Source organism: Mobula birostris, chromosome 17, assembly GCF_030028105.1.
Source record: "Mobula birostris isolate sMobBir1 chromosome 17, sMobBir1.hap1, whole genome shotgun sequence".
In the NCBI taxonomy this organism is placed as follows: Eukaryota; Metazoa; Chordata; class Chondrichthyes; order Myliobatiformes; family Myliobatidae; genus Mobula; species Mobula birostris.
In genome coordinates this window covers 16034749-16323106 of record NC_092386.1, presented here as the reverse complement: position 1 = coordinate 16323106, position 288358 = coordinate 16034749, and the positions used below count along the sequence as shown (strand labels likewise).

The 288358-nt window shown below is 41.5% G+C and overlaps 2 protein-coding genes and 2 long non-coding RNA genes across 8 annotated transcripts in view; 2 read left to right on the top strand and 2 right to left on the bottom strand.

Annotated features, from left to right (window-relative positions):
* The window catches only part of LOC140211530 (uncharacterized), a 29914-nt gene extending 29374 nt beyond the window's left edge, over positions 1-540 (top strand). Inside the window, exon 3 of the long non-coding RNA XR_011889504.1 lies at positions 413-540. This is a non-coding gene — a long non-coding RNA (uncharacterized lncRNA). The remainder of the gene's footprint in view (positions 1-412) is intronic.
* The window catches only part of LOC140211529 (leucyl-cystinyl aminopeptidase-like), a 109190-nt gene extending 19778 nt beyond the window's left edge, over positions 1-89412 (bottom strand). For 2 of the 4 annotated variants that reach the window (XM_072281316.1, XM_072281317.1), the window contains exons 1-11: positions 88875-89412; positions 71539-72370; positions 70715-70853; positions 51976-52110; positions 46877-46997; positions 38777-38931; positions 27673-27786; positions 17228-17359; positions 12461-12592; positions 10331-10500; positions 999-1096 (exon numbers count right to left, since the gene is read on the bottom strand). In XM_072281316.1, the coding sequence (XP_072137417.1) occupies positions 999-1096; positions 10331-10500; positions 12461-12592; positions 17228-17359; positions 27673-27786; positions 38777-38931; positions 46877-46997; positions 51976-52110; positions 70715-70853; positions 71539-72370; positions 88875-88896 (2050 nt within the window). In that variant the 5' untranslated portion in view covers positions 88897-89412. Of the gene's footprint in view, positions 1-998; positions 1097-10330; positions 10501-12460; positions 12593-17227; positions 17360-27672; positions 27787-38776; positions 38932-46876; positions 46998-51975; positions 52111-70714; positions 70854-71538; positions 72371-77573; positions 77662-88874 lie in introns of those variants that run through there. The other 2 variants (XM_072281320.1, XM_072281318.1) reach the window with 2 other exon arrangements.
* A 1911-nt stretch (positions 89413-91323) lies between these two features.
* Positions 91324-182137, top strand: LOC140211528 (uncharacterized). 2 transcript variants are annotated; one of them, XR_011889503.1, is made up of 5 exons: positions 91324-91404; positions 120236-120393; positions 122453-122587; positions 180764-180980; positions 181832-182137. It is a non-coding gene; the product is annotated as an uncharacterized lncRNA (long non-coding RNA). The 2 variants fall into 2 exon arrangements; XR_011889502.1 differs by lacking the exon at positions 91324-91404 and having other exon boundaries at positions 120103-120393.
* On the bottom strand, positions 122438-218230 carry LOC140211526 (leucyl-cystinyl aminopeptidase-like). The gene is made up of 17 exons (XM_072281315.1): positions 217422-218230; positions 216158-216296; positions 208473-208607; positions 204739-204859; positions 192051-192205; positions 176086-176199; positions 174895-175029; positions 164618-164749; positions 161446-161615; positions 156785-156882; positions 152057-152243; positions 150152-150308; positions 145205-145389; positions 139621-139782; positions 137879-138016; positions 135036-135117; positions 122438-122566 (listed from the first exon to the last, which is right to left on the bottom strand). Exons 1-17 carry the CDS (start codon positions 218213-218215, stop codon positions 122438-122440), a joined length of 3033 nt encoding a protein of 1010 aa, XP_072137416.1. The 5' UTR covers positions 218216-218230.
* Between the last annotated feature and the right edge of the window lie 70128 nt (positions 218231-288358).

Below are 288358 nucleotides of genomic sequence, written 5' to 3'. Positions count from 1 at the left end.
TACCAGAACTTTAAAAATTTAATCATAAATATAGAGGGCCACAGGGAACTGGCATTGAAGAGGAAATGAGGTCTTGGGTAGGTCAGCAACAATCATATTGAATGGTGGGATAGGCTAGAGGGGCTGAGTGGCAAATTCCTATCACTATTTTCTTTTTTTTTTTATGAACTTTAAGTATAGCTTAGCTTTCTTTAATGGTCTGGAAGAAACATCTTACTTCCTTAAAACCTAACAGCGATCTACTTGATGGCTGTACCAATTATACAAATGTACGAGGGGTGATTGATAAGTTTGTGGCCTTGGGTAGAAGGAGATGAGTTATACGGCTCTTGTTACATGCATGTGCAGTTCAACTCTTTTGAGTGATTATGTGGAAAGTTTGAAGTTAATAACTCATCTCCTTCTACCTTAGGACACAAACTTTTCAATCACCCCTGCTGTGGACCACCTGCTGGAAGTCCAAGATGCCGACTTCTACAAAGAAGGGATCCGTATGCTCCACGACCACTGGACTGAGTGTGTAAGTGTAGGAAAAATAAACGTGCTAAGTTTTCTAAAATTGACTCCGCCTACCTTAGGCCATGAACTTATCAATCACCCCTCATACTTATTTCTGTTGTTAAATTTAGCCAACTAGTTATTTGATCAGCATTAATAAATAGGGATAGAGTGACATTGTTTCAGAAAGTTAAATTTGACAAGTTATTAATATAAAGCAACAATCTAGGAATAAATAAAATGTACTTGTTAACAATTTAAAGGACACAATTTATCTTAAAATATAAATTGTTGAAGTCTAATAAAGATATCAGTCTTTATACAAAGATGCAGATTTGGAGCTAATTCAATGCTGGATCAATGAATAGTCCTGCAGTCCAAATCAACAACTGAGATAAAAACCAGAACCCATGTGAAATGTGCTTTCTTAATCACCAAAGTCCCAGTTAAAGCTACCAAGCAGAGGTTAACGTAAAAGAGGAAAAGTGAAAGAGAATTACCAGTTTTATTCTTAAGGAGCCACTTTTTGATGCACTTTGGCTGTTTATAGTCCGCACAACTGCTGGTTATATACGTCAGTGGAATGTGCCACAGGTGACTAAAAATAACATGAAAGCTTATAATTAATTTAACTTTGTTGCAATTACTAAAATGTTTAAAAAAAGGAGCAGACTTAATGGAAACAGAATGCTGAGAAAATATTGTTTATTTTTAATCTTGGGTTCACAAAACTATTATCTTTATAAAGAGCCAAACCTGTCATGCAAAAGGAGAACGTACAAAGTATTTCATATTTCCACTCATAATTAGAAGAATTCTACCCTGTTAAACCAATTATAACACATTGAATTACATTACGTAGTATGCCTTTTTTTGTAATTTATTTTTTATTGAATTTCAACAAACATTTCCATAAGGTGCATTTCAGGTACTGTACATATATATTATATAATCATATTTGTCACAAATCTCCACATAATATTTATCTGAGGTATGCACTTATAGAAAGGAGAGGAAAGAAAGAACAATCGAAAGAAGAAAACTATGTACAGAGTAGGAGTGATCTTTTTTTACAACATATTCATTGACTTGTGAGAATAAAATCAAGCCTATGAGGTGCTATGTAGTCAAACCATTTTTTCCAGTATGAATAAAATTGTTCCAACTTGTGATTAACAGATGCTGTTATCTTCTCCATTTTGTAAATGTCCATTGTAATTTCCATCCATGAATTAAAGTTGGGCTCTCCTGTGATAACCATTTCCTGGTTATCTTTTTACCAGCCACCAGCAGTACATTCATTAAATATTTATCTCTTTTCAACCATTCTTGAGATATACCCAAAATATATGGTCTTACTCTCCAAGGGTATTTCACATTTAAGATATCTTGTAGGGCATTACGTATTCCACTCCAATAGTCTTTGATAACGGGGCATTCCCAGAAAATATGATAATGATTTGCACTTTAATTTCCACAATTTCTCCAGCAAGGAGGGGAGTTATTATTATAACGGGATTTCTGAGAGGGTGTAACAAAATATCATCAGGTTTTTCCACCTGAACTCCCCCCATTTCTGTGAACTGGTACCTCCATATTATTGTCCAGTCTTCCTCAGATATTATTATCCCTCCTTCCCTCTCCCATTTTGTTTTAATATATGAAGTAGAATGTGTTTTAAGATTTGACAAACCCTTATAAATGCTTGAAATTATTCTACTACCAGTGTCTGAATTATAAGCTTTTCTAAATAGCTCTATCAGACATGTACTTACCTTGGTTACATTTTTAACCATCCTATTAACATACTGTTGCATCTGTAAATACCGGTAAAAGTCTTGTTTTTCTAATAGTGTTTCTCTTTCAGTATTTCAAAACTGAACAGTGTTCCTTCTTTCATTATATTGCAAATAGCTGTTATTCCTTTAGCTGTCCAGTCCTTAAATCTAGCATCCAGTTTAATCGGCGTAAAATCCGAGTCATATTTACACCATATAAGAATTGCAATGTCTCTCTCTAGTTTATATTCTCTTATAATAGTTTTCCATATTTTAAGAATCCATTTCACCCATGGGTTATCAATATTATTTATGTAACTTTGTAGGTTGTTATCAGCCAAAATTGTCTGTATGGGGATGGGCAATATCCTCTCCTCAATGTTTTTCCAGTGAGCATCCTATGATGGATTGCACTAGCACATCATGGCTCTCAACTGTGCTGAAAAATAATAATCTCTAAGAGAAGGTAGGCCCCATCCCCACCTTTCCTTGGCTAATTGCTAAGTTTTGAGACGAACCCCAGGCCTTTTACCTTGCCATATATATCTTGATAGCATCTTGTTCCATTCATTGAATTGATTTTGGTTAATCTCTATTGGTAGGGTCTGAAACAGATATAGTAGTCTGGGCAGTGTATTCATTTTAGTAGATTCAATCCTTGAACTGAGACCAAGAAAAGGAATTAGGTTCCATCTTTTTATATCTTCCTTAATTTTTTTTATATATAGGCTGATAATTGCATTCTGTTAATTTTGCCAAATCTTTTAGCATAATGATGCCCAAATATTTGACGGACTCTGTTTGCCATGCCCAAGGATATCTACTTTCAATTTCTCTTGGTGGGTTATAGTTATATGAAAGTACGCAAACACGAGGAAATCTGCAGATGCTGGAATTTCAAGCAACACACATAGAAGTTACTGGTGAACGCAGCAGGCCAGGCAGCATCTCTAGGAAGAGGTACAGTTGACATTTCGGGCCGAGACCCTTCGTCAGGACTAACTGGAAGAAGAGCTAGTAAGAGATTTGAAAGTGGGAGGGGGAGGGGGAAATCCAAAATGATAGGAGAAGACAGGAGGGGAAGGGATGGAGCCAAGAGCTGGACAGTTGATTGGCAAAAGGGATATGAGAGGATCATGGGACGGGAGGCCTAGGGAGAAAGAAAGGGGGAGGGGGGATGCCCAGAGGATGGGCAAGGAGTATAGTGAGAGGGACAGAGGGAGAAAAAGGAGAGAGAAATGGGAATGGGACGTGGAGACAGTAGAGGAGGCCGTGGATAGAATTCCACGTCCCATTCCCATTCTGATATGTCTATCCACGGCCTCCTCTACTGTCGATGAAGCCACACTCAGGTTGGAGGAACAGCACCTTATATTCCGTCTGGGTAGCCTCCAACCTGATGACATGAACATTGACTTCTCAAACTTCCGTTAATGCCCCACCTCCCCCTCGTACCCCATCTGTTTTATATATATACATATACACACACATACACACACACACACACACACACACACACACACACACACACATATAGACTTTCTCTCTCTCTGTCTCTCTCACTATACTCCTTGCCCATCCTCTGGGTTTTCCCCCTCCCCCTTCTTTCTCCCTAGGCCTCCCGTCCCATGATCCTCTCATATCCCTTTTGCCAATCTACTGTCCAGCTCTTGGCTCCATCCCTCCCCCTCCTGTCTTCTCCTATCATTTCAGATTTCCCCCTCCCATTTCAAATCTCTTACTAGCTCTTCTTTCAGTTAGTCCTGACGAAGGGTCTCGGCCCGAAACGTCGACTGTACCTCTTCCTAGAGATGCTGCCCGACCTGCTGCATTCACCAGCAACTTTTATGTGTGTTATATGAAAGTAATTGGGTTTTATCTATGTTGATCTTGTATCCTGATAATTGGCCATATTGTTCAAAGAACTGCATCAATTTAGGTAAAGAATACGTTGGCTGCCCTAGATAGATCAAAATGTCATCCACGTAACAGGCCAATTTATGCTGTCCCTTTAATAGTAATTCCCCTGATATCTTCATTTTGTCTGATGTATTGAGCTAATGGTTCCAGATATAATGAGAAGAGTAGCGGTGACCATGCACAACCCCATCTCGTGCCCCTTTCTAGGGTAAAACTATTAGATAAATATCCATTGATTTTAATCCTAGCAGTAGGGTTGTCACATAGTGCCTGTATAGTTTTAACAATTGTGTCATGTAAACCAAATCTATGTAAAACTCTGTAAAGAAAATTCTAATTAACCAAATCAAATGCCTTTTCAGCGCCCATGCTTATCACTATTGCTTCAATTTCATTTTTTTTATATGATCCATAATGTGAAGTGTCCTTCGTATATTGTCTTGTGTTTGGCGTTGTTGTATAAAACCTGACTGATCATTATGTATCAGTGTGGGTAGAAACTCTTCTAATCGTTTGGCCATGATGGAGGTAAATATTCTATAATCCACATTAAGAACAGATATTGGTCTATATGACCCACATTCCATTTTATCTTTGCCTTCTTTCGGTATAGCTGAGATTATCGCCTCCTTCCAACTGGGTGGCATTTGCGCCTTTCTTAGAGCCCAGTTCAGTGTGGGGAGTAAAACAGGAATTAACTCACTTCTAAACTCTTTGTACCACTCTGCTGTATAGCCATCTGATCCTGCTGACTTGCTTAATTTAAGCCTACTAATTGCAGTTTTCAGTTCAGCTTCAGTTATGTCAGCAGTCATCGTTCTATTTTGTTCTTTGCTTAAAGTGGGTAACTAAAGAATTCAGGAAGGTGTCACTTTGGGTTATGCTTCCCCCTGGAACTTCGGAATATAGAGTTTTGTAAAACATTTCAAAAGCTTCTTGAATTTCACTTCACTTATTTTTTTTTTAAATCACTTCTGTTCTTGGATCCCTTATTCTATGAATTGTATTTTCTACTATCTTTTTTTTCAGTTCTCACACCAGTATTTTCATAGATTTCGATCCACTTTCACAGTGTCTCTGTTTCAGAAACATTAAACTTTTTCTAATTTCTTGTGTAGCCAAACTATTAATTTCATTCCTAATTTTTAAAATTTCTTCCAGTGTATCCTGTGCCAAACTCAATTTGTGTTTTTTTCTAGTTCCTTCAGCTTATTTTGTAATTCCTCTAATGTTCTATTCCTTATTTTTTTCTTATATGAAGATATCACTATAATTTTCCCTCTTAAGACAGACTTCAGAGTATCCCATAGAATGGGAGGTGAAACCTCTCCATTATCATTGAATTCTAAGTAAAGACCATTTTCTTTTTTAACTTGTTCCTTAAAATAGGGATCATTGAGTAGGCTTGAATTTAGTTTCCAAATAGTATTCTTTGGTTGTAGGTCAAAATCAACAGATAAGTATTTAGGTGCATGGTCACTTACATCTATTATCCCAATTCCACAGGTGATTATTTTGTCTCTATCTTTTCCAAATGTTATGAAATAGTCTATTCTTGTATATACGGAATGGGGAGCAGAATAATGAGTGTAATCCCTTCTGTTGGGGAAAAGGTACCTCCATATATCAATTAGACCAACATCCTCAAAAAGAGTGTTAACTCTCTTACGTAAGGACTTTGTTTCATAAGTTTTTCTATTGGAAGAGTCTAACTTTGGTTGTAATTGTAAATTGTAAATCTCCCTCACATATCAAGAGACCTTCTGTTTCCGTTACCATAATATTAGTAATTTTCTGGAAAAAACTAATATCACTTCCTGGGGGTGCATATATATTTAATAAAGTAACTGGATTTCCATCTATATTTCCCCCTTACCAGAATATATCTGCCCTCCTTATCTCCCATTTCGAATACTTTTTCAAAATTTAGCTTACTTGAGATGAGAATAGCAACTCCTCTCCTATGTCCTGATTTATATGAGGAGAAAAACAAATTAGTAAAGCCCATTCTCTTTAATTTTCCATGCTCATTATCACTTGTGAGTTTCCTGTAAATATACTACATGGGCTTGTTCTTTTTTCATTTTTGATAGAATTTTACTGCGCTTGACTGGATTCAACAGCCCATTGACATTAAGAGAAATGAATTTTACTTTGTCCTTAGCCATGTGTATTTATCTGTTAGTATATCACTGAAATTTGCAGAATATAACTTAATCGATCTACTCCCTGAACAAATAAGAGCCAAGAAACGTGAATAATAAAAAAAAGCTAACGAAGGTGTGATTCCAAGGCTCTAGATGACCCTGGGTTGAGCTAGAAGAAACGTCTAGCCGTAGAGGATAGCCTCTCCTACCTGTGAGTTGAGGGCCCCTGCTGCAGTACCTATAAAGGTAAGTTAAAAAAAATCTATGTCCATTACACAGAAATGATTACCCTGTGTATTCCTTCCATGTATATATTCTCATTTAGGTGGGGAAAAAGGAATGAATAAATTAATTTTTAAAAATTGAGTAATATAAAATCCACATTATAACACGTATTTCTCGTGATAGGTATATCACCGTCTATTTTTGCTTCTGTTTAGTTTATCAGCACTTTTAAAGTTAGCCAAACCTTACGGCTCTTCTGGAGGAGGTGAGGGCTGCCCTCGGAGAACTGACAGTCTCATCCTGATATCCTTCTCTCGTCCTGCTCCTGTTCTCTGCTTTCTAGGTTCTCTTACTATTTCTCAAGCAGCTCGGGACAACTGCTGAGCCAGAGTTTCCCTTGGTTTGATCACGCTAATGGACAGTCCTCTGTTGTTCATGTCTGTAGTCGCCTCTTCCACCGTCTGGTACAGTCGCATCCCTTCTTGGTAAAATACCCTCAGTTTAGCAGGGTACGGGGTTTGGAATTTAATCTTTTCTTGCTTTAATATTCGTTTCACTTCGGAATATTCCTTCCGTATCTGTAGGACCGCCGGGGGGGTAATCATGATCGAAGTATATTAACTTCCCGTTCCAAAAAACCCTCTTCGTACCCCAGATCCTTCGTAAAATCTCCGCCTTGCTCTTGAATTGAAGGAATTTAAGTACTATTGAGACGGTTTACTTTGTCTCCCGGAGGCCGTGGGACGAGTGAACGACGTGCCCTTTCAATTTCAATCTCCATAGTCTGGGGAATCTCCAGCGCTTCCCGCAGCAGCTTTTCTACAAAGTCCACCATCGACAATCCCTCCGCTCCTTCGGGAACATTATAAATCCTGATATTTTTCCGTCGTGATCTTCCCTTCTGGCCAAGCAATTTACTTACGCAAACAACAGGAATTCTGCAGATGCTGGAAATTCAAGCAACACACATCAAAGTTGCTGGTGAACACAGCAGGCCAGGCAGCATCTCTAGGAAGAGGTACAGTCGACGTTCAAAGCCGGACGAAGGGTCTTGGCCCGAAACGTCGACTGTACCTCTTCCTAGAGATGCTGCCTGGCCTGCTGCATTCACCAGTAACTTTGCTGTGTGTTGCAAGCAATTTACTTTCCTGTTGATTTAATATTTCTATCGTCTTACTTAGTATCTGTTCCATGTTTTGCATGCGATCTTCCACCTTCTCAATTCGAGTCTCTGCCACCGCTATTTTCTGATTGACATTGGTGAGCTCTGACTTTATAACATTGAGTTACTGCTTTATATCTTTTTGGACTTCCCTTAGCTCTTCCAGAATCTTCATCATATTTGCCGCTTCGCCTGCACGAGGCCCTGCGTCAGCCTCGCCGCCACGTGCACGTGTAGGAGAGCCGCGCGCTGTACCTCTCCCTTCCATAGGCTCTGCAGTGGTGCTTTTTTTTATCTCCATTCTTTCTCCTCATTCTTGCCCCCCTTATCAATTCAGATATTTTTGAAAGATCTTATACTTTATGGATTATCGGGGCAAAATACACGTTTTTCCAGAGGAGCTGTTGACTTAAGTGGCCATTCTGAACGATGACATCACCGGAACCCCAGTATGCCATTTCTTAATACAGAAATTATAAAATACCCAATTTCCTACATCCACTCCTTCATACTACGTTGTTCATGCAGATCATTCATTGCCTTTGCTGTTTTAATTCCACATAAAACACAATAGATCAGTGGAATGCCAGTTATGCAAATTTGCATGCAGCATGTAGTGATTGCTAATGCCAGAGGCAGAATTGTGGGAAGATTGAATGTTAATTCTCAGTAGAGAACTACTGTAGTAACCCTGACTTCAGTAAGCAATTACGTCTTCATAAACATTGAACTTGTATATTTTCTAAAGGGCGAGCTACGTTCTTTTCAGAATCCAGAGGTGGCTAGTTGGTGTCGACATTGGATGCTGCGTCCCAGTTTTTCTCATGATACACAACCCAGGGCAGCACGATACAGAGAGCAAGCTGTGGCCCATGTAGCAGGTTCCTCCTCTCCATACAGCTGATGAATCCAAAGGAACTTCAGAGACTAATACAGTTTGATACCAGTAGTGTCGCAGAGCTTATCAGTCAACATTGAACTCAACGTAGGGCTGCCTTCGGGACACCAACTCGGGACTTTTCCCTCAGGATTTACTCCCGAAGCCATCCCCGTGAGTGGGTACAGCTGGAAGTGTGTGGAGGTTTGAGATTATTCTGCTAGATGGGCTGCCAACTATGGCTGATGATCACCATTTGTCCGAGGTTTAAGGTGTCAGTAACCTGCCCTTCTGTCAGTGGAAGAGGTTTGCCTGAGCTAAGCCACATGTTCAGGCCAGAAACTGAGCTTAGCTTTCAGGGACACACGCCATTTTGAGTATTTAATAGGTAGGGAGAGATTATCCCCACCACCATTCCCAGATGCAACAACCTGAAGGAGCCTGCTTTGTATTTATGACTGTGAGGCTAAGCACAGCTCCAATGCCATCTGGCTGAGAGATGCCACAACAACAATAACAACCTCTTTCACAATGCCAGCAAGACCAAAGAGCTGGTTATTGACTTCAGGAGAAGGAAACTTGAGGTCCATGAGCCAGTCCCCAGAAGGGGATCAGAGGAATTGAGGGTCCATGACCTTAAATTCTATGGTGTTATTATTTCAGAGCATCTGCCCTGGGCGTATTAGGGTTAGTATAGTTATGAAGAAAGCCTGGCAGCACATCTACCAGTTTGCGAAATCTTGTATGATCTCCAAAACTTCGACAAACTTCTATAGATGCGTAGTGCAGAGTATACTGACTGGCTGCATCTCGGCCTGGAATGGAAACACCAATCTCCTTGAATGAAAAATCCTACAAAAAGTAGTGTGCAGCCCAGTCCATCATGGATAATATCCTTCCCACCATTGAGCACATCTACACACAGCACTATCGCAGGAAAGCAGCATCCATCATAAATGACCCCCACCAGCTAGATCATGCTCTCTTCTCACCATCAGGAAGGTGGTACAGGAGCCTCAAGACTCACACTGCCAGGTTCAAGTACATTTATTACCCCCCAACCATCAGGTTCTTGAACCAGAATGGTTAACTTCATTTGCCTCATCACTAAACTGTTCCCACAACCTATGAACGCCCTTTCAAGGACTCTTCTTAAAATTCACCTAAAATTTTCACCTCACTTTCAGTTTTATCACGAGAATCAAGATTAAATCCTTGAAGATGTCTATGCTGATATATTTTTCCTAGCAAAATTGATTTAAAGATTCACTTTATTTGTCACATGTACATCGAAACATACAGTGGAATGCGCTGTTCGTGTCAAATCAAATCAGCAAGATTTATGTTGGTCAGCCCGCAGGTGTAGCTGTGTTTCTGACACACACATTGCATCCCCACCACACGCTTACTCTAACTATGTCTTTGGACTTCGGGAGGAAAACGGAGCACGAAACCTACGTGGTCCTGGGGAGAATGTACAAACTCCTTACAGACAATAACGAGAATCAATCGTACTGTTATAGCTGGTGCTGTAATAGATTAACTATTCAATGGGTAGGTCTGTATTGAAATACAATGCAAAGTCCCTAGATGACCAATTTAAAGCTCAGGTGGAATGGGAACAGCTCTGGGGGAAAAACAAATCGTGCAAATCCTTCATTAGACTATCTCTGGGAAGAATTTTAAATCATCAAAATTAGCTTCAGTAAGTGTGTAGTTGTACCTGTAATAGGAGGATGATGAATTCAGTGAATGAGAGGTCCTGAGGAAACGTGCTTGACTGAGGTGGATTTTATTGGCAGTGGTATCCAATTTGACAGTGACCACTGGGTATCCTGTCTGTCGTGTCCAGGTTTCCATGAGTTCTTTCACATTCAAATCTACATTTCCAACCTGTGAAATAAAATACAATGCACCAAGAGATTAGACCAAGATATACCTAGATTATACAGATGAAGATCAGCTTTTTTGGTTAATTATTTTTGTAGAGTTATTGTAAGATTATAATCAGAATCAGGTTTACTATCACTGACCTACAATACTGTGCAAAAGTCTTCATCACTCTAGCTATATACTGTATACGTTCCTAAGACTTTTCACAGCACTGTACTAATTTTAGGCATTGCACTGTACAGCAGCCTCAAAAAGAAAATAAATTGCATGACAAATCTGAGTGATGCTAAAACTGATTCTGGTATTGCGACTGAGAATGGGGAGGGGGCAGGAAGAGGGAATCATGGTTGGAAAAAGAGAAAGGGAAAGGAGAGGGAGCAGGAAGCACCAGACAGAGATTCTGTAATGATCAATAAACCAATTATTTGGAATCAAATTACCTAGCCTAGTGTCTGAGGGCTGGTTAGATATTAGTGTTGAGGAAGACTGAAACATTGAGGTGAGTACAGAAAGCGAGCGAGTGTTCACTACTGTTTACCAGCTTCTCGCTTGCTGCTTCCGGAGGAAGGCGTTTGCACATGATGGTCTCTCTCCCTCTCTTGATGCTCTCAGAGGATGGTGCCAAGGTTCTGGGTCTGCAATTTACGGATTGGACTGCAGTTCACTTGACTCTTTCAGTTTTATAGTTTCATATTCTGTTTTTGCCCATTGCTTCTTGTTGCTGTTTGCGCGATTTGTCCTTTTTTTTGTGCTTGTAGGGTTCAATATTCTTGTTGCCTTTCGCGCAATTTTTTTTGCACGTGGGGGTGGATTGCTTGATATTCTTATTGCCAATTGCACAATTTGTTTTTTTTAAATTTGCTGTTGATGTTTTTCTTTGAAAGGATTCCTTGGTTTTCTGTGTTTCAGGGCTGCCTGGAGAAGATGAATCTCACTTGTACCCCCCATACATACTTTGATTATAAATGTACCTTGAACCTTGGGTGTGTCTACACCTGTGCCACCCCATCCCGGCACTCCTTTTTGCTGCCTGTTACCTACCCCGCCCGCAGCCCTCCACCTTCAAAATTCTTTGCTCCTGCCAGATTTACACACTCTCTCTCTACTCCACATTGACAAATACAGTACTGCGGAAACGTTTTAGGCACCCTAACTATATGCATGTGCCCAAGACTTCTCCAGAGTACTGTATATTGTGAAATTTGTAGTTTTGCAACAGCAGTGCAATACATTAAACGATTACTACAAGTTATAGTAAGAAAGATATAAAAATAATTGAGTAGCGTGGAAAGAGCAAAATGGTGAGGTAGTGTTTATGCACTCATGGACTGTTCAGAAACCTGATGGTGGAAAGGAAGAAGTTGTTCCTAAAACATTGAAGAAATTTCACTGAAGCAATTTGGATGAAGAGTCAGTGACTTGAAGTGTAAACTTTGCCTCTCTCTGAGCAGATGCTGCCCATTCCAGCAGGAACTTTCAGACTTTTATTTCTATTTAATACGTCCAGCAAAGGCACTTTATTTTAAATGTTTAAAACACAGTGTATAGGACTGAGATGATGAAGAATGTCTTCACATGAATTGTTAAAAATCTTGGGAATTCTCTGTGGATGCCTACTTACTAAACAACACAAGGTTGGTTGGGGGGGGGCAGTAGGTTTTGAGACTAACAGAATGAGAGGTTAGGGGGGATGGGGCAGTCAGGCAGCATAAAGAATCATAGAGGAGATTCAGGGTACTCAAGACCTACTCCCATCTCATTGTTTTTCAATGGCATGTTTTGTAGGGCAAGTCACCATGTTCCCCAGAATAATAAGCACCTATTCACCACCTCAAACTGGACCACTAATAGTGAAATTATGCCACATCCCAATATTTTAGCAACTAATTTTTGTCCACTTTAATTACTCCTACCTCTGATATTTAATTGAAAACGCAATAATCATGAGAAAGATACATACTTTACTCATACTGTTCCAGAAGTCTTCAATTTTTGTGCTCTGATACATATGTTCCTTCAAGTACTGCCTGATTCCTTGCTGGAAAATAGTTTCATTCAGTAAATTCCTCAGCATCATCAGAACCAAAGCTCCCTGAAGAAAAGAGGGGGAAATAGTTGCTTTTTAAAATGTTTATCTTTAAATGCAATTTTTTATAATTCCAGGTTTTGAACACAGATTTTCCAGTTAGCTGCAAGAGCATGGAAACTTTAGGAAAAGTGCTAGCAAGGAGTTAGTGGGCACCATATTGTTGATTTCTCCAGTCTGACAGGAAAGGTGAAATTTCTTTTGGGGATCCATCTACCAACTGAAATAACATCAAATTGGATTAATATCCAAGCTATTTGAAGAATTGGCAGTCTCTAGAGTAAGCCGCATGGTCGGCACAACGTTGTGGGCAGAAGGGCCTGTAATGTGCTGTAAGCTTCGATGTTCTATGTTCTAATTCTTACAGATGGTTGGCCAGGAAGAAAAAACACTGAATTTTAAATTTATTTTTAAAGAATCTACAAAAATAGATCGGGAATGGAAATGTGCACATTAGATTGAGATGGAAGCTGAAACATCCTGAGCTTCATTAACACGAAAATAGTTTTACAATCAGAGGGGTTATGTTAGCTTCTTTTAATTCAAATCCTTACTTTAGTTCAAATCATCTGGACTCAAGTTTTACAGCGGAATCTTAACACATTGTAAGCTAGTGGTTTGACGTGGTGCTGGAACAAACACTGAGCAGAACTGATGTTCCTTTTATATCAGACACTGCTGTAAATAACGTCAACACTACATGGGTTGGGTCACGTACCCACATGAGGATTTGATTGACCTAAACTGCAGCTACTGTGATAGTGCAGCATGCACTCAATCTGTTCTGTTTGGTGTTTGCTGACAGCAACATCACTCACGAGCTACAGGGATACACACCTTCCATCGAATCTGATCAGAATTTTTTTTTAAATATACAAAATCAAAATTAATGGAGAAAAAAATCTTAGAAGATATCATGTCAGTGCTCTTTATTAAACAGATATACACTGCGATGTCAATCATCCAGTGAATTCTACTGTAAAGTTTATATGTGTGTGTTGCTATGTTATTCCTCTACAGATTTATAATTTTATAAATCTCCTTTCAAAGAAAATAATATCATCCCATGCAATATTTTCTTTATAGTTAAACTTCTTCAGTCCTGCAAATACCCTTAATAAACTTCCCTGTCATTTTTAAAAAATTGCTCCACAGAACGTGTATTCCCTGGCAATTCCAGCATTTAATCCTGAACCCCACCTGTGTTGAAATGAGTGACTTACCAGGCTATAACAGTCAACCACATTGTCATGTCACAAAAAAAAACAGCAGATTAATTCATTAATTTTAACAATTCTTTAAGGCTAATTGAGGAGGAATGCAGCCTCATAATACAATTTGGATGTTCTATCGCAATCATTACAAATATATTTTGTCCAGAATTTAATTAATGAATTATGTTACCATTTCTTGCATCCCTCATATAAGGTAATGACTAAAACTCTAATGACCCAAGCAGCACAACAGCTTGGCTTTATAAGCATTTTATACTTTACCCTGTTCTGCGGCCTAGGTACTGGCTAACAAAATTTCCCAAATGCATCCTCCTGAGGTCATAGAATCCAAGGTCCCTTTAATCCTCTGCATTTTTCAGTATTCCACTATTTGCGTAGCAAAGTTTAAAGTAAATTATCAAAGTGTTAATGTCACCATATGCAACCTTGAGATTCACTTTATTGCAGCTATAATCAATAAATCCAATAAGCATAATAGAGTCAATAAAAGATTGCACCAATAGACCATGAGATATAGGGGCAGAAATAGGACATTTGGCCCATTGAGTCTGCTCCGCCATTTAATCATGGGCTGATCCAATTCTTCCAGTCATCCCAACTCCTGCCTTCACCCCATACCCTTTAATGCCCTGGCTAATCAAGAACCTATCTATCTTTGCCTTAAATAAACTCAATGACTTGGCCTCCACAGCTGCTTGTGGCAACAAATTCCACAGATTTACCACCCTCTGATTAAAGTAATTTCTCCACATCTCAGTTCTAAAAGGACGTCCTTCAATCCTGAAGTCGTGCCCTCTTGTCCTAGAATCCCCTACCATGGGAAATAACTGCCATATCTAATCTGTTCAGGCCTTTTAACATTCGGAACGTTTTTATGAGACCTGCTCCTCCAGTTACCTTTGTATCATTGGCAAATTTAGCCACAAATCCATTAATACCGTAGTCCAAATTATTGACATACATTATAAAAAGCAGCAGTCCCAAATTATTGGAAACCACGACAATTGGAGCTGATGGATTTGTTGCAGCCTTCATCCACCTTCACAGCCGTTGGGTTCGAAGTAACTTCATCCGCCTGTTCCACCGTTGAGGTCTTAGTTGGATTGTTCTTTGTCAGGGACCTCACCCTCGACCTTACCGCCATGGGTGACCATACCAGGAGCATAGCTCCAGACAGCATCGCTCTCGGGATCTCAGGATCACACAAGTCTCTCCACCGCGACAAGGTGACAATCCAGAGAAGATTGAACTGCACAAGGAGGTATTGAGGCCAAGATCTAGGAGCTTATTGATTAGTTTTGAGGAGATAATGGTATTGAATGCCAACCTGTAGTCAATAAAGAGCACCCTAATGTACAAAGCTTTGCTGTCCTGCTGTTCCAAGGTTGAATGAAGAGCTAATGAAATGGCGTCTGATGTGCCATTTATGTAGGCAAAATAGAGTGAATCCAAGTTGTTTCTCAGTCAGGAATTGATATATTTCATCACCAACTTCTCAAAACACTTTATCACACTCAGTTGGTATAACACTTCAGGGGTTCAATTCGCACCGCTGTCTTAAGGAGTCTGCACTCTCCTCATGACCTCATGCGTTTCCTCTGGGTGCTCTGCTTTCCTCCTACATTCCAAAGACATATGGGGTAGTAAGCTGTATGCACAGTATGCCGGCATCGCAATCATAGTGACACTTGTGGGCTGCCCCCAGTACGTCCTTGGACTGTGTTGCTTTTTAACACAAATGACACACAGGTGCTGTCCCCCACCTTCTTTATAGGGCCTCTGCCCCTTCCCTCTTCAGTCCTGATGAAGCGTTCCGGCCCGAAACGTCGACTCATCGTTGCCACGGATGCTGCCCGACCTGCTGAGTTCTTCCAGCGTGTTGTGTTGCTCTGATTTGATGGAGACGGACGTGAGAGTACAGAGGAACATCTGGAAAACTTCTGAAATGCCCGCTTTGCTGCCCCTGCTACTGTGTGGTAACCGGAATCTCCAGAGCAGAAGGCTTTGCATGTTTCAGCGGCCGGGGTGAGGTCAAAGGCGCCCGGCAGAGGATGGCGCTTGGGAGGCTGTATCAGAGGGGCTGGTCGGAGGCTCGAAGTTTTCAGACAGATGGACTCAGTGTCGGCTGTGGTCGGCTGCTTTCAAGGCATCGGCAAGTTGACGGTGCCTGGAGGTTTATGGCAGGGAGTTTCTCCCTTTTGCCACCTGCTATCGGGGACTCGGGAGTCGTTCGACTCGGGGACTTCTGAGACTTTACTTACCATGCCCATGGTTTGTTCTTCATCAAATTATTACTTTGCACTGCTGTAACTATATGTTATAATTATGTGGTTCTGTCAGTGTTAGTCTTTGGTTTGTCCTGTTTTCTGTAATATCACTCCAGAGAAACATTGTATCATTTCTTAATGCATGTATGCATTTCTAAATGACAATAAAAGAGGACTGAGTGTTCTCATAATCTAGAATTATAGGTCTTTCTAGCTCTTTGAGCTGCGTTGCCCAGTAACCCCCAATTTAACCATAGCCTAATCATGGAACAATTTACACTGACCAGTTAACCTACAAATCAGTACGTCTTTGAACTGTGGGAGGAAGCCAGAGCACCCGGAGGAAACCCATGCAGTCATCGGGAGAATGTACAAACTTCTTACAGACAGCGGCAGGAATTGAACCCAGGTCACCAGTACTGTAAAGCAGTGGTCCCCAACCACTGGGCCACGAGGGAACGATATGATTTGGCGATATGAAACAATACCAGTCAGCTGCACCTTTCCTCATTCCCTGTCACGCCCACTGTTGAACACCTCCCCACCCTCCCACCCCCTGGTCCGCGGAGGCAAAAAAGGTTGGGGACCCCTGCTGTAAAGCGATGTGCTGACCACTACATTACTGTGCCACGTATACGATAAGCGCATTTTTAAATTATATCATTCTCACCCAATTGAGACAATTCACTTTAGACACAGGCTTCCTGTGTTAATTCGTACTGCTGTATGCTGTCAAATCAATTCTGATCACTTGTTCACTGGGCACTGGCTTCCATAGATATAAAGGATCAGATGAGAAGAATTCCCCTGGCAGTGACAGATTAATACCTCTAAAAATAAGTGTGGACCTCATCTCAGCATTTAAGTAGAATAAAATAATTAAATGTGAATCACCGTGAGCAGTGATCTGCATACATAGATGTGAAATTTCACAAACAAAACTGACAAATTAAAGGTTGATTATTAAATATACTGATTTGTATTCTCCATGGAGTAAACAGCTCATTGGCAATCCGAGTGTTCTGTTGTACAAGGATCTCCATGTGCAGAGGTATTCAATTTGACTTATTTGCTGTAACCTGGAAGTATGTCTACAACTTACGTAGGCCTTTTTTAAAATTATGGATTTATTTAAGTACCTTTTGATAGGAAATAAAATCAAACATTTCCTCAATTTGTTCAAAAGTTTCAACTGGATTGGAGAGGGGGTGGGATGAATTCATTGAATCTTCCATCAGTGTCACTAAGTGAAAGTATTGGAACTGATCAATCTATGGATAAAGCAAAGAAACAAAAACCATTTATTGTTACACAGCGTGTTATGATAAATAGTAGCACATTGACAGCAATTGTTCAAATCTAGCATGAAAATAGATCATTGCTTATCTATTCAATTTCAAGTGAAAGTGACCTCTTTAAAGCTACAACACAGGAGCACAATTAGGTCATTCAACCCATCAAGTAAACACTGCAATGTCAATGGCTGATTGATTATTCCTCTCAGCCTCATTCTTCTGCCTTCTCCCAGTAACACGTAACATCCTTACTCATCAAGAACCTATCAACCTCTAATCTAAATATACCAAAAGAAATGTCCTCCACAGCAGCTTGTGTTAATGAATTCCACAGATTCACCACCCTTTAGGACAAACTCTGGTATTACAATTTATCAAGCTGTCCAAGTTTGCAACAAGTATTTACAGCTCAGGTATACAAATACCCTGGGTGATGGGGTGGGGAGATATATCTCAACCAAAGGAGGTACAAGGCTTCCTTACCTCTGTTAGCCTGCAGATCACTCTTGGACAAGGTGTAGCACCTGCTTATCCCCCCCAGTCAGGGTCACATAAAGCCATGGGAGCAGGTAGTGGATGTTCGTATGAGCGGCTAGTGCTTATCACAAGTCCTGGTTATGCAAGCACTAAAGCAAGGCAGATAATCTCTGAGGATATTGATAATGGATAGGGTCGCCCTTCTTGTAAAGACACTGTGGCCATCCCGCTCAACAACAGGTATATCACTTTGGATACTGTTGGGGGAGATGAACTAACAGAGGAAAGTCACAGTGATCGGGTCTCCGGTACTGAGCCTGCCTCTGATTCTAAGGGGTGGGGGGGGAAGAGGCACGCTGAGGTGATACGGGATTTGTTAGTTAGGGGAATAGACAGGAGGTACTGTGGGCGAGAACAAGATTTCCGGATGGTACATTGCCTCGGAGGTGCCAGGGTCTGGGATACAAGAGAAGGACAAGAGACGAGGTTCTGCATTGGGAGTTCAGGAGTTAGGTGCTAAGTTAAAGGGCAGGACCACCAGGGTTGTGATCTCAGGATTGCTGCCCGTATCACATGCTAGTGAGGCCAGAACCAGGAAGATTATAGAGTTTAATACGTGGCTAAGGAATTGGTGTAGGAGGGAGGTCATAAGATTTTTGGATCATTGGGCTCTCTTCCAGGGAAGGTGGGACCTGTACAGAAGGTACATTTTGCACCTGAACCAGAGGACGACTAAAATCCTAGCATGATGGTTTGTTAACACTGCATGGTGGGGTTTAAACAAGAAGTGCACAGGGAAAGTGCCAAAACAATTAGTGGAGAGGTTGTGGAGGCAGATTTTGTTAAGACCTCAGGCAAAGTTAGGAATCAAAAGGTTGAGCATGGTGCATATACTTCAATGAAAGTACCATAGGAAAGGTGGATAATAGTGCTGAAGATGAGGTAGCTAGTTTACAAACAGAAGCAATGTGTAGTGAGGAGGGGCTGTTGAAAGGGCAAACCTGCAGACATCAGAATGAGTCGCAACATAAAGGCGGACAAAATCAAGAATGGCGAATACAGGAACGAAGGTGTTACATCTGAATGCACGTAGCATACAGAATAAGGCAGATGAACTTGCAGCACAGTTGCAGATTAGCAGGTATGATACTGTAGGCATCACTGAATCTTGGCTGAAAGGATATAGCTGGGGGCATAATGTACAATACACATTGTATCAAAAGATCAGGCAGGAAGGCAGAGGGAGTAGCGTTGCTCTGTTGATAAAAAATAAAATCAAGTCAGCAGAAAGAGTTGACATAGGTCAGAAGGTGTTGAATCATTGTGGATAGAGCTAATAAAATGCAAAGATAAAAAGATGTTGATGGAAGTTGTATACACAGGTGTAGTAAGGATGTGGCCAACAAACTAGAACGGGAGATAAAATGCATGCCAAAAGGGTAGTATTACAATAGTGATGGGGGACTTCAACATGGAGGTAGATTGGGAAAATCAGGTTGGTGCTGGATCCAGGAGGGGGAGTTTCTAGAATGCCTATGAGGTGGCTTTTTAGAGCAACTTCTGGTTGAGCCCACATGGGGATCAGCTATCCTGGATTGGTGGTGTGCAGTGAACTACAATTGATTAGATAGCTCAACTTAAAGAACTCTTTGGGGAAAGATTTGATCATAATATGATCAAATTCACCCTGAACTTTGAGAAGGAGTAGCTAAAGTCAGACGTCCTAGGGTTGAGGTTCTGAACTGGAAGAAGGCCAAATTTGAAGAAATGAGAAAGGATCTAAAAAGCGTGGATTGGGACAGGTTGTTCTCTGGCAAGGATGTGATCGGTAGGTAGAAAGCTTCCAAAGGAGAAATTTTGAGAGTGCAGAATTTGTATGTTCCTGTCAGGATTAAAGGCAAAGTGAATAGGAATAAGGAACCTTGGTTCTCAAGGGATATTGCAACTCTGATAAAGAAGAAGAGGGAGTTGTATGACATGTATAGGAAGCAGGGAGTAAATAAGGTGCTTGAGGAGTATAAGAAGTGCAAGAAAGTACTTAAGAAAGAAATCAGGAGTGCTAAAAGAAGACATGAGCTTGCATTGGCAGTCAAAGTGAAGGATAATCCAAAGAGCTTTTACAGGTATATTAAGAGCAAAAGGATTGTAAGGGATAAAATTGGTCCTCTTGAAGATCAGAGTGGTCGCCTATGTGCGGAACCAAAGGAAATAGGGGAGATCTTAAATAGGTTTTTTGCGTCTGTATTTACTAAGGAAACTGGCATGAAGTCTATGGAATTAGGGGAAACAAGTAGTGAAATCATGGAAACTGTACAGATAGAAAAGGAGGAGGTCCTTGCTGTCTTGAGGAAAATTAAAGTGGATAAATCCCTGGGACCTGACAGGGTGTTCCCTCGGACCTTGAAGGAGACTGGTGTTGAAATTGCACGGGCCCTGGCAGAAATATTTAAAATGTCGCTGTCTACAGGTGAGGTGCTGGAGGATTGGAGAGTGGCTCATGTTGTTCCGTTGTTTAAAAAAGGATCGAAAAGTAATCTGGGAAATTATAGGCCGGTAAATTTAACGTCGGTAGTAGGTAAGTTATTGGAGGGAGTACTAAGAGACAGAATCTACAAGCATTTGGAGATACAGAGGAGCAGATTGGGAGGCAGATTTTGGAAAGGTGCAAAAATAACAGGGTTGTTATCATGGGTGACTTTAACTTCCCTAATATTGATTGACACCTGATTAGTTCCAAGGGTTTAGATGGGGCAGAGTTTGTTAAGTGTGTCCAGGATGGATTCCTGTCACAGTATGTGGACAGGCCGACCAGGGGGAATGCCATACTAGATCTAGTACTAGGTAATGAACCGGCTCAGGTCACAGATCTCTCAGTGGGTGAGCATCTGGGGATAGTGACCACCGCTCCCTGGCCTTTATAATTATCATGGAAAAGGATAGAATCAGAGAGGACAGGAAAATTTTTAATTGGGGAAAGGCAAATTATGAGGCTATAAGGCTAGAACTTGCGGGTGTGAATTGGGCTGATGTTTTTGCAGGGAAATGTACTATGGACATGTGGTCGATGTTTAGAGATCTCTTGCAGGACGTTAGGGATAAATTTTTCCCAGTGAGGAAGATAAAGAATGATAAGGTGAAGGAACCGTGGGTGACAAGTGAGATGGAAAATCTAGTCAGGAGGAAGAAGGCAGCATACATGAGGTTTAGGAAGCTAGGATCAGATGGGTCTATTGAGGAATATAGGGAAGCAAGAAAGGAGCTTAAGAAGGGGCTGTGAAGAGCAAGAAGGGGGCATGAGAAGGCCTTGGCGAGTAGGGTAAAGGAAAACCCCAATGCATTCTTCAATTATGTGAAGAAAAAAAGGATGACAGGAGTGAAGGTAGGACCGATTAGAGATAAAGGTGGGAAGATGTGCCTGGAGGCTGTGGAAGTGAGCGAGGTCCTCAATGAATACTTCTCTTCGGTATTCACCAATGAGAGGGAACTTGATGATGGTGAGGACAATATGAGTGAGGTTAATGTTCTGGAGCATGCTGATATTAAGAGAAAGGAGGTGTTGGGAGTTGTTAAAATACATTAGGACCGATAAGTCCCCGGGGCCTGACGGAATATTCCCCAGGCTGCTCCACGGGGCGAGAGAAGAGATTGCTGAGCCTCTGGCTAGGATCTTTATGTCCTCGTTGTCCACGGGAATGGTACCGGAGGATTGGAGGGAGGCGAATGTTGTTCCCTTGTTCAAAAAAAGTAGTAGGGATAGTCCAGGTAATTATAGACCAGTGAGCCTTACATCTGTGGTGGGAAAGCTGTTGGAAAAGATTCTTAGAGATAGGATCTATAGGCATTTAGAGAATCATGGTCTGATCAGGGACAGTCAGCATGGCTTTGTGAAGGGCAGATCGTGTCTAACAAGCCTGATAGAGTTCTTTGAGGAGGTGACCAGGCTTATAGATGAGGGTAGTGCAGTGGATATGATCTACATGGATTTTAGTAAGGCATTTGACGAGGTTCCACACGGTAGGCTTATTCAGAAAGTTAGAAGGCATGGGATCCAGGGAAGTTTGGCCAGGTGGATTCAGAATTGGCTTGCCTGCAGAAGGCAGAGGGTGGTGGTGGAGGGAGTACATTCAGATTGGAGGATTGTGACTAGTGGTGTCCCACAAGGATCAGTTCTAGGACCTCTACTTTTCGTGATTTTTATTAACGACCTGGATGTGGGTGTAGAAGGGTGGGTTGGCAAGTTTGTAGACGACACAAAGGTTGGTGGTGTTGTAGATAGTGTAGAGGATTGTCAAAGATTGCAGAGAGACATTGATAGGGTGCAGAAGTGGTCTGAGAAGTGGCAGGTGGAGTTCAACCCGGAGAAGTGTGAGGTGGTACACTTTGGAAGAACAAACTCCAAGGCAGAGTACAAAGTAAATGGCAAGATACTTGGTAGTGTGGAGGAGCAGAGGGATCTCGGGGTACATGTCCACAGATCCCTGGAAGTTGCCTCACAGGTGGATAGGGTAGTTAAGAAAGCTTATGGGGTGTTAGCTTTCATAAGTCGAGGGATAGAGTTTAAGAGTCGCGATGTAATGATGCAGCTCTATAAAACTCTGGTTAGGCCACACTTGGAGTATTATGTCCAGTTCTGGTCACCTCACCATAGGAAGGACGTGGAAGCATTGGAAAGGGTACAGAGGAGATTTACCAGGATGCTGCCTGGTTTAGAAAGTATGCATTATGATCAGAGATTAAGGGAGCTAGGGCTTTACTCTTTGGAGAGAAGGAGGATGAGAGGAGACATGATAGAGGTGTACAAGATAATAAGAGGAATAGATAGAGTGGATAGCCAGCGCCTCTTCCCCAGGGCACCACTGCTCAATACAAGAGGACATGGCTTTAAGGTAAGGGGTGGGAAGTTCAAGGGGGATATTAGAGGAAGGTTTTTTACTCAGAGAGTGGTTGGTGCATGGAATGCACTGCCTGAGTCAGTGGTGGAGGCAGATACACTACTGAAGTTTAAGAGACTACTAGACAGGTATATGGAGGAATCTAAGGTGGGGGCTTATATGGGAGGCAGGGTTTGAGGGTCGGCACAACATTGTGGGCCGAAGGGCCTGTACTGTGCTGTACTATTCTATGTTCTATGTAGACAGGGACTTATTAGGGAGAGTCAACATGGCTTTGTGCGTGGCAGGTCATGTTTGACCAATCTATTGGGAGTTTTTCGAGGAGGTTACCAGGAAAGTGGATGAAGGAAAGGCAGTGGACATTGTCTACATGGACTTCAGTAAGGCCTTTGACAAGGTCCCGCATGGGAGGTTAGTTAGGAAAATTCAGTCGCTAGGTATACATGGAGAGGTGGTAAATTGGATCAGACATTGGCTCAATGGAAGAAGCCAAAGAGTGGTAGTAGAGAATTGCTTCTCCGAGTGGAGGCCTGTGACTAGTGGTGTGCCACAGGGATCAGTGCTGGGTCCATTGTTATTTGTCATCTATATCAATGATCTGGATGATAATGTGGTAAATTGGATCAGCAAATTTGCTGATGATACAAAGATTGGAGGTGTAGTAGACTGCGAGGAAGATTTTCAGAGCCTGCAGAGGGACTTGGACCAGCTAGAAAAATCGGCTGAAAAATGGCAGATGGAGTTTAATGCAGAGAAGTGTGAGGTATTGCACGTTGGAAAGACACACCAAGGTAGAACATACAGAGTTAATGGTAAGGCACTGAGGAGTGCAGTGGAACAGAGGGATCTGGGAATACAGATACAAAATTCGCTAAGAGTGGCGTCATAGGTAGATAGGGTCATAAAGAGAGCTTTTGGTACATTGGCCTTTATTAATCAAAGTATTGAGTATAAGAGCTGGAATGTTATGATGAGGCCGTATAAGGCATTGGTGAGGCCGAATCTGGAGTATTGTGTTCAGTTTTGGTCACCAAATTACAGGAAGGATATAAATAAGGTTGAAAGAGTGCAGAGAAGGTTTACAAAGTTGTTGCCGGGACTTGAGAAACTCAGTTACAGGGAAAGGTTGAAAAGGTTAGGACTTTATTCCCTGGAGCGTAGAAGAATGAGGGGAGATTTGATAGAGGTATATAAAATTATGATGGGTATAGATAGAGTGAATGCAAGCAGGCTTTTTCCACTGAGGCAAGGGGAGAAAAAAACCAGAGGACATGGGTTAAGGGTGAGGGGGGAAAAGTTTAAAGGGAACATTAGAGGGGGCTTCTTCACACAGAGAGTGGAGGGAGTGTGGAATGAGCTGCCAGACGAGGTGGTAAATGCGGGTTCTCTTTTAACATTTAAGAATAAATTGGACAGATACATGGATGGGAGGTGTATGGAGGGATATTGTCCGTTTGCAGGTCAGTGGGACTAGGCAGAAAATGATTCGGCACAGCCAAGAAGGGCCAAAAGTCCTGTTTCTGTGCGGTAGTTTCTATGGTTCTATGTATCAGTATTACAAATCACAAACAAGAGAAAATCTGCACATGCTGGAAATCCGAGCAACAAACACAAGATGCTGGAAGAACTTAGCAGGCCAGGCGGCATCTATGGAAAAAAGTACAGTCAACATTCTGAGCCAAAACCCTTCGGGAGGCCTGGAGGAAAAAAAGCTGAGGAGTAGATTTGAAAGGTGGGGGAGGGGAGAGAGAAACGCCAAGCGATAGGTGAAACTTAAGAGAGGCAGGGATGAAGCAAAGATCTAGGAAGTTGACTGGTGAAAGAGACAGAAGGCCGTGGAAGAAAGGAAAAAAGGGGGCACGGGGGAGGAGCACTAGAGGGAGGCGATGGGCGGGCAAGGAGATAACATGAGAGAAGGACAAGTGGATGGGAAATTGTGAAGGGGGGGAGGCATTACTGGAAGTTTGAGAAATCAATGTTTATGTCATCAGGTTGGGGGCCACCCAAATGGAATAAAAGGTGTTGTTCTTCCAACCCAAGTGTGGCCTTACCCAACAGTGGAGGAGGCCATGGATGAAGCTATTGGAATGGGAATGGGAAGTAGAATTAAAAATTGTTTGACAAATCTTATTGAATTTGTTTGATAAATCTTATTGAATTTTTTTGAAGAGGTTATTAGGAAAGTTGACGAGGGTAAAGCGGTGGATGTTGTCTATAAGGACTTCAGCAAGGCCTTTGACAATGTTCCACACGGAAGGTTAGTTAGGAAGGTTCAATCGTTAGGTATTAATATTGAAGTAGTAAAATGGATTCAGCAGTGGCTGGATGGGAGATGCCAGAGAGTAGTGGTGAATAACTGTTTGGCAGATTGGAGGCCGGTGATTAGTGGTGTGCCTCAGGGATCTGTACTGGGTCCAATGTTGTTTGCCATATACATTAATGATCTGGATGATGGGGTGGTAAATTGGATGAATAAATATGCAGATGATACTAAGATAGGTAGAGTTGTGGATAATGAAGTAGGTTTTCAAAGCTTGCAGAGAGATTTAGGCCAGTTAGAAGAGTGGGCTGAAAGATGGCAGATGGAGTTTAATGCTGATAAATGTGAGGTGCTACATTTTGGTAGGACTAATCAAAATAAAACATACACCGTAAATGGTAGGGCACTGAAGAATGCAGTAGAACAGAGGGATCTAGGAATAATGGTGCATAGTTCCCTGAAAGTGGAATCTCATGTGGATAGGGTGGTGAAGAAAGCTTTTGGTATGCTGGCCTTTATAAATTAGAGCACTGAGTATAGGAATTGGGATGTAATGTTGAAATTGTACAAGGCATTGCTGAGGCCAAATTTGGAGTATTGTGTACAGTTTTGGTCACTGAATTATAGGAAAGATGTCAACAAAATAGAGAGAGTACAGAGAAGATTTACTAGAATGTTACCTGGGTTTCATCACCTAAGTTACAGAGAAAGGTTGAACAAGTTGGGTCTTTATTCTTTGGAACGTAGAAGGTTGAGGAGGGGACTCGATAGAGGTATTTAAAATTATGAGGGGGATAGATTGAGTTGATGTGGATAGGCTTTTTCCATTGAGAGCGGGGGAGATTCAAACAACAGGACATGAGTGGAGAGTTAAAGGGCAGAAGTTTAGGGGTAACATGAGGGGGAAGTTCTTTACTCAGAGAGTGGAACGAGCTTCCAGAAGTGGTTGAGGCAGGTTCGATGTTGTCGTTTAAAGTTAAATTGGACAACTATATGGACAGGAGAGGAAAGGAGGGTTATGGGCTGAGTGCAGGTCGGTGGGACCAGGTGAGAGTAAGAGTTTGGCACGGACTAGAAGGGCCGAGATGGCCTGTTTCCGTGCTGTAATTGTTATATGGTTATATAAAATGGGTGGCCACTAGGAGATCCTGTTTGTTCTGATGGACAGAGTGCAGATGCTCGGCGAGGCGGTCTCCCAATCGACATCCAGTCCCACCGATATATAGGAGGAAACAGCCAGAGCACTGAACTCAGTATAGCAGGTGTGGCATTTGTTCCACTGCAAGGATAAGTGCCAGGAGGGAGATCAGTGAGGAGGGACGAATGGACAAGTGAGTCATGTAGGGAGCGATCCCTGTGGAAAGCAGAACATGGGGGGGCGGTGGGGGGAAGGATGTGTTTTGTGGTGGATCCAGCTGGAGGTGGCAGAGGTTTCAGAGAATTATGTGTTGGACGCAGAGGCTGGTGAGTGGTATGCGAAAACAAGAGGAACCCTATCCCTGGTAGCATGCCGGGAGGATGAGGTCAGAACAGATGCGTGTGAAATGGAAGAAATGCAGTTGAGGATGGCATTGATGGTGGAAGAAGAGAAGCCCCTTCCTTTGAAGAAGGAGGATATCTCCTTTCCAAGCCTAATCCTGAGAACAGATGCGGCGGAGACAGAGGAGTTGAGAGAAGGGAATGGCAGCTTTACAAGTAGCAGGGTTGGACGAGGTATAGGCCAGGTAGCTGTAGGAGTCTGTTGGTCTATAATAGCCAACGACGTCCACTATATAGCAATGTTAGCTTTCATTTCAAGAGGATTAGAATATAAAAGCAAGGACGTAATGTTGAGAATTTATAAAGCACTCACTTGGAGTACTGTGAGCAATTCTGGCCCCATATCTTAGAAAGGATGTGCTGAAAGTGAAGAGGGTTCAAAGAGGTACATGAAAATGATTCCAGGATTGAATGACTTGTCATATAAAGAGTGTTTGAGCTTATATTCACTAGAATTCAGAAGAATGATGGGTGACCCCATTGAAACCTATCAGATAATGAAAAGCCTTGATAATGTGGAGAGGATGTTTCCTATGGTGGGGCAATCTTAGACCAGAGGACACAGTTTCAGAACAGAGGTGTGTCTTTTTAGAATGGAGATGAGGAGAAATTTATTTAGCCAGAGAGTGGTGAATCTGTGGAATTCTTTGCCACAGGTAGCTGTGGAGACCTAGTCTTCATGCATATTTAAGGCAGAGGTTGACAGATTCTCGACTGATCAGGGTATGATGCTCTATGGGAATAATGCAGGACAGTGGGCTGAGAGGAAAATTGGATCAGCCACGATGAAATGGCAGAGCAGACTCAATGGGCCAAATGCCTAATTTGCTCCTATATCTTATGGTCCAAGTACATTTAAATAGCCATACTTTTTTTTAGTGATCACTTTGTCATAATAGAGTGGACTTCTTCAAATGTTGATGACATTGAAACATTACTAATAAGTGTTTAGTTGCTGATATAAACACTAAGAGGGAAATTATACTTTGTGCCCTTGTAACTTTTAATTCAGGTCACAGGTATCTCCATACAGAGGTCAGTTATAGTGAAGAACATACAGTTCTATTCCCGGTAATAACGACCTCTACCTATGATGGAAAATAAAATAAAATTTAACTTACTCTTTGAAGTTCAGGAAGTACTTTTTTCAGTGAAATTTTTTCCATCAAAGTGGCAAATCCTTCTTTTAACCAAAGGTTGTTCCACCATTCCAGAGTCACTAGGTTACCAAACCACTAAGAACAAAAATGATACAAGAAATATAGCAATATTACATTAATTTTTGAAGTAATCATATTATCAAAATATATACAGGTCACCATGAGATTCATTTTACATTGTATTCCATTAGTTGTAATGGAAAAAATACAAAATATGATGAATTTCCCACAGAATGGTTAATCACCTTAGTGCCAATTAAACCCTCAAACATTACGAACAAAAGCTACAGAGGTCTTCTAAATGAAAATAAGTGTAATGACCTGATCAAGATTTCTACTGCTCTGCTACAGGTAATTCATTTTAGCAGTTTTCTGCAAAAAGCTGGTAGAATATTTTGGCTTTGGCTAAAGGTGAAAAGCCATGTTGTTCAACTTTGGAATGTTGTGTCAGCCAATCAGAATACTGGGATTGGGAGAGGCAAGAAGAACGGAGGATTGTGACGGATGGTAGTCTGCTTTGGGGTCTTTTGGTGGCAGCTACAGAGAGTGACTAAAGGGAAGATGCCGCAGAATGCCATTGGAAGGAGAGTGCCTATTGGAAGACGTGGTTTGTGCAGAGGAATGGCTCCAAGGAGGAAGCGCCAATACTCCTGAGAGCCAGCTTGTTCAAGATGGTCTTTGAGGGGAGTTCACAATGTGGCGGAAGTTTTCACACCGACCGTCGGACCAGCCTGTGAGTAAGAGCTACACCCCTGAATACTGCAGCATGAGGTCCAACATTTATGTGCACATTGAGCTGGTTTAACTGAAATGTGTCCTTTCTGTTCTTTCTCCTATTAAACTGTTTGATAACGCCAAAATTGGCAAATTTACATTCTTTTTAATTTTATGCAGGGTACGATCTGTTACTTCTTGCCAAACGATAATGGTGTATGTGCAGTATTTGCACGGCATTCGCTCAAATCCAGATTTTTTTTTAAGTCGGAACATTACACCTTTCCTGTTTGGTTGAACCCCAAATCATGCCAGCCCTAGACATTTATTCTTTATGAAAGGTGGTCTTGCCACTGAGTCACGTGGCTGTTGGCAGACTTAGCTAATGAGCCAAGTTTGTATATGAGCCCCAGTGACAGGGTTACTTTTGTGAGGGCTAATCTGGAAATTTCAGATGCTGTGTACCTGTTGTTTTCAAATTGATTAAACAGCTTGTGTGTATAAGCCTATGTTTAAACTAGTGTCGTGGAAAGTCATTAAGGTACTTTATTACGGATACCGCAGGGATTAAGGGTTGGAGCGACTCAAAGAGATTATCTATAAATAGAGTTTGTGTTCTGAATGGGGTGGATCTTCAGAGTGCTGTTCTGTAGAGGTGCTGGGGAAAGTTATGCCGACTGAACGGCGTTTTGGCCCATCAGCTGGCAAGGATGCCGTGTTAGTCCAGACTAGCAGTGACGTGACTGAAGTCAAGCTGCCTGATACTTTAGGAGACTCTGGAGAGGTGGGGGCCATGAGCCGTCTATATTTTTTAGAGAAAGTAGGAAGGGAGCTGAGGGCAAAGACTTTAAAGACAAGCTGTTCTCATTTCTGTGAAGTGAAGGAAAGGAGTCTTCTGATGTGAAAGTTCCATGGGTCCTTCAGCGGTTGATTTAAATTCTGATCTGGTTTCAGCCATCACTTATCGATAAATGCCAAAGTGTATGTGCGGAAAGTCAAAGTTATCGTAGGCTGGGAGTGTTCTCTGGATTTAACACACCCGATGGGGAAGAAGAATGAGGTTTGGGCAGAGCAGACATCCCACTTACTGGGTGAATGGCAGTGCTCAGATAATATGAAAAATCAGAGACTGGTAGAGCGTTTAAAGGATCTGGCAGCTGATATAGTGAGGCTCCTAAAGGCAGAAAATCTATTAGCCATGTCAGCTAAATACTTGCAAGTTCTGGAAGATGCTTTTGGCATTGCTGAAAGTGCAGCCAATCTTAGGATGAAGTTTAGGCGCCCAATCCAGGGGGAAGGAGAGAAGTTGTCTGCCTGCCTTTTCAAACTGGAGAAACTGCTGCCTTGTTTGTTCAACTGTCTCTGAGAGAAATTGCTTGAGGATGGAGCAAGTTGTGAAGGGCGCACTGTCACATGATGTGGTCACTATCTATTTGAATGACCTGCAAGATGCACCCTCCTCCATCTTTTGCTGAGTTACTCAGAGAAGTTAGAGGAGGAAAACATTATTTCGAAGCGGAACATTTCCAAAAGCCGAGTCGTGTCTTCAGTGGTAGCCTCTGCTGCTAAAGTGCCACAGAGATAGAGTTTTTGAGGGATGAGGTGAAAAACCTTCAAGCTGAGTTGACTCAATGGAAACTGGACCCACCTGCAGGACTAATAGTGCAGAGGAATGCTGCTGAAAAGGGTTTCATAATCAAAGCAGAAAAGAGGCAAAGCTATGGAGGGACTCAGTTAAGGAACGGGCTGGTATCTTGGAGAGGCTACATTCCAATCACTGTATCAAGGGAAATATTAACGTGCAAAACACTATTCTTGAAGTTTCAGTGGGACCAGGCTCTGATGTGTCCATATGGATTGAAGATGCTCATGCTAGGGCCATACTTGACATAGATTCTCAAGTTACTTTGCTTTTGAAAACATTGTCCATTCGCCTCGTGTTCAGAGCTGCTTTTAAGAAGGTGCAAGTTCCTCCTAAGCAGAAACGAGGAACTGCATGGTCTACCCAGTCTAAACCTGTCATGTTGTGAGTAGAAAGAGTGATGGGAACCCTCAATTTTGCCAGAATGCCCAACATCTCGGCCATCCAGGTGAATACTCCTGATGATCAGGAAGAGGAGTCACGCCAACCTGTAGGAATGCTGGTGAGAGCTGAACTGCAGATATCTTTAGTTGTCTCTACAAACAGGATGACGGTGATTGTCCGGAACACCCCAGGGAGTGTTATTATCCTCAGACATGGGATGCCAATTGTCCCTCTTTTTCCCGTAACAGTAGTGTCTAGTTTTCCAGGGGAAAAGGAAGAGAAATAGTTTCCTGGATTGAGGAGGTCGACATCAAAGTCATTCAACTCTCGTGACGCACCGATACCCGAGGAATTGAAAAGGAGATAAACTGAGAGGATGTTAGAACACCAAGATGTCTTCTCTACTGACGAGTCTGACGTTGATCACTCCAAGAGTACTCGCCACACTTTTAGCGTGACTGAGGACACCCCTTTCCCAGAGAGGTCGTGCCTATTGGCACCAGCTGGGATTGAGGATGTTTGGCAGCACCTGCTTAAACTGAAGGAAGCCAAGTTCAGTCATGGGGCAAGGGAACCCGAGCCGCCAGAAGGTACATTTGATAGATGGGGAGGCATCCTCTAGTAGACAGAAAAGGTCACAGAGAGAAGCTGGAAGATGAGGTAAGGAGATCTCAGAGTCATGACACCTCTAGCTAGGTTGATGGAGGATACACCTGAAAAATGGAGTGTTACGTCCATTCCCATAGTGAGATATGCTACTTCCATTAACAAATGGATTGGGGGGTCCTTGGGAAATTCACTTGAATACTGTGTTACTAATAATGCTTTGATAAGTTCCAAGGTCATGAAGACATGACTATTTTTGGTGGGGTAGGGGGGAGGAGAAAGAGTGTAATGCCATGGTTAAGATTTCTACTGCTATGCTGTAGGTATTTCACTTTAGTAGCTTTCAGCAAAAGCAACGTGTCCTGCTAGTAGAATGTTTTGGTTTTGGCTAAAGATAAAAAACCATGCTGTTCAAGTTAGGAGTGGTATCAGCCAATCTGCATGTTGGGATTGGGAGAAGGTTCTAGACAGAGCAGGACTGAGAGAGATTTGTGACAGACAGTAGGCTGCTTTGGGGTCTCCTGGTGGGAGCTCTGGAGCGGGACAGAAGGGAAGACGCTGCAGAATGCTGTTGGAAGTGCTTTGTGCAGATGAATGGCTCCAAGGAGACAGAGGCCATACTCCAGAGAGGGAGTCAGTTCGTTCGAGATGCTCTTTGAGCAGAGCTTGAAATGTAGCGGGTACTTTCACACAGACTGTGGATCCAGAGTGTGATAAAGAGATACACACCGATTATTCCAGAATGAGCTCCAATGTTTATGTGCACATTGGACTGGTTTAACTGTAATGGGCCCTTTTTTCTTTCAATTAACTGCTTGATCAAGCTAAAATTGGTAAATATATACTGTCTTTATAATTTTATGAGGTGTATGATCTGTTATTTCTTGCTGACTGATAATTGTGTATGAGCAGTTATTTACACAGCATTGGCTCAAATCAAGGTTTCTTTAATCGCAACGTCACGACGTTCCTGTTTGGTTGAACCCCAAATCATACAAATTCTAAAAGTTTATCGTTTATGAAAGATGACCATCTCACGTGAGTCATGTGGCTGTTAGCAGAGATAGCTAACGAGCCAAGTTTGTATACGAGCCCCGGTGAGAGGTTTACATAAAAAATTAAACACTTCTTAAAATCAAAATCTGGTATGGCCGTAGTCTCTTGCTTTTCAGCTTGCTCATTAAAATCTAGGAGAGAAGCCACTGACTAACACATGCTGTAAAAATACATCAAAGCCAGACCAGGCAGCTTAGTGCATTTCATAATGTATTTTCACCGTCATCTCCAAAACCAAGAGTCAACATCACCAGTGGCATTAACAGCTGGTCACCAGTAGAGATATGTGCCCTTGAGAATTATAATCAATATATGAACATACAAAATGATATTTGCAGAGAACATACTTCAGAGATAAAGAGTAGGCAGCATGGGCAGAGCTAACAAAATGTCAATGAAATCGGCTTGTCCAAAGTATTGGGTTTCAACAAGGAAGCAACAAATAGAAAATTTAACCAATCACATTTTGCAAGTAAGAGTTTCTGAGAAAAATGTACAAAAAATCTACAAAATGGACAAGAGCAGACAACCTTCTTTGCTGTCTTCCTCTACAAATTCTAAGCCTCACGAAGAATTTTGATTCTTCAAGAAACATTTGACTCACAAAATGGTTCCACCACTAATCAATGACATTGCTATACACTGCGTATCTGAGGTGCATTCCCTGTGGTCAAGCACAGAGACTGACCAAGAGAAACTTTTGGACCCTAAAACCAATATTTCCAAGAGACACAAAAAACATAAAGCACTGCCAATCATCAAGAGGTTTCCTGCTGTTCACCGAGGTATTGTCATCTGCTCCATAAAGATTCCAACTACAAAATTACACAGTGCTTTCAGGAGGTTGGTTAACTGTTTCCCATTACACGTCAGAATATTATACTGGCATATAAAGTTGAGCGTCACGTACGTGCGCCATTGGAACCTTCTGAGATCCCTGAGCAATGGTATGACCATGTGAACATGGACCAGGTTGGTCCTCTTCCACCCCTCTCGTGGTTTCATGCACCGCCTTACCACGGTGAACCACAACACCAGGTGGTCAGAGGTCATTCGTCTAGCATTGCTGATGCCTGCAGATGTGGCTCAGGCATTCATCAGCACCTGGGTGACTCGGTTAGGCACCCCATCTAATACTTCCTGACCGTGATCCCCAATTCACATCAAACCTATGGGCTGCAATGGCACAGATCCTGGGTGTCAGGTTATACCACACCAGAGTATATTATTCATAGTCCAATGGCCTATGCAAATGGTTTCACCGCTTCTTAAAGGCTGCTCTGAGAGCTTCCCTTACGGATGAGTGTTTGCATGATCATCTCCTATGGGTCCAGCTGGGGCTTAAACAGCTCCAAAAAAAAAAAAAGGAAAAGACCCGTAGTTGGCCATGGCTGACTAGTATGAGTGCCAGGTGATTTTACTCCTGATGCCAAGACTGCCTGATTCGCCTCTCAACAGTATTCCTCCCTCCTTAAATTCAATTTCTTTGCAGCTATTCCTACCTCCCACCATGGCATACAGCACTCTTGGGTTCCTGTTGACCCACATTCTGCCTTGATTATGTTCAAACACCATGATGCACACCAACATTCTTTTAGGCCCCCTTAGGATGGCCTGTTCCACATTTAGAAATGGAGAGAAATGACTTTTATCACAGATAGAAGGGGTAAACCCGAATGTATTTTGATAGATAGCCTTAAACTGGCACTCCAAGAATTGCAGTGATGCCCCTGACATCACACCATGAGCATGTCAACATGCCTCTGGACGAGCTAGATGCACCTGCTGTTACTCCACGCATGGAATATAGGACCCAAGCCAGGAAGCTCGTCCGAATTCCGGACAGGTTCACATTGCCAGCTTTTGTGAATTCTGGGGAAGAGGCATGATTCACAACCACCGACACCGAGTTGAGTTTTCACTTTAAGAGGCTGTTCTAACGTGATGATATAGTTACGAGAATTTGCTTAAACCACGTTTTATTTCTGTGTTTGGAGGACAATAAAGGAGTTATGGTTTCTCTTAAACTTAAAATGCCTCTGCTGTTTCATTTATGAAAACCTACAAACATATTAGCAAAGTTCTCTTGAACTTCCAAACACGATTTGAATATTAATTTGACAGGTGTGAGAGGTATTGTACGAAAAGAGTGAAGTTTCATGTCTCATAGCTATACTGACTTTTCCTAGGTTACAGACATCACAGTCAATCCCAGAGCTTCCTCCTTTCAGACTGGGCAATAAACCGATGTCGATCCTGCCATTTCTTGTATCAACTTCAGCATCACTTCTGAATAAAGTTGATAACTGGTGGCTAATATGGGGCAGTTAAAAGGTGGCTAATTAGAAAACAGGAAATTTCTGTCTTGAAATTAAATTCTTATCGTGTCTGCGGACAGTTTATACATGGTCCAGCCAGAACTGGACACATTTTGCACCTTGTTGTTCAATTCGGCAAGATCTGCAACACTACAGGGTTCCTATAGCATTGGGCATTGCAGGAGATGTTGCATAGTTTGTGGCTCAGTTCCACATTCACAAGTTGTCGGGCTGGTTGTACATCCCCATTTGCTTAGTGACACCTTTGAACGACCTACACCAGTCCTAAGTCTGTTAAGGCACTTCCAGGTTGCCCAGTTGCAATCAGCTCCTGGGGGAAGGCTTTCATCCGGTGGAATTTCCATCGCTGGGGGTTGTTTGAGACTGGCGAGCCGGTCTTTCCACAAGGCGATGCGGGCTTCAGATGGGGTTGATTGTAATGGAACAACACTGTTCATGAAGCTCTTCCTTGACTTCAGGCGGCTGGGTGTAGGTGTATAACCATGTAGAGTAGTGATGCCGACCTTTTTAAGCCCAAGATCCCCTACCTCGGCCTTAGTGAAAGGCAAGATCTACTTACTAAATCATTTAGAGAAAAAACAACTCAGATTGTACTTCCAATTTGAGGCCTTTTATTTGGGCTAATTGTATTTGAATTACATAAAATGCTTTTGTCAAACTTTCAAATTAATTCAACCAAGAAAACACTGTAACTAGCATATCAAACAGGCCATAGCTGTCTTTCTTTAAGAATATTACAATACTTCATATCTTTTGTAGTAACTTCTACTTTGAAAAAGGACCACTTGACAACTTCATGTCCAAAGGAACAACTTTGTCTGGGACGGCAAAACCAATGCGGCAGAGGGGCTTATACACACATGCACAGAAAAGACCAGAAGTAAAACCCTGCAACCCCAGAAACAACCTCTGTTTACAAACAGCTTTCTGTAGCGCAAGTATTGCTACATTACCATTATCCTAATTGGTATTAACTTATCTTCACAATGCTCACATTACAACACTTCTCCCCCTTTAAATTCCAACATTCCCCAAATGTAAAGGAACTGGGAAACAAAAAACAGTGGTGTCATTAGCTTGCGTACCCCTGAAACTTATACTAGTGTCTCAGTAACAGTTTACCAATAAAACGTGGCAGATTCAACATTCAGTCTAACAAAGGAAACTGGCCATTTGAATATTCAGTCTGTCAGGAGGTTTGCGAGGGCGCTGTGCTGCAACGGTTTGTTGACTTTTTGCCTGAGATAAAGAAACGAGGAGCAGGAGGAACTGTCAGATGATGTGTGGCTACTGGATTTAGGGTTTCTGACAGAGCTAACGGCTAAATTAAACACACTTAACAACGAGCTCATGGGAAAAGACCGACACCTAACCCACATGATAAGCGTAGTAAATGCGTTTAAGGCCAAGCTCGGTGTTTGGATTTCAAATTTAAAGAACGGGAGGCTGACACACTTTCCCAACTCGAAGAAACTGTTATAGGCCATTAAGAAAAACAAATGCTTTTCATCCTGAGCAGTACTGTGCTTACCTAAACAAACTGGCAATAGAGTTAGATCGGCGTTTTGGGGAGTTAAACGTCATGAAAGATATTGCTGCATTTATTTCAAACCCATTTCTGCCGATCGCTATAGAACAGATAGCAGCCAAATTCCAGCAAGTATTCGGTGTGCCAAGTGATATTGAAATGGAAATTTCAATAATTTTTGCAAATCATTGATTTGCAAAATGACATCGAGCTTAATGCAAGATCAAGGGATGGTGACTTTTGGGGGCTTGTCAGCAAGGAGAAGTTTCCTCATCTCACCACATGTGCACTAAAAGTCAGTACCTACTACGGGTCAACTTATGTGTGAAATTGCACATTCACAGATGAAAATTATTAAATCTAAGTACGGGAGCTGTCTTACTGACAGACACCTCACAGACTGTCTCAGACTGGCTTATGTAGTTATGAGCCAAATTTCAGGGAACTAGCAGAAAGTATTCAGCCCCAGTCATCACACTGAGTGCAACAGTCAACTTTTATTCATTTATTTTTCGTGTTGAAATAAAATTAAATAACGTAACTTAGAATTAAAATGTTGTAATGTGAGCATTATAAAGATAAGTTAATACCAATTAGAATAATGGTAATATAGCAATACTCCCGCTACGGAAAGCTGTTTGCAAACAGAGATTGCTTCTGGGGTTGCGGGGCTTTACTTCCGGTCTTTTCTGCACGTGTGTATAAGTCCCTCCGCCGCATTGGTTTTGCCGTCCCAGGTAAAGTTGTTCCTTTGAACATGAAGTTGTCGAGTGGTCCTTTTTCAAAGTAGAAGTTATTACATATGACTCACATATGCACTCTAGGGGTAAAATTTGCTTTTGCATCAAAAGGTTTATCAGGCATAGTGTTATCTATTTATTTATTTATTTTTTCAGGATTTACTGGGAAAGTCTCAAAGATTGACCAGTTGGCAACCACTAATGTAGAGGGTGCCTCTCATCTGATGTTTAACGAAGTCGTTATTCCTTGCTGGCTACCGTTCTTCTTATATCAGAGGGAGCGATACCCGCCAGGGTATATAGGCTGTTGGTGTTTGTTGGTTTTAAACAACCTGTGATAAGTCAGCAGCTTGCATTCAGAACGGCATCCATCTTCTTAGCATGAGTAGATCTTTCCCATGCAGGGCAGGTGTGTTCGGCAGTGGAATAGCAAAGAGCAAGTGCACTGGCTTGCAATGTTTTTGAACTTGCTCCCCATTTTGTGTTAGTGAGCTTATTCAGGATGTTGTTTCGTGCGTTCAGTTTTGCCTTTGTTTTATTGATGTTCTTGAAAGTGAGGCATCTGTCAAGGGTAACTCCTAAGTAGATAGGGTGCTCGCAATGCCTCAGTGTTGCTCCACACCTGGTTACTTTAAGCTACCACTTGGCTTCACAGTTCCTGAGGTGGAATGCACAAACTTGCGTCTTTGATGGGTTTGCGTGGAGGTGGTCTTCTTCATAATAGGATGTTAGTCGCCCTAAGGCATTAGAAAGCATTTTCTCCACGGTGTTAAAATCAGTGCGTTGGGCAGTGATGCATAAGTCATCAGCATATATAAAACGGCGTGCGACATCATCTATACGTTGGTCACTTGTGTAGATGTTGTACAGCAGGGGTGCAAGGACACTTCCCAGAGGAAGACCATTCTTCTGAATACGCCACTTGCTGTGCTTCTCACTTAGTTCAACATAGCACCAGTGATTCTGAAGCATGCTTTCCAAGAGCTCTGTTAAGTGAATATCTTTTGTCATCTCCAGAATCTTGCAGAGGAGACGTCCATGGTTCACCGTATTGTAAGCTGCTGACAAGTCTACAAAAACAGCACCTGTTACCATCCCTTGCTCAAAACCATCTTCGATATACTGTATGAGGTTGAGCAGTTGGCTTGTTGTTGATTTGCCGGGGCAGAAACCTGCTTGCTCTGGAATGATCTTCTCATCTACAGTTGGTGCTATCCTACTGAGTATCAGGCGTTCAAACAGCTTATTGATGTGGCAAAGCAGTGAGATTGGCCGAAAACTTTTAGGATCTGAGGGATCTTTTCCGGGCTTTAATAGTGCTATAACATGTGACTTCTGCCAAATAGTAGGTAGCTTGTGTGTTGCCAGACAGTGGTTGAACAACTGTAGGAGCCAAACTTAAATTTAGACACAACAAAAATCTGGCTGAAAAGAAAATGATGCCAACTTGTTGAGTTCCAACATTTGTCCCAGGAATTAACTAAAGCATTTCAAAATCATCTACATCTGAGCAATTTCTCAAATCCCTTGATCATCCACTTCTTTAATTTAGAAACCAGGCCAACAGCCAACATTGATTTGCGCTCCCTTCTCTCCACTATCAACTCGTTATTCATCACTCCTAGAGAAAAAAAAATACAATGTGGGGTACACAGACTGTTAGAGTGACAACTCTTTTTCCATGTGGAAGAAATGCAGTTTTAGATGGGGGAAGCAGTGAAGTAGTGAAGAACTTCTCTTACCAGAATGAAAGTTAATCTATTACATGAACATTCCATTTCTGTTTACAAAATAGGAGAAACAAAAGATTGATTCAGATTCTGGAAGTGGAAAAATTAAAAAATTATGACCCACAAGAGATCTTTGTGAGCTTTCAGCAAGTACGTAGCAACAGGACATAAGAACATTGCATTAAAATTAAGACAAGCAGAAATTCAGTCTTAGGCTAAACAATGATTTGTGGAACATACTAATGAAATAAATCTGTTCAATAATGAACAGATTAACAGCTGCTTAACTAAAATCAAACCTATATTATTCAATAAACATTAAATACCTGATGAGCCAATTCATGAGCAATTAGGCGAGCAATTGTTTGTTTGTCTCTTACAGAAGCTGTCTCTTCCTTGCAAAGAAGTGCCATTTCTCGAAAATTGATCAGCCCCCAATTTTCCGTGGCCTCCTTTTCAAAGACAGGGAGAGCTACCAGATCTAGAAAATGGAAACACAATTATTCAATCCATATAAATGGCATAATAGACTGGGGAGGGAGGGTGGGGAAGTGGGTCTTAACCCTTATTGCAAGAGGATGAATACAAGACAACAGACATAAGAGATTCTGCAGATGGTGGAAATCCACAGTAACACACACAAAAAGCTGGAGGAACTCAGCAACATCTATGAAAAAGAATGAACAGTCCTTATGAAGGGTCTTGCCCAAAGCATCAGCTGTTTATTCTTTTCCATAGATGTTGCCAAACCTGTTGAGTTGCTTCAGCATTTTGTGTGTGTTACACAGGAAGGAGTATAACTTTCTAGAGCTGTGTAGGGAAAAGGGAAGATCTCATTTACAGTTATATGTACAATTTAGACTTCCTCTCTGGAATAAAGTTCTTGACATGGAGGGAATGTAACAAAGATTTACTAAAGTGATGCTTTGGTTACCTGAACTGGAAAACTAAGAAAGGTTGGGTTGGTTAGGCTGATATTCACTAGTTCGTAGAAGATCAGAGGACCGCCAAAAACAAAAAAAAACAGCGAGTAGATTTAACAAGATGTTTTCGCTCACAGAACAGCCACTCGCTGTTTTTTTTTGTTTTCGGCACCATTCTTTGTAACTCCAGAGTCTGCTGTGCATAAAAATCCCACGAGATCAGCAGTTTCTGAGATACTCAAATCACCCTGGGCGTCACCTAATTAATTAGCTTGTTTATTTCGGTTTTTTTCTTAAAGAGGCGCCGGACGCACTCCGGTTAGCACTGCACCCCGGTCCTGAGTAAAAGTCTTAGGCACCCTAGCTATATAAATGTGTCTATGATTTTTGCACAGTACTGTAGGACTCAGCAACTCCCACTGGACCATTGACTTTTTGACCAGCAGGTTGCAATCAATTTTAAAAAAACCAACATCTTCACAACAGTTATCCTCAACATTGGTGTCCCGCAAGTCTGCATCAGACTTTATTCCCTATACACTCATGACTGTGTGGCCAGATTTCAAATAATGACAAGACGGAGTACAGCAACATGGATTCATGGTTACAATCTCTCACTTAATGACATTAATGACAATAAAACAAAGGACCTGGTCATTGATTTCAGGAAGAGGGTGGAGCACACGCTATAAAAATATATCTACCGGGCTGAGGCAGAGAAGTTTGTTGGTCGGTGTAAATTTCACTAATAGTTTGTCTGGAAGGTATAAACATCACCAATAGCTTGTCCTGATCCCATCACATATAAAAAATAGCAAAGAAAGCACATCAGCACTTCTATTTCCTCCCAAGGATAGGGAAATATATAAACACGAAGAATTCTATAGATGCCGAAGATTCAAAGCAACACCTTAAGACCATAATATATAGGAGCAGAATTAGGCAATTTCTTTCATCATGGCTGATCCATTTTCCTTATCAGCTCCAACCTCTCGCCTTCTTTCCATATCCTTCCATGCCCAGAATAATCAAGAATCTGTCAACTCTGCCTTAAATATTCCTAAAGACTTGATCTCCACTGCCACCATCTGCAGCAACAAATTCCATAGATACACAACTCCCTGGCTGAAGAAATTCTTCCCCATCTCTTTTCTAAAAGGATGCCACGGAGGCCGAGTATTCTCTTAGCCTCTCCCACCATAGAAAATATCCTTTCCACATCCATTTTATCAAGGCCTTTCAGCATTCAAAAGGTTTTAATTAGGTCATCCCCCATTTTTTTTGCATTTCAGTGAGCCCAGGCCCAGAGCCATCAAAGGCACTTCATATGATAAGTCTTTCAATCCTGAAATCATTTTCATTAATCTTCTTTGAACCCTTTCCAATGTCAGCACATCCTTTCTCAGATAAGGGGCCCAAAACTGCTTGTAATACTCCAAATGAGGCCTCACCTGTGCTTCATAAAGCCTCAACATCACATCCTTGGTATGAAATTGTAGTCCTATCGAAACAAATGCCACATCGCATTTGCCTTCTCACCACCGACTCAGCCTGGAAATTAACCCTTCAGGGAATCCTGCACAAGGGCTCCCAAGGCCCTTTGCACCTCAAATTTTTGAGTTTTCTCTCCATTTTGAAAATAGTTTACCCTTTTATTTCTTCCATCAAAGTGCTTGGGGGTGGGCGCAGATATTTAGGAGGCGATTGGTGAAGCCAGGTGGGGAAGAAAGGTAAATGGCCAGAGAGGAAGGAATCTGATGGGTGAGGAGAGTGGCCCATAGGAGAAAGGGAAAGCGGGGACCCAGGAGGAGGTGATAGGCAGGTAAGATTTGGCAAGAGGCCAGAGAAGGAAATAGAAGAAGAGGGTAGAAGGAAGGAACTTTTTTTAAACCAGAAGGAGAAATCAATATTCATGCCATCCGGCTGTTTGCTACCCAAATGAAATAAAAGGTGTTGCTACTGCATCCTGAGGGTAGCCTCATCTTGGCCCTGTTGATCCCTAATGTATAGCAACTGCTTTCTCCAACACAACAAGAAACTGCAGAGTTGCACAACTCATTTCATCACAAAACTAGCCTCCACTTCCCGTTGCCTTGGGAATGCTGCTGCCTCTTACCCACTAATTTTCACCCCATCCTGGGTGCAGTCTTTCATTGATTCTATTATGGTTCTTGGATTTAGTGAGTATGCTTGCAATAAAACAAATCTCAGGGTTGTAAATGGTGACATACATGTACTTGGAACTTTGAAGTGCTTATTTAGTTATTTCCCAAATGTCATGAGAATCCCTGTCTCTACCAAGTTCAAGGTTATTGTCATCTAACTGTATATAAAAAACCAAACGAAACAACATACGTCCAGACCACGGTACACCCACAGAACATAATCACACACAACACATAAACCAAAATATTACTATAAGTTAATAAAATATAATTCAAAATGCATACAGTGTGTAGCATGGGTAAACAGTAAGCAGTACAGCTTCCAGATTTTCAATTCAAGTCAAGTTTAGTTGTCATTCAACCATACATGAAGACTCATGAATACAGCCAAACAAGATAGCATTACTCCAGGGCCAAAGTGCAAAACACAGTACCAACAGTCATACAAAACACACACAGCATGTACAAGATAGCAAGCACATCAAAGTATCAGTAAGATACAGCCAAGCAATAGAAAAGTCCAAACTCAAGCCATAGTAGAGCTTATCCCTTGCGAGCAAACTCTGGGGAGGTGGGCAGGATTGACTCTAGCCTAGAAGCTGCGCTGTGTCCCCCAGTGAAGTGCACCATCTTCAACGCTTCTCTCCTGGTGTCTGTAATCAAGTGACACAGCCCTTTAGTGTCCTTTATGATCAGGAGTGTTATTTGTTAAGGGAACTAGGGCTTTACTCTTTGGAGAGGAGGAGGATGACAGGAGACATGATAGAGGTGTACAAGATAATAAGAGGAATAGATAGAGTGGATAGCCAGCACCTCTTCCCCAGGGCACCACTGCTCAATACAAGAGGACATGGCTTTAAGGTAAGGTGTGGGAAGTTCAAGGGGGATACTAGAGGAAGGTTTTTTACTCAGAGTGTGGTTGGTGCGTGGAATGCACTGCCTGAGGTAGTGGTGGAGGCAGATACACTAGTGAAGTTTAAGAGACTACTAGACAGGTATATGGAGGAATTTAAGGTGGGGGCTTATATGGGAGGCAGGGTTTGAGGGTCGGCACAACATTGTGGGCCGAAAGGCCTGCACTGTGCTGTACTATTCTATGTTCTAAAAGAAGAACAGCACAAGAAATTTCACCGTTGATGGGAGCTGGAGAGGCCACTGCAAATATACACACCACCATCTTGTGACGTACCATTTGAGCATTCAGTGTATTTGAAATTTGAATCACCTTTACTGCTGATCTGCTGCAAACCTTCTACCTCAAACTTCCCAATTCTCCTACACTTTCTACATGCTTCAAGGGTCCCCACCCCTACTTCACAAGCATGTACCTACCACATAGAACAGTACAACACAGAATGGGTCCTCTGACCCACGATGTTGCACTAACCGATACAGACCAACTCCACGATAAATCTAACCTATCCCACTTACACACACCATAACAATCTATTTTTCTGACATCCATCTATCCAAGAGTCTTTTAAACATCCCTATTGTTTCAGCCTCTGCCATCACCCCTGGCAGTGCATCCCAGGCAGCCACTGTGTGTAAAAAAAAATAAATGAGACATCCCCTCCATTTAAAGACTCTCCCCCACTCACCTTACATGATTCCTTACATTTCTCCCCATCAATCTCTTGCTACCTCTTGTCATCCATGACCCCTTGTCCTTACCTTTCACCCTTTTAGAACTGATCAGCATTAAACTCACCGTTTCACTTGTGAATGAATCCTACAAATTAGATGTAGACTTAACTACAAGTAGCGGTTCCCAACCTACTTGCGTCAGGTCCTGTATCAAGATGTCAAAATAAGCCTTCCTCCAATGCACGACCTTAGTTTCTATCTATCCTTATTTTTATAACTACCTTGAAGCTAAAAGACAGAGCTGTACCCATGTTGCCTTTTTTCCAAGAAATCCTTTCCCGTTACTCTAGAAATGGACTACTTCATTAATGTCAATGCCCTAGAATGGAAAAGGGGCATCTGTTCCTTTGCTTGAGGATTCTAGACCTGGAGTGTTGACGTGCCATTCCTGCCCTTCTTTTGGCTATCTCTCTGTGACAGCAATATCCTATTGCCATGTGCTTATCAAAAGCATTGGTTCACCTGCCTTACTACTCAAGATTCCTTGCATTAAAGTAACATATACAAAATGTTGGAGGAATTCCGCAGTTCAGGCAGCATCTATGGAGGGGAATGAACAGTCAACATTTCAGACCCATTCCCTTCATTAGGGACTGGAAAGGAAGGGGGCTAGAAGCCAGAATAACTTGCTGGGTGAAAGGAAAGGAATATAAGCTAGAAGGTGATGGGTGCAGTCAGGTGGGTGGGGAATAGTTGCAACTTAGCTTCGCGTTTCTCCCATGTGCTTGCTCTGCTGACTGGACTGATTTAGCTTTTATTCCATATCCAATTGTAACCCCCCCCCCCCAACCAGTTGTACATCTACTTCACTCTCCATTCTCGTCAAGGCTCTTTAAACCCTCTCCAGTATCACAAATTCCTCCGCTCAATTTCCCTTATCTTGGCTCTACATACACTGCATCAACTAGCGTATGTGTTAATATTTTGTTGATTCTTTTAAATGAGATGAAAATATTTTCTGACATTTTGCTTAATTTCATTCCTGGCATTTGCCAGCCAAAGCACAGAACAACATTCAGCACAAGTAATGCATGCTAACAGACTGAAGGGTATAAAGGTTCAAACTCTTGATCAAAACAAGAACATGAATTTTGAAATGACCTGTAAATTGGCAAGTGGGGAGTGATAAACTTTACTGACAACTGCAAGGGCACAGATAAGGACTCCACACTGATGTGTCCTAGCTAATCAGACCAACATGATGCTGTTATGGTTATAGTTTATGAAATGAAATAAAATTATGCCACCTCTTTTTTTTCTGGAACATTTTTACCAAGTTTTTATGTTTTGTCATCTCTGGACCTTTACCAGACATGACTCCAGCCCTCAAGAACAACACAATACTGCTGGAAACCATTTTCTCTCTTCATTACCTAGAAACCAGGTGCCCATTCCGTGGTTTAAAAGCCCTTCCTCTTGTGAGAAGATATCACCATGTTGTTCTTAAGAGCAGTATGTCCACAGTTCAAATTATGTCTAATTATCACAAAACCACCCAAAATCAGCATCACATTTTAAGTAAAATGGACAAAAGTGGACACTTGATGCAATGGACCAAATCATAACAAGGCCTTAGTAACTTTCACATCTTTTAAAACAAAAACAACTTTTTAAATGCTGGTATGTAAAAAGGTACTGAGAAATTCTGTCAGTACAATCTTGTGGTTTCCAGATATATTAAATGTAACGCAGTGTGAACAAAGGCAAGGAAAAGTGTCAGGTGAGCTCTTACAGGACAACACAAGAACAACTAACTATCATGAACAAAGAACTTGGGATATGAGAGCACGAGAGCACCCCAAACATGTCTTAAGAAGGTGACATCTATCATGAAGGACACTCACTACTGAGGACTTAACCTCTTCTCAATACTACCATTGAAGACACACATTTGAGAGTGTGGAATGAGCTCCCAGCACAAGTGGTTCATATGAGCTCAACTTCAACTCTTAAGAGAAGTTTGGATAGGTAAATGGATAGCAGGAATATGGAGGACTATTGTCCCTGCGCAAGTCGATGGAAATAGGTCATTTAAATGGTTTCAGCATGGATTAGATGGGCCAAAGGGCCTGTTTCTGTACTGTATTTCTCTATGACTCAATGAACTAATGTTTATCAAACAGCTTCATCCCCTCTGCCAGATTTCTGAATAGTCCATGAATCCTACCTCACTATTTTGTTCTCATTTTGCACTACTTATCTTTTAAAGATATTTCTTATTGCAGTTAATAAAAATTTTTTATGTACTGAAGTGTACGGTGGCTGCAAAACAACAAACTTCATGATAAACCCGATTCTGATCTGGGTGGACATCGGTGTTGAGGACAAGTGCCTCAAGAAAATAGAGTAAATAAAAACAAACATAAGCTTATACTCTGTTAATCCCACCCCAGCAAGTCTGGCCTGTTGCAAAATACTCCCATCATTCTGTTTAAAGCTTAGCTTAAAATGATACATCAGTTCCAATGTTATCAATATTCTGTTCTAAGTTTTTCAGAAGATTGTGAATACTTGGGACCTTCCTGCCATGCCTAATGTAGTTTGCTTCTCTACAAAATATAATTTAATCAAATTGACCACCTCCCAAATTAAAAACAATGCATCTCAATACAGTAAAACAAGAAATCAAAATCCCCAACCTTTAGAAAATATTTCCCCCCCAAAAACCTACTTGTAGATAATTTAGCTATTTGGTTCTATATTGTACACTTCTTCTGTATTCTTTCCATTGTGAACACTTGCTTGTTAAGAAAGGGATCAATTTTAATTTGTGCTTCTTCAGCTATGAGAATGAAGACTTTCATCATACAGGCTTGCACTGAGCTCATGGGAATGAAAGAGCCACAATCTCACTTGCTGTACCACCCGTTTCCTTGGAACTCAATTTTTAGTTTCAGTACAAAATGGACAGAGTTCTATTTTGTCAACCATGTATAGCTCCAGCTACAAGTATGAAAGTTCGTAACTGATGTTAGGAGAAACTGGAGCAATGCTATGGAAGCAGCTTCCTTGTTGAGGTTAAAGCATTTTCAAGCACGCAGAAATTTAATCACGACGCCCAAATCATATTTACATTCAATGGTTAAAGGAGAGAACAGGCCGCTGATCTTTTGTCAGTAAGTTGTCCATTGCAGAGGTGAAACAATTGCTCTGGGACCAAGCTTTGTTGACAATCACTGTATGTACACATTCACACAAAAACAATCATAGAAAGCAAGAGCACTGGCCATTTTACAATACCTTGACTCATGAACTTAAATGATATTATTCAATGAATACAAAATATTCATTACTGTGATTTTGTCTATATTCTGCTGACTTACAATCCCTCTGGTCTGAATGTTGAGAAATTCAGATGTTCAGGCTCACTGGCTGCTGATTCCCATGCCTCCTTTAATACACTGGCCCTTTGTTTCTCATTGGTTTTTAATTACAATTAATTGGATGAACATCCAATAGTCCAGAGATTCTCAGTCCAGCAACAGACTCCTGAGTAAACCACGTTTAGAATTTTACTAAATTTTTTTGGCATGCAAACATAAAATACTTCTAAAAAAGGTGAAAGTCAACTGCAACCTGAACAAGATTGATAGGCTTTTCATCGGAGGCAGAATGTGCTACATTTCAAAACTCACACCATTACAGTCAACTTCAAGCATCTTAACAAGGCATTATCATAAAACATTCTTACCTAGCTTCTTTAAGGAGTAAGATATATTGAAGAAGCTCTCAGAAAAGTTGAGAAGTTTCACCGCTAGTTCCAATGGATACTTCATTTGATCTGTCTTTCCTGGAACAGCATACACCGACACCTAGCCAAATTCAATGTGATAAGAAGTACTGTCAAACCGTAAGTTATTACACTGAAAATAATCTCTTCAATATGAATCAATGGAGTTTCCCCGAGTTAGTACGTACCATAAGTAGTAACAACAGTGGAATAATTTAACATACTGTGGTGAGGAGGCACAGAGGATTGAAATAGATCAACTGGTTGAGGAGTGTTAGAATAACAACCTTGCACTCAAAGAACTGACTGCAGACTTCAGGAAGGGGAAGTCAGGTGAACACACGCCAACCGATACTCATTGAGGGGTTGGTGGTGAAAAAGGAGAGCAGTTTGTAGTCCTGAGTGTCAGCATCTCAGAGGCCCACCATATTGATGCAATCATGATGAAGGCACGCCAGTGGCTATACTTCATTAGGAATCTGAAGAGATTTGGTATGTTGCTAAACACTCAAGCAAATTTCTACTAGAATAAGTTTTCAAATATCACAAAAGTCAAGCACAGAGACCAATGTAGACGATCAACAAAATCAGATAAATTCTGCAGTTCTCCCACATTAAGCCAAGCAAGATGGAGGACAGCGAGACAGCTAACAGAAAAGAGTGTGAATGAATTCCACAGCCTCAAACTCAGAAAAGTCCAGCAAGAGAGCCTAACATTAAAGTGGAGAGTTTGTGTGGAGCCCTAATGAAAATACCAAGTGGATGGTCCTTCCCCCAAAATCCCCATAATCATGCATACTTGCATCCAGCTTGTATCACTCACTTTGTGTGAAACTGAGTAGTTTCTGAATACCTCATCAGCAAAAAAACTCTGAGGCATCAGTCCCATTTTAATCAGTGGAGTAGTGCAGGGAGCCAAAAGCACTTTCAAAGAATGCCTACCTGTCCAGTCTTCCCACTATTACCTTACTCAATTTCTGCCAACAACTTGGAGGAGCAAAAAGCCCTGAGCTTCTTAGCTTAATGGGCACAAGAACGTACAGTCTCTTATGCAAATTAGTAACCCCTGCAAAGCCAGCAAGCAAAATGCTCGATGAAATTGTTACATTTCCACAAAATCACTTGAGCCCTAAACCGCTGGTAATAGTTGAGAGAATTAGATTTTACAAAAGGAACCAGTCAAAAGATGAAAGCATATCTGAATATACTGCAGTGCTGTGACTTTAGAGATGGACTTTCTGTTGTATTAAGAGACAGACTTGTATGTGGCATGCATAGTCAAAGCACTCAAAAGAGCGTACGATCAGAATGAGATCCAACCTTAGAAAGGGCACTGACCATTGCAATATCGCTAGAGACAGCAGCAAAGGATGCAACAGAACTACAGAAAAAGGCTAGAACGTGAAGTGCACAAAATTTCCCTGAATGGTACAAGCAGCCAAAAAGGTTATCGACGTGGCAAATAGTATAACTGAAGCAGATCACAGAATTACATGGATCACAATAGATGTGTCTGGCGTAAAACTGAAAATGCAACTGGACACAGGGTCAGCTTTGTCTACAATTTCAGAGGTTGACTGCAACAGACTGTTTCCTTAGATAACATGAGAATACAGCAATGATGCTAAAAATCTACACAGATGAAAAAGTGTCTCCCAAAGGGAAACTGAAGGTAAATGTGATGTATGGACGCCAAACACAGCAGTTAGAGCTTTATGTATTGAAAAGTGGAGAGCCAGCGCTTTTCCGATGTGGATGATTGAGAAAAATCCAACTAGACTGGCACTGAATCAAAGCTCTCAGTGTGGCATCAACAGGCAACTACAGCCCAACTGGTCACACTAACCAGAAGCTGTCAAAGCTGCTTAACACTAATGGGGTGTTTGAGAAAGGAATAGATAAGCAGATTGAAAACTTGGCCAAAACCTGTTCTAGATGCCGAAAGGTTCAAACTGCACACCCACAGGCACCACTACACACACGGAAGTGGCCATTGACACCATGGCAAAGAGTACATATTGAATTTGCTGGGCCATTCATGGATTCTATCCTTCTGGTAGCTGTGGATGCTCATTCGAAGTGGCCGAAGGTCACACCAATGAAGTCAACCCTCTCCACGAACTGTTTGTTCTTCTGCCATCAGGCAAACATTACAGGAACATCAAAACTAAAACCACAAGGCTACTAAACAGCTTCCTCCCACAGGCAGTCAGACTGCTAAATAGCTGCTCTACCTGACTCTGCTTTGGACACTTTTAACTTGCACTGGACACTTATAACTTGATTTTAACTGACATGTGGCTGTTGTATTTTACTATTTATTGTTATGTTTATTATTTAGTGTTGCCTTTGTTATGTTATGATTGCACTGATCCTGAGAAACGCTGTCTCATTCTGCCCTGCAGAGCTGATATACGGTTAGAATGACAATGAAGTGTTTTGAATCTTGAATCTTTGAATCTCAGCAAAGACCATGTCCACTCTGAGGACTATCTTCGCCAGAAATGGCTTACCAGAACAAAATGTGAAGATAAGAACATAAGAAATAGGAGCAGGAGAAGGCCATCTGGCCTATTGAGCCTGCGTCGCCACTCAATAAGATCATGGCTGATCTGGTCATGGACTCATCTCCACCTACCTGCCTTTTCCCCATATTTCCCCTACTACGCAAAAATCTATTCAACCCTGTCTTAAATATATTTACTGAGGTAGCCTCCACTGCTTCCTTGTGCAGAGAATTCCAGATTCACCACTGTCTGGGAAAGGCAGTTCCTCCTCATCTCTGCCCCAAATCTACTCCCCTGAATCTTCAGGCAATGTCCCCTGGTTCTCGTCTCACCTACCAGTGGAAAGAACTTTCCTGCTTGTCTTATCTATCCCTTTCATAATTTTATATGTTTAGAAACATAGAAAACTTATAGCACAATACAGGCCCTTCAGTCCACAAATCTGTGCCAAACATGTCCCTACCTTAGAACTACCTAGGCTTACCCACAGCCCTCTATTTTTCTAAGCTCCGTGTATTTATCCAGGAGTCTCTTGAAAGGCACTGTTGTTTCCACCTCCACCACCACCGCCAGTGCCAGAAGACTATTCCATGCACTCACCAGTCTCTGCGTAAAAAAATTACCCCTGACATCTCCTCTGTACCTACTTCCAAGCACCTTAAAACTGTGACCTCTTGTGCTAGCCATTTCAGCCTTGGGAAAAAGCCTCTGACTATCCACACGATCAATGCCTCTCATCATCTTGTACACCTCTGTCAGGTCACCTCTCATCCTCCGTCACTCCAAGGAGAAAAGGCCGAGTTCACTCAACCTATTCTCATAAGGCATGCTTCCCAATCCAGGCAGCATCCTTGTAAATCCCCTCTGCACCATTTCTATGGTTTCCACATCCTTCCTGTAGTGAAGCAACCAGAATTGAGCACAGTACTTCAAGTGGGGTCTGACCAGGGTCCTACATAGCTGCAACATTACCTCTCGACTCTTAACCCCATAGTTTATGAAGGCAAATGCACTGTATGCCTTCTTAACCACAGAGTCAAGCTATACAGAGGGGTGATAAGAACATCATCTTTGACAAGACACCTGCCGAATCTGATGCCACTCCATAGGTCCAGAAGTGCTATCCTGAAAAAAAGAGCACCACCCAAAAGACTGAACCTTTAGAACTGCAAAGTTGTTATGGACTGTTATTGTGAAAGCACATTTATTTGGAATATGGGTTAATAAAAGGGAAATTGAATGTTTTGTACATACACAGTTTTATGTTGCATTAATCTAAAGGGGGAGGAAGTGTCGTGTGTGAATACATTTCTTTTAGAGCAATCACCCCTCATTAGCACTATGTATTGATCTGTTGTCTGCGCATGCGCTGTTGTTTACACATACACATTGTTCCTCTCTCTCTCTGCAATGTGAATCCAGCAATTAAAGCCATCTCCCGTGGGCTGGCTTTTATTTAATTCTGTCTTTGTCTTGTCCATATTGCACCAACCGCTGCCTCCGGGCTATAATTCACACGGCCGCTCTGAATTGATATCATATGTGAAGTAGGATGCTGTGCACAATCCTGATTTGATGGAGACAGACGTGAGAAGCACGGAGGAACAGCTGGAGAAAGGGGAGAAATTACCAGAAGCTATGTTCATGCCATCAGGTTAGAGGCTACCCTGACAGCTTCTCCAACCTGGGTGTGGCCTCATCATAGCAGTGGAGGAGGCCATGGACTGCAATGCCAAAGTGAGAAAGGGAAGTCTACTTGGTGGGTAGCCATGAAACCCCACCTCTTGTGGCAGATGGTACTCAATGCAGCCTTACTCCAATCTACATCATTCCCCTTTCTGGTTCACCTCTCACCCCTTCTCTTCTCCTCAAATGTCCATCACTTCCCGCTGGTTCCCTTCCTCCTTCCATTTCCTCCAAGGCCCACTATCCTCTACCAGGTAGCTACTTCTTCCACGTAGCACCTCCTAGCTTTTTACTTCATACCCCTCTCTACTAACCCACATTTCCCCTTATCTAGTTTTACCCATTACCGTCCAGGTTATACTCCTGCCCCTCATCCCAGTTTTTTTTATTCTGGCTTCTTCCCCCTTCCTTTCTAGTCCTCATGAAGGATCTTGGTTCAAAACATCAACTGTTTATTCCCCTCCATCGATGCTGCCCGAGTTGCCAAGCTGTTTCTGCATTTTACATGTGTTGCTTAAGATTTCCAGCATCTGCAGAATCTCTTGTGTGTTTAGGGTACCAAGTACTTCTAAATATCTTCCCTTTTGGGATCTCAGCCACCATGATAAACATGACCAGTACTATTTTTGTAATCAATTCAAATTATATATACTGTTGATTATGGTCAAGAGCATCTAATACTTTGCCATTGTTGGTTAGATTTTTGAAATTTCCAGCCAAAGTCAAGTTGGGAAGACAAGGAACACAACTTCAATGATTTCTACAAGAATCATTCCCTCCCATCTTCTCTGAAGAAATGGGGATAGATATTAAAAACAGCCTTACTTACATTAGCTGCAGGCTTTTTTTTTTAAAAATGGGACTTACCAGAGTTCCATCTGTTGTGCTGTAGTTGATGCTTCTCAAATCGGCAACAACAAAGGCCACTAAGTAAGTGCTCATTTTAAAGCTTTTCATAAATGTATCTTGATAAAGTCCATTCACAATTGTAGATGTGCTACCCTAGAACAGATTACAAACCAGTGTCATTAATGTCAAGCACAATACCATGTGTGTTTAACAGCACAGCTTTCAATGTTAGCAAAATTCTGTTTTACCAAAAGGAATGTATTCTGAATTCTGACTGACCATTTAAATACAGCGTTCAGGAACAAAACTAAAAATCACATTGTCGAAAAGTAGTGCTGAAACAGGGTAAAGGTACAAGGCTTGAATATGTTAAGCTCGTTACCTCGCTCTGCTAATGACCAAGTAACTCAGCGATGAGAAGGCCACCTTCCATATGCAACACATGTCTAGGGTCGGTATAATTTGGGTTTAATCAAACAGGAAAGTTAGGATGTTCCGGTTAAGAAACATTGATTGTAGTGAATACAGTGTAAATATTGCCCCATGCAAAGTTATCAATCACCAGGAAATTAACAGATCATACACCAGCATAAAATTACAAAGAAAATATATTTACCAATATTTCAACATTAGCAAACAGTAAACAGAAAAAGAAAAATTAAAGGCTCATTACAGTCAAACCAGTCTAAATGTGCACATAAATGTTGGAGCTCGTTTCTGTAGTAGTTGGGTGTATCGCTTCACTGATGGCACTGAGTTCCCATCACCAACCACAGGTAGAACTTTCCTTCTTGGAATCCATCTCCTCACAAAGCATTCCTTGAAATATGGACTCCCCTTCGGATGGGATCCTCCAGCATCTTCCCTGATGCTCCTCTATCTGTACTCCCATCAAAAGACCCCACACCAGACTTCTGTCCTTCAGAAATCTGATCCCACACAGCTCTCTCGAATCTTCCCCTACAGACCACTGGGCAGAAAGTTACAACACATACAAAACCAAACATGAATGGCTGACACAACATCCCCAAGTTGGACAAAATGGCTGGAAGGTTATAGCTGGGAGCTTAATGTCCAAGGATACACATTGTATTGACAGTACAGTCAGGAAGGCAGAGGGGTTGGCATTGCTCTGTTGTAAAAAATGAAACTGGATCATTAGAAAGAGGTTACATAGGGTGAGAAGGTGTTGAATCTTTGTGGATAGAGCCAAGGAACTGCAAGGGTAAAAAGACCCTGATGGGAGTTGTATACAGACGTCCCCCACACCCCCCAAACATTAGTAATGATGTGGTCTGCAAATTACAATGGAAAATGGAACATGCATCCTAAAAGGGCAATGTTACAATAGACATCAGGGAGTTCAATATGCAGATTGACTGGGAAAATCAGGTTGGTGCCGGATTCCAGGTGGGGAACATCTAGAGTGCCTATGAGATGGCTTTTTAGAGGTTGAGCCCACGAGGGGAGCAGTTATTCTGGATCGGGTGTTGTGCAATGAACCAGAATTAATTAGAGAGCTTAAGGTAAAAGAACTCTTTGGGGCAAGTGATCATCATATATTCGAATTCACCCTGAAATTCAGGTATGAGAGATGTGTTGACCAGGATTAACTGGAAAAGACACTGGCAAGGATAATGGCAGAGCAGCAACAGCTGGAATTTCTGGACACAATTCAGAAGCCACAGGATATATATGTTTCAAAGAGGATGAAGTATTCTAAAGAAAAGATGACACAACCATGGCCAACAAGTGAAAGGCAGCATAGAAGCCAAAGAGAGGGCATAAGAGCAAAAATTACAGGGAAGTTCAATGGCTGGGAAGCTTTTAAAAACCAACAGAAAGCAACTAAAATAGTCATTAAAAAGGTAAAGATGGAATACGAAAGTAAGCTAGCCAATAATATTAAAGAGGATACCAAAAGATTCGTCAGACATATTAAGTGTAAAAGAGAAGTGAGGTGGAAACTATGCTGGAGAGGGAGTAATGGGGTCAACGAAATAGTGGACAAACTGACTAAGAATTTTGCATGAGTTTTCACTGTGTAAGTTCCAGGTGTCAGTGGTTATGAAGTTTGTGAAGTTATCATTCCTAGAGAGAAGGTTCTTGGGAAAATGAAAGGTCTGAAAGTAGACAGGTCTCCTGTATACCCCGAGGTTCTGAAGGAGGTGGCTGAAGAGATTGTGGAGGCATTGGTACCGATCTTTTGAGAATCACTAGATTCTGGAATGGTTCTGGAAGACTGGAGAATTGCAAATGTCAATCCATTCTTCAAGAAGGGAAGAGAGGCAGAAGGAAGGCGCCAATAGGCTAGACAGTCTGACCTCAGGGAAGATGTTGGAGTGGACTATCAAGGATGAGATCTCAGGGTACTTGGAGGCACATGATAAAATAGGGCATAGTTAGCATGGTTTCCTCAAGGGAGACTCTTCCCTGACAAATCTGTTGGAATTCTTTGAAGAAACAACAAGCAGGATAGACAAAGGAGAATTGGTTGATGTTGTGTACTTGAATTTTCAGAAGGCCTTTGACAATGCCACACACATGAGGCTGCTTAACAAGCTACAAGCCCATGATATGATAGGGAAGATTCTAGAATGGGCAAGGCAGTGGCTGACTGGCAGCAGGCAAAGTGAGGAACTAAAGGGAGCCTTTTCAGACTGGCTGGCGGTGACTAATGGTGTTCCGCAGGAGTCTGTGTTGGAACAAATTTCTTTTACGTCATATGTTAATGATTTAAATGATGGATTTGATGGCTTTATTGCAAGGTTTGCAGATGATATGAAGATAGGTGGAGGGGCAGGTAGTTTTGAGGAAGAACAGAGGTTATAGAAGGATTTAAGACAGATTAAGAGAATGGACAAAGAAATGGCAAATGGAATCCATTGTCAGGAAGTATATTATCATTCATGTTGGAAAAAAAAATGAAAAGGTTGACTATTTTCCAAATGGAGAAAAAATATAAATAACCGAGGTGCAAAGGACTTTGAGTCCTTATGCAGGATTCTCTAACTGGTTAACTTGTAGGTTGAGTCTGTGGTAAGGAAGGCAAATGCGATATCAGCGTTTATTTCATGAGGACAAGAATATGAAAGCAAGGATGTAATGTTGAGATTTTATTTAAAAAAATAGTGATGTCTCACTTGGAGTATTCTGAGTAGCTTAGGATCTGTTATCTCAGAAAGGATGTACTAAAAATGCAGAGGGCTCAAAGGCATTTCACGATAATTACTCCAGGATTGGACGGCATTTAATGACACCGATCCGATATTCACTTAAATTCAGAATAATGAGGGGTGACCTCATTGAAACTTATTGAATGGTGAAAGACCTTGACAGAGTGGATGCGGGGAGGATGTTTCCTACGGTGGGAGAGTCTAAGATTAGAAGACGGTCTCTGAGCAGAGGGGCATCATTTTAGAATGGAGATGAGGAGGAATTTCTTTAGCCAGAGAGTGGTGAATCTGTGGAATTCTTTGTCCCAGGCAGCTGTGGTGGCCAAGCCTTTATGTATGTTTAAGTCAGAGGTTGATTGGTCAGGGCATGAAGAGATACAGGGAGAAGGCAGGAGATTGGGGCTGAGAGGAAAAATGGATCAGACTTGATGAAATGGCAGAGCAGACTCAATGGGCCAAATGGCCCAATTCTGCTCCTATATCTTATGATCTCATCTTCAACCAAAACCAAACACTCTGGTAAGACTCTTGGCAGTACAGAGGATCAGAGAGATCTTGGGGTCCAGGTCAATAGGACACTCAAAGCTGCTGCGCAGGTTGACAGTGTTGTTAAGAATGTGTATAGTGTGATGACCTTCATTAACCGTGGGTTGACAGGACATACTGCTTTTGCAGAAAACTGCTAAAATACCTCAACAGCACAGCAGTAGAAATTTTAATAAGGGCATAACATATATAAAACAGGGCTGGGCAATAGCATAATGGTTAGCACTTTACAGTACCAATGACCAGGGTTCAATTCCCACTGCTGTCGGTAAGGAGCTTGTGTGTTCTCCCCATGACCACGTGGATTTCCTCTGGGTGCTCTGGTTTCTTCCCACAGTCCAAAGACGTACCAGTTGGTAGGCTAATGGATCATTATTAACTGTCCCATGATTAGTCTAGGGTTAAATCGGGGGTTGCTGGGCAGTTCCACCTTGAAGGGCCTCAAAGGGCTGTTCTGCACACATCTCAATAGCCCACTGCTCTACTCAATATATTTTACATTAGCACTTAAGGTGGATATAAAGGCATAGACAACTTTTTCTCTAAGCTGTGTAGGTGTGGCCACACAGTAACTGAAACACTCCCACACACATAGCCTTTGTTGCCACATAGCTGGAATTTTCTTTTATCCAATGTTAATACAATTTTGAAATTATGCTAATAGGATTACAAAATCTTTGTTAATATAATTGTTATTCATTATGTGTTATTGAATATAATCCACACATTTTCGGAATAATAAACTCAAGCTTTCTAGTCCAGGCAGCATCCTAGTACGAAGGCAAAAATTGGTTCAATGAATATGGAAAATAAGCTGTTTAAGAAAGAAAAACAGCTTTGTTGATGGAAGTTGTAGTTTTTCCAATGCCCCCAAGAGTTTGTGGAATCTGCCTCTACCACCGTCGCTGACAGTGCATACGACGCACCCACCACTCTGTAGAAAAACTTACTTCTGACATCCACTCCCCCCCTCCCAAGTACCTACTTCCAAGCATCATAAATCTATGCCCCTTTGTGTTAGCCATTTCAACCATGGGAAAAATGCCCCTGGCTATCCACATGATCAATGCCTCTCATCATCTTGTACACCTCTATCAAGTCACCTCTCATTTTCCGTTGCTCCAAGGAGAAAAAGTCAAGTTCACGCAACCTACTTTCATAAGGCATGCTCTCCAGTCCAGGCAACATCCTTGTAAATTTCTTCTGCACTCTCTCTAGAGTATTCAAATCCTTCCTGTAATGAGGTGACTAGAACTGAACAGAGTACTCCAAGTGGGCGGTAACTAAGGTGTTGTATAGCTTTAACATTACCTTACAGTTCTTGAACTCAATCTCACGGTTGATAAATGCAACACACCATACGCCTTCTTAACAACACTGTCAACCTGCGCAGCAGCTTTGAGTGTCCTATTGACATGGAACCCAAGATCTCTCTGATCCTCCATACTGCCAAGAGTCTTATCATTAATATTATATTCTGTCTTCAATTTTGACCTACCAAAATGAACCACTTCACACTTATCTGGGCTGAACGCCATCTGCCACTTCTCAGCCCAGTTCTGCATCCTACTGATGTCCCGCTGTAACCTCTGACAACCCTCCAGACTATCCACAATACCCCCAGCTTTTGTGTCATCAGCAAACTAAGTAACCCACCCTTCTACTTTCTCATCCAGGTCATTTATAAAAATCACAAAGATGGGTTTCAGAACAGATCCCTGCAGAATACCACTGATCACCGTTCTGCAAGACATTGCTTCCTACAAAGCGAAACCCAATAGCATGAATGGCAGCAGAGCTTCACTACCAGATGAACTCAAGGCCTTCTATGCACACTTTGAAAGGGAGAACACAACTACAGCTGTGAAGATCCGTGCTGCACCTGATAACCCTGTGATCTCCGTTTAACATCACCCTGTGATGATAGGCTGTCTTTAAAGATAGTGAACCCTCACATGGTGGAAGGTCCCGATGGAGTACCCTGGTAAGGCTCTGAAGACCTGTGCCAACCAACCAGCGGGAATATTCAAGGACATTTTCAACCTCTTACTGCTACGGGTGAAAGTTTCCACTTGCTTCAAAAAGGCAACAATTATACCAGTGCCTAAGAAGAATAATGTGAGCTGCCTTAATGACTATCGCCTGGTAGCACTCACATCAACAGTGATGAAATGCTTTGATAGGTTGGTCATGACTAGACCAAACTCCTGCCTCAGCAAGGACCTGGACCCATTGCAATTTGCATATCACCACAATAGGTCAACGGTAGATGAAATCCCAATGGCTCTTCAAACGGCCTTAGACCACCTGGGTAACACAAACACTTAAGTCAGGATGTTGTTCATCGACTATAGCTCAGCATTTAATACCATCATTCCCACATTCCTTCTGATCGAGAAGTTGCAGAACCTGGGCCTCTGTACCTCTCTACCTCTCTCTGCAATTGGATCCTCGACTTCCTAGCTGGAAGACCACAATCTGTGCAGATTGGTGATAACATCTCCCCCTCGCTGACGATCAACACTGGCGCATCTCAGGGGTGTGTGCTTAGCCCACTGCTCTACTCTCTATACCCATGACTGTGTGGCTAAGCATAGCTCAAATACCATCTATAAATTTGATGACGATACAACCACTGTTAGTAGAATCTCAGGTGGTGATGAGAGGGTGTACAGGAGTGAGATATGCCAACTAGTGGAATGGTGCCACAGCAACAACCTGGCACTCAACGTCAGTAAGACGAAAGAGCTGATTGTAGATTTCAGGAAGGGTAAGATGAAGGAACACATACCAATCCTCAGGGGGATCAGAAGTGGAGAGAGTGAGCAGTTTCAAGTTCCTAGGTGTCAAGATCTCTGAGGATCTAACCTGGTCCCAACATATCGATGTAGTTATAAAGGCGGCAAGACAGCAGCTATACTTTATTAGGAGTTTGAAGAGATTTGGCATGTCAATACACTCAAACACTTCTACAGTTGTATGGTGGAGAGCATTCTGACAGACTGCATCACTGTCTGGTATGGAGGGGCTACTGCACAGGACCAAAAGAAGCTGCAGAAGGTTTTAAATGTAGTCAGCTACATCTTGGGCACTGGCCTACAAAGTGCCCAAGACATCTTGCAGGAGTGGTGTCTCAGAAAGGCAGCGTCCATTATCAAGGACCTCCAGCACCCAGGGCATGCCCTTTTCTCACTGTTACCATCAGATAGGAGGTACAGAAGCCTGAAGGAACAGCTTCTTCTGCCATCCGATTCCTAAATGGGCATTGAATCTTTGAACACTACCCCATTTTTTAAAAAAAATACAGCATTTCTGTTTTTGAACATTTTTTAAAATCTATTCAATATACGTAATTGATTTACTTGTTTATTTCTTCTTATTATTTTTTGTTTTATTTATTTTTTTCCTCTGCTAGATTATGTATTGCATTGAACTGCAAATTTCACATCACATGCCAGTGATAACAAACCTGATGAGATTAGATTAGATTCAACTTTATTGTCATTGTGCCAAGTACAGATACAAAGCCAATGAAATGCAGTTAGCATCTAACCGGAAATGCAAAAAATAGCGTTATCTACAAAATAACTGTGAATAAGAAGTAAGTGCTACAGCACACAAATATAAAAGTATTGAGACAGTACAGTATAGGTGCAATACTGCTTAGCGCTGTGATGTGAGGTTCAGCAGGGTCACAGCCTCAGGGAAGAAGCTCTTCCTGTGCCTGCTGGTGCGGGAGCGGAGGCTCCTGTAGCGCCTATCGGATGGGAGGAGAGTAAAAAGTCCATGGTTAGATTCTGATGCAGAATACAAACCATCTACAACCACCCTTTGCCTTCTGTGGGCAAGTCAATCCTGGATCCACAAAGTACTGCCTCCTTGGATCTCACGCCTCCTTACTTTCTGCCTGAGCCATGCACAGGGAGCCTCATCAAGTGCCTTACTGAAATCCATATATACTACATCCACTGCTCTACCTTCAATGTGTTTTGTTACATCCTCAAAGAATTCAATCAGGCTTGTAAGACATGACCTGCCTGGACAAAGCCATGCTGACTATCCCTAATCAGATTGTCTCTCCAAATGCTCATAAATCCTGCCTCTCAGGATCTTCTCCAACAACTTGCTCACCACTAAAGTAAGACTCACCGGTCTATAATTTCCTGAGTTATCTCTAGTCCCTTTTTTGAACAAGGGAATGACATTTGCAACCTTCCAATCCTCTAGTACTTCTCCCATCCCTATTGATGATGCAAAGATCATTGTCAGGGGCCCAGCAATCTCCTCACACACTTCTCACAGTAGCCTGTGGCATATCTCCTCTGGTCCTGGCAACTTATCTAACTTAATACCTTTCAAAAGCTCCAACACATCCTCTTTCTTAATGTCTATATGCTCATGTGCTGCAGTCTGTAGTATATCATCCCCACAATCGCCAAGGTCCTTCTCACTGGTGAATAATGAAGTATTCATTAAGTACTTCCGCTGCCTCCATACACGTTTCCATTACTGCTCCGGATTGGTCCTATTCTCACACAGCTCATCCACTTGCTCTTCGCATACCTGAAGAATGCCTTGGGGTTTTCCTTAATCCTACTTGCCAAGTACTTCTCATGGCCCTTTCTAGCTCTCCTAATTTCATCTTTGAACTCCTTCCTGGCACCCTTGTAATTTTCTAGAGCTCTAACAGTACCTAGTTTCTTGAACCTTTCATAAGTTTTTCTTTTCTTCTTTAACTAGATTTTCTACATCCTTTGTACACCATGGTTCTTTTACCCTACCATCTTTTCCCTGCCTTAATGGAACATTCCTATGCAGAATTCCACTTCTGCTGTGCATTTCCCTGAGAACATCTGCTCCCAATTTATGTTCCCAAGTTCCTGCCTAATAGCATTTCCCTCTACCCCAATTAAGTGTTTTCCCAAATTCCCTGCTCCTATCCCTCTCCAGCACTATGGTAAGGGAGATGGAGTTGTGATCACCATCTCCAAAATGCTCTCCCACCAAGAGATCTGACACTTAACCAGGTTCATTTCCCAATACCAGATCAAGAGGCGAAGCTTTAGGAGTGGCATCCTGTTTCATACAGAGGGTGGCGGGTCCTGATGAATGTTGACTGCTTATCCGCTCCATAAATGCTGCCTGAACTGCTGAGCTCCCCCAGTATTTTGTGTATCCTACTCTGGATTTCTAGCATCTGCAGAATCTCCTGTGTTTAGTATATGGAATGAACTTCCAGAAGAAGTGGTTGAGGCAACAGTATCACCTAAAAACACTTGGATAGGTGCATGGAGGGACAGGGCTTAGATGGATATGGGGGAATGCAGGAGATTGGAACTAGCTGGGACTTATTGGGTCAGAGGCTTTGTGCCTGTACTGCATTGCTCTATCTCTCAAGCTTACCCAATTCCTCTCTGGAACCCCAGATCAACTCTTTCCACCAGCTCTACAGGCAGCAACTTCCAGACCGTAGCAAATCTATCTCAACAAGCTTTTTCCCTTGTATTGTCCTTCTGGCTTCGGCCAAAACTTGAAATGGGCACTCTACGTTGCAAGTCATTCCTGGGGAATATCACTGCTAAGTTCCCTTGAATTCCACTGTCTTATTTATTTATTTTATTTTGTGATACAGTGCAGAGTAGGCCTTTCTGGCCCTCGAGAGCTGTGCCACAAGAGAAACCATAACCACCATTTACCCTAACCTAATCATGGGACAATTTCCAATGATCAATTTACCTGTCCAGAACGTCTTTGGATTGTGGGAGGAAACTGAAGCACCTGGGGAAAAACCATGTATTCCACAAGGAGGACCTACAAAAGACTCATTATGTGACGGGGCCGGAATTGAACTCTGAACTCCTCTCGAGCTGTAGTAGCTTTACGCTAATGCAAATCTACTGAGTTAACAATCCATTCCCATGGGTTTTAGTAGCTGCCTTCCAAAATTCTACATGGCCAGTGTCTGCTCGAAATTCTTTATCAACCTTCCCTGTTGCCTCATTAAAACTGAATACAGGTTCTTTGAACGCAAACACGAGGAATTCTGCAGATGCTGGAAATTCAAGCAACACACATCAAAGCTGCTGGTGAACGCAGCAGGCCAGGCAGCATCCTGACGAAGGGTCTCGGCCCGAAAAGTCGACTGTACCTCTTTCTACAGATGCTGCCTGGCCTGCTGCGTTCACCAGCAACTTTGATGTATGTTACAGGTTATTTGAACATGATTTCCCTTTAACAAATCTGTGCTGGCTCTCTTTTACAAATTCACATATTATGAGATAGCCATTTTTTTTTTTGCCAATCACTACTTTCCAACAAAGAAGCATACAATGTGCTTTTGCTACTATGCTGTACAATTAACAAAAGTTCCCAGTGTTCTGGTAACTATTAACTACCTGGTAAGTCCTCTTTGTGAACAGAAGTGTTACGTTTGCCCTTTTCCGGCTGGGAACTAGCCTCCCCAGCATCGAAGACATCTTATTGCTACCATCAAGGTGGTGGTACAGGATGCTGAAAACGCACACTCAACGTTTTAAGAACAGCTCCGCCATCAGATTTCTGAATGGGCAATGAACACACATACACCACCTTACTATTTTCTCACTCTCATTTACACATTTTATAGCAATTTAAGTTTTTATTACATATTACAGTGTACTGCTGCTACAAAACAACAAATTTCACAACATGTGCCAGTGATATTAAACAGTGATATTCTGATACTGAAGGTGGATTTGAGGATTATGGAATCTCTTCTACAATGGCCATCCATTATTCCAATACTTCAATATGGCTCCATCCTATTCAAGGCAGATTCCTGTCATTGAAAATTATTTTCCTTCATCAAACATCATCTGAATCCACAGAAGCAACACGACATGCTGAGTATCCCCAGCAAGTTGTTTTTATTCCACTGAGTTCATTTGCTCCTTCTCATAACCAGAAACAACAATGATTTCTACTTCACTGGGCAAGAAACATACAAGTCCTGATGAGCACATTTCAGAAACATCTCCCTACCTTTACTTTTTAAACTTCAATCTAATCAACATTTGGGTTAATTAAAATCTCAATATCACCACCACACAGCACCAGCCCATTTCTGTAAACGCAGCTCCACAGAAGACTCTGAACAAACCAATTTAAAGTTCATATTTGACAACCCACCATGTAGACAAGTAGCTAGCCCAAGATTTGTCTTTCGATTTATCCACATTCAATATACACTCAGTGGCCACTTTATTAGGTACACCTGCTCGTTAATGTAAATATCTAATCAACCATGTGGCAGCAACTCAATGCATGGTCAAGAAGTTCAGTTGTTGTTCAGTCCAAATATCAGGATGGGGAAGAAACACGTACGATTGAAGTGACTTTTGGCAGTGGAATGATTTTTGGTTTGAGTGTCTGAGAAACTGCTGATCTCCTGGGATTTTGACACACAACATCCTCTGGAGTTTACAGAGAATGGTGTGATAAACAAAAGAACACCCCGTGGGCAGCAGTCCTGTGGGCAGAACCTCCCTGTTAATGAAAAAGTTCAGAGCAGAATGGCTAGCCTCAAGCTGACAGGAAGGTGTCAGCAACTCAAATAACCACATTACAATAATTTCGTGCAGAAGAGCATCTCTGACACAGAACATGTTGAAACTTAAAGTGGATATACTACAGCAGCAGAAGATCACACCAGGTTCCACTCCTGTACCTTATAAAGTGGCCACTGATAGAGAAGCGCCAACACACATTCTCCTCCATTGATTTCAAAGGAACTGAACTTCAAAGGGAATACAAGCTATAACACAGAGCTCACGACCCTAGGGATCAGGAATTACTTTATGCTTTTATGGGACAGTCATCTTTCTGAAATACGCACAACAGAACTTTTGTCTTTATTCTAAAACTGTCCTGGAAAAGCCCGTGGATGTTGTTAAAATGATCAGTTTCAATATTTGTGGTTTAATTGCCAGGAATATTGTATGCTTCACTCCAAGTTAAATTCAGATCCAAATACAATTAGAGAGAACAGGGAGGAGCCTACTATTACCCAGCTGTTTCACAAATGACTTCCATTCTATCATAAGCTCAGATGATTTTTGATGATTGCAGAGTGGTCAATTGTGTCCACATCTCCTAAAGCATATTAAACCATCTGCATCTACGTTCAGCGTGACTTAGACAATTACCAGTCAAGCACTGTTGAGTTGCAAGTAACATCCTTAGAACAAGAAATCTGCCAGGCAATGGCCTTGTTTCTCTGGAGACCCTAACACATTATCCTTAATCTTCATTGCTGTGTTCACCACTAATCATATCCTGGGAGGTCATTACTCATTAGAAACGATCTAACCAGATCATCTATACAAATACCATGATGGCAAAAGCAGATCAGATGTTCAGTAACCTGTAGCATCTCTCACCTCAGATACTCCAAGGCCTTCCACCACCTACAGGACACGAGCCAGGAGCAAGATGGAATACTGTTCCACTTGCTAGGACGAGTGTAGTCCACAATTCCTCGTGAGCGCAATAGCATTCTGGACAAGCAAACTCTGGAAGTCATATCTTTGCTGACTGCTGAGATAACACTCATAAATGCTAAACTGTATGTTTGCTAATTGCTACAAAGGATCGAAATAGGGAATTCAACTCTTGGCATCAAACATTGGAGCTATGGGTGTGTCACACAAGTATAACAACTCTGTGGGGTTGCAGGTAGAAGGCAATTGTTTTGGTTTGATTTCGGATCAATTTTGCCACTATATTTTGTCAGCAACAATTTTGACAGTTATATCAGACTCGATGTGTCTGAGAAACTGGAAGCAGTGGCCTGAAGCAGCTTGTGGCAAGTACAACTTGTTTGTGGTTCATATAGTTTTGAAGTCGGCAAACATTCCCCTTTGCAGTTTGATGGATGTAAAAGCTGTAGCGGTGGTTGTCTGAAATGTTCACCCTTTGGTTCTGAAAAACTGAAATAATTGAATTGCTTCCATAACTGCCATTGCTTTGTCTCATTTGTGCACTTGGAAGACAAAATGATTTCAAATGGAAGCAGCGACCATGAAGCTGAGAGAGCAATTAAACAAACAGATGAGAGTTAGTCTCCTGAGGGAAATGTAAATATTTATGAAGCCAAAGAACAAGCTGTGAACAAGCTGATAAGTTACAAGATAGTGTACGCATGGAGCACACGCCCAGACATCTCATGCATCTAATATAACATTGGTACATATTAGAATGGAGGTCGATTTAGAATCAGAATCACAATCCGGTTTATTATCACCGCATGTGACGTTAAATTTGTTAACTTAGCAGCAGCAGTACAATGCAATACAATACATACTATAGAAGAAAAAACTAAAAATAATAATAAATAACCAAATCAATTACAGTACTCGCACATCAAACAGATCAAAAATTGTGCAAAAAACAGGAATACTATATATTTGAAAAGTAAGGTAGTGTCCAAGGGTTCAATATCTATTTAGGAATCGGATAGCAGAGGGGAGGAGTTATACACAAGACAACAGCTATTGAGGGATCAGCATGCCTCGGTGGAAAAGCAGAACAGCTTCAAAGAGACCAGGAACAACAGGTGGAACAGATTTGGAGGAAGATGGAGGACTTAATTTGCACGAAGAAATCGCAGACAAGATGGCCAGAGTTAAATTGCCAAGGGCTTCAAATGCTGTAGGTGCCAAGCATACTACAGCAGAGCAGTTCTCTGGTGAGAGTTCCTATGTTGACATGGAACACAGAAAATCCAACATACTCTTTGTCAAGGTGGATACATTTAAGGATCAAAAGTCTATGAACCTCAAGGGTTGGCTCATTCGCAGCCTGTACCAAAAAGGTTCTCTGAACCTATGCCATATTGAATAGCACAAGGTGCTTCTTAAAGTATTGATTTGCAGTGTGCTGACACTGTGTTTCAGATGATAAAGGACTAGATGCTGTGCTGGATGTGAAAGGAAATAACAAGCCTAGTAATGCAACAACAACACATTGCATCTCTGCCTAAAAGAGATAGTCAAATTTTGATAGCAATCCTCTGCAGGATCACTCATTTATGAGGGCTTTCAATAATAGTACTGCAAGCAAGTCTGAAGATTATGGTGACTGTCTTGAACAGTACAACTGAGGTTACACTAGAGAGCTTGTCAAAAGTTGCCAGTGGGCCGGACTGGAGGAAGGATATCAAAAGGCCCGAGCTTTACTACAGGAATATTTTGGTGATGAGCAGATAATCACTCTGGCCTACCTGGAGAAGGCTCTTTCTTGGCCACTTATCAAATCAGAAGACATAAAGGCTCTTCAAGACAACATACTTTTTTCATAAAGGTTATTGCAATGCTATGTAAGACATGCAAGGCAGGTACGAGTTAGAGACATGCCTGCTAATATGAAGATTGTCATAAATAAACTGCCCGATGAGCTTAGAAAAGGATGGAGATTAGTGGTTCATGAGTTGTAAAAAAGGCACAACCATAAGGTTACTTTCACTGAAATTGTTCACTTTATTGAAAGAAAAGTGAAAATTGTTACACACCCAGTGTTTGGGGAAGTATACAAAGCTACATTGCCAGCAGTTAAGTAAAGGTGCAATCAAAACTGGATCACAAATTCATACTCAAGCTCAAGTAGCTTTGGCACTACTATGGAGAGTGAAACTGAGCCCAGAGCTAATGAAAATTATTCCAGTTAGTTCAGCTGAAGTCTAAGAAAAGTAATAAGACAGTGGTTACTAATGCTTTACTAGATCAAGGAATCACAGCAGTGTTCTTCACAGACAGCCTCATGAACAAGCTCAACCTGATAGGAAAAGGAAAGCCCATTCTCTTACGCATTACAGGTTAAGAGAGCATTGTGAGCTGCGTTGTTTCAGTATAGGAAGTAGCTGACTTAAATAGTGAAAGCTGTTCTGAACTACCCAACATCTATACACAAGAATGTATGCTTGTTCACAAAGGGAACATTCCTCATCAGAGAGATCTTCAGGAATAGTCTCACCTAAAGCATATTTATTTGCCAGAATTTGATTCAGAAATTGAGCTATTGATTGGGATGAATTTGCCTAAAGCTTTTGAGCCATTGCATGTGATTCACAAATCAGAACTCCCAGCAGCTTGAAGAATCTTTCTCTCTGCACCCTTAAGAAAAACATTGTCCATAAATAAGCCAGTTTTGTGTGTGGGTAACTGGCAATCTTTGTGGTTAACTGCATTTCCTATTTGTGAAAAATAAGGCAAAAATAGCAGCACATGGTGGTACCACTTCCTGAACTCTTATCTTGTCTATGGCAAAATTATGGTGGTTCAGAAGGTTGAGATTTCATGTTTCCTGTGTCTCAGTAGCATGTAGTTATCACATTAGTGGGAGCTCGGGAATAGCAGAAGGGATAAGTTACTTATTCATGCTTACTTTGTGGCAGTTTGTAGCTTGAGACCACGAAGATCACATCTCTGCTGAGATAATGCTCAATAACGCTTAGCTGTAAAAATAATGCTAATTGCTGATAAAGGATTGAAATAGGGAATTCAACTCTTAGGAGTAATCACTGGAGCTGTGGGCATTAAACACAAGTATAACAACTGTGATGGTGGCAGAAATTGTATTGTTTTGATTTTGGATCAATTTTGTCGCTATAGACATCACCTACAAAATGTCTGCCAGTTACTTCCACAAGTCCCCAACAGCAAACGCACAACCTCCACCTTCAAGGTGGACAAGGACCACCTTCCCAGTGTTCCCCTCTCTAGAAACATCGGAGAGTATGTGATGCCTTTTTTCCTCTCTAAAGGCAAATAGAATGGTGTATATGATTAAGAAATGTTGGAAAGTTGGAACCAATCCAGAACAACAGTAAAGAGCACTTGATGTTGGATATTCATATACTGATTCAAACTCCCAGCAGCTTGAAGAATCTTTCTCTCTGCACCCTTAAGAAAAACATTGTCTATAAATAAGCCAGTTTTGTGTGTGGATAACTGGCAATCTTTGTGGTTAACTGCATTTCCTATTTGTGAAAAATAAGACAAAAATAGCAGCACATGGTGGTACCACTTCCTGAACTCTTATCTTGTCTATGGCAAAATTATGGTGGTTCAGAAGGTTGAGAGCTTCAAGTTCCTCGGTTACTACTGCAATTACTCTGCATGTGACCGGACAGAACTGCAGAGAGTTGCCTACACAGCTCAGCAATTAATGGAAAACAGCCTCCCCTTTATTGACTCTGCCTACAATTCTCACTGCCTTAGTAAAGCAGCCAGTATAATTGAAGACCCCACCCACCTCAAACATTCTTTTTCCTCCCCTCTTCTATCAGCCTGAAGATACAAAAGCCTGAAAGCATGCACTACCAAGCTGAAGGACAGTTACAAGATTACTGAATGTTTCCCCTAGTTAGGTGAGATGGAGCCCTGACTCAAGAATTATTATAACATTGCACCTTAATGTCTACTTACACTGCACTTTCTCTGTAGCTGGCAGACTATATTCCTACCTCTTATTGTTTTACCTTATTCCATCTTGATGAACAATGCAATGATTTGTATGTAAGACCAGCTTTTCACTATAACTCGGTATGTGTGACAATAATAAACCACTTTCATCTTGACATGAAAATATCGGTTAAAATCCTGAAATTCCTTGCACAACAATATGGTGGGTGCCCCTTTACTAGAAGTACATCGCTACCCCCAAAGGGACAAGTAGGTACGGTCAGTGAGTGCTGCAAAATAAATAAAAGAACACACCACTAAAATAAATCAATTGGGAGCAAAATGATGCAATGGATCTGTTTGTTTTGGACATCCAGATTCCAGAAATTCAAACAAACTGTGTCACTGCGTCCTTTTGGCATCATTCAGGGCAAGTCGTTGACCTGAGACAGACTATTCCCCTTGTTCAGAATTAGGATTAGTATCACCGGTATACGTTGTCAAATTTGCCGACTTTGTGGAAACAGCATAATGTAATACATAATAATAGAAAAAAACATGAATTTAAGTATACATATTAATTAGTTAAATTAAATAAGTAGTGCAAAATGAGAAAAATAAAGTAGTGAGGTACTATTCATGGGCTCAGTGCCCATTCAAAAATTGGATGGCAGAGGGGAAGATGTTAATGAATCACTGAGCATGTGCCTTCAAGCTTCTGTACCTCCTTCCTCATGGCAGCAAAGAGAACAAGGCATGACGAGGGTGATGGGGGTCCTTAACGATGGACGCCTCCTTTTTGAGGCCTCACTCCTTGAAGATGTTCTGGATCCTACAGAGGCTAGTGACCATGATGGAGCTGAGTATATGTAACACCGTCTGCAGCTTACTTCAATCCCACGCAGTAGTGTGACCACCCCCTCTCACCCCACACCAGGCAGTGATGTAGCCAAAGAGGTTGCTTGATCGGCCAAGTGCTTCTGGCATTTACTACTTTTGTACTAAAATGAAATCTAGTCATTGACACACAGTATTTGGAAGAAAATGTGCATTTCCTATATAACACTTCACAGACACAATGCAAGAGACTATCCACCTAACTCAAGCGGAGGAATTATTTGAACCAAGTGTTGAAATGAAGCAAAAGGGAACACTTTGAAGGCATCAAAACAATTGATTATGTTAAAGTGGAGAAGTCCATGCTACTTTCATAAGCAATATTTCATGGGTAACACTTGAAATCAATATTATGTTAATCATTATGTAAACTTATATTCATTTCATTAATATTCTAGTGTCCCATTCTCTCAAAGCAATGATTCTGTATTGAAGTACAGATTCACATAGTGATGGGCGATCCTGAGTCAAAAACAATATCTGAAGGCTTTGTACGATATGCACACATTCACCAGAGAATCTCCAATGATGGCTTCTCTTCAAAAATCGCATACATAGATGTTTAGCTCCACATTAATATCAACATTACTGAGTAATAACAGCAATAATGGACCATCTGCTACATTTGCATTGTTAAATACCTTCAAACATTTACTGTGAGTAAAAATAAATTTCCTCCATTTGTACACTGAAAATACTAAAGCTATTTTGGTCGACCCTGCCAACATGCTAAGTTCTAATACCATTGTTTCCAAGCACTTTTCATCTCAGTTCAAAGTTCAGCACCTTAACTTCCTGATAAATTTATAAAGTAACCCTTTGATTAATTTTCAATCTTAGATCCTCTTCCTCAATTTAATCTCACTTTACATTCTGTATATTCCTCTTTCTGTAGTTGATCTGAGAATTAATTCATCAGTCATAAATCACACTCCTCAGTTCTTCCTGTTCTCTTCTCAATTGTTTAATTTTTCTCAAATACTTCACATATGATATTTAATTGTTAACAAGGTACCAGAAGCTGTGCTGCTATATAGTAATCAGTTCATACTTGCAGCCATTTTCAGCAAAACCAACATTGCAATTACTGGTCTAGTTAACAGACTTTGCTCCAACAAACTCTAAAATATGCACTCAGTGACCACTTTATTAGATATACCTACTCGTTAATACAAATATCTAATTAGCCAGTCACCTGGTAGCAACTCAATGCAAGAAAGCATGCAGATGTGGTCAAGAGGTTCAGTTGTTGTTCAGACCAAACATCAGAATGGGGAACAAATGGTATCTAAGTGACTTTGACCATGTAGTGATTGCTGGCGCCATTCGTGGTGTTTTTTTTAATGCATAACAGTCTCTAGAGTTTACAGAGAATGGTGCAAGAAACAAAAAACAAAAAAGAATAATCAAACGAGCAGCAGTTCTGTGGGCGAAAATGCCTCGTTAATGAGAGGGGTCAAAGGAGAATGGCCAGACAGGTCGAAGCTGACAGGTAACACTAATTTAAATAACCCTGCGTTACAACAGTGGTGCGCAGAAGAGCATCTCTGAAAGCACAACACGTTACACCTTGAAGTAGATGGGCTACAGCAACAGAAGCCTACACCAGGTTCCACTCTTGCACATAATAAAGTGACCAATGAGTGTATACTTTCATTGCAGTATGTTAATTAAATGAATGAAACCTTTCTTTATAGTTACCTTCGGCATGTTGGATAAGGAGATGTGGTCTGCTTCCCTTATTATTCTGATCACAAATGTGGCCTTAAACGCTGGTTCATCAAAGCACGGAAAGGCACTTCGTGCAAAAAAAGGTTTGAACTGAGTGGCAGCGAATATCCTGTAATGGAGAAATAACAACATTAGAAACAAAAGCAGATAAAGGTTAGCCATTTGTGAATCACGCACCAGGACACCAAAACCCTGCGTTGCAGATCTCTCCAATCTTTCCACATTTACATTATCTGCATTTTTCAAATCATTTTTCTTGCCACAATGGTGAATTGCACATTTTTCTCACATTAAACGTCATCGGTGAATCTGCTCCCACTCAACCTATCTATGTCCCATTGTAGTCACCATCATTCTCTTTATAATTTACTTCCATCTTCATGCCATTAGCAAATTTAGCAACTATATATTTGGTGCCTTATTCAAGCCCGGGAGTGAGTTTCTAATGCACAGAATTGCAAGAGGTTATGGTAAACTCAGCCAGCAACATCACTGGCATAATCTACTCTGCCATCAAGGGCAGCTTCAATGCAGCCGTCTCCATTATTAAAGACCCTCATCATCCAGATGGTAGTAAAGTGAAGAGGGCACATCCCCACCCAGGACATAACCATCAAGGGAGGTGGTACGGGAGCCTGAAGACCCACACTCCCAACATTTTAGGAACAGCATGTACTTAGGTAATAAATTTACTTTGACTTTAATCACAGAGTCTTCTACCCTTACAGATCCATTGAAAGAAAATGCAAAATGTAACTCATTAGGAATTGAAAAGCAAATAGAAGTTGGCTGACCTTGTTTTGTTTTTATCTTGATAAGTCCCTTTAAAAAACCCAGATAAATGATCAGATAGATTAGCTGAATATTTGAGATTCAGTACATATTTTTCTCCTTTTGTCAGCATTGGGTTAAACTTGATTGCAATTTGCTTATGCAGTGGATATTCCAAAACCTGGACATTCTTAGGGTGGCTGGTTCCTTCCAGAGTAATGGTTGCCGCGGTGATTTTGAGACCTGAGCTGTGAAGAGTAATGTTGTTGGTATCTTCCATGATTAGAAGGCTTATGTGTACAGAGCCTGTGAATTTCAAGGTGGTGAGATTAGGGTGCAAAGTAAGATCATAGTGCACAGGTACAACAGCTTTAGGCAGTCTCATCTTTGGCCAAGGGAAAACCTGTCCATTGGTTGCCAAAGGATATATGAGGGCTGAAGTCATGTTCAATTTGTGGCAGCCTTCTCTTGTGAAGGTACATTTAGGTAGAAAGTAGACCACCATCGATATAGAAAGTATAATCACAACAACAAATACACCAATAAGGAAAGTCCGGCCGATAGGCAGTGAGCACAAGTGATGGTTATACATTCCTGACACATTGTTGCGGTGGTTGGAACTCCTGTTCATGAACGACTTGCCCAGTAGTCTTACAGATGATTCATAATCTTCCTCATCATCATCCAGATCTTGTTCATCCAAACCACGTACCATCAACCGGGAACTGTGCGGTTCATATTCAATTTTGTCAGGTTCCAGAGGATGAAGGCGTGAATCCTTGGCCAAGTCTACTATGTTGGGCTCCTCTTCAAACATGGTGTTCTCGATCATGTTTCTGGGCAATTGAGCCCGTTCTGAAAGACAAAATGTTGTCAAACACATTCAGCATGCTTTACATAACCTGGCCCTGCTCTACTCACCTCTGGTGGGTTTCAGAATCAGAATCAGGTTCATTGTGCTGGCATTGGAGAATGTCCAGAGGAGGTTCATGAGAATGATCCCAGGAATGAAAGGGTTAATGTTTGAGAAATATTTGATGGTTCTGAGCCTGAACTTGCTGGAGTTTAGAACAATGAGAGGGGGAATCTCATTGAAATGTATTGAATATTGAAAGGCCTAGATAGAGTGGACATGAGCGGTTGCTTCCTACAGTGGGTAAGACTAGGACTACAGGGCACAACCTCAGAATAGATGAACAGAGGTAAGAAATTTCTTTTGCCAGAGGGTGGTGAATCTGTGGATACTCATTGCCAGAGACAGCTGTGGAGGCCAACTCATTGGGTATATTTAAAGTGGAGTTTGATTGGTTTTTGATTAGTAAAGGGCACCAAAGGTTATGGGAGGGATGCAGGAGAATGGGGTTTAGTGGGATAAATAAATGAGCTTGATTGAATGGCAGAGTGAACTCGCCGGGCTGAATGGCCTAATTTGCTCCTATGTCTTATATGTCAGGAAATTTTTGTGTTTACTGGCAGCAGTGTTGTGCAATATTTTAAAAAATATGACACAATAAGATAAATAATTAGGGTAAAACAATAGGAAGATAATGAGGTAGTGTTCATGGGTTCATTGTTCATTCAGAAATTTGATGGGCGAGGGGAAGAAGTGGTACCTAAGACATTGAGTGTGTGTCTTCAGGCCTCTGTACCTCCTCCCTGCTGGTAGTGATGAGAAGAGGGCAACCCTGTTTCCACTAAACTGCAAAATTATATTGAATACCAAATATATAAATATATCAAGCAATGAATGCCCTATTTTATAACAATCATTGATAAAACTGAATTCATTATTCTGATATGATGAGTTTTAAGAATCCATGAACACTGAAGGGCAGTGTGGGGCAGGAGTGAGCCAGTGTTGTGTTTTTTTAAACTGAACTGGGAGAAGAGGGACAGGAAGTTTATATGGAAAACCGTCCTCACCTGCACAAAAAATAATGATGGATTCTTTCTGAACTAGTTTGACTCAATTCACTTATTTCCCCCCCGCCCCCCCAAGTATGTGCAAGTGCAAATAATTTGTTAGGATTGAAAATTTCTCAATATTCGTGTTTACCCATGGCTTGTTTTTTTCAAAGGCTACTCAGTCATAATGTTCAAACTGAATGATTCTGATTCTGTTCCAAGGCAGGAAGCAACTTTCATACTTCATACCTGCAGTGTGATGAAGCCTAAGGACCCCTTCTCAAAATAATATATCCGAGTACATAAAATACATAGGATTACAAATGAAAACAATTATACTGAAATAGTTATCAAAATATTTTAAAAATCAAATTTGTGATATACAATAGATCATGATCACGTTTGATCTGGTGGTAGGTCATAATTAATGTAATTTTGAAGTAGTCATGATATTTTAAGATATGCTGTGATATTTGTAATAACTATAATATGATCTGAAAATACCTGAATTCTATTGGTGACAAATTCATAAGTTTTGATTGGTTGCACCACAGCCTGATACAGAGGCACCAGTGCACGGGATTGCAAAATGTGGCTGAGTGAGGCTTGTAGATTCAGTTATGTCCACCAACCTCCCTCACCATCAAGGTCATCTTCAAGAGGCGATGCCTCAGGTTAGAGGCCTCTATCATTAATGACCCTCACAATTTAGAGCATGCCCCCTTCTCATTCAGGAGTGAGACTGGTCAGCTGTTTGATGAGCATTTCAACAACAACCTCACACTCAACACCAGCAAGACCAAAAACATGACTGTAGACTTCAGGAAGGGGAAATTGAGAGAACACAGTCCAATCTTCATTGGGGGGGGTCAGAGTAGAAAGGTGAGTATCTTTAAATTCCTAGGTGTCAACACCTCAGAGAATCTACCCTGGGCCCAACCACATTGATACAATCATGAAGAAAACACACTAGCTGCTATTATTTCATTAGAATCTTCAGGAGATTTGGTATGTCACTGAGAGCAGTAAGCGTAAAGGAGTTGGGGGCTTGCTGTTCTGGTTAACAACGGATGGTGCAAACCTGGTCATAGTACGATCAAGGAACGTGTTTGTAGCCCGGATATTGAACTTTCTGCTGTTGGACTCCGGCCATATTCCACCGAGATACAACACTGGGCGTCACGGGAGGTTGTTCCTGCCTGTGGCCATTGAACTTTGCAGCTCCTCCCGTGGAGGGTCAGACACCCTGAGCCAATAGCTGGTCCTGGACTTATTTCCATCTGGCATAGTTTGCATTTTGTTGTTTGATTGTTCGTGGTTTTTGTATTGCTATATTTACGCTCTATTCTTGGTTGGTGCAGCTGTAACGAAACTCAATTTCCCTCGGGATCAAAAAAGTATGTCTATGTCACCAGAGACACTTGATGACAAAATACCACTAGGCTGAATATATACGTTGTACTTTATATTGGCCACTTTTCAGAAATGCTTATTTTACAGTAGTGTTATAAAATGCATGACAGCACATATAAAACTACCACTGGTACAATGCTATCACATATTTTCTAACTCTAGAGATGTATACCTTGACAAAATTCACTATGAGCATTATTCCCCTCAGATGGTACCAACCAACCCTACTAGCTCATGGGCTATTGCAAATATCTACAGATATGTACTGTGGAGTGCATCGCCACTGGTTGCATCATATTCTAGTAAGGGGGCACCAATGTACAGGATTGCAAGAGTTGGGGAGCAGTGCCTCAAGTTAGTGGCATTCATCATCAACAACCCTCAAATTTGGAACATCCCCTCTTTTCATTACCACCATCAGGGAGGTGGTACAGGAGTCTGAAGACCCTCACCCAATGACTCAGGTGTTGCTTCTTCCCTTCCACTATCCTTTTGCACCATTTCATAAGTTATGGTAATTTTATATCTTTACACTGTACTGCCGTCACAAAACAAACTTCACATCATGCAAGACAGTGATGACAAACCTATTTCTACTTCATTTGCACTCTACTACAGCCAAGATGTCACCAAGCACACACCAGATGTTATCCCTTTAGAAGGAAGGGAAAAACACAGAAAAGAACAATAACCGCACTTGGTTGCATTTTTAGGGTTCCGGGCTGATGTAAATTACTGATTTCTTAGTTGGGACTACAAATGCGTAATTCAGACAATCCCGCAATGAAATAGTACAAGTTAAAATCACTATTTTTGCATATGGGTTCCCGAACCAAATCACAACACAACATGCCCATCGGGGTAGTTTTCTAAACGGCATACACTGGGACAGCCTGGCCGGAACACAGCTCAAGCTTAGCATGAATTGGCATGTGTAAGTGTGGATAACACAACAAAGAATACAACTAAATACATTATTATTTGTAAAATTTATGGTAAACGATCACCACAAACAGTGGAGAGGCGAGTGAAGGCACAGCTGAGTCAATGGTCGAAGCGAGCAGGTGCAAGGCGAGGTCGAGGGCATTCGAGGCAAAGCTGGGGCAAGCAGAGGAGTCGAGGTGGTTTCAGACCTGTCCATATAAACCGAGAGCGAGATTTGATTGATCGGAGCGCCAGGCTGATTTGGAAAGGTTGGGTTAGGGTTGAAACGTGGCAGCAGGGTCCAGGCCCAGAACATATCGATGCAACAGGCCTGGGTCCTAGAGCGAGCAATGAACCAATATTTGGACGATTTAAATACCAGGCCAGATGGATTGAAAAGGCAGGGTGTCGGGACCAGAGGCGAGGATTGGGCTAGTTCTGCTCAGTGACATTTACTCAGCCCTGCACTAAACTGAGGCTCAGGCCTGCTCCAGCTACTTCAAGCTTCATTCTGAATGCTATTTCCTTACTTTTTATTGTTTGCACATTTTTTTCCCACCCTCTCTGCACATTGGCTGTTTGACAGTCTTTTTTTCAAAATGGGTTTCTTTGTTTTGTGGCTGCCTGTAATGAGGTGAATCTCATAATGTGTGCATACTTTGAGAATGAATGAACTTTGAACAAATGTTTCCATCTGCTCTAAAGTTACCAAAAGAAATAATAAAGCCACAAGACCATAGAAGGACTTAGGAGCAGAATTCAGCCATTCAGCCCATCAAGTCTGCTCTGTCATATGATCAAGGCTAATTAATATTCCCTCCTAATCCTATCTAAAATCCTCAAACCAAGGATGCTGCTCGACATGCAGAGTTCCTCCAGCAGATCAGATTCTCCTTTTTCCCAGCATTCAGAAATCTGATGCCGAAAGGGAAGAAACTGTTCTCAAGTCATGAAATGTGTGCCTCCTCTCCAATGGTAGTTACGAGAGGATGGCACGTCCTGGATGGCGAGGGACCTTAACAGTAGATGCAGCTTTCTTGAGGCACCACCTTGTGAAGATGTCCTCAAAGTGGGGAGTGTTGTGTACGTGATGGAGCCTGCTGAATGTCCAGCCCTCTGCAGCCTCTTGCAATCCTTTGCTTTGGAGCCTCCATTGCAGGCTGTGATGCAGCCAGTCAGAATCCTCTCCACCATACATCCATAGAAATATGTGACGCATCTTTGATGACATTTCAAATCTCCTCAGGTACCAATGAAGCAGAGCCCCTGGTGTGCCTCCTTTGTGATTGCATCCTCTGAGATACTGACACCCAGGTATGTGAAGCTACTTGTGCTTTCCACTGCTGGTCCCAAATGAGGACTAGGGTGTGATCTCATGACTTCCTCTTCAGTCAACATTCAGTTCCTGGTAGTTGATATTTTGAGGTAGAAATAATGCATTATAGTTTATTGTAAGTTTCTGTTTTTCTCTAAAAAGGACTTGTCTTAAACATTTCGGTTACATAAATTTTCAGCATTTTTACTCAACGTAGAGATGATGTTTGTTAGAAGGTTGAGGGTGACAGTGCAAGTCAGAAGGAACAGACGCTGTGGGACAGATGACTCGAGGCAGAGTTGATAGCAAACAAGCACAATGAGAGAACAGTGGAAAATGGAAACGGGAGCAACCCGTGTTGTTCTTTGTTTCTGCTCCACCATTGTTCACAGGTAAACTTCTACCTGAAAGTCATGTTCCTGCACTAATCTGGCTTTCCTCGCTTGGTTCTTTTTATGAACAAAAATCCATTGTCTGTCTTTAATTTGTTTAGCAGCTCACCCTCTCCACTTGAATTAGCAATTCCAAAGATTCCTTGCCCTCCTGGTGCAGAAATGACTTCTCATCACAATCTTGAATAGTTGACCTCTTCTTTTCAGACAGTATCTCTTGGTTCTAGACACCATAGCCAGGGAGAACATCAACTGTCAATTGCCTTCAGAAGTTTAATGTAAAAGCCACTCATTCATGTCAATACCAGCATACCTCCATCTCCATAACCTCTCACATCCTGAGAATCACACATTTGGTTTGCCTTGGATCTGAGACAAGACTGTACCACAATATTCTATAAATAAAGACACATCAGTTTGCAAATGCTGGAATCTAGAGCAACAAGCTATCTGCTGGAGGAACTCTTTATGCAATACAAATGATGGAGGAACTCAGCAAGTCAGGTAACATCTGAAGGCAAATAAACAGTCAACATTTCAAGCTGAGATCCAAGACTGCCTGATCAAGACTGCTCGTCTCTTGGTCCCGACCACTTCCAGGACAAGGCCTTTCTTACTGCCACTGTATCCTCCAGTCCCAAAGTCTCTCATTCTTGCCCCCTTATCAGCTTCCAGTTCTGTGTTTGCTGTATTCCTGTTCATCTTCCTCCACTAGCTGCTCTAGCCTTCGTACTTACCCATCCATGTCTCCCTCTTCTTTGTTCCATCTGCCTCTCAATTGTTCTTCTGACATTGCCTGCTTCCATCTGTCATTCACACAAAATGCTGGAGGAACTCAGCAGGTCAGGAAGCATCTTTGGAAATGAATAAACAGTTGACCGATGCCCTTCTTCAAGTTTCAGCCCTAAATGTCGACTGTTTATTCATTTCCACAGATGCTGCCTGACCTGCTGAGTTCCTCCATCTTTTTTCTTTGTGTGTTGCTTTGGATTTCCAGCATCCGCAGACTTCCTCGTGTCCATCGATCATTTGTCTGCTAGTGTCTCTCAATTTAACCCCAGCTCTCCTCCCCCTGCAGTACAACCTGCCTGCCATTTCTCATCAACCCTTAGTCCACCAGCCACCTTAGATTCCTGTCTCACCACTCCCTTTCTCCTACCACCCATCTCCACTCTCAGTCACGAAGCAGAGTTTTTGGCTCAGAATTTCCTTTCCTCCCATAGATGCCACTCAATCCGCTAAATTACTCCAGCAGACTGTTTGCTCATTACCTATTTTACACTATTTCTTTTGTAACTTAATATTTTTTTATATCTGGCACTATACTATTGCCACAAAATAACAACCATCATGACAGATGCCAGTGACAATAAACCTGATTGTGATTTCCCTTGCTGATCAAGATCACTACTGGACTTCACCTGTTCCCAGAAATCTGAGTGAACTATTAGTGGAGAGATGTGGGTGTACGGAATCCCTGCCGGGAGCAGTGGTGGAACCAGATACAATAAGGACCTTCCAAGGAATTCTTTGATAGGTACACAGATGATAGAAAAATGGAGAGCTACATTAGATTAACCCTAGAGCAAGTTAAAAGGTCAGCACAACATTGTAGACTCAAGAGACTACTGTGCTGTAGTGTACTGTTCTATTCACAATTGGCCATAGAAATAGCAGCATCTGCAAGAAACAAGACTACCATTAATTGCAGAAGTGGGAACAGAGTAAAACAACTTTGTGAAGCACCATTTCAAATTAACATAATACAATTTAAATATTTTTGTATGTATGTGCATAGATATTTGTAGAGTATAATCGTTCCATTGTGAAAATCCTTATTTGTTTGAAGCCTTAGACACCAAGTCAGGGTCATTGAGTCATAGAGTGCTACAGCACAGAATCAGGTCCTTTGCCCCACCTAGTCCATGTTGGACTTTTATTCTGCTTAGTCCCATTGACCTGCACCTGGACTACAACCCCCGTACCTCTCAGGTCCATGTACTTAGTCAAACTTCACTTAAGTGTTGAAATCAAGCCCACATCCACCATTTCCTCTGGCAGATCATTCCACACTTGCACCCAGTGAACAAGTTGCCCCTCAAGTTCCCCCTTAAGTCTGTCAAATGCTTGTTGTGACGCATCAAGTGTGGTATTGCAGTAGGTCGTGCATGTCGCTCTCGCTCTCAGCTTCCACCACCCACCACTAGCTAGCAATCTCGTGAAAAGGAAAGCTGTATGCGCAAGTCAGTCCCTGCCAGTACATACCCTCTCCAATAGCAAGCCTCATGTGGTGCCTCCAAGCTGGCGACACTTGGAAACCGAACTCCTTTCAGAGTCCGGCTGAACTATAGAGGACAGGAAGGAGGTCTGGCTCCCGCACATGGAATATGCAGGCCCACCAGCACATGGATACGACCTGGTGCTCAGGAACCAGATCCCCTAGCTATAGGTAAATAGCCCCACTCCCTTGTGGACAGTCTCAGGAGAGACCAAGGCTACAGGAGTAAACCCAAACAGAAAACCTGGAGTGGAGCCCCTAAGGCAGCTGAACGTCATTGAACATCCTTCCAGGAGCTCCTGCAGCCAAGCTGGTGCCAGTCATAATGCTTCACCTTCCTTTGGACTACATCAGTGAGGCCGAGAAGGGGGCCTTGACAACTGGACATCCCAGGATCTCCATATCTTCTGCCCAGGCTTGTGCCCTGGAGAGGTCACTCCATTGCCACTATCCATTGTCCTTAGAGACAGATGAATGCCATCATCAGTTAGATTGCGTCTGGGCTGGATGGTGCCATGTGCTTGAATTACACAGTGTATGAAGGGCATTTCACAGATAGTTTACTGATTATGGAGCTGTCTTACAACCCACTATAGTGCAGTAACAGCAACTCTATACACACAGGAAGCAGCAAAACATGATATTCATTCTCATGATGTCAGTCACATGATACAGATGTAATCTATATCAACTTCCTCTAAACAGAATAAGGTTTATTATCACCAGCACATGTTGCGAATTTGACTTAGCAGAAGTTCAATGCAATACATGATAATATAGAAAGAAAAATAAATATAGTGTGTATATAAGTGTGTGTGTATTTTATATATAAATAGATTCAAAATAGTGCAAAAACAGAAATATGTATTAAAAAAGTGAAGAAGTGTTCATGGATTCAATGTCCATGTAGGAATCGGATGGCAGAGGGGAAGAAGCTGTTCCTGAATCGCTGAGTGTGTGCCTTCAGGCTTCTGTACTTCCTTCCTGATGGTAACAATGAGAAGAGGGCATGCCCTGGGTGATGGGAGTCCTTCATACTGGACAATGCCTTTCTGAGGCACTGCTCTTTGAAGTAGTCTTGGGCACTATGGAGCTCGTACCCAAGATGCGGCTGACTGATTTTCTGCAGCTTCTTTCCATCCTGTAGTGTAGCCCTACTGTACCTGTCAGTGATGCAGCCTGTCAGAATCCTCTCCATCGTATGTCTATAGACATTTGAGTGCTTTTGTTGACAAATCAAATATCTTCAAACTTCTAATGAAATATAACCACCGTCTTGCCTTCTTTATAGCTGCACTGATATATTGAGACCAGGTTAGATCCTCAGAGACCTTGACAGCCAGGTACTTGAGATTGCTCACTCTCTCCACTTCTGATCCCCCTATGAAGATTTGTTCGTGTTCCCTCATCTTACCCTTCCTGAAGACCACAATCAACTCCTATGGCTTACTGACATCCAGTACAAGGTCATTGCTGGGACAACATTCAACTAGTTGGCATATCTCGCTCCTGCACACCATCTCATTGCCATCTGAGATTTTACCAACAATGGTTGTATCATCAGCAAATTTATAGATGGTATTTGAGCTATGCCTAGTCACACAGTAATGGGTATAGAGAGAGTAGAGCAGTGGGCTAAGCACACATCCCTGAGGTGCGTCACTGTTGACCGTCAACAAAGAGGAGATGTTATCAATCTGTGCAGACTGTGGTCGTCCGGTTAGGAAGTCGAGAACCCAATTGCAGAGGGAGGCACAGAGCCCCAGGTTCTGTAACCTATCAACCAGGATTGTGGGAATGATGGTGTTAAACTCTGAGCTATAGTCCATGAATAGCATCCTGACATAGGTGTTTGAGTTGTCCAGGTGATCTAAGACCATATTAAAAGCCACTGAGACTGTGCATGTTGTAGACCTATTGTGGTGATCGGCAAATTGTCATGGGTTCAGATCCTTGCTGAGGCAGGACTTCATTCTAGCTATAACCAATCTATCAAAACATTTCATCACCGTAGATAAGTGCACAGCATCAGATTCATTATCACTGGCATGTGATGTGAAATTTACTCACTTAGCAGCAGCAGTTCAATGCGATACATAATATAGAAAAAAAACAAAAATAATAAGTAAATCAATTACAGTATACATATATTGAATAGATGAAAATCATGCAAAAACACAAATAATATATTAAAAAGTGAGGTAGTGTCCAAGGGTTCAATGTCCATTTAGGAATCGGATGGCAGAGGGGAAGAAGCTGTTCCTGAATCGTTGAGTGTGTGCCTTCAGGCTTCAGGCTATGGGAGATAGTCATTAAGGCAGCTCACACTACCCTTCTTAGGCACTGTTATAATTGTTGCCTTTTTGTAGCAGGTGGAAACTTCCAACCATAGCAGTGAGAGGTTGAAAATATCCTTGAATATTCCCACCAGATGGTTGGTACAAGTTTCCAGAACCTTACCAGGTACTCCAACGGTGTCTACCATCTAACAAGGATTCAACTTCCTTAAAGAAAGCCTGACATCGGCCTCCGAGACAAAGTTCACAGGGTCACCGGATGAAACAGCCATTTTCACAACTGTAGTTATTCTCCCTTTCAAAGCGGAGATAGAAGGTACTGAGGTCATCTGGTAGTAAAGTATCACTGCCACTCATGCTGCTGGGTTTCACTTGGAAGGCAGTGATGCTCTGCAAACCCTGCCAGAGTTGACATGCATCCGATGTCACCTCCAACCTCGCTCGCAATCTCTTCCTCATTCTGATGTTTGTCTGAACAATAACTGAACCTCCTGATCACATCTGCATCATTCCATGCATTGAGTTTCTGCCACATGATTGGCTGATTAGATAATGAAGTGTAACCTAATAGAGCGGCCATTGAGTGTACTTTTTCTATCTGGTCTGCTAAAAGTAACCTGAAATATAAAAGGTTAAACAAGGTTGAATACTGAAACACAGAGTGCAATGTGCTGGAGGCAGCCTGCAAGTGTTGTCATGCAGCATAGCCTGCCTATGACTCTGTAGCCCTAGGTCAAAATTGACATCATTGAAGTGTGGGAGGAAAACCACACAGTGACAGAGGGAGCAGACAAGCGGCAGGAATTGAAAACCCTGGTCGGTGATCACTGGTCCCATAGAGCGAATCTGCTAACCACTTGTCACCATTTCACCATTATTCAATCCTGTCGTGAATCCTCCCTTACTGGGTGTCTCAGATATCAGCGAAGAAAGGAGCTCATTATCACCTTTACCTGGCCAACTAATTTTAGCGTAAACTGAAATCACACATGCTTATGATTCAGTTTATTTTACATATTACTGAAATTTGTTTGCATATGTTTACTCATCTCCCTCCCAACAATAGACTTCCTCTACAATGTGTTTTATACCATTTTAAATTTTCACTATCTATACGTAACCTATTTTTGTGTTTGGTAGTGTGACTGTGTTTTAATGCCAGTGTCTTTAATTATCAGAATTGGTATACTTCTGCAACTCAAAAGAAAAATTTGCTTTTATATAAAGTTTCTTTCATAGTCTTTCCAGGATATCCCAAAGTAGTTTAGAAGTACTTGAAAATGTAGCAGCTAATCTTCAAACAGAAACAGTGTTAGTGGCCAAGCAAATGTTTTTACAGCTGAGATTAAAATTATCTCCCAGGCTACTCTGAATAACCCTTCAACTCTTTGCAACATCTTTTATGTCTACCCAGGAGTGCAGACAGGGCTTCGACAGAGAGCATGTCCTATCCCAGAACAGTCTCTGTCTCTGGAATGGGGTTTGAAAACAGAAACCTTTAACTCGGATGAAGAGTGAAACCAACTGATCCACATCTAAGATGCATGTATACGTTTGTCAAAATATTCTTTTGAGTTGCTTGATGGTTTGGCCAAGTTCAATTTACATTGTATGCAGTCTGATTGTCTAGATGCTCAGCTTTCTCAGTCTTTTGATATTTTTACTTCTTGGTCCTTTTCTCCAGCGCCTGTAGGAAGTACATTCATGCATCGCTATGCAACATATTTTGTTAATGAATGAAGACTGTGCATTCTAGTATGTATCTAGGGGAACAGCTAATCTATTTACATGTTCAACATCAGCACTGTTAAGAACGGTGAAGCAGATTGTGGAATACTTTGTACATTTTCTGTTTCTAAAATCCTGGTGTCCAGATTTGAATCATGCTGTTGAATCACAACTGAGGTCACATCACAGAGGATGCATTTAATCATTGATCTACGACAGAACAAGGAGTTGTATTTAATCATAAACCAAGGGAAAATTCTTCCATTTTGAACTCACTATACACGCAGTGGCCACTTTATTAGGTACACATGTACACCTGCTTGTTAATGCTAATATCTAATCAACCAATCACGTGGCAGCAATTCAATAGATAAGAGGATGCAGATTTGGTCAAGAGGTTCCATTATTGTTCTGACCAAACATCAGAAAAGGGAAGCAATGTAAACTAAGTGGGGAAGAAATTGATCAGTAGTGTCTGTCCACATTTGAGAGCCTTTTGTGATATTATTAAACTAAAGTGGATATAAATATGGAGCAGAAGTTCCTAACTATTTTTATGCAATGGACCTATACCATTAAGCAAGGGGTCTGCCGAGTCCAAGTTGGGACCCCCCGATATGGAACAACAAACAGAAAATGCTGGACGCTCAGCAGGTCAGGCAGCATCTATGCAAGGGAATAAACAGTTGCCCTTTTGGGACAAGACTTTTCATCAGAACTGGAAAGGAAGGAGGAAGAAGCAAGAATAAAGAGGAGGGAGGGGAAGGAGTACAAACTGATAGGTAACAGGTAAAACCAGGTGAGGGGGAAGGTGGGTGGATGAAGAAGAGGGGTGATGAAGTGAGAAGCTGGGGGTAAAAGGTTGAAGAGGAAAAGAAAGAATCTGATAGGAGAGGAGAGTGGACCATGGGAGAATGGGAAGGAGGAGAGGCATCTATAAATGGAGATATAAACATATTCTGCATAGTTGTGATTTATGGCTAATACAGTTTAAACAGAGTAAAACTAAGAAGTGCTTGTTCTAATAAGTATGGGAAGCAGTATTTTTTTTCCAATTTCCATTTTAAGGGAGGTGGTATAAGTATTGGAGTACATGATTGATGAAGGCAGCAGGGAAGGAGGGAAAGAGATCATTATATTGTGCAACGCACACAGTATGCTGGAGGAACTCAGCAAAGTCAGGCAGCATCAGGACTGGATGAAGCATCTCAGCCTAAAACATTGATGGATTATTCCCCTCCATGGGTGCTGCCTGACTTACTGAGTTCCTCCAGCACTGTGTGTGTTACTCAGGATTTCCAGGATCTGCAGAAACTCTTATTTAAAGCCCTACGTAAATTCTAAAATGTATTTGAATTAGACCACAAGACCATAAGATATGGGAGTAGAATTAGGCCACCTGACCATTCAAGACTGCTTGGCCATTTCATCATGGCTGATCCAATTCTCCTCTCAGCCCCAATCTCCTGCTTTCTCCCTTCATGCCCCTGACCAATCAATCCAATCACAAACGGTGACCAGTGGTGTGCCTCAGGGATCTGTTCCGGGACTCTTACTCTTCGTGATTTTTATAAATGACCTAGATGAGGAAGTGGAGGGATGGGTTAGTAAGTTTGCTGATGACACAAAGGTTGGAGGTGTTGTGGATAGTGTGGAGGGCTGTCAGAGGTTACAGCGGGATACTGATAGGATGCAAAACTGGGCTGAGAAGTGGCAGATGGAGTTCAACCCAGATAAGTGTGAAGTGGTTCATTTTGGTAGGTCAAATATGATGGCAGAATATAGTATTAATGGTAAGACTCTTGGCAGTGTGGTGGATCAGAGGGATCTTGGGGTCCAAGTCCATAGGACACTTAAAGCAGCTGCGCAGGTTGACTCTGTGGTTAAGAAGGCATATAGTGTATTGGCCTTCATTAATCGTGGAATTGAATTTAGGAGCCGAAAGGTAATGTTGCAGCTCTATAGGACCCTGGTCAGACTCCACTTGGAGTACTGTGCTCAATTCTGCTCACCTCACTACAGGAAGGATGTGGAAACCATAGAAAGGGTGCAGAGGAGATTTACAAGGATGTTGCCTGGATTGGGGAGCATTGCTTATGAGAATAGGTTGAGTGAACTTGGCCTTTTCTCCTTGGAGCGACGGAGGATGAGAGGTGACCTGATCGAGGTGTATAAGATGATGAGAGGCATTGATCGTGTGGATAGCCTGAAGCTTTTTCCCAGGGCAGAAATGGTTGCCACAAGGACACAGGTTTAAGGTGCTGGGGAATAGGTACAGAGGAGATGTCAGGGGTAAGTTGTTTTTTTTTTAAAAACGCAGAGAGTGGTGAGTGAGTGGAATGGGCTGCCAGCAATGGAGGTGGAGGTGGATACAATAGTGTCTTTTAAGAGACTTTTGGATAGGTACATGGAGCTTAGAAAAATAGAGAGCTACGGGTAAGCCTAGTAATTTCTAAGGTAGGGACATGTTCGGCAGAACTTTGTGGGCTGTAGGGCCTGTATTGTGCTGTAGGTTTTCTATGTTTCTAATCTGTCAACCTCTGCATTAAATATACATATAGATTTGGCCTCCTCAGCTGTCTATGGTAACGACCTCCACAGATTCAACACTCTCTAGCTAAAGAAATTCCTTCAAATCTCCACTCTAAAAGGACTCCCCTGTACTCTGTGGTGTGAGTTCTGGTTCCACCATAGGAAACATCCTTTCCACATCCACTCGATCAAGGCCTTTCAAAATTCCATCGGTTTCAATGAGCTCACTGCTCACCCTTCTGAGTTCCAGTGAATACAGGTCCAGAGCTAGCAAACCTTCTTCATATGACAGGCCGTTCAATTCTGGAATAATTTTGAGAACCGCCTTTGAATCCTCTGCAGTCTCAGCACATCCTTTCTGTAATTAGGGGCCCAAACCACCTCTCAATACTCCGTGAGGCCACATCAGTGCTTTATAAAGTCTCAATATTACATCCTTGCTTTTCCATTTTAATCCTCTTGCCTTTTCTGCCGACTTTGACCACCAGAACAGGGAACTATCATGCATCCCCATGTCTCTCAATGATCCTATGGTCTCAGTATCTGAAGATGACATGCAGGCTGCCTTCAAGAGAGTGAATTCAATGGAAGTACCCAGTCCGGACGGAGTACCTAGCCGAGTACTAAAGACACATGTCGACCAACTGGCTGGTGTATCCACTGATATCTTCAACCTCTTGCACTGGCAGTGTGTGGTACCTACCTGCCTCATGCAGGCTTCAGTCACACTGGTGCTCAAGAAGAGCAAGGTAACCTGTCTAAATGACTGTCGCCCAGTGACATTTACATCCACAGTGATGAAGTGTCTTGAGAGGCTGGTGTTGAAACACATCAGCATCTCCCTGAGTGGCAACTTCATTCCGCTCCAGGTTTACAGCAACAGGTCTATAGCAGATGCTATCTTATTGGCTCTACACACAACCCTGGAACATCTGGACACATCAGGATGCTTTTTAACAATTACAGCTCGGCATTTAACACCATTATTCCCTCAAAACTAATCAGTAAATTCCAAGACCGTGGCGTCAATACTTCTTTGTGCAATTGGATCCTGGATTACCTTACTTATAGACCCCAGTCAGTTCAGATTGGCAAAAATATCTCCTCCACAATCTCCATCAGCACAGGAGCACCACAGGGATGTGTACATAGCCCCCTGCTCTACTTGCTGTACACCTATGGCTATGTGGCTAAGTACAGCTCCAACACCACATGCAAGTTTGCTGATGACACCACTGTTGTGGGTAGTATCAAAGGGGGACAGCAACATCACCATGAAGTACAAGATCCGAATCCTGCGTGCATTGGTATTCTCCATCTTCCTGTACGCATGCGAGACATGGACCCTCACAGCAGAGCTACAGAGGAAGATACAGGCATTGGAAATGAGATGTTATTGCAACATCTTGGGCATCTCCTATTTGGAACACACCACAAAAGAGCAGGTCTGCAAGACCATCCAGCACCCCATTGGCCCCCGTGAAGACCTTCTCACAACGGTGAAGAAAAGAAAGCTGAGATGGTACGGCCACATAACAAGATCCAGTGGCCTGCAAAGACTCTTCTACAAGGAACTGTGGAGGGGAAAAGGAGGATAAGCTGACAGAGGAAAAGATGGATGGACAACATTAAAGAATGGACAGGGGAAACATTTGTGGTGACCCAGGCTCTGGCACACAACCGCGACAGATGGAACAGACTGGCGCAAAGCTTGTCATGATGGCGCCCCGACGACTCCACCAGGAGTTAAGGGCAAGGCAAGGCAACTCTTGCAGTACAGCATCACAGTCTGGTATGGAGGCTCCAATACACATGACAGGCTGCAGAGGGTTGTAGATTCAGTCAGTTCTATCACAGGCACAACTCTCTCGCCAACAACAAGGACACCTTCAAGAAGGTGGCATTAGAGACCCTCACCATCTGGTATATGCCCACTTCACATTAATACCTCAAGGAGGAGGTACAGAGCTTGAAGACCCAAACTCAAACTTTTAAGAACAGCCTCTTCCCCTCTGCCATCCAATTTCTGAAAGGTCCATGAACGCTACTTGGTATTCCTCTTTTGCACTATTAATTTATTTTTGGTAATTTTTATGCCTTGCACTGTACTGCTGCCACAAAACAGTAAATTTCATGGTCAACGTTCCTAATTATTTTCTTACAGCTGCACGGACCAACAGCATGGTACTTTAATACAGCGTTATGGAATAGCAAATTCCAGCTGTGTCACAACAAAGGCTATGTGTGCGGTAGCACCTCAGTTACTAGCATGGCCGCACAGCTTAGAGAGAACGGTGTTCATGACACATGTCATCGATAATGAACGATTAAAATTTGTTTTAATTTTCACAACCTTAACTCCCCTCCACCGCCCCCAGGTCCCCCTTTCACACCACAATGCCTTCCCCTTCAACTCCCAAAACCCAACCCCATGCCCAAACCCCTACCCTCCCCACCCCTACCCCAATCTTGCCCCTCGGCAGCTCTAACATCACTCTGACAAGGTCCGTCGCCCCGCAGTTGTAAAGGACTTTGCAGCATTTTAACCCACTGCGTGTCCCGGGACAACACTCACCACTCCGCAAGTGCGGCTCCATCGGCCGTGGCCCTCGCTCTGCGACCCGACCCGGCCCGGCTCGGGTTCGGACCGAACTCCCTGCTGAGCGGCTCGGTCGGGATAAGCGCTCCGGGTGTTGGACGGGCAGCAGCGAGCGTCACACTCGCACCGCTAACTCACACAATTTCAACACGTCTGGGGAAATGCGCAAATATTCCCAAAGGTGATTTAAAAAAAACACAAATTAACCTCCTTGCAAACTGCGCCACTTCACGCAAGTCTACCAACCACCATCTTCACTTCTCTGTTTCTCTTTACTCCTTTGTGCTCGGAAGCTGGGGCCAGAAGACCCGACGGGTCGATCGACGAGCTGCGTGTTCCTGGCCAGCCCGCTTGCCACTCAGTCGGGGAGTCAACCAAGTTTAAGGTCGTTTCTGTTTTCTGGGAATGCCCCGAGAAAACAAGAGGCGTTCAGTGGGTTATTTATTTTCATATATTCTGTGCGCCTCTGCTGTTAATGAAAAAAAAACATCAGAACATTTATTCCCGGTTGGCAGTCGACATCAGCGAAGTTTTTTTTGTGTAGTCTTCTGCAACCGATATTTAATTGGACACAGGACAGGAGGTGATACCGTGATGGGTGGGTTATGAGGGGAGTTGGGGCTGTAGGAATGCAGCCTTGTGCTGTGTTTGTTTCCTTGGCTCCAGAGGAATGCAGTTTCATTCGGCTGTATCCATGCATGGTTGAACGATTATTAAACTGGAACTTAAACAATGAGAGCAATAGCGTAGTTAGATGTAAATCTACGAACAACTCTCAATGTTGAGACTGACCCTCCTCTCATTTTAAAGTGATGCTTGTGCTACCCCTGGACCTCACCCTCAATATGACTCAGAAATACAAAAAAAACGTGTTTAGCAGCTAATTCTAACAGGATGGTGAAGGGGGATAAGTTCAAAGGAGATGCGAGAGGCAAGTATTTTTTTACACTGTGGTGGGTGCTTGGAATGTGCTGCCTGGGGTGCTGGCCTGTGGGAGGGGTGTCGGACAGGTGGCAGAGGAAGTGTGGTGTGCCTGCAGACACACCCAGCCCTGAGAAACCAGGGAAGCAGGGGCGGTGCTGAGGTGGTGCAAGCTGGTGCTATAGCCTCAGCAGAAATTGCAATAGCACTGGCGTAGCACCATCAAGAAATTAAATGAAATTTTACATACAAATTGCAGCTGCTTTGCTTTCTCTGTATAGTTTTGAATACAGCTTCTTTCTCCAGTTGATCTAGTGAAACAGCGCCCCCAATTACCATAGCACCCACACAGCAATGAAGTTATAAACACTGTCAGATCCATTCTACACTTCTGCTTATTCGTTCATTGTCAATGTCTTGCCGTTGCTGTCCTCAGATCAGTTAAGCTGATCTAAGATCACTTAAGGTGGCGATGTCACTCACCCTCACTCATGCGAGAGATTGATAGTATACATCCAGGTGCAGATCCGTGGTCTCGCGAGACACACACACACATTGTGCTATTACAAGCTAGCATGAGCCTGGCATATGCATTATTTTGGCCGGCGTGAAAAATGGATTGATTTTTACTGAGAAAATGACTTCATCCAGAAGAATCAGTGGTGTCTCAGCCTGAGCCTGTCTTAATTGAAAGTGACATGCAAAAAGAAGTAAGTGGGGATGAGGACGACAGCAGTTCATCGAAGGACTGTGAGGGCGAAGTAGAGGCGCAAGAAATGGAGCAGGATTCAGAAGAGAACGTGGATGAAGCTGCTCTTAGTCCTAGTGGGAATACTGTTAGTGATGTTAGCCAGCAGCCTGAAGAAGGACCCCATCGGCCAACATTGAAAAAGTACCCTTCACTGCTCGCAACAAGTTTGGCAATCAGTAAAGGAGCTTTATTCGTGGCTGGTTTGACTGACTGGAATATTCGATCAGGAAAGATACTACGTTCTGCTTCACACGCAGGCATTTCCTGTGTGGAGGACATGGGTTCCATTCTGAGTCTATCTTTATTGTCACCGGTTACCGCAACTGGCTGAAAGCTACAACAGCTTTCAAAACCCACCATGTAAGTGCAGCTCATAAATTTGCTATGGAGACATGGGCCGAACTCAGATTGAGAAATCAAGACGGTTCAAGATTGGGAAGTATGCTTGACAAAGGACATGCAAAGATTGTCCAACAAAAGCGTGAGTATATGAGAGCTGTGGTTGAGTCTCTAGCAAGGACAGACAATGAATGACACAGTGGAATCTCTAGCTCTAATGAAACCCTACTGCGATGCATTTATAGATTTATACAAACTAATCTGCATATCACTGACTCTACCTGTGACATCTGCCTCATGCAAACAGAGTTTCTCCTGCCTCAGGTGCCTCAAAAACTACCCAAGGAATAGCAGCGGCGATGCTCGGAACAGCAACTTAGCCCTGTTGGCCATAAACAGCCGGAGGACCAAAGCACTTGACATCCAGAAAATCATTGATGCTTTCGCCACCAATCACACCAACAGGTGGATTGTGCTTCTCTGAAAACGTCAATGGTGAGTGCAGTTGATTTTTTAAAAAATTGAGCCAAGACTAATGCTGATTATAATTATTATTTTGTGGTGGATATCCCATAGTCCTTATGTTTCCTGCAAATCCTGAACTATTACATTTACTGCTATTAAGCCTACTAGTTTTGCTTAGACTTCCAAGCAGTGGTTCTGTTGATTTTTGTTTTAAATTCAGTAGCCGAATTAATTGAGGTATTGCATGGTCAGAGTATGATTTGTCCAACTCCTGGTAAAGCCTTGCATCTGTTGTTTGCCTTATTTGACTTTAATAACAGTGTATCTTTTGGCATTGTCCGTCTATGTAATGCGAATAGCAGTGGACATTGTGGGTTCATGTTGTGTTTTTCAGTTGAAAAGCACGCATTTGACGCCGCTTGCGGGAGTGGTACGTGATTCACGTTGTGCGCTGTGGGACGGGTGCTCTGTTGGTTTGTTTGTTTATGCTCTGTGTAGTCCGGGTTGTCTCTGATGCTGTTGACACTGTCACAGTCCACTTCTATATTATATTTATCAATTGCTGCTGCTTGTGAATCAACAGAGGCATTTATAGTAGGCACATAATGCTTGAAACTGACTTTTGAACGCCATGCGTCTGGCCTTGCGAATACTTATTACCATAAGGTACATCCCTCAGCACCATCACTGAATAATTCAGCCCCACTGTAGCACCAGCAAGAAAAAATCTCTGGCGCCGCCACCGCAGGGAAGGTTGTTTGATTCCAAACAGTTGGTTAATTGATCATTACCTCATGTCTCTTTGGTGCATCCCACTCACTCCCCTTTCCCTTCCCCTTTACCCAACCATGATTCCCTCTCCCTGCCCCTTTCCCACTCTCAGTCCACAATAGGGGCCCATAATCAGAATCAGGTTTATATATGTCATGTTTTTTGTGTCAGTAGTATGGTGCAAAACATAAAATTACTACAGTACTGTGCAAATGTCTTTGGCATTGAAAGTTAACGTGCCTAAGACTTGACCTTTTCCCTGGTGAATGAACACTGCACAAACCTTCCTGATCTTACAGGGGTTATCTCAGGTGCAGGCCTCTATTTCTGAACGAAGATTCAATAAGGTTGATCCTGAGAAATACATTGATCTAACTGTTTTCAGTTATCAGCAGAAAGCGTAGGAATATTTATTTGGTCTAAAAAATTATCCATTACAGTATTATCTTTAAGAAGATCAGAACTATAAAGTCTGGAATAAAATTCTCTAAAAGTATCATTTATTTCTAAATGATCAGTTGTCCTAATACCATTAGCTTTATAAATTTCTTTAATCTGTCGTTTAGCACTAGAAGTTTCAATTTGGTTAGCTAATAATTTACCTGTTTTATCTCCATGAATATAAAATTGACTTTTATCCTTTAGGAGTTGAGTTTCAATAGGGTATGTTAATAAAAAATCATATTTAGTTTTAGTTTCAACCCGTCTTTTATAGAAAACAGGATCTGAAGTCAAAGTATGGTCTTCATCTAATTGTTTCAGCTGATTGGCTGAATTAATTCTCTCTTTATTAGCTTTTTTCTTAACACTTGCAGCATAAGAATTGATTTGACCTCTAATATATGCTTTAAAGGTGTCCCATATGACAAGGCTAAAAGTCTCCTCCACTGTATTCTCTTCAAAAAAAAGAGTGATTTGCCTCTCCTAGAACTTTAAGAAATCCTTGTCAGATAACAAAGTTAAATTAAAATGCCAGAATCTGTTTGTCTGAGGAAAACCAGGAAGATTTATGGATAAAAGCACAGGAGCATGGTCAAAGATAGCAATCTCTTTATATTCACAAGATCGAACTAATGGAATCATTTAGTTATCAATAAGAAAAATGGTCAATTCTGGAATACGTATGATGAACATGACAGAAAAATAAGTATTCTCTATCTGCTGGATGTAAGAAGCACCATATATCAACAATACCACATTTTGTTAAAAATGAATGGATAAACAAAGCTGATTTATTAAGTGTCGCTTGTTTAGAAGAGGACCGATCTAACCAGCAATTAAAGTATCCTGCCATCACCAATGAGTACAGATTCAGATCAGGCAAAAACAAAAAAAAAAATCGCTCAAAGAATCCTGGATCATCTATATTTAGGGCGTAAACATTAGCAAATACTAACAATTTTTCTCTAATTTCCCGGATACTATCACAAATCATCCATTAGTATCAGAAACAACCTTGCGTTGAACAAAGGGAACTGTATTTTCTATAAAAATCGAAACACCTCTAGCTTTGGCCTGAAAACTTGAATGAATGTGCAATTCTCTCCATCGGCTAGAAAGGCATGAGTTATCAGAATTGCATATGTGTGTTTCTTGTAAAAAAAATAATTGGGACCATAAATTTTGTAATATGGGCAAAATCTTATTTTGTTTCAAAGGATAATTTAATCCTTTCACGTTAAGACTAAGTAATTTAATATTATAATCCATTTTATTATTATTTAAAAGAAAAATTAAAAGGGTAATCCTTAAGAAAATTAATAAAACTAAATCTATGAGATAAGAAAACCAAACAACAGGTTTAACTAAAAACCCCAAACAGCTTCCAAGAAAAAAACCCAAACACCCTCCCCCTCCCAAAGAGAGAAAGTCAACCAAAGAAAGTCGACGCCTACAACTAATAATGACATCCCCCCAAAAATCCTGCTGGCTTAGCTCCAGATAAATTACAAGGTTAGAATATTCCAACCTAGCCGAACAACAGATTATAAAGAGACAGTTAATTCTGGTGTCAAAAAAAAACTCCAGAAAAGTAAGTATAATATAAAATAATATGGACACACAGAATATTGGCTCATTAAAATCTTAAAAAATCTTAATCTCAAAGTAAAACCTTAAGAGGCTGTAAAAGAAAATTAACTACAAGATCACCAGAGGCAAAATACACAATTATTCATGTAAGTTTTGTTAAACAGCTCTAACATGACACTTTTAAATTTAGCAGACAAAGTAATAGCACATTAAAGTCTTATTCTCAAAATATATCCTTAAAAAGTTCACAAAGAAAGAGTTAAGCACAAAGTTTAGCAAAGGTGAAATAAACAGTTATTCATGTAACAAATAATAAGCAATCACTCTACTGACTCTAAATATTCCTGAGCCTGGAGACTCGAATGGAACCATTTTTGCAATCCATGTCTGAGCTTCACCGGATACCGTAGAGAAGGTTTAAGATCTTTTTTGTAGAACTCTGACATGACGCTTTTAGACTTAGAATGTTCCCTCATAATCTCTGCTGAGAAATCTTCAACGATTCTAATCTTTTTTCCATTAAAATCAATCATACCTTTCCGACGAGATTCACAAATTATACAGTCCTTTGTTTGAAACTCATGAAAAGCAATTACCACTGAACGAGGCTTGCTTGCAAACATTCTGTTCCCAGGTATTCTGTGCGCGTGGTTGATCATTGGTGTCGATTTTAAAATATCGGGAAATAACTGAGCCAGAAAGTTTGCAAAAAATTCCATAGGATGATCACCTTCAGTTAACTCTTCAAGACCAAGAATTTGTACATTATTCCTTCTACTTCTGTTTTCTAAATCAGTAATCTTCTGTCTTAGTTCGTTGTTAACCTTGGATTGTTTTTCATAACGCTTTTGCAGGTCATCCATTTTCTCATCCAGAATCAACAGGAATTCTTCATTCTCTTTTATTCTTTTATCGTGCTTAGTTAAGGTTTCTTGAATAGAATCCAGTTTTTGTGCTTAATTGCTTAATTTCAGAGCCAAGTTGTTGAAACTCTTCGGAGGTTTCCTTTCTGAATCGCTGAAATTCCTCGGATGCTTACCCTTTCTGTGGTTTTGGATCAATTCAATAATAGAATCCAAATATGTAGAAGAATCTTCTTTTTTACCTTTAGCAGTTCTTGTAGTCATAGTGTCAAATCAGGTTGGAAAGTAAGAAAAGTAAACTAGGAACACCTGTAAAATGCTTTTATTCCATCCACCGCCAACAGGAAGTCCCTAACCTTTTAACGAATCAATCTTTGTAAGGAACTTTGCTTTTCTTACTTTATCCACACATTCGTCCACTCTGGGGATTGGATATGCATCAGTTTTTGTCACAGCATTCACCTTCCTGTAATCAGTACAAAACCGAAGACTACTGTTTGGCTTAGGCAGCATAATAGACGGTGAACTCCAATTCAAATTAGAAGGTCTAATAATATTATTCTCTAATATATACTTAATTTCTTGTTCAGCAAGTTCACATTTTTCCATGTTGATCCGATATGGATGTTGCTTTATGGGTTTGGCATCTCTAACATCTACATCATGTGAAGCTACTGTGGTTCTTTTAGGAACGTCTGGAAATAAATCCCTATATTTAAAAATTAACTACTTCATGTGCTACCTCTGCTGTGGCTGTAAATGAGCTAATTTCTCATCAATATTTTCCAGAATTGTTGAGTCTGGTAACCTGGCAGAAATAATGTTGGGTTTAAAATGAGTTTCAGATGAATCATACATTAAGTTCCTAGTGGGATCAGACTCATTATTATTGACCACAACAGTCATAGTAGCAGACTGTTTATCATAATATGGTTTTATCATATTTATATGACAAAGCTGTGTTGGCCTTCTTTGATCTGGTGTTTTTATTACATAATCCACATCATTAACTTTAGATATAACCTCAAAAGGACCCTGAAATTTAGCTTGCAAAGGGCTCGTTTGCACCAGGAACAGAACCAACACCTTATTTCCAGGCTTAAATGACCTCATTCTAGCTTCCTTATCATACAAAGTTTTCATTTTCTCCTGAGCCAATTTTAAATTTTCCCTAGGTAAGCTACAAGCTTTATGCAATCTTTCCTTAAATTTTAAAACATAATCCAGCAAATTAGTATGTACCTCTTTATTTTATTTTAATGTTATTTTAATATTAAATCTTCATCTTCATGGTCACTGTCATTTTAATAAGGCCAAAGGTCCTCGAACTCTGTGCCCAAGCACAAGTTCAAAGGGACTAAAACCTAGGGATTCCTGTGCTGACTCCCATACTGCAAATAGAAGTAAATGTACGCCTTCATCCCAATCATTTTCATTTTTCACACAATACATCCTAATCATAGTTTTGAGGGTAGAATAGAACCTCTCCAAGGCTCCTTGCGATTCTGGATGGTATGCAGATGAGGTAATCTGTTTTGCTCCCAGTTTATAAACTATCTGCTGGAACAATCCAGACATAAAATTACTACCTTGATCAGATTGTATTTCCTTAGGCAACCCAAAATGAGTAAGAATTTTATAAGAGCCTTTATTACAGTTTTAGTCATTATATTCTAAGTGGTATTGCTTCGGAAACCTAGACGCTGTGCACATAATGGTCAGCAAATATTGATGGCCAGTTTTGGTTTTTGGCAATGGGCCTACACAATCTATAATAGTTTTGGAAAATGGTTCACCAAATGCGAGAATAGGTTGCAGTAGGGCCACTGGAGTAACTTGATTAGGTTTACCCACAATCTGACAAGTATGACATGCTCGACAAAATGTCGCTACATCTTTTCTTAAACCAGGCCAGTAAAAATGTTTAAAAACCTTGTTCACAGTTTTCTTCACACCTTGATGGCCATCCAAGGGCATACTATGACCACAGTTAAAATCTCATTCCGATAAACTTCAGGAACTACTACTTGGTGAAAAACTTTCCATTCCTCACTTGCAGGAATTGTAGGTGATCTCCATTTCCTCATTAATACTCCCTTCTCAAAATAATATCCTACTGGCACCTTCTCAATTTCACTATCTGGAAGAGCTTGTTCCTTTAATTTGATAATCTACTCTGCTCTGCTATCATCTCCTTCTGAGACAGAGACAAATCTTCATGGTCAGACTTACTACAAGAATCTTGATCAAACAATGAAGGTAAGGAAGTTTCTGATCACATCCTCAAATTTCAAATTCTGAGTTGAACAGTCATGGGTAACAGACCCATCCTGCACATCAATCTTTTTAGCCATAGCTCGGGTTACAACATACGAGGAATCCGTGTTAGAATCCATCTTTGGTTCCTCAGAGATGGGCTTTATTGTCAAATGCACTTCAGGAAAAACTTGTCCAACTACTAGGTCATTTCTTAACAATAGAGAAACATCATTCATGGGTAAACTGGGTTGTAGTCCTACTTTAACAGGTTCTGTAGCTGACTCTGACCTTAACTTTACTTTATGCAAATGTACAGGCATAAGGGCACTCCCAACACCTCGTATATGGTTTACCTCACCAATGTCAGACTCATCACTAAACTTTAGAGCACTGTCTAATATAAGTGGCTGAGAAGCTCCAGTATCCCTAAGGATTTTTATTGGCACTGGAGTGGATCCCTCTTTCAAGGATACAAATCCTTTGGTTATAAAATGATCATATCCCCTCATAACTTGGTCAGACTCTGACAAAGCTTCATTTGTATTTATCGAACCCTGTGGATTTACAGGTGTTTCAATATGTTGCACAGAAGCATTGGGACTGCCTCCTTCTCCTGCTTCTTCAATCAGAAACAGTTAGCTATTACGTGACCAGGTTTCTTACAGTAATTACAAATAGGACCAAAATGTTTTTCCTTCACACGTTTCCCTTCGTCCTTACCTTTCTCATTAACTTCTGACTTAATTTCTGGTTTACCTTGACTCTCTGTGCTATTTTTCCTTTTAAAAGTTCTATCTGGAGGAAATTTTCTCTTGTGGGTTAAAGCATACTCATCTGCTAATTTAGCAGACTCCTGCAATGTAGCAGTGTCCCTCTCATTTAAGTATCTCCTTACTTCAACAGGGATGCTCCTTTTAAATTCCCCCATTAAAACCAACTCTTTTAATTTATTATACTCCCCATTCACATTTTTAGTGGAAACCCATCACTCAAAACACACAGATTTATCATAGGCAAATTCCACGTAAGTTTTTTCCACGGATTTCTTCAAATTTCTGTACCTTTCTCTATAAGCTTCTGGAACCAGTTCATACACTTTCAGTATATACCACTTCACAATATCATAATCAAGTGCTTGCTCAGCAGTTAAAGCTGTATAAACTTGTTGTGCCTTACCTTTAATTACACTTTGTAACATGACTGGCCATTTCTCTTTCGGCCACTCTGAAATCAGAGCAACAATTTCAAAATGTTGGAAATATATGTCCACTTCTTTTTCATTAAATGGAGGAGCCAATGTTACTTCCTGACAAGCAACAAACTGTTTCCTAGAACCAGAAGACTGATTCTCGGACTTTAATTTCTCCATCGCTAGCTCAAATTCCCTCTTTTTATCTGCTTCTCTGGCTTCGAATTCCTTCTGTTTATTTGCAGCTTCTATCTGACTTCAATCCAAATCAGCTTCTAATTGCTTTAACTTTGTTTGTTCGATATGTAACTGCATCTCTAGATCACTCATTGGAAACATACCCAACAGTTCTTCATCAAAATCACCCGACTCTTTATAGTATGATGCAAATTTTCTCTGAATTACTGGCTTTGTTGTAACATTCGTAATTCCTTTAATGTCCAACCTTATAGCAATCTCCGATACATCACCCTTTTTCGCCTTCACTAATAGCTCCGGGTCTGGCGATGCCACAAAACTCGTCAGTATTCATTGCTCCGAATACCACCCACAGACCAATCAAACAAAAGAATTACAAACACAAGATGTGGCCTTCTATATATTGGCGAGACCCGGTGCAGACTGGGAGATCGTTTCGCTGAACACCTACCTTCTGTCCACCAGAGAAAGCAGGATCTCCCGGTGGCCACACATTTTAATTCCACATCCCATTCCCATTCTGACATGTCTATCCATGGCCTCCTCTACTGTAAAGATGAAGCCACACTCAGGTTGGAGGAACAACACCTTATATTCCATCTGGGTAGCCTCCAACCTGATGGCATGAACACTGACTTCTCAAACTTCCGCTAATGCCCCACCTCCCCCTCGTACCCCATCCGATATTTATTTATAAACACACATTCTTTTTCTCTCTCTCCTTTTTCTCCCTCTGTCCCTCTCACTATACCCCTTGCCCATCCTCTGGGTTTTTGCCCCTCCCCCTTTTCTTTCTCCCTAGGCCTTCTGTCCCATGATCCTCTCATATCCCTTTTGCCAATCAACGGTCCAGCTCTTGGCTCTATCCCTCCCCCTCCCGTCTTCTCCTATCATTTTGGATCTCCCCCTCCCCCTCCCACTTTCAATCTCTTACTAGCTCTTCTTTCATCTCGGCCTGAAACGTCGACTGTACCTCTTCCTAGAGATGCTGCCTGGCCTGCTGCGTTCACCAGCAACTTTGATGTGTGTTGCTTGAAACAGAAGAATTGGGTATTTCCCTTTTCCAAATCAGATTGATAATTAAACAAGCACTTAAGCTCGAAATCGGAACAATCCAAATGAGCCCCCAACCTTGACATGTGACCAGCAACAATGAATAAAGAATTGACTCAGGTTTTTAAAACAAACGTAAACATTTATTAAACTCTGCTCAACAATAGCGAAAAGTATTCAAATAACTAACTTAACTGGAAGTTAACTGCTATACGGCAACTCTGGAACAGTTCTTAAAGTGGTAAATTCGAATACAGTCTTAAAGTGGTAAATTCAAAAGTCCAAGTGATTTACACAGTCAATAAGGAGAGACTTCTCTGGAAACAGATTTCTTTGAAGATGTGATGTTACTGCTGATTCTGTCCAAAGGATTCACGACAAAGGAAATAAAATGGCTTAAAGGAACTGACCTTTTCCCTGGTGAATGAACACTGCACAAACTTTCCTGATCTTACAGGGGTTATCTCAGATGCAGGCCTCTATTTCTGAACGAAGATTCAATAAAGTCGATCCTGTATTAAAACTCCGAACGACACCAACTTTACTCAATCCTTCAGCTTCCCATACTTTAGTAAGGTCTTCACTCTCCAATACTAGACTTACAATAGAAAGTAAAACTCCACTTTAAGATGAAACTGCGTCATGAGACGAATATGCAGCATAATAGAGAAATTGACGAATTAAACAATGATTCAACTGCGTAACAACAGGGGTTTCCCATTATATACCTGTTGAGACCATGTCATCACGTGACCTCACACTGGCGGGAAAATGACATCACCCCACCATATCAAGACAATTACATCATGCTCACAAAATACTCAATTACATCATGATCATAGGACAGTCACAAGATACCCACAAGGTATGTAACAGAGAAAACTGTTAATATGAGGGGATATAAAGTTAAGGTGACTGGAGGGAAGTATGGGGTGGGATGTCAGAGGTAAGTTTTTTTTAACAGAGTGGAAGGTGTGTGGAATGTAATTCTAGGCTTAGTGGTATAGGTGGATACTGTATAGAAACATAGAAGCGTAGAAAACCTACGGCATAATAGAGGCCCTTCGGCCCACAAAGTTGTGCCGAACATGTCCCTACCTTAGAAATTACTAGGCTTACACATAGCCCTCTATTTTTCCAAGCTCCATGTACCTATCCAAAAGTCTCTTAAAAGACCCTATCGTATCTGCTGCCACCACCATTGCTGACAGCCCGTTCCATGCACTCACCACTTTCTGCGTGAAAAAACTTACCCCTGACATCTCCTCTGTACCTACTCCCCAGCACCTTAAACCTGTGTCCTCTTGTGGCAACCATTTCAGCCCTGGGAAAAAGCCTCTGACTGTCCACATGATCAATGCCTATCATCATCTTATACACCTCTATCAGGTCACCTCTCATCCTCCATCGCTCCAAGGAGAAAAGGCCAAATTCACTCAACCTATTCTCATAAGGAATGCTTCCCAATCCAGGCAACATCCTTGTAAATCTCCTCTGCACCCTTTCTATGGTTTCCACATCCTTCCTGTAGTGAGGCGACCAGAACTGAGCACAGTACTCCAAGTGGGGTCTGACCAGGGTCCTATATAGCTGCAACATTACCTCTCAGCTCCTAAATTCAATTCCAGAATTGATGACGGCCAATACACCGTATGCCTTCTTAACCACAGAGTCAACCTGCGCAGCTGCTTTGAGCGTCCTGTGGACTTGGACCCCAAGATCTCTCTGATCCTCCACACTGCCAAGATCTCTTATCATTAATACTATATTCTGCCATCATATTTGACCTACCAAAATGAACCACTTAACACTTATCTGGGTTGAACTCCATCTGCCACTTCTCAGCCCAGTTTTGCATCAGATCAATGTCCCGCTGTAACCTCTGACAGCCCTCCACACTATCCACAACACCTACAACCTTTGTGTCATCAGCAAACTTACTAACCTATCCCTCCACTTCCTCATCCAGGTCATTGATAAAAATCACAAAGAGTAAGGGTCCCAGAACTGATCCCTGAGGCACTCCACTGGTCACCGATCTCCATGCAGAATATGACCCGTCTACAACCACTCTTTGCCTTCTGTGGGCAAGCCAGTTCTGGATCTCCAAAGCAATGTCCCCTTGGATCCCATGCCTCCTTACTTTCTCAATAAGCCTTGCATGGGGTACCTTATCAAATGCCTTGCTGAAATCCATATACACTACATCTACTGCTCTTCCTTCATCAACATGTTTAGTCACATCCTCAAAACATTCAATCAGGCTTGTAAAGGCACAACCTGCCCTTGACAAAGCCATGCTGACTATTCCTAATCATATTATACCTCTCCAAATGTTCATAAATCCTGCCTCTCAGGATCTTCTCCATCAACTTACCAGCAACTGAAGTAATTCACTGGTCTATAACTTCCCAGGCTATCTCTACTCCCTTTCTTGAATAAGGGAACAACATCCGCAACCCTCCAATCATCCGGAACCTTGCCCATCCCCATTGATAATGCAAAGATCATCGCCAGAGGCTCAGCAATCTCCTCCCTCGCCTCCCACAGTAGCCTGGGGTACATCTCATCTGGTCCCGGCGACTTATCCAACTTGATGCTTTCCAAAAGCTCCAGCACCTCCTCTTTCTTAATATCTACATGCTCAAGCTTTTCAGTCCACTGTAAGTGATCACTACAGTCACAAAGATCCTTTATCCTTTATCCTTTAGACACTGCATACAATTCCACATATCTATTATGAGCATTCCTGGATACTTGGCTTTCATTCCCATGACTTGGGCATTTATTTAAAAAAAAGGTTCCAAAGCAGATCATTTTGGGAGACCTTGAGTCATATCCTGTCAGCTTCAACACCTGCCCATTAGCCCCTGACTCTGTCTGCTTCCACTGTCACTTTCACTAGGGTAACTAACTTCACTTTAACGATCGTTAATAATAGTTGACAATCACAAATGCAGGGCATCATTAAAGACTTCTTTTAAGTTTATATTTGCGAAACAGACATAGATCTCATACCCCTCCTCTTCCCACCATCCACAGTCACCCTGGAAGCTTAATAGGATTCTTTCCTCTCCTCCTCAGTCAAACAGGAATATTAACTCTGTTGCTCTTCCCACAGATGTGGCCTATTCTACTGAATATTTCCATCATTTTCTGTTATATATGTTACCCAATAGATAATATGCCAGTCAGATTCAACAGGCATGATATTCTGTTTACCAAAACATGCCACCTCTCTCTGACAAACTGAAAATTAATACTTCTTACTAGTCTCTGGATTCTTGGAAGCTTGTAGCTCTTTGGAATTCCTGAACATGCAATTTCCCACCAAACTTCCTCCGCTCATCCCTCCATGTACCTCTCCAAATGTTTCTTAAATGATGCCATTGTACCTGCCTATCAGCTCGTTCCATATACTCACCACTCTCTGCATGAAATGTTACCGACCCCTCAGGTCCACTTTACACCTTTTCCTTCTCGCCCGAAATTGATGTGAACTGAAAGCAGCCTGATCCCCATTGATATGATAATTACAAATCATTGCAACTTGACAACTACAGGTATTTAGATTTACAAATTGCGTTAACAAATGTTACAATCTGAAAGGAAAACAACATGTACAAACCTGATAGCATCAGTAGGTTTAGCGAGTGAAGCCTTAAACCAATGCTTAACAAGGCAAATCAGGTCCTACACCCCTAAAGTTCACGCCTTTACAAATTCCACTTGGTATTTCAGCAGACAAGTTGGATAAAGCTGAATTTTTACAGCAGCCCCACAATTATATAGTTATCAATATATGTACCTTTTAGCATCTGTACAAAAAGTATTCAAATTGAGAAAATTATGGAAACTGTAAAAACAATGTTAATAGTTATAATCCACAGCCCAAAAAGCTGCACAATAAATTATTTTAAATGCTGAGACAAACAGAACAGCTTTTACAGATAAATAAACAGTTAGTCTGTTGTGCGAATCCTGGCTGAGAAAAAGGTGCAGGCGAGAATACTGGGGTGGATTGGTAGCATCATGACCAGTGCATTGCTTTACAGCACCAGCCAGCTATCACTGATCGTGGATCAATTCCCATTACTGCCTATAAGGAATCTGTACATTCTCCTCACGACCATGTGGATTTCCTCCAGACGCTCTGGTTTCTTCCAGTATTCCAAAGACGTTTACATTTGTAATTGCTCTCAGTGGCTACTTTATTAGGTACAGCAGGTATGTAAATGGTCTTTTGCTGCTGTAGCCTATCTACTTCAAGGTCTGACATGTGTGTTCTGAGATACAAGAACCTTTTAAATTTTGTTAATAGAACCCTCTGAGCGAAAAAGTTGCCTCTCAGGTTCCTATTAAATCTCTACACTTTCACCATAAGCCTATGCCCTCTGGTTTTTGTTTCTCCAACATCAATCTTCCCCATATCTGAAGCTTTACAGTTCTGACAATATCCACATCAACATCTGAGTACTGGTAACATTATCATAAGGATCCTCTGCCGTTTGTTTTGTGCAATTATATCTTCTATTTAATGTGGTGAGTAGAGCTGTAAGAGATATGTAATTGTAGCCTTACTGGTATTGTGTGCAGTTCTAGTATAGCCTCCCTGCTCTTGTATTCTGTGCTTTGGCTGATAAAAAAAGCATTACTTTTACACATTTAATTACCGTATTGAACTGTCCTGCTACTTTAACAATTTGTGGTCAGTTATTCTCAGGTTCCTGTGCTTTCACTCATGTAAGTGAAACCAAAAGCAGAGAGTGGTGGCTGTGGGGAACGAGCTTCCAGCAGAAGTGGTTGAGGCAGGTTCGATGTTGTCGTTTAAAGTTAAATTGGATAGATATATGGACAGGAAGGGAATGGAGGGTTATGGGCTGAGTGCAGGTCGGTGGGACTAGGTGAGAGTAAGAGTTCGGCACGGACTAGAAGGGCTGACATGGCCTGTTTCCGTGTTGTAATTGTTATATGGTTATAAAGCGACACCTCACATTTTATATATAAAAAGATACAGGAAGCTACCCAATTGCCACTCAGGAAACGATGCAGTGTTAAAAAAACACAATAAGGATAAAAAATGCAATAAATATAAAAGTAATCCCATAAAACACAATGTAGAAATAACTGTCGAGTGTGGCTGTGTGTACATACGATTAGCTCATATAGATAGGCTGAATGTATGTACATAAAGTGAGGCCCAGGAGTATCTGAAGATAAGGTGACTCTGACAGGAAATGATAAAGTGACAAAGTGGCTCTTGGCAAGAGGAACTCTTAGAGAGAGCAGCAGGGCCTGCGATGTTGGGTGGGTTATTGGGTGGGCATGTTAATCAGCCTAATGGCTTGGAACTTGGATCCAATCTTGCTTGAATACTGACTCAATAACGATAAAGGCTCAGAAAAACGCCTTACCCAGCACATAAGTTTAACCACAAGCTACCTTAAAGAGCCATCTCGTAGGCATTCAACAAGTTCACTCTCCTGAGATCCATTACCAACCTAATTTTTCCAATCGACCTGCATGTTGAAATCACCCATGACTATCGCCCTTTTGACACACCTTTTCTGTTTCCCGTTGTAATCTGTGGTCCATGCCCCAGCTACTGTTGGGAGTCTTGTATATAACAGCCATCAACGTTCTCTTAACCTTGTAGTTTCTTACCACAAGGAATCAACATTTTCCGATCCCATGTCACATCTTCCTACTGACTTGATGCCATTTTTTACCAGCAGAACCACGCCATTCCCTCTGCCTATCTTCCTATCTCTCCGAACAATATGTAACCTTGGACATTCAGCTCTCAACTACAGCCATCCTTCAGCCACGATTCCGTGACAGCCACAACATCATACCTAACAATCTGTAATAATGCAAGAAGCTGATCCAGCTTATTTCTTGTACCCTGTATATTGAGATCTAACACTTTGAAACTGTATTAGCTACTCTTTTTGACTCTACATCACTACTGCACTGATACTCACCCTGCTGGCTGCAATTTTGTCCTATAGACTGCCAGTTCTTCCTGGCGGTCTGGCTGCATGCTATCTTGTTTTTTTTTTCATCCATCCTATCCTGAGTCCCTTCACTCTGGTTTCTACACCCCTGCCATATTAAGTTTACTTCAAACTTGCAACAGTAAGTCTTATGCTTACTAAAAATATTTCCTTTATATCACCTATTCATCATCACAGATATCTTCAAATTATTCTCCAGTTCACGTAACATGGAAAGTATTTTCTCTTTGCAGTCGTCAATGTTCAAAAATAAAAAATTGAATATCACAACATCAATATCTGAGCAACTCCCAGTGTCAGTCCCTTTGAAGTAAGAGCCACCGTGTGAAGCATTATGTCATCAATTACAGTACTGAACTGCAAGATTTGCATTTATGTGTTGAGATTCATAACCTTGAACTCATAAGGCAATGAAAATATAAGCACAGTTAAACGTGCACATGCAAACTTTCACAATCCAGAATAAAATAAATGGATTGTTTAACTATTTTAAAGGAATAAGGATCGCCATGGTAAACTCTCTTGATCTCGATCCAGTGACAGTGTCCTTAAAATATATCCAAGAGGAACTCTATTTTCATGTCTCGTTTGAAAGGCACATCTCTCTAGAACAAGATCAATACATCAATATTTATTTTTCTCTCCAGGGTATGGTATAAACCAAATGACTTTTGAATCATACCTTCTATTCTCATTTAAAAGTTTCCTTTAAATATTGCACAATTACCTTTCAAAGCTCCTTCAATAAATCCCATAAATTATAGAGCTTTATAAAAAATTCATGAATTTAGAAGGCAGTTGTAAATCGACAGAGCACTGACATTGACATCTCACTATCGATTAGTTGTAGCTCATATAAATATAATCTGAAGTTTAAAAATTGCTACAGGCTGATTATATGGTCCACTGGTTAACTGGAGTCTTGTCGACCTTTTTTTGACTGTAACAATTTTCTGCACTTTTACTTTGAAGCACAGCTATCCAGCAAGTGCTGAAGCAACATGGCCATGTCGGGTATCACATACATGGACCTGAGATTAGATACAACTCCAAAAAGTGTTATGCTTTTTACCTCTGTCAAGTGAATAAGGAACATATTATTTATCACTCTGACTGTTAAGTTCTTTATTCTGGCCTTTTGATAGTGTCATATAGCACCTTCAGTCCATCTGATTCATATTGACCAAGATATCCATCCAGACTTGTCCCACTGACCAATCGCTATGGTATTCATGTGTGCAAGCATGGCAATAGCCACGACCTGCAAAATGGAGAGGGGTAGTGTTGTGTTTTTTTTCGTTCACAATATTAGTAGGGGTGTATTTTGTTATTTTTCTCTTTGTATCATATCTATCTTTTATTTCTTTCTTTTTGCCTGGATGATTGGGAGGGAAACACATAGCAACATGGTGAGGTTTAGAGAGATTCCCCAAGGAACTATGAGAGTTGAGATGTTAAGTAATGTTTTAGATTGGAGTAACTTTAAGGATAATGACTAATTTGTTGAATTTTTTGAGTTTTAATGTTAATGGACTTAATGGACCGGTGAAAAGAAAAAGAATCTTAACACATATTAAGAAAATGAAGGTAGATTTCTGCATCCAGGAAACGCATTTAACAGAAACAGAACATCAGAAATTAAAGAGCGATTGGGTGGGTAGTGTCTTTGCAGCTTCATTTAATTCAAAAGCGAGGGGAGTAGCAATTTTGATTAATAAAACGTTACCAATTAGAATACAAAATGTAATAACCGATTCTGCTGGGAGATACGTGATTATACACTGTCAACTTTTTTCTGAATTATGGACTCTCATGAATATTTACACACCAAATGAAAATGATGCAAAATTCATACAAGAAGCTTTTTTGAATTTGGCTGATGCACATGAAAAAATTTTAATAGGAGGAGATTTTAACTTTTGCCTAGACCCAGTCTTAGATAGATCAACTAAGGCTGTCACAAAATCGAAGGTAGTAAAACTAACTTTATCATTGATTGAAGACTTAAATTTGATTGATATATGGAGAAGAATTAATCCCAAAGAAAGAGACTATTCGTTCTATTCTGATAGACACAAAACTTACTCAAGGATAGATTTTTTCCTATTATCAATGAATATTCAACACGGAGTGAAAACTATGGAATATAAAGCAAGAACACTGTCAGATCAGTCTCCTTTATTAATGACAATAATAGTGACTGATAAGGAAGAAGTGACTTACAGATGGAGATTTAATTCAACATTATTAAAACATCAAGATTTTTGTGATTTTATGAAAAAACAGATCCAATTTTTTTTGGATACAAACTCTCATTCAGTGGATGATAAATTTATACTATGGGATGCGACGAAAGCATATTTGAGTGGTCAGATAATAAGTTATATGACTAAAATTAAGAAAGAATATATGGCAGAACTAGATCAATTGGAAAGAGAGATTACAAAATTAGAAAAAGAATCTCAAAGACATATGACAGAAGAAAAACGAAGACAACTTGTCAATAAGAAGTGACAATATAATACGCTTCAGACATAGAGAATAAAAAAAGCAATCATGAGAACTAAGCAAAGGTATTATGAGTTAGGTGAGAGAGCACACAAAATTCTTGCTTGGCAGTTGAAAACAGAACAAGCTTCCAAAACAATAAATGCAATTAGAACAAGTGCAAATAAAATTACTTATAAACCTTTAGAAATTAATGAAACCTTCAAAAGTTTCTATTCTGAAATCAATCAGAATCATAAAATGATACAGAAAGGTTTTTAACACAAGTAACTCTTCCAAAATTGAATTTGGAAGAATAGAAGGGATTATATATGCCTTTTACATTAAACGAGGTTGAAGAAGCTTTAGGATCACTCCAAAGTAATAAATCTCCAGGAGAGGATGGTTTTCCACCTGAATTTTATAAAAAGTTTAAAGATTTATTATTTCCTCCTTTTATGGAGTTAAGATGCCAAGCGGAAAAAATACATAAACTCCCAGAATCTTTTTCAACAGCGATTATAATAGTATTGCCAAGAAAGGACAGAGATCCTTTAAAACCAGCATCATATAGGCCTATTTCTTTGTTGAACATGGATTATAAAATAATAGTAAAAATTTTATCAAATAGATTATCTAAATATTTACCAAAATTAATACATATGGATCAGACAGGAGTTATTAAAAATAGACAATTGGCAGATAATGTAACTCGGCTACTCAGTATAATTCATTTGGCACAAAAAAGGGAGGAGATGAGTATAGTCGTAGCCTTGGATGCAGAAAAAGCATTTGATAGATTGGAATGGGATTTTTTATTTAAAGTATAGGAAAAATATGGGTTAGGAACACCTTTTATAAACTGGATTAAAACTTTAAATACTATCCCTAATGCTAAAGTAGTGACAAATAGTCAAATTTCAACACCATTCCAGTTAAAAAGGTCAACTAGACAAGGTTGTCCATTATCACCTGCTTTATTTGTACTGGCGATAGAACCATTAGCAGAACTAATTAGAATTGATCCAGATATTAAGGGTTTTAGAGTTAATCAGGAGGAATATAAAATTAATCTATTTGCTGATGATGTTTCGATTTACTTAACAAACCCACAGCAATCGTTACATAAATTATCTTCTAGATTGAATGAATATGGGAAAGTATCAGGGTATAAAATAAATTGGGATAAAAGTGAAATTTTACCTCTTACTAAAGGAGACTATAGCCAATGTCGATTAGTAACCCAATTTAGATGGCCGGTAAATGGTATAAAGTATTTAGGTATAAGACTTGATAATGATGCAAAGAATTTATATAAATTTAATTATTTACCATTATTGAAGAAAATTCAAGAAGATCTTGACAAATGGATGATACTACCAATAACATTAGTGGGTAGAGTCAATGTTGTAAAAATGAATATATTTCCAAGATTACAGTATTTGTTTCAAACATTACCAATACAATTCACAGAAATTTTTTCAAGAGTTAAATAAATGTGTGAGAAAATTTCTTTGGAAAGGTAAAATGTCATGAATATCATTGGAAAAATTGACATGGAAATTTGAGTTAGGAGGGTTATAACTTCGAAACATTTTAAGAATTATTATAAAGCAAATCAACTTAGATTTATTGCATCTTTCTTTGATGATCGAAAACCGGCTTGGATTAGAATAGAATTAGATAAGATAGGAGAAAATATACCTGAAGATTTTATATATCAATGGGAATCTAAATGGATACGGGAAAAGAAAGAATCTCCTATATTAAAACGTTTGATTGATCTGTGGATTAAGATAAATGTTGATAATGAAATAAAGAAATCTTTAGTAGCAAGGAGACCTTTGTTCCAAAGCAGACTTATTCCTTTTACAATGGATAATCAACTTTTACATAATTGGCACCAAAAAGGGATTAGATCTATAGGAGACTGTTATGAACGAGGTATATTGATGTCATTTGAACAACTAAAGAATAAATATCAAATAACACTTTCTATTGTTACCTTCAATTAAGGGCTTACTTAAAAGGCAAACTGGGTCAAACAATGTTTTTGCCAAAACCCAATGAAATTGAAATTTTAATTCAAAAAGGAAAAATTAAAAAAATTATTTCTTGTATGTACAATTTGATTCAAAAACAGACAATTAAACAAGGAATCCACAAGTCAGAACAAAAATGGGAAACGGATCTGAATATTAATATTGATGAAACAAATTGGTCAAGTCTGTGTCTTGACAGTATGACAAATACAATAAACGTTCGACTTGGATTAGTACAATATAATTTCTTACACCAATTATATTTTACACCGCAAAAAATAAATAGATTAAATTCAAACTTATCTGATCAATGCTTTCGGTGTAATCAAGAAATTGGTACTTTCTTACATTCTACTTGGTCTTGTTCTAAAATTCAACCTTTTTGGATAAATTTAAGAGTCTTATTGGAACAAATTACTGGAACTCAACTTCCACATAACCCTGTATTATTTCTATTAGGTGATATTGAAGGGATAAAACCAAAACTTAAACTGAATAAATATCAGAAAAAAATTCATAAAAATTGCATTGGCAGTAGCCAAGAAGGCTATAGCAGTTACTTGGAAATCGGATTCATATTTAAGTATGAATCGTTGGAACAATGAAATGTCTAGTTGTATTCCACTTGAAAAAATTACTTGTAATTTAAGAGATAAATATGATACAGTTTTGAATATTTGGCGCCCTTATTTACAAAAGATAGGATGGCATATTTAGTTGCTCTGATGATAAAGATGTTGGTCCCTCGGGGAAAGTAATAAATAAACATACTAAATTTATTTTGAATCCCATGGAGCATGTAGAAACTTTCCAATATCCAGGCAGTTCTTCCTTTTTCTTTTTTTCCTTTTTTTTTCAGGTAGGGGTATATATCGGAGGGGGGAGGGTTAAGGGGAGTGGGGAGGGTAGACATTATCTTTCTATGTAATCACTTCAAAAACTTAATAAAAATTATATTAAAAAATTCTTTCAGTTGTGCTGAATAGGTATAGGACAGACATTCTGATGGTTAATTGTTCTGTGATCAGAAACTGTGGCCGTGTTTTTTGTTTTTTTATTCTAAAAAGACTAAACTGATCACTGAACACAACTTATGGACTCACTTTCAGGGACTCTACAATTCATGTTCTCAGTATTATTGATTTATTTATTTGCTGTTATTATTTTTTTTGTATTTGCAAATCTTGGCTTCTTTTGAACATTGGTTGCTTGTCTGTCTGTGTTTATGTGTAGTTTTTCATTGATTTTATTGTATTTTTATTCTATTGTGAATACCTCCAAGAAAATGGAAATCAGGGTAGTATTTGGTGAGAAATACGTACTTCACTAATAAATTTATTTTGAAGTTTGTAAAACACTGACGTCAACTGCAGTTCTGAACTGCTTTTGATTTTTGGAAGGGCCATTTCTGCAAGGTGACAGAAATCAAAGTAACCACTGTAGTCCTGAGCTACGATGCAGGGCTGTGAGAAATGCTCAATGCTTTCTCTAACTTGTTCTCCCCGTATTCTGCAGTAGTCCTTCAATAACACATTTGCAGTTAGGCCTGCTACCTTGTTAGCTCAAGTCGCAGCTATGGGGCAGCATTTCTGAATTAAATCAATGAGGTTTTCCAGTCCCTCTGCACAGGCTACTCTCGTGAATCCCATCGGTGGTCAAAGGCTTGTTTCCATGAATTCCTGTGAAAGCTGTGGACTTCTTTGATCCAATATATTGTTTGGAATGAATGTTGTTGACATTGTTGTTGTAAAAATGTAGTCAGCCTCTTAAAGTGAACCCCAACTCAATGTCGGTGGATGTGAATTATGTACTTTTCCACCAACTGCGTTCGTCTACTGTCCAAGTGGAAGGGTTCACTGTTACAAAAGCACTACGTAGTGTTACCATTACAGTATTTTGAAATGCATTACCATACACTGTTTAGGTACTTGAGGTGCGTGTTACTCCACAGCTGAGCCTGTGCCATATGCTTTGGTTACCGGGGTGACGGTAAAGAGACCTGCACCCACCCACCATGCCACTCTCTCTGTAACACTGCCCTCTGACTTCTTATCGGCATTCAAAGAAGGTTCAGGGACCGCACTTCTCTCCACCAGGATGGATGTTTATTCAGCCCACTCACTCTATATGTGAGACACAACCCAAATATCAGCCAGGGGTCTTCAGGAAGTTCCTCACAGTATCTTTTACTGTCTTTTGCAAAGTTTTATTGGATACTATCTACATCGTGTATTTGATTATTAAATTCGCCAATGTTCACCTGTATAACTGCAGGATTTATCCTTAAGAATATTTGCTTGCGGCGCGCTAGTCCGGTTTCTTTGCCAACTATGGGGTGGCTGCGTGCCTCGGTTTTACTGCCGTCAAAAGCAAACAGCTGAGCAAAACGGTACCAGTATCGCAGGGAGTTGAAGAACAGCAGTAGTAGCAACCTTAGAGTTGCATTGCGCTGAGAACGTGGCAGTGGAGCCCATGTTGGAATGGTGTAGCTGGGTGCATTGAAAAATGTACTTGCAGTAGCATCATAGACACGTTGGATCATAGAAGCAATATTCACGAGAATGGCATAACCTTTTTACAAATAAGAACACAATTAGAACCAAAAAAGGCCAATTTAATGCAGTTATCAAAGCGGTTATGGTGTTACTAAGATCTAGTGAGTAGCAGGTTGGTTCAAAAACCAAATGGTTGAATGAGGTTGCTTTTCTTGAACCTGATGATGTGAGACTTAAGGCTTCAGTTACTCCTGTCTGTTGGTAGCTGCGAGAAGATGACGTGAATCTTTCATGATGGGTGTTGCCTTGTGAATGCAGAAGCTCCTGTTGATACTACCTTTGGTGGGGAGGGAAGTGTGGGCAGATTCAACTACCCTCTGCAGCTTTATACATTTTCGTGTATTCGAATTGATCTAGATGATGATGTAGCCAGAGAGCATATTTTCAAAGTTCAAAATAAATTTATCATCTAAGTGCATATACCATCTTGAGATTCATTTTCTTGCAGACATTCACACAACAGAGACCAATGGTGGGGTAGCTGCGTGGCCCCAGTTGTTGTGAGGGCCCGAGCCTCCTGCTGCACATTGTCTGTTACAGGGGAGGAGGCAGCAGAGGTGGTGTGGGAGAGACCAGGCTGGTTGGAATCTGTACTGGATTAGCGTCTGTCCACTGCAGGTTTGGCTGTTCCAACAGTGCTGCTCTCCAGTGTTCGCTCTCTGGAAGACAAACTGGATTGTCTTCATCTGCAGCTGGCTCAGCACCAGTTGAGGAACTGCTGCATGTTTGTCCTTGCAGAAACGTGTCTCCAGGACAACATCCCATGCCACTCAGGAACTTGTGCAAATAGTATGTTGTGACTGTATATGCTATCGTGTCTCTATGTGCTATTGTAACTAAACGTGCTGTCTGCTCTTTGTGACTGTATGTACCGTGTTTTGCACCTTGGACTTGGGGGAACGTTGCTTCATTTAGCTGTACACATGTACATGGTTGAACAACAATTAAACGTGAACCTAAACTTGAAAAATGGTACATCTGTAAAAGTCCATTAGAGTATTTGGTGACAAACAGAGGTTATTCACCCCACTGTATTGATTCTATTTTATTTCTTTGTTCTACTGTGATTGTCTGTAAGTAATTGCGTCTCAATATAGTATATGGTGACATACATAGCTTGATAATTAATTTACTGTTAAACTTTTAAATTACTATTGCCCTAGCTATTCATGTTGAAGGCCTCCTGAACGACCATATAACGTATAACCATATAACAATTACAGCACAGAAACAGGCCATCTCAGCCCTTCTAGTCCTTGCCGAGCACTTACTCTCACCTAGTCCCATCTACCTGCACTCAGCCCATAACCCTCTATTCCTTTCCTGTCCATATACCTATCCGACTTTTTTTAAATGACAAAATCGAACCTGCCTCTACCACTTCTACTGGAAGCTCGTTCCACACAGCTATGACTCACTGAGTAAAGCAATTCCCCCTCGTGTTACTCCTACACTTTTGCCCCTTAACTCTCAACTCATGTCCTCTTGATGGAATCTCAACTCTCAATGGAAAAAGCCTATCCACGTCAACTCTGTCTATCCCCCTCATAATTTTAAATACCTCTATCAAAAAAAAATTACGACGCCCTTCATGTCTGTGTGGAATGACTGAACTATCCTGAGGAACCTCTGGGGACAACCAATCCTCAGCGCTCTGAAGCAGGGCTGTGTGCTTGTCCCCACCCTGTTTGGCATCTTCTTCGTAGTCATGCTGAAGTACGCCTTTGGAACATCAACTGATGGTGTCTACCTCCACACCAGATCAGACGGGAGGCTGTTCGGTCTGGTCCGGCTGAGGGTGAAGACCAAGGTTCGCGAAGTACTCATCAGGGACATATTGTTTGCAGACGACGCGACATTGGCAACACACTCTGAAGAGCAACTGCAACGCCTCATGGACAGCTTCTCAAGAGCCTGCCAGGACTTCAGCTTGACCATCAGCCTGAAGAAAACCAACGTGTTAGACCAAGGCGTTGAGCAACCCCTGCCATTACCATCAACAACCATGAGCTGGAGGTAGTTCAAGTTTCACCATCACGGACAGTCTCTCCCTAGACCCTGAGATCTACAGATGGATCAGACGAGCAGCCTCAACATTCGCCAGGCTGACTAAGAGATTCTGGGAGAACAGAAAGCTGAGGATGCACACCAAGGTTGCAGTCTACAGGGCCTGCGTCCTCAGCACACTGCTTTACGGCAGTGAGACCTGGAGCCTCTACTCAAGACAAGAGCGGCGTCTCAACGCCTTCCACTTTAGCAGCCTGAGACGCATCCTGGACATCAAGTAGATTGACCAAGTCACCAACAATGAGGTCCTGGCCTGTGCCCAGATAGCCAGCCTCTTCACCCTGCTCCAATAACGCCGTCTCCGCTGGCTGGGCCACGTACACCGCATGTCAGATGGGAGAATCCCGAAAGACCTGCTGTACGGGGAACTGGCCTCCGGCAAGAGAGCACAAGGGCGGCCCCATGTTCATTTCAAAGATGTCTGCAAGAGAGACATGAAGTCAGTGAACATGAACTTCGAGAGATGGAAGGACATCGTAAGCGATCGCTCTCGCTGGAGGCTGGAACTATACAGAGGTCTAAAAAGAGGAGAGGAGAAGCTGAGGCTTGCTGCTGAAGAAAAGCGCACTCGCTGAAAAAACAGCACCAAGACAACACTGGAGGACAGCGCCTTCAACTGCAGTCGCTGCAGCCGAGACTGTCACTCCCGTGTGGGCCTCTACAGCCACAACAGACGCTGCTCTACCAGCACAGACTGAAGCTAGACTTTCCCTGTGCAGATCCATGATCTCGCGAGACTAACAGATGCCACCACCAACAACAACTATTCATAACTTTTAAAAATAATGATCAACTTCAAAGAAGTATGTATTTGTAATTGCATCAATTCTAAGTGTTCAAATGCCTACAAATCTCAGATACATATAGATAGTTTAATTAGTTTACAGACTTGACAGGAGACAAAACTCTGTCCCATAGCCACCTCCATGAGAGCCCTCCAGTGATGGAAACACAGCAAAGTATACTGTCAAAGCCTAATTAATACCCGTACAATGTAATACAGTGATTCTGTGGTGGAGAAGGCCCGCAGAACCATCCCTCTGCATCGGGCCAAGGTGAGTATGAGTGGTGGGATTCATGAGTAGCAACTCGGAACGGTGAGCTGGATCTATTACCTTGTACCTTGTTCTCACTCGCACATAATCTCAAACACAGTATAGATTTGTTTAACTGCACAATCTCCCGTCAATCCATAGCCATAGCACCAGCACTACACACTGTCCTCACTCACTGGAGAAGAGGGATGCATACATTAGAATGCTGTTTCTGGAATACAGTTCAGGATTTAACCACCATAATTCCCTCCAGATTTGATAGGAAGCTGAGAGACCTCGGCCTGCACCTCACCTTGTGCAGCTGGATCCTAGACGTCCTACTGGATCGCCGACAGGTGGTAAGGGTGGGCTCCTCTCCACTGCCCCTCAACTCAGGTGCTCCCCAGGGGTTATGTTCTGAGGCCCCTTCTCTACTCCCCTTACACGCACGACTGTGTTGCCACACACTCTGCTGATCAAATTCACGGATAACATGACTTTAATCGACCTTATTTCTAGTGGTAATGAGTCAGCACACAGAGGAGGCATTGACACCCTGGCACAGTGGTGCCAGGATAACAACCTTTCCCTCAAAGTTTGGAAAACAAAAGAGCTGATTGTGGATCACAGGAGGAACGGAGACAGGCTCGGTCCGATCAACAGCACCAAGACAACAATGGGTCTGCAGCCAAGGAGGTGAATAGTTTCGAGTTCCTTGGTCTACACATCACTGAAGATCCCACCTGGACTGTACACACCAGTTTGTGGCAACAAAAAGCACAACAGTGTCTCTTCCACGTCAAGTGACTGAAGAAGTTCAAGCAGGGGCCTCCAAATCCTCAAGACCTTCTACAGGGGCACCACTGAGAGTGATACGGACAGTCCGGTGGATCTGTGGATGTGAACTTCCCTCCACTGAGGACATTTACAGCAGCAGGTGCAGAAAGAAGGCCTGGAGGGCTTCGGCTGTTTCGGCTGCTTCTGTCTGGCAAACGCTACCGCAGCATTAAAGCCACAACCAACAGGCTACGGGACAGCTTTTTTCTACAAGCCATGTCATGTTTGACAAATCTTATTGAATTTTTTGATGAGGTTTCTAGGTAAGTTGACGAGGGTAAAGTGGTGGATGTTGTCTATATGGACTTCAGTAAGGCCTTTGACAAGGTTCCACATGGAAGGTTAAGAAGGTTCAATCGTTAGGCGTTAATATTGAAGTAGTAAAATGGATTCAGCAGTGGCTGGATGGGAGACACCAGAGAGTAGTGGTGGATAACTGTGTGTCAGATTGGAGGATGGTGTATAGCAGTGTGCCTCAGGGATCTGTACTGGGTCCAATGTTGTTTGTCATATATATTAATGATTTGGATGAAGGGGTGGTAAATTGGATTAGTAAGTATGCAGATGATACTAGTGTACGGGGTATTTCTTTTTTGTTAAATTTAAAATGGCTTCTTTGTTATGTTATACTGGGGAATGCTGAGAAAGTCTCTAACTAGACAGTTGCTTGGGTTATTATAGATAGCAGGGTGCTATTAACCAATGGGTGGTCATGTATCGTTTTGTTTTTGGAATACCATGCTGTATCATATGACTGAGGATGGGATTTTTGGCGGGGAGTCGGAGGAGAGACGGGGAGGATGGTGGACGGGGTTTTTGGGGGGAGTCGGAGGAGAGATGAGGAGGACGGTGGACGTGCGGGGTTTTGGGGGGAGTTGGGGGAGAGACGGGGAGGACGGTGGACGTGCGGGGGTTTTTGGGGGGAGTCGGAGGAGAGACAGGGAGGACAGTGGACGGGGTTTTTGGGGGGAGTCGGAGGAGAGATGAGGAGGACGGTGGACGTGCGCGGTTTTGGGGGGAGTCGGAGGAGAGACGAGGACGGTGGATGTGCGGAAAGGCTCCGATCGATCACCTCTGGTGGTCCCGAGCCGTGAGTCGACAGGATTCGGGTGGTCGTCCAGATTCGATTGAGCTCCAACGGTTGCGCACGAAGAACTTGAACTTTGATAAGTGTTAGCGCCTTTTTTTTCATTACTTCTCTTTCTGTATCGAATTTATATTAATGTCATAGAATTAGTAATATCTATAAAGTGTACTTGTTAAAATTTACTGGGTGTGCTGGCTGATGATTGCTGTTTGGGCTTGATTCAGGCGGCAACCGACCCTGTGGGGAGTGTTGAGGCGGGTGCTGGGTGGGATTTCCCCTAGACATACATGAGCCAATATAACTGAACGTTACACTAAGATAGGTGGCGTTGTGGATAATGAAGTAGGTTTTCAAAGCTTGCAGAGAGATTTAGGCCAGTTAGAAGAGTGGGCTGAAAGATGGCAGATGGAGTTTAATGCTGAAAAATGTGAGGTGCTACATTTTGATAGGACTAATCAAAATAGGACATACATGGTAAATGGTAGGGCATTGAAGAATGCAGTAGAACAGAGGGATCTAGGAATAATGGTGCATAGTTCCCTGAAGGTGGAATCTCATGTGGATAGGGTGGTGAAGAAAGCTTTTGGTATGCTGGCCTTTATTAATCAGAGCATTGAGTATAGGAGTTGGGATGTAATGTTGAAGTTGTGTAAGGCATTGATGAGACCAAATTTGGGGTATTGTGTACAGTTCTGGTCACCAAATTATAGGAAAGATGTCAATAAAATTGAGAGAGTACAGAGGAGATTTACTAAAATGCTGCCTGGGTTTCATCTCTTAAGTTACAGAGAAAGGTTGAACAAGTTAGGTCTTTATTCTTTGGAGCATAGAAGGTTGAGGGGGGACTTGATAGAGGTATTTAAAATTATGAGGGGGATAGATAGAGTTGACGTGGATAGGCTTTTTCCATTGAGAGTGGGGGAGATTCAAACAAGAGGGCATGAGTTGAGAGTTAAAGGGCAAAAGTTTAGGGGTAACATGAGGGGGAACTTCTTTACTCGGAGAGTGGTAGCTGTGTGGAATGAGCTTCCAGCAGAAGTGGTTGAGGCAGGTTCAATGTTGTCATTTAAAGATAGATTGGATAGATATATGGACAGGAAAGGAATGGAGGGTTATGGGCTGAGTGCAGGTCGGTGGGACTAGGTGAGAGTAAGAGTTCGGCACGGACTAGAAGGACCGTTTTCGTGCTGTAATTGTTATATGGTTGTAAGCCATTAGACTTCTAAATTCACATGTCTCTACATTGCAACAGAGTCCTAACGCAAAGATTTTTACTCCCTCCAGTTGTGGGATTGATGTAAAATTTTAATAAACTCAAAATTCTAGAATTCAATGTCCAACATATATTAGTGTTATTTCATTAATAAGTTCTAAATAGTGTATACATTGTTCAAAGGTGATCATTATTTGTGACATGTACATCGAAACATAGTGCAATGTATCACGTGCATTAATGACCAGTCTGAATATGTGTTGGGGGCAGCCCACAAGTGAACCCATGTCCAACATTGCATGTCCACAGCTTACAAACCTGAACCCGTATGTCTTTGCAATGTGGGAGATTGCTGGAGCACCCCAGAGGAAACTTGTGGTCATGGGGAGAACGTACAAACTCCTTACACTCAGTGGTGGGAATTGAACTCCAATCATTGATTGTTGGCACTGTAAAGCGTTGCATAAACTGATATGCTACCAGGATGCTCCATAAACAACACAGAAGGCAAATTCAGTCTGTTTAATAGGTAAATTTCACCTTTAAAAAATTATGGAATTGAAGTGTCCAAATGCACTTGTTTTCAGTGTTACATGCTTTGCCCGTATTATTTTAATCAAGTCCTACCATTTTCTTCAAGTAATTTATTGAAAGTAATATTCCAGCCATTATTTGCCACCAAACTAACTTGTTGGCTACAACTTTGCATTCCTTAATTCATATTAAGAATGAAATAAATACCTAAGGTTAATAAGTGCATTAACACTATAAATAGCTGCATTTTGTTTTTAAAACATGTTCCTACAATACTAAAATAAAACGTAAGAGTTTATAACTATTTTCCATAGTCCCAGTGAAGGGTCTGGGCCTGAAACAGCCAATGTTTACTCTTTCCCATAGATGCTGCCTGGCCTGCTGAGTTCCTCCAGAATTTTGTGTGTTTTAACTTGATTTCCAGCATCTGCATATTTTCTCTCATTTTCCATGGATGTCCATTTAATTATTTCAATCAAATCAAACCCAGTTTTTCATTATCTTCAATCCATACATGGGCAGTGTCAAATGAGACAATGTTCCTCTGGGGCCAAGGTGCATAACATACGTTCAAAATAGTGAAAGAAAGGTAAAAAAAAACATTGTTATGCAAAAAAAAATTAGTATATTCCAGGACCCTGAGCATCTGGCAAATCGATGGTGCGGCTCCCAGGAATCCAGCCTGTGATTCCACCAGTCGAACGCTTGAGGCCAGCCCCAACCAAGCACGTATGCTACGTTGTGTCACCTCCACTGTCTGCTCACCTGGAATGCAGCAGCAGGTAAGCCCGCAGCTTGAGGCCAAGTCCTCAAATCATTTGTTAATTTATTTCAAATTATATATTCAACAAATTATTTACTTTTCTACTAAATGCACCAGTATTTCTGTTTTACACATTGCTTGCAGTTCAGTAATAAGCACACAAGTTCAAAATTAATAAAATTTATTAATTTTCTTCATAAAAGAAAGGAAGATAGCAATTTATATGGTTTTCAATTTGCATTAGAACCTTATTTCCAAGTTGCTATTGTGCAATGATACAAACTTGAAATCATACAGATCGATCGTACCACTTAAATAGATATATAATTTGTAGTTATTTCAAAAATTAAAGGATTGATATTTGTATAATTTACATTTTATTAAATTCCAAAAATAATCTGTGGGCTTTCAAATTGTAGCACTTTTTAAAAACTTGAAATAATAAACTCTGATAAACTAGAAATATAAATGATAAAGTACCACTTTCCACCCGAGAGATGAGCACTGTCAATGCAATAACTACAGTTTGGGGAGATGCTAATTAAATTTGTTTAAAGAAAATATAGGTGGCTATGGCTTCCATTTAACTCTTGTATATGTAGGTTAAAACTTAACTACTCTTCCTGTTTGGTCACCAAAGAAAAAGTGCTCAACTAATTACAAAAATGAACAGTGATGGTCAACACACAAACTAATTGTGCTAGTTGTTATTTTGTGGGTTAATTATTTGTAATCATTTAAACAATCCTGCAATGTTTTTCAATCATTTATTGAATATGTGATTCTAGGCATTACCTGCAATTAACCTGACTAACTGATAAATATACTGAGCATTTCCTATTTCATATAGAGAATGAATTAAATACCTGAGGTTAATAAATATTAACATTAGATATTGCTGCATTATTTTGCATACTCTCTTAAATCAGCCTGTTATTTTTAAATCTGCGTTTCTCTTTTTGACACAGGATTTCATCTGCTAAAATATTTATGATGACACATACTGATTTACAAGAATATCTATTTGAATAATATTACATTCTGATTGGTCTGGTGCAATTCACAAACTTTAATTGTAATTGAAACACATCAGTCAATTACATACTGTCCATGCTGTCAGTGAGATGTCACACTAATTTAGTTGTGTAATTCTGATATGACTAAAGCTCAGATTATCAGAGAATCTCAGATAAAGAAATTTGTAATCAGAGATTTGCATTTTTTCTTTATATGAAGTCGAATATTTTGTTAATAACATGTATATTCAGTAGCAACTAATTGGGCAAGTGTTGAAAAACAACTGAAAGCACACAAAAGCTAGGGAAATGACTTATGATGATACTTCAGTGAAATTCTTAACTTACGGCATCCCATAAAATTACCTTTCCAATGTAAAACATTTTGGGGTGATAACAATCACTGACTTCTGTCTGTCAAATCAGTAGTCCTGATACAGTAACTGAAGATGTATGGATTCACAGAGCTGATATATATTCATTGTGATACACAGAGTACACCACACACTACATAATGACTACGCTTTACAAAGGAGTCTCTCTCCATTCTACAGTAGGTGTCATTGTTACAGAGAGGAGCAGTGGCAACATAATGCACAAAACAATGTCCTAATATGAGAAAGCCGAATTGAAAAAAAACCTTTCACCAAAAAGCAAAATGTAAAATAATGCTGAAATAACTAAGCTGAACGTTCTCCCTTTAATTTCCAGAATACATTATTCAACTTTTCCACTCAAACCAAATACCTAAAGCAAGTAACTCAAAAGATATTGTTTTGCTTATTAAAATGTTCTGTAAAATACACTCACCCATTACCGCAGAGCCACATGGTTTGTCCCCAGTTCCCCACAATTACAAATCATGTTCAATGACTGATCAATCTGTAATTCACCCTGTGCTGACATCAACTCTCTCCAATACTACAAACTGACTTGGCAAATGACAGTTGATTTCACCTTACTTTATACAATAGCAATTTACCATTGCATTGCACACAAGTCTATTAAGTTTACTGAAATTCAATTTACTGACAGTACAAAAAAATTCTATTGCTTTTCCAGACTTTTCAAGTTTGCCTCCATCCACTGAATGTTGAATTGAATTCTATGCAGTGCCTTTTGGATGAACTCCAATTGTGAACCTTTGTCTGTCAGTGAATCAAAGAATGATTGGACCTGTAATTAAAAATAAACAAGGTAAGTTAAATTCCATATCTGTAGTCTCTAACTTACAACATTTTATATAATTCTTTATTCATTATAATTGTTGTATGTTTGTTACATGTTGCACCTTAATCAACACACCACAGCAAATTCCTAATGCATGTAAATGTACAGTGGAGTCCACTTAATTGGGAGCATCCAGACCTGTAAATTTTGGCCCAGTTAAGTACCTGCCTCGATTAGCTGAAACTTCAGGTTAATAGTTAGAATTTTTTAAAAAATATAATTTTTATTGAGTTCTCAAAGTGAATACAAGAAAAGATAATGTCTACCCTCCCCCCTCCCCTTAACCCTGCCCCCCGATATATACGCCTACCTGGAAAAAAAAAGAAAGAAAGAAGAAAAAAAAGAACTGCCTGGATATTGGAAGGTTTCCACATGCTCCATGGGATTCAAAATAAATTTAGTATATTTATTTATTACTTTCCCCAAGGGACCAACATCTTTATCATCAGAGCAACTAAATATGCCATCCTATCTTTTGTAAATAAGGGCGCCAAATATTCAAAAATGTTTCGTATTTATCTCTTAAATTATAAGTAATTTTTTTGAGTGGAGTAGAACTAGCCATTTCATTGTTCCAATGATTCATACTTAAATACGAATCGGATTTCCAAGTAACTGCTATAGCCTTCTTAGCTACTGCCAATGCAATTTTAATGAATTTTTTCTGATATTTATTCAATTTAAGTTTCAGTTTTATCCCTTCAATATCACCTAATAGAAATAATACAGGGTTATGTGGAAGTTGAGTTCCAGTAATTTGTTCCAATAAGACTCTCAAGGTTGAATTTTAGAACAAGACCAAGTAGAATGTAAGAAAGTACCAATTTCTTGATTACACTGAAAGCATTGATCAGATAAATTTGAATTTAATCTATTTATTTTTTGTGGTGTAATATATAATTGGTGTAAAAAATTATATTGTACTAATCTAAGTTGAACGTTTATTGTATTTGTCATACTGTGAAGACAGTCTTGACCAATTTGTTTCATCAATATTAATATTCAGATCCGTTTCCCATTTTTGTTTTGACTTATGTATTCCTTGTTTAATTGTCTGTTTTTGAATCAAATTATACATACAAGAAATAAATTTTTTAATTTTTCCTTTTTGAATTAAAATTTCAATTTCATTGGGTTTTGGCAAAAACATTGTTTGACCCAGTTTGCCTTTTAAGTAAGCCCTTAATTGAAGGTAACAAAAGAAAGTGTTATTTGATATCTATTCTTTAGTTGTTCAAATGACATCAATATACCTCGTTCATAACAGTCTCCTATAGATCTAATCCCTTTTTGGTACCAATTATATAAAAGTTGATTATCCATTGTAAAAGGAATAAGTCTGTTTTGGAACAAAGGTCTCCTTGCTAATAAAGATTTCTTTATTTCATTATCAACATTTATCTTATTCCATGGATAAATCAAATGTTTTAATATAGGAGATTCTTTCTTTTCCCGTATCCATTTAGATTCCCATTTATATATAAAATCTTCAGGTATATTTTCTCCTATCTTATCTAATTCTATTCTAATCCAAGCCGGTTTTTGATCATCAAAGAAAGATGCAATAAATCTAAGTTGATTTGCTTTATAATAATTCTTAAAAGTTTGGAAGTTGTAACCCTCCTAACTCAAATTTCCATGTCAATTTTTCCAATGATATTCTTGACATCTTACCTTTCCAAAGAAATTTTCTCACATATTTACTTAACTCTTGAAAAAATTTCTGTGGCAATTGTATTGGTAATGTTTGAAACAAATACTGTAATCTAGGAAATATATTCATTTTTACAACATTGACTCTACCCACTAATGTTATTGGTAGTATCATCCATTTGTCAAGATCTTCTTGAATTTTTTTAAATAGTGGTAAATAATTAAATTTATATAAATTCTTTACATCATTATCAAGTCTTATACCTAAATACTTTATACCATTTACCGGCCATCTAAATTGGGTTGCTAGTCGACATTGGCTATAGTCTCCTTTAGTAAGAGGTAAAATTTCACTTTTATCCCAATTTATTTTATACCCTGATACTTTCCCATATTCATCCAATCTAGAAGATAATTTATGTAACGAATGCTGTGGGTTTGTTAAGTAAATCAAAACATCATCAGCAAATAGATTAATTTTGTATTACTCCTGATTAACTCTAAAACCCTTAATATCTGGATCAATTCTAATTAGTTCTGCTAATGGCTCTATCGCCAGTAGAAATAAAGCAGGTGATAATGGACAACCTTGTCTAGTTAACCTTTTTAACTGGAATGGTGTTGAATTTTGACTATTTGTCACTACTTTAGCATTAGGGTTAGTATTTAAGGTTTTAATCCAGTTTATAAAAGATGTTACTAACCCATATTTTTCTAATACTTCAAATAAAAAATCCTATTCCAATCTATCAAATGCTTTTTCTGCATCTAAGGCCACTGCTATACTCACCTCCTCCCTTTTTTATGCCAAATGAATTATACTGAGTAGCCAAGTTACATTATCTGCCAATTGTCTATTTTTAATAAATCCTGTTTGATCCATCCATATGTATTAATTTTGGTAAATATTTATATAATCTATTCGATAAAATTTTTGCTATTATTTTATGATCTGTGTTCAACAAAGAAATAGGCCTATATGATGTTGGTTTTAAAGGATCTCTGTCCTTTTTTGGCAATACTATTATAATTGCTGTTGAAAAAGATTCTGGGAGTTTATGTATTTTTTCTGTTTGGCATATTAACTCCATAAAGGGAGGAAATAATAAATCTTTAAACTTTTTATAAAATTCAGGTGGAAAACCATCCTCTCCTGGAGATTTATTACTTTGGAGTGATCCTAAATCTTCTTCATCCTCTTTTAATGTAAAAAGCATATCTAATCCCTTCTGTTCTTCCAAATTCAATTTTGGAAGAGTTACTTGTGATAAAAACCTTTCTATCTCATTAACATCATTTTGTGATTCTGATTGATATAACTCAGAATAGAAACTTTTGAAGGTTTCATTAATTTCTAAAGGTTTATAAGTAATTTTATTTGCACTTGTTCTAATTGCATTTATCATTTTGGAAGCTTGTTCTGTTTTCAACTACCAAGCAAGAATTTTATGTGCTCTCTCACCTAACTGATAATACCTTTGCTTAGTTCTTATGATTGCTTTTTCCATTCTGTATGTCTGAAGCGTATTATATTGTAACTTATTGACAAGTTGCCTTCGTTTTTCTTCTGTCATATGTCTTTGAGATTCTTTTTCTAATTTTGTAATCTCTTTTTCCAATTGATCCAGTTCTGCCATATATTCTTTCTTAATTTTAGTCGTATAACTTATTATCTGACCACTCAAATATGCTTTCGTCGCATCCCATAGTATAAATTTATTATCCACTGAATGAGAGTTTGTATCCAAAAAAAATTGGATCTGCTTCTTCATAAAATCACAAAAATCTTGATGTTTTAATAACGTTGAATTAAATCTCCACCTATAAGCCATTTCTTCCTTATCAGTCATTATTATTGTCATTAATAGAGGAGACTGATCTGACAATGTTCTTGCTTTATATTCCATATTTTTCACTCCGTGTTGAATATGCATTGATAATAGGAAAAGTTCTATCCTTGAATAAGTTTTGTGTCTATTAGAATAGAACAAATAGTCTCTTTCTTTAGGATTAATTCTTCTCCATATATCAATCAAATTTAAATCTTTCATCAATGATAAAGTTAGCTTTACTGCCTTCGATTTTGTGACAGCCTTAGTTGATCTATCTAAGACTGGGTCTAGGCAAAAATTGAAATCTCCTCCTATTAATATTTTTTCATGTGCTTCAGCCAAATTCAAAAAAGCTTCTTGTAAGAATTTTGCGTCATTTTCATTTGGTGTGTAAATATTCATGAGAGTCCATAATTCAGAAAAAAGTTGACAGTGTGTAATCACATATCTCCCCGCAGAATCGGTTATTACATTTTGTATTCTAATTGGTAACGTTTTATTGATCAAAATTGCTACTCCCCTCGCTTTTTAATTAAATGAAGCTGCAACAACACTACCCACCCAATCTCTCTTTAATTTCTGATGTCCTGTTTCTGTTAAATGCGTTTCCTGGATGCAGAAATCTGCCTTCATTCTCTTAATATGTGTTAAGATTCTTTTTCTTTTCACCGGTCCATTAAGCCCATTAACATTAAAACTCAAAAAATTCAATAAATTAGTCATTATTCTTAACAAAGTTACTCCAATCTAAAACATTACTTAACATCTCAACTCTCATAGTTCCTTGGGGAATCTCTTTGAACTTCACCATGTTGCTATGTGTTTCCCTCCCAATCATACAGGCAAAAAGAAAGAAATAAAAGATAGGTATGATACAAAAAGAGAAAAAACAAAATACCCCCCTACTAATGTTGTGAATGAAAAGATACACAATACTAACCCCCTCCATTTTGCGGGTCGTGGCTATTGCCATGCTTGCACACATGAATAGCGTAGCGATTGGTCAGTATTTCATCCAGCTCCCCCGTAACAAAAAAATTGTATATATGAAAAATTAATGTCGCTATTCCCAGCTAATATTCCTCAAATTTTAACCTTTCTTCCCCTCCCTCATATAATTAATAATATATTTATCCGCCTTTAAAAATCCAGCAGGTCTATTCCTTGACCCAGTCTTCATCTTCAATCCATCTCGCTCCCGTGGGATTGTTCTTGTATCTGGTGAATATTCAAAGAATCCCGCACAAACTCCTCCGCTTTTCGGTAATCGTCAAAAAATCTTTTTTCTCCGCCAGCCAAAAAAATCTTCAAGGTCGCAGGATAACGCAATATAAATTGATAACCGTGATCCCATAGGACTTTTTTCACTGGATTAAATTTTTTCCTTCTTTTCAAAAGCTCATAACTTATGTCAGAGTAGAAAAAAATTTTCTTCCCTTCTATTGTCACTGGCCCTTTTCTATTCTTGGCAGCTTGGGCAGCAGCCTGTAGAATTCTTTCTTTGTCTTGAAATCTTAAGAATTTTATTAAAATTGATCGTGGAGATGGGTCATCTTGTGGTTTTGGTCTTAGAGCTCTATGTGCCCGCTCAATTTCAATTGATCGGTCTTCCTCTTTCATTTGCAAAGTTTCCGGGATCCATCTTTGAAAAAATTCTATTGCATTATTTCCCTCTATACCTTCTTTAAGACCAACAATCTTAATATTATTTTGTCTACTAAAACTTTCCAACACGTCCACTTTCTCCAACAGTCGATTTGTTTCCGTTTTCCAGACAAGCATATCATTTTCTGTTTTTTCCACTCTATCGTTAATAGGCTCCATTGTTCTTTCGAACTTTTGAAGTTTCATATCCATTTTGTCCTGTCTTTTCATAGCTTTATCATAGCATATCTTCATGTCTCTAAGCTCTGTTCTTAATTTTCTTAGTTCAGCCGTTACTTGCAATAAAGCCTCTCTTATGTCTCCATCGCATCCTTTACTTCCAGTCTCTTCCAATTCTTCCTCTTCTTCATCTCTATTCTCTGCGGAATCCAATTCTGACTCTGAGTCACTTTCACTTGCAGTGGCTGTCGGTTCTTGTAGTTTGAGTTGTATCGATTTGCGCATGCCAACTTCTTTGCGCATGCGCACTTACGGCATCTTCTTCCCAGGGACCGCTACTGCCACCATTGCTCCCTGTTCTTCTACGCCAGAGATAAAATGAGTCTCCTCCGAAGGAGATCCAACCTGAATCCGAGGCTCCATCGCTGCAGTAGGCCCTTTTTCCTTCCCATTTCGCGGCAACTTCGCAACAACAGATTTCTTCTGTTGCGGTTTATGAGGCATATCGTAAAATAGTCTTGAGAAGCTTTTCAGTAGTTTTCGGAAAGTATTTATCAACTTTGCTTTGTTTAAACAGTACTTTGCTGATTTTTTTACGGGAGAGCTGGATTTACACGTCTTAATCCCACATCATCACGTGACGACCCCCCAGGTTAATAGTTAGAATTGTTTAAAAAAACAAACTACCATTTAACTGAGTAACAAATTACGTATGTAAATGAAATACAGAACAAATTAAAACACTACCAATATTGCTACAGTACTACAAAACTGTAACAAATTCTATTAGCTATCGACGGAGGAATTCATCCAGTTTGTTACCGTGTTCTTTTGATTGACTGTAAATGAACAAAATCAGTGCAGTCACCTAGTGCAGATAATGGGCTACCTTCATTGCCTTCCTGCATGAAGTAGTGTCATAATCCAACAATAAATTTCCTACAAAATTATAAAAAATTTGCTGCTTTTTGTCAGCCAAAATAGATAACATAACATAAGCATGTGCCTCTGATGCTATTTAAAAAACGTTTGCTCTGGGCATGGTGAAGTGTGTAATAGCCACATAAGGACTTGTGACTGACACTGGTAGAAACTATTTTGCGAAGGTCTTCTGTCCCAATTAATCGGCATAGTGTCTCAAATAAATGAAGGAAATCAAAGTTCAAAGTAAATTTTATTATCAGAGTACATATGTATTACCACATACAATCCTGAGATTCATTTTCCTGAGGGCATACTCAGCAAATCAATAGAATAGTAATTATAACAGGATCAATGAAAGATCAAGCAGAGTTGAGAAGACAACAAACTGTGAAAATGCCACAGTTTAAGAATAAGGGGTAGGCCATTTAGAACGGAGTTGAGGAAAAACTTTTTCACCCAGAGGGGGTGGATATATGGAATGCTCTGCCCCAGAAGGCTGTGGAGGCCAAGTCTCTGGCTGCTTTCAAGAAAGAGATGGATAGAGCTCTTAAAGATAGTGGAATCAAAGGCTATGGGGATAAGGCAGGAACTGGATACTGGTTGTGGATGATCAGCCATGATCACAGTGAATGGCAGTGCTGGCTCGAAGGGCTGAATGGCCTACTTCTGCACCTATTGTTTGTTGTCAAAGAGTAAAGCAAACCCACACACAAAAAAGGAACAACAACACAATCATCATACCCCCAAACACCCTCCCCTGCATGAAATGCAACGCGAAACTTGGCCCCAAATCCTCCTCCCCTGCATAAAAAACTAACAGAATCACATAAAGAACATAGTCTGCCAAACCCCCCCTTCCCCTGCACAAAAACACAATATGAATATTGACCCCCAAATCCCCCTCCCAGCCCCCCTGCACAAAAAAAAACTAAAAGTGCAACAGAAACATTGCCCCCCCCCAACCCTCCCTCCACTCGCACAAAAGATGTGAGAAATAATGGGCAAAAATGCAGAATATAAAAATCATAAGACTGAAAAAGTCCATAATTCATAGTCCAAATCCATAAACACAGATCTTGGTAACATCATAGTAAGAGTTATAGTTCAAGGGCACAGGCCTACCCTCTGGGCACAGTGATAGGCCGAACAGGCTCTCTACCGGCAACAGAGGGATTAAAAAGCACGTAGCCAATGCTGAACACTCACTCGCTTGCCTTCCGCATTCACCTCAACGTTTCATCTTCCTTGTTGCTTTAATCAGTGAATAATGGAAGTGGCTACAGAAGTTTGTCAAAGTTTTTGATATCATACCAAATCTTTGCAGACTCTTAAGGAAGGAGAGGCACTGCCGTGCTTTCTTCGCAATTGCATTTACCTGCTGGGTCCAGGACAGGTCCTCTGAAATAGCAACACCCAGGAATTTAAAGTTGTTAACTCCCTCCACCTCTGATGAGGACCTCTGGTTTCCCTCTGCTGAAGTCTACGATCAGTTCCTTCATCGTGCTGACATTGAATGAGAGGTTGTTGTTATGACACCACTCAGCCAAATTTTCAACCTTCCTTCTGTATGCTGACTCATCAGCACCTTTGATATGGTCTACAACAATGGTGACATCAGCAAACTTGAATACGGTACTGGAGATGTGCTTAGCCACACAGTCATAGCTGTAAAGGGAGTAGAACAGGGAGCTAAGCACACAGCCCTTTGGTGCACCTTTGCAGGTCACCACAATCTTCTTGGGCACTGGTATAATAGAAACCTGCTTCAGGCACGTGGGTGCCACATACTGCTGAAGCAAGAGGTTAAAGATATCAGTGAACACACCAGCCAGTTGTCAGTACAAGTCTTTAGTACATGGCCAGGTACAAATGCTTTCCTTGTATTTACCCTCCTGACTGCTGGCTGCATGCCAGCTTCAGATACCGAGGTCAAAATATTATTTGGAGAAGTGGGGGTTTGCGAGGGTTCCTCCATGTTCTGAAGGTTAAAGTGAGCCTAGAAAGCACTGATCTGACCTGGAAGCCAAGCCCTGCTGTCTCCCATGTCACTTGATTGAAATTTGTAGGAGGTGATAGCATTCAAGCCTTGTCACAGCTGTCGATCCTCAGTCACTGATTGCAGTTTGGTTCGGGATATCCGATTCCCCCATGAGATGGCTTTCCGGACATCACACCTGCACTCATGTAGCATTCTTGGCCTCCAAACTTGAATAACTGTGATCTGGCCCTCAGCAAATTCCAGATCTCATGGTTCATCCAGGGTTTCTGATAGGGAAGATGCTGAATGATATAGTGGGGACACACTCATCTGCTCTGTTTTAATAAAGTCCATTACAATCCTGGTGTTTTCATTCAGATCTCTTGATATAGCTATATATTTCTGGAAATCCTGGCTATTTTCTCAATTACTTTTTGTTCTTTAAAAGTTGTCCCATATAAGCAGCTGCCCCAATTGGCCGAAGGCTCAATTAACTGGAAACCACTGTGAATGGCAAATAATCTTGATTCAAAAAATAAAAATGGGAAAAAGGAACAATACCTGAATGGACTGAAGGTTGCAAAATTTCTTTTTATTTATTTATTAAGATACAGTGCAGAATAGGCCCTTCGAGCCACACTGCCCAGCAATTGGTGGACTTAATCCCAGCCTATTAATGGGACAGTTTACGACTTACAATGACCAATTAAGCTACCAACCGGTATATCTTTGGGCTGTGGGATGCAGTTAAGTTTTTAATAATACAAACCATACCCGATGATACTGTAAGTTCAAAATGCGTTTGGTCCGGACACCCTGACCTTTTCAATCTGCCCTGGCACATAAACCGTCCAAAGATCGGGTTCAGTTGCTTCAGTACACTCCGGGACCTCAGCCACGATGCCTTGGTTTCGTCTGTACTCAAATACTCATGAATTGCCTGAGAATCCAAGAAGGCAATTGCTTGAGGCATTGAGTTAGAGATGAAGGCAAATAGGAGGAAAGAAGTAAGGAGAGACTTTCGCATACCATTGTCACAATATAATCCTGGATCAAATGTTCTAGATTGGTCATAAAGATTGTTTTGTTTAATATGTATTCCCATTTGCTCCTGATTCATCGTTACAATAAGTTTTTAAAGCTCTGACTATTCTATATGACACGAGAAGATATTTCTTTGCAGCACAATGCATGTTTGACATGAAATTCTAATTTAATATTTAAAATATTGGCTTGAAGGTAAGAAGTGGAGGATGGTGGTTGAAGGCTGTTTCTCAGAATGGAGACCAGTGACTAGTGATGTGCTGTAGGGGATGGTGTTTGGATCCTTGTTAATCGTTATTTATATACAGGATTTGGATGTGAATTCACAAGGCTTGAGTACTAAGTTTGTAGATAACATGAAATTAGGAGTTGTCGATAGTGAAGATTATCATGAATTATGGAGAGATTGTGATCAGTAAGGGGAGTGGGCTGAGGAGTGGCAAATGGATTTCAAAACAAGAAAGTGTGAGGTGATGCATCTTAGAAAGTCAGACCACCGTAGTCTTATACTATGAATGGCAGTGTAATGGAACAGAGGGATTCCAATTCACATTTATTTATCACATGTACATCGAAACATACAGTGAAATGTATTGTTTGTCTAAACAACCACAACACCCAAGGATGTACTGAAGGTTGCATAGTTAATTGAAATGGTTGTCCCAGGCAGACAAGGTGGTAAATAACGGTGTTAAGCACACTGGCGTTCATCGGTGTACTGATGATCTAGGCATGGGACATGTTGCAGTTGTACAAGTCCTTGGTGAGGTCACAATTGGAGTACTGTGTACAGATCTCATTACACCATTACAGAAAAGATGTGGTTAAACTGGAAAGAATGCAGAAAAGATTTACGAGGATGTTGCCAGGACAGGAGCCCTGGGTTATAAGGAGAGATTGACCAGGCTGGGTCTTTATTCCTTGGAATGTAAGAGAATGAACTTTTTAATATTATGAGAGGCATACATAAGGTGGATGGTAGATGTTTTCCACAGAACGGGGAATCCAAAAATAGGGGGCTTAGATTCAGGGAGAGAGGGGAAAAGATTTAAAATGAACCTGAGGGCGGTGAGTATCTGGAATGAGCTGTTGAAGGAAGTGGTTGAGGCACCAACAATAGTATCATGTAAGAAACACTTGGATAAGTACATGGAGGGATGGAAACCCAGCACAGGAAACTGGGACCAGCTGGATACACCAGGTGGTTTATAAAGACTTGTTGGGCCCACATCCGTGCCCTATTGCTCTTTGACTAATATTTGTTCCTCATGGCAAACCTCTAGTTCCAGTCTCATCCAACCTCAGTGGAAAAAGCCTGCTTGCATTTACCCCGTCTTTTATATGCTTTTTGTTTAATCAGTACCTGTACTATAAACCTGATGGGACAATATAACTGATATTTAATGGCCAACATAATCAGGTGCACATTATTTAAAATCTTTTTTATATTGACACACTACATATAATGACACCAAGGCTTTACTTTTTCTTGGTCAAGCTATATGGAGTTACTAAACCTACTCGAAAGGATTCCCAATAAATGTATTATGTGTCTGAAAGATTTAAATATGTACAGATGTCCCCCGCTTTTCGAACGTTCGCTTTACGAAAACTCACTGTTATGAAAGACCTACATTAGTACCCGGTTTTCGCTTTCAGAAGGTGTTTTCACTGTTACGAAGAAAGGCAGCGCGCGATAAAAAGCAGCGCACGCCCCGAGCAGCTGCTCTGCCCCGGATTCGGAACAGCATTGCTTTAACACATTGCATTGAGCAGCCGTTAGCAAGGTGAGTTCTAAGGTGTCGGAAAAGCCTGAAAGAGTAAGGGTGTTACACTTAGCGTAAAGCTAGACATAATTAAGCATTTCGATCGTGGTGAACAAAGCAAGGACAAAGTGAGTTTGGCTTGTGGAAGTTGACGAAGATGATGTTGAAGAGGTTTTGGCATCCCATGACCAAGAACTGATTGATGAAGAGCTGATGCAATTGGAAGAGGAAAGGATAACAATTGAAACCGAATGCAACCGAATGCAGAAAGTGAAGCAACTGTGTGAGATTTTCACTGCAATGATAAAGTACGACTTTAATTTTGAAAGGGTACGTAGGTTTAGGGGATATTTGCAGGATGGTTTGAGTGCTTACAAACAACTATATGAAAGAAAAATGCGCGAGGCTCAGCAGTCAAGCAAGCCTTCCACATTAGCCACAGCAGACGACGAAACTCGACCTTCAACATTGAGGTGGGCAGTCATAGGAGAAGATGAGCTGCCTGCCCTGATTGACGATGAGATGACACCCACGTGTCCCACCACCCGGGCCCCGGACAGATACTGTACCGATTCGCAAAGAACGCAGCAGTAGCCGGGAGACACACAGCGCATCTTTAAGAAAAGAGCTGAAATAAACATGCTAATTAATTAGGTGCCGCCTAGCACGTAATTGTCGGCCCAGATCAGAGGCGATGCAATTGGCAATCGCCTCTGATCTGCGTCGTCATTTACGTGCCGGGCAGCACCTAATTAATTAGCATGTTTATTTCGGGTTTTTTCTTAACGATGTGCTGTGTGCCTCCCGGCTACTGCTGTGTGCTTCGCGGCAATGTATCGGGTCGGCGGCCCGGAGGGTGGGGGCCACTGCACCACCCAGCCTGCGACAACTCAGTCTAACACACCGCCATCTGTGTGCTCGGCGCTGTTTTCCCAATTCCGGTAAGTGATACTACACTGTACATACATTATTTCTACTTTATACAGGCTGTGTATTTTTACGTGTTATTTGGTAGATTTGGCAGCTTCATAGTTTAAAGGTTACTGGAGAGCGCGCTTATGCCAACAGCACTTGGCGTGAGATTTTCGCTACGGAGATCTGTGCAGGCAATCGTTGTAGAGAAGTATTTCTACTTTATATAGGCTGTGTATTTATCATATCATTCCTGCTTTTACTATATGTTACTGTTATTTTAGGTTTTATGTGTTATTTGGCATGATTTGGTAGGTTATTTTTGGGTCTGCCAACGCTCACAAAATTTTCCCATATAAATAAATGGTAATTGCTTCTTCGCTTTACGACATTTCGGCTTACGAACCGTTTCATAGGAACGCTCTACCCTTGGATGGCGGGGGAAACCTGTATTAAGGTTATCACAATCAGACATCACTAACCTCCTGCAGGTGGGTCTTTGTTGAGAATTTTGATACTGTTCCAAGGACAATAATTTGAAAAGGAAATGATCGAAGATCAAACCTAATAACAGAGTTTGAAAAATTATTTTCATGCAATGAACTTCATATTTTTCCACAAGTGGAATAAATAATTTAAGATTGAATTTTAACACCATAAATATATTTACAGTACTGTGCAAAAGTCTTGGGCACAGATAAATCTCAGGTGCCTAAGACCTTTGCACACGGCTTTAGTAATTTATGTATTGCACCCGCAAAAAAACAAATATCATCACATTTGTGAGTGATGATAAACCTGATTCTGATATGGGTCTCTATTGTGGACTGAGAGTGGGAAGGGCAGGGAAAGGGGAATCATGATTGGGGAAAGGGGAAGGGAGAGGGGAGGGTGCGGGAAGCACCAGAGAGACATTCTGTAATGATCAATAAACCAACTGTTTGGAATAAAATGACTTTACCTGATGTGTCAGGGTTGGTTGTGTCTGCACCCTCCCCAACCCGCATCGCTGGCACTCCTTTCTCTGCCACCTGTCCCATGCCCATTTGTGACACTCCAACATCACCATTCACAACATCCTTTACTCCCGCTAGATTTACAAACTTGCTCTCCACTCCACATTGACAACTACAGTACTGTGCAAAAGTCTTAGGCACCCTAGCTATACTTATGTGCCCAAGACTTTGCACAGTGCTGTATATCAACACCTTTAACATTTAAAAAATCCTTAGGTACCAGGAGAATTACAATAAAAATAAAGTATACAGGTGTTAATGGTTACAGGGAAAAGGCAGGAGGATGGGATTGAGAGGGATAATAAATTAGCCATGATGGAATGGCAGAATCATGATTTACTGATTTCAATGTCAGGGAAAGGGTAGAGAAGAGGAGTTAAAGTACAGTTGCTATCACTCACGTCTTTCCCACCCAATCTGACAGACTGGAATTTGAAACTAATGACAACAAAGACGCCTATTACAGCCCACTGTGATCAGACCTAAGCTTCACCTCCTTTGGAGAGACCAGGCACAGATCGTGTGATCACCGTGCAGACCACACTGTATGTAGTTGGCGTAACGCGATCGCAGCATCAGTGACCCAGGTTCAGTTCTGCCACTGCGTGTAAGGAGTGTGTACACGCTCCCTGTGACCGTGTGGGTTTCCTCTGGGTGCTCCGGTTTCCTCCCACAGCCCAAAGATGTCCGGATTAGTAGGTGAATTAGGTCACACGGTTGTAATTGGTCTGCGCGGGCTCATTTGGCCAGAAGGACCTGTTACCATGGTGTATCACTAAATAAATTAAATAAATACCTGCAGCCGGTCTGCAGGAGTGATCTAGTGCTTCCCGTTGTATGTCACTTCAGTTCTCAATCCCATTCCCATTCTGACCATGGCCACAGTAAGCCCAATGTAAACTTGAAAAACAATTTTTTATCTTCCATTTCGACACAATGAAACCTTCAGAAATAAACAATGAATTTTCCAATGTCAGGTAAATTGTTCCCTCATCATTTTGCATTGCCTTGTGTATCCCTTTCTCACCCAGTTTCTTACAAACACCTCCCTAACAGTCAGTGCACATACTTCCTAAATCTGATCTGTCTTAACCCATATCCATTTCTATTTCCTTGCAAATCCTTCCTCCCTCCAGCTCTGCTTGGAAAACTGTAATCCCTCTACTCCTTCCACAGTCTGGTGACAGGGACATTGACCAGAAATGTGAACTAGCTTCTTTTTCCAGATATACTGTTTGAGTGGATGAGTTCTTCCAGCATTTATGTTTTATTTCAGATTCTAGCATTTGCAGGTTTGTTTTTATTAAGCCTTAAAATAGTTATATAAGTCAACTAAAAGAGCCTCTTGAAGTCTAGAAAGGCCGTGGAAAGTAACAGTGCTCTCTATTTTGGGGCTGTATTAAGTTTCCAAGTCCAAGCAATTGAATATTTAGTACCCGTAGTATTTTTAAAATGAAGGAGACAGAGGCAACACTATTAAGTGAGCTTAACTATGGTAGTAGGAAAATGAGCAGTATGTTTATATACAAATTATTCAATATCCATTTTGAACTAACTTCACTATTCTGTAAGGAATTAAAAAATATATATATATGTACAAACGTATCTGGAAATAAAAATGATGCCATGACGTAGTAAAGAGAATGGGGTACAGATTATTAAATATTAAATGTAGCACTTCAATGTGCAGAGAAAACTTCATTACATTTGATTAGTAACTGGAAGGCACGGAATAGAAACGGCACATTATAAGCTGGTAAAGGTACCAATATTTATGCTAAAATATGTACAAAAGTAATACATAGATTGACAGATTTTTTTTATACACACACATACTCAGAATATACACAGTACTGTTCAAAAGGTCTGAGGCACATACATAGAGCCTGGTTGCCCAAGACTTTTGCACAGTACTGTATTTGTCAAAGTGGAGCAGAGAGTCTGTAAACCTGGTAGGAGCAAAGGATGCTGGGAATGGTGAGGATGGACCACCGTAGGAGGGGCGTGGGACAGGTGGCAGAGAAGGAGTGCCAGGGGCAGAGGATAGCACAGGTGCAGACACACCTAGCCCAAAGATACCAGGCAAGGTCATTTGATTCCAAAAAACTAGGCTTATTGATCATTACGGAATATTTCTCTGGTGCTTCCCACTCTGTCTTCTCTCTGCCTTCCCCTATTCCTAACCTTGATTGCCTCTCCTTGCTCCCTTCCCACCCTTAGTCCTTTCATCTACAGTACTGTAGATACACACAATCAGAATATATATTAACAGTAAACAAAAAAAACGAATATCAGCATTAAATACCTACTTCTTAATTAGCTTTTCCCAATTTTCCTTAACAAAATCCCAGGCTAAAAGACATCCGACCTGGCTGCTGCAGTCAGCAAGGACATAGGGTAATTCGTGTATCCTTGTGGTGTCATGATTCAAGCTGCTGTACAACAGCCTAAGAAATTAAACAAGATAAACCATTCAAAATCTGTAAAGAGAAACTTTGGGAGCATTCATCCAGCAATACACAGCATTTTAAAACCATTAAATGATTCAGAATTGCATGTGAGTAAACTCCGCTGGGTCTAATTTGTTTGGTTAAAGATTTGATTAATGCTTAAACATCGTCATCATGTGGCATGTCGTATGATGGAGGTGATCATGGTCTCATGACCATGATTGTTCTTGGCAAATTTTTCTACAGAAGTGGTTTGCCATTGCCTTTTTCTGGGCAGTGTCTGTACAAGACGGGTGTCCCCAGCCATTATCAATACTCTTCAGAGATTGTCTGTGGTGGTCGCATGACCAGGGCTTGTGATGCGCTCTGGCTGCTCACACGACCATCCACCACCTGCTCCCATCGCTTTAGGTGACCCTAGATGGGGCGAGCTAACCAGGTGCTACACCTTGCAGGGTGACCTGCAGGCTAGCAGAGGGAAGGGGCGCATCCGCCTCACGGATCCTTTGTTAGAGACGTATCACCACCCTGCCACGCAGTTTAAATATGCGGCAGACAACATTCACGACTATTTATGCAGAAACTCTTAACATTCTGCATAGTTTATTAATTTGTTCAATGATACAGCACACAGCAGGCCATTCTGGCTCTTTGAGCACACTGCCAGAGCAGCCCCACAATCCTGATTAGCCCTAACCTAATCACGGGACAATTAGAATTACCAATTAACGTACCCAGTATGTCTTTGGGCTGTAAGAGGGAAGCTGAGGATCCCGAGAAAACTCAGGCATTCCACAGGGAGGATGAATAGAGACTCCTTACACAACAGCACCACAATTGAACTTCAAACTCCGGAACACGCTGAGCTATAATTTAGTTGATTTATTTATTGCGATTCAGTGTAGAATCGGCCCTTCATGCCAGAAACACACCTATTTGAACCTCACCTAATCATGGGACAGTTTACAATGACCCGTTAACCTGCCAATCGATACGTCTTTGGAGTGGGGGAGGAAACTTGAGCACCCACAGGAACCCACGAGGTCACTGGGGAAAAATGGAAACTCCATACAGGCAGCGGCAGGATAGTGTGATGCTAACCGCTACACTACCTTGGCACCCTTTTCTTGGGAGCAGCAGAGTTTGAAGGGAAACCTGAGACAACTCTGTAAGACTGTGACAGGCTTAGACAGAGCAGACAGCTGGAATCCTTCTCCCTCAGAGCAGTGAGAGTTTGAAATGCACTACCAAGGGTCGTAGTGGAAGCAACTATGAGAGAGGCACATTCATTTACCTACCCAACAGCCTCTGAGATCAGCACATGAATGTGCGGAGAATGGAGCAAAACAGACATTGTGTGGACAGAAGCGATTAACTTAGTTAAGCCTTTAGTCAGGTGTTTAATTAATTTGGCTGAACACATGGGCCATGAGGCCCATTTCGGTGCTGTACTGTTATATGTTTTATTTCATAAATGATGAGCATTTCTAATGGAACAGATTAGAAAAGGGGAAAATAAATGCACTGCTTCCATCTTGATTGTACCTATAATACTAGTTCAATAAACTATTACTCAGTTTGAAAGTCAACACCCTACAAACCAGTACAGATAGTCAACATTGTCGGTTTTTGACATTGCTCTAAGTATTTTCGTTCGATCCATCTCTGATTGCAGATAATTAACTATCTGGTTCATGAACGTCCAGCCCTCATCAGTACGGGCTCCAACACTGAAGATGATCATATCTAGATCTGATGGTAACCTGCAAATAAAAGAAACTCAACTGAGTCAGATATTTTAGAAAAGGTGGAGTAGGGAGAAAGGGGAGAGGACTGGGGAGGAAAAGGAAATTAAATAGACACTTTAGAAAAAAAGACAATACAGAAGTAAAATGAGGTGTAATTCTGGGATATTTTTTCTATTAATTCAAACAATGCATCTTAACTTAAGCTTCAAAATAATGGAACCAAACTGGTACCTAAACAAAACGTGTGAATTATACCATCTGAATACTTTCATTTCTCACCTCAGATTTCATTATATTTCATGAGGGGTTTGAGGAGATTTGGTATGTCATCAAAGACTCTTGTGAATTACTTCAGGTACCAGTTAAACGATTGCATCACCATCTGCTATGGAGGGTCCACTCCACAGGGTCGGATAAAGCTGTAGAGGATTGCAAACTCAGCCAGCTCCATCATCAGCACCAGGCTGCCCACCAGCGAGGACATTTTCAAAAAGGTGATGTCTCAAAAAGTCGGAATTGATCATTAAGGACCTCATCACCAGGACGTGCTCTTTTCTCATTACTACCATCAGAGAGGAGGTCTAGGAGCATGAAGACCCACACTCAGTGCTTTAGGAAGAGTTTCTTCACCTCTGTCATCAGATTACTGAACAGACAATGAACTCATGAACTACCTCTGCCCTGGGCAATGATGGAAGCAGGTATAATAGTGGCCCTTTAAGAGGCAGGGAATGGAGGGGGGGATATAGATCATGTAGAGGCAATAGTTCAGTATACATGTGGACTGAAGAACCTATTCCTGTACAGTACTGTTCTACGTTTTAACAGGTTCTACCAAAATCTGTGACTAAAATAAAACAAGAACAGGCACATGGTAATGGCAATTTCTAGTCACACGACATATTGATTTCGAAATAGTTCACTATTCTTCATCATTACCAAGTCTACATCCTCAAAATCTTCAGCAATATGATTGTGAGAGCATTTCCACTGGCAACTCATCACCACATTCTTAAGGGCAATTAGAAAAGGGCATAAAAGTTGATTAGACAATTATACATAGGAGCAGAATGAGGCCATTCAACCCATCGAGGCTTCTTCACCATCTGAGCATGGCCGATTTATTTTCCTTCTGAACTCCATTGTTGTGCCTTCTCCCAGTTACCTTTGACACCCTCGCTAATCAAGAAAATTAAAGCCTGGGAAAAATAAAGGAGAAAGAGGGGGGTATGTTTCATAGTGAACAATGCTTGTTGCGACCGCCAGTAGCACGCACACCCTCAAATCCTTTTGCTCTCCGGATCTGGAGTACCTTCTGATGCTATGTTGACCCTCCTAGCTGCCTGGAGAATTCATGTCTGTTATTATTACAAGTGTGTACGTCCCACCTTGGGCCGATACCAATCTGCCTTTCAATGAACGATGCAAAACCATCAATATCCATGAAACCACACACCCGGAGGCTGCTTTCGTCATCACTGAAGACTTTACCCAAGACGTACTGACCAGAGCTTGGCTGAAGTTTTGTGAAAACATCGAGGTGGGCACAAGGAGAGGAAGCATACTCGACCACTGCTGCTCTCCCTTCCGCAACACCTGCAAAGTACTTCTCCGCCCCTCCGTTTGGAAAGTCTGACCATTCTTCCTTCCATCTTGCTCCTGCCCACCTACAGGCAGAAACTGCAACAGGAGACAGCCATAGTAAATACTATCCACTGCTAGTCCAACCAATCAGACTCAATGTTACAAGACTGCTTTGACAGCATCACCCGAAAGGTTTTTCAAGATAAGGACATTTCCTAACACACAGAGGTCGTCACAAGCTTCATTCGGAAGGGCATTGAAGACATTGCTCCCCAAAAATCATCCAGGTCTACCCAAACCAGAAGCCTTGGATAACTAGTTCAGTGCGTGTTGCTGTCAACACAAAGGATAAAGCCTTCACATCCGGAGACTAACAGGAGCACAAGCGATGCCACTATGATTTACGTAGAGCCATCAAGGTGGCAAAAGGGCAACAATGACAAAATCCAGTCACAGCTCTGTAACAATGACACACGCAGGATATGGCAGGGACTGCACACCATCATGAACTTATGAGGAAACACAGCAGTACAGCCCATATTGCCGCCTCGTTCCCGGACGAGCTATATGTTTTTTTATGCTCGATTTGAGGTTGATAGGACTGAACCCCCAATGACAGCTGCAGATGAGAACTGCACTTTGGCCATCTGAGAAGCTGAGGTACAAAGAAGATTCCAACATGTCAACAGCCGGAAGGCAGCGGGGCCGGACAGCGTCCCAGGGCGCATCCTCAAAGTGTGTGCGGAATAGCCGGCAGGTGTGTTTGCAGACATTTTTATTCTCTCCCTCTCCCAGTGTGTAATGCCCTCCTGTTTCAAATCGTCCATCATTGACCCCGTACCTCAGAAAACTAAGTTAGCATGCCTGAACGACTGGTGCTCTGTCGCACTCAATTCAATTATAAGCAAATGCTTTGAGAGGATAGTTAAAGACTGCATCTGCAGCATGCTACTGCCTACTAACAGAGCTGGTCTATTAATGATGCCACAGCCACAGCACTACATGCTGTCCTCACTCACCTGGAGAAGAGGGATGCATACGTTAGAACGCTGTTCTTGGCCTACAGTTCAGCATTCAACATCATAATTCCCTTCAGACTTGACAGGAAGCACAAAGACCTTAGCCTGCACTCCACCTTGTGCAGCTGGATCCTAGACTTCCTATCGGATCGCCGACAGTTGGTAAGGATGAGCTCCCTCACCCATGCCCCTCTGACCTTCATCACACTTCAGCACCTCCCCCCCCCAGGGTTGTGTCCTGAGTCCCCTCCTCTACTCCCTTTACACCCACGACTGTGCTGCCACACACAGCTCCAAACTGATCAAGTTCACAGATGCAATGACTTGGATTGGCCTTATTTCTAGCGGTGATGAATCAGCCTACAGAGGAGAGTTTGACACCTTACACAGTGGTGCCAAGATAACAACCTCTCCCTCAATGTCCAAAAAATAAAAGAGCTGATTGTAGATTACAGAAGGAATGGAGACAGGCTCACCCCGATCAACATCAATGGGTCTGCAGTTGAGAGGGTCAGTAGTTTCAAGTTCTGGACTGTACACACTGGCTGTGTGGCAATAAAAGCACCACAGTGTCTCTTCTACCTCAGGTGATTGAAGAATTTTGGCAAGGGCCCCAAAATCCTCAAGACCTATTACAGGGTCACCATTGAGAGCATCCTGACTGGCTGTATCACCACCTGGTATGGAAAGTGCACCAACCTTGATTGCTGGGCTCTGCAGAGCGTGATACGGACAGCCCAGCAGATCTGTGGATGTGAACTTCCCTCCATTGAGGACATTTACAGCAGCAGGTGTGTGTAAAAAAAAAAAAAGGCCTGGAAGATCATCAGGGACACCAGTCATCCCAACCATAAACTGTTTCGGCTGCTTCAGTCTGGCAAATGCTACCGCAGCGTTAAAGCCAGGACTGACTGGCTACAGGAAGCTTCTTTCTACAAGCCATTAGGCTTATAAATTCACACGTCTGTACATTGCGACGGAGTCATAATGCAGAGATTTTTACTCCCTCATGTTGTGGGACAGATGTAAAATATAAATAAATTCAAATTAACCCATCAACTTCTGCTTCAAATATACCAAATGACCTCACAGCCGTCTGTGGTAATAAATTCCATAGATTCACCACCCTCTGGCTAAAGAGATTTCCTCCTCATCTCTGTTCTAAAGGGATGACTTTCTGTTCTGCGGCTGTGTCCTCTGATCCTCAACTTCCCCACTGTTGAAAACATTCTCTCCACACCAACCCTATCTAGGCCTTTCAATAATTTATCTTCTTAAATAATTGTCCTTCACCATCGATGAACAAGCTAACCATGGGGTAAAATCCACAGCACTCTGATACATGGAATGTAAACAACTTCAGCTCATATCAATGCACTAATAAATACAAAACACGCAGAATTTTGGTAAAATCCAACCTTTGCAGCCAGACCCAATCCAATAATTTAATAATAACACAAATGCATTTAGATTTACAAACCCACTCAGATTTTGGTTTTAATGATTAGTGGAATTTCAATTTAAGACATTTTAAAATGTATATTATACATACAGCGCAGTACATAGAAAATCTACAGCACATGACTGGCCCTTCAGCTCACAATATTGTGCCGATAATGTAATCTACTCTACAAGCTGACTAGAATTTCCCGACCACATAGCCCTCTGTTTTTTGAAGCTCCATGTACCTATCTAAGAATCCCTTAAAAGACCCTATTATATCTGCCTCTACCACCTTCGCTGGCAGTTCATTCCATACACCCACCACTCTCTGTGTGAAAAATTTACCTCTGACATCCCCTTTGTAACTACTTCCAAGCACCTTTAAACTATGCCCCCTCATATTAGCCATTTCAGCCCTGGGGAAAGCCTCTGGCTACCCACACGATCAATACCTCTTATCATCTTATACACCTCTATCAGGTCACCTTTTATTCTCCATTGCTCCAGGGAGAAAAGGCCAAGTTCACTCAACCTATTCTCATAAAGCATGCTCTTCAATTGAGGTAACGTCCTTGTAAATCTCTTCTGCACTCTCTCTATAGCATCTGCATCCTTCCTGTAATGTGGTGACCAGAACTGAATACAGAACTCTAAAGCCTTGTATAGCTGTAACTTTACCTCACGGCTCTTGAACTCAGTCGCACGGTTGATGAAGGCCAACACACCATACGCTTTCTTAACAACACTGTCAACCTGCGCAGCAGCTTTGAGTATCCTCTGGACATGGACCCCAAGATCTTGCTGATCCTCCACACTGCCAAGAGTCTTACCATTAATGTTATATTCTGTCTTCAAATTTGACCTACCGTAATGAAGCACTTCACACTTATCTGGGTTGAACTCCATCTGCCACTTCTCAGTCCAGTTCTGAATCCTATCAATATCCCGCTGTAACCTCTGACAACCCTCCAGACTATCCACAACACCCCCAACCTTTGTGTTATCAGCAAACTTACTAACCCACCTTTCTACTTCCTCATCCAGGTCATTTATAAAAGTCACAAAGAGGAGGGGTCCCAGAACAGATCCTGCGGGACACCACTGGTCACCATCCTCCATACCTACAACCACCTTTTGTCTTCTGTGGTTAAGCCAATTCTGGATCCCATGCCTCATTACTTTCTGAATGAGCCTTGCATGGGGAACCTTATCAAATGCCTTACTGAAAACTATATACACTACATCCACTGCTCTACCTTCAATCTGCAATTCAAATATTGCAATAAAATTCTACAAGTAGGAACAAAAATAACAAAACCAAAGATAATTACTTGATTCAAAACAGGCCCCTGAACGTAAAGCATGAAGGAAATGTCACTGAAGCTACTTACAAACTGAAGTCTGAAGAATTCATCCACTTGCCAAACAGATCACTTGCATTCTGAACACAGGTATCATAATTCAAATCGCATGCTACAGTAAGTAGTTGGGAACGAAGTAGTCTTTCAGCGATGGTACCATTGTTGCTCCAGGTTTGTTGGTCAATCAGTTGTCCAAAAATATCAAAAATATAATCCTGCAACACAGACACATACAGTTTGGATGTGATGAATAAAGTATATTCCAGCTTATCAGTGGCAGTTATCAGATTTCAAAGGCATTCCAATCTGTGGAATGGAGGGCTATGTGGGAGGGAAGGATAACATTGATCTTAGAGAAGGTTAAAGGATAGGTGCAACATCATGAGATGAAGGGCCTGTAATGTTCTATGTTGTGGCAAAAGATAATTATTCAATAAGTTCTATTAGCAGAGAATATTAGTCCAGTGGGTTTTAAGGTTCATGTCCTTACCAGCACCAGCCTGTCAGTCATCAAGGACACACTTTATAGATAGAAAAGTGTTGGAAAAAGTCCAGTAACATAATGAAGGATCTTGCACACCCTGCTGATGGCCTGTTGACCCACACCTATCATGGAGGAGGCTGTGTAGCATTCAAACCAGGAACATCAGATTCAAAAACATTTATTTTCAGCAAGCAGTGAGGCAGATGAACACCATCACCCACTATGCCACCTCTCCACACCATGACTACTTTATCACTTCCTGTTAGAGTCACCTTACATTTTAACACTCCTGTGCCCACCGTCACTTTGTGGACATACAATCAATCTATGTATAAAAGCTATCTTATGTATTTTTGTGTTTCTTCTTAATATGTTTATCTTACTGTGGTTTTTGTGCTGGATCAGATACAGAGTAACAATTATTTTGTTGCCCTTTACACTTGTGCACTGGAAATGATACGAAATCTCGAATGTGAAAGTTTATAAAAAGTAGCATTTGCAGAATCATATAGTTTGATGGAATTGTGAGAATAATGACATTTTATTTTTTCCTCAGTTTCAGTTTGCTAAAGATTATCAGCTGGGCAGTACATCATTTAGCTGTAGGCACGTTGTTTGGAAATTCAATCACGTACCCCATGCTATTGAATTGGGCTTGCTCTTGGAAAGGCTTTTGTTTCACATGCAGCACCAATATAAAATACACAAAGGAAAATGGGTGCATCTGGTGCTGGTGTGGTGCAGTTGGTGGTGGTTATGGAGGAGAGTCTAGAAGATAGAACAGTACAGTACAGTCCGTGCCCTTCGGTCCACAATGTTGTGCTGACCTTTTTACCTATTCTAAGATCAATCTAACCTTTCTTCCTACATAGACCTCAAATTTTCCAACATCCATGTGCTTAACTAAAAGCTTTTAAATGGTCCTAATATAACTGCCACTACCATTGTCCCCAGCAGGATGTTCTAGACACCCACCATTCTTACTTCCAACATCCAACATCCACGTGGGCCATCACGGTGATGTAGCAGTTAGCCCAATGGTATCACAGCTCAGGGCAGAGTTGAGAGGTCAGTTCCAGTGCTGTCAGCAAGGAATTTTTACACTCTCCCCATGACCACGTGGGCAGGTGGTTATTGGGCAAGTGGCATGAGCTGAGATGGAGATTGCAATTATTACCACGGTGGGGGACAGCTTTCAGAGGACGCCAATAAATAAATTAAGGGTACCTAATACACAGTGGATACCCATTGCCAGTTGTGAAGATGAACAGGGAGAGCCACTTCAAAACAACTTGTACTGTCAGAACGGGTGACAGGCTGGAGATACGTCTTGACGAAAGGAAGTGTTAGGCGTTCCTTCGCTCCGTCCCTACGCTACCCTGCAGGTCACCCTTGGGCAAGGTGTAGCACCTGCTTACACCCCGCGATCAGGGTCATGTGAAACCATTGGAGCAGGTGTTGAATGATCATGAGAGCAGCTAGTGCTGTTATGCAACCAGGCTGATAATCTCTGAAGAGTATTGATAATGGCTGGGGTCAGCCATCTTGTAAAGGCACTGCAAACCAGTTCTGTAGAAAAATTTGCTAAGAACATGATTGCCCACACCATATGACAAGGCACATCACGATGATGATACCAACTGTCAGAACAGGCAGTGCTAATAAAACTTGGCCCTATTGTATGCACAAATAAGACGCTTGCTTTGAATCAATTTGACCGATCTTCTCCCAGCAAAGCTCTGAAGAACCTTTGCTTGATGAATGAATCTATTGCACACACATTCACTCCATACAGAAATAGAATTAGAATCAGCTTTAATATCACTGGCAAATGTCATAACATTTATTGTTTTGAGTACATTGCAATGCGCAATTAGAAAAAAACAAATTATAATAAGAAGTGTATTTTTAAAAATATAAATATGTCATGCAACATAATCAAATTAGTGCAAAAAGAGAGCAAAAAGTATTCAGGTAGAGATGCATGGTCACATGACTTGTTATATTGTTGAATGTCTGGTGAACATCTCCACAAACTTGGGGCAGCATGGAAGTGAAGTGGTTAGCGTAATGATATTACAGTGTCAGTGACCCAGATTCAATTCCTCCACAGTCTGTGAGGAGTTTGTACGTTCTGGAACAACTGATTTCTTCCGGGTGCTTCAGTTTCCTCCCACATTCCGAAGACGTACAGGTTAGTAGGTTAACTGGTCACATGGATATAATTAGACAGTGCGGCCTGTTACCATGCTGTATCGCTGAATCTAAATCTAAACTAACACAAATTAATTCCCCTCCAGAAGTGTCAGTTTGCACATGAATGGCTTTGAAAAACAAAGCAGCACTGTTGGAATTTTAAGTATCAATCTCGGCCTGAAACGTCAAGTATAGTCCCACCTATAGATGTTGCCTGACCTGCTAAGCTCTGCCAGCACATTATGTGCATCGCTCTAGATTTCCAGCATCTGCAGGTCAGAATTGAGCATGTTTGCAGATGACTGGACAATGTGACTCCTCAGATAGTGAAGCAGTTCATACCCAAATGCAGCAGGAGCTGGACAATATCCAAGCTTGGGCTGACAAATGGCAAGTAACATTCGAGCCACGCAAGTGCCAGGCAATGACCATCTCCAACAAGAGAGGCTCTAACCATCGTCCCTTGACATTCAGCGGCATCACCACCACAGAATCCCCTATTATCAACATCCTGGGGGTTATCACTGACAGGAAACTGAAATGGTCTAGCCATATAAACTCCGTGGCTACCTGAGCAGGTCAAAGGATAGGAATCTTGCAGCATGTAACTCAGCTCCTGTCTCCCCAAAGCTTGTCCTCCATCTACAAGGCTCAGGTCAGGAGTACAATGGAATACTTGCCACTCGCCTGGATGATTGCAGCTCTATCAACACTCGTCCAGTACAAAGCGACCCACACACATTCTTTCTCTCACTCTCCTTTTTCTCCCTCTGTCCCTCTGAATATACCTCTTGCCCATCCTCTGGGCCCCCCCCCCCTTGTCTTTCTTCCCGGACCTCCTGTCCCATGATCCTCTCGTATCCCCTTTTGCCAATCACCTGTCTAGCTCTTGGCTCCATCCCTCCCCCTCCTGTCTTCTCCTATCATTTTGGATCTCCCCCTCCCCCTCCAACTTTCAAATCCCTTACTCACTCTTCCTTCAGTTAGTCCTGACGAAGGGTCTCGGCCTGAAACGTCGACTGCACCTCTTCCTAGAGATGCTGCCTGGCCTGCTGCGTTCACCAGCAACTTTGATGTGTGCCACTTGATTGATACCCCTTCTACAAGCATCCAATCCCTCTACCATTGACGAATAGATGCAGCAGTGTGTGCTATCTACAAGGTGCACTGCAACAAGACACCAAAGTTCCTAAGGCAGCACCTTCCAGACCCATGACCACTACCATCTAGAAGAACGAAAACAACAGATACCTGCAAATGCCAACACTTGGAAATCTCCCTCCAAGTCACTCACCATCCTGATTTGGAAACATAATCGCCATTCCTTCATTGTCAGTGGGTCAAAATCATGGAATTCCCTCTCTAACAGTACTGTGCACATACCTACACCACAGGGACTACAGTGGTTCAAGAAGGCAGCTCATCACCACCTTCTCAAGGGCAACTAGGGATGGGCAATAAATGCTGGCTTAGCTGGCAAAGCCCAATCCTGTAATTGAATACATTTTTTAAAAGTACCTCGTGTTTATGGTTGTTGGATATATGTCAGAATCTGAATAAGTTAATTTTACAAAACAAAAGATCCATGATCCCAACAACACTACCTTGCTATTCCTCTTTTGCACTTTTTTGTTCCTTGTAATATTTTTATGTATTGGACTGTACTGTTGCCATAAAACACGACATACACTCAGTGGCCACTTTCTTAGGTACACCTGCTCTTTAATGCAAATATCTAATCATCCAATCATGTGGCAGCAACTCGGTGCATAAAAGCATGTAGACATGGGCAAGAGATTCGGTTGTTCAGATGGGGAAGAAATGTGATCCAAGTGACTTTCACCGTGGAATGATTTGAGTGGTTAGAAAATCTCGGAAACAGTTGATCTCCTGGGATTTTCATGCAAAACTGTCTCTAGAGTTTACAGAGGATGGTGCCCAAAACAGTAAAGAAATCCAGTGAGCAGCAGTTCTGTGGGCGAAAATACCTTGCTCGTGAGAGAGGTCAGAGGAGAATGGCCAAATTGGTTCAAGTTGACAGGAAGACATCAATAACTCAAATAACCATGGGTTACAACAGAATGCACTCAACATCGAAACAGCATCAGAAGACCACAAACGTATACACATATACAAATGTACAGTATTGTCTCCACTGAGTGTATGATATTTGCACTGTACTGCTGCCACAAAACAACAAATTTCATGACGTAGATCATTGATAATAAAGCTGATTCTGATGTTGCTCAGGGACATGGTAAATTAACAAGATCATGAAGGTAAAAAGAAACAGATACCTTTATCCAATTAGAGATTGTGAGCTCTCCTCTGATTTGCACAAATTTGTAGATATTGTACAGATGATACAGGGTTTCGCTTATCGGCATAGTGCTAGTTTCCTGCTTCAAATAGCTGGTCAAATTCAGCACCTTCTTGACTGACATTTTCCCTACACTAAAGGATAACAAAACACATTAATCTGCGCAATTTGGTAAGTTTTTAATTGCATTGTGGCAGGTCGGGATTTTATTCATTGGAGCGTAGGGAGCTGAAGGGTAATCTTAGAGGCGTATAAAATCATGAGGGGCAAAGATAGGGTGAATGCACACAGTCTTTCACTTTTCCCCAGGGAAAGGGAATCAAGAACTAGAGGTGAAAGGTTTAAGATGAGAAGCAAAGATTTAAAAGAGACTCAAAAGGCAACTTCCTCATGCAGACAACAGTGGATACATATACAACAAGCTGACAGAAAAAGTGGTTGGGGCTGGTACAACAACAACATTTAAAAGATATTTGTACAGGTATATGGATAAGAAAGATGTACAACTGGGCTTCCCAACCTGGGGTGCACTAAGCCCTTGGTCAGCACTACATTGTGGGCCGAAGGCCCTATAATATGCTGTAGATTTCTCACCCCCTGATTTACAGGGATATGGGCCAAACAGAGGCAAATGGATGTTCGATCTTGTGATATTAATTCAGATATAAAACTTGGTGGTTATGGCCATTTTATTAAGTGTTGCAAGAACAAAGAAAAAGTTGTGGTTGCCTGATACTCAATTGAGAGATAAAAGCACATTCCACTGTTAATTTATCTTTAAATTATCAGATTCTTTCCAATATTTTCCAAGACTCGGACATGTCCAAAACATATGAATGAGTGAAGATTCTCCATTATTACATTTATCACAATACGGAGATATATCTAAATAAAAACGAGACAACTTATCCTTGGTCATATGGGCCCTATGGACTACTTTAAGTTGCAGGAGAGAGTGGCGGGCACATAACGAAGTATTAACCATTTAAAAATCACTTTCTCGATACTTTTCAAAGTAAACTTTAAGCCTAATCCTTTGACCGCTTTATTTGGTATTGTTGGAGGAAAGGATATTATTTTGGAGGCATCTGACTTGCATATTTTGGCTTTTATGTCTCTTATGGCCAGAAGGAGGCTCTTGCTTAAATGGAAAGATGCGGCTCCTCCTATTCACGCCCAATGGTTACGTGATGTGATGTCATGTTTAAGTTTAGAGAAGATTCGATGTTCAATCTCTGAATCTAGCCAAGACTTTCGAACATTGTGGGGACCTGTTTTAAATTATTTTCAAAACCTGATTTGCTGTTAAAGTACAGGTGATGACTAATAATTTTTTTCTTCCTTTTTTTCTTTACTAATCAGCTTCGGTCTTGGTAATGGGTTAGATTTTTTAAATATAATAAAATAACTATATTTCAATGTTATGAATTAATTAATCTATATGAATATAGGGTAAGGAGTCTTTATATGTGATTTAGCATAATGTATTGATATATTTTTTTCTTTTGTTCTGTATTCTTATATGTAAAATTAATAATAAGAATATTGGAAAAGAAATTATCAGATTCACCTATGCCAGAAAAATCCAGAAGCTTTTTGTAAATACAAAAATAATCTATTTTCTAGAAAATTTACTGAACAGTTACAGATATAAAGGTGAATATTGTAAACCATAAGCAAGCTATTAGAAAACTATGAGAAAAACAGCAATTCTACACGCTAATCCAACATGTGATCGGCTCAGACGGACATCTCGGTTGGCACGGAATAGTTGGGTTGAAGGGTCTGTTCCATGTTGTCCCATGACTTCAATTAACAACAATAACAAAATATACACATTTGTAGAGCATTGAATGATAAAAGAGCCAAAGACATCCATTACCTTGCAAGCAGAAAGGCATTATTGATAAGGTCAGCTCGGTCCCAATCACTTAAAACCTTGTGATTAGTTTGTAATAATCCCATTAATTCCTTTATGTTGCTCTTGTCATATTCAACAACATAGTCACCATTATGATTTATGTTAAACTTCACCCAAGCCACATTTGGATCTTTAAGGTCGATGGTATCTAATGGACAATAAAATGCAAACATATTTCTGAGGAAGTGCTGAATTACCAATTAAGTTAGACCAATAGAGGTTATTTGTTCAACATATGGCTATATAAATTTCAAGAGTAGTGAATTTTCACTGCACAGTATTACTGTATAAGTACAGACAACAGACGTGGAGCAAGGTCAATTTTTCCTCTCTGTAAGTTACTGCGGTTAAGTGTTTTCTGTTACCATGATGTCACTATCGCGGATCAAACTTTAAAATTTTGTATACAGGACTACATTTCTTGTATGTCTGTTAATAACCCACTGTCAACTCTCTTCTCCAGAAGTAGTATATTCAAAGCAAACAATGACTAAAATATTAGTGACTGAATAAACTTCCTATAGTGGCTGTATATTGAAAAATAAAGACATTGCTAGAATTCTGCATTATGTTAAACCACATTATATTCCATTTTTTAATGATTTAAATTTTATTGAATTCTTTTACAAATTTTTCCCCGAACCCTTGAGTCAGTGTTGAAATTATGTAAATCATAGCTTACAAAACATAAAATCATAAAATAAAAATCAAACATAGCAGAAATAAACATCAATATAATAACCATGTGTGTCTATTTAGACCTCTAATAACAGAAAAGGCTGCCATCCAGCAATATGCTTCACCACACGTTCACCACTATTTCCCCCCACCCCCCAGGAAACCTAAATATTTGCCCCATTTTTATGTATAGATGTCCAATCTATCAAACTGTTTGTAAGACATGCGTTCAAAAGCTGCCACTTTGGCTATTTCTGTGGCCCACTCCTGAAATGATGGTCCCCCCAAGTTCCTCCAAACTCTAAGTATAATTTGTCTTTCTACCATTATACTTGTCAGGATCCAATTTTGAGAGTGTTTATCCCCAAGTAACCCAAGTGTGTCTCCCAAGACAAAAGGTCTGGGGCAGAAAGGGAGTTGAATACCCGAAATTTCACCAATATATTTATGTATCATAATCCAAAATTCTTGAGTGCTGGGACAGGACCAGAGAGCATGTACTAAGTCCCCTTTATCCGCCTCACAGTACCAGCATTCAGGGGTGTTTTTCAACCCTAATCTCTGTAACCTTGCTGGAGTCTCTTGACACCCTCAGGTATTGACATTTTTGCAAATTTTGTCCCACTCCTTTGTCTCAAAAGTCACACTCAGGAAAAGTCACACTCAGGTCCTTTTCCCATGCTCCTTTAAGACCCAACAGAAATTTGTCCCCAGAGATTTGTGTTAAAGCTGAATAATAAGTTGAGGCTTCATGACCTTTACCATAAGCAGCCAGTACAGTAGACAGTATTGTAGCAACTTGTGGGGGTTGCTGTGTAGAACCAAAAGTTGTATGTAGCAAATAATGCAGTTGAAGAGATCTCCAAAACTGTGATAGAGATGTCGTACTGTTGGGTTAATCGATTAAAAGATTTTAAACTGTCACCATTATAAAGGTCTCCCAATTTAATTATACCTTTCCCTTGCCATTCCCTCCAGAAGAAAGGGGACTTATCAATACACAACTTTGGATTCACCCAGATACTCAAGGCTTCATTCAAATATGGATTAAATTTAAATAATCTGGCTATTTTATTCCAAAGCACATGCATATGTGATATAATTGGGTGAGACCTTGCCTCAGGAGGTAACGTGATAGACAAACATTGTAATGGAGGGCTGGGAGGAAGAGCAGAACACTCAATACGATACCAAGGAAGTGCTCTCTCCAGAGGGAGAGACCAATGTGCTAAATGTTTAAGAGTAAAGGCATAGTAATGATATATTAACTTTGGCAAACCTAAGCCCCCCCACCTTTCAAATGGCAATTGTAATTTGCTAAAGTTTAAGTGTGGGCGCTTACCATTCCAAATAAAAGCCTTAATTATTTTATCAAATTGCTTAAAATATGTTAATGGGATTTGCACTGATAACGATTGGAACAGATAATTAATCTTTGGAATGCTATTCATCTTCAAGGCATTTACTTTTCCGGACATTGACAAATACAATGATGACCATCTGTCTACATCACATGAAGTACATAGGCAACATATTATTTTAGCAAACAGATATGCACCTAATAGAGAAGATGCAGGATTTTTTGTTGATCCTGAAGGAAAGTTACATTCTATTGGAGCTTATGATATTATACTTGGGGGAGATTTTAATTTGATAATCAATCCAATCATCGACTGTAGTAAGATGTTGTCATATAGAACCTCAAAACTCACTGTGATGGTGCAAAAAAATGTGTAAAGCCCTCGGGCTTGTGGATGTTTGGCGCCAATGGGAGGGATTACACATTTTTTTCTGCAGTTCATAAAATATACACAAGAATTGATTTCTTCCTTATATCCAAGTCACTTATTCAGTCTGTGTTTCAATGTGAAATTGGTAATATTATAATATTAGATCATGCTTGGGTTTGTCTAGAGACAATACCTCAGTACAAGAGAATGCAGTCACATAGATGGAGATTTAATTCATCCATGTTACAAGATTCAATATTTAGGCAAGCTGTGAGACAACAAAGCAAGGAGTATTAGAGATAAATACACCTACGGCCTCCTCGGCAGGGACTAACTGGGAAGCCCTGAAGGCAGTTTTGAGGGGATATACTATTCAATATACTTCTTATATTTAAAAAAAAAACAGAGTAATCAGAAAATTACAAACTTAGAAAATAAAATCAAAGTGATTGAGACAAAATTGAAGCGGCGGATGTCATCCAAAGATTTGAGAGAACTAACACGGCTGAAATATCAATACAATCTAATATTATCCCAGAAAGTAGAATTCTGGCTTTTCAGGGCAAGACAAAGGCCATTTGAATCGGGGGAGAAAGCTGGTAAGCTTCTGGCAAGGTGTATAAAACAAAGAGAATCAATATCTATCATCCCAGCTATTAGATCAGCAAACACGAGGAAATCTGCAGATGCTGGAAATTCAAGCAGCACACATCAAAGTCGCTGGTGAATGCAGCAGGCCAGGCAGCATCTCTAGGAAGAGGTACAGTCGACGTTTCGGGCCGAGACCCTTCGTCAGGACTAACTGAAAGAAGAGCTAGTAAGAGATTTGAAAGTGGGAGGGGGAGGGGGAGATCCAACATGATAGGAGAAGACAGGAGGGGGAGGGATGGAGCTAAGAGCTGGACAGGTGATTGGCAAAAGGGATATGAGAGGATCATGGGACAGGAGGCCTAGGGAGAAAGAAAATGGGGACTTGGGGGGGGGGAACCCAGAGGATGGGCAAGCAGTATAGTGAGAAGGACAGAGGGAGAAAAAGGAGAGAGAGAAAAAGAATGTGTGTTTATAAATATATAACGGACGGGGTACGAGGGGGAGGTGCGGCATTAGCGAAAGTTTGAAAAGTCAATGTTCATGCAACAGGTGATACTCTGACGACACCGAAAGATATTAATGATGCATTCCAAGAGTTTTATAAGGACTTATATTCCATTTTTAAAGTTATTTATTCAAAGGATCTGGACATTGCCAGTAATGCTAGCATTTGTTCTCCCTCGTCAATTTCTCCCAAATGGAACACTGGAGCATCTGGAGTGACATGTACAGTACTGTGCAAAATTCTTAGGCACTTCTCGATCACCAGAGTCCCATTTAAAGCTGCCAAGACTTTTGCACAGTACTGTATTTGTCAACGTGTAAAAGAGAGCGAGTTTATAAATCTGGTGGGAGTAAATGACTTTGGGAATTGTGAGAGTGAGCACTGTGACAGAGGTTGGTGCAGGTGCAGACTCACCCAGCACTGAGACACCAGGCAAGGTCCTTTGATTCTAAACAACTGGTTTATTGATAATTGCAGGATGTCTCTCTGGTGTTTTTTGCTCCTTCCAATCTCCCTTCCCCTTTTCCGAACCATGATTACCCTCTCACTGCCCTACTTCCCACTCCCAGAACAAAACAGACACCCATATTATAATCAGGTTGATCATCACTCACATGTTATGAATTTATTTTTTGCAACAACAGCAGTGCAGTGCGATATATAACATTACTACAGTACTGTGCAAAAGTCTTGGGCACCCTAGCTCTATCTATCTATATATATACACACCTAAGATCTTTGCATAGTACTGTAGGCTGGATTGGTAAAGAGCAGATTTCCTACCTTGAGGGATATTGAGATAAAGATGTAATACAATCCAATCATTTTGTGGCTACCATTAATAACTTTCTATATATAGAAAATATCCACTTGTACTTCATTACTTAAATTTAGAGTCCCCTGATACTCCTAAATCTCTGGTTCAGAAATCTCCCTGTTAGTCCAGTAACTTCCCTATTATAATATTTCTGTGCCATTACAATGCCAGAACTTTAAAAATTAAATCATAAATACAGAGGACCATAGCCAACTGGTTTTGAAGAGGAAATGAGGCCTGCAGTTCGAATCAATATCTGAGATTAAAAATCAGAACCCCTGTGAAACATGCTTTCTCGATCACCAGAGTCCCATTTAAAGCTGCCAAGTAGAGGTTAACATAAAAGAGGAGAAGTGAAAGAGAATTACCAGTTTTATCCTTAAGGAGCCACCTTTTGACGCACTTTGGCTGTTTATCGTCCGCACAACTGCTGGTTACATACATCAGTGGAATGTGCCACAGGCGACTAAAAACAACATGAAAGCTTCAATTAATTTAACTTTATTGGAATTACTGAAATTATACAAAAGGAGGAACAGAGTTAATGGAAGCAGAATTCTGAGAAAATATTGTTTATTTTTAACCCTTGGTTCACAAAACTATTGTCTCATGCTAAAGGCGAATGTACAAAGGATTTCATACTTTCAGTCATAATTAGAAGAATCTCAACCTGTAAACCAAAATTATAACACATCGAATTATATTATGTAGTATGCCATTTCTTAATACAGAAATTGTAAAATACCTTATTTCTTACATCCATTCCTTCATACTAAGTTGTTCAAGCACATCATTTATTGCCTTTACTGATTTAATTTTTCCACATAAAATACAATAGATTAGCGGAACATCAATTATGCAAATTTTCATGCGGCATGGAGTCATTGCTAATACCAGAAGGCAGGATTGTTGGAAGATTGAATGTGATTTCTCAGTAGAGAGCTACTGTAGTAACCCTAATGTCAGTAAGTAATTACTTGTCTTCATAAATACAGAGCTTGGATATTTTACGAAGGGTGAGCCAAGATTTTTTCCAAATCCATCATATATTAGCAGAAGAGGTCCCTCTGCTGGTCGTGGTTGACCATGGACCTTGTGTCCCAGCTTATTTTGCGATACATAAGCCAGGGAAGTATGATATGGAGAGCAATCTGTTGCTGAAGTAGCAGGCTCGCCCCCTTCATGCGGCTGATGAACCCAAAGGAACGGCAGAGACCGATACAGTTTGACATCAGTGGCGTTGCAGGAGTTGCCGGCCAGCATTGAACTCAATGTAGGACTTCCTTAGGGACTCCAGCTCTGGATCTTTCCTCAGGGTTTACTCCCGAAGCCTTCCCCATGAGTGGGTATCATTACAAGGGTGAGGAGGTTTGATATCAGTTTTCCTTTCCCTGGATGAGCTCTTAACTACGGCTGGCAACCACAATCTGCCCAAAGTGACTGGCTTTAGTAACCCAACTTTGCCCCTTCTGCTGCCAGTAGAAATGGTTCACCCGAGCTTTGTTGCTAAGCCACATGTGCAGGCCAGGAGTTGGATTTTGCTTTCAGAGGCTATTTGAGACGCACACTATTTTGAGCATTTACCCCCATTACCAACCCCGGATATTGTAACAACCTTAAGGAATCTGCATTATATTCATCGCTTTATACTTATTACTATGTAGCTAAGCAAAGCTAGTGATGGATCAACATCCAGCAGAGAGAATGAAAATCTGTCTGAGTGGTACCACAACAACCACCTCTCACACAATATCAGAAAGACCAAGGAGCTGATTATTGACCTCAGGAGAAGGAAGCCAGAAGTCCATGAGCCAGTTCTGTTTGGGGGAAATCAGAGGAGGAGAGGATCAGCAACTTTAAATTCCACCGCGTTATTATTTCAGAGGACCCGTCCTGGGCCCAGCATGTAAGTTCAATTATAAAGAAAGCATTGGCAGCACCTCCATTTCCTTCGAAGTTTGCGAAGACTCAGCACGTCCTGTAAAAGTATGACCAACCTCTATAGATGTGTGGTGGAGAGTGTATTGACTAGCTGCATCATGGCCTGGTTTGGAAACACCAATGCCCTTGAATGGCAAATCCTACAAAAGGTAGTGTATGCGGCCAGTCTATCACAGGCTAAATCCTCCCAACTGTTCGTCACATCTACAAGAGGTACTGTCGCAGGAAAGCAGCATCCGTCATCAAGGACCCCCACCGCCCAGGCTATGCCCTCTTCTCGCTGCTATCATTAGGATGGTGGTGCAGGAGTCCCAGGACTCACACCACCAGGTTCAGAAACAGTTATTACCCCTCAACCATCAGCTTCTTGAACCAGAGGGGTAAACTTTACGCAACTTCATTTACCCCATCACTGAACTGTTCCCTAAACTTATGGACTCACTTTCAAGAACTCTTGATCTTATAATCTCGATATTTTTTGCTTAATTATTTATATAACCATATAACAATTACAGCACGGAAACAGGCCATCTCAGCCCTTCTAGTCCATGCCGAACTCTTACTCTCACCTAGTCCCACCGACTTGCACTCAGCCCATAACCCTCCATTCCTTTCCTGTCCATATAGCTGTCCAGTTTAACTTTAAACGACAACATTGAACCTGCCTCAACCACTTCTGCTGGAAGCTCGTCCCACACAGCTACCACTCTCTGAGTAAAGAAGTTCCCCCTCATGTTACCCCTAAACTTTTGCCCTTTAACTCTCAACTCATGTCCTCTTGTTTGAATCTCCCCCACTCTCAATGGAAAAAGCCTATCCACATCAACTCTATCTATCCCTCTCATAATTTTAAATACCTCTATCAAGTCCCTCCTCAACCTTATTTATTTTTATTATTGTTATTTTCTTTTGTATTTGAACAGTTCGATATTTTTTGAACATTGGTGGTTTGTCCATCTGTTGGGTGTGGTCTTTCATTGATTCTATTATGTTTCTTTGATTACTGAGTTTGTCTGGAAGTAAACAAATCTCATGGTTGCATATGGTGACATCTAGGTACTTTGATAATGAATTTACTTTGAATTCTGAAAATCTACATCAAAAAATATAATCCTGTGGTAATAGAAATAAAACTGTGAGCAAAACGTTGAATGGTAAGATTTAGAAAACCCGTTTGACCTAATAATACTCCTCTAATCTTGCCGTCTAAAAATACAAGTTACCAAACCACAAGTGTATCAGATATATCCAAGGAGTTAATAGGCAATACAAGTAGGGTCACATGCAGTTGAAATATCTTATGTTGTAAAATTTAAATGCATTAGAACTTGGATCAGAATCCTGGAACTATTTCTTAGTTGTTCATAATTACAGATACATTCAAGATTTGGTAAAACCAAAAGAACAAAAATGTATATACTCAGCAGGAAGGATGGAAAGCGATTTAATCTACAGTGGGGGGGGGGCAGGAAGTAGGGGAAAGATAAGCTTTGAGGTAAATTTAAGTTGCAGAGGAAGGAAGAGATGACAGAATAAAAATGAAGATCTCTGATGAAGTGGAGAGTAACACGAGCAACAGAAGGTAGTAAAGATTCACAGCAGGCATGACGAGGAGTGGAATGAAAAGGAAAAAAAACAAAAATCTGTAATGTTCACAAGACTGCAGCACGACCAGAACACAGAGTGAGAGATGAGGCTTAAGTTGCTGCAAGTCCAAAATCTGTTGAATTATAGTAGGGGTGGGGTGGGGGGGGGGGAAAACGTTACTGCACAGTTGAAGGATGAGGTGTCTTTCTTTAAGCTTACATCAGTTTTGTTGGGTTAGAGCAGCAAAACAAAAAAATGGGGACTAAATGTTGAGCAATTAAGGTGACAGGCACCCTGGTGACCAGGATCACCCACTTGGACTGAACGGACGTGGTCTCCAGCCCATTTTAGTTCAATTTCCATAACACTGGTAGGACCACATTGTCAGTGTTACCAGGGCACCAAACTGGAGGAACTATGTTGAAATAGAGTGCAAAATGGTAGTACAATTTCCATTACTGTCTCTTCAGTGTGTTCTCTTTTATTTTGCAAATTAAAAAGGGCTGATGACCTTTCACTTTCCCGGGGTGGTGAAAGATCGGAGGCTATGTATAATAGTTTGGAATGATGGGAAATTATACATGGGAACACTGGGGATATTTTCCACTGTGCAAACATCGAGGAAAAATGCTCTGGGCTCATAAGGATCAAGAGCGCCAATTAAGTGATTTCATACCTCTAAATGGGAAATTGATAACGCTTGCAACTAGTTTTCTTTTCCACACCTCTAGCAATATTTCTAATGATACTTGGCCATTTTACAACAGCGTATTTTTTCTCTTTTTCCTCGGATCATGTTTTCCTAAATTTTTCACCCCACTTTCAGATTTATCACAAGAATGAGGAGCAAATCCTTGAAGATGTCTATGCTGATATATTTTTCCTGACAAGACTACTGATTTAAAGATTCACTTTATTTGTCACATCTACAATGAAACATACAGTGGAATGCGCTGTTCTCTGAAATCAAATCAGCAAGAATTATGCTGGGCAGCTCGCAGGTGTAGCTGTGTTTCTGACACCCAAAATGCATCCCCACCACACACTAACTCTAACAATGTCTTTGAACTTTGGGAGGAAACCAGAGCACCTAGAGGAAAACAATGTGTCCTGGGGAAAATGTACAAACTCCTTACGGAAACACGAGGAAACCTGCAGATGCTGGAGTTTCAAGCAACACACATAAAAGTTGCTGCTGCGTTCACCAGCAACTTCTTTGTGTGTTGCTTGAAACTCCTTACGGACAATAATGAGAATTCATCAGTACTGTTACAGCTGGTGCTGTAATAGATTAACTACTCAATGGGTAGATAACATCACTTTCAAACAATGTAATTCTCTTGTGTCTACAGTGAAATACAATGCAAAGTCCCTGGCAGACCAATTTAAAGCTCAGGTGGAATGGGAACAGCCTGGGGTAAAAATTATACAAAACCTTCATTTGGCAATCTTTGGGAAGGATTCTAAATCAAAATTAGTTTCAGTAAGTGTGTAGTTGTACCTGTAATAGGAGGATGATGAATTCAGTGAATGAGAGGTCCTGAGGAAATGTGATTGACTGAGGTGGATTTTATTGGCAGTGGTATCCAATTTGACAGTGACCACTGGGTATCCTGTCTGTCGTGTCCAGGTTTCCATGAGTTCTTTCACATTTGAATCTACATTTCCAACCTGTGAAATAAAATACAATGCACCAAGTTATTAAACCAAATCACAGCTAGATTACACAGATGAAGATCAGTTAGTTATTGGTTAATTGATTTTGTAGAGTTAGTGTAAGATTACAGTCAGAATTATATTATTATCATTGACCTACAGTACTGCGCAAAAGTCTTAGGAACATATATATAGCTGGGGTGCTTCAGGCTTTTCATATACTGCTGCCTCATATAAAACCAATTTCATGACATACGTGAGTGATGATAAACCCGATTCTGATATGAATTTCCATTGTGACTGAGAGTGTGGACGAGGCAGTGACAGGCGAATCATGGTTGGGAAAAGAGGGAGAGGAAGGGGAGGGTGTGGGAAGGTTTGTAATTAAATGACCTTGCCTGATGTCTCAGGGTTGGTTAAAGCAAGGAGGAAACCTGAAACATCGAGGTGAGTGCAGAAGGCAAGTGAGTGTTCAGCACCATTTATCAGCCTCTTGCTCACTGCTACTGGAAGAAGATGCCTGTGTGTGACGATCTCTCTGTCTCAGTGCTTCTGAGGGAAGCTCCTGTGTTTGAACGGTCCGTCACTCCCTCGATGCTGTCGAAGGATGGTACCAAAGTTCTGGATCTGTGATTTACGGATCAGACTGTAGTTCATTTGGACTCGTTCAGTTTTATGTTTTCATGTTCTGTGTTTTTGCCTGTTCCTTTGTGTTGCTCTTTCTGCAATTTGTGTTTTTTTTTTGTGCATGCAGGGGCAGAGTAGGGGTGGTTTGTTGTTCTTGTCACCGTTTTATGATTTGTTTCCTTGTCTGCGAGGTGTTTGATTTTCTTGTTGCCTTTTGTATGACTTGCTTTTTTGTGAGGGGAGGAAATTGATGTTTTTTTTAATGGTTTCCTTGGTTTTCTTCATTTCGTGGCAATCTAGAGAAGATGAATCTCAGAGATGTATAGTGCATACATACTTTGATAATAAATATACCTTGAACCTTGGGTATGTCAACACTCATGCCACCCCTGCCCCTGGCATTCCTTTTCTGCCACCTGTTACACATCCCTACTGCAGTCTTCCACCCTCAATATTGCCAACGTCCTTTGCTCCTGTCAGAGTTACAAACTTACTCTCTGCTCCATGTTGACAAGTACAGCAAGCTGCAAAATATCTAGGCAACCTAGCCTAAGACTTCTGCAGAGTACTGTATATCAACAAAATTTGTTCTGCAACAGCAGTACAGTGCAATATATTAAAAATTTACAATGTTACAATAAGAAATATATAAGAAATAATTAAGACGTGCAGAAAGAGAGCAAAATGGTGAAGCAGAGTTTATGGGTTAATGGACTACTTAGAAATCTGATGGTGGAGAGGAAGAAGTTGTTCCTAAAACTTTGAAACTGTTCCTAAAAGATTGAAGAAATTTCAATGAAGCAGTTCAGATGAAGAGTCAGTGACTTGACACATCAACTTTGCCTCTGAGCAGATGCTGCCTGTTCCACCAAGAATTTCTAGCATTTTATTTTTACTTAACGTTTCCAGCATAGGACTTTATTTTAAATGCCCAGAACAGAGTATATAGGACTGAGATGACGAAGAATATCTTCACATAAATAGTTATAAATCTTGGGAATTCCCTGTGGATGCCCACATACTGAACAACTCAAGGTCGGGGTGGGGAGAATAGATTTTTGGAGACGAACAGAATGAGAGGATATGGGGGATGGGGGCAGTCAGGCAGCATAAAGAACCATGGAGGAGATTCAGGGGTACTCAAGACATAGTCCCATCTCACAGTTTTTAAAGGAGATGCTTCGTACAGCAAGTCACCATGTTCCCCAGAATAATGGGGTACCTCTTCACCGCCTCAGGTTGGACTGTTCATAATGAAACATATCTAGTCCCGTTACACTGAGCACTGGGGCTCCCCAGGGCTGTGTGCTCAGGCCGCTGCTGTTCACATTGCTGATGCATGACTGTGTCACCAGATTCAGCTCAAACTGTGTCATCAAATTTGTGGCAGACACAACAGTAGTTGCCCATAAACGACGACGAAACGGAGTACAGAAAGAAAGTGGAGCTACTGGTAGATTGGTCTGAGAAGAACAACCAAAGTCAGAATGTGGAGAAGACCAAGGAAATCACCGTGGACCTCAGAAAGGTGCAGATGGACATCCACTTCTGTGAATACATGGCTCCTCTGTAGAGACAGTTAAGTGCACCAAGTTACTGGGAATTCACTTCACAGATGACCTCACCTGTTCCCTTAGTATTTCCTTTTGGAACATGGTGGCACAGCAGCACGTCCACTTCCTAAGGAGATTGAGACAAGTAAGGCCCCCCCCCCAACCCGACATCTTTTAACTGAATTTTAAAGGAGCACCATTGAAAGGGTCCTGACAAGTTGATCTCCATTGGGTATGGGAGCAGCTGAGCATCAGACTAGAATTCCCGACAAAGAACAGTGAGAATAGCTGAGATGATCATAGGGGGTCTCCCTACCATCCATCAGGGACATTTATCAGGACTGCTGTGTATGCGGGACCCTTGTATTATTAAGGATTCTACCTATCCATCTAGCATTGTCTTTGACTTTCTACCATCAGGCAGAAGACTTTGTTGCATACAAGCAAGAACGGGCCGGACGATGAACAGTTTCTTTCCTCAGGCCTTTAGGCTTCTGAACTCACTGTTGCATTGCATTCGAAGTGTCACTGGTTAATCTGTACCTTACAATATTTAATTTATGCAACTTACTTTACTTATGCATAATTCATCTGTAGGTTTTTATCCTTACTTTCATAAGTTATTGTGTGTTAAGTGCTTTACACCCTGGTTCAGAGAAACATTGTCTTATTTGACAGTATACATGTATATAGTTAAATAACAATAAACTTGGCCTGACTTGATTATGACACATCCCAATACTTTAACAACTAATTTGGGTCCACTTTAGTATGAGTATTTACTCCTGCATCTGATATTTAGTTTGAAAATACAATAAACATGAGAAAAATACATACTTCACTCATACTGTTCCAGAAGTCTTCAGCATTTGTGCTCTGATACTTGTGTTTCTTCAAAAACTGTCTGATTCCTTGCTGGAAATTAGTTTCATTCAAGAAATCTTTCAGCATCAACAGAATGTTAGACCCCTGAAGAAAAGAGGGAGAAAATGTTTGCTCCTTTTAATATTTATCTTTAAATGCAATTGTCTTTTGTATAATTCTAGCTTTTGAGCACAGATTTTTCAGGAAGCCTCAAAAGCATGGGACCTTCAGGAAAAGTGCTAGGAAGATTTAATGGACACCATATTGTAGATTTCCCCATTCTAGACAGGGATATGGGAAACTTCTATAGGGGATCTGTGCCATCTACCAACAACAATGACATCAAATAGGATTAATATCCAGCCAATCTGAAGAATTCTCATGGATGACTGGCCAAACAGAAAAAAACTTGATTTTTTCTTTATTATTAAAGATCCGACAAAAATAGATCAGGAATGGAAATGTGCACATTGGACTGAGGTGGAAGTTGAAATATCCAGAACTTGATATATATGAAATTGGTTTTACAGTCAGAGAGGTTACATTATCTTCCTTTCATTCAAATCACCTGGACTCAAGTTATACAATAGAAACTTGAACACACTGTAAGCGAGTGGTTTCATGTGGTGCTGGAACAAACACTGAGCAGAAGTGATGTTCCTTTTATATCAGACACTGCTGTAAATAACGTCAACACTACATGGGTTGGGTCACGTAACCACATGAGGATTTGATTGACCTAAACTGCAGCTACTGTGATGGCGCAGCATGCAATCAATCTGTTCTGTTTGGTGTTTACTGGCAGCAACATCACTCACGAGCTACAGGAATACACACCTGACATCAAATCTCATCAGAATTAACACTGTGGCTTTTTCACGTACAAAATCAAAATGAATGGAGAAAAAATCTTAGAAGATATCATGACAGTGCTCTTTATTGAGGAATGATGTCAATCATCCAGTGAATCCTACTGTAAAATTTATATGTGTGTATGGAAATAGTCATTGATATTGCTGGCAAATCCTGTTACCAAGCATATATAGTTGAAGTCAGAAGTTTACATACACCTTAGCCAAATACATTTAAACTCAAGTTTTTCACAATTCCTGACATTTAATCCTGGAAAACATTCCCTGTCATACGTCAGTTAGGATCACTATTTTAAAAATGTAAAATGTCAGAATAGTAGTAGAGAAAATGATTTATTTCAGCTTTTATTCCTTTCATCACTTTCCCAGCAGGTCAGAAGTTAGTATTTGGTAGCATTACCTTTAAATTGTTTAACTTGGGTCAAATGCTTTGGGTAGCCTTCCCCAACTTCTCACAGTAAGTTGCTGGAATTTTGTTCCATTCCTCCAGACAGAACTGGTGTAACTGAGTCAGGTTTGTAGGCCTCCTTGCTCGCACACACTTGTTCAGTTCTGCCCACAAATTTTCTATCGGATTGAGGTCAGGGCTTTGTGATGGCCACTCCAATACCTTGACTTTGTTGGCCTTAAGTAATTTTGCTACAACTTTGGAGATATGCTTGGGGTCATTGTCCATTTGGAAGACCCATTTGTGACCGAGCTTCAACTTCCTGGCTGATGTCTTGAGATGTTGCTTCAATATATCCACATAATTTTCCTTCTCATGATGCCATCTACTTTGTGAAGTGCACCAGTCCCTCCTGCAGCAAAGCAGCCCCACAACATGATGCTGCCACCCCCATGCTTCACGGTTGGGATGGTGTTCTTCAGCTTGCAAGCCTCACCCTTTTCCTTCCAAACATAACGATGGTCATTATTGCCAAACAGTTCAATTTTTGTTCCATCAGACCAGAGCACATTTCTCCAAAAAGTAAGATCTTTGTCCCCATGTGCACTTGCAAACTATAGTCTGGCTTTTTTATGGTGGTTTTGGAGCAGTGGCTTCTTCCTTGCTGAGCAGCCTTTCAGGTTATGTCGATATAGGGCTCATTTTACTGTGAATATAGATACTTGTCTGCCTGTTTCCTCCAGCATCTTCACAAGGTCCTTTGCTGTTATTCTGGGATTGATTTGCACTTTTTGCACCAAAGTACGTTCATCTCTAGGAGACAGAATGCGTCTCCTTCCTGAGCGGTATGACAGCCGCATGGTCCCATGGTGTTTATACTTGTGTACTATTGTTTGTACAGATGAACGTGGTACCTTCAGGCTTTTGGAAATTGCTCCCAAGGATGAACCAGACTTGACATCATTTTCTGACCTCAATCCAATAGAAAATTTGTGGGCAGAACTGAAAAAGCGTGTGCAAACAAGGAGGCCTACAAACCTGACTCAGTTACACCAGTTCTGTCTGGAGGAATGGAACAAAATTCCAGCAACTTACTGTGAGAAGCTCATGGAAGGCTACCCAAAATGTCTGACCCAAGTTAAACAATTTAAAGGCAATGCTACCAAATACTAACAAAGTGTATGTAAACTTCTAACCCACTGGGAAAGTGATGAAAGAAATAAAAGCTGAAATAAATCATTCTCTCTACTATTAAAATAAATTAGTGATCCTAACTGACCTAAAACAGGGAATGTTTTCTTGGATTAGATGTCAGGAATTGTGAAAAACTGAGATTAAATGTATTTGGCTAAGGTGTATGTAAACTTCTGACTTCAACTGTAGACAGTGACCATTTCAGAAAGGCACATGGGCACTTCCAGCCAGCGTGAAGCCATTGGTTATCTGGAAAACTAGTGGAGAAAATAGGATAGAGGAAGGTAACAAATGGCTTTAATCCAAAGATTATATTAGAATTTAACCAAGTTGATCTGGGAGAAAACAACAGGAATTCTGCAGATGCTGTAAATTCAAGCAACACACATCAAAGTTTCTGGTGAACACAGCAGGCCAGGCAGCACCTCTTCCTAGAGATGCTGCCTGGCCTGCTGCGTTCACCAGCAACTTTGATGTGTGTTGCTTGATCTGGGAGAAATGTATTTTTTTTATCATCTTCTTAGACGATTGGTTAGATTGACCGTGGAGAATCTAACAGTCTGAAGAGCCCGTACTGTGCTGTAACGTTCCATGTTCTATGTTTTTGCCTCCACTATTTTCAGTGTTTATTGACAAATTGATATAGAAAGATCCACACAAGTATATCCTTGAGGGATGAGTAATGGAGACACAACAATCTTGCTTCCTCGCAACAGCTGGCTTACTGTCAACCTTTCAATCCCATCTTTCAGGGAACTCGTCTTTCCCGCTCAACCACCTTTAGGAATGATGTAGTCAAACAAGACAAAATAAATTTTTGCAGTCATAAAATATAAAGCAAGCACTTCAAAGCCTTTCATGAGCCAAGCAGTTTGGATCATTAATGCTCTGTCCTTTGTTCTGAAACGAGTGGCTGGGAGTGATCAAATGTCTTACAACTGCATGAGTAGAATTAATGTTTACTTTTAACGGCTATCCATCATATACAGGTTTCCCCCGCCATCCGAAGGTACAGCGTTCCTATGAAACGGTTCGTAAGCCGGAATGTCGTAAAGCGAAGAAGCAATTACCATTTATTTATACGGGAAAATTTTGTGAGCGTTCGCAGACCCAAAATAACCTACCAAATCATGCCAAATAACACATGAAACCTAAAATAACAGTAACATATAGTAAAAGCAGGAATGATATGATAAATACACAGCCTATATAAAGTAGAAATACTTTTCCACAATCATTGCTGAACTGTTCTCCGTAGTGAAAATCTCACGCAAGCGCCATCGGCAAAAACACGGCGCAAGCGCTCTCCAGTAACCTTTAAGCTAAGAAGCTGCCAAATCAGACCAAATAACACGACAAAATACACAGCCTATATAGAGTAGAAATAATGTATGTACAGTGTAGTATCACTTATCGGAATCGGGACAGCGCCGAGCACACTGATGGTGGTGTGTTAGGCTGAGTCGTCACAGGTTGGGTGGTGCAGTGGCCCCCACCCTCCAGGCCACCAACCGATACATTGCCACGAAGCATGCAGGGGTGCAGCAGTAGCCGGGAGCCATCCAGCACATCTTTAAGAAAAAAGCCGAATAAACATGCTAATTAATTAGATGCCGCCCGACACATAACTGTCGGCCCAGATCAGTGCCGATTTCCGACTGCGTCCTCTCTGATCTGGGCCGACATTTACGTGTGGGGTGGCACCTAATTAATTAGCCTGTTTATTTCAGCTTTTTTCTTAAAGATGTGCTCCTGGCTACTGCTGCATTCTCTGCGAATCGGTACAGTATCTGTCCGCGACCTGGGTGTTGGGGTGGTGGGACACTGGGTGTCATCCCGTCAAACAACAGGAGTTCTGCAGATGCTGGAAATTCAAGCAACACACATAAAAGTTGCTGGTGAACGCAACAGGCCAGGCAGCATCTCTAGGAAGAGGTGCAGTCAACGTTTCAGGCCGAGACCCTTCATCAGGACTAACTCATCTCGTCGTCTGTTTCCATTACAGCAGGCAGGTTATCTTCTCCTATGACTGCCCGCCTCGATGTCGAAGGTCGAGGTTCATTGTCTGCTGTGGCTGATGTGGAAGGCTTGCTTGACTGCTGAGCCTCGCACATTTTTCTATCATACAGTTCTTTGTAAGGACTCAAACCATCTTGCAAATATCCCCTAAACCTACGTACCCTTTCAAAATTAAAGTCGTACTTTATCATTACTCATTTGGTTTTGATTGTTATCCTTTCCTCTTCCAATTGCATCAGCTCTTCATCATCAGTTCTTGGTCATGAGATGCCAAAACCTCTTCAACATCATCTTCATCAACTTCCACAAGCCAAACTCACTTTGTCCTTGCTTCGTTCACCACGATTGAAACGCTTAATTATGTCTAGTTTTACGCTAAGTGTAACACCCTTACGAGCTCTTTCAGGCTTTTCCAACACCATAGAACTCATCTTGCAAACAACTGCTCACAGGCACGTGTTAAAACTATGCCATTCCGAATCCAGGGGAGAGCGGCTGCTCGGGGTGCGCACTGCCTTTTATCGCGCACTGAATTTTTTTTGTACCAGTGAAAACACCTTCTGAAAGCGAAAACAGGGTACTAATGTAGGTCTTTTGTAACAGTGAGGTTTCGTAAAGCGAACGTTCGAAAAGCGGGGGACACCTGTGTATAAAAGTCATTTGAGAACCATCATTCCACCAGAGCTCAAATTGGAAATCAGTCAAATCCCATTAGAACCACAGAAATGTATAGCATTGGAGGGCCATTTGACCTATTGCATCTGTACTAACAAAAGAACTGTCAAATCTCTCTTTCCAAACTTTGGCTATTTTAACTGCATAGCCAAATGCTTTCTAAATACATTGAAGGTTTTACTCTTATCCCACTCTTTCAGTGCATTCTAGATCCTCACCACCTCCTCTCTCAACATCAATTACTTGAAATTTTTGCTCCTCATTTAGTGATCTGTCAGCAAAAGGAAATAGGTTATTCCTCTACAGATCTACCCTTCAGTCTGCTTTACAGTGTCAGTGATGTTGAGACTGTCCGTCTTTGCTGCACAGTTTCCAAGACACTTGATTGGGTTGTCCTCTATGGATGGAATGACTTCTCCCCTGTACTTGAAGACTAAACTTGCTAGTAACCTTGTTGATGATTAGTTAGGGCCAGGGAAACCTACATCCTGTGGAGGAATTAAATAAATGACAGGGGTGTGTAGGAAAAGAGGATGTTTATTAAGGATATTTGCAGGACTGAAGATTAGTCCAGCTAAGGCTCCCGTTGTCATCGGTAGTGGAGAAGTTCAAGGTGGCAAAGGGTAGAGTTGTGTTAACACTGAGGGGTTCCAATGACAAGTTAATAAATCAAGCAGAAGAAGATTGGGCCAAAGGTGGACTGCCAACTTTGCCATAGACCAGGCTGTGAGCTCCCTGCAATTGAGAGACATCATTGGCAACCCATGCCTGGGACGGTCATGCCTCGGCTCAGCACAATTCCAACGATGGGGAGTGCAAGTGCAAGGGATAAGCATGACACGGTCCAGGCAGAGTTATGGAACTGTGAGGACAGAAGGCAGTTATTGAAGGCAGCAGAGTTGGTGTCACAGGGCACCTGGACAAAATGGGATCTACCCAAGCACAAGATCACTTGGGCAGAGCTTTGGAGACTGGAGCCCTTATGCATTTCTTTCCTCCCACAGTCCGTGTATGACACTCTTCTTACATAATCACAACTGCACACATAGAGTCTGAGAGAGGATCCTAACTGCAAGCTTTATGGTCAGCAGGGCTCAATGGCAGACGTACAGTCAGGATGCCAAACAGCTTTAACACAAGGCTGGTATAGGTGGTGCCATGACAGGGCCCTGCTGTCCCATATGACACACTGGAGCGGGAGATATGTAAAAACAGTCCAGCTGCAGAGGGGCAAACGGGGCAGTCATTTTCATTAAGGAGAGGGCCACGTCAGTCATACCAATGAGGCCTAAATCCAATCTGCTGCAAACTGCCAAGTCATGGGAGATGAGGGTCGATGTGGGGAGGAAGCTGCAGTTCCCAGAGGTAGTGCAAACCACACTTTAACCAGACATCGTACTGTGGCCCACCGAAGTCAATAAAATTCTTCTGGTGGAGCTCACAGTACCATGAGAGGAAGGATGCTAGGAGAAGGCCCTGAAGTAGCAGTCCTTCGTCCGGGAGCGCAGGGACAAAGGATAGCAGACATGGCCTTTTCCCGTGGAGACTGGCTGTAGAAGGTTCCTGGCAAGATCAGCACGGAGGTTGCTCTCTGTGCTGGGTCTTGATGAAAAAAGCAAGAGCCAAGCAGCTCGCAGGATGAGGGAGGAAGCAGAAAGAGGCTCCTGCTGGAGATGGAGCAGGCGGGAAGAGCTGAGCTGGAAGACGGGGGCAGATGGGCAGTGACATGGCCACCACTACTGACCCGCCAATTGGAGAGTGTAGTGGTTGAGGGCTGAAACACTCTGTGAAGGTTAGGCACCACCTGATGACATCAGCTCCTGGCCAAAGGCTCCAGTTACTTCATCTGCTAACTCTAGATAGCACCCTGGTGTACGATGCAAGTTGAAATGAAGGACTTATCAAGCTATATCAGAGTCAGCACATTGTAGTGTCACAAAAAATGGAAAGATCAGTTTCTTTTAGCAATTTAATTTTCCAAGGCTAATTGAGGATAAATATTTCCTTCCAATACAATTTGGAGGTTTTATTGAAATCATTACCAATATATTTTTGTGCAGAATTCAATTAATAGGTTATGTTACCAAGTATTGCTTGCATCCTTCCTATAAGGTAATGGCCAGAACTTGAATGACTCAAGCAGCACTCCAGCTTGCCTTTAAAAGCACTTTATACTTTACCCTGTTCTGCAACCTAGGTACTGGCTAATGCAATTTCCCAAATGCATTCTTCATCAACTTGTTTATCTGCCCTGTTTTCTGGGGTCATACAATCATGGTTCCCTTATTCCTCTGCATTTCTCAGTATTCCACCATTTGCATGCTATTGGTAGCATAGTAGTGTCACAAAGTTCAAAGTAAATTTACTGTCAATGTCAATGTCATCATATACAACCCTGAGATTCATTTTCTTGCAGGCATATGCAATGAATCCAATAATTATATAAGAATCAGTGAAAGATCGCACCAACAAGGCAGGCAACCACCGTGAAAAAAACAAATGGTCCAAAGACAGAAAGAAAGATAAAACAGAGAAATAATACTAATAAATAAGTAAGCACCAAATATTGAGAATATGAGATGAATAGTCCATAGGTTGTGGGAACAGTCCAGTGTTGAGTTAAGTGAAGTTGAATGAGGCTATTCTCTCTGATTCATAAGCTTGATGGTTGAGGGGTAATAAATGTTCCTGAACCTGGTGGTGAGAGTCCTGAGGCTCCTGTACCCTTTTCCTGATGGCAGCAATGAGAAGAGAACATGACCTGGGTGGTGGGGGTCGCTGATGATGAATACTGCTTTTCTGCGACAGCGCTACCTATAGATGTACTCAATGATTGCAAGGGTTTCACCTGTGATGGACTGGGCCGTATACACTAGTTTTAGTCAGATTTTCTGTTCAAGGGCATTGGTGTTTCCATATCAGGCTATGATGAAACCAGTCAATATACTCTCCTTAGAAGTTTGTCGAAGTTTTAAAAGTTGTGTTGAATCTTCTGATGAAGTAGAGGTGCTGCTGTGCTTTCTTCTTAATTGCATTAGTGCGCTGGAGCCTGGACAGATCCTCTGAAATGATAACACAGGAATTTTAAGTCGTTGATCCTCAGTGCCACTGATCCCTGATGGGGACCAGCTCATGGACTTCTGGCTTCCTTTTCCTGCAGTTAATAGTCAGCTCCTTGGTCTTGTTGATATTGAGTGAAAGATTGTTGGTGTGGCACCGCTAAGCCAGGTTTCAATCTCCCTACTACACGCAGATTCTTGATCCTCTTTGATTCGGTCTGCAAAGTTGAATCTGGCAATGGAACTGTGCTTACCCACACAGTCCTACATATGAAGCGGGTAGAGCAGAGGGCTAAGCACACAGCCTTATGGTACACCTGTGATGATGGAGTTTGTGATGGGGATGTTGCCAGTCTGAACTGACTGGGGTCTGCAAATGAGAAAATCAGGGAGCCAATTGCACAAGGACATATTGAGGCAGAGGTCTAGGGGCTTATTGATTAGTTTTGAGGGGATGATGTTATTGAAAGCCATGCTGTAGTCGATAAAGAGCTTCCTGATGTGTACACCTTTGTTGTCCTGATGTTCCAGGGTTGAGTGAAGAGCCAATGAAATGGCTTCAGTTGTGCCAGAAGGCAAAATACAGTGGATCCAAGTCATTTCTCAGGCAGGAGTTGAAATATTACATCACCAACCCTTCGAAACACTTCATCGCACTCTGTTAGCTTAAAGCTTCACAGTGACAGCAATCAGGGGTTCAAGTCCCATCACTTAAGCAGTTTGTATATTCTCCTTGTAATCTTATCGGTTTCCTCTGGGTGCTCTGGTTTTCGTCCACATTCCAAAAACGTATGGGTAAGTTGTGTGCATACCATTCTGGCGTCGGAATCACAATGGCACATCCTTGGACTGCGTTGTTCGTTAACACACATTTCACTCTATGAAGTTTCAATATTTTCATGTACACGTACAAATAAAGCTAATCTTTATCTCCTTATCATTAATGTTTAAATGCTGGCTGATTTACGATCCCCCTCAGTCCCATTATCCTTCTACTTTCTCCCCGTAAAGTTTGGCCCCGTTACTGATCAAGAATGTATCAACCTCCACCATCTCCTTCTCATTTCTGAAAAGTACAACACAGCAGCAGGAACTGAAAAAGCTAAATCTACAGTTGATAAGGACCTACATAATGATTACACTTACAATGTTAAGGCTCAGTATAAAATAAGAAGAATTGAAAAGAAGGAGTAAATGGGGAAGATGGAAAATCTTTTAAATATTCTGGTCATATTTCCTTTTAGTTTATTTCTTATTTAGATATAGCACGCCAGAATAGATCCTTCTGGCCTTTTGAGCTGTACTGCCCAGAAACGCTCGATTTAACCTGACGCTAATCATGGGACAACATACACTGACCAATTAACCTACCAACTGGTAGTCTTTAGATTGTGGGAGGAAACTCACTCGGTCACAGGGAGAATGTACAAACTCCCTACTGACAATGAGAATTGAACCCAGGTCACTGGTACTGTAAAGCGGTGTGCTAACAACGACGCTACCGTATTACATTCACGATAAGCACATTTTCATATTATATTAGTTTCTAAATCAGCTGAGATGGTGACACTCACTCCCAATTGAGACACAGCTCACCTGCCCAGTCTGCACAGGCTTCTTGTGTCTACAACTGCTGGTACTTCCTTCTCAGTTCTGATCACCTGTGCACTGGGCACTGGCCCCCACAGAGACAGAGGATCAGATGGAAAGAATCCCCCTGGTGATGACAGACTGGAACCTCTAAAATCTAAATGTGGACCTCATCTCGGCATTTAAGCAGAATAAAGTAATTAAATGTGAATCGCTGTGAGCAGTGATCTGCCTACATGGATGGGAAATTCCACAAACATAACTGACAAATTAAAGTTTGATTATTAAATATACTGATTGTAGTCTTCATGGAGTAAGCACCTCATTGGCAATCTGAGTCTCTTGTACAGGGATCTCCACATGCAAAGATATTCAATTTGACTGAATTGTTTTCACCTGGAAGTACATTTACAATTTATGTAGTTTTTTTAAAGTTATGAATTTATTAAGTACCTTGATATTGGAATTAAAATCAAACATTTCCTCTGTAATATGTCCAAGAGATTCAACTGGAGTGGAGATTGGGTAGCCTGAATTCATTGAGTCTTCCTCCATTGCCCTGAAGCGAAAGTATAAATCAGTTTTGTCCTATGGATAAAGCAGAGAAACAAAGACTGTTTATTGTTACACTGTATGTTACAAGTAGTACCACATGGACAGAAATTTCTATCTGGAAAATAGATCATAGCTTATCTATTTAATTTCAAATGGAATCAGTCTCCTTAGATCATCAGAGATAGGAAAAGAATTAGGCCATCAGACCCATCAAGTTACCTCTGCCATGTCAATGGCTGATTGATTATTCCTCTCTGCCTCATTCTTCTGCCTTCTCCCAGTGAACCTATCAATCTCAGTTTTAAATATTCCCAATGACTTGTCCTCCACATCTGTCTCCGGCAATGAATTCCACAGATTCACCATCCTTTAGCACACACTGGTATTACAGTTTAACAAACTGTCCAAGTTAGTGACAACGAGGAAATTACAGGCTGAGTGCAGGTCGGTGGGACTAGGATAGGGTAAGAGTTCGGCACGGACTAGAAGGGCCGAGACGGCCTGTTTCCGTGCTGTAATTGTTATATGGTTACAAGTGTTGATAGCTGTGTGTTCAAATGTATTTAAATAGCCATACTTGTTTAGTGATCACTTTGTCTTACTGGAGTGAACTTCTTCAAATATTTACAACATTGAAACATCTATCACCAAGTGTCTTGTTGTTGATATAAAAACTAGGAGGGAAATTCTATAACACCCCCTTCCCTTCTCCTGCCCCCCTCCTAAGACGGCGGCAGCTAAATGCATCACACTTCCAGGAATGGCAGGTGTGCAATAGTCCTATCCCCCCATCCATATATTATTAATTTTGGACTGCACTCCTGAGGTTTTAGAGTTTATTTTATGTATATATTCTTGGTCATGCTGCAAAACGTTGAGCTGCTAAACTGTGTTTCATTACTCCACAACAATGACAATAAAGATAAAGATATATTTCTATTTTTTGCCCTTGTAACTTTAATTCAGGTCACAGTTTGATCCATACAGGGATCGGTTAGAGTGAAGACGACAGTTCCATTCTCCTTTAATAATAAACTGCTCTCATGATGGATAAACTAGATGATGGAAAAAAAATAAAATTTAACTTACTAGTTGGAGTTCAGGGAATACTTTTTCCAGTGAAAAGTCTTCCATGAAAATAGCAAATCCTTCATTTAACCAAAGGTCGTTCCACCATTCCATGGTCACTAGGTTACCAAACCACTGAGGAGAACAAAATTATTCAGGAAATATAGCAATCTTATATCAAAGCTCAAAGTAAATTTATTATCAAAGTACATATTTGTCACCCCGAGAATCATTTTACACTGTATTCCATTAACTCTAATGGAAAAATATACAACAAAATACCAGAATCAGATTTAATATCACCAATATATATTGTGAAATTTGTTAAAATGTATGCCAAAAGGGCAATGTTACAATAGTTAGTTATTAATTCTTCTAAATGCCTGTTTTGGTTGCCAACCCTTGACTCTCTCAGTCATTGCAGTTCCACAGAAGATGCAAAACTCCTCCCATCAAAAGTAGCTGCTCTTGTGGAATTCTTCCCATTGCCCACACTACTAAAGGGGTTTTCAGGTATGGTGAATTTCTACCACCAGTTAATTGTGCAAGCTGCTGAACTTGCGCTTCCCCTGTACGGTGCCCATAAAGGCAATGCCCCTAATCACAAGCTTGATTCAGCAGACTTGACCAGAACATTTGATGACATCGAACAAATTCTTTCCAACATGACCCTAGTGGCACACCCACTCCCAATGCTCCCATAGCCATTACTACTGGCGTTTCAGGCTTTACTTTGGGTGCTGTGCACCAACAGTTAGTTGGAGGCGTGAGGCAGCCACTTGCCTTCTTCAACCAGTAGCTCCATCCCCCTGAAAGGAAGTACAGCACGTTTGACTGCGAGCTTCTCAGTCTCTATTTGGTTGTCCACCATTTTTGTTTTCTTCTAGAGGGTTGCCATTTCACAGCATTCGTTAATCACAAACCCCTCATGCACACGATGGCTAAAATACTTTCTGCACAGTAGCTTTGCCACCTAGCTTAATATCAGAGGTCACAATTGACATACCACACATTAAGGGGAAAAATAATGCCGTGGGTAATTGCCTCTCACAGTCAGTCGTTGAGGACATACACATAGGGGTTGACTATGCTGGCATGGCAGCTCACCAAACTAGTGATCCAGACAGAGGTCTAGGCTTATCGAACAGCAGTCACAGGCCAAATAAATTAGGGGAAGCTGGGGTATCTCTCCTGTGTAATGACTCAACCGGTCGCCCTTACCCCATAGTGCCCACAAACTGGAGGCGGACTGTTTTTAACTCCATGCATGGCCTCTTGCATCCAGGCCGGAACGCTTCAAAGAAACTGGCTGCACTAAAGTCTATGTGGCCTTCAAAAGGACATGCGTGATTGAACTGCAGCCTGTGTGGATTGCCAACGGGCAAAAATTAACTGTTACATTCCGGCCCCACTAGAACATTTTGAGGTTCCTGAGCGGTGATTTGACCATGTCAATGTGGACTTGGCTGGTCCTCTTCCCCCAGCCCCTGCAGTTTCACACACCTCCTTAACATGGTGGACCGTACTACCAAACGGCCAGGGGTCATCCTGATGGAATGAAGGGATAGATAAATAGGGGGAAGAACAGAGGACAATGATTAACTTATAATCAATCACCTTGTAAGCGCCTTAGCTTACTGCTTTGGACAAGTTTGGACAAGTCAGAAAGAAGCTTTACCCAGCAACCGGTGACGTACTAGTCATTGTTCTCTAAAGATAGGCAAAGGCTCAAATAAGGAACTATCTGATCTTGCAGAAGCAGCTCAAGGTATAGCTAAATATGGGAGGGATAAGGTAATGGCTAGAATGTTCTGGAGAAAAGGGGATGGGTCTGAATGAGGAACTGATGGGCTAGCTTTGGCTTAAAATAATTATAATAATTATAACTAACTGACCAATGATTAACTGACCAATTGTATCTTAGCATGTGATTGAAATGATTCTAATATTGTCTAAACTTGTAATTGTAAGATTTCCGACTACCTGATCAATGTTATAAATTGTGGAAAATTGTGTAATTTGGGGGCAGTTTCTGGACTGGCTGTTTTGGGAGATCAGTCTGTAACTTCCCCCATAGCATGCTATGAGTAGAGAATAAAGATTTGAAAAGAATTACATGTGTCAGTGTATTTGTGGTACAATTGCTATTGCATCGGGTCTGATCGAGTATGACACTTTGGCGAGCCAAAGCCAAGAGTCCAAAAACGAGGGTCTCGTGAGACAGTGTCAGCGGTCGACTCGGTGGTGGTGACCTGAGACAGGTGGGCCCACAAGGTAAGATTTACCTTGACCTCTCTCATTAATTGCCCACCTTGACGATCCCCTCGTCTGGCGGGTAGTCCTCTGACAGACCCCTTTCGAAACCTGAGTTGAGGATTGCCCGAGTACCACAGTTTAAAAAAGGGGTTAGAAGTCCCCGACGAGGTATAAAGTAAGGTAAGGGGTTGCAGTCCCCGACGAATTATTGTGAGTATTAAAGCCTGCTGGTGCTAAACAAATTGGGCAGCCAATCATTGGTAGTGATCTATTACATTTTTCTTTGAGTGTGTTACAGCAAATTGGTCAGCGGATTAGTGGCAGTAACCTATTACATTTTGGAGCTGGTAACCATTCTAACTGGCGTGGGGGGGGGGGGCCGAGGCATGTAGCGCTGTAAATTGACCAGCACAGGGCAGAGCAGACGTTTGGCCAAACACAGGGGAAGTGGCTCTCCTCTGCAATCTATCCGGATGCTGTAAAAACGTTTTGGAGTATACTTGTGACAATTCACCTGTCTCAGCACCCTGCCTTAGACTGGTTGTTAAGTGGGGAAATCCCCCACGCGAAGGTCAGGACACTGAAGTGGGTGCAGAGAGACATGGCACAAGATTAACGGGGAGTAGGGGTTATAGATTATAAAGTGGTAAAGCCGCACTCTGGAGTATCAGCACCCAGCCTTAGGCCGGTTGTTAAGAGGGGAAATCCCCCACGCAAAGGTCAGGACTCTGAAGTGGGAGTGAGAAAAGGAGGCGGCTGACCAACCCGATTAGGAAGCATGGGGCAAACATTAGATAAGTCTGTAAATAATACGCCATTGTTTAAACTTTGTAAAGATGACCCAGAGAGAGAGAATGATTACCGAAGGTTATCAGCATGCCGAAATAAGAAGCTGGGGAGTGAAATTTGGCCTTTGGGTGGGACCTGGGACTTAGATAAGTGTCTAAAGGCAGAAGAAGCAATTTGGAAGCGTAATACCAGACAAAAATGGAAGGTTTTAATGTCCAATTGGAGAAAAACGGCCAAAGAATTAAATAACAGATCTAAGCAAAGTAGTTGAGGGCATAACGCACGTCGCACAGGGATTAGTGTATGTGACAGTGAAGGAAATTCGAAACTGTGGGAGGTATTAAAAGGACTGTGTGAGGATCATGATAAGATTAAGGAAAAACAGGATAGGGAAAAAAAGAGATAGGTTGGCTAAGGATAGACGGAAGAATGATGATGAAGCCGGCAAAAATAAAACTGAGGTACCTCTTGACCTGTCTGGACTGCCCATGCTCTTTAATGATAATGAGACTGAAGAGGAGGTATGGCATATCCCCGTTAAACCTCCTACAGGCCATACTCCTCCCTGAAAAATTAGCCATTATTAAATGTTTGGCTCATCTAAAAGATGAATCTGCAGTGACTAAAGGAAATAACAGCCGATTTGGCTGCCAAGCAGGCTGTGCAGGAGGCGACCGCTATAGTCTTAACTGCAGAACGACTGACCTTCACCCTGACTAAAACACCACGAGCACTGGGCACTCCAGACAAGGCTACAGTTCAAAAACTCCAGGGGGACGCCCCGATTCAGAAAAACAACTTTGGAAGACACATGGATGTGCGCATTCAGTGTCAACAGGCCTCTGGCCTACTCCAGTTGGCCAATTTTGTATTCCTAATTCATTGCTACCTATGTTGCTCGATTGTATGCATACGGATACCCACCTTGGTAAGGGGGGAATGAGTGATATTTTACTCCGCACATGGTGGCACCCCAGGCTGGAGGAGGCTGCTGTGGCGAAAATAAAAACCTGTTTGATTTACCAAAAGATAAACGCAGCAAAGGGAGTAAAGTGTGCCCCAGGGAAAACCCCCCTTGCCAAGTGGCCCTTTTGAATGTATTCAGCTTGATTTTATCGAACTACCGCGCGTACAATGCTGTAAGTATTGTTTAGTAATTGTAGATGTGTCTAGTAAATGGATTGAAGCCTTTCCGACCACCAATAATAAAGCTTCTACGGTGGTAAGGTTGTTGCTTACAGAAATTATACCAAGATTCGGAGTACCCAGACAAATAAGTTCGGATAATGGTCCTCACTTTGTAGGAAATATAAATACAGAGCTATGTGAGGTGCTGCGCATGGAACCAGTTTCATTGCGCTTACCACCCGAAGCCTGCAGGAATAGTGGAACGGGCCAACGGCACCTTGAAAAACAAGCAGTCTAAGTTAATGTCCGAAACCGGACTGAGTTGGCTGAAGGTCCTCCCGCTGGCCTTACACCATATGAGAATTACCCCACATTCCACTACAGGGGTATCTGCAGCTGAAATTGTTTATGGGCACCCTGGAAGGACCCCATGGGACGCTGACATGCAGCCTCCCACCCAAATTGATCTAAATGTTATGGGGGACAAATTGCAGAATTACTTTCGCCAACTAACATCCCCTCTAAGTTCCTTCACTCCCAGATGCAGACCTGGAGACCTGGAAAAGGAGTGGCCAGAATTGAAAATTGGAGATTCGGTACTGATCAGGGATTGGGAGCGTCCCAAGCTTGGACCCCGGTGGAAAGGGCCATTCCAGATACTCCTGCAACCACCAACAGCCGTTAAGGTTCAAGGGCACAGCCGCTGGATCCACCTGAGTGACTGCAAACGATGGGCTCCGCAGGTGGACTAAAGATTACTGGACTTTTCACTATCATAACTACCTCTGCGGTATTAAGCCTGGAGGACAACCTATTTTATAAGACTCATATGCATCTGCATGGTAACCGTACTGCATGTTATCCTTTGGTAAAATCTGTAGAAGTATTGCTTGTTGCTAACCCATCGGGGCTAAATTGGGCGGAACATGACTTAATAGTGGAGGATAGATCGGGGCAGAATGTAAGGGGATAAGAAGAAAGCTTAAAAGGGGGCTATGGGAAGGTGCCTCAAGAGAGTGGGTGGTGAGACCACTGGCGAGGGCGTCGGGGATTATCCCTTCTGTTTTGCAGGGGAGGGAGAGGGATGCGTCTTTGCCAGGGTACCCCGGGAGATACCTTGCCTGAAGAAACATTGTCTGGACCGCCAATGTAGGATAAGCCAGGGAATATTCTCTTGCGAATGTATCCACGAGCTATGTGTGCCCCTCTCTAAGGGAACTCAGTATGTGTGTGGATATTGCAATGAGACTCATGTGTCGGCAGGTTCAGAGACTTTTGAATACTCCTCCCTATACCTACAGAAGCACTTGTGGCATGACAAAATAGTGAGTTACAAAAAGACTTGCTACAGGGCCAAGAGAGGATATGTGTTGTTGTTTACTGGCACCTTTACTACAGCTACCACCACCCTGCCTAACCTCTTTGCAGTAGGAACGATTGGACCACTTTCTGTTCCCTGCCCCCAGGCTGCCCACGTTCAACGGCGACTGACAGCTCGAGCCGTGAGTAAAGAAATCTGCGCTGACTGGAGGAGTCCCGTTACTCTGGGCTCTTCTGTGGGCTATGGGTTCCTGAGTGCTCTCTCTCTCTCTAGGGAGCTCGGCAGGAACCGTGGCCACGATGAACCGCAACTACATCATTTGTGGGCTGGCGGCATTTCGGAACAGTACGACGGAAGGTCTGGAGGCTGTTAACAGAGAATTGGTGGAGTTGTGACTTTATGCACAGCAGACCAGGTATTCTGTGGATTATCAGTTGGCCCAACAGGGAGGGGTGTGCGCAATAGTCGGAGACAAATGTCACTGACGAATCATACAACGTGACCCATGCCATTCAGTTTATTAAGAAACGATTGGATGATTTCAGGCGAGGTTCAGGGAAGGGGGATGGCTGGTTAGGATGGTTGCAGGGAGGATCATGGGGGTCTTATTTACTGCATGGGCTGATTATTCTCATTGTTATAATTATTGCTTGCTGTGTGATAATGACCTGCCTGAATGCTGGCTGCCGACTTTGCACGGAGAGACTGATGATGCTTTGCTCAGTCCCTGTTTAATTGTTTATCATAAAGTGATTAAAAGGGGGGAATGATGGAATGAAGGGATAGGTAAATAGGGGGAAAAACAGAGGACAATGATTAACTTATAATCAATCACCTTGTAAGCGCCTTAGCTTACTGCTTTGGACAAGTTTGGACAAGTCAGAAAGAAGCTTTACCCAGCAACTGGTGACATACTAGTCATTGTTCTCTAAAGATAGGCAAAGGCTCAAATAAGGAACTACCTGATCTTGCAGAAGCAGCTCAAGGTATAGCTAAATATGGGAGGGATGAGGTAATGGCTAGAATGTTCTGGAGAAAAGGGGAAGGGTCCGAATGAGGAACTGATGGGCTAGCTTTGGCTTAAAATAATTATAACTAACTGACCAATGATTAACTGACCAATTATATCTTAGCATGTGATTGAAATGATTCTAATATTGTCTAAACTTGTAATCGTAAGATTTCCTACTACCTGATCAATGTTATAAATTGTGGAGAATTGTGTAATTCGGGGGCAGTTTCTGGACTGGCTCTTTTGGGAGATCAGTCTGTAACTTCCCCCATAGCATGCTATGAGTAGAGAATAAAGATTTGAAAAGAATTACATGTGTCAGTGTATTTGTGGTACAATTGCTATTGCATTGGGTCCGATCGAGTATGACAATCCCTCTAGGACGACAATGGCCACAGACGGTGGCTTAGGCGTTCATCAGCACCTGGGTTGCTCGGTTTGTTACTCCATCTGATATTTCCTCCAACTGTGGTCCCCAATCCATATCAGACTCATAGGCCCAGAACCTTGGCGACAGGAAACACCACACCACGGTGTATTGCCTGCAGTTCACTGGCCCCTGTGAATGGTTTCAACGCTCTTTACAGGCTATTCTGAGGGCTTCCCTGACGGATGAATGTTGACAGATGAGTACTGGATTTCAAGAGAGAGAATTTGTAGAATGTCTAAGGGATGGCTTTTTAGAACAGCTTGCTGTTGAGCCCACTAGGGGATCGGCTGTGCTGGATTGGGTGTTGTGCACAGATCTGGAGTTGATAAGAGAGCTTAAGGTTAAGGAACCCTTAGGGAACAGTGATCACAATATGATCGAGTTCACAATGAAATTTGAGAGGGAAAAAACAAAATCCAATGTGTCAATATTTCAGTGGAATAAAGGAAGTTGCAATGGCACGAGAGGGGAACTGGCAGAAGATGACTGGAAAGAGCCATTTGCAGGAAGGACAGCAGAGCAGCAATGGCTGGAGTTTCTGTGAAAAATGAGGGAAGATATATTCTAAATAAGAAGAAATTTTCAAAGGGAAGAAGGACACTACCATGGTTGACAAGTGAAGTCAGAGCCAAAGTAAAAGCAAAGGAGAGGGCATACAAGGAAGCCAGAGCTAGTGGGAAGATAGAGGATTGGGAAGCTTTTAAAAACTTGCAGAAGAAACTAAGAAGGTCATTAGGAAGGAAAAGATGAACTATGAAAAGAAGCTGGCGACTAATATCAAAGAAGATACTAAAATGGGTGAAGCATAGGCACAATGATGGCAACTAACAATGCCTCCTTTGCTTGCATCTTCAGAAACAGCTCTATTTCCACCTTTGATATGTTTATTTTTTCCTTTCAGGGTTCTTTTGAAGACCCTGACCTGGAGTTACACGCAGGCTTCAGTTCTTTGCGGGAATGGGACCCGTTCTCGGGGTTCCACGACTGGCCGCTATTCGACATGCCAAGGGTTTGGCCTGAGAATCTCAATCGTGTTCAGAAGCCTAAGATCTCGGGGTTCTGGAGACGGGCGGATCGAGGGTCAGTGTCACGGCCAGAGACTCGTGTGTCATTGGGGAGGCCAGAAAATTTTCTGCTGTGGGCACAAAGACTCGAGGTTTTTGCAATCTTTGGACACAGAGTTCGGAAAAAGTGATGAAACGGACTTTTAAGGTTGTACATCAGCGGGTTGTTGTTTTGTCTCCCGCTCACTGTGAAAATGGGGGACACCTCCTCCTCCCTTGCCAGAGAGAGAGAGACCCTGAGGGTTGTTGAATTTGGATGAAATGTGAAGCTTTTGGGGTAACTGCAAGGTCTGTGTCTTTGCTATCGCTTAGCGCACGCTTAGGCTCTGTGATTGTACCAATGTGTATTTAATTTTGCTGGTGGGGGGGGGGATCGGTGTTCGCTGCTGCTTACCCGCGGGAGGGGGAGCTGGGGGGACCTTGGGGTTCTCACGTTTAACTGTTGTCCATCCTTTGGGGCACTTCTCTGCTTTTGTGGATGTTTTGCGAAGAAAAAGCATTTCAGGATATATATTGTATATATTTTTCTGACATTAAACTTGACCTTTGAACCTTTGAAAAGCTTTTTTAAGTATATTAAGGGTAAAAGAGAGCCGAGAGTAGCTATAGGACCAATACAAAATGATGCTGGAGATATTGTAGTGAGAGATGCAGAGATGGCAGAGGAAATGAATGCGTATTTTGCATTAGTCTTCATAGTGGAAGACGTCTGCAGTACACCAGACATTCAAGAGTGTCAGGGAAGTGAAGTTTGTGCAGTGAAAATTACGACTGAGAAGGTGCTCAGGAAGCTTAATGGTCTGAGGGTGGATAAATCTCCTGGACCTGATGGAATATGAAGGAAGTAGCTGTAGAGATTGCAGAGGCATTAACAATGATCTTTCAAGAATCGATAGATTCTGGCACTGTACTGGATGACTGGAAAATTGCAAGTGTTAATATAAGACCATAAGATATAGGAGCAGAAGTAGGCCATTCGGCCCATTGAATCTGCTCCACCATTCAATCATAGGCTGATCCAATTCTTCCAGTCATCCCCACTTCGCTGCTTTCACCCCATACCCTTTGATGCCCTGGCTAATCAAGAACCTATCTATCTTTGCCTTAAATACACCCAATGACTTGGCCTCTACAGCCACTCGTGGCAACAAATTCCACAGATTTACCACCCTCTGACAAAAGTAATTTCTCTGCATCTCAGTTCTATAAGGATATCCTTCAATCCTGAAGTTGTGCCCGCTTGTCCTAGAATCCCCTACCATGGGAAATAACTTTGCCATATCTAATCTGTTCAGGCCTTTTAACATTCAGAATGTTTCTATGAGATTCCCCCCCTCAATCTCCTGAACTCCAGGGAATACAGCCCAAGAGCTGCCAGATGTTCCTCATATGGTAACCCTTTCATTCCTCTCCAAACCCTCTCCAATATCTAAAATTTAAGAATGGTGGGAGGCAGCAGAAAGGAAACTATAGTCCTGTTATCCTGACATCAGTGGTTGGGAAGTTGTTGGAATCGATTATTAGGGATTTGATTACGGAGTACCTGGAGGCACAAGACAAGACAGACCAAAGCCAGCATGCTTTCCTGAAAGGAGAATCCTGCCTGACAAACCTACTGCAATTCCTTGAGGAAATTACAAGCAGGGTAGACAAAGGAGATGCAGTAGATGCAGTGTACTTGGATTTTCAGAAGACCTTTGACAAGGTGCTGCACACGAGGCTGCTGAGCAAGATACAGGGAAGTTACTAGCATGGGTAGAACATTGAGTGGTCAGCAGAAAACAGAGAGTGAGAATAAAGGGATCCTATTCTGGCTGGTTGCCAGATACCAGTGGATTTCCAAAGGGTCCGGTGTTGGGACCGCTGCTTTTTACGATGTATGTCAATGATTTGGACCACGGTATTAATGGATTTGTGGCTCAATTTGCCGGTGATACAAAGCTAGGTGGAGGAGTGGGTAGTGTTGAGGAAACAGAGAGCCTGCAGAGAGACTTAGATAGTCTAGGGGAATGGGCAAAGAAACTGCAAATGAAATTCAATGTTGGAAAGTGTATGGTCATGCATTTTGGTGGAAGAAATAAATGAGCAGACTATTATTTGGATGGGGAGAGAATTCAAAATGCAGAGGTGGAAAGCGACTTGACAGCCCTTATGCAGGATACCCTAAATTAACCTGCAGGTTGAGTTGGTTGTGAAGAAGGTGAATGCAATGTTGGCATTCATTTCTAGAGGTATAGAATATAAGAGCAGGGATGTGATGTTGCGGCTCTATAAGGCACTTGTGAGACCACACTTGGAGTATTGTTTGCAGTTTTGGGCTCCTTATTTTAGAAAGGATATACTGACATCGGAGAGGGTTCAGAGAAGATTTACAAGAATGATTCCAGAAATGAAAGGGCTACTGTATGAGGAACATCTGGCAGCTCTTGGGCTGTATTCCCTGGAGTTCAGGAGAATGAGGGGGGATCTGATAGAAACATTCAGAATGTTAAAAGGCCTGAACAGATTAGATATGGCAAAGTTATTTCCCATGGTAGGGGATTCTAGGACAAGAGGGCACGACTTCAGGGTTGAAGGATGTCCATTTAGAACTGAGATGTGGAGAAATTACTTTTGTCAGAGGGTGGCAAATCTGTGGAAATTGTTGCCACGAGTGGCTGTGGAGGCCAAGTCATTGTGATGGAATGAAGGGATAGGTAAATAGGGGGAAAAACAGAGGACAATGATTAATTAATGATCAATCACCTTGGGTGTGTCTTAACTTACTGTTTTGGACAGTCAAAAAGAATCTTTACCCAGCAACCGGTGACGTACTAGTCATTCTTCTCTAAAGATAGGCAAAGACTCAAATAAGGAACTATCTGATCTTGCAGAAGCATCTCAAGGTATAGCTAAATATGGGAGGGATGAGGTGATGGCTAGAATGTTCTGGAGAGAAGGGGAGGGGTCCGAATGGGGAACTGATGGGCTAGCTTTGGTTTAAAATAATTATAACTAACTGACCAATGATTACCTTACATCTAATTGTATCTTAGCATGTGATTGAAATGATTCTAATATTGTCTAAGCTTGTAATCGTAAGGTTTCCTGCTACCTGATCAATGTTATGAATTGTGGAGAATTGTGTAATTCAGGGGCAGTTTCTGTACTGGCTCTTTTGGGAGATCGGTCTGTAACTTCCCCCATAGCATGCTATGAGTAGAGAATAAAGGTCTGAAAAGAATTACGTGTGTCAGTGTACTTGTGGTACAATTGCTCTTGCATTGGGTCCAATCGAGTACGACAATTGGGTGTATTTAAGGTAGGGATAGATAGGTTCTTGATTAGCCAGGGCATCAAAGGGTATGGGGAGAAGGCAGGGGAGTGAGGATGACTGGAAGAATCGGATCAGTCCATGACTGAAGGTGGAGCAGACTCAATGGGCGGAATGGCCTACTTCTGCTTCTATATCTTATGGCCTTATGGACATGGCCATATCCCATAGGTCTAGCTGGGGATCATAACAAATTCAAAAGAGGACTTGCAGTCGTCCGTGCTGAGTTGGTGTCTGGGCAGCCAGCAAGAGTGCCAGGCAATTTTATTCCACAGCTGTCTGGTCGGCCTTTCAACAGGGTGTTCTGCCCTCCTCAATAAACTCAATTATCTTGAACCCATTCCTACCCATCATGGCGTATAGCACACTTAGGTTCCTGTTGACTGACGTTCCACCTTGTATGTTTTGGTCTGCCATGATGCACACCAATATTACCTTAGGCCCCCTTACAATGGTCCATTCGATGTTTAGGAACAGAGAGAGAAGATATCAAGGATAGGAGGGATAAACCTGAAAATATTTCGGTAGATCACCTTAAACTGGCCCACCAAGATTTGTAGGATTCCGCTACCATGCCCCCGACGTCGTGATATGACCATGAGCATGTTAACACATCTCTGGACAAGCTGGAGGCACCTGCAGTTACTCCACCCATGGAACAAAGGACCCAAGCTCTGGGCAGGCTCACAATGCTCGTTTTAGTGAATCCCTGGGGGGCCTGAGTAGGATAATGTAGTGGATGGGAACAAATGTGTAATCCACAACCACCAGCACCGAGTGAGGTTCACTTTAAGAGGCTGTTCTAACAGGATGACGTAATTAGGTGAAGTTTTTTTAAAACCACATTTTATGTTCTGTGTTTGGTTGACAATGAAGTAGTTGTTATGGTTTCCCTTAAACTGAAAATACTTAAGCAGTTTTATTTATGAAAACCTACAAATATACTAACAAATTTCTCATTAATTTCCAAATAATATTTATATATTAATGTGGAAGGTGTGGGAGGTATTGTCTTAACATCAAAATTTAATACCTCATAGCTGTACTGATTTTTCCTAGGTTAGAGATCACAGCCAATATCAATGCTTCCTCTAGTCAGACTAAGCAACAAACTGATGTGAATAGAACATTAAAAAGTTTTTGACAAGAACAGGCCATTTGACCCAACAAAGCTTGCCAAATTCCTATTCACATAGTGTGTTGAAATAACTATCGAGTTTAGATTTGAAAGTATCTCATATACTACTCTCAACTACACAGCTGGGTAGTTTGTTCCATGTGTCAACAACTCACTGAGTAAAGAAATGCTTCCTGATGTTAGTCTGAAATCTCTCCTCAATTAGTCTCCACCTATGGCCCTGTGTCCTTGATGATGGATTAACTTTGAAGTAGCACCTGGCATCCACCCTTAATGATTTTGAACACTTCTATCATGTCTCTGCTCGTTCCACAACTACTTAGGCTAAAAAGATTTAATACTTTCAATCTTTCTTCATAGCTCATACCATGCAGACGTGGTACGAATCTAGTCGCCCATCTCTGAACTCTCTCCACATCACTCACAACATATGGTGCCCAAAACTGTACACAGTACCCAAGGTGTGGCCTCACAAGCACGTTATACAGCTTAAGGAGGACGTCTCAAGATTTGAACTCCACTGTTCACATTATATAGCCTAGCATTCTATTAGCCTTCCTAATTACTTCTGTGCATGTCTAGATGTTGACAGTGATGACTCAGTGATTACCAGGATGCTCAAATGCTTCTCATACTAACTCACTTTCTAGCTCAAGCCCCCACCCCACTTTATAATTATATCTAATATTTCTATTTCTTATAATGTAATACCTTACATTTACTTACATTAAACTTCATCTCCCATCATCTGGATTTTGTTTAGATCCAACTGTAGATTCTGTTGCCTAAACATTATTAGCCCATCCCATTAATTTTGTGTTTTTGGCAAACTTTACTAGTTTATTTGTTATGTGGTTATCCAAATCATTAATGTAAATTAGAAACAGCAGTGGCCGCAAAACTGCTCCATGTGGAATTCCAGTTTTAACATCTTCTAGGTATAAAAATGATCCTCTCACCAAGGTCTCAGCACGAATTATCGACTGTACTCTTTTCCATAGATGCTGCCTGGCCATCTGAGCTCCTCTAGCATTTTGGGCGTGTCGCTCTGACCATAACTCTTTGTCTGTTTTTGAGCCAATTCTGCACTCATTCACACACCCTTCCCAGAATCCCTACCTTCTGTAATTCGATTATTAACCTCTCATGGGGTACCTTGTCAAAAGCTTTCTGAAAGTCCAGGTAAATAATATCAACCACTCTCTTGTTATCATAAATATTAGTTGCCTCTTATAGAACTCCAGCATATTAATGAAACACGATTTCCCATTTCTGAACCCATGCTGGCTTTCTGCTAACATGCCTGTACTTATCAACTGCTTTTCTATCTCACTCTTTATTATTGTTTCCATTATCTTGTCTGCAATACACATTAGGCTTACTGGTCTATAGTAATCAGGGTCATTACGGTCACCCTTCTCATGTACAGGCACAATGTTAGTCCGTTTCCAGTCCTTGGAGATTTCACCAGTCTTCAATGACTTTTGAAAAATACATGTTAGGAGTTTGTATATATACTCACAGATCTCGTTAAGTACCCTTGGATATACTTTGTCTGGCCCTGGAGATTTATTAACTTTTAGCCTTTTTAGTTAAAGCAGGCCCTCACTTTTTAAGATTTCTAAGTCACTTAAAACAACCTTATTCTTCTCTACACGTACTGGCATATTGCTAATATCTTCGCAGGTGAAAACTTCAGCAAAATATGAGTTCAGAGTATCCATTATGTTCTTCTCTGCATAATTTAACAACTCACTATTATTCCTATTACACTTAACTTCCTCCTTGACTTTTCTTTTACTACTAAGGTATTGAAAAAATCTCTTGGGGTCAATCTTGGCATTGTCAGCAATATCCTTCTCAACCTGCCTTTTGGCAATTTGAATTTCCCTCTTGACTATAGGTCTCATATTTTGACATGCACTACAGTCAACATCATTACTATTTTTCTGTATTCCTTATATAGCTGTCATTGCATACCTTGATAATGTTAATGTATATCTTTACTCATCCCTGCAGTTGAACTATTGTTTTTTATTGCTTCTCCCGACCTTGGGTATGAACATTTCCTGCCTTGCATATATTATCTCTTTAAATCAACCCCATTGTTCCTCAACTGACTCAATGTCAAGCATTCATTTACCTTCTGAAGTCCTTGTTGCATCTGCATAAGCTTCTCCTTTCTGAAATTCAATTTAACAGCTTTGGTTTTTGCTGATATTCTGTCCCAAAAAACTTTGAGACTAAGAATGCTATGATCACTTGTTCCTAAGGGCCCAACAAATTCCATACTCAAAATTCTATCCAGATTGTTACAGAATATCAAATCTAGACAGGCCTCCCTTCTTGTTGGTGCATTAACGTACTGGGTCAAAAAAGGATTGTTCAATAATCTAATAAATTCACTTTCCTGTTAATCCATTAGTCACTGGGTTCCTCTACTCAATATTTTCGGAAATTAAAATCTCCCATAACTGTAACACCCCCCTTAGAACTTGCTTTTTTTAGTGTTCAGATAGAGTTGTTTATTAAAATCACAATGGGTATTAACAATGCATCCAATGGTATTCCTTTATCATTATAGATTTCAATTCTCACCCGGGTATCTTCATTAAGTCTCAAGTGGCCTCCTATCATAAGCAACTGCACATTTAAACTCTCTTATGTAGATTGCTACTCCTTCACCGTTATGATCTTGCCTATCTTTCCTAAGTATATCCTCTAATTCTATATTCATAACCATCCTTTGAGGACAGCAGGTTTCAGTTATTGCTATTATATCATCCCGCGACATGAACTTCAACATCACTTCTGAATAAACTTGATAACTGCTGGGTAATTTGTGGCAGTTAGAAAGGTGGCCAATTAGAAATTAAAATTAAATTTAGAAATAACAAAAATCTGGCTGACAAGGAACTAATATCAACTTGTTGAATTCCAATGTTTGTTCCAGGAATCAACTGAAACATTTCAAAATCATCTACGTCTTCCGAGCAACTTCGCAAATCTCTTGATCATCCACTTCTTTAATTTAGAAACCAGGCCAACAGCCAACATTGATAGATTTCAATTGCTCCCCTTCTTTCCCACTCTCAAGTCTTTATTCATCACTCTCAGCAAAAAAAAATATACAATCTGGGAGCAGACAGATTGTTAAGAGTGACAACTCCTTTTCCAAGTAGAAGTAATGCAGTGTTACAGTCGAGGTAGCAAAGAACTTGTACTATCAGAATGAAAGTTAATTTATTTCATCAACATTCCATTTGTGTTTACAAAATGGGAGAAACAAAAGATTGAATCAGATTCTAGAAGTGGAAAAGTTGAAAAAAATGTGACCCACAAGAGATGTTAGTGAGCTTTCAGCAAGTACGTAGCAACAGGACATACTGCATAGAAATTAGGACAAGCAGAAATCTGATCTAAGGCTAATCAATGATTTGTGGAACATACTAATGACATAAATCTGTTCAATCATGAACTGATGAACAGCTGCTTAACTAAAATCAACCCATATTATTCAATAAACTTTGAATACCTGATGAGCCAATTCATGTGCAATCACACGAGCAATTGTCTGTTTCTCTGTTGCAGAAGCTGTCTCTTCCTTGCAAAGAAGTATCATTTCTTGAGCAGTGATCAGGCCCCAATTTTCCACGGGCCCCCACTGAAAGTAAGGGAGTGCTACCAGATCTAGAAAAGGAAATTAAAATTCTTCAGTACAAATAAATGGCAAATTGAATAGATTGGGGAGGGTAGGAGTGAAGTGGATCTTAGCCTTTATTGCAAGAGGATGAACGCAGGAAGGATAGGCACAAGAGATACTGCAGATGCTGAAAATCTAGCGTAGCACACACAAAATGCTGGAGGAATTCAGGAGCTCAGGTAGCATCTATGAAAAAGAATGAACAGTCCTGATGAAGGGTCTCAGCCTGAACGGTCAACTACCTATTCTTTTCCAAAGAAACTGCCTGACCTGTTGAGTTCCTCCAGCATTTAGTGCACGGAATCAAATAGCGCTGTGATGATTGTACGCTCTAGTATCAATTGTTTGGTGACAATAAAGGAAAGTGTTACACAGGAAGGAGGATAACTTTCTAGATCTGTGTATGGAAAAGGGAAGATCTCATTTAGAGTTATGTGCACAATTTAGGGAATGAAATTGTTGACATGGAGGGAGTACAACAAAGATTCACTAAAATGATCTCTTGGTTACCCGAACTGTGAAACTCAGAAAGAGTGGGTTGGTTGACTTTCACTGATAACTAGAAGAATCAGAAGAGCTCTTTGAATTCAGTGAAATTCTAACAATACAGAGAACGGATACAAGGAGAAAGTTCCGAAAGTTTGGAGAGTCTTGACCCAGCGATCAGTCTTAAGATGAGGAATATGTAATTTCTCAGATCAGGATAACTTCACCCACACTTTGGTGAACCAGTGAATCTCTCTACCACAAAATGTTGTGTGGGCCAGTTCATTAAGTATATGAAAGAAGTAAGTACATACAGTACTGTACAAAAGTTTTAGGAACATGTATATAGTGAAGGTGCTGAAAATTTTTACATAGTATTGTAGCAACTTATGTACTACACCGTACTGCTACCACAAAAATTAAAAAAAGAGGCACTCTGTGGCAATAGGGAATTCGTTGGTTAGGGGAACGGACAGCAGGTTCTGTGAATGAGAATGAGATTCCTCGATCATATGTTGCCTCCTGGGTGTCAGGGCCTGCGACATCTTGGATCGAGCCCTCAGCAATCTTAAGTGGGAGGGCGAACAGCCAGAGGACATGGTCCATGTAGGTACCAATGACATGGGTAGGATGAGTGACGAGGTCCTGCATAAGAATTTCAGGGAGTTAGGTTAGATGCTCAGCTGTAAGGCAGGACCACAAAGGTTGTGACCTCAGGATTGCTACCCATGCCACATGCTAGCGAGGCTAGAAGTAGGAAGATTAAACAATTCCACACGTGGCTAAGGAGTTGGTGTAGGAGGAAGGGCATAAGACTAATATCCTAGTGGGAAGGTTTGTTACTGCTGCATGCTGGGTTTTAAACTAGAGTTGCGGAGGGATGGGAACCGAGGTGCCAGAACAGTCAGTGCAGAGATTGTGGAGCCAGAGGTTGATAAGACCTCAGACAAAGTCAGAAATCAAAAAGTTGAGCATAGTGCGACTAGTGTCCTGAGTTGAGTATATTTCAATGCAAGTAGTATTGTAAAAAAGTTGAATGAGCTCAGGGCATGGATCAACACATGGTATTATGACATTATAACCATTAGTGAGACTTGGTTGGTTGTAGGACAGACGGGACTGGCAGCTCAATATTCCAGGGTTCTGTTGTTTTAAACATGTCAGAGTGGGAGGATTAAAGGAGGAAGGATGGCGGGACAAGTCAGGGAAAACGTCACAGCAGTGCTCAGTCAGGACAGACTGGAGAACTTAACTAGTGAGGCATTATGAGTGGAACTGGAAATAATAAAGATATGACCACGTCAATGGGGCTCTATTACAGACCATCCAGCAGTCCCAGGGATTTACAGGAACAAATTTGTAGAGAGATGACAGACTGTTGCAGGAAACATAAGGTTGTTACAGTAGGTGATTTTAATTTTCCATGTATTGACTGGGAATCCCCTACTGTAAAAGGACTTGATGGGATACAGCTTGTCAAATGTGTTCAGGAAAGTTTCCCTCATCAGTATGTAAGTCTGTGTAGGGGAAACACTTTGCATCCAGAGACCACAATGCCATTAGTTCTGGAGCGCCTTGAGACGGCAATCTCATTGCAGCTCAGATCGATAGTTATGATTAAATATTCCTGTTTCAGCCTGATACAGCTGAGAATCACAACTAATTCCAAGATCTGTACAGTTAAAAAAGATGTTTCAAAGCGATTGAACAATCTATCACAGTTCAAAACCAACAGCAATAATACTGACTGTGGCCACACTACTCCTTGGACTTCTTGAAGGAAACGTGGCTGCCAATCAGGGATTCAGGTGTGTTTAAGAAAATTGGGTTTTCAACTCTCAATACCAACTACCTTGCTGGCAAATATACAGTCTTTAGTAAATACAGGTTCACTATACACCATCAGGATAGATTGTCGAGTCTCTCAAGAACAGAGATGGAGGTGTATGCCCCATGATCAACTCCGCTTGGTGCACCAATATGTCAGAGATGTCCCAATTCTGCTCTCCAGATCCGGAATATCTCGCAATTAAGTGCCATCCATTTTACCTGCCACATGAGATTTCAGCGATCACTTTGGGAGCGATGTACATTTCATGTCAGGCCAATGCTGAACAGGCTCTAGATGATCTGAGCAATGTGATTAACATGCACAAAAGAGTACACCCTGATGCCTTTACCATCATTTTGGAGGATTTTAACCAGGCCAGCTTAAAAAACTCACTAAATAATTACCATCAATAAATCACTTATAGTATCAGAGGAAACAACACACTGAACCATTGTTACACCACCAACAAGAGTGCCTACTGTGCTGTTCCATGCCCTCACTTTGGGAAGTCTAATTACCTGGCTGAACTTCGACTCCCTGGGTATAGGCAGAGATTGACAACTGCAGCACCAGTTGTAAGGACCCAGAAGTTATAGACAAGGGAGGCACAGGAGCACTTACAGGACCACTTTGAATTGGTGGACCGGACTATATTCAGGGACTCACCCTCGAATCTGGATGAGTAGTTTGCAGTTGTTACTGACTTCATTAAAGTCAAGTCATATTTATTGTCATTTAACTACATATATGTATATAACGAATATAACCATATAATGCACATAGAAATGAGACAACATTTCTTCGAACCACGGTGTAAAGCACATAACACACGATAACTAATGAAGGTAAGGATAAAATCTACAGATGAGCCATACGTAAATAACAAACTAAAGTGCATTAATATTAAATATTGTAAGGTATGGAACAGATTAACCAGTGACACTTCCATGTGGCAGGGAGTTCAGAAACCTAATGGCCTGGGGGAAGAAACTGCTTCTCATCCTGACCGTTCATTTTTATGCATTGGAGTCTCCTGCCTGATGGTAGAAAGTCAAAGAGGATGCTAGATGGATGGGTGGGCCTTAATAATACTAAGGGCCAGTACTCTTGATAAATGTCCCCGATGGATGGTAGGAAGACCTCTATGATCCTCTCAGCTGTTCTCACTGTCCTTTGTAGGGACTTCTGGTCCAATACTCGGCTGCTCCCGTACCAGACGGAGATGAAACTTGTCAGGATGCTCTCAATGGTGCTCCCGTATGGGAGTTGGGAGCCAGGAGCCTTGCTTCCCTCAACCTTAGGAAGTGGAGGCACTGCTGTGCTGCCTTGTTCAGCGAGGTGATATTTAGGGACCAGGTGAGGTTATCCGTGATATGAACTCCCAGGAACTTGGTACACTTTAACTCTCTCTATGGAAAAGCCATGTACTCGCAGAGGGAAATGGTTTGTCTGCACCTTCCTGAAGTCCACAATGATTTCCATTGTCCTCTCCACATCCAGGCATAGGTTTTTCTTCTCACATCAATTCATCAGCCACCCCACTTCCTCTCACCATTGTTCTTGATACGTCCAACCACTGCTGTATCATCCGCAAACTGGAAGACATGGTTTAAGCTGGATCCTGCAACACAGTCACGGGCCAGCAGCCTGAACAGCCCTGAGCACGCAGCCGCAGGGAGCGCCAGTGTTCATCATAATGGGATGAGAGACGTTGCTGCCCAATGGACTGACTGTGGTCTTACTGCTAAGAAGTCCACAGAATATCTGTGTGGATGAGCATGTGCCTGCGAAAACTGTACATTCCCAAACCAAAAGCCGTCGATGAGCCAAGAGGTTTGTTGTCTGCTGAGGGCTAGATCTGTGGCATTTAAGTCTGGAGACCCAGGTCTGAAGATATGACTTGCGGAAGGCCAACTCAAGAGAGAGAAAACAATTCCAAACAAGGCAGGAGGCGACTTCAGAGGCACGTCAACTCTGGCAGGGTTTGCAACACATTACTTCCTACAAAAAGCGAAACCCAATAGCATGAATGGCTGCAATGATTCACTACCAGATGAGCTCAATGCCTTCTATGCCCGCTTTGAAAGGGAGAATATAACTACAGCTATGAAGATCCCTGCTGCAACTGGTGACCCTGTGATCTCTGTTTCAGAGGCTGATTATCAGTTTGTTCTTCAGGAGTGTGAACCCTCCCAAGGCGGCAGGCCCCGACATAGTACCTGGTAAGACTCTGAAAACTTGTGACAACCAGCTGACCAGAATATTCAAGGACATTTTCAACATTGCATTGCTTTGGTCGGAAGTTCCCACCTGCTTCAAAAGGGCAACGATCACACCAGTGCCTAAGAAGAATAATGCGAGCTGCCTTAGTGACTAACGTCCAGTAGCACTCAAACCTACGGTTATGTAATGCTTTTAGAGAGGTTGGTCATGGCGAGAATCAACTCCTGCCTCAGCAAGGACCTAGTCCCACTGCATTTTGCCTATCATTGCAATCTCAGTGGCTCTTCACATGGCCTTAGATCACCTGAACTATACAAACACATCAGGATGCTGTTCATTGACTATAGCTCAGCTTTTAATACCATCATTCTGTGGGTTGAGATTCTAAATTGGAGAAAGTGCACGATACTCCAGATTTGGCCTCACCAACATCTTGAACAACTTCAAATGTAACATCCTATTTTCTGTACTCAATGCATTGACTTATGAAGGCCAATGTGTCAAAAGCTTTCTTTACAACGCTGTCTACCTGTGACACCACTTTCAATGAATTATGGACCAGTATTCCCAGATCCCTTTGTTCTACCACATTTCAGTGCCCTGCCATTCACTATGTAAGACCTACGCTGGCTGGTCCTACCGAAGTGTAAAACATTTCACTTGTCTGCATTAAATTCCATCTGCTACTTTTTAGCCCATTTTTCCAGCTGATACAGATACCTCTGTAAGCCATGATACCCTTCCTCACTACACCCACTCCACTACACCCTCAACCTTGATGCCATCCGCAAATGTGCTGATCCAGCTAACCACATTATCATCCAGATCTTCAAACAAAGGACCCAATGCCGAACCCTACAGCACACCACTAGTCACAGGTCTCCTGTTAGTCAGGCCACTCTCCGGCTTCTCCCATAAATCCAATGTCTATTCCAAATTATTACCTCACCCTGAATGCCGAGCATCTGAACCTTCTTGACTCGCCTCCCATGTGGACCCCATACTAATATCCAAGTAGACCACATCTACTTTCCTGGTAACTTCCTCCAAAAACTATCGTCAACCTCCTTTGAACTCTCTCCAATGTCAGCACATCCTTTCTTAGATAAGGGGGCCCAAAACTGCTCACAATTTTCACCAGTACTTAATAAAGTCTTCAAATTACATCCTTGCTTTTATATTCTAGTTCTCTTGAAATGAATCCTAACATCACATTTGCCTTCCTCACCACTGACTCAACCTGCAAATTAACCTTTAGAGAATATTGCACTAGGACCCCCCAAGACCATTTGCACCTCAGAATTTAGAATTTTCTCTCCATTTAGAAAATAGTCTACCCTTCATTTCTTTGACCAAAATGCATGACCACCTGGCACATCTTTGCCTTTTTCTCTTAATCTAAGTCCTTCTGTAGCCTCCCTACTTCCTCAAGACAACCTGCGCTTCCGCCTTTGTATCATCTTCAAACCTTGTACCAACCTCAAACTTTGCAACAAAGCCATCAATTCCATCATCCAAGTCAATGTCATATAGCATAAAAAGAAATGGTCCCAAAACAGACCCCTGTGGAACAGAACAGGCTCTTTGCCTCCTGCCAATCAGCACTGATTTATCCATGTTAGAATCTTTCTTGTAATACCATGGGCTCTAAACTTGTTAAGCAGACTCATGTGTGGCACCTTGTCAAAGACCTTCCGAAAATCTAAGTATACAGCATCCATCGCTTCTCCTTTGTCTATCCTGCAAAATGCTGGAGGAAGTCAGCATCCATGAAAATGAATAAACAGTCGATGTTTCAGGCCAAGACCGTTCATCTCAGGACTGGAAGAGGGAAAATGCTACAGTAAAAAGGTAGAGGGTTGGAGGCTACCCAGACAAATACAAGCTGTTGCTCCCCCACCCTGAGTGTGGCCTCATCTTGGCACAAAAGGAGGGCATGGACTGACATATCAGAACGGGAATGGGAATCAGAATTAAAATGTTTGGTCATTGGGAAGTTCTGGTTTTGGAAATGTGTCATATCCCCTGTTGTGGCGTGGATGAAATCACCAGAGAGACACAGAGTCACTGGTAGATACAAAGCAGCTTCTTCATTCCACACAACAAGATACAGCAGGCATCATACGGACGGAGACGCTTTCGGTGGAAAGGTCTGCTAGCCCAATGTGGGCTTGATATTTATATGCTAAACACAAAGGAAAATCGCTATTTACCAAGTTATAGACAATGCATAGGCAATGCTTCCTTTTGAAGCTAAATGCAAATCATCACACCTTCTGACTTCATCCTTCCCTCCTGACGCCAACATGTCTGGGTTGGTACGCACAGCCTTTAGGAGTGCAAGTCAAATCCACAATACATTTATTTGGTACTTTACATGCTAACATAGAGGACAATTCATATTTATAAATTATAGATAATCCTGTCTTCGAAACTACAGCATCTGCTCAAACTACAACGTCAGCAGCGTCTGGTATTCACAGCTTTTAGGAAACGCATTGTTATGAACTCAATCCACAGTACTTCGTCAAACAGAAGACTGGTGGCAAGCCATTTAAGTGTAAATGAATCACCTATCCAATATCTCCTCCAAACACAGCAAATTTACAGTACTGTGCAAAAGTCTTAGGCACGTTAACTCTAAGTGCCAAAGACTTTTGCACAGTACTGTAGTAATTTTATGTTTTGCACTATACTACTGCCACAAAAAAAGCATGACATATACAAACCTAATTCTGATTATGGGTCCCTATTGTGGACTGAGAGTGGGAAAGGGGCAGGGAGGGGGAATCATGGTTGGGTAAAGGGGAAGGGAGGGGGAGCGAGTGGGAAGCACCAGAGAGACATGAGGTAATGATCAATTAACCAATTGTTTGGAATCAAACAACCTTCCCTGGTGTCTCAGGGCAGGGTGTGTCTGCAAGCACGCCACACCTCCTCTGCCACCTGTCCCATACCCCTCCCGCAGGCCAGCACCCCAGGCAGCACATTCCAAGCACCCGCCACAGTGTAAAAAAAAACTTGCCTCTCACACCTCCTTTGAACTTAACCCCTTCACCATCCTGTTAGAATTAGCTGCTAAATATGTGTTTTTTTTGTATTTCTAAGTCATATTGAGGGTGAGGTCAAGGGGTAGCAAAAGCATCACTTTAAAATGAGAGGAGGGTCAGTCTCAACATTGAGAGTTGTTTGTACATTTACATCTAACTACACCATTGCGCAACCTCTCATTGTTTAAGTTCCAGTTTAATAATCGTTCAACCATGCATGGATACAGCCGAATGAAACTGCATTCCTCTGGAGCCAAGGAACCAAACACAGCACAAGGCTGCATTCTTGCAGCCCCAATTCAAAAATCGGAAGTGCAAAGGGACTTTGGGGGGGGGGGGGTCCTCGTGCAGGATACTCTAAAGGTTAACCACCAGGTTGGACTGGCAGTAAGGAAAGTGAATGCTATGTTGGAATAGTGTATAAGGGTAAGGAGGTGTTGTTGAGGCTCTGTGGGACATTGGTGAGACCTCATTTGGAATACTGTGTGCAGTTTTGGGCCCCCTATCTTAGAAAGGATATACTGATGTTGGAGAGAGTTCAGAGAAGATTTACGAGGATGATTCCTGGAATGCAGGGGCTAACATATGAGGAGCGTTTGTCAGCTCTTGGACTGTATTCATTAGAGTATAAAAAAATGAGAGGGGATCTCATAGAAACATTTCAAATGTTGGAAGGGTTGAACAGAGTAGATGTGGAAAGGCTGTTTCCCTTGGTGGGTGAGTCCAGGACAAGAGACAGTCTTAGAATTAGAGGGTACCCATTTAAAACAGAGATGAGGAGAAATTTTTTTAGCCAGAGGGTTGTGGATTTATGGAATTCCTTGCCACATACAGCTGTGGAGGCCCGATCATTGAGGGTGTTTAAAGAGGAGATTGATAGGTATCTAGTTAAGGTATCAAGGGATACGGGGAAAAAGCCAGAAATTGGAACTAGATGGGAGAATAGTTTAGCTCATAGTGAAGTGGCGGAGCAGACTCGATGGGCTGAATGGCCTACTTCTGCTCCTTTGTCTTGTGATCTTGTCATCTTTACAACTTCTTTTCAAACTCTGTCGCCCACAATCTTTTCATGAACTGGAACCAACTACACAGCCCGTGGAGTTGAAGATATTGTCAGATACATACTGGGCATGGCAGTATACAGCTTTGTGGGCTATAAGGAAATCACTCCCTGCCATTCTAGCTACACTACAGGATATTATAGGTAAACCAAATGCACGGAGGAAAACGGAGGCCAGAGCAGTAAATGGACTGACTGACGAGCAGTTTGCTTTACTTCTCACTCTGTTTGAGGATTTATTCCGAGTCACCAAGTTCATGTCAGACCAGCTACAATCTCCCCGTTTGGAGCTTTCATCCGCTGTGGACTTGGCTCAGTCTGTTATCGACGCACTCTCAGCAAAACTGGGAGAGGAATCATGGAGTGAAATTCACGCAAGAGCTAGGGACCTGTGTGTCAAGACTGGTATACAGAGAAGACCACATGAAAGGAGACAGGCCCAGCCACCCCGCCACCTACATGATTTTGTCGTTGAAGCCCAAACTGAAAGCACACCTGTCACATCCTCTGATGACCTTCGCAAGCACTGTTTCTATCCAGTTATAGACAGACTTCTGACTGAAATGGAAAGACGGTTCTCAATTGAGACTGGGGGTGTTCTGACTGGAGTCTCAGCATTGAGTCCCAAACACAATCTCTTCCTAGACTAGAATTGTCTTTGGCCAATGGCCCAATACTATGGAGTGACTGAAGTGAACCTGACTGCAGAGCTACAAGAGGTTCGGTGTCTGCTAGAAACAAAACAAAGCAAGGACAGACAATGAATGACACAGTGGAATTATTAGCTCTAATGAGACCCTACCGCGATGCATTTATAGATTTATACAAACTAATCTGCATATCACTGACTCTGCCTGTGACATCTGCCTCATGCAAAAGGAGTTTCTCTTGCCTCAGACGCCTCAAAAACTACCTAAGGAATAGCAGCGGTGATGCTCGGAACAGCAACTTGGCCCTGTTGGCGATAAACAGCCGGAGGACCAAAGCACTTGACATCCAGAAAATCGCTGATGCTTTCCCCACCAATCACAACACCAGACGGATTGTGCTTCTCTGAAAACATCAATGGTGTTGATTCTTTTTTAAATTTGGATCAAGACTAATGCTGATTATAATTATTATTTTGTGGTGGATACCCAATAGTCCTTATGTTTCCTGCAAATCCTAAAGTATTACATTTACTGCTATTAAGCCTACTGGTTTTGCTTAGACTTCCAAGTGGTGATTCTGTTGATTTTTGTTTTAAATTCAGTAGCCGAATTAATTGAGGTATTGCATGGTCAGAGTACAATTTGTCCAACTCCTGGTAAGGCCTTGCATCTGTTGTTTGCCTTATTTGACTTCAATAACGGTGTATCTTTTGGCATTGTCTGTCTATGTAATGCAAATAGCAGTGGACATTGTGGGTTCGTGTTGTGTTTTTCAGTTGAAAAGCACGCATTTGACGCCGATTGCGGGAGTGGTGCGTGATTCATGTTGTGCGCTGTGGGTCGGATGCTCTGTTGGTTTGTTTGTTTATGCTCTGTGTAGTCCGGGTTGTCTCTGATGCTGTTGACACTGTCACAGTTCACTTCTATATTAGATCTATCAATTGCTGTTGCTTATGAATCAACAGAGGCATTTATAGTAGGCACATAATACTTGAAACTGACTTTTGAACGCCACACGTCTGGCCTTGCAAATACATATTACCATAGGGTACATCCCTCAGCACCATCACTGAATAATTCAGCCCCACTGTAGCACCAGCAAGAAAAAATCTCTGGTGCCACCAGTGGGTGATGGGTGGGTATGAGGGGAGTTGGGGCTGCAAGAATACAGACTTGTGCTGTGTTTGGTACCTTGGCTCCAGAGGAATGTGGTTTCATTTCCCACCATTTTGGTCACCACTGATCCCTCTGGCTGTTTTCTGACTAAAAATCGATCCATTTTTCATGCCGGTCAAAATAATGCATGTGCCAGGCCCACGCTAGCTTGTAAAAGCACAATGCATGTGTGTGTGTGTGTAAGATCCATTAGTCTCACGAGACCATGGATCTGCGCCTGGATCCTGCACAATGTATGTATTCTATTAATCTCTTGCGTGAGTGACATCACCACCTTAAGTGATCTTAGATCAGCTTAACTGATCTGAGGACAGCAACGGCAAGACATTGACAATGAATGAATAAGCAGAAGCGTAGAGTGGATCTGACCTTGAGGCTGATTTATACTTGTGCATACTAGCTTACGCCGTAGCCTACACCGTTGTGAGCATTTATACTTGTGCGTTGGTGTGGCTGCGTCGCTCTGCAATTCACTGCCAAAACGCTAGTTGGCGGTGGGGTTTCTATGCCACTGTGTTGAGTTTCTTCATGTTGAAACTCAACATGAAGAAACTCAAACTTCAAACAATGGCGACTGAAACCGAAGGAGGGTGAACTTTCTGTATGTACAGTGTAGTGTCACTTAACAGATTCGAGAATTTTGAGCCAAAATCGATTTGTCGAAAAAATCAGCATGTCACGCATGCGCACATACCTGCCTGCACAAGGCTTCATGGTCATGGTAGTCTTCCTCGGGGTAAACAAGTTTAAAGTGAGCGTCTTTTTTCGTAAAAACGAAAATCCTCTTTCGGTTAATGAAAACAGGTGCTAATGTAGGTCTTTCGTAAGATGTGTCCTCCATAATTTCAGAAGTCTGTAAAGCTTTATGGAAAGCATTGCAGCCAGAGTTCCTTCCCTGCCCTTCAGTCACCCAATGGGAAGCTATTGCAGCGTAGGAGGAAGTGCGGTGCTACCAAGCAGACCAATCACAGTTGTTTTGGTCTGCGTTGCTGCGATGCGTAGTTACATTTTGGGAGAGGTGCGCATTAGGCTACGGCATAAGGTTTGCTTAGAGTACAGCGTAGGGTTCGCGGCTACGCCGTACTTACAGCGTACATTTGACGCACAAGTATAAATCAGCCTTTAGACCAGCAGAGAGTTTACAACTTTATTGCTGCGTGGGTGCTATGGTAATTGGGGGCGCTGTTTCACTGGATCAACTGGAGAAACAAGCTATATTCAAAATTATACAGAGAAAGCAGCTGCAATTTATATGTCAAATTTCAGTTGACATTTTGGTGGTGCTATTGTAATTTCCTCAGCGCCACCACTGCGGATATGATAGGGTCTTTTAAGAGACTTCTGGATAGGTACATGGAGTTTAGAAAATTAGAGGACTATGGGTAACCCTAGGTAATTTCTAAGGTAAGGACATGTTAGGCACAACTTTGTGGGCCGAAGGGCCTGTATTGTGCTGTAGGTTTTCTGTGTTTCTATGTTTCTAAGTTACCTGCAGTGAAAATTCATAATTGTGAATAGGGGAATGACAGAGCAATTAAAGAAATATGTTGGTTTTGTCTTTGCAGAAGAAGAAACAAGTAACTTAGCACAAATATTTCAAACCAAGAATTGAATCAAAGGGAGAAATTAAAAGCAAGCACTGGCTCAGCACTGCCACTGCTCCAGTCTGTCCCAGCATAATCCTCGTTGACTTGATGCAAATTACACAGTTCACAGTACACTTTGATGTAGAACTAATCTTTATCTTTATAAATGTGAATTAAAATGTGTTGCGTCAATTACAATCAAATGGAATAACATCCAATTGTCCAGAGATTCTCAGTACGGCACCTGTCCCGAGTACACAAGATTTAGAATTGTACTGCATCTTTTTGACATGCAAAGAAAAAATGCTTTTACTAAAGTGAAACTAAACTGAAACCTGATCCAGATTTATTGCTTTTTACTGGAGGCTGAACATATTACATTGCAAAACTCACACCATTACAGTCATCGACAAACATATTAACAAAGCATTATTACAAACATTCATGTTTTACCTTACCTAGTTTCTTTAAGGAATAAGATATATTGAAGAAACCCTCAAAAAAGTTGAGAAGTTTCACCGTTAGTTCCAATGGATACTTCATTTGATCCGTCTTTCCAGGAACAGCATACACCGACACCTAGCCAAATTCAATGTGATAAGAAGTACTGTCAAACCGTAAGTTATTACACTGAAAATAATCTCTTCAATATGAATGTATAGAATAGCAGCCTTTTCAAGACAAAACCCTTGCTTCCACAGAAAGGACATACATGGCAAAAACTGTTACACTGCTTTTCCAAGAAGGTACGCTGTGTCAAGAGAAAACAAAAAAATTGAGCTAATCCAGAATGGAGTTTCTCTGAGTTAGTGTGTATCACAGGTAGTAACAGCAGAATAATTTAACATTTGTGATGAGGAGGGGTAGAGGAGTGAAATACATCAGCTGGTTACAACAACCTTACACTCAATGTCAGCAAGATTAAGTAACTGACTGCAGACTTCATTAAGGGGAAGTCGGGAGAACACATGCCAATTAATATTCATTGAGAGGTCAGTGGTGAAAAGGGAGAACAGTTTCAAGGCCTGGGTGTCAACATCTCAGAGGCCCACCAAATTGATGCAATCATGATGAAGGTCCGTCAGTGGCTATACTTGATTGGGAGGTTCAAAAGATTTGGTATGTCACCAATTTCTACAAGAATAAAAGTTTTCAAATATCACAAAGCCAAGCACAGAGACCAATGCAGACTTGATCAACAAAATCAGACAAATTCTGGAATACTCCCACATCACAACAAACATGGTGGAGGACAGCTAGACAGCTAACCGAAAAGAGCGTGAGTAGATTCCTCAGCCTCGAACTCAGTAGAATCCAGTGAGAGAGCCCTAACATTAAAGTCGCAAACACGAGGAATTCTGCAGATGCTGGAATTTCAAGCAACACACATCAAAGTTGCTGGTGAACGCAGCAGGCCAGGCAGCATCTCTAGGTAGAGGTACAGTCGACGTTTCAGGCCGAGACAGTAGAGGAGGCCGTGGATAGACATATCAGAATGGGAATGGGATGTGGAATTAAAATGTGTGGCCACTGGGCGATCCTGCTTTCTCTGGCGGACAGAGCGTAGGTGTTCAGCAAAACGATCTCCCAGTCTGCATCGGGTCTTGCCAATATATAGAATTTAGGTTGGAGGAACAAGATGAAGCCACACTCAGGTTGGAGGAACAACACTTTATATTCCGTCTGGGTAGCCTCCAACCTGATGGCATGAACATTGACTTCTCTAACTTCCGCTAATACCCCACCTCCCCCTCGTACCCCATCTGTTATTTATATACACACATTCTTTCTCTCACTCTCCTTTTTCTCCCTCTGTCCCTCTGACTATACCCCTTGCCCACCCTCTGGGCTTCCCCCCCTCCGCCTTTTCCTTCTCCCTGGGCCTCCTGTCCCATGATCCTCTCATACCCCTTTTGCCAATCACCCGTCCAGCTCTTGGCTCCATCCCTCCCCCTCCTGTCTTCTCCTATCATTTTGGATCTCCCTTTCCCCCTCCCACTTTTAAATCTCTTACTAGCTCTTTCTTCAGTTAGTCCTGATGAAGGGTCTCGGCCTGAAACGTCGACTGTACCTCTTCCTAGAGATGCTGCCTGGCCTGCTGCGTCCACCAGCAACTTTGATGTGTGTTGCTAACATTAAAGTAATGAGTTTGTGTGGGATCCCAACATACAAAGTGGATGACTGAATAGCCTCCCCCCCCCCACCAGTTTGCCATCATCATGTATACTTGCATCCAGCTTATATCACTCACGTTCTGTGAAATTAAGTCACTTCCGAATGCCTCATCAACAAAACTGAACCTTAACTGAGGCATCAGTCATATTTTAATCAGTGAAGTCATACAAGGAGCTCACAGCAGTACCTTCACGCAATGCCTCCCTGTCCACAAGCTTCCCACCATTATCCCGTTCAACTTCTGTCAAAAACACTCACCTCCAAGCCTCAGCCTCAGCCAATAATGAATGCAAAGTGCTCAAAATCACATAGATGTAAAAAGCAAATATCCTCAACATCAGGACGCCTCAGTGTAAAGTTAAAACTAACTGAGACTTATTTGAACTGTGACAGAGAGTTGTCCATCAGAAGAAAGTCATAAGGATGCAAGGACGTTTTGGTAGAATATTTACAGAAATAAATCCTCTACACAACCACTTCCAGCTGCTTTATCAATGACATTCTCTATATTACATTTCAGTCCTTTTCATTAAACCAAATAATCAATTATGTTAGAATTAGACAACACAAGTAATAGGTTTCTAAGCACCACAAACAAAAGATCTACCATCCCTCCTTGGATTTACTGTGCATGCCTGCAAGTAAGTGCATCTCAGGGTTGTATATGGTGACATACACGCACCTTGATAATAAATTTACTTTGAACTTTGACCTTCAAGTGTACTGCCATCACCAATTTCCCCTGCATTAATATCATAGGAATCCACTGTTCGACAGTTGATCTTGACCAATAACTAAACAGTGATGAAAAGAGCAGCTGGTGTCTGAATTTTCTCTCCTAATCCCTCAAAGTCTTTCCATTATCCTCAAGGCTCAAGCCAGACCAGGCTGGAATGCTTACTCTGCATCCTTGCTAATGCATGACAAATGGGTGATAGAATCCAGAATGGACAAGCTGGCAAGGTTAATTCTCCTTCTGCAGGTTTTGACAATAACATCGTAAAGGGTGCAACATGCGAGAGATACAGAGTGCCAAGGGCAACACACAGAAAATACTGGAGGAGCTAAGCAGGTCAGAGAAGTAGTGAGAGGAGAACTGGAATTGAAAATGGAAAAAGAGAGAAGAGAAAGGGTGAAAAATTACCAGAAGTTAGAGAAATCGATGTTCATGCCATCAGGTTGGAAGCTACCCAGACAGAATATGAGGTGTTGCTCCTCAAACCTGATTTTGGTCTCATCATGGCAGTGGCGAAATGTAAATGGGAAGATGAATTGAAGTGGATATCTATGATATCCCACCTTATGTGGCAAACGAAGTGAAGTGAAGCTGTTCAATGGTGTGATACTGCAATTTACATCATTCCCCATTCAGGCTCACCTCTCATCCCCTCCCCTCTCCTCAAATACCTATCACTTCCCTCCTGTTCCCTTTCTTCCATGGTCCACAATCCTCTCCTACCAAACTGCTATTTTTTCACCCCTTTACCTCTCTCACCTATCACCTCCCAGCTTCTTACTTCATCCCCCTCCCTCCCAACCTACCTTTTTATTCTGGCTTCTTCCCCCTTCCCTTCCAGTCCTGATGAAGGGCCTTAGCCTAAAATATCGATTGTGCATTCCCCTTCATACATCTGCCTGATTTGCCAAGTTCCTTCTGCATTTTGCATGTGTTGATCAAGATTTGCAGCATCTACAGAATCTCTCATGTGTATAGACAGCCAAGTAACTCTAAATATCTTCCCTTTCGCATTTCAACCACCAATATAAACAAGACCAGTAACATTTTTGAATCAATTGAAATTATATATACTGTTGATTACAATCTGCAGTGTCAAATACTTCATGGTTGCTCAGATTTTTGAAATTCCTCACCAAAATCAAGTTGGGAGGACAAGTAGCATAACTTCAGCGATTCAGACAAGAACCATTCCCATCTTCTCTAAAGAAATAGGGCTGAATATTAAAAACAGCCTTACTTGCATATACTGGAGTTGTTTTTTTTAAAAATGGGACTTACCAGAATTCCCCCTGTGGTGATGCGGCTGATGCTTGTCAAATCAGCGACAACAAAGGCCACTAAGTAAGTGCTCATGTTAACGCTTTTCATAAATGTATCTTGATAAAATCCATCAGCAACTGTAGTTGTGCTATCCTAGAGCAAACCAGTGTCAGTAAAGTCAAGCACAATACCATGTGTGTTTAGCAGCACAGTTTTCAATGTTAGCAAAATCCTGTTTTACCAAAAGGAATGTATTCTGAATGCTGTGTGGCAATTTAAATACAGTGCTCAAGAACAAAACTTGAAAATGCTATTATAGCAAAGCACATTGGCTTATTTCTCATACAAACATTGAAACATTCCGCGAAATGCATGATTTCGTGCAGGAGCAGAAGCTGATGGTGTTACACGAGTAGAGAAGGGTGGGTAGTTTTGAGGGGACATGGGTGTTGTTTAAAACCCATTTTGGCTTTAAGAATAATTTCTCCATTATAAACAAACTGATGTTGATAAAATATAATATGGGGTCCGAGGGACAATTTTGATCATACCTGCACTTAATTGAATGCCAAATATCATCAACTACGTTTCACAGAAAGCATGAACAACACAGTGCAGAATGACAATAAAACAGGGAGGCACAGTCGCAGAGTGGTTAGCACAACGATTTACATACAGTACCAGTGACCCAGGCTCAATTCCCACTGCCGTCTGTTAGGAGTTTGTATGTGACCACATAGATTTCCTCCAGGTGCTTCAGTTTTCTCCCACCATCCAAAGATGTACCAGTTGTCAAGGCTAATTGGTCATTGTAAATCGTCCCGTGTTTAGGCTTCGGTTAAATTGGGGGTTGCTGAGCGGTGTGGTCTGAAGGGCCAGAAGGACCTGTTCTGTGTGTATCTCAGTAAGTAGTAGTCAACATCACAATTTTTAATGTGGTGCATTCAGTTTGCACTTAAATTGGATATATACAGCCAGAGACAGCTTTCCCTCTAAGCTGCGCTAGTGTGTGGCCACACAGTAAATAAAATGATTCCACACATATAGCCTTTGTTACTATGTAGCTGGAATTTTTTGTTATATATAATGTAATTTTAAAATTAGCTAATACAATTTTTGTAATCTCTGTTAATTATGAAATACCCTGTAATTAATGTGTTAATGAATATAATCCATCAAATCTCTATACAATAAACATACCACAACCTTTACTTGGAATCATTTTAAGGCTTCAACATATTTATGGTGTCAGTGTTACAAGTTTCAACAATGATACAAATTGTAACAATAAACACAGAATGGAAGTCGGTAGCTCATTATTAATAAACCACTGAATCCGCTGAACACCTATGCATATTATGAAGAAAAAAAACACTTAAACATTCAGTTTTCAGGCTGTGTAAAAATTTGCTGTTCAGAGCAATAGTTGGTCTGCGCAGCTGTAGAGGGAGTGCTGGTCATAGAATAATACAGTAATCTTCAAAGCCTCTCCAAGATGGCATATCTATCAGCACCACACTTAGCTGATTCAATGGCATATTTTGTCATGTCCACTGTGCCCACAAGGATATTTCCTTGGCTTGATTTCTCATTTACTTCACACTAATTGCAACAACTAAGTATTTCTGTTGCATGAGTTACAATCTACTGTACTTAAGAGTCACAGCATAGTACAACACGGTAACATGCTCTATAGCCAAACTGGTCCATGCCAACCACAGTATCTTCCTTCCAGTCCCAATTGCCTATGCTTGTCCCATAACACTCCAAGCCATTCTCAACATCTATCCATCCAAATGTGTCTTAAATGTTACAATTATACCTATCTCTACCACTTCCCCTGGCAGTTCATTCCATGTATTCACTAACTACTGTGTGAAAAAAGTCAGCCTCTCAGGTTTTTTGTATATCTTCACCCTCTTATCTTCTACCTGTGCACTCTAGTTTTAGATTTCTCATCCTTGGGGAAAAGACTACCACCATCCACCATTTCCATATCCCTTTGTAAACTTCTATAAGGTCACCTCTTTTTCTCCTGCAATCCAATAAATAAAGATTCAGTGTGGCCAACCTCTCCCTATAACTTGGGCTTTCTAGTCCAGGGGGCATCCTTGTATAAAGGTAGAAGTTGGTTAAGCACACCTGGGAAAAAACTACTTCACTTAAGAAAGAAAAGCAACTTTGTTAGAGGAAGTTGGATTTTTGCCAGTGTCCCAAAGAGTTTGTGGAATCAAAACAATATACATAATAGCAAAACACACAAAATGCTGATGAAACTCAGCAGGGCATGCAGCATTTATGAAAATGAACAAACAGTCAATGTTTCTGGTCTAGACTGGAAAGGAATGGGCGCGACGCTAAAATAAAATCGTGGTGGAAGAGGAAGGAGGGTAGCTGGAAGGTGATAGGTGAAGCTAGGTGGTTGGGAAAGATAAAGGGCTGGAGAAAGAGGAATTAGATTTGAGAGGAGAATGGACCGTAGGAGAAAGGAGGAGGGCTGCAGGGGGAAGTGACAGGCAAGTGAGAAGAGGCACTGGAATCCACGTCTGGTTGGGAACTGGTCCCCTCCTGTAGGCGCCACTCTCCAGTGTTCTATCCATGAAAGACAAGCTGGACTGCCTGCAGCTGAGCCAGGGCAAGAAAAGCTGATTTTCCTCTGTCTGCTGAACCAGCACGAGATGAGGAACTGCTGTGTACTTCTTCTTGCAGAAATGTGGCTCCAGGACAACTTCCCAAGCACCATCAATATTCCAGCCATGCCACTCAGGGACTTGTGCTCATATTACTTTGTGTAACTGTATGCAGTAATGTAACTGTATGTGCTGTGTGACTGTACGCACTGTGTTTTAAGACCATAAGATATAGGAGCAGATGTAGGCCATTCAGCCCATCAAGTTTGTTCTGCCATTCAATCAATGGCTGATCCAATTCTTCCAGTCATCCCCACTCCCCTGCTTTCTCCCCATACCCTTTGATGCTTTGGCTAATCAAGAACTTATCCGTCTGTGCCTTAAATGCACCCAATGACTTGGTCTCCATAGCAGCTCATGGCAACAAATTCCATAGATCTACCACCCTCTGACTAAAGTAATTTCTCTGCATCTCAGTTCTAAATGGACATCCTTCAATCCTGAAGTTGTGCTCTCTTGTCCTAGGATCCCCTGCCATGGGAAATAACTTTGCCATATCTAACCTGTTCAGGCTTTTTAACATTCAGAATGTTTCAATGAGATTCCCCCCCTTTCTCCAGAACTCCAGGGAATACAGCCCAAGAGCTGCCAGACATTCCTCATACAGTAACACTTTCATTCCTGGAAACATTCTTGTGAATCTTCTCTGAATCCTCTCCAATGTCAGTATATCCTTTCTAAAATAAGGAGCCCAAAACTGCACACAATACTCAAGTGTGGTCTCACAAATGACGTATAGAGCCTCAACATCACATCCCTGCTCTTATATTCTATACTTCTAGAAATGAAAGTCAACATTGCATTCGCCTTTTGCACCACTGACTCAACCTGGAGGTTAATCTTTAGGGTATCCTGCACAAGGACTCCCAAGTCCCTTTCCATCTCTGCATTTTGAATTCTCTCCCCATCTAAATAATAGTCAGCCCATTTGTTTCTTCCACCAAACTGCATGACCATACACTTTCCAACATTGTATGTCATTTGCCACTTCTTTGCCCATTTCCCTAAGCTATTCAAGTCTCTGTTTCCTCAACACTACCCGCTCCTCCACCTATCTTTGTATCATCAACAAATTCATTAATCCCATACTCCAAATCATTGACATACATTGTAAAAAAAAAATAGCAGTCCTAACACAGACCCCTGTGGAACTCCACTGGTAACCGGCAGCCAGCCAGAATAGTATCTCTTTATTCCTACTCTCTGTTTTCTACTGATCAGCCAATGCTCTACCCATGCTAGTAACTTTCCTGTAATTCCATGGGTTCTTATCTTGCTAGGCAGCCTCATGTGCGGCACCTTGTCAAAGGCCTTCTGAAAATCCAAGTACACCACATCTACTACATCTCCTTTGTCTACCCTGCTTGGAATTTCCTTAAAGAATTGCTCCTTAGCCCCAGGATGCTGTCCATTCAGCTGTATACATGTGTGTGGGTGAACGATAAGTAAACTTGAACTTGAGATCTGGACCTGATTGAGGCCAATCATGTTTTTATATATTAAAGCATATTTTTGAATAGATTTGCCAACAAGCCCATGACCGAGCTATTACACAGAGAAGAATGCAGGACAACCGCTCACTCAGTGGAGCATCAGTGTCGAGTCTCCTGCAGCACTCTGCTCTCATGCTGGGAAATCTGTTACTGAGCTTACGCCAGGTTAGACCTCATGGCTCATTGCAAGTGATTGAGTGACATTAACTGAAATGTTTTAATTGCTGTGATGGGTTTGACTGCAAACTACCCGAGTTAACCCAGAGTTGCATATAATAATGAGGCTTTCACCCATCCTGCGGAAAGACCTGGCCATCAGTGTACATAATCAATACAAGAAACTCTTAGATAGGCACATGGATAATAGAAAAATGGAAGGATATGTAGGAGGAAAGGATTAGATTGATCTTAGAGTTGGCATATCATCTTGGGCCAAAGGTAGTGTACTGTGCTGATATGTTCTAATAATTACCTGGAATTTAGACTGGAGAAGAGGTCAACTACCTTAGCAAACAACTCATATTTGGACTACTGCAATCACATTTTTGACTGTGAGTCAAGTTTTAACTGGATGCATATTGCCTTCACTGTTTTTTGTTTATATTTAACTGATTGCACAAACCCAGGTAATTTTAATTTTGTAAATATATTTCGACAAGGATGAGAGAAACAAAGGGTGCTCCTGGTGTATACCAATGTATACCAATGTTGGTAGGACTGTATCTCAGTATAGGTCTCACTATAGATCCATAAACCACTCATTCGGTTTAGTCGAAAGTGTCTTGATATTACATACACTAAAGAGCAAAACAAAAATGCTGGGTATCTGAACTAATACCAAAAAATTGCAAACAATACTCAGTAAATTATGAATATCGGACGGCCTAGATAGAGTGTACAGAAGATATAGTAGGGATGTGTAGGACCAGAGCATATATCCTCAGAATACAAAGATGGCCCCTTAAATGGGCCAGAGGATGGCGAATCTGTGGAATTCATTGCCACAGATAGCTGTGGAGGCCAACTTATTGAGGATAGTTGAGGTGGAAGTTGATAGGTTCTTAATTAATCAGGGCATCAAGGTAATGGGGAGAAGGCATAAGGGGAAGATTCCTCATCAGAGAGATATTCAGAAATAGTCTCACCTGGTCTCAGAAATTGAGCTGTTGATAGGGATGAATGTGCCAAAGACGTTGTAAGTGATTCACAGTGTTAATGATGGACCCTCTGCAATCAGAATAATGTTAGGTTGGGCTGTTAGTGGACCTTTAAAAGGATACTGTGATGGTAGAAGACACTATGCTTGGCCAGAGCTAACGGATAACAGGACTTAAGATTTGCATTTGAATGAGTTTTGGCAGCAGCATTTCAAAACAAATTTTCTTGAATGTGGTCAGGATGGACAATTTATTTTGGCAGAAGAGCAAAATCCAGGATAGGCTGCTTACCAAAAGAGGACATTTGTGTAAACGTTGTGATTTTATGTCTCCTGTGTCTTAATAGCATGTAGTTGTAAATATAGTAGCCATATTAGTCGGGGCATGGTCAAAGCAGAAGAGATAGGTTACGTATTCATGCTCATTTTTGTGCAGTTTATAGCTTGAGACCACGAAGAACATTTCTCTGCTGACCGCTGAGAACACACTCAATAATGCTTAATTGTATGTTTGCTCATAAAGGATTGAAATAGGAAATTTGACTCTTTGGAGCGATCATTGGAGCTGGGGGCACCACACAAATATAACAATTCTGTGGGGTTACAGGCTGGTGAAAATTGTATTGTGTTGACTTTGGATCAATTTTGCCACTACAGACGTCACCTATAAAATGTCTGGCAGTTTCTTGCCCAAGTCCCCAACAGCAAACCCACACCCTCCACCTCAAGGTGGACAAGGGCAGCAGTTGCATGGGAATACCACCTTCCCAGGATTCCCCTCTCTAGAAACATCAGAGACTCTGTAAGGCCTTTTCTTTCCCTAGAGACAAACAGCATGGTATATTCGATTTTAAAAAAACCATGTAGAATGTTGGATCCAATCCAGAACGACAGTAAAGAGCACTTGATGTTGGATACTCATGTACTGACTCAAACTCCCAACAGTTTGACGAATTTTTCTTTCTGCACCATTAAGAATAGCATTGTCCAATAAATAAAGCCAGTTTTATATGTGGATAACTGGCAATCTTTATGTGGTTAACTGCATTTCCTATTTGTAAATATAGGGCAAAGATAGCAGGCACATGGTGGTATCACTATATGAACTCCATCTTGTCTACAGCAAAGTTACTGATGAGAAGGTCGAGAGCTTCTAGTTCCTAGGTGTAAATATCATCTAGATTGTCCAGGTCCAAACATGTAGACCCTACAGCCAAGAAAGCTCACCAACACCTCTTCTTGCTCAGACAGCCAAAAGAAATTTGCCATTTCCTCATCCTCCCTTAGCAATTTTTAATTGATGCACCACAGAAAGCATCCAACATGGATGCTTCAAAGCTTAGTATGCCAACTGCTTTGCGTGTGACTGGAAGAAACTGCAGAGAGTTGTTGGCAGAGCTCAGTAATTCACGGAAAACAGACTCCCCTCCATGTACTCTGTTTATATGATTGCACTTCTCACTGCCTTAGGAAAGCAGCCAGCATAATTAAAGACCCCACCCACCCCAAACATTCTTTTACTTCCCCTCTTCTATCAACCTGAAGATACAAAAGCCTGAAAGCATGTACCATCAGGCTCAAGGACAGCTTCTACCCCACTGTTATAAGACTACTGATTAATGAATAATGAATCCTTGAACTCAGAAATTACTTCATTGGGACATTGCATCTTAATGTCTATCTGCATTGCACTTTCTCTGTCACTGGTACACTTTATTCCTACCTCATTGTTTTTTCCCTTGTTCTACCTCAATGCACTGTGTAATGATTTGATCAGTATAAACCGTATGCAGGACAAGCATTTCACTGTATTTCAGCACGTGTGACAATAATAAACAAATTTCATCTTGACATGAAAACAGGTTAAAATCCTGGAATTCTTCACATAACAGTACAGTGGGAGCCAGTTCACCAGAAGCACACAGTCACCTCCTCAGGGACAGTTGGGTATGGGCAGTAAGTACTTTCAAACAAAAATGAAAACAAAACACCACTGAAATCAATCGGACCAAAATGACCCAAATCTGTTTGTTTCAGACATCCAGATACCAAATATCCAAAACAAACTGTGAGTGGCAGTCCAACATGTGAAAATGCCTTGTTAATGACAGAGGTCAGAGGAGAATGGCCAGCCTGGTTCAAGTTGACTAGAAAGCACCAGTAACTCAAATAACCATGCGTTACAACAACGGTGCGCAGATGTGCAACTCTGAATGAATAATACGTCGCACCTTGAGGTAGATGAAGTTGAAGCAACAGAAGCCTACACCAGGTTCTACTCCTGCACCTAATAAAGTGGCCAATGAGTGTATACTTTCATTGCAGTATGTTAATTAAATGAATGAAACCTTTTGTTATAGGTACCTTCGGCATGTTGGATAAGGAGATGTGGTCTGCTTCCCTTATTATTCTGATCCTAAATGTGGCCTTAAACGCTGGTTCATCAAAGCATGGAAAGGCACTTCGTGCAAAAGAAGGCCTGAACTGTGTGGCAGCGAATATCCTGTAATAGAGAAATAACAACATTAGAACGAAAGCAGGTATAGGCTAGCCATTTGTGAATCAGGCAAGGACACCCAAATCCCTCTGTTGCAGATCTCTCTGCTATTTCCACATTTAAACTATGCACAATTTTTGGCATAATGGCGAATTTCACATTTTTCTGACCTTGTACTTCTTTTCTCATACTACCTATCGCTATCCCATTGAGTCGCCATCATTCTCTCCACAATTTAGTTCCATCAACAGGTCATTGGCAAGTTTAGCAACTACACATTTGATGCCTTATCCAAGCCTGGGAGGGAGTTTCTAATGCACAGAATCGCAAGAGTTTATGCTAAACTCAGCCAAGTCCATCATGGGCATGATCTACTCTGCCATCAAGGGTATTTTCAAGGCGGCGATGTCCTTTATTAAAGACCTTCATCACCTTGATGGTCGGAATGTAAAAGGAACTTTGTCTTTGCTCAGGACAAGAAGTCTGCAGTGGTACTCCAGTCTGTGCAAATCAGATATTTATCATGCATGTGATACAGCTTAATTTAAAAAAAATATATCTGACAATCTGATACACAGGTCATGAATACCAGAAATTTTGCTAGCTTTGTAATCACCAGGAAAAATGTTAATACTCAATGGCTTTTTTTGAAAAACAAATGTCTGCGTCATTAGGAATGGTAGAAATAGCACTTCTGAGACAATTAGCGACATCCTGACCAGGTTCAGGAACAGTTATTACTCTGCAACCATCAGGCTTCTGGACTGGCGTGGATAGCTTCAATCACACTACTCTCAACTGTCCCTACAGCCTACAGACTCACTGTTCAGGATCCTTTACAACCCATGTATTCAGTATTATTTTTAGTGGGACAGTTTGTCTTTTTTTCACATTGGTTGTATGATGGTCTTTGTTTATGTATAGTTTGTCATAAATTCTACTGTATTTCTTTGTTTCCTGTAAATGCCTGCAAGAAAATAAATTTCAAGGTGATACATGGCAACAAAAATGTACTTTGATAATAAATTTACATTGGTTTTAATCAGATTCTTATACCTTTACAAATCCATTGAAAGATAAATACAAAATGTAACTCATTAGGAATTGAAAAGCAAATAGAAGTTGTCTGACCTTGTTTTGTTTTTATCTTGATAAGTGCCTTTAAAAACTCCAAAAAAACTATCAGATAGATTAGCTGAATATTCCACATTCAGTACATATTTTTCTCCTTTTGTCAGCATTGGGTTAAACTTGATTGCAATTTGCTCATGCGTTGGATATTCCAAAACCTGAACATTCTTAGGGTGGCTGGTTCCTTCTAGATTAATGGTTGCCGCGGTGATTTTGAGACCTGAGCTGTGAAGAGTAATGTTGTTGGTATCTTCCATGATTAGAAGGCTTATGTGTACAGAGCCTGTGAATTTCAAGGTGGTGAGATTAGGGTGCAAAGTAAGATCATAGTGCACAGGTACAACAGCTTTAGGCAATCTCATCTTTGGCCAAGGGAAAACCCGTCCATTGGTTGCCAAAGGATATATGAGGGTTGAAGTCATGTTCGATTTGTGGCAGCCTTCTTTTGTGAAGGTACATCTAGGCAGAGAGTAGAGCCCTATCGATATAGAAAGTATAATCACAACGACAAATGCACCAACAAGGAAAGTCCAACGACTAGGTAGTGAGCAGAAGTCACGATTATACAGCCCTGACACATTGTTACGGTGGTTGGAACTCCTGTTCATGAACGACATGCCCAGCAGTCTTACAGATGATTCATAATCTTCCTCATCATCATCCAGGCCACGTTCATTGAAACCACGTACCAGCAACCGGGAACTGTGCGGTTCATATTTAATTTCATCAGGTTCTAGAGGATGAAGGCGTGTATCCCTGGCCAAGTCCACAGCATTGGGCTCTCCTTCAAACATGGTGTTCTCAATGTTGTTTCTGGGCAATTGAACCCACTCTGAAACACAAAATGGTTTCAAATGCACTCAATGTGTGTTGCACAACCTGGCACTGTCCTACTCACCTCGAACAGGCTTCCATCCATTGGTTCAGAATCAAATCAGGTTCATTGTGCTAGTATTGGAGAAGGTCCAGAGGTTTACAAAAATGATCCCAGGAATGAAAGGATTAATGTATGAGAAATATTTGATGGCTCTGAGCCTGAACTTGCTGGAGTTTAGAAGACTGAAAGGGGGAAACTCATTGAAACCTATCGAACATTGAACGGCCTAGATAAAGTGGGCGTGAGAGGATGCTTGCTATAGTGAGTGAGACTAGGACCAAACAGCACAGCCTCAGAATAGACAGACGCCCATTTAGAACAGAGATAAGGAGGAATTCCCTTAGGCACAGGGTGGTGAATCTATGGAATTAATTGCCACAGACGGCTGTGGAGGCCAAGTCATTGGGTATATTTAAAGCAGAAGTTCTTGATTATTAAAGGTATCAAAGGTTGTTGGGAGGAGGCAGGAAAATGGGATTCAGATAGATAATAAGTCAGCCATGATTGAACAGCAGAGTGGACTCGATAGTCTGAATGGGCTAATTCTGCTTTATATTATGCTGTGTATGCCGAAATGTGATGTTTTTTGGCAGCAGTATAGTGCAATATATAACAAATACTACAAGTTACAATAAGATATTTGAAACATAAATAAGAAATGCAAAAATAGGGCAAAATAACGAGGTAGTGTTCATGCAACATTCAGAAATCTGATAATGAGGGGGAAGAAGCTGTTCGTAAGACATTGAGTGTGTGTCTTCAGGCTCCTATACCTCCTTCCTGATAGTAGTAATGTGAAGAGGATAACCCTATTCCCACTAAACTGCAAAGTTATATTGAATACCAAATATATCCAAAACAATCAATACCCTGTTTTATAATAATAATAATAATTGATAAAACTCATTTCATTATTCTGACATGATGAGTTTTAAGAATCTGTGAACAATGAAGGACAGTGTGGGGCAGGAGTGAACTAGTGTTGGGGTTTCTAAACTGAACTGGGACAAGGAGGACAGGGAGATGATGTAATAAACCACCCTCATCAGCACAAAAATTAATGATGGATTCTTTCTGAACTAGCTTGACACAATTCACTTTTTTTTCCAAAATGTATACAAGTGCAGATAATTTGAAGAGATTGAAACTTGCTGAATATTTGTGTTTACCCATGGCTTGTATATTCAAAGGCTACTGTGAGTCATAATGTTCAAACTGAATGATTTCGGGTCTGTTCCAAGGTTGGAAAGACAATGGATTCCATCTTCACAATGCATTTCCCTCTATTTGAAGGTGAAAGACATTCGCCCCACAGTACAAGAACTTGAGTATCAGATCAGTCGATGGCCAGATATGAATAATGAAACACTAGCTAATACATCAGGAGTCAGGCTGGTTCATTTCCTCACTGCCTTCCTCAAATACTGATGTGTCAACACTGCTGAAACTGGGAAAGTTCTAGATTTAACCTTAGCGAGTATTAATTCAATGCCAACTGAGGATAAATCATCATTTTTTCTTGTGAAAATATTATTATCTAACTCATGGGTTCTTAACCTTTTTTGTCACAGACCCCTTTGGCCGTCTGGTGAAGTCTATGGACCCCTTCTCAGAATAATGAATCTAAATATATAAAATAAAATACATAGGATTACAAAATAAAGCAATTGTATTGAAATATAGTTATCAAAATATTAAAACAAATTTGTGATATTGTAATATCCCAATTATGATAGATCAGAATCCCATTCAATCTAGTGATATTTTCAGATATTTTGAGATATTTGTAACAACTGTAATATGATATGAAAACATCTCCGATTTCTGTCGGTGGAGAAAATGCTACTGTTACTGTGGTACATTCATAATTGAAGGAAATGCTACATTTCAGTTTGAGGTTAGTGAAAATAAATATGTAAATTTTTTCCAGTCCAAGTTCATGGACCCCCCCTCCGGAATCCATCCATGAACCCCAGGTTAAGATCCCCTGATCGAATGAATGCAAATATTGAATGATTGAATGAAAAAAATACAGAAAGGAACACAGACTGATCAGTTGATGTTATAATACAAAATACCCTCAATCGTCTTTCTTGCTAAAGTCCAATTATAGCACTGTGGTATTATTAAAAAACTTATCACCAAACTTTATAATTTTTACCAATGCATAATAGAGGCAGATCTAAACAATCTCAGATTCCTGCAGCATTCAAAAGAAATAATAAACTGGAAACTTGAAATTGTTCCCAAAAAATAACTAAGAAGAATCACAACAGCAGAAATTAACTCTTTGTGCTCCACTGCCACTGAACAATTCTCTGGAAAGAAACTCACCAAATGTTGAGTAAGTTTGTGATACTATTTAAATATTACCTGTAAGGGATAACAGTAAATGGTTAAAGAACCCAACCATTGACCAAAGGGAGAATAAAATTTCTTTACAAATTAAAGACCAGTTTATCACAAATATTACTCATTCAAATTACAGTTCGTGAACATAGTAGAAGTTACATACAGTACAGAGAAAACATAATGTCCTCTCTGAGGGGAATAAATGGAATGTCACTATTCTTGGTGCACATTAATAATGAATCAATTTGCTTTCTAGTTCCTAACTAAACTATGCAGTATATATTATACTGGAATTGAAAATGGTATAATAGATGAATTTGTACAGAAATAAATGTTCTTCTAATAAATCTCAGTCTCTATACCTCCCTCTGCAAGTGAATTTTCAACACCATCAGGAGACGACAGTCAGTACTGATCAGTGATATCACCTCCTCCATGATAACACAGCCACACCTTAAGGATGTGTGTTTAGCTACACTCATGACTGTGTGGCTAAGCACAGCCCAAATGCAATTTCTAATTTTGCGGATGATACCAAAGCTATTGTTGGTAAAGTTTCTGATGTTGATGCAGAGGCGTAAGGAGTGAGACAGGTCAGCTGCTTGATTAGTATTACAACAACCTCACACTCAACAGCAGCAGGACCAAGGAAATGACTGTGGACTTCAGGAAGAGGAAGTTGGGAGAGAACATTCCAGCCCTCACTGAGGGGTCTGCGGTGGAAAGGGTGAGCATGTTTAAACTGCTGGATGTCAACAGCTTGGGGGACCTACCCTGTGGCCAACCACTTTGATACAACCATGAAGAAAGCATGCTGGCTGCTACACCCGATTAGGAGCTTGAGGAGATTTAGTCACCAGAGCCTATTGCAAATCTCTACAGATGTATAGTGGAGAGCATTCGGACCGGTTGTATCACAGCCTTGTACAGAGGTGCCAATGCACAAGATTGCGAGAGGTTGCTGAGGCTTGTAGATTCAATGATGTGCACCACCCTCCCCCCACCATCAAGGTTAGCTTCAAGGGGTAATGCCTCAAGTTAGTGGCATCCATCACTAAGTAAGCTTACAATTTGGAACATGCCCTTTTCTCATTACCACCATCAGGGAGGAGAACAGGAGTCTGAAGACCCTCACCCAATGACTCAGGTGTTGCTTCTTCCTCTCCATCAGATTCTGAATGATCCGTGAACAACACCGGATTATTCTCTTGCACTATTTCATTATTTATGGTAACTTTATATCTTTACTCTGTACTGCTGCCACAAAACAATAAACTTCACATCATAAAAGACAGGGATGATGAGCCTATTTCTGCTTCATTTGCAGTCCACTGCAACCAAGCTGTCACCAAGCACACCCCAGATGTTACCCCTTCAGAAGGAAGAGAAAACAAAGAGAAAAGAACCATCATCGCACTTGGTTTCACTTTTAACGTTCTAGGCTAATGTAAGTTACTGATTTCTTAGTTGGGACTACAAATGGGTAATTCAGACAATCCTGCAATGAAATAGTACAAGTTAAAATCACTATTTTTGCATATGGGTTCCTGAACCAATTCACAACACAACATGCCCATCGGGGTAGTTTTCTAAACGGCATACACTGGGACAGCCTGGCCGGAACACAGCTCAAGCTTAGCATGAAGTTGCATGTTTAAGTGTGGATAACAAAACAAAGAATACAACTAATTACTTCATTATTTGTAAAATTTATGGTAAACAATCACCACAAACAATGGAGAGGCGAGTGAAGGCACAGCTGAGTCAATGGTCGAAGCGAGCAGGTGCAAGGTGAGGTCGAGGGCATTCGAAGCAAAGCTGGGGCAAGCAGAGCAGAGTCGAGGTGGATTCAAGGCTCGTCCATATAAACCGAGAGCGAGATTTGATTGATTGGAGCGCCAGGCTGATTTGGAAAGGTTGGGTTCGGGCTGAAACATGGCAGCAGGGTCCAGGCCCAGAGCATATCGATGCAAAAGGCCTGGGTCCTAGAGCGAGCAATGACCCAATATTTGGACGATTTAAATGCCAGGCCAGATTGATTGAAAAGGCAGGGTGTCGGGACCAGATGCAAGGGTCAGGCTGGTCTGCTCACTGCTCAGCGACACTTACTTGGCCCTGCGTTGAATTGAGGCCGAGGCTGAGGCCAAGGCCTGTTCCAGCTTCTTTGGGCTTCATTCTGAATGCTATTTCCTTACTTTTTATTGTTTGCATGATTTGTTTTTTTCTCTCTCTCTCTCTCTGCATATTCGCTGTTTGACAGTCTTTTTTTCAAAATGGGTTTGTTTTGTGGCTGCCTGTAAGGAGGCGAATCTCATGATAGATACATACAGTAAGTCCCCGGGTTAAAAACGTCTGACTTACAGACAACTCGTACTTATGAACGGAATGCCATGAAGCCTATTACATTAAAAATTTGAGTTAAATACAATGGTTCCTAATAACGAACGCACTACTGTGTGACACTCATGAAAACATTGTGCGGCTTCAGCGGTCCGTCAGCTCGAGGAAGAACACCGTCCACCATTTTAAGTCAGATCAGGTTGCCATTAACACTGTAACACACACAAAAGTTGCTGGTGAACGCAGCAGGCCAGGCAGCATCTCTAGGAAGAGGTGCAGTCCATTTCGGGCCGAGATCCTTCGTCAGGACTAACTGAAAGAAGAGGCATCTTTCCCTCACCTCCGCCCCCCCCCCCCCGGCTTTCTGCAGGGATCGCTCCCTATGCAACTCCCTTGTCCATTCGTCGCCCCCCCCCCCCCCCATCCCTCCCCACTGATCTCCCTCCCGGCACTTATCCTTGTAAGCGGAACAAGTGCTAAACATGCCCTTACACTTCCTCCCTCACCACCATTCAGGGTCCCAAACAGTCCTTCCAGGTGAGGCGACACTTCACCTGTGAGTCGGCTGGGGTGATATACTGCGTCCAGTGCTCCCAATGTGGCCTTCTATATATTGGCGAGACCAACGCAGACTGGGAAATTGTTTCGCTGAACACCTACACTCTGTCTGCCAGAGAAAGCAGGATCTCCCCCAGTGGCCACACATTTTAATTCCACATCCCATTCCCATTCTGATATGTTTATACACAGCCTCCCCTACTGTAAAGATGAAGCCACACTCAGGTTGGAGGAACAACACCTTATATTCCGTCTGGGTAGCCTCCACCCTGATGGCATGAACATTGATTTCTCAAACTTCTGCTAATGTCCCACCTCGCCCCCCATACATTAATTATTTATATACACACCTTCTTTTTCTCTCTCTCTCTCTCTTTTTTCTCCCTCTGTCCCTCTCACTATACCCCTTGCCCATCCTCTGGGTTTTTACCCCCCCATTTTCTTTCTCCCTAGGCCTCCTGTCCTATGATCCTCTCATATCCGTTTTGCCAGTCGACTGTCCAGCTCTTGGCTCCATTCCTCCCTCTCCTGTCTTCTCCTATCATTTTGGATCTCCCCCTCCCCCTCCCACTTTCAAATCTCTTACTCACTCTTCTTTCAGTTAGTCCTGACGAAGGGTCTCGGCCTGAAACGTCGACTGTACCTCTTCCTAGAGATGCTGCCTGGCCTGCTGTGCTCACCAGCAACTTTTATGTGTGTTGCTTGAAATTCCAGCATCTGCAGAATTCCTCGTGTTTGCGCCGTTAACACTGTGTTGAGTGTGTAACTTTGTATTTGGCTTAAATTTTTCTCTTATTTACACTTGTAACCATGCCTCCAAAGCGTAAATCCGATGCAAGTGCTGATGATGTATCAAAGAAAAGGAAAACGATCACGATTGAAAATAAAGTGGAAATAATAAAGCGATCAGAAAGAGGTGAAATGCCATCGGTCATTGGAAAAGTGTTAGGCTACAGTTGGTCAACAATCGGAACTATTTTAAAGGATAAAGTGATGATAGCATTTGAGGAAGAAGACTGGGACCTAAGAACTCCAGAACCAAAAAAGTTTTTAACAAAAGAGTTAGCTGAAGCCTTTTGTCTCATTGAAGCAGGGATGGCAAAGTTAGAGGAGCAAGATCCAAACACAGAGAGGTTCACCAAAGTTTACTGAAGAATTACCGAGGGCCTCAGCTGCTACAACGCCATTTATGACAAGGAAAAGAAAAGCTCTGTACAAACTGACGCTAACTAAGAACCGTATGTACCTGTTCCGACTTACCTACAAATTTGACTTAAAGGTAGACTTAGGAACGGATCTCGTTCGTAACCCAGGGACTGCCTGTACTTAGAAAGTGAAAGTACTTTGACAAATGTTTCTATCTGCCCTAAAGTTAGTAAGAGAAATAATAAGGTCACAAGACCACAGAAGGACTTAGGAGCAGAAATTGACCATTTAGCTCATGGAGTCTCCTCTGTCATATGATCATGGCTGATAATTTTCCCTCTCAGTCCTGCATAAAGGCCTCAAACCAAAGATGCTGTTTGAAACACTGAGTTTCACCACAGATTAGTTACTCCAGATTCCAGCATCTACAGGGTCCTGTGCCTCTGTCAGTTTTCTAAGATGGAACTATCTTCACTGATAGACTGATGAAGACGATTTAAAGAGTAATGCGATGGATAGGTTTCACTAACATCGTGTACATGAGCAAACAATCTGCTGGAGGAATCCGGTAGATCCAGAAGCATCTACGGAAGGAAAGGGAACTTTGAACCAAAAACTCTGCTTCATGACTGAGAGTGGAGATGGGTGATTGCCAGAATAAATAGGAGAAAGGGAGTGGTGAGACAGGAGTCTAAGGTGCCTGGTGGACAGAGGAGTGATGAGAAATTGCAAGCAGGTTGTACCGCATAGGCGAGGAAAGCTAGGATTGAGTTGAGAGACACTGGCAGGTGAATGATAGATGGACCCGAGGAAGTCTGCAGATACTGGGAATCCAGAGCAACAAACACACACACACACACACAATGCTGGAGGAATTCAGCAGGTCAGGCAGCATCTGTGGAAGTGAATAAACATAAAAAGTGGTTCTTGGTCAAAAGCATCAACTGTTTATTCATTTCCATAGATGCTGCCTGACCTTCTGAGTTCCTCCAACATTCTGTGTCAATGATGGATGGAAGCAGGCACGTGAGAAGAAAATTGAGAGGCAGATTGAACAAGGCGGAGGGAGAGGTGTGGGAGTCTGAAGGAGACAGCTGCTGGAAGAAGATAAGCAAGAACACAACAAAAACAATAATGGACGCTGATCATGAGGCAAGAATGGGAGACTTCAGGACTGGAGGACAAGCGGCCGTGAGAAAGGTCTCATCCTGGAGGTGATCATGGCCATGAGAAGCAATGGAAGGTAGCAGCAGTCCTGATAAAGAGTCTCGGCCTGACATGTTGACTGTTTATTTCCCCTCCATAGATATTGCCCAACTTGTTGACCTCCTCCAACATTTGTCAGTGTTGTTTCAGAGATCCTCCAGCAGACCGCTAGTTGCTCCAAATTCCCGCATTTGGAATGTGTTGTGTCTCCGTTTATGGAATGTTATGGTACAGGATTGCCTCAGAATCCAAGGAAAATTACATTGTGTGATTCTCAGGATAGCTGAAGTGTCTCTCAGTACAAGAGAGAGATTAAGGAGTTGGAGCTATGCTGGTATTGAGATGAGTGAGAGGCTTTTACATTAAGCTTCTTGAGGGAATTCACAGGATGGATACAGAGTTGATGTTCTCCCTGGCTACAGTGTCTAGAACCAAGTGTTATGTCTCAAAAGAAGGGATCAACCATTCAAGATGAAGATGAGAAGTGATTTCTACACCAGGAGAGTAAGGAATCTTTGAAATTGTGCGTTCAAGTGGAGAGGCTGAGATGCTAAACAAATTAAAGACAGGTAATAGATTTTTAGTCATAAAAAGAACCAAGTGTTTTGCCATCCAGATCGTTTGCTCTCAGACTGCCACACATCATGTCATACACCTTCTATTCTGCTCCATGTTCCCCTGACGTACACTGTTACCCTCAATCTGATAACGAATATCATCTCCAAATTCAGTAGAAATGCTGAAAATTTGTGTAACTGAAACATTGAAGACAAGTCCTTACTTTAGAGAAAAATAGAAACCTACAGTAATGATTTACTTCTACCTCGAAAGATCAACCACCAGGAATTGAACATGGACTTCAGAGGAAGTGAGGAGATCACACCCTAGTCCTCATTTAGGACCGGCAGTGGAAAGCACGAGTAGCTTCACATACCTGGAATCAATATCTCAGAGGATGCAATCATGAAGAAGGCATGCCAGGGGCTCTGATTCATTGGTATCTGAGGAGATCTGGCATGTCACCAAAGACTCATCACGTACACAACCCTCCTCACCACTAAGGACATCCTCAAGAGGTGGTGCTTCAAGAAAGCTGCATGGATGCCTTACCATCCAGGACACGTCCTCCTCTCGTTACTAACATTGGAGAGACAGCACACACTTAATGATTTGGGAATGGTTTCTTCCCTTTTGGCATCAGATTTACGAATGATCCATGAACACTACTTCTTCATTACTTATTTTGCACTATTTATTTTGTAACATAGTAATTTTTTATGTCTTATGCTGTACGATTGCCACAAAATAACAAATATCATGGCAGATGCCGGTGACAATGAACCTGATTCTGATTTCTTCTGCTGATTAAGATCACTACTTGGCTTCATTTCTGTTCCCAGAAATTTGAGTAAACTATGGCTCTTTTAGTCAAATTATTAAAACAGTCATTTAACTCCAAATATTTCTTCAGTATCACTTCCTGTTTCTGCTTCCAATGGAAATCTATTTTCAGATATCATGAATTTATTTAGGTTTTCCGGATGGCATGTTTTTGTTGGCTTATGGAATATTTGTATTGATTGGTTAATGTTCATTTAGTTTGTTTATATCTCCTTTACAGAAAAGGAAAATTTGGTCTCAGTGTCTTCCTACCTGAAAAAAGCAAGTATGTCAACACAAATGGCAGTTTGGACTGTAATGGTCTCTGCCGAAAAGAGACTAGCCTAAAAGGCAGAGGTTCTCTAACCACATAACTAGCACAATGTTAGACCCAATTTCTAGCCAGCAGAGGAGCTACATACAAACTGAAAGCATGGGCAATAAATTAGCAAGTGAGCAACTAATTTGCCGTTCAGGATGATGATGAGGATATTGCAGCACGTGTACATGAAGTACACTTACCTGTATTTGCAAGTTAGCTCCCTCTCTTCTACACTTTTAACCAACTGGGAATAACCGATCATCTGATACACTTTTTTTAGTTTTCCCATATCACCTCCAAGAGGACCACAACCTTTCCATGGTTTGGAGGCTTGTGTGCCTCAATGACCTGGAGAGCTACGGTGGCTGTACTCAGGGTTTTTATACTTCGGCTCTTGGCAAAGTCGCCCATGCGAAACAGTTAAAAGGCAGAGGCCAGACTCAGAGTGGTCCACCAGTCCTCCAAGGTCGGGGGTTCAGCTCAGGGTGAACAACCCTGACTGGTTAAGAACAAAATTGTTACGGAAACAGCAATGAAGAATCCTTCTGCATCTCAGTGTGATGGTATTCCTGAGTCTCCACCCGGGACTTGAATGACTGACAGTAGTGAAAACGGAAAGGAAACTACTGACATAATGAAGGAAGCCCTGAACTCCACCAGAGACAGAGGACCTTTACTGCTGCCCTAAATACCAGTGGCATAATCGGCGGTAACGCATAACATGCCACATCAGCAAGTTATTTAAACATTACATCCTCAGCAGGTCCAATTAAATATGAAAAGCTAATCAATAAAAGCAGCCAGGATAATCAAGGAGCTTCCCCATTCTCTCTTTTCCCCTTTTCCAGTGGACCAAAGATGCAAACACCTGGAAGCACTTACCACCAGGCTCTAGGACAGTTTTTCATCCACTCTTATAAAACTACTAAATGGCTCTTTAATGTAATAAGATGGACTCTTGACTTCACAATCTGCCTCATTATAATCTTGCAATTTATTACTTACCTGCACTTTCTCTGTAGCTGCTACACTTTATTCTACATTGTTATATGTTTACCTTGCTCTACCTCAATTCAGAGTGTAAAGATTTGATCTGTATGTCAGGATGCTGCTCACCAACAATACCACAGCATGTAACACCATCATTCCTGCAATACTGATCGAGAAGTTACAGATCCTGGGCTTCTGTACCTCTCTCTGCTTCCTAACCGGAAGACCACAATCTGTGTGGATTGGTGATAATATCTCCTCCTCGCTGATGATCAACACTGGTGCGCCTCAGGGGTGTGTGCTTAGCCCACTGCTCTACTCTCTCTATGTACATGTGACTGTGTGGCTAGACATAGCTCAAATACCATCTATAAATTTGCTGATGATACAACCACTGTTGGTAGAATTTCAGATGGAGACGAGAAGGTGTACAGGAGTGAGATGTACCAACTAGTGGAGTGGTGTCACAGCAACAACCTGGCACTCAACGCCAGTAGGGCGAAAGAGCTGATTGTAGACTTCAGGAAGGGCAAGACAAAGGAACACACACCAATCCTCATTGAGGGATCAGAAGTGGAGAGAGCAAACAGTTTCAAATTCCTGGGTCTCAAAATCTTTGAGGACCTAACCTGGTCCGAACATATCAATGCAGTTATTAAGAAGGCAAGACAATGGCTATATTTCATTAGGAGTTTGAAGAGATTTAGTATGTCAACAAATACACTCAAAAACTACTAAAGATGTACCATGGAGAACATTCCGACAGGCTGCATCACTGTCTGGTGTGGGGAATACTGCACAGGACCGAAAGAAGCTGCAGAGGGTTGTAAGTTTAGTCGGCTTCATCCTGGGTACTAGCCTACAAAGTACCCAAGACGTCTTCAAGGAGCGGTGTCTCAGAAAAGAAGCATCCATTATTAAGGACCTCCAGCACCCAGGGCATGCCCTTTTCTCACTGTTACCATCAAGTAGGAAGTAAAAAAGCCTGAAGGCACACACTCAACGATTCAGGAACAGTTTCTTTCCCTTGTCCATTGGATTCCTAAATGGAGGTTGAACCCAAAAACACTACCTCACTTTTGTAATATATATATTATTTCTGTTTTTGCACAATTTTTAATCTATTCAATATATGTATACTGTAATTGATTTACTTATTATTATTATTTTCTTCTTCTATATTATGTATTGCATTGATCCGCTGCAGCTAGGTTAACAAATTTCATGACACATGCCAGTAATAATAAACCTGATTCTGATTCTGATCTGTATGAACAGTATTCAACATAGAACATAGAATAGTACAGTACAGTACAGGCCCTTCGGCCCACAATGTTGTGCCGACCCTCAAACCCTGCCTCCCATATAAGCCCCCACCTTAAATTCCTCCATATACCTGTCTAGTAGTCTCTTAAACTTCACTAGTGTATCTGCCTCCACCACTGACTCAGGCAGTGCATTCCACGCACCAACCACTCTCTGAGTGAAAAACCTTCCTCTAATATCCCCCTTGAACTTCCCATCCCTTACCTTAAAGCCATGTCCTCTTGTATTGAGCAGTGGTGCCCTGGGGAAGAGGTGATGGCTATCCACTCTATCTATTCCTCTTATTATCTTGTACACCTCTATCATGTCTCCTCTCATCCTCCTTCTCTCCAAAGAGTAAAGCCCTAACTTTTCACTGTGTCTTGGTAGGTGTGAATCCAATTCCAAATCCATTAAGGACTATAAATTTAAAAACATCAATTCAAATTATTATGAGCAATATACTTGTGCATTAAAAACATACAAATATACTGTCACATTATTACAATCCTTTATAGAACAGCATGCGGTGCATTGACAAACCTCGAAATGACTGCCGCTCAGTTTGGCTCAACAGACTGCAATACTTCCTCACTTCAGCAACTTCCTGTAATAGACACACTAGAAATGTTCTGTGTGCAGCAGACTATGCAGACTTAAACAGTAACAGACACAAAGCACAATCCGAATGCAAACCTCAAAGAACACATTAATTTAATGATTGTGGAGCTTTAGAGAACATCATTCTACTTTGTTCCTTGAAAACTGCAATGATAACAAGCTCAGCTACGAAATAATAAACATTATGACTAGCCAAAACTGCAGGCATGATGATGACCAGGTTTACATCAAGCCAGCCCCTACCCATGATGACAGAGGATTGTAACTCATATGCACAGAGTCATTTGGCCCAACATACCCTCATTATCAGATGACCAAGGTCCTGTAACCTTTTCTCTTTTGAATGTTTCTCTGATTCAATTTTCACAACCACCAAATCTAAAGCAACACATACAAAGTGCTGGAGGAACTCAGCAGATCAGGCAGCATCAATGGAGAGGCAAAAACAGCTGCTGTTTCAGGCTAAGATCCTTCATCAGGACTGAAAAGAAGACAGCAGAAGCCAGAAAAAAAGAATACAAGGTGAAGGACAGGAGTACAAGCTGGCAGGTAAGAGGTGAAACCAGGTGAGGTGGAAGGTGGGGGGAGGGGCGTTGAAGTGAGAAACTGGAGACTTCCGGTAGAGCTCATGGAGTGAAGTCGTGTTCTTGACTCGCTCCATTACCTCTGAGTTTTTTTCCCTATGATCAGCTACATTTAAGCTAACCTTTAATGCATCGACTTTTACAATACTTTGAAACAAATTGGGCTTTTTGATATTTGGATGCTTTTAAGGTCTGCAATGTCTAAGAACGGGAAAAATGGGAAAGACGGCAAACCTCCGGTTAGACCGAAAGGTACCGATCTTCCTCCGACTGAACCATCGTTGACTTTGAAAGCTATATCGGATCTAATTCAAACGGAAATTTCAACTTCTATAACTGAGCTGATTCGTGCAGAAATTTCAATTAATTTCCAGAAAATTGCCGATGCAATCGATAAAATACAAACATCTATCACGGAACATCAGACAGCTATATCTAATCTTCAAAAATCCATGCAACAAAATGAACTCAAGATGGGGAAAATCGAAGAAACAATTACTATAATGAAGAAAAAACTTGACTTTCTGACGTCTAAAAACTCTGACTTAGAATCCAGAATGCGACGGCAGAATATTCGAATTATTGGTGGTCGTGAAGCTGTTGAATCTGACAACCCTATAAAGTTTTTTTCTCAACTTTTAAAAGATGCATTTCCCACCGTATTTTCTGACCAACCACCGTTATTGGATCGGGCTCACAGAGTTCCATCATATTCGTCTACGTCAGATAAACCTCGGCATGTCATTTTACAATTTCATTACTTTCAAGACAAGGAGAAACTGCATCGATTTGTTCGATCTAAAGGTTACATTGATTTTTTGGATCTTCATTTCCGATTTGTGGAAGACTTCAGCAAACAGATTCGGGATCAACGGGTTCATTACAGATCTGTGATGTCGGAACTCTACAAGATGGATTTAAAACCAGTGCTGCTTTACCCTGCGCGTTTAAGGATTCGCACGCCTAACGGAGCTCTCCGTTTTTTTGAATCTCCATCGGATGCCCAGAGTTATCTGGATCAATTTTCACCTTCAACATCTTAATAGTAATTTTTAATTATCTCCGTTTGATCGAAGGCTGTTAATCTGTCAGGTTTAATTTTTTTTTGCTTTATATGGGCAGAAAAGTTTATTTTTGTTTAATTAATATGGTTGCCAAACTTTCTTTCTAACTGCGTCATTCCTTTCTTTTTCCCTGGGGATTCTGGGTGGTTATTCCCTCAGCATCATTTCGCGTATTTCCTTTGAGGCCTTAAATTTCGTAGTTTTCAAATGTACTTTTTTTTGTAGTTTTTCCTAACTAGTTTATGTTAATAATTTCTTTTTTTTTGTTTAATCATAGGGTCTGTGGTTTGTTACGGTTTTCTTTATATTTACTGGTTTTTTCTCTGTTTTATATCGTGTTTGTCTTAATTGGTCTACTTTTTTTTATTCCTTTACTGTTTTATAACTAGCTGATCTTTTTTATATTTACACGTTTTTTTTGTGAGCGTCTATTGGAAGTCATGGGTGTAGTCTTAGTGCTTGCTTCTTTCTGGCTGGTCTGCTTTAGATTTAGCCTTGGGGTCATGGGGTGGGGGGTGGTGGGAGGGGCTTCACGTTTTAGTTTTTTTCTTCTCGGGCTATTTACATTACTGAAGCATTGGTTGCGTTCTCCTTCCCATTATCTCTGGTTTGTTCTGTTCCCTTTCCAGGTTCGTGGGTCGATCCTATCGTCAATCCTTTTTTATGCGGGTTGACTTTAGGGTTTATGGAGTCTATTATTAATTTTGTCTCTTGGAATACTAACGATCTTAATCATCTAATTAAAAGGAAAAAAGTTTTTAAAGTATTCCGGAGACTTAAAGCACATGTTCTATTTTTACAAGAGACCCATGTGCGGAGGGGGGACAGACTACATTTTTTTAAATTTTGGAAGGAACAACAGTTTTATTCGAACTCTAACGTGAAGATTCGAGGTGTCTCTATTTTTATAGACTCCTCAGTTACTTTTGTACAACATGATATTATTTCTGATCCGAATGGTAGATTTCTACTGGTTAGTGGTCTACTATTTAATAAAAAGGTAGTTTTGGTTAACGTTTATGCTCCCAATATGGACTGTCTGGAATTTTATAAATCACTATTTAATCTGTTCCCGAATTTGAATGAGTTTTCACTGATCTGGGGCGGAGATCTTACTACTTGCTTATCTCCAGTTTTGGACCGTTCGGCTCCTTTACGGACCTTACCCAATAAATCTGCAACTTTGATTAACTCATTCCTCTCTGATTCTGGGTCGACGGACATTTGGCATTTTTTGCATCCTCGGGAAAAAGATTTTTCTTTTTTTTCACATGTTCACCATTCCTATTCAAGACTTGACTATTTCTTTATTGACTTTCGTCTTATTTCTTCAGTGATTAAATGTGATTATGACTCTATAACCATTTCGGATCATGCTCCATTTAAGCTTTCTATTAAAATTCAGGTCAATACACAAAATAATAAACAATGGTGTTTTAATTCGTTGTTGCTTCAGGAATCGGATTTTGTTAACTTTATGAATGAACAGATTGATCTTTTTTTTACAATCAACTATACAGAGGATATTTCTGTGAACATCCTTTGGGATACTTTTAAAGCTAATATTCGTGGTCAGATTATCTCGTATTCTGCTGCTTTGAGGAAGAAGCTGAAGCAGGAGGAGCTGGTAATTGTGGGCAAGATTAAGGAAATTGATAAGAAATATGTTACAGCTCCCTCTGAGGAGTTGTATAAACAAAGAACTGAACTTCAAATGGAACACAGTTTATTACTTTCATCCTCGATTGTAAATCAGTTAAAGAAAACAGGAAGTGAATTTTATGTACATAGTGACAAAGTTGGCAAACTGTTGGCTAACCAACTGAAGACTAATTATACTAAATCTCAAATTAATCAGATTTATAATCAAAATGATCGACTGATACTTGATCATGCTGAGATTAATCAAACCTTTTTTGATTTTTATTCTTCCTTATATCAATCAGAGTCTTTACGAGACTCTAAATATATGAATGACTTTTTAGATAACCTAGATTTCCCTGAGATTTCACAGGATATGTCTTCTATGCTAGATACTCCCATTACCACTGATGAGATTAAGAATGTTATTTCCTCTATGAACCTGGGGAAAGCTCCTGGCCCTGATGGGTTTACCGCGGAATTTTATAAATTTTTTGCACCTTCATTAATCCCTTGGTTCTGTAGGGTTTTGGAGGCTTCATTAAAACTTGGTAAACTTCCCGAATCCTTCTATAGAGCGTCAATTTCTTTAACATTAAAGAAGGATAAAGATCCTGCTCAATGTGCATCTTATAGACCAATATCTTTATTAAATGTTGATTCTAAAATTTTTTCTAAATTATTAGCAAACAGATTAGAAAAAGTACTTCCTTTTATTATCTCGGAAGACCAAACGGGTTTTATTACAGGTCGTTACTCTTTCTATAACATTCGCACACTGTTAAATATTGTTTATACCCCTTCGCAAAATGTTCTTGAGTGCGTTATCTCTTTAGATGCTGAAAAAGCCTTTGATAGAGTAGAATGGCCTTACCTATTTAAGGTGCTTGAAATGTTTAACTTTAGCTCAAAATTTATATCCTGGATTAAATTGTTATATCATTCTCCTATGGCCTCAGTCCGTACTAACTCTTTAAGCTCACCTTTTTACCCTCTTTTTCGAGGTACTAGACAAGGTTGTCCTCTTAGTCCTTTATTATTTGATATTGCATTAGAACCTCTTGCAATTGCCATTCGAGAATCTCCAAATATTATTGGGATAACTCGGGGCTTAAAGTCCCATAAAATATCACTCTATGCTGATGACTTACTTTTATATATTTCTAATCCTCAAAAATCTATCCCTGCTGCTTTAGATTTATTAGCACAATTTAGTCTTTTTTCAGGTTATAAATTAAATCTTAGTAAGAGTGAACTTTTCCCGATTAATAAACAACTTCCCTTGTATCATAACTTTCCGTTTAAATTGATTAATAATTATTTTTCATATCTTGGGATTAAAATTACTTGGAAACACAAAGATCTCTTTAAGACTAATTTTCTACCCTTAATTGATCATATTACTCAACTTTCATCTAAATGGTCTCCATTATATTTAACTTCGATTGGTCGTATTAATGCAGTTAAGATGTTTATTCTGCCAAAATTTTTATATATATTTCAGGCATTACCGATTTTTGTTCCAAAATCTTTTTTTGATAAAGTTGACTCTAAAATTTCTTCATTTATTTGGCAAAATAAAAACCCGAGACTGGGTAAATTACATTTACAGAAAGCTAAGAGAGATGGAGGTTTAGCATTACCTAACTTTAGATCCTATTATTGGGCAATTAATATTCGACATATAAAATTTTGGTTACTTGACCAAGATACACTATCCATTCCTAAATGGGTAGTATTGGAACTACAATCTGCTCAGGGCTACGCACTTGGCTCTATTTTAGGTTCTTCTCTTCCTTTCGATTTGAAACGCCACAAACAGGTCTGTAACCCGATAGTTAAATATACCTTACGTATTTGGTTTCAATTCAGAAAATTTTTCGATCTTAACCAATTTGGGCTAGCGATCCCTATTTTAGGTAACATTTTTTCCTCCCTCTTTCACGGATCGTGCTTTTCAAATTTGGAAGACTAAGGGTATTTCACGGTTTTTGGATTTATTTTAGATGGTTCCCTTATGTCTTTTGAACAATTATCTAATAAATATAGTTTACCAAGAATACATTTTTTTAGATATCTTCAAGTTAGAAATTTCCTAAGTACTATACTTTCTTCCTTTCCAATGCTCCCTCCTACATATATTTTAGATACTATAATTAACCTTAATCCATGTCAGAAAGGTGCAACGGCTATTATTTATAATATTATTATGAAACTTAGGAAAGCTCCATTTGATAAGATTAGGTCAGATTGGGAACAGGAATTGGGTTTTATTATTTCTGTGGATGACTGGGGGCAGATTTTAAAATTAGTCAATACTTCCTCTATCTGTGCTAAACATTCCCTAATTCAATTTAAAGTTGTCCATAGAGCACATATGTCCAGAGATAAATTAGCTCGTTTTTATTCTCATATTAATCCTTTTTGTGATAGATGTCTGGGGCAGATAGCCTCTTTAACTCATATGTTTTGGTCTTGTCCTACTCTGGAAACTTTTTGGAGAGACATTTTTAATATTATCTCAAAGGTATTGAATATAGATACCTCTCCTCATCCTATTACTGCTATCTTTGGATTACCTAAAATTTCCAGTAATCTTTCTCCTTCAGCCCATAGAATGATTGCATTTCTTACTTTAATGGTGAAAAGATGTATCTTACAACATTGGAAAGAGCCTAATGCTCCAACTACCTTTTTTTGGTTTTCCCAGACGATATTATGCTTAAATTTGGAGAAAATTAGAAGTAATCTTTATGATTCTTCACTTAAATTTGAACAGACCTGGAGATCTTTTATTCAACATTTTCATTTAATGTAATTTTTTTTCTCTTTTGGTCCAGATTTATATTCCCTTCTTGCTTTTTTAAACTGTTTTTAATGGAGGTCGGGTTTGAGGACGTGATTTTGAATTCTTTAACTCTACTTGTTTCCAAGTTAGCCCATTGCTTTGCTTTGCTTTTAGTTTAGTTGCACGATGGGGTTTTTTTTGGGTTTTTTTGGGGTTTCTTTTTTCTTTCTCTATTGATATATATATAAAAATCAGTATACTATTATTTTACCTTATTATTTTATGTTTAAATTGCACTGTTTGTATTAATTTTTTTTTCTGTATTAATATCTCCTGTAATTTATTATGTTCTAACAGTGTATTAGTGCCTATATGGTTTACCTTTTGTATACTTATTCAATAAAAAGATTTAAAAAGAAAGAAATAAGTGAGAAACTGGGAGGTGATTGGTGGCAGAGATAAAGGGCTGAAAGAGGACCCAGTAGGAGAGTAGAGTGGCCCATGGAAAAAAGGAACAGGTGAAGGTGATAGGCAGCTGAGAAGAAGGGGTGAGAGGGCAACCAGAATAGGAAATAGATAAAGAGAGAAGAAAGAGGGTGAAGAAATTACTGGATTTACCAAATTTAAATCTGTCACTATCTTCACTTGCATATCCTCACACCCCTTTTCCTGCAGCCACCATTTCTCTTAAAAGTTTTGTCATGGTGGGAATAAAATCTTCAGTCTGGATTCTGTAAAACACATTCAAGGTCCAGTAGTAGTAGAGCTACTAGGACTTGATGTTTCAATCTCTATGGTAAGTTGGCACTCTCGATGTTGGCAGTGGGTTTGGAGTGGTGACAAGGAGGGAGGGTAGGTACGTCATCGGGGTCATCAGGTGGGCACCCTCCTTCTTTGACGTTTCGTTGATAAGCCCACGACGTCCCCAGAGGGCTCAACGGTGCTACCTGGCGTCCCGGATACACCCCCCTCAGTTCCATACCCTCCTGTCTTCATCTTGCAGCCCAGTTGTTGTCTTCCTTTTTAATCCAACTCAATTGCTGCTTTCTTCTGCTGCGTTTGACAAGGACTTGATTGCTTGTTGGAGGGAGTGACCCCTCACCGCCATCTTCTTCAATAGACTGGTCGTAGATGTAGCAACAAATCCCCTGCATCCCACTTCTACAGGAAAAATCTTGGTCTTCCAGCCATTCTAGGCAGCTTCAGTTGCCAGTTCAGAGTACTTGGTCTTTTTCCTCTTATAAGCTTCTTCGACACCATCTTCCCAAGGTACTGTCAATTCCACAACATATGCCAGCTTGGCTGTTGTGGACCACAGGACCATGTTTGGCCAGAGTGTTGTAGCCACAATGTCTGGGGGAAACACAAGCTTTTTTTCCCAAGTCCACGTCCATTTTCCAATCCCGAGCAACCTGCAGAATGCTGCAATGAGGAAGGCTGCTGGGGTCAATTGCATATTTTTCCAATAACCGGAGAGTCAATTACAATTTGGCCATAGAAAGCATTATGACTGGTCGCAGGAATTTTTTTTCTCCTATGAATTCCAACATTATTACTTATAGACACAGTTAAATATGCACTGTTGAACAATTATTCCTAAGACTCAGCTATTTGCATTTGTACTCATTGCTGCTCGAGTTACAAGTGGCAATGGGAAGAATGTTTCGAATGGCAAAAAATATACACCAGTCTGACTCCTTCCAATGAATTCAAGCAAGGCCTGCACTACTTTCCAGTCTCTATGATAATAAGACTCTGATACCCCATCTGGAACTAAATCAGCTTGGTCTCAACAACAAAGAATAAACAAGGCCAAACATATTCTATCATCTTGAACTGATAGAAGTGTACAAGATGATAAGAGACATGGATCAAGTGGACAGCCAGGGACCTTTTCCCAGAGTGGAAATGATTAACATGAGGGGGCACAAGTTTAATGTGTTTGGAGGAAAGTATAGTGTAGGAGGTCAGACGTAAGTACTTTACGCAGAGTTGTGAGTGCCTGTAACCCACTACCAGGGATTGTGGTGGAACCAGATACATTATGGACATATAAGAAATTCTTAGAGAGGTGCATGGATGATAGAAAAATTTGAGGGATGGCTTAGATGGATCTTCGAGTAGGTTAAGAGGTCAACACAATACTATGGACCAAAGGGCCTGTACTGTGCTGTAATGTTCTATGTTCTATATTCTATGCCCAGTTGGGCAGAGAAAAAGCAGAATCTGCAAGAAACAAGACTGCTGTTAATGGCAGAAGTAAGAACAGAGCAAAACAACTTCTTGAAGCTCCATTTCAAATTAAGATAATTCAATTTTAATTATTTTTGGATGTTAGATGTCTCCAGACTATAATAGTTCCATTTTGAAAATCCTATTTGTTCGAAGGCATAGACGCTAAATCAGGGTCATTGAGTCATAGGGCACTACAGCACGGAAACAGGCCCCTTGGCCATCTAGCCCACGTTGAAGTTATTTTGCCTCGTCCCATTGACCCACACCTGCACCAGAGCTCCGAGACCTCTTCGGCCCAATGTCCATTCAAATTTCTCTTGAATGTTAAAGTCGAGCCTGCATCCACCATTTCCTCTGGAAGATCATTCCAAACTTGCTTCTCCCTCTGAGTGAATAACTTCCCTCTCAGGTTCCCCTTAAATATTTCACCTTTTATCCTTCACCAATGAATCCTAGTTCTAGCTTCACCCAACCTCAGTGAAAAAGCCAGTTTGCATTAACATTATCTATACCTCTCAAGTTTGTATTCTTCCATCAAATCTCCCCTCATTCTCCTATGTTCCAGGGAATAAAAGTCCTAACATATTCAACATTTCCCTATAACTCAGATCCTCAAGTCCCAGCAACACCCTTGTAAAATTCCTTTGCACTTATTCAACCTTATTAATGTCTTTCGTGTAAGTGTGCAGTTCTGGTCACAATACTCCAAATATGGTCTCACCAATGTCTTACACAACTTCAATATAACATCCCATCTGCAGGGATCGCTCCCTATGCGACTCCCTTGTTCATTCATTCCCCCCCCCCCACATCCCTCCCCACTGATCTCCCTCTCCTGGCACTTATCCTTGTAAGCGGAACAAGTGCTACACATGCCCTTACACTTCCTCCCTCACCACCATTCAGGGCCCCAGACAGTCCTTCCAGTTGAGGCGACACTTCACCTGTGAGTCGGCTGGGGTGATATACTGCGTCCGGTGCTCCCGATGTGGCCTTCTATATATTGGCGAGACCCGACGCAGACTGGGAGATCGTTTTGCTGAACACCTATGCTCTGTCCGCCAGAGAAAGCAGGATCTCCCAGTGGCCACACATTTTAATTCCACATCCCATTCCCATTCTGACATATCTATCCACGGCTTCCTCTACTGTAAAGATGAAGCCACAATCAGGTTGGAGGAACAACACCTTATATTCCATCTGGGTAGCCTCCAACCTGACAGCATGAACATTGACTTCGCTAACTTCCGCTAGTGCCCCACCTCCCCCTTGTACCCCATCCGCTATTTATTTTTATACACACATTCTTTCTCTCACTCTCCTTTTTCTCCCTCTGTCCCTCTGACCCCTTGCCCATCCTCTGGGTTCCCCCCCTTTTCCTTCTCCCTGGGGCTCCTGTCCCATGATCCTCTCATATCCCTTTTGCCAATCACCTGTCCAGCTCTTGGCTCCATCCCTCCCCCTCCTGTCTTCTCCTATCGTTTTGGATCTCCCCCTCCCCCTCTCAAATCTCTTACTAGCTCTTCCTTCAGTTAGTCCTGACGAAAGGTCTCGGCCCGAAACGTCGACTGTACCTCTTCCTAGAGATGCTGCCTGGCCTGCTGCGTTCACCAGCAACTTTGATGTGTGTTGCTTGAATTTCCAGCATCTGCAGAATTCCTCTTGTTTGCATCCCAACTACTGTAGTCAATACTTCGCTTTATGAAAGCCAAATTGCCAAAAGCTCTCTTTATGACCCACTCTATCTGTGATGCCATGTTCTGGGAATTATACATCTGTATTCCTAGACGCCTCAGTTCTGCAGCACAACTCAGTGCTCTGCTGCTGACTCAAAACAGCCTTTTTTACTAGTTAGTATTGGCTATCGATAAGTAACATCTTGTAATTTGATTGAAGTCCTACGAAGAGATTCTGATAGTTATAGTACTTGCATCCAAAACATAATTAATCTCAGTCCCTGGGACACAGAAGGACTGAAGCAATAGGTGAGGGAAGAGGGTGCAAATAAGGTACAGCGAGAAGATTTTAAAATGAATTTATTAGTTTTGATTAAAGTTAGGCCAATTGGTCTATCCATTTTTAAAGTTATTCATGATGGAAATTCCTGATGCAGAAAAGGGATGGTATGGGACACAGTCTTGAGGAATTCCATTGGCATCATAGGTCTGAGATGACTGGCCTCTCCTGACCACAGTCCCCAAACAAGCTATTCCTTCAGTTCTGTGGAGAAATTTCTCTTAATTACCACCAATTTCAGTTTTATTAAAGTTCCTAGCTGTCACAGTCAGTCAAATGCTATCTGCACTTCACCTCTGGAAATCACATGCTTTTTGCCTGTATATACAACTTTCCATCACAGTTAAAGCCCTCCCCAGCACTGAGACCACTGACAAGGAAAGCAACCGCAAGGAAGTTTCATCCATTATCAAGGACCTCTACCATCCAGACCGTGCTCTCTTCTTGCTACTACCATCAGGAAGGAGGTACAAAAGCCCTAGGTCCCACCCCACCAGGTTCAGGAATAGTTACTACCCTACAACCAACAAGCCCCTGAACCAGTCTGAGTAACTTTACTCACCTCCACAATGAACCCATTCCACAACCTATGGACTCACTTTTAAGGCCTCTTTGTTCATGTTTTTCTTTATTTGCACAGTTCGTCTTCTTTTGCATATTGGTTATTTGTCAATCTTTGTTTATGTGTATTTCTTTCGGAGATCCTATTGCATTTCTATAGTTTTTTTTTGTGAAGAATAGTGCTTGCAACAAAATGAATCTTCAGGAAGTGTATGGTGACATATACATACATTTAAAGTGAACCAAATGGGATAATGTCACTGTACTTCACCTGCCCCTTCATTGAACTACTCCCACAACCTATGGGCTCACATTCACGGACTTTTCAACTCATATTCTCAATATTTATTGCTTATTTATTTATTTATTCTTACTAATTGTTTCTTTTGTATTTGTACAAGTTGACGTTAGCATACTCGTTGAATGCCCAAGTTGGTGCAGTCTTTCATTGAGTCTGTTATGGTTATTATTCTATGGATTTATTGAGTATGCCTGCAAGACAATGAAGCACAGGGTTGCATATGCTGACATATACGTACTTTTATCATAAAGTTATTTGAACTTTGATGTTCCGAAGTTTGACTGACAGGATAATCCACCACCCTACTTCTCAGTCACCTCTTCAAAAACTTTACAACAATTCATCAGACATGACATCCCATATACAAAACCACACTAACTATTCCTGATCAGACCGTGACTATCCAAGTGATTGATCTTGCCCCTCAGAATTCACTCCAGTAACCTGCCTGCAGCTGAAATCCAAGCTCACCGGCCTGCATAGCATGAGCTGACTGGATGGCACACAGACTAAAGCTTTTCACTGAACCTCAGTGCATATGGCAACAATAATCAATACAGTCCTTAGGACAATATTACATCAATACCAACGCCAATGTATGTGAACAGATGGAGGGGAAGAGGGCCGAAAGATTTTTTTTTAAGATTACCATTAGATCTAAAGAGGAATCATAAAATTGACAGGTAAAATAGCAAACCTAACGGTTGGGAACAGTTTAGACTTCAGCAAAGAAGGATTAAAAAATTGAGTGAGAGAGGAAAAAAATAGAATTTAATACTTCTCAGAACAAAGGTGGGCTCAAGGCTTCTACAAATAAGCAAAAAGAAATATTATTAGTGAAATTATGCAAGTTACCTCTAGTAATAATTCATAATTGTGAATGGGGAATAACAGAGTAATTAAAACAAATGCTTTGTTTTTTTCTTCATAGAAGAAACAAGTAACTTACCACAAATATTTGAAACCAAGAAATCAAAGGGAGAAATTAACAGCAATTAGTAGGAAAAGAACAGTAGAAATTAACTGGACAGGAGGCCAACAATGCCCAGCCTGAAAATGTGTATCATTGAATACCAAAATGAGTACACCGTTCTGCACTGCTGTCACAACATATTTCACCACTAATGTCAGTGACAATAAACCTGATTGAGGTAACACAGAAATATGGGGTGGTAGGCAACTCTTTTCTAGAATTTGATAGATTATAGGATAGTTCCCACACATTGGAAAGTGGCAAGTGGATCTATACTGCCTCAAAGATAAAGAACGGAGAAAGTAGCGAACTGTTAACTGGTTAGCTATCATATATGTATGCGAGGATGTGTTGGACATTAAAGGATGGGGATAGTAGAACATGGAAAATATGAGTTTGGTTTGGAAATGTCAGGATGCATTTACGACAGGGAAATCACGTTCAATATACCTGTGTTTTTAAAGAGAATGTAACTGGTCAAAAAGATAACAAATCATCTGGGGATGTGGTGTGCTTTGATTAGGCCCTGCCACAAAATGTTGACATTTAAAATTAAAACTTTTTAAAATTTTTATTATGTTAACTTACCTGGCAGGCAGAAAACAGGAAGTGGAGAAAGTTAGGCATTTTCTTGTGGGTAGTAGGAACTAACTAATGTGTTATTGCAGGGATCAGTGCCTGGTCCTCTGTTATTCAAATTACACATCAATAATTTAGATGAAGGATTGAAATGTAACATTTCTAAGTTTGCTGATGATATGGATGTGATTAGGAATTGGGAACAGGACGACAAGAAGCCATAAGATGATTTAGACAAGTTGAGCCAGAGGACAAATACTTGACTGATGCAGTACAGTGTGGGAGGAATAACAGAAAGAAGAGTCTATAAATGATTCCCCCTTCTCCAGCCCTTTATCACCTTCACCAATCAATTTCCCAGCTCTTTACTCCAGCCCCCTCCTTCCCCTCCCCAGGTTTAACCTCTCAACTAGAGTCCATAAATTACAGTTTGGGAAATGTTCAACTGCAAAAAGGACCCAAGTGCCTATTCATACCAGTAAAAATGCAAGAGCAGAACACAGCTAAGTCGTCACAAGGCATTTTGGCATCTGCACACAACGACACAAACCTTTGTGAACCATACCATCAACCTGCGACAAATGGCATATTATGTGCAGCTTTGGTCTCCTTACCCATGAAAGGATATACTGTCATGGAGGAAGTAAAGGAAAGGTTCACCAAACTGATTCCTAGGCTGACAGGACCATCTTATGTGGGGAGATTGGTCAGCTAGGCTTATATTCAGTGGAGTTGAGATTGAGAGGGGGTCAGATTGAAATTCTGATTTATTTATCACATGTACATTGAAACAGACAGTGAAATGCGTTGCTTATATGAACAACCAACACAGTCAAGGACGTGCAGAAACCATCCCACAAGGGTTGCTGCACATTCCAGTGTCAACAATGAATGCCTACAACATTGAACACAACACAGAATGCCAAAGGCAGCAGCAGCAGCAACAACAACGACACCAACAGTAGAACAAGCCCCTTTTTCATCCCCTCAGTCACACAGTGCTCCAACCTCAAGAAAGTCTCCCTCCAAGCACCGAGACCTTGGCAGGCTGGATGCCATTCAATCAGGTCAAGCTTGATCAGGCTGTAATTCTCAACTCTGCATTCCCATCTACCCTAGCAATCGTTCAACCCCCTTTCTTAAAAAAATAATATATTGCTGCCTTGAAGAACACTTCTGTAACTCTGAAGTTCATTACTCAGAGAGAGAGAGAGTTCCACATTCCTGTTTTTATTTTTAAAACTTGAGATTCTCTAACAAGAGGAAACATATGCTTCATTTCAATCCCACCAACATTCAACAGGTTCTTATCTATTTCAATTAGGTCACTTCTTACTGTTTTAAACTCTAGTGGATATACAAACCTAGCTTTCACAACCTTGACTTATAAAGGTCTAATAAACTCAGAAATATTTCCAACAAAATATTCTTCCTTAAATAAGAAGCTCATTACTGTACATTTGGACTATAATGTGTTCTCAGTGTAACGCTCAGCTATATCAGCTCGTGTTTATCTTGGGGAAACCCCGTCCGCCGCCCAACCTTGTCTCCCGGTTGCGTCGGTTGCTGTGCAATGCCACCTGATTTGGCCTCAAACATCAAACATCAGCCAGCACACAATGTACATTTTATAAATTACACTTTATAAATCTTACTAGGACTGTGAGATTAATAGAGGTACAATATAAAAGGAAAAGAGAAAGGTGCTAGACTTATCAAAGTTCAGTTTCTTCGTGCACACAGTTGGAGCTCGGGACCTTCTTTCTTCACCCTGCGATCCACTCCGACCCCCTCGACTCACAGCTCGGGACCACCCCAAGTGATTGACCAGAGCGCTCCCAGCACATCCGTCTTACTCCCCGGTCTCTCCTCCAAAAGCCCACCAAAAAACCGTTTCCCAGCCATATGAGACAGAATATCACCCCAAGAAAGAGTAACATGGACACTCATTGGTTCATTTTCTCTCTTATCAATAATATAACCCAAACAAGCTGCAGCGAGAGAGCCTTCTCAGCATTTAACATAACAAACAAGCCATTTTGATTAACATACGCAGTAACATAAAAGAAACCCCTTACACTCTCCCCCCCACCAAATAAAAGTCATGTCCTCATGACATTAACAGAGTTCACCATTGCTCCTTGCAAAACGCAAAACCCAACCCAGGTGCATAAAGCAGTGACATAACTTCCCAGGGCAGTAGAGATCACACCCTCTTCTCCTGGCGCTGTATAGGTCAACCTCTCCAGGGGGTGCCTACTTCTCTGAGACCTCCGTACCTCCTCTGCTGACCCTTCCGGCTCAGACACCACGGGTGACACCCCGGGCCTACTTGTTGGACCCTCACCCTCTCCCTCACTGGGACCCCTCGACACCTGTGAGCCCTCCGTCTCGGGTTCTGGTTCCACCCTTTCTCTCCCCAATGCCGGCTGTATTTCAGGCTGCTCCTCAGCACCCTCCCTCCTCTCACCTAACTCAGTGGGGGAAGGGCCAGGAGCCTCTTCTTCCAGTACCGGGGAATTAGCGAACGAAAATAGGTGCCACACATCTGAATTATCATCTTCCGATGAAGTATCCCTTTCCAGGGTGGGGACTGGTCCTGTCTCTTTCGCAGCGGGCTCTTTCTTCGCCCGGTAAACAGGTAGATTCGGCATCTGGCTCTCTACCACATAGGGGGTGGCCGCCCAGCGATCCGCCAACTTGTGCTTACCAGGTAGTCCTAAATTCCGTATAAGGACCCGGTCTCCCGGCAATAGTTGGGCAAACTTCACTTTCTGATCATACCTTCTCTTATTCCCTTGATTCTGCTTGGTAGCCGCCGCCTCAGCCAATTCGTACGTCCTTTTCAACTCTCTCCTCATATCGGACACATACTTCTGATTGGGCTTTGAAGGTAATTCACCCGCTTCAGTCCCAAAACACAGGTCAATCGGCAACCTCATTTCCCGCCCGAACATCAGATAATAAGGCGAGTACCCTGTAGTGTCATTGTGAGTACAATTGTAACAGTGAACCAAATGCCCAAAATGATGATTCCACTTACTCTTCTGACCGATCTCCAGAGTCCTGAGCATGTCCAACAGGGTCCGGTTAAACCTCTCAGGCTGAGGATCACCCTGTGGGTGATAGGGTGTGGTCCTGGATTTCTCGACCCCCAGCATACCCAGTAATTCATGGATAGCCAGCTCTCGAAGTCCTGTCCCTGATCACTATGAATCTGCCTGGGGAGGCCATAATGAACAAAGTACTTCTCCCATAACACCTTCGCCACTGTAGTCGCTTTCTGGTCCTTAGTGGGAAACGCCTGAGCATATCTAGTGTAGTGATCTGTGATGACTAAGACATTCGCGGCGTTGCTGGTGTCTGGCTCAATAGACAGGCAATCCATACACACCAGGTCCATGGGTCCTGCACTCTGCAAGTGGGACAAAGGAGCCGCCTGTGCTGGCAGGGTCTTCCTCCGGATGCAGCGACTGCATTTCTTACAGTATTCTTCAACCTCCCCCCTCATCCAGGGCCAGTAAAACTGGTCCTTGAGTAATCCATAGGTCTTTTCCACCCCCAAGTGCCCGGAATCATCATGTAGTGCCTGGAGCACAGTCTTCCGATACTTCTCAGGCATGACCAGCTGCCAACGCCAGGGGTGGTCCGGGGGCGACGTGACACGGTACAAGATTTGGATCTTCAGCTTCAACCGATGCCACTCCTTCAGTAGTAAGGGCACTGAGGCGTGTTTCGCCTTCTCTGCCTGAGCCATATCCCCCTTTTTAGCTGCGTACCAGACAGTGCCAATGCCTGGCTCATCACGCTGAGCCGCCCCCACTCCCTGGGGGCTCACCTCCGGCAGCTGCCTGTTCCTCAGAGCAGTCAAATTACAGTACACGGTGGGTAGCGCGTCATCATCAGCCCCCAATTGATCTACTGCCCGATCCGTGTGTTGTCATAATCGTCCTCCCCTTCCGGAGTAGGTGTGGCTCCTGAGAAGATTCTCAGCTTCGGGCGGGGCCCCTCGGCCCTTCTCACCAGGAGGTAATGGTGGCTGCTGACTCGGAGGTCTCACCTCTAGCTGGGGGATGGGGCCTGGCCAAGCCTTCCCACTCTGACCCCCCACCACTGGCTACTGGCACCTCCCCTGGGGTATCATCTAGCTCCTCCTCCTGTGTCCCCTCACTTTCTTCCTCCAAGAGGGTGTGGAGGCCCATCCTCCCCCGGTCGCTGACCGTCGCTGGCAGTTCTAACGTCATGACATCAGCACTCGTACGAACCAACACCCAGCTGGATTCCACTTCCTTACCGCACCTTCTAGCTACTAGTTCTACCTGCCCGATACCTTTGATCAAACTCAACCCCTGCACTAGTACATCTCCCGAAGTGCGGAAATCCACACGTGATTCACCGGTACGTCTTCTAACTCACACCAGCTTGCAATCTTATCTCGATCCATCTCCGCACTACTTAATGTGGCGATTTATACAGCTTACCGAAAATTCAATCCTTGACGTCGGCCCCCATAAATGTAACGTTCAGCTATATCAGCTCGTGTTTATCTTGGGGAAACTCCGTCCGCCGCCCAACCTTGCCTCCCGGTTGCATCGGTTGCTGTGCAATGCCACCTGATTTGGCCTCAAACATCAAACATCAGCCAGCACACAATGTACATTTTATAAATTACACTTTATAAATCTTACTAGGACTGTGAGATTAATAGAGGTACAATATAAAAGGAATAGAAAAAGGTGCTAGACTTATCAAAGTTCAATTTCTTCGTGCACACAGTTGGAGCTCGGGACCTTCTTTCTTCACCCTGCGATCCACTCCGACCCCCTCGACTCACAGCTCGGGACCACCCCAAGTGATTGACCAGAGCGCTCCCAGCACATCCGTCTTACTCCCCGGTCTCTCCTCCAAAAGCCCACCAAAAAACCGTTTCCCAGCCATATGAGACAGAATATCACCCCAAGAAAGAGTAACATGGACACTCATTGGTTCATTTTCTCTCTTATCAATAATATAACCCAAACAAGCTGCAGCGAGAGAACCTTCTCAGCATTTAACATAACAAAGAAGCCATTTTGATTAACATACGCAGTAACATAAAAGAAGAAACCCCTTACATCAGTAATGCACAACAGTACTTCTGTATTCAAATTTCCTTTACAATGAACAATTACATTCTGCTGTTTCCTCAATTACTTTTAGTACCAACACAGTAGCTTTTGCTAATTACATACTAAAACACTCAGATCCGTCTGCAAACTTTCCTTATTCAGGTAATAAGCTTTCTTTTTGTACTTTTTTCCTGCCAAAGTGTACAATTTCACACTTACTCATATTATTTTTCATTTGAAAGTTCTTTGCACACACATTTAACCTACATAGATCCTTCTAAGGTCTCCTTTGGTCTTCCTCACAACTTGCTCCATTTCTCTGGTCAGCAAGTTTAGCAACTGTACACTTAGTCCTTGGGTTGAAGTCAGCTGTAAAAATCGTTAAAAAAAAGGCAAGTCACAATATCAAATTGCTTCTTTCATCTTCCCAGCCAGGAAAAAGACCCACTTAGCTCAGTCTACCACAAAAGCAGTAGAATCTCCTTGTTACTTGCAGAGAACACAACCCCTTGAAATAGCCTGTTCACTTGTCTGATCTATGCCATCTACCAATAGACATAATTTTCAGCTTTCAATGTTCAACTCCATTGAAATCTGTTTAACTTCCACTAGATGCAGAGAATTTCATTAGCAAAACTAAATTATTAATTTTTTTAAAAATTCAGAGAGGTTGAGATGATTCAGTGGACAGGCAAACTTCTCTTCTGCTATTTGAGTTGGCCATTAAAATACCTATGGATAGTAGCCAATTTTTTTCTTTCCGCTGGCAGTGCAGTGACATCAGCGCCGGGCTCCAGAATGGAGGTTCCCGGGTTCGAATCCAGTCGGGCCGCTCTCGAGTACGCTTTCCATCCATGCCGGGTTGTGCGTTGAGCTCGCAACTCGACCTCGTAAAATAAAGAAAGATATTGCGAAATATCTGCGCGAGGAGTGGCGCCCCACACAGCCTTCCAATCAGCGCCTTGTAAGGCATGAAAATGCCCGACGCTGGCCTCTCAGGCCTGAGTTAACATCACCATCTTCATCATTTCTTCTTTCACTCTTCCTATGTAAGAGGTATTGACGGTTACTAAATATTTCATAAAATGGGATGGGAGTCTATACTGAACTCAGTATTGAGTGAATTCACATCAGACCATCCATTAATACATGAAATGATTGGGGCATCCCTATTTCAAAAAAGCTTATAATCTGTACTTACACAAGCTGCCAGTGATTGCAATGTCTTTACCATGCTTTAAAATAAGAGATAATGACACTCAATTTGCAGAATACCATTCAGTACATCCTATACCCACACACTTGTGGCTTCAATTGCTACTGGAAATTATATCAATCCTAAAAACATCCTCTACACTCGAGCAGTTGTAGGTGTATGGATTCTAAATTACTATGAAACATAATTTTGCCACTACAATATCATCTGGTTAATACAAAGTCACTTAAATATTCCATATTGAAGTAAAAATTTTCAGGCCTCTTACACGGACAAGCCATTTTGAAACTTAGCAGAAATTTCAATTCCACATTAAAGCTATGTTTTGATTTTTGGAGAAAAACTAAATTTGCACATTGAAATGCAGGAACGTTGCAGCAAAATTTCCTCATGATTGAACTATGCTGCGACATTTGTAAAATCCACGAATGTGCTTCCATGCACAACAGAAGTTCCAAAACATATCAGGAGTATCTTGACTAAGACAAGGACAGAAATTGACATCTTATTCTGAAAGACAGTTAGTTTGAGAGTATCTGGACAACAATGTAAACTACTTGCTCAAAGAGCAGTTGTTTAAACATATACATGTTAAAGGTATAAATAAGATTAAAAGAATACAGAGAAAATTTGCAAGAATTTTGCTGGGACTTGTGTATCTGAGTAATAGGGAATGGTTGAATAGGTTAGGTTTATATTCCCTGGAGCGTAGTAGGAGAATGAAGGGAAATTTGATAGAGGTATACAAACCTACAAGGGGTTTTACCTATCCCAAGAGCGATAATCCTTCCATCCATAACATAAAGATGTTATCTACATAAAGATAACGGCACTGTAGGAATTGTGAGACCACATGCTGTTCGTTGTTCCTTCTGATGCCTTGTGGCGCATCAGGGTGGCATCTTTGGCATTTCCGTAGCATTGAGCTATTTTTTTTTTACGAGGCCAAGTTGCTAGCTCGACACTCAACCCAGCAAGGATGGAAAATGTGCAAGAAGCCGGTCTGATTCGAACTCGGGACCATTCACCTCAAAGTCCGGTGCTGATGGCACTACATCACCAGCTGCCTACTACATGTTGAAGAGAGATGAAAATGGACCTCCAACCAATTTATCATGAGGCCAAATGCTTCAACTAAACAATGACTGGAGCAGGAATCCATGTTGGTCATTGAGCCAGTGGTAATGAGCAACTTGGATTTGGTGGCAATGATAATATGGATCACAAACCTTTCAAGTTATGGAGGTGGAGGAAGGAAATCCAAAAGCACGCCGGGCAAAAAAAAACAAAAAACAAAAAATAAAGTATAATCTAGGTGGCGAATCTCTGCAATTATCTGCCTCTTTGGCTGTTGGAAGTTGGAGCATTAGAAGTATTGAAAATGGAGATGGATAAATATTTGATAGATTGGGGAATGGATGAGTACAGAGAAAAGACACATAACGAAAGCTGAGGCAAGCAAAGATCAGCCACAGCAGGGCAGACTTCAAAGGCCTGAAGTACTATTCCTGTTCCTAACAAGCAGGCACGACAGTTCAATGCTAATCTTACATTTTGAAACAGATTCGTGAGCTTCAGGCATTTCTACATTTACTGAAAATTACAGCAATCAACGGCTAAGTACCACAGTTATAGTTAGATTGTATCTGGACCGGAGAGTGCCATATGCTTGAATTGTACTGTGTATTAAAGGCACTTGGCAGATCATTTAATGTTTATGGAGCTGTTTTACAATCCACTATGAGGCGATCACAGCAAAATGCAAACCTTGACATTGCTCTGAGTACCCAACATGCATTACTGGATATCAATAATCTGCAAATAACATTTAAAACTCCCAATTCCTCCATCATTTTGTGCGTGTTGCTCTGGATTTCCAGCATCTGTTGAAACTCTTCTATTTAAGTCCCCACGTAAGTTCTGAGAAGTGTTTGAATTCAAGAGTGAAACGATGAAGGCATAATGATTGCAGCAGATTAGCTTTATTTGTCACATGTGCATCGAAACATACAGTGGAATGCATTGTTTGCATTGTCAGAGGATGTGTAGGATCAGCTCATGTATCGGTTGGCTGCCAGCGCAAGAACAGTATGTTCACTATTTACAAAGCTTAACCCGTATGTCTTTGGGGAAACTGGTTTGAGATGAAATCAATGCATACTAGTACACCTCAGTATCAGCCACGACATGCTCTCCTCCCTTGCTCCCATCGAGGAGGAGCTACAGGTGCCTGACGAGATACACTCAACAATTTATGAACACTAACTCAGTATTTTTCCCCTCCCTTTTTGCACTATTTATTAAATTCTCCTTTTTGTATATACTTATTGTTTATTTACTGAGATACAGCACTTGTCATTGTAATTTATAGTTTTTATCACCTACTGCAATGTGGTGCAGTAAAGCAACAAATTTCAAGACATACAGTACTGTACAAAAGTCTTAGGTACATATGTATAGCTAGGGTGCCTAAGACCTTTGCACGGTACCATAGGATTTTTATGTTTTGCACTGCTCTGTTTCTGCAAAGTAAAAAATCTAATTTCATGACATAAGTGAGTGATGATAAACCTGATTTCGATATGGGTCTCTATTGTGGACTAAGAGGGGAAAGAGAGCAGGGAGAGGAGAATCATGGTTGGGTAAGGGAGAGGAGAGGGACGCACCAGAGTCATTCTGAATTGATCAATAAATCAATTGTTTGGAATCGCCTAAGTCTCAGGGCTGGGTGTGTCTGCACCCTCGCCACTCCCTGCCTTGGCACTCCACCTTTGCCATTCCCAACATCCTTTGCGCCCACCAGATTTACAAACTCTCTCTCCGTTCCACATTGACAAATACAGTACTGAACAAAAAGTCTGAGGCTATATATATATATGTGCCTAACACTTTTGCACAGTACTGCATACCAGTAATATTCCATCTGGATAGCTTTCAATGCTACTAAGGAGGAGGGAACGTCAACTCAGACCATGAGAGGACCATGACCATTTTCATGCCTTACAAGGCTAAGATTGGAAGTCTGTGTGGGGCGCCACTCCTTGCACAGACACTAGAGCAATGGGCACAAACGCGCTGCCACAGCTGAGGCTCGAACTAGTGACCTTCAGATCACTAGACGAACGCCTTAACCACTTGGCTACATGCTACTAAGGCATAGACCATAGACCAAAAACTCTGAAACAAGATGTAGAGAGCACTTGCCAATGCCTACAGGCACAAAAGTATCTGGCTTTTCCAAACCTGTAAGGCAAAATGTTTAGCTGCATCAGTAGTCTTTCTGAAAAGGACAGACAAGTTAATCCACAGCAAATGTGATTCACCAGCAAATATTTTTCAAATAATCATAAAGACCCTTACCATCTGGGATATGCCCTCTTCTCGTCACAACCTCAGTGAGGAGGTACAGAGTCTGAAGACCCACACTCAAACTTTTAACAGCTTCTTCCCCTCTGCCATCCAAGTTCTGAAAGGTCCATGAACGCTACTTGGCACTCCTCTCTTGCACTATTTATTTATTTTGGGTCATTTTTATGCCTTGCACTGTACTGCTGCGGCAAAACAGCAAATTTCATGGCCAACAGTCCTCCTAATTGTTTTTTTAAACAGCTGCATTGACCAACCATTGTACTGAGCAGGAAATTTTTGCATGGCCTGAAAACTGCCTGGCACTTGAACAAAATGCTATACAAAAGAAAATTCCAGCTGCAGGACATCAAAGACTATGTACTGCACGGGTGTGTGGGCGACAATGAAGCCAAATAGAATTCGTTTTTGTTTTCACATGCAATCTTAACATTAACTCCCCTCCACCAACCTCCGGTCTCCCTTTCACACCAGCCTCTCCTCAACCCCCAAAACCCAACGGCAGCCACGCTTCCCGAGCCCCTGCAACGCGCACACAAAATGCTGGAGGAACTCAGTAGGCTAGGCTATGGAAAAGATTAAACAGTCGATATTTTGGGCCTTCTTTGGGACTGAAAAGTAAGGGGAAAAGTCGGTGTGAGGTGGCGGGGGGGAGGGGGAAGTACAAGGTGGCAGTACAAGGAGAAACCGGGGGAGGGAGAAGAAGTAAAGAGCTGGGAAGTTGATTGGTGAAAGAGATAAAGGGCCGGATGCTGCCTGGCCTGCCGAGTTCCTCCAGCACTTTGTGTGTGTTGCTTTGGATTTCCAGCATCTGCAGATTCTCCCTTGTTTGCATTCTACTATATTTAAGAATTTGTTACTGCGCGACAACTAAGACAATGTGCACACAGATGGGAGAGGCATGTCGGTGATATTGAACAAAATTAGAATTTGTTTTTCACACCTCAACATTAACTCCCCTCCACCAACCCCCCCAACTCTCCCCTCCACTCCCTCACCACACAACTCCCCCCTTCAATCCCCAAAACACAACCCACCCCCACCCTCCCCTCTCCACCCCTACCCCAATCTTGCCCCTCGGCAGCTGTAACATCACTCTGACAAGGTCCGTCGCCCCACAGTTGTAAATGACTTTGCAGCATTTTAACCCACTGCGTGTCCCGGGACGACACTCAACACTCTGCAAGTGCGGCTCCATCGCCCGTGGCTCCGCGACTCGGATCAGTCGCCGGGCTCTCGGCACCTCGGGATAGGGACGGTCGGCAGCCGTCACACTCGCACCGTAATGTCATACATTTTCCACGCGCCTGATGAAATGTGCAAGTATTCTCAAAGATAGTTTTTTTAAAAAAAAATCAACAAAACCTTCCTATTTCCACAATCATGCTCCTTCCAAACTGCACCACATCATGCAAGTCCATGGACCAGCATCCTCACTCATCTGTTTCTCTTTACTCCTTTGTGCTCGGAAACTGACCAATAAGCCTCAGTGGGTCGATCGCAGAGCTGCGTGCTCTTGGCCAGCCTGCCTCCTTCTGCCCAACATCCCGTCGGAGAGACAAGCAAGTTTAAAGTCCGTTCAGTTGTCTAGGAATGCACCGAGAAAACGAGAGGTGTTCAGTGGGTGAGGCAGTGAGTGATTTAGTTTTACCTATTTCCTGCACCTCTGCTGCGAATGGAAAAAATAACATAGGAACATTTTCCCCATTAATAATAAGTACTTTATTGATCCCGAGTGGGAAATTATTTCGTTACAGCAGCAACATTTAAGAATACACTTGGCAGTGTGCAGACTTAACTAATAATAAAGTACAGAATAATAATATACACAACAATAATTTGCTATTGTGCAATAATAATGTACAGAGAAGGTTATTGGGGTCTCCCTACCTTTTCTCCAAGACCTCTTTCAGAGTCGATGCCTCCAGAAGACACGGTACACCGTCTCCATGAACTGTTTGTTTTTCTGCCATCAGGCAAACGTTACAGGAGCATCAAAACTAAAACCACAAGGCTACTAAACAGCTTCCTCCCACAGACAGTCAGACTGCTCTACCTGACTCTGCTTTGGACACTTTTAACTTGCACTGGACACTTATAACTTGATTTTAACTGACGTGTGGCTGTTGTGTTTTACTATTTATTGTTATGTTTATTATTTAGTGTTGCCTTTGTTATGTTATGATTGCACTGCCCCTGAGAAACGCTGTCTCATTCTGCCCTGCAGAGCTGATGTGCGGTTAGAATGACAATGAAGTTTTTTGAATCTTTGAATCTTGAATAATAAAACAGAGACTATTGTACTATGATGTGTGTTTTCCTGTTACACGGAGATGAATCGTTGTGTAGGCTTATTGCATTTAGTAGGAAAGGTAGGAAAGATTTTCTGTAACGATCGTTGTGACCGCAGAGCTGAATGAGCCTGTTTGAAAGGGTGCTCCGCTGCTTACTCAGTGGGTCATGGAGAGGATGTGCCTGATTGTCCATAATGGGTAACAATTTCTTCAGTGACTTCCTCTCCACCCCTAACTCAGAAGAGTCCGGATTGTAGCCAAGGACGATCCAGCCTTTTGATTATTTAGTCTTTATGCATCACCAGCACCGATGCTGGTCCCACGACATAAAGCAGCAAAGAATGAGGTTTATTATAACCATATAACCATGTAACAATTACAGCACGGAAACGGGCCATCTCGGCCCTTCTAGTCCGTGCCGAACTCTTACTCTCACCTAGTCCCACCAACCTGCACTCGGCCCATAACCCTCCATTCCTTTCCTGTCCATATACCTGTTCAATTTAACTTTAAACGACAACATCGTGCCTGCCTCAGCCACTTCTGCTGGAAGCTCACTCCACACAGCTACCACTCTCTGAGTAAAGAAGTTCCCCCTCATGTTACCCCTAAACTTTTGTCCTGTAACTCTCAACTCATGTCCTCTTGTTTGAATCTTCCCCACTCTCAATGGAAAAAAAACCTATCCACGTCAACTCTGTCTCTCCCCCTCATAATTTTAAATACCTCTATCAAGTCCCCCCTCAACCTTCTATGCTCCAAAGAATAAAGACCCAACTCGTTCAACCTTTCGCTGTAACTTAGGAGATGAAACCCAGGCAATATTTTAGTAAACCTCCTCTGTACTCTCTCAATTTTATTGGCATCTTTCCTATAATTCAGTGACCAGAACCGTACACAATACTCCAAATTTGGCCTTACCAATGCCTTATACAATTTAATCATTACATCCCAACTCCTATACTCAATGCTCTGATTAATAAAGGCCAGCATGCCAAAAGCTTTCTTCACCACCCTATCCACATGAGATTCCACTTTCAGGGAACTATGCACCATTATTCCTAGATCCCTCTGTTCTACAGCATTCTTCAGTGCCCTACCATTTACCACGTATGTCCTATTTTGATTAGTCCTACCAAAATGTAGCACCTCACATTTTTCAGCATTAAACTCCATCTGCCATCTTTCAGCCCACTCTTTTAACTGTCCTAAATCTCTCTGCAAGCTTTGAAAACCTACCTCATCATCCACAACACCACCTACCTTAGTATCTTCTGCACACTTACTAATCCAATTTACCACCCCATCATCCAGATCATTAATATATATGACAAACAGCACTGGACCCAGTACAGATCCCTGAGGCACACCGCTACACACCGTCCTCCAATCTGACACACAGTTATCCACCACTACTCTCTGGCATCTCCCATCTAGCCACTGCTGAATCCATTTTACCACTTCCATATTAATGCTAACGATTGAACCTTCCTAACTAACCTTCCATGTGGAACCTTGTCAAAGGCCTTACTGAAGTCCATATAGACAACATCCACCGCTTTACCCTCGTCAACTTTCTTATTAACCTCATGAAAAAATTCAATAAGATTTGTCAAACGTGACCTTCCACATACAAATCCATGTTGACTGTTCCTAATCAGACCCTGTCTATCCAGATAATTATATATACCATCTCTCAGAATACTTCCATCAATTTACCCCCCACCGACGTCAAACGCACAGGCCGATAATTGCCAGGTTTACTCTTAGAACCCTTCTTAAACAATAGAACCACATGAACAATATGCCAATCCTCCAGCACCGTTTCTAATGACATTTGAAATATCTGTGTCAGAGCCCCTGCTATTTCTACACTAACTTCCCTCAAGGTCCTAGGGGATATCTTGTCCGGACCCAGAGGCTTATCCACTTTTATATTCCTTAAAAGTGTCAGTACTTCCCCTTCTTTAATTGTCATACTTCCCATAACTACCCTTCTTGTTTCCTTTACCTTACACAATTCAATATCCTTCTCCTTAGTGAATACCAAAGAAAAGAAATTGTTCAAAATCTCCCCCATCTGTTTTGGCTCCGCACATAGCCGTCCACTCTGATTCTCCAAGGGACCAATTTTATCCCTCACTATCCTTTTGCCACTAACATAACTGTAGAAACCCTTTGGATTTATTTTCACCTTCCTTGCCAAAGCAGCCTCGTATTCTCTTTTAGCTTTTCTAATTTCTTTCTTAAGATTCTTTTTACATTCTTTATACTCCTCGAGTACCTCATTAACTCCAAGCTGTCTATATTTATTGAAGATCCCTCTCTTTTTCTGAACCAAGTTTCCAATATCTCTTGAAAACCATGGCTCTCTCAAACTTTTAACCTTTCCTTTCAACCTAACAGGAACATAAAGATTCTGAACCCTCAAAATTTCACCTTTAAATGACCTCTATTTCTCTGTTACATCCTTCCCATAAAACAAATTGTCCCAATCCACTCCTTCTAAATCCTTCCGCATCTTCTCAAAGTTAGCCTTTCTCCAATCAAAAGTATCAATCCTAGGTCCAGTCCTGTCCTTCTCCATAATTACACTGAAACTAATGATATTGTGATCACTGGACCGGCATCACATCACCGGCATGTGCAGTGAAATTTGTTAACTTAGCAGCAGCAGTTCAATGCAATACATAATATAGAAATATTTAGGAATTGGATGGCAGAGGGGAAGAAGCTGTTCCTGAATCGTTGTGTGTGTGCCTTCAGGATTCTGTACCTCCTACCCGTTGGTAACAGTGAGTAAAAGGCATGCCCTGGGTGCTGGAGGTCCTTAATAATGGACACTGCCTTTCTGAGACACCGCTCCTTGAAGATGTCCTGGGTACTTTCTAGACTAGTACCCAAGATGGAGCTGACTAGATTTGCAACCTTCTGCAGCTTCTTTCGGTCCTGTGCAGTAGACCGCGCCGCCCCCCCCCCCCCCCCATACCAGAGAGTGATGCAGCTTGTCAAAATGCTCTCCATTGTACATCTATAGAGTTTTTGAGTTTATTTGTTGACATACCAAATCTCTTCAAACTCCTAATGCTGTCATGCTTTCTTTATAACTGCATCAATATGTTGGGACTAGATTAGGTCCTCAGAGATTTTGACACCCAAGAACTTGAACCTACTCACTTCTGACCCCTCTATCAGGATTGGTACGTGTTCCTTCATCTTACCCTTCCTGAAGTCTACAATCAACTATTTCGTCTTACTGACATTGAGTAACAGGTTATTGCTGTGGCACCACTCGACTAGTTGGCATATCTCACTCCTGTATGCCCTCTCATCACCACCTAAGATTCTACCAACAATGGTTGTATCGTCAGCAAATTTATGGATGGCATTTGAGCTATGCCTAGCCACACAGTCATGGGTATAGAGAGAGTAGAGCAGTGAGCTAAGCACACACCCTTAAGCTGCACTCACTTCAACAGACTGGTGAAAGATCTCCAACATCTTGCTACACACATCGAAAATAGAAAATAGAGTCTGCTCATCCCCTTCTTGTAAACAGCCCTGCTGTTGGTTTTCCAGTCAAGTCTGTTGTCGAGGTGAACACCCAAGTATTTGTACTCCTCCACCACCACATCTTCCTCTCCCAGAATGTATACAGAGTATTGACAGTCAACATCAGCAAAGTTTTTATTTAGTCTTCTGTAACCGAGATTTAATTGGATACAGGACAGGAGGTGATAGTGGGTTATGGAGACATAACAACGTTCTCAAAGTTGTAACAGAAGTGGTTGAGCAGAGAGTACTGCAGCACAACTTATCTCATGCCCCATGCTGCACAGAACATCGCATATCGTTTGTGAAAGAAGGGTTTACAGTGCAGGCCCACGATCAAGCATACTTTCTTCAGCCAATGATTGGTGTGTCAAGGCCGACCTGGACGGGAAAGGCAGTTTCCCGGAGCAAATAGCTTTCACCACATTGCGTCCAGATATAACCATATGGTCTGACACCAGTGGAGAAGTGGTTATTGGTGAACTCACAGTCCCCTGGGAAGACAACATCGATGAAGCCCATGAGCGCAAGTTAACCAAGTATGCAGAATTAAGATCAGAGTGCAGAGACAGAGGGTGGAAGGTCTCATGCTATCCATTCGAAGTAGGCTGCCGTGGGTTTATTGTGTTCGCTTTCCAGAAGTGGCTGCGTGACCTTGGCTTCACTAGAAGAGAGATCAAGTCAACCAGCAGGGCTGTAGCTGAGGCAGCAGAGAAAGGATCAGCATGGATGTGGACCAAGTACGTCCAAAGGGGCAGCTAGTCAGACAGTGTGTACATCTTTTGCAAACCCTTCAGTAGTTGCATAGACACCTGAAGAGCAGACTATCTGTTGGATGGAACTGACCAACAACTCTGATAGAGGCAGATGCCAAGTTTTTAAGCTCACCAGTGGGAGGTGGTGCTTTAGCACTGCTGGCCCACCACCTCGAGGGAGTCTTGATCATAACATAGAACATAGAATAGTACAGCACAGTACAGGCCCTTCGGCCCACAATGTTGTGCTGACCCTCAAACCCTGCCTCCCATATAAGCCCCCACCTTAGATTCCTCCATATACCTGTCTAGTAGTCTCTTAAACTTCACTAGTGTATCTGCCTCCACCACGACTCAGGCAGTGCATTCCACACACCAACCACTCTCTGAGTGAAAAACCTTCCTCTAATATCCCCCTTGAACTTCCCACCCCTTAATTAAAGCCACGTCCTCTTGTATTGAGCAGTGGTGCCCTGGGGAAGAGGCGCAGGCTATCCACTCTATCTATTCCTTTTATTATCTTGTATACCTCTATCGTGTCTCCTCTCATCCTCCTTCTCTACAGAGAATAAAGCCCTAGCTCCCTTAATCTCTGATCATAAGGCGACACTGCCTTATCCACTGCGCTACCCTCATCTATATGCCTGGTCACCTCCTCAAAGAACTCTGTCAGGCTTGTTAGACACGATCTGCCCTTCACAAAGCCATGCTGACTGTCCCTGATCAGACCACAATTCTCTAAATGCCCATAGATCCTATCACTAAGAAGCTTTTCCAATAGCTTTCCCACCACAGGCGTAAGGCTCACTGGTCTATAATTAGCTGGACTACCCCTACTACCTTTTTTGAACAAGGGAACAACATTCGCCTCCCTCCAATCCTCCAGTACCATTCTTGTGGACAACGAAGATATAAAGATCCTAGCCAGAGGCTCAGCAATCTCTTCTCTCGCCTCGTGGAGCAGCCTAGGGAATATTCCGTCAGGCCCCGGGGACTTATCTGTCCTAATGTATTTTAACAATAAGCAGGCCGAAACTCCTGAAGACAGGTGGAAGATCAACTGATGATCCCACTGGTGATAGCACAGAACAGTTAACATCTTAGTCCACGTGTATTTTTAACTCTGAGAGGAGTCGGGGCTACAAGAATGCAGTCTTGTGCTGTACAGTATGTAACTGTTGTACTGTGTTTTGTACCATGGCTCCAGAGGAATATTGTTTCATTTGTGTCTATTCATGCATGGCTGAATGAACATTAAACCTGAACTTGAATAAGGAGAGGTTATGTAATAGTGCAGTTAGATGTAAATTTACCAACAACTCTCAATGTTGAGCCCGACCCTGCTCTCACTTAAAAATGATGATGCTCGTTTTATCCCCAGACCGCACCCTCAGTGTGACTCAGCAATGCAAGAAGCTGTTTAGCAGCTAATTCTAACAAGATGTTGACGGGGGTAAATTCAAAGAAGATGTAAGAGGCAAATATTTTTACACAGAGCGTGGTAGGTGCCTGGAATGCACTGCCTGGGGATCTGGTAATGGCAGATACATTATGGATTTTTTAACAGGCTTTTTAGATTAGCACATGAATGTGAGGGAAATGGGAGGATGTGAACGTTATGTAGGTAGAACGTATTAGTTTAATTGACCATTTGAATACTTATTTAATTTGTTTTGCACAACATTGTGGGATGAAGAGTTTGCTCCTGTGCTGTGCTGTTCTATGTTCTGCGTTCTACCAGCCAAATGCCTTGTTCTCCATGATTAACCACGCTTCTGTGTTTGTGCATTAAGCTGAAACTGGTTCACACACAAGTTTTCCATGGGGTGCAGGTGTTACTGGTGAGGCCAACACTGAATGTCAGTTGCTGCTCCCCTGAGGAGAGCGTTAGTAAAGTACCTTTTGACTTACTGCAAGCAACGTACTGAACTACTCCCACGTTGTAACCAGTAAAACAGGGAAGAATTGCCAAGTCAGGATGTTCTGTGACTTTGAGGGTAAACGGCAACTGTTGGTGTTTCCTTGTGCATAATGCCTTTGTCTATTTACAGAATAGGTTTTAGAGGAATGTGTAAGAAATACTTTGGTGGGTTATTGTAATATATTGTTAACTGGTGATTGTAGGAAATAAATAAACACAACAAATTATGCAGATGTGGGAAATCCAGAGTAACCAACACAAAATGCTGGAGGGACTCTGCAGGTCAGGCAGCATCAAAGGAAAATTATAAAGTTTTAGGATAAGATCCTTCGTCAAGACTGGGAAGGAAGGTGGAAGAAGCCAGAATAAAGAGGTGGTGGGGGGGGGGGGGAGTGTGATAGGTGAGACCAAGTGAGGGGGGAGGTAGGTTGGTGAGGAAAGGCGATAATGAAGTGAGAAGTTGGGAAGTGATAGGTAGAAAAGGTAAAGGGATGAAGAAGAAGGAATCTGATTTGAGAGGAGAGTGGAGCATGGGAGAAAGGGAAGGAGAAGGGGCACCAGAGGGAGGTGATAGGCAGGTGAGGAGAAGGGAAGGGGTAGGAGGGGAGCCAGAATGAGGAGATAAATGCTCCTCCAGGTGGATAGAATGCCAATCAAGCAAACTGCTTTACCTCATTTGATGTTAAACACCTTGAATGTTGTTAGGATTGTACTCTGCCAGGCTAAGGAACAGTATTTTACCACATTCCTGCCTTTTCCCTTGTAGATAGTGGAAAGGTACCGGGGAATCTGGAAGCGAATCACTCACTTCAGAATACTTAACCTTTGACTTGCTTGTAATAGACAATAGGTGCAGGAGTAGGCCATTCGCCCCTCCGAGCCAGCACCGCCATTCACTGATCATGGCTGATCATCCACAATCAGTATCCAGTTCTGTGTTGATTCTGCTATCTTTAAGAGCTCTATCCATCTCTTTCTTGAAAGCATCCAGAGAATTGGCATCCACAGCCTTCTGGGGCAGAGCATTCCATATATCCACCACTCTCTGAGTGAAAAAGTTTTTCCTCAACTCCGTTCTAAATGGCCTACCCCTAATTCTTAAACTGTAGCCTCCGGTTCTGGACTCACCCATCAGCGGGAACATGCTTCCTGCCTCCAGCATGTACAATCCCTTAATAATCTTATATGTTTCAATAAGATCCTCTCTCAGCCTTCTAAATTCCAGAGTATACAAGCCCAGTCGTTCCAATCTTTCAACATATGACAGTTCCGCCATCCCGGGAATTAACCTTGTGAACCTACGCTGCACTCCCTCAATAGCAAGAATGTCCTTCCTCAAATTTGGAGACAAAACTGCACACAGAACTCCAGGTGTGGTCTCACCAGGGCCCTGTACAGCTGCAGAAGGACCTCTTTGCTCTTATACTCAATTCCCCTTGTTACGAAGGCTAGCATGCCATTAGCTTTCTTCACTGCCTGCTGTACTTGCATGCTTGCTTTCAGTGATTGATGGACAAGAACACCTAGATCTCCTTTTCCTAACTTGACTCTATTTAGATAATAATCTGCCTTACTGTTCTTACCACCAAAGTGGATAACCTCACATTTATCCACATTGAACTGCATCTGCCATGCATCTGCCCACTCACCCAACCTGTCCAAGTCACCCTGCATTCTCATAACATCCTCCTCACATTTCACACTGCCACTCATCTTTGTGTCATCGGCAAATTTGCTAATGTTACTTTTAATTCTCTCATCTAAATCATTAATATATTTTGTAAACAGCTGCACTGAACCCTGTGGTACCCCACTGGTCACCACCTGCCATTCCGAAAGGGACCCCTTAATCGCTACTCTTTGTTTTCTGTCAGCCAGCCAATTTTCAATCCATGTCAGTACTCTGCCCCCAATACCATGTGCCCTAATTTTGCCCACTAATCTCCTATGTGGGACTTTATCAAAGGCTTTCTGAAAGTCCAGGTACACTACATCCACTGGCTCTCCCTTGTTCATTTTCATAGTTACATCCTCAAAAATTTCAGAAGATTAATCAAGCACGATTTCCTCTTCGTAAATCCATGCTGACTCGGATCAATCCTGTTACTGCTATCCAGATGTGTCGTAATTTCATCTTTTATAATTGACTCCAGCATCTTTCCCACCATCGACGTCAGGCTAACCGGTCTATAATTCCCTGTTTTCTCTCTTCCTCCCTTCTTGAAGAGAGGGACAACATTAGCCACCCTCCAATCCACAGGAACTGATCCTGAATCTATAGAACATTGGAAAGTGATTATCAATGCGTCCACGATTTCGGAAGCCACCTCCTTAAGTACCCTGTGATGCAGACCATCAGGTCCCGGGGACTTATCAGCCTTCAGACCCAACAGTCTATCCAACACCATTTCCTGTCTAATATAAATTTCCTTCAGTTCATCCATTACCCTAGGTCCTTTGGCCACTATTATGTCTGGGAGATTGTTTGTGCCTTCCCTAGTGAAGATAGATCCAAAGTATCTGTTCAACTCATCTGCCATTTCCTTGTTCCCCATAAATTCACCCGTTTCTGTCTTCAAGGGCCCAATTTTGGTCTTAACTATTTTTTTCCTTTTCACATACCTAAAGAAGCTTTTACTATCCTCCTTTATATTCTTGGCTAGTTTACCTTCGTACCTCATTTTTTCTCCGCGTATTGACTTTTTAGTTGCCTTCTGTTGCTCTTTAAAAGTTTCCCAGTCCTCCGGTTTCCCACTCGTCTTTGCTATGTTATACTTCTTCTCTTTTATTTTTATACTGTCCATTACTTCCTTTGTCAGCCATGGTCGCCCCTTACTCCCCTTAGAATCTTTCTTTCTCTTTGGAATGAACTGATCCTGCACCTTCCGCATTATTCCCAGAAACACTTGCCATTGCTGTTCCACTGTCATCCCTGCTAGGGTATTGTTCCATTGAACTTTGGCCAGCTCCTCCCTCATAGTTCCATAGTTCCCTCTGTTCAACTGTAATACTTACACTTCTGAGTTTCCCTTCTCCCTCTCAAATTGTAGATTAAAACTTATCATATTATGGTCACTACCTCCTAATGGCTCCTTTACCTCGAGGTCGCTAATCAAATCCGGTTCATTGCACAACACTAAATCTAGAATTGCATTCTCTCTGGTAGGCTCCAGTACAAGCTGTTCTAAGAATCCATCTCGGAGGGACTCCACAAACTCCCTTTCTTGGGGTCCAGTACCAACCTGGTTGCTCCAGTCTACCTGCATGTTGAAATCCCCCATAACAATTGTAGCATTACCTTTGCACATGCCAATTTTAACTCTTGATTCAACTTACACCCTACATCCAGTCTACTGTTTGGTCAATGGTGGGTATCTGGATACTAATTGTGTGAAGGATGCTGATCATAATACCAAGAATGTAAAAGGGAAGGGGTGGCTGACACTTGTGTTGTGTAAACATGACTGGGCACTTACAAGAGAAAATCTGCAGATGCTGGAAATCCAAACAACACACTCAAAATTTTGGAAGGACTCAGCAGACCAGGCAACATCTATGGGAAAGGTTAAACAGTTGACGTTTCGGGCCAATTTCTCATCTTTTTTTCCAGTCCTGGTGAAGGATCTTGGCCCAAAATGTCAACTGTTTACTCTTTTCCGTAAATGCTGCCTCTGCAGCTGAGTTCCTCCAGCATTTTGTGTGTGCTGACTGGGCACTCACTGGCTACACTGGAGAAAGTAATGGTAAGTTGTCTTGAACTTCTGCAGTGCATGGTCTGAATGTTGTTCTGATGTTTCTGCATGTAGGCAGGCACACACTGATTAATTACAATGTAACTGTATACAGTGCAGTTTTCATCAAACATGCCATGGTTAGATTCTGTGATGGATAAAAGCAACTGAAAATGGTTGTGTCTTGGATGGTGTCTTGAGGTAAGTACTGGAGCTGAAATAATTGGATACTAACAATTACACTCATCAATTTTCTTCCTGAATCATGTTAATGAGAACCTGAGTTATAAGGAAATGTTGAATAGGTATGGACTTTTAGGATAATGGTGAATACTCGTAGCTATGGTTGAGGTGTTTGATGTGGTGTTCGCCGAGATTGGCAATTAGCTTGCAGACGTTGCATCTTCAGTTGAGATGAAATCCCAGTGCACAGTTGTTGGTGTTTCTCTCTGGGAGTGCTGGCATTTAGGTCTCAGTTCGCTTTGCTCGGTCCTGATTGGCTACCCCTTCAGCTGACCTTCGATTCTTTGGCTCTTAGGGGTTTGTCGATGATGTCTATTTGCATATTTTTTGTTTACGGAGTTACCAGAAGAGAACTATGGTTCTAAAAATTCTCCTGCCTGTTTTGTACTTGCCTGCGCTTGAATGTCTGTGGTGTCCTGGTTAAAGTGGTGTCCTTCTCGGTCTTCAAATACCGAGATCAGCGACGGTAGATCACGTCTTTGTGCTGTCAGTTTACGTTCTCGTAAAAGAGTTGTGAGATCTCATCCTATTTGGGTTGCATAGTTCTTGTTGCAGTCTCCACAGGTGATCCTGTACACCACATTGGTTTTGTCGGTTATCTTTATTGGTTGCTTGGTTCTTGAGACAAGCTTTCTTAAAGTCGCCATTGGTTTATGAATGATTGCAATGCCATGGACTTTGAGCAGTCAAGCTGTCATTTCTGAGATATTCCTGAGGGTGAGACCGTACTCAAAGTGCGACCTTGTTCCTGCTCCTTTAAAATGAAAGCTAATTTATAGATTGTAAGTAATGAAAGACGATACTGTGAATTAAAGACCCTTGCATAACTTTAAAAACTATCAACCCCCCAAAAAATGTAATGAAATCTGGATTTGATTTCTTTCAACCTGATATGCTTTACACTGTAATAATATATATTCAGCTGTTTCATAATGATGATAAAACCTTCGTACAAGATATAAGGAATTATTAAGCATAGTATGCCCATGTCTAAGTTGTGTCAAAGTAATTCCTTCCCTTCTTGTTTAACCCCGTTCTCCTATAAACCCGAAGGTTTTATGTCTCCCCTTATACTAGTTAACATCAACTTCAACCTCTGTAATAGAAAGGGTAATTGTCCTATTTCAACCAGCAGAGATGAAACAGGAGACAACCTTATTGCACCACAACATAATCTTAAAGCCTGTGCTTGAATGACATCCAAACATTTTAAAGTTGAAGATGAAGCCAATCCATGAGCCACACAGCCATAATCGAGAAAGGTTCAAAGGTTAATTTATCATCAAAGAATGTATGCGGTATACAACTCAGAATCATCTTCTCTAGATAACCATGAAACAAAGAAAATTGGTTTTTTTTTGTGGCAACAGTATAGTGCAATATATAAAGCACCACAGTACTGTGCAAAAGACTTAGGCAGATATATATAACTAGGGCACCTAAGACTTTTGCACAGTACTGCAGATTTAAGGTGTTTAGATGAGATATTGGTAGATAAGATTATAAGATCAAGTGAACAGCTGAAGACTTCCCCATAAAGAGTTGCTTATATGAGGGGATATAAACATAAGTTGGTTTAGGGGAAAATATGGGGTGAGATGTGAGAGCTAAATTTTTTTTTTACAGAGTGGTGTACTTCCAGGGTTGGTAGTAGAGGCAGATGTAATCTATTTCCTTTAGAGCAATGACGCGCCCCCCCCCCCCTCCACCTTAGCACTATGTATTGATCTGTTGACTGCGCGTGTGCATGGTTCTCTCTTTCTCGCTCCAGTGTGGATACACCAGTTAGTCATAGTCATGGTCATAGTCATACTTTATTGATCCCGGGGGAAATTGGTTTTCGTTACAGTTGCACCATAAATAATTAAATAGTAATAAAACCATAAATAGTTAAATAGTAATATGTAAATTATGTCAGGAAATAAGTCCAGGACCAGCCTATTGGCTCAGGGTGTCTGACCCTCCAAGGGAGGAGTTGTAAAGTTTGATGGCCACAGGCAGGAATGACTTCCTATGACGCTCAGTGCTGCATCTCGGTGGAATGAGTCTCTGGCTGAATGTACTCCTGTGCCCAACCAGTACATTATGTAGTGGATGGGAGACATTGTCCAAGATGGCATGCAACTTGGACAGCATCCTCTTTTCAGACACCACCGTCAGAGAGTCCAGTTCCATCCCCACAACATCACTGGCCTTACGAATGAGTTTGTTGATTCTGTTGGTGTCTGCTACCCTCAGCCTGCTGCCCTAGCACACAACGGCAAACATGATCGCACTGGCCACCACAGACTCGTAGAACATCCTCAGCATCATCCGGCAGATGTGAAAGGACCTCAGTCTCCTCAGGAAATAGAGACGGCTCTGACCCTTCTTGTAGACAGTCTCAGTGTTCTTTGACCAGTCCAGTTTATTGTCAATTCATATCCCCGGGTATTTGTAATCCTCCACCATGTCCACACTGACCCCCTGGATGGAAACAGGGGTCACTGGTACCTTAGCTCTCCTCAGATCTACCACCAGCTCCTTAGTCTTTCTCCTGCCATTTCCTGCCATTAGAGCCATTTCCTGCCTGCGTGCTTTTATTTAATTGATATGTAGTTGTGCACAGACACAACAAATTGGCGACAAGTACAAACCTAAATGTCAGAAAATAATCGCGAACTGCACTGACAGTTATGGCACAATTATGGGACAAAACAACGAGAGTTAAACAGTACAGAGAAGGCTGTCACAGACGCTAACTAAGGTCTGACTACAGTGTATAGTAAAAGTGAGAGGTGCTGAATTTAAAGTGAAAATAATGTGGCGACAGCTTCAGTTGGGAAAGTTCATCCATTTAATAGTGCTAGTGAAGGCTGGGAGTCATATAACAAGAGGGTTGAACTGAATTGCAACTCAAACAACGTAGAGGAGCAAAAGAAAGCCCCTATACTTCTTAGCTTAATGGGCCCAAGAACATATGTATAGTCTCTTATGCAAACTAGCAACCCCTGAAAAGCTAGCAAGTAAGGCGTTCGATGAAATTGTTACAATTTTACAAAATCACTTGAGCTCTAAATTGCTGGTAATAGCTGAGTGAATTTAGATTTTACAAAAGGAACCAGATGAAAGCATTTCTGAATACATTGCAGAAACGCGCAAACTTTCCCGGTACTGTGACTTTAGAGAAGGACTTTCTGATGCATTAAAGGACAGGCTTGTACGTTGCATGCATAGTCAAGCACTCAGAAGAGGCTACTCTCAGAAGGAGACCGAACCTTAGAAAGGGCATTGACCATTGCAATGCTTTTAAAGACTGCAGCAAAGGATGCAGCAGAGCTACAGAAAAGGAGATTAGGATGTGGAATGCATAAAACGTCCCTGAGTGGTACGAAAATCAAAGATGTTATTGATGTGGTAAATCCTCCCATGACGCAGATGATTGCTGGTTCAAAGAAAAAGTCTGTAGAAAGTTTCACAGATAAGGTCACATAGAGAGAATGTGCAAGGTAGACAAAAAGCACAACCAAATAAAAAGTCTCAAACACAAAACAAGGCAAGTGCACAAAGTTACCAAATGTAAAACAGAATTAGACGACATTGAGTCTGACAAAGGTGAACTGTCATGCCTAGAACTGCACGGTATTACTGAAGCAGATCACAAAATCATCTGGATCACAGTAGATGTGTCTAGCGTAAAACTGAAAATGGAGCTGGATACAGTGTCAGCTTGATCCATAATTTCCGAGGCTGACTACCACAGGCTGTTTTCTAAGATGCCATTAGAGAAGATCTCAGTGATGCTAAAGACTTACACAGGTGAAAAAGTGTCTCCCAAAGGCAAACTAAAAGTAAGTGTGATGTATGGAGGCCAAACACAACAGTTAGAGCTTTATATTTTGAAAAGTGGAGGGCTCACGCTTTTTGGACTTGAATGGATGAGAAAAATCCAACTAGACTGGCACTCAATCAAAGCTCTCAGTGTGGCATCAACAGTCAACAGCAGCCCAAATGGTCGCACTAAACAGAGACTTAATTTAGAACAGATGCTTAATGCTAATAAGAATATGAATGGAAAACTCAAAGTTATGAAGGTCAGAAATGAACTGGATGAAACAGCAACACCAAGATTCCATAAAGTGCATCCAGCCCCTTATGCTCTATGTCTTAAATTGGATGCTGAACTGCAGAGGTTGGAAGTTTCTGGAATTTTCTCCAAGGTCAAGTGGAGTGATTGGGCTATGCCCATTGTCCCTGTGATCAAGAAAGAGAAGGCTAGAGCCTTTCAGTTATGTGGGAATTTCAAGATGAGCATCAGCTTGGTGCTGTGCACCGTGCAGTATCCCCTGCCATGAATAGAAGATATATTTGCGTCTTTGGCAGGTGGGGAGATGTTTTCAGAGAATGACTTGTCACAAGCCTATCTGCAAATGGAGATTGAGGAGTCAAGCAGGATGTTCCTCACAATCAGCTCTCACAAGGGAACTGTCCCAGTATAATCGTCTTGTCTTTGGCATTGCATCAGCTCCAGTGATCTGCTAAAGAGCAATGAGCCAAGTGCTCCAAGATATCCCGGTGACACAATGTTACCTTAATGACATCATCGTGACTGGCAAGAACGATGAAAAGCACCTCCAGAACCTTGGTAAGTTGCTTACCAGGCTGAGTGAGTATGATCTGCATGCAAAGGGAGAGAAATGTGAGTTTTTCAAGAATGAACTCTCATATTATGAACACATTATTGACAAGCATGGCTTACGTAAGTCACAAGGGAAGACTGAAGCGGTGCTACAGGCACCCAAACTGGAAAATGTGTCACAACTCAGGTCATACTTGGGGCTTGTAAACTCCCAAACATTGCTACAGTGCTGCACCCATTGAACACACTGTTACAGACAGGAGCAAAGTGGGAGTGGTCAGAAAGATGTGAAAAAGCATTCAAGGAAACAAAGAGACGAATAACTGCTCACTATGACCCATCCCTGCCCATCAGACTGGTGTGTGATGCGTCCCCTTATGACATTGGTGCCATTTTGTCACACGTTATGAAAGATGGGCCAGGGAACTTAAAATCATTGAAAAAAATCCAGCGCGTGAGAAGTGTCATGAACATAGGTGGGAAGGGATTGAACAAGGGGGTGATAAAACAGTGTCAAGGTATGTAGAAATGGGTTCGGTGGGGCAGGAGCAAGCTGAGACAATGGGTCTACCTGGACAGGCAGGTTTGTGGATCATGGGTAGGAGGTAGAAATGCGAAATGCAGGTTGTGGGAACTATAAGGTTGGTAGTAGTGGATGGGAGATCCCCTGAGTGGATAAAGTCGGTGATGGTGTGGGAGACAATGGCCCGGTGCTCCTTAGTGGGGTCACGATCGAGGGGTAAATAAGAGGAGGTATCCGTGAGTTGTCACTGTGCCTCGGCAAGGTAGAGGTCAGTACACCAGACTACAACAGCACCCCCCTTATCGGCGGGTTTTATAGTAAGGTTAGGATTAGTGCAGAGGAAGTTGAGAGCAGAGCGTTCTGAAGGAGTGAGGTTGGAATGGGAACAAGGTGCGGTCGAAACGATTGATGTCCCGTCGGCGGTTAGCAATAAAGAGATCCAGAGCAGGCAGAAGACCAGAGCGGGGTGTCCATGAAGAGGAGGAGGGTTGAAGACGGGAGAAGGGGTCATTGGTGGGGGTGGGAGAGTCCTTGCCGAAGAAGTAGGGTCGAAGACGGAGCTGGCGGAAGAAGAGTTCAGCATCATGGCGCACGCGGAACTCGCTGAGGTGTGGGCGAAGGGGGACAAAGTGTCTAGGAGAGTTCTTGTTTTTCAAAATGTTTTGTAACTTAGTGAGTACATTTATCTGGTTTTAGGATTACTTAAGCAACGACAGATTCTGCACTGGATTTTGTTTATTGCAGACAGAATTTGACAAGGCAACTTACTTAGAGGACAATAAAAGACAGAACTCCGAGTTCAGAGTTCATTCAATTTGGAAAAGGTATGTGCATTGAATTTCACAATTAAATTCTATGTTCATGCATCTTAGGTTAAAAAAGGTGGTGTAATCTTGAGTACAAAATAGCATTATAACTTCTGTATAGGAGGAAGTGTTTTTCCATTGAATGTGAAAATAAAATTACTTGCAATAAAACACTTAGCATTTACAAAATTTAAAAATACAATTGTTATTTGTCTTGAAAACAAAGTCTCTTCAGCAACACATTCATAACAAAATGAAAAAGCCAAATGCAGTTTATTCTGTCGGTGAGGAATGATTTCCAAACACATTTATTTTGTGATTTATTTATTTAACTGTCTTTTGATGGGCTGAATAGCCTAATTCTGCTCTGTGCCTGATGATCTAATATTACCAGGGCCTATTTATGAATATCTGTAGAGAAATTAATGGCAAAAAGTGATAAATTCAAATTATATCACCAATATGAGCTGAAAAGGAAATAGCTAGCATTGTCAACAAATTAGATAACATTGACTTTTTAGATTTTCATTCTATTTTCAAATTGTAATCTTTATAAAAGGGAAATCTTATGATTTACATTAATGGAAAACTTATGACTTCAATTAAAAAATAAACTTGGCACCTTGCAGACTCAGTATCACAACAGGAGAAAAAGCAAGTCAAGGGGTCTATAGCTGGCGTTTCTCTCAAACTCATTATCAAAATCAGTTGTGGTACATTAACGTGTTGCTAAGGTGTCTGAAGGCACGAGTCCGTGTCCACTGGAGACTGGAGGCTAAAGACCTGTCCTGGGGCTAAAGGACTGTGTATGGGTGTGTGTGTGGGATGGAGGAGTGGGGCTTGTTTTGCTGTTGTTGTTTTGTTGTTTATTGTGCTCTGTTTTGTTGAGCATTGTGGGTATACTACATTGACGCTGCAATGTGTGTTCACCTCAGGTATGTTGGTTTTTAACGCGGATGATGCACTTCACCATATGTTTCGATGTACGTGTGACATTTAAACTTCAGTCTTGAGTATTAAGATGTTATCAGTTTTCAGAAGATTTTTATTTATTTATTGAGATGCAACACAGAGTAGGCCATGCTGACTGGCAGTCTCCCAATTTAATGTTAGCCTATTCACGGGACAATTTGCAATAAGCAATTAACCTACCAACTGGTGTGTCCTTGGACTGTGCAAGGAAACCGGAGCACCTAGATGAGAATGTACAGACCTCTCACAGGTAGCAGCTGGAACTGAACCGCTGTTGCCTGTACTGTAAAGCATTGTGCTAACCACCACGCTACCGTGCTGCCTCGATGGTTCATAGCATAAATTCATAAGGGTAAATAGCTGATAAAATTATGAATTAATTCTGAAATATTGGTATTTTTGTTCATGGAGATAAGATTGTGCTTTGGAGGGAACAGGCTTCATTGCCACCTGCTGTGCTCCTAATCTGTTACTGGATGGAGAAATCATTACCATAGAACCATAGAACACTACAGCACAGAAAACAGGCCATTCGGCCCTTCAAGTCTGTGCTGAAACATTATTCCACTAGTCCCATTGACCTACATCCAGTCCATAACCCTCCAGACCTCTCCCATCCATGTACCTATCCAATTTATTCTTAAAACTTAAGAGGATTATGTCCATAAGCTACCAGTGTGTGGGAGACCCGGCTGAAGAGGGATATCAATGCAGGCCCCCCAAAAAATGCAAGATTCTTGGCATAGTCGAAGGCTATTCAGCCCATCAAACCTATCTATCATTTACACCGCAACACCTCTATTCATCTGCATTTCTCCATTTCTTATAAAACTTCTCCCCCAAAAACCCATGTCAGATACAGGAGCCCTACTTAACGAGAAAAGGTTGTTCGAAAGGTTCCTCCAGATGTACAGTGCAGAGAAAAGAAGATGCAAATCAAAAGCATGTCAACAAGCTAAAGGGTCGGTGAGGAGGAACCTCCGGATTCCTCTTCACTTTGTAAAATGTGTAGCGTTATGGATTTTACTGACCTCTTCCACTTCTTCCTTTGATGAAAATTGAGATGTTGGTCCGGTTATGAGCCATCGAACAGTGGATGAACCAAACTGAAATATGCAAATACACAATTTTTGAAGAGGCATGACAGCATGTGCATTTTTTTACATTATAAGAAAATTATTACTGTTGTTGGGTTACTTAGATTATACATTTGTCACAACCACAGATTTGGCAGCGTTTATATTTAGTTATTCCTTTCAGCCGCACTGTAAGTTTTGCTTTCCATTTGAGAGTTTTAGTTAACAGCTCTGTTTGGCCGTGCAATTATTGTTTTATTTTCCCTCTAACTCAGTTTGCATTAAAGTCTGAGAACTATCAACCTGCTTCAGTGTCTCCCACTCTGCGCTTGGGCCATATCTGAACCCGGTGACAACTTCAGCTACGTTGTATGACATTTAAGAAGATGAGCTTAATTTGTCACATGTACATTGAAACATATAGTGAAATGTGTTTTATTTTTGTGTCAGCGACCAACACAGTCCAAGGTTTGCGCTGGAGGCAGCCTGCAATTGTCACCATACTTCTGGCACCAATACAGCATGCCAAATACTGACCAACTCTAAACATAGACCTTTGAAATGTGGAGAACTCAGTGGAAACCACACGGTCAAGGGGAGAATGTACAAATTCCTTACAGGCGATGGTGGGAATCAAACCTCCATCAGTGATTGCTGATGCTGGAAGATTATATGCGAACCCCTATGCTACCATATTGCCCCCAAATCAAACTGACTGAATATTTCAGTGTTCTAATTACTCCAATTACTGAAACCATCATTTCTATATAGAGGATAATTTCTTCGTTTGACACCTGAAATATTAAATTTTTTTCTCTCTGTATAGATGTTGCCTGCTGTTTGTAAGTAGTCTGTACATCCTCCCCATTGGTTCTTCTTAAAGACAAGCAGCATGGGTAAAAACGCTAGCACATATTTTATTCAGCCCGACATGAGCTCACCAAAGTTACTTTCAGTAAACAGCTGATATTGCACACTCAGAACTGGAGTTCTTTATGATGTACGCATGTAATTACACATCTTCCCTCTTTAAAGAAAACCCAAGCACAATAACAATGTCTTCCTAAACCTGCAAGAAACAATAATGCTTTCCAACACAGATATTTACATTAACTTCGGTTGTAATGAACATATACAGCCCCTTATTCCTGCAGCAACTCTCACTTACTCTCTGAGATTCTTTGATCTTCCTTTTTGGTCTGCTCTTTGTTTCTGAAGATGTCTTGCTTTCATTCGCAGTTTTCTGTCTCTGATGAACATGTTCTCTTCTTGCACACCCTTCTGTCAAGATCCTATCATTTTGTCTCTGTTCTGGTGTTTACTATGTGACCATAATTCACTCCACATGCCTCATGATGGAGCCATGGACTACAACCATGTGATCAGTGAGCCTTGCACAAGTTCCTACTGATTCTGTCTCAAATCACAAAGTTCCTTCTGCTGGCTGCATATCATAAATAGCAGCTCCTCCGGTTGGTTTGCGTTGAATTATTGCCGCTGTTTTGACATTGTCTACTTCGTGGTCTCCACAGCTTCCTTTTTATTTTCCCTCTTCAACTTCGGAGAGGATCGTGGAGATATTTTTGATTTCCAGTCCTTAACTGGAAATCGATGAGAGACAGATTTTGAATGGAAGCTGCATGATGTGGAAGCAAGACTGGCGATTTCGTCATCATAATCACTCTGTACAGCACTGGCATCCAGACTGTCATGCTGGTGTGGCTGGTACAAATGTCTATGAAAAGTGGAATTCTTGTGCTTCTCTTGCATAATCTCTCTGGAGCTCTCATGGATGATGTTATGAGTTACTCAAGTTACATCAGGTGAGCATCCGAGCCCCTCTAAGACATCTGTGTACTCTTTCATGGGAGTCTTGTAATCATCGTGGACAAGAGATTTACCTAGGCTCCGGTGTCAAGCTGGAATGGAATTACTATCTCATTCACAGTCACTGGAACGATCCATTCTGTTAAACCAGAACCAGACATCTGGCTAGAATCTACAAAGACTTCTTCCACTTCCTCTGCAACTGTATGCAAATTTTTCTTGGTAGCCCCAGATCTGCAGCACTTTGCAAAATGATTCCTCTTCCCCAATTATTGCAGGACTTTCCATAAGCAGGACTCGTCTTTGGGATGTGCTTACCTCCACATTTGCTGTTTGATCCTACCTCATAGCTATGCTGTTGCTTTGGGAAATGCCTTGTGCTCTGCCCCTCTGTTTTCACAGCACGCTTTGTCATTTCTACCCTGTGCAGTTCCTTAGTTTGTGCTTGTGTGGTCTCTGCTGCCCTACACATATCCACAGCCTTTTCCAGCATTATATCTTTTTCACAGAACAGGCTTTCTCTAAGTCCATTATCTAGGATTCCGCAAACTATTTTGTCTCATACTAGTGAGTCTCTAAAACCTCCAAACACACAGGACCTGCTCAGTATGTGCAGCTCAGCTAAGTATTGGTCAAAGCTAACACCTTGTTTTTGGTCACAGGAAAAGAACTTGTATCTTTCAAACATGATATTTTTACATGGGACAAAATACTCCTCAAATTTTGTCATTATAGTGTTCAATGTCAAAGATGTCTCATCAATTTGAAAGCTGTTATAAATGTGCAAAGCATCTTCACCAATTACGTATAGAAAGATACACAGTTTTAATTCTTCTTTCACCTCTAAATATATATTGAATCACTGTTTGAATCATTTTCAGTTATTAGTTAGATTGCTGGTAAACTGCATAAGTACAAGAGGACTTAGCTTATCCATGACCGAATTTTCGGGCTCTCACCTGAATCTCTCTTGGAGAATTTGATGAGCAACAGCAGCTTCAGGACACAACGTGTGCTCTGGCTGACAGCTTCCCTCCATTGGAACCTAGTGTCTCTTAATTAATCGCTTACAGTACATTTGCTCTCTGAGTTTAGTCCTCACGCCGACTTCTGACACCATGTTATGTTTGTTCTTAATAAAGACAAACAGTGGGTAAAAGTGCTGGGACATATTTTATTTACAGCGTGACACAAGCATGTACAGTCAGCACACCAATGTCACTTCCAGTTACGGGGTGAATGGCCCACATTGCACAGTAGGAACTAATGTTCTTTATTATGTACACACATACCAACACAACTGTGACCAAGTGGGTTTTCTCCACGTGCTCTGGTTTCCTCTCACATTCCAAAAATGTACAGATTAGTACATCAATTGGTCACAGAGGTATAATTGTGACAGCACAGGCTAATTGAGCTGTAAGGGCCTATTACCATGTTGTATCTCTAAATAAGTTTGCTGAGAATTTCCAGTAGCTTTCTGATCATTTTTCTGATTTCCAGTTTATGCAGTTTTTGTTCTCCTTTCTTAAGAATGTTTCGCAGATTCATTTGCTTGTAAGCACAAATGCATTTTGTTAATTTCTAAAATGAATAAAAACATAGAATCTGTTAAAAACATTTAAAACAGAGATGAGGAATAATTTCTGTGGCCAGCGGGTGGTGAATCTGAGGAATTTATTGCCATGGATAGCAGTGGAGGCCAAGTCATTGAATATATTTAAAGCAGAGGTTGATAGGTTCTTAGTTTGTCAGTATGTCAAAGGTTACGGGTAGAAGACAGGGGAATGGGATGAGAGGAATAATAAATCAGGCATGATGGAATGGCAGAGCAAACTCTGTTTGCCAAGTGGCCTCATTCTGTTCCTGTGCCTTATGACCTAAACTGTCGGGGACAGTATATGGTATTAATAGAAAATTAAGGTATTATGATTATATGGAACAAATAAGCAGGAGAGTTTTGATAGAAATATAGTATTGAGCAATAAAAACAGAGACAAAGATTAAGGATTTTAAAGGTGCACCGTGTGGCCTAAATTATAATAAGGGACTACTTTATGTTGTTGTAACATGTTGTTGCATGCGCTATTAGGCACATATTGATCTGTACGTGTCTGCCAAGTTCAGTTTCTGCCAGTAAAGAACCACGAACCTTAGCTCCCATCTCCAGTGTTTTTATTAATAGCATTGTTGTGTAACCAGGCCACATACACAACAAATTGGCGACAAGGTTAATGAACCTACATCGTATTGGAACGCTGTGTTTTAATTGATAACGACACTCAAAAGAAGAGCGGAAGGAACAAGCCAAGGAGCGGGAGAAGGAGGCAGTGCGAGGCTACGAGTCTGAAAGGAAGCGGGAGTACAGCCGGGGTCGGGGACGTCAGGAAACCAAGAGACACAGTCAGAGCCGCAGCACGTCCAGCAGAGACCACAGCCGGTGCTGATCCCCCAGGGGCTGAGGTTGTGCCTGCCCCAGAAGGGAGTTGGAAAGGAGCACAAATTATCAGAACATTGTCAATTTGGAGCTGGTCTATTGGACACATTGAGGGACAGGTTAGTGTGTGGCATGCACTCTGAAACTATGCAGAAGAAGCTTTTGTGTGAAAGAGACCTTACATTCTAGAAAGCGCTGAACATTGCAATATCAATGGAAACAGCAGCATGGGGTGCTTCCGAGATACGACAAAAATCTCTGGAATATGATAGAAATAAAATGTCACTGAACAGGAATGAAGGAAAGAATTGTTACCATTGTGGGAACAGGTCACATGACCCAGATGACTGTTGGTTTAAAGACAAAGAATGCAGAAACTGTGACCATTGGGGCCACATTGGCAGAGTATGCAAAGCTAGTAAACAGCAGAAAAAGGGCAAAATACAGAGAAACAAGAAACCCCAGAAAGGAAAATAGAAGGTACAGAAAATGAAAGAAGGCAGTTCTGATGAAAACGACTCCGATGAAAGTGAATTGTCTTGTCTGCAACTTCACAGCGTGAAAGAGACAGATGATCGAAGAGTAATAAGGATCACTTCACAAGTGGCAGGCGTGAGACTGAAAAAGGAGTTGGACACAGGCTCAGCTTTAACAGTGATCTCTGTACACGACGACAAATGACTGTTTTCTCACATACCTCTGAAACGAACTAAGCTACTGCTAAAGACTTACACAGGACAGAAGGTGCGTCCCAAAGGTAAAATCAAAGTGACAGTGACCTACAGAGACAAAACACAGCAGCTGAACCTCTATGTACTGAAAAATGGAGGACCACCGTTGCTGGGACGTGAATGGCTCAGGAAAATCCAGTTGGATTGGCTCACCATCAAGGCACTAGATATTTCAACAAAGGAGGGCAGCTCAGTGGGGAAGATGTCCGCAGTTCTCCTCTCACCCATTGTCAACTATTACAATGACGAGGAGGAGCTAGACAGCGTCGATGATGAGGACGAATGCAGTATCCGTGGTCACGACTTGGATGAAGATACAGAGGATGCAAGTGAGCCAGATATTGCCAATAAGCAGGATGATGAAGACTACCTGGAAGTAATAGAGCAGATGTACCAGGAGAAATTGACATCTCTCAAAAGACAGCTACAGCAGTTACAGGAAGGCACTTTGCAGGAGTATCAGAAAAGGATAAAGAAACTAGATCAACAATACAAGGAAAGAATACAAAATGCGAAGAATACGAAGAGCTTTTTCTGCAACTGGAGACAGAACAAGTGGAAAGGACTTATTTTAAAGAGAAGAAAGCAGCAGTGAAGGATTTGAAGATAAAAAGATTAAGTTAGAAGAAAAGAAAAAGATGATTGAGAATGAGAGGCTAACAATGGAACTCACAGGAGAGTCTATGGAGGTAAAGGCAATAATGACTAGGAAACTAAGGAAGAGACCTACTGACCCTGCTCCAATTACAGACAAAAGATGAAAACCTGCACCTGTGCAGTTAAATTACTTGTTAACAGCTGAACAGATAATGGAAGATCTGCGATCTCTCAATCAGCTTAAATCTCTGAAAAGGCCAGCACCTCCATCTTCTCCTGAGCATATTCCCAGCACTCCTGCTGAATCACCAGCACAAAGATATGAAACATGAATAGAAGATGGAAAGTTATATTACGATAAGAGATGGTATCATAAAGGTCAGGCTATCTATTTGGAACCTAAGGAGAATATGAAGATTGGCTGTGTAATTAGCTCAGTTGGAACAAATGAGATATGGGTAAGGAAGACAAGTGATAGCACAAGGATGTGTATATATCTAGGACAGCTGCACAGAGGAGTATTCATTATACGGAGGCTATCAGCTGCCTAGAACTCTTAGCAAGTTGGAGGTGCACATCTTCTTAACCCCCTATGCTCAGAGGTCAACTTTTCATGACTTTTATATGGAAATCTGTATTAAAACAAACAAGTTTATTGACAGACTGAAGAACACACTATTTGAAGACACTTCCCAATGTCATCTCAGTTTTGATGATTGTACATATTTTTAAGAATAACATTCACCTTTTCACAGATTTCACTTTGCTTTCATTATCTTTGCAAGATAGAGTTGACTACTCTTTGTGGCTGGAATCTGCCAGTTTGTAGATTGCTTAATTTATTCCAAACAATAGAGTGAAGACCTATTTGCTTCAGTGCCGGACAATCTAGAGAAGACCCCCCCCCCCCAAAGACTTGAGTTATAAATGGGTCTTAGACCAAAAATTTTAAGAAGTCTTGTTATAATTCAATATTATTATGTTACTTTATTATAATTTGATATTATTAAGTTGCTAAGTAAACAAATGGTAGGCATTTGTAATGGTAGGCAAGGGTAAACATATTTGTTTAGCATAATGCCCCAGTAAAAAAAACAGTTAACATAGAAACATAGAAAACCTACAGCACAATACAGGCCCTTCGGCCCACACAGTTGTGCCGAACATGTCCCTACCTTAGAAATTACTAGGCTTACCTATAACCCTCTACTTTACTGAGCTCCATGTACCTATCTAAAAGTCTCTTAAAAGACCCTATCATATCCGCCTCCACCACCATTGCCGGCAGGCCATTGCACACATTCACCACTCTCTGAGTAAAAAACTTACTCCTGTATCCCCTCTGTATCTACTCCCCAGCACCTTAAACCTGTGTCCTCTTGTGGCAACCATTTCAGCCCTGGGAAAAAGCCTCTGACTATCCACACGATCAATGCCTCCCATCATCTTATACACCTCTATCAGGTCACCTCTCATCAGTTGATACACTGTTAAAATAAAAGGGGAAGAGTGTACGGTATAGCTTACATTATAATAGGGGCTTACTTTATGTTTTAGTAACACGTCATTGCATGCGCTATTAGGCGCGTATTGATCTGTGCGTGTGTGCCGAGTTTGGTTTCTGCCAGTAAAGAACCATGAACCTTAACTCCCATCTCCAGCATTTTTATTGATAGCATTGTTGTGTAACCAGGCCACATACACAACAAAAGGGTACCAACTTCTCTATCAATTTGTTCTAGTTTTCCTTCACAAAATTCCATGCAAGCAGTTGTCCATATTGGTTCTTGCTCACTGCCAATACAACAAGGACCAGATTCTGTAATTTAATGACGTCCCCTTGCAAACCAACTTCCAATAACCTGAGATGATGGAAATAAACATACGATGGATTTATGACAAAAATTGTTACAATATTTTCTTTGTAAAATCACCTTTCTTTTTGATTTATTTCTAACCTTTAACGAATCCGTGGAATTCAATGCTGCAGATGGCTGTGGAGAGCAAGTCATTGGGTGTATTTAAAGTGGCGGTTGATAGGTTGTTGATTAGTAAGGGTGTTAAAGGTTACGGTGAGAAGGCAGAAGAATTGGGTTGTGGGATAGTAAATCAACCATAAAGGTATTGTGGAGCAGATTCAATGGGCCGAATGGTCCACTTCATCTATGTCTTATAGACTTATTCTATGATACAAATGTGACTCTTCAGGAGGTACTCCATGACCTAATTCATTGTGGGATTAATATTATGAAATATTACACTGGCAAATGATCAACTTTCACACTTTTTTAATAACCACTCTCGTACTATCAAACTGCCTCCTGTTGTTAGAGTTGAGAAGAAGTATGTCTGCAGGATTGTGAATTAGTGTGAATGTAAAGAGGGAGTTGAGAATTAGCAATTTATTTTTAAATGAAGTGGTTTGCTTAGTGTTAATGAACAGCCGCTACAGAATGGTGTACAAAGTACTTAGAGTCGTGAGATTGTACTGGAATATGAAATGTACATGTGATATAGGAAGTTTAAAAGGTCATACAGTACTATGCAGAAGTCTTAGCCACACACACACACATATATATATATATATATATAGCTAAGGTGCCAAAGACTTTTGAACAGGACTGTGTTTGTCAATGTAGACAGAGAGTGAGTTTGTAAATCTGGCGGGAGCAAAGGATATTGGGACTGGCGAGGGTGGAGCGCTGCAGGAGGGGTGCGGGACAGGTGGCAGAGAAGGAGTGCCGGTGTGGGGATGTGGTGCGGATGCAGGCACTCCCAGCCCTGATTCCAAACCATTGGTTCGTTGATCATTACAGAATGCCTCTCTGGTGCTGCCTGCTTCCTCCCCTCGCTTTTCCCAACCATGATTCTCCTCCTATCACTCCTCCACTACTGCTAACACAAGGCAAGAATGTTGAAACAAACAGGAAATAAAGCAAATTTAAAGTTGAAGGAAAGTGGAAGGAGTTGAGAGAAAAGATCTCTCTGAGTGTGGAAGCCAGGAAGGATTGAGTGACATGTGCTGATACTGGAAGAGAAGAAAAGGCTGGTGATGTACGTATTGACGAAGCTAATTGAGAGCAAATGACTCAAATCTGAAATAGCAGAAGCAAAGAAAACAAAACTCAATGCTGGAAAGTTCGCTCATGCAGAATTCAGTGTGACCTTTGAAGGATATAATGTGCCAAGTAGTGAAGATAAATGCAGTATACTGACGTGGTTACATCTATAAGTGACTTGTTGCTGCAATTGGAAAGCATATTTGGGTTCCTGGAACAGATGTAGTAAGGGGTTTGTAATCCTTGTGAAATATCTCTGTCCATCTTCTATGTAAATAGCTACCATTACATTGTGAAAAACTGTTTCCAGCATTGATTCTTGTGGAATACATTTGCTCGCTTTGTTCTATGTAAATTGTTTGTTGTATACACGTGGTATGATGTAGGCGATCATTGTCTTTTCATGACCATGATTGTTCTTGGCAAATTTTCTACTGAAATTGTTTGCCATTGCCTTCTTCCGGGCAGTGTTTATACAAGATGGGTGACCCCAGCCATTATCAATATTCTTCAGAGGTTATCTGCCTGGCATCAGTGGTCACGTAACCAGGACTTGTGATATGCACTAGCTGCTCATACGACCATCCACCACCTGCTCCCATGGCTTCATGTGACCCTAATTAACAGGATAAGCAGGCGCTACACCTTGCTCAAAGGTGATCTTCAGGCTAGCGGAGGGAAAGAGCGCCTTACACCTCCTTTGGTAGAGACGTATCCCCACCCCACCACTTTGTATGTAAATAGACTCCTTTAATTCCCACTCTCTCTTCTGAGTTGAACACAAGTTAGCAAGCTACTGTGTGACTTGTCTCATGACCTGGCATTCTATCATTAGTTTATTCTGAAGTGTTTTGCTGAAAGCTTCTTAAAAATAAAACATGCAACTTATATCTACAGTTGTTCAATTAGGTTCAACAAGCTCTTATGAAATCCATATTGATCTTTAATTTATGATAATTACATGTACAATAACTATAGTACATTTTGCTTCTGAATTAAAGGAAAAGTGGTGATTTGCACTGGGCCCCTCCCTTTGGGTTCTACAATTACCCCAGATAATCCTTTGTAGTGTAGTGGTTAGCTCGATCACTTTATACCACCAGAAATCACTGATCACGGTTCGGTTCCCGCTGCTGTCCACTATGAGTCTGTATGTTCTCCCTGTGACCGCGTGTGTTTCCTCTGGGTGCTCCACATTCCAAAGATGAAACATTAGGGTTAATGTTAATGAGCTGTGGACTTGCTGTGTTGGTGGCAGAAATGTGGTGACACTTGCAGGCTGCCCCAAGCACAGTCTCACTGATTTGATTCGATACAAACGACACGCTTCAATGTTTAGCTGTACATGTGACAAACAAAGCTAGTCATTTTTAATGTTTTTCCAAGTGAAGCAGCAATTTACTTGCAGAATGTAAATTCAGTACAATGAATTTGTGCTCGCAAGGTGATGCCTCAACATCCAGATCCCAGAAACCAAACCCAGATCTGTAGGACTCCATATAATCTGCGGAGGTGTAAATCATTAAAGTACATTGTGAAAACCAATGGTTCCCACACTGGTCCTTGTGGAATACATCTGCTTACCATCTTCTATGTACACTTAGTGGCCACTTTATTAGGTACAGGAGTATACTTAATAATGTGGCCACAGGAGTGGAACCTGGTGTGATTCTCTGCTGTCATAGCCCATTCACTTCAAGGTTCTTCTTTTTTCATTTTCATTTAAAAATCTTCTTTATTAATTATTATTAAAGATCAACAAAAAGTACATTAAGGTAATCAAGTCAATATGTCAATATGTACAATGAAGAATTAAATTACCAAATAATTAACAAAGCTAAACAATATATCAATAATAATAAGAAAAAATTAAGTGTTAAGAATATTTTTTGAAAGAAAAAAAGAGAAAAAAAGGAACCCCTACTAGCTAAAACAAAAAAAAACCCTACTAACTTAAAAAAATGTGATTTTGTTAGTTTTTTTTCAGTCTTGGTCTGTCCTCTGTTTTGTGATATCACACAGGAGGAAATATTGTACCATTTCTTAATGCATGCATTACTAAATGACAATAAAAGAGGACTGAGTGTCTTCATAATCTAATCTAAAAAAAATCTAACAGGTCGGAATCCTGTATATATGGAAAATTACTTAAATATTCTTATAAGAAATGTCTGACCTGAAGATATTGCAGGAAATGTGAATACGAGAGCAGAACGTGGCAAGATCCTCTGTTGTTGTAGCCCATACACTTCAAGGTTCAATGTGTTGTGTGCTCAGAGATACTCTTCTCCACAACACTGTTGTAACGCATGCTTAGTTGAGTCACTGCTTCCTTCTTGGCAGCTTCAACCAGTTTTGACATTCTCCTCTGACTACACTCCTTAACAGGGCATTTCCACCCACAGAACTGCTGCTAAACTGTATGTTGTTTTGTTTTTTGGCAGCATTGGTTTGAGTTTAGAGCATCACTGTGGATTGGAATGTGGATCAAGCGAAACAGGTTTGAAAACGTTCTCTGCTCCGTAAGTATCGTAAGTGCAGGTGTGGCTCATAATGGTCACTAACAAGACAAAATCTTCATATGCTAGAAATTCAAGCAACACACACAAAATGCTGGAACAGAACAGGTTGCCAGGCCGGGCAGTATCTATGGAGAAGAGTAATGTCCCTGTTCTGATTTCTGGTGACAATAGACAATAGTTCGGCCCTTCGAGCCAGCACCGCCATTTACTGTGATCATGGCTGATCATCCACAATCCCCGTTCCTGCCTTCTCCCCATATTCCTGGACTCCACTACCTTTAAGATCTCGATCTAACTCTTTCTTGAAAGCATCCAGAGGATTGGCCTCCACTGCCTTCTGAGGCAGAGCATTCCACAGATCCACAACTCTCTGGGTGAAGAAGTTTTTCTTCAACTCCGTTCTAAATGGCCTACCCCTTATTCTTAAACTGTGGCCTCTGGTTCTGGACTCCCCAACATCAGGAACATGTTTCCTGCCTCTAGCGTGTCCAATCCCTTAATAATCTTACATGTTTCAATCAGATCCCCTCTCATCCTTCTAAGTTCCAGTGTATACAAGCCCAGTCGCTCTAATCTTTCAACATATGACAGTCCCGCCATCCCGGGAATTAACCTCGTGAACGTACGCTGCACTCCCTCAATAGCAAGAATGTCCTTCCTCAAATTTGGAGACCAAAACTGCACACAATACTCCAGGTGTGGTCTCACCAGGGCCCTGTACAACTGCAGAAGGACCTCTTTGGTCCTATACTCAATTCCCCTTGTTATGAAGGCCAACATGCCATTAGCTTTCTTCACTGCTTGCTGTACCTCCATGCTTACTTTCAGTGACTGATAAACAAGGACACCTATATCTCATTGTACTTCCCCTTTTCCTAACTTGACACCATTCAAATAGTAATCTGCCTTCCTGTTCTTGCCACCAAAGTGGATAACCTCACATTTATCCACATTAAACTGCATCTGCCAGGCATCTGCCCATTCACCCAACCTGTCCAAGTCACCCTGCATTCTCATAACATCCTCTTCACATTTCACACTGCCACCCAGCTTTGTGTCATCTGCAAATTTGCTAATGTTACTTTTAATCCCTTCATCTAAATCATTAATGTATATTGTAAATAGTTGCGGTCCCAGCACTGAGCTTTGCAGTACCCCACGTCACTGCCTGCCATTCTGAAAGGAACCTGTTAATCCCTACTCTTTGTTTCCTGTCTTCCAACTAATTTTCTATCCATGTCAGTACCCTACCCCCTATACCATGTGCTCCAATTTTGCCCACTAATCTCCTTTGTGGGACCTTATCAAAGGCTTTCTGTAAGTCCAGGTACACTACATCCACTGGCTCTCCCTTGTCCATTTTCATAGTTACATCCTCAAAAGATTCCAGAAGATTAGTCAAGCATGACTTCCCCTTCGTAAATCCATGCTGACTCAGACCGATCCTGTTACTGCTATCCAAATGTGCTGCTATTTCATCTTTTATAATTGACTCCAAAATCTTCCCCACCATTGATGTCAGGTTAACCGGTCTATAATTCCGTTTTCTCTCTCCCTTCTTTCTTAAAAAATGGGATAACATTAGCTACCCTCCAATCCGCAGGAACTGATCCTGAATCTATAGAACATTGGAAAATGACTACCAATGCATCCACGATTTCGAGAGCCACCTCCTTAAGTACACTGGGATGCAGACCATCAGGCCCTGGGGATTTATCAGCCTTCAGTCCCATCAGTCTATCCACACCATTTTCTGCACAATTTGAATTTCCTTCAGTTCTTCCATTATCCTATATGTCTTCTGGCCACTATTACATCTGGAAGAATGTTTGTGCCTTCCCTAGTGAAGACAGATCCAAAGTACCTGTTCAACCTGTCTGCCATTTCTTTGTTCCCCTTAATAAATTCACCCGTTTCTGCCTTCAAGGGCCCAACTTTGATCTTAACTAATTTTTTCCACTTCACATACCTAAAGAAGCTTTTACTATCCTCCTTTATATTCTTGGCTAGCTTATCTTCGTACCTCATCTTTTCTCCCCGTATTGCCTTTTTAGTTATCTTCTGTTGCTCTTTAAAAGTTTCCCAATCCTCTAGCTTCCCGCTCATCTTTGCTATGTTATACTTCTTCTCTTTTATTTTTATACTGTCCTTGACTTCCCTTGTCAGCCATGGTCGCCCCTTACTCCCCTTAGAATCTTTCTTCCTCTTTGGAATGAACTGATCCTGCACCTTCTGTGTTACTCCCAGAAATACCTGCCATTGTTGTTCCACTGTCATCCCTGCTAGGGTATCTTTCCAGTCAACTTTGGCCACCTTCTCCCTTATGACTCCATAGTCCCCTTTGTTCAACTGTAATACTGACACTTCCGATTTTCCCTACTCCCTCTCAAATTGTAGATTAAAACATCATATTATGGTCACTACTTCCTAATGGCTCCTTTACCTCGAGTTCCCTTATCAAATCCGGTTCATTACACAACACCAGATCCAGAATTGCTTTCTCCTTGGTAGGTTCCAGTACAAGCTGCTCTAAGAATCCATCTCGGAGGCACTCCACAAACTCCCTTTCTTGGGGTCCAGTACTAACCTGATTTTCCCAGTCTGTCTGCATGTTAAAATCCCCCATAACAACCGTAGCATTACCTTTGCGACATGCCAATTTTAACTCTTGATTCAACTTGCACCCTATATCCAGGCTACTATTTGGGGGCCTGTAGATAACTCCCATCAGGGTCTTTTTCCCCTCACAGTTTCTCAGTTCTATCCATACTGACTCTACATCTCCTGATTCTATATCCCCCCTCGCAAGGGACTGAATTTCATTCCTCACCAACAGAGCCACCCCACACCCTCTGCCCACCTGTCTGTCCTTTCGATAGGACATATACCCTTGAATATTCATTTCCCAGCCCTGGTCCTCTTGCAGCCATGTCTCTGTTATTCCTACAACATCATACTTGCCAATTTCCAACTGAGCCTCAAACTCATCCACTTTATTTCTTATACCTCGTGCATTCATATCTAATACTTTTAATCCATTACTCCCCTCACCTTTCACATCGATTCCTATTGGTCTTGGCCATACTCTCCAATCCCTTCCTGAGCTTTCTGCCCTGTTAATTCTGTTGTATTTTTTTTAACTTTTCTTATTCTCTCTTTTCCTTTAACTCCATTCTTATATTTCCAGTTTACCTCCTCCCCCCACCCCCCACTACTTAGTTTAAACACACACGTGTTGCATTGGCAAACCTGCCCGCCAGAATGCTGGTCCCCCGCCTGTTAAGGTGCAACCCGTCCCTTCTGTACAATTCATCCTTACCCCAGTGGTCTAAGAATCTAAATCCCTGCTCCCCGCACCAGCTCCTCAGCCACACATTCAGATCCCCTATCTCCCTGTTCCTGCCCTTGCCAGCACGAGGAACTGGAAGCAAACCGGAGATAAACACCCTGGAGGTCCTGCTTTTTAGTCTTCTTCCAAGTTCTCTGAAGTCACGCTGCGGAATCTCTTTCCTCTTCTTCCCGACGTCATTTGTGCCGACATGCACCGCCACTTCCGGCTGTTCACCTTCACCCTTGAGGATGCCCTGCAATCGTTCCATGACGTCCTGGATCCTGGCTCCAGGAGACAACACACCATCCTTAAATCCTGCCTGTTGCTGCAGAAACCCCTTTCTGTACCTCTCACTATGGAGTCCCCTACAACCACGGCTCTGCCTGACCTCTGTCTCCCCGGCTTTTCTTCAG

Coding starts and splice junctions, on each gene's coding strand:
- LOC140211526 (XM_072281315.1), bottom strand. CDS start 218,215: ATGTTTGAAGGAGAGCCCAATGCTGTGGACTTGGCCAGGGATACACGC. Junction 175,030..176,085: donor TATTCCCTGAACTCCAACTA/GTAAGTTAAATT, acceptor CTTTATCCATAG/GACAAAACTGATTTATACTT. Junction 161,616..164,617: donor TCTGGAACAGTATGAGTGAA/GTATGTATTTTT, acceptor TTTATTTCACAG/GTTGGAAATGTAGATTCAAA.